Source organism: Ochotona curzoniae, unplaced genomic scaffold (assembly GCF_017591425.1).
Source record: "Ochotona curzoniae isolate NIBS_2020 unplaced genomic scaffold, NIBS_Ocur_1.0 scaffold_1852, whole genome shotgun sequence".
Lineage (NCBI taxonomy): Eukaryota > Metazoa > Chordata > Mammalia > Lagomorpha > Ochotonidae > Ochotona > Ochotona curzoniae.
The window spans coordinates 38,573,241-38,861,598 of record NW_024467087.1 but is presented as its reverse complement, the minus strand read 5'-3'; positions in this window follow the sequence as shown (position 1 = coordinate 38,861,598).

The window sequence follows — 288,358 nt, the reverse complement described above, 5'->3', positions numbered from 1 at the left end:
TCCTGAATTAAACCCAGACCAAGAATCATCTATTGCAGGCAATTATGGAGTGAATCTGGCTGGGAAATCTCTTTCAATTTTTCTTATTCTGTTTCTGCCCCTCCACTTTCTAAATCTAAGTTTAAAAGAGTATTTTGGTGTAAAAAAAAAAAAGGAAATACATCCATATGTCTTGATGATATGCAATATTCCAAAAATTTTGACTGCCCATTATATTTTAATTTACCCAGCCTTCCTTACTTCTCAACTTGTTTTGATTTAAATATTTCTGAGGTCTTCAATAGAAACTTCAAAAGTAACCTGTCAAAGACCTGCTGATCCTGGTTTTATAATAGTCATTCTCTGTAATCTTTGACAAAGGGGAAATCAAAAAGTAATTTGTTTCAGGTACAGATACTCACAATGACAAGAAACACTAATCGCCCTATAGATAACTATACCATTTCTCATTACACTGAGGGGTATGTGAGAATGTTGATTCTCCAAAATCCTACTAATTCTATACTATTGAATCACATATTTTGATTATTATTTTTGGCAATCTGCTGATAAGCAGATAGCAAACTTTTAAGAAATTCCTACTGGTTTTTCTTCTTGTCACCTGTAAAACCTTAGAATATATACTTTGTTCACACTTTTTTCTCTCTCTCTTTTTAAGATTCACTGTATTTATTTGAAAGAGCTACAGAGAGAAAAGGAGAAACAAAAAGAGACAGAGAGATCTTCCATCCACTGATTCACAGTTCAAACGGCCACAATGGTCATTGCTGGGCCAGGCTGGAATTGGGAGCCAGCAGCTTCTTCTCAGTCTCTCACTTGGGTAATAGGGGCCCAAACACTTGGGTCATTTCCACTGCTTTTGCTAGGTCGTTAGCATAACAAAATTGGTAATTATTTTGCTATGATTTTTTTGTTTTCAGAACATGCAATTAAAGGTATACATGTCTTTCTCATGTCTACATTGCTCCAAGATTAGAACAATGAAATGCACTGAATTCATGATTTCCTATATCTGAATTTTCTGCATGTCAACTTAATTTACTCCTAAAACAAATTAATTGCAATTTTAAAAAGTTGAACTCATCTTTTGTATTTTATGTAATTTGTAGTAGTTTCACTGAAATTGAAGAAAGTAATGTGCTTCCTGATTTTGTGTTTTGTTGAAGTTTTTTGTGTGTATGACTTGGTACATGATAAATACTACAATGATTCAATGAGTATCTTATGGAATTTTCAACTTACAATATACTTACATGGGAGAAACACTTAGAAGAGAAAGTAGGTTATGGGTTTTGATGTAGTAGCTTGCAGCAGACCAGTGCTCATGTTGAAAACAAATAGAAAACCTGGATAAAATGCAGAATCTATTTTGAAGGGCTTAGGAGATTTCGAAGATAGTGAAAATTTTCATCTGCTTCTTTTCCCCATATCCCATTTGTCAATTTTTGGTGTCAACAAAGAGAAATTGAAGCTGGGAGAGCTTCAGTCATGAAATGGCTTGACAGATGCTGGACTTCTGGGAATCAAAAGAGTAATAATATGAGAAACTAAATCTAGGAGAGAAGGCAGGCACAAATATTTGAGTTAGATGCTTGGCTTCAATTTTCTTCTTGAGATCTTTTGTCACAAATCTGTGAAGGGTGAGTCGGTAGGAATTTTCTCCGGTTTCATGTTCTGGGAGTAAAAATTGAAGTTCAAGACATCCCATGAGGTAGTATCTGTCACTAGGAGACTCTCCAGACTTTTAGTGGGAATCCGTGAAGAATAAGATGCAAGGAGCAGGCAAAACATAAGCAGAAATTTATAGAGACCGTCAACCTGTCTTGGATCACTTCAAAGCAAGACTGGATTCAATTGACCTGTCTTAGTGAAACCTGAATAGAATTCATAGTGAATTTTGTCCAGAAGGAAATACCCATGTCTAGATTTTCTGTAACTTTTTAGACAATCTATATCACTCATAAATTAAAAGATAACAAAAAGTATGTTAAGTAAAGAATATGGACAACATAATTTGTCCTCCTGGAAATCATTGTTCAGATGTTCACTGTAAAATTATAGTGATTAGTAAAGGAAAAAGACACTAGAGCAGTAACTTTGAATTTTCTGGCAGAAACAAAGGACATTAAACCCCAATTCAAGAATTTCAATTAATTGCAATCAGAATAATATAAAAAGAAAGCTACACATAGACTCAAGTGAAACTGCTAAACAACAATGTTAAAGAAAAATATTTTTAAACATGTCTTAAAAACAGCTGCACCACCTTCAAAACAGCAGTAATTAAACATAAAACTGAACAGCAATCATGTGAGTAACTGAAGAAAATTGAAATAATTAAGGAGATAAGCAATGCTAATGAATTAGAAGACTCAACTCTATATTATATCAATTCTCCCCAAATTTTTCCCTAGGGTTCATGCAACTTTTCCTTAATAAATCCAGTCAGTTTGCTCTCTCTCTCACTCTCTTGGTCTTTCTCTTTCTCTCTCTCTGATATTGGGCAAGCTCATTCTAAAATGTATAAAAAACTGTGAAAGAATATGAAGCACTGCCTGAGTTTTTTATGAAATAATTAGAAAACTGTTGTTCATATAGGAGTATGCTAATACATCAGTGAACAGATTACACTATCTACAGACATTCATATGATCCACTCTTCAATAAAAGAACATCCACTTAAATAAGTAGTGTCAGATTAACTGCATAGTTAGCTAAAACTGTGGTAAAATCTTGAAGTCTATATCTGAATACCAAAATATCAGTTCAAAATATATACATAAGCATAGAAGGTAAAACTAAACCTGGTGAAGAAAACAATTTCTTCAATAATAATAATAATAATAATAAACAACCCACTTTTTTAGTTGTAAAGACAGATTACAGAGAGAAGGAGAAACAGACAGAAACAGAGAGATAAAGAGATCTTACATCCACTAGTTTACTTCCCAAATGGCCACAATGGCTGGAATTAAACCTAATTGAAGCCGGGAGCCAAGAGCTTCTTCCATGCCATTCTCTGTTGCTTTCCCAGGCCATAAGCAGGAAGCTGGGTTGAAAGCGGAGCAACAGGGACAATAACTGGTGCCCATATGAGAAGCCAATACCAAAGGCTGACACTTAGTCTATTACATCATATTGCCGGCCCCAGAAGACAGTTTCTAGTTTTGAAGTTAGGAAAGGTTTACTAAGTAAGACAGAAGGAGTAGCATTCATAAAGACAACAGATAATAAACTATATAACATTTAAACTAAAAACATATCACTCATCATAAGACATAATTAAGAATGAGAAGACAAACCATAAAGTGGGAAAAAGTATTTCAAAGTTTATAAGAAGAACAAAGGACATAAATAAAGTAAAATTATATTCAAGAGAACAAGCAAAGTAAAAGAATGCCCAAGAGAAAAATCACAAGCCAAAAACTTGAATACACTCTTCCAAAAGTAAAACAATCAAAACAAAACAAACATGTGTTTATACATCCACCAAATTATATATAAAGGATGCCCATAGTAGTTTGTGCACAATAGTCCAAAATTGAAAATAGTTGAAATATTCATTTGTTGAACAAGTGCACTAGTGTTACACATTACTACACAATAATAAAAATGTGAAAATAGTATGACATGGTATAGAAAGATGAACCCTGGAAACAACATGGATAGAAAAGGTTGGACACAAGAAGCTACTAGTGAAAACTTTTCTAAAGTTAAAAACAGCTTAACAAAATCATTCTAAAGCATTGCAAATCTAGATGATGGTTACTTATGCCAGAGAATAATAACTGGAAGAGGCATAAAGAAGTTTTATTGTTGAGTGGGTGATGCTTTGTGAAGTAGGTTCAAGTATCCAATAGAACTTATATTACAATGATTTTGTCTTTGAGAGTGAAGATATTATTCATCTGAGTGCCATATCCTTAACACGATGAGTTGGTAGGTGAAGGGTGAACATTTATGCAAAGGATAAAAGGCTATCCAAGTTTAGGAAAATCCAATCCCAAGAAATATACATTCTAAGAGAATGAATGCACAAAGTGTTATCTTTTAATTTTTATTTGTTTCAAAGCTAATGTGTATGTGTGTATGAGTGTGTGTTTGTGTCTGAGAAACAGAGAGAAAGAGGAGGGGAGGAAGGAAGAAAAAGATCTCCAATGTGCTGGTTCACTTCCCAAATGCCTGCAACAACCACAGCTGGGATAAAGTACAAGTTAGAGCCAAGGATGCCATCTAAGTCTCCAATTGGCAAGTACTTGAGCCACAATCTGTCCCTTAAGGTGAACATTATCAAGAAGGCAAATCAAAACAAGGACAAGATAAAACCGTAGATACTCATTATCTCTTAATAAATTTTTGAAGATTGAAATTATCATCAAAAGTTTTCCATTGTTGTTTAAGACCATCAAAGTACATGCAGAAATACTAATTATTGCTCATATACTGCAAAGAAGCAAACATGTTTAACTTTTCTTTAGTGACCAGTGTTGCATAGCTGATCTGTATTTGTTTATGATCATTATTGATACCTAGATATTTTTAAGAATTCTGTAAATAAAGAATATAAAATGATGAGTTATATTTTCATTTTCTGCAATTGTAGTAATGTATTTTATCACATAGATAGCACTAATATGAACTTCTTTTCAAGTAATCCATTTATTCATGCAAAAATATTTACTGAACAGCTGCTATGCACTATGGCCCATGCTAGTCAATGGGAAAAGGTAATGTGATATATGCCTCTAAAACTATTCGGACTTGTTTTTACAGATGAAGCTATTTATGAATTGGGAAATTACACTATATTGGTTCGTAGAACAACATCTGAGGTGAAAAAAACATAGGTTAAAAGCTTCTCCAGTTGCTAACTTTGTGACCTTGAACATTAGCAATTTATGCCCATTTTTTACCCATAAAATAAGAAAAACATACTAGCTTAGAGGGTGATTGTGAGGGCTCAATTAAAGCTATCAGTACAGGTGTACTGTCTGCCAAATGTCGAACAAGTCTCAAATCTGCAATGAATTCCAATTGTTACTAATGCAACATTACCATACATTGTTTCTTTGTGTGTGTGTGTGTGTGTGAGAGAGAGAGAGAGAGAGAGAGAGAGAGACTAATACAAGGTATTATGAGGACCCTGAAAAGAGGCAACAAACCAAACCTTTGTGATTCAAGGAATTTCTGTAGATCACATATTCTAGGTAACAATTCCAAAAATGTCTATTGGTTGCCTACTGAGGCTAGATTTGGATGAAATAATGTGAAAGTCACAATCTGTTCTTTCAATTTGTTCACCGGTGGGAGAAGCAGATCATAAAGTAACATAACACATACTATGGTCAGTGAGGTTTAAGTCGCTCTGCACATATCAGCCATGCATCTGATTTACTCTTAGGAGTTCAGGGACAATTTGCTGAAGGAAATGCTGTTTAAGCCTAGATATCAAAAAGGAAAAATGATTCTCAGTATATCCAAGAAACACAATGCGTACAAAGAGTATGCTCAGATCTGAATGGTTGTGTGCCTCTGAAATTTGTATATCAAAATCCTAATTCTCGAGATAGATATTGGAAGGCAGAGCCATTAGGATATGGGTGTGTGGGTCATGAGAGTGGAGCCCATAGGCATCTCACTGATGTCTTCCTTAAAAAGTCCCTAGAGCTAGCAAACTCACTCCTTCAGGACCCATTGGGACCCGTTGAAAAGGAATATTGTTTTTGAAAGAAATCAAATTACTTCCATGTATGGCACATTGAAATGATGAAAAATTAAAATATCAATGTCCATAAATGGAATGAGTTACACGACTGCAGCTTTGTTTTTTTTGTTTGTTTTTTGTTTGTTTGTTTGTTTGTTTTTTGCATATGTGATTATGCTGACTGTGATGATGCTGTGACTCCAGAGCTCAGCAGTGCCACAAGGACTAAACGACCGAACAAAACCCAATGCATTTGCATGGTGGTCCTTCGAAAATGTTTGCTGACCTGCCTTTGATTCTTAAGCCACACTGATCAACTGGCTTCAGTAGTTTTAAGATCTCTTTAATTTTAACCTTGAGAGTTCTGAAGAGCAGATGAGCATGAAGAAAATACCATGAAAATGAAGACCCTTTCCTTGGATTTTGTTACCCAAGAGGTGCTAACTCCTCTCAGCTTTGAACTGAGTCACAGGCATCTATGCAAATGGCCTGAGTAGCAGCAATGGTTATAGCCACCTGAATACTGGAAACAAACAAACAAACAAAAAAAAAACACATTGCTGAGAATCAGAAGTTTCTTTGACAATAATTGAGAATACTGGGATTTGACCGTGTTTTAATATTAAGATTTATTTATTTATTTGAAAGACAAAGTTGCAGAGAAGGAGTGGGGTTGAATGGTTGAAAGCATTTCCAGAGGATGATTTAAATCATTGTTGCCGTTTTCCCACCATTTTTACTAAATTCAATGTCTTCTTTGTGATATTGATTAGAATGGTTTTATGCTTCCATAATTTTTTTAATAAAAATAATCATCTAAAATCTGAACCTCAGTCTCTGCAACTAAAAAAAAAAAAAGAAAAAGAAAAAAATTGGTGTAAACTAAAACTTTATTTCTTACTGTGCATTCCAGCAGTATTATGTTTTAACACTGCTACAAAACATAAGGTTAAATAACTCAGCTTACATCACACATTCAATGAAGGAAAAAGTGAAAAAAAATAGCTTTTGATTTATGTCAAACCATAGAAAGCAACTAGCTATGCATAAGTAATCCACATTTTGAATAACAGAAGACAGAAAAATTACCTATTGATTCTTCCAACCAGGCTGTTTCATCATGGGAGACGTATCGAGACACATATATTTCCATAGCAAATCAATTGTTGAAAGAAAACAAGTGCTCCATAGGGCATTTCCTGGTGGTTTTATTTTATTTTTTTATTAAGGAGAAACTGTTGAATTGTGTTTTCTAAAATGTGTTGACTCCTTCCCTGGGTTTGAACAATCAGAAACAATGATTTTGTTAAAGCAAATTTAAATGAAATTTATTCTGAAAGCTTATGAGCTAAAACGTATCCTGCCATGGTTACCGTAAAAACTACATATAATATTTAACAAGGGATGTTAATGAGGAGAAAACTTACCTTAATGATTAAAGTACGTGCCTCAGATTGAGTATTAGTGTTCCCTAAAGCAATTCACTCTATAGAATTGAATGTGGGAATAGAAATTTATAAAGAAATGTACAGCTTAAATACTGTTCGGTTTGAAATGTAAGAAACATACTTATCCTCTGCTTGTATTGTGTTCCACCACAGTGGAAGCCTGGAAAATACACAGTGTTTTCTTCCGGTTCTATAGTGCTAAAATGGTTATGGTTGAATTAATCTTTTTTGGTTTTCAGAGCCATGGATAGTAAAGTATTGTACCTCTTTTCCTGATATTTTGCAATTAAATTACCATTAAATTGTGGAAGCAAAAGACTTCCTATTGGATTGGAAGTTGCTTTGGATGGAAGAATCTGTCCCCAAGATGATTTCAAAATTTACTGCCAAAGTGTAAATAGCTTGAAAGTTACCACTACTACTCTTATAATCAGGGAAAGCTGGAAAATTATGTTCCTTGATGACAACATATTATGGAAATTTCAGGTGTAAACTATAAGCCTTAAATGTGGAGATCTAGACAAAGCTACACATTTACCACTAAGATCTCTTTACACAGAACAGCAGCCGTAAATGGACCATATCCCCTGGATGATAATTTTAATGAATTGCTGGAATTTGAGTATGAATGGATTATGAAGAAAGAAGAGAGGGAAAAGTTAGTTTCTCTCTCTCTGTCTCTCTCTCTCTTAAGTGGAAGACAGATACACAGATGAAGATACAGAAAGATCATCCGTTTGCTGCTTCACACCCCAAGTGGCCACAGTGGCTGGAGCTGAGCCCATATGAACCCAAGAGTTTCGTCCAGGTCTCTGACGCGGGAACAGTCATTCAGTGCTTTCCCAGGCTATAAGCAAAGAGCTGGATGGAAAGCATACATCAGGGACAGGAAGTGAGGCCAAAATAGGATCCTGGAGCACGCAAGGTGAGAATTTAGCCATTAGGCTACTGCGCTGGGTCTGAGACTGAAAAGTTTCCTAGGACAATAAACTTAAGCATGCGTGAATTTAGCTTTTAGTAAACTCGCCAGTTTCTTAACAGTGAAAAAATAATCTGTCTTAGTCCTGGTGGAGGAATAATGGTTGTGAAGTAACTCCAGACCTTCTTTCTGCATACCAAAAGACCAGGAAAAATGACTTTGCTGACATGTTATCTCAGAGCCATGAGGCAAGGACATAACGTCTCCATGAGCCTCCCTCTGTTTTTCCTGCCATGCCTAAAAATGAGGCAAAATGCTTTAGAAAGAGAAACATTTGTGATGGCCACAGCCAGAGACACAGGCGAACTACAAAAGCTGAGATACATGGACGGTTACAGAATATGTTAATCTCACTATTTCCCATCTCTGTGACAGAGCCCCGCTACAGTAGTGTAATACTATTCAAATAGCTGCACCAGTAACTAGAGCAAGCACTATGACAGGCAAACTGTGGGGTCAGGATGGTGGCACAGTATGTTAAACTGCTGCTTGAATCCCAACTCAACTCTCTGTTGAAGCAACTGTGAAGGCAGCACATGGTGAGTCAACCCATGTGACAGTCCCCAATTGCTGGCTTCAGCTTTCTGGCAGGCAGACAGAAGATCTCTTTTCCTATTTGTCAGTCGGTGTTTCAAGTTAATTTTTTTTCTAAAAAACGAAAAGCAAAAGGTCCTAATTTGCTTAATTATTATAAAAATATTACACTAGATGCTTATTTACTTGTGTCATATTAACTAATACTGCACTTCTGGCTTGTAACAACAAAAAACAAAAACTGTAAGGTACCTTGAAAACCAAATTAAAATACGCTGCAAAGATCTGAATATACACAAATGTTTGGAATACTACACAGCAAAACATGCATAAGTGTTATGATTAAGTCAAGACTTATAACGAAAGAGGCAGACACCAAGAAAGAACACATGGTTAATGTAAACAGGGAATGAAGGAATGACGTTTTAACAAAACAACCAAAGAAAACAGGGCTGTTGTTGTGACTCAGTAGGCTAATCCTCGACCTTCAAGCACTAACATCCCATATGAGTGCTGGTTCCTTTCCCTGCAGCTCCACTTCCCATCCAGCTCCCTGCTGTGGCCTGGGAAGGCAGTGGAGAAAGGTCCAAAGCCTTGGGACCCCGTACCCGCACGGGAGACCCAGAAGAAACTCCTGGCTTTTGATTTGGATCATTCCAGCTCTATCCATTGTGGCCATTTAGAGAATCAACCAGCAGAAAGGAGATGTTTCTCTCTGTGTGTCTCTCCTCTCTGTAAATTTGCCTTTCAAATAGAAGTAAAACAAATCTTCACAAAAACTACATTGTAAAAAATAAGGAAATAAAAAGTAACTTTTTAAAGAAATATAATTGACATGTTGAGCGAAGTGTCTTAATCTCCTGCTGCTACAGCAAAGTATCTTAGACTGAATAATTTAAGAAGAACAGAGATTTATTGCTAACAGTTCAGGGAGCTGGAAACTGCAGGATAAAGGCGCCAGCAGATTCCATGTCTGATGTGCATTTATTTCTCAAAGATGGCACCTTTCTTCAATTTTCATATGGAAGAAAGGAAAAGAATTCCCCCAAATTTCAACTCTAAGGGTAAGGATCCCATTCATAAAGTCGGAGCTCTGTTGATCTAAGGACCTCTCAAAGGTCCTACCTGTTAATCCTGTAGCACTGGAGATCAACTTTAAACCTCTGCATTTTGGGCAACACAAAATTTTGAAGCACAGAAAGAAGAAAGAAAATGTAATTACATGAAAACTAAGCAAAGTGACTATTAGTGAGCATAGAAGATATTAGCTCAACCATATTAATATTAATTTTTAAAGTGTGAATGCTTCAAATACGTTACCAGAATTAACAGAGTGGACTAAACAATGATAGCCAAATATATTTTGTCTCCAATGATTCCAACTTAAATCTAAATATTCTGACTGCTTCCATGTAAAGTGATGTAGAAAGATATATTATGATAATATTAATCAAAGGAAATCTGGAATAACTACTAATTTCAGATAAAATAGACTTCAGGATAAAGAAATTAATCAAGCTAAAGAGGGAAATTGCAAGCTTATTTTCTGTAGGAAGACACAATAATCATTCATGTGTGTGGGTCTAAAAATATAACATGGAAATACATCAGACAAAAAGAGAGAACTTCAAGGAGAAACTTACAAGTGCACTAATGTATTTAAACTCATCATCCATCTTCAGTAATTGATAGATCAAGTCGGCAGAAAATCAATAGATACTTCATATGAATAGCACTATCAATACATTGAACCTATTTGACATTTATAAAATATTCCATCTAACAACAGGAGAATATAAATTGTTCTCTCTCTTTTTTGTAAGATTTATTTTTATTGGAAAGTCAGATTTATGGAAAGAAGGGGAGACAGAACGATTTTCCATCCACTGGATCACCACCAATCGGCTACCACAGTCAGAACTGAACTGATTCTAAGTCAGGAACCAGGAGCTTCTTCTCAGTCTCCCATGAGGGGACAGGGTCCCAAGACTCTGGGCTGTCTTCAACTGCTTTCCCAGGTTATAAGCAGGGAGTTGGTTGGAAAATGGAGCAGCTGGGATAAGCTGGGTCATATGCAAGCTTTAACCACTAGGCTATAGTACCAGGTACACATTGTTCTCTTACTGCACTGAACATTCTCAAAAAGAGTTTGCCTCTGGGTCATATGGCATTCCATTGCAGTTTGAAAAACAAGATAAATCCTGAAAATTATGCCATCAGACAACAAAGAAATTAAGCTAAAAACTAATAACAGAGAGACAGCTGAAACTCGCCTAATATTTGAAAATGAAGTAACCTATTTTTCAAATAACATATTTCTATACTGTATGTGCACGCATCCAAAAAAAGTATCAAGACATAAAAATAGCATAAATCAAATAAAAATAAAAGTATCAAATGTGAGGGATACAACAAGGTCAGTATGTAGAAGCAGAGTTTATGGCATTAAGTGCACATATTAGGAAAAAGTCTAAAACCAATAGTCTAAGCTTAAAAATTAAGTATCCAATGGAAAAAAAGAGCAACTCAAGTCTAAAACAAAAATTTTAAAAGAAATAATAATATTTAGAGCATGCAGTGGTTTAGATGAGGTTTTTCCCCCAGCAGAACCCATACTGAAATTTAATTTGTCATGTAAAAAAAAAAATTGTCATGTAGCAGTATGGAGAGATGATGGGATATTTAATCGATAATCGGGCCTTGGTCACTCTAACTTCACAAGTGGGTTGTGGCCTTTATTGAGATATTAAGATATATCTCTTGAGACTGGATGAGGTCTTGGCGGAGTTAATTTCATTCCCCGTGGCTGGATTAGTTATCCCAAGAGTGAGTTGTTATAAAAGTTAATAAAAATTTATAAAAGTTAATAAAACCACTGTCATACTCACTTCTGTTATATGATGTCATCTACCATCGCCCCTTACTGGAGGCCAAGTAGAGGCCAGTACTCAGGAAACTCAAGAAATGTAAACTAAACAAACCTTTTCTTTTTTGTAATTTACTGAGCTCCCAGTATTTTGTTATAGCAACATAAAATAGACTGTGACAGAGCAGAAATGAGTTTATTTGAAAACAATAGAGAAAATCAATGAAGTAAAAAAAAAACGATTTTTTTTAAAGATTTGTTTTTATTATTTTTTTTATTGGAAAGGCAGATATACAGAGAGGAGAGACAGAGAGGAAGATCTTCCTTCCGATGATTCACTCCCCAAGTGAGCACAACGGCCAATGCTATGCCGATCCGAAGCCAGGAGCCTCTTCCGGGTCTCCCACGCGGGTGCAGGGACCAAAGCTTTGGGCCGTCCTCGACTGCTTTCCCAGGCCACAGGCAGGGAGCTGGAAAGGAAGCGGGGCTGCTGGGATTAGAACCAGCGCCCATATGGGATCCCGGGCGTGCAAGGCGAGAACCTTAACCACTTGCGCCACCGCGCCGGGCCCCAAAAAAACGATTTTTAAAAAAATTTTTCAAAAGTTTAGTATAATGAGGAAACCTCTAGTTGGGTAACAAAGCCAAAAAAAAAAAAAAAAAAAAAAGAAAAAGAAAAGAAAAAGAAAAGTAAAAAGAGAAAGGACTTAAATTACTAACATTGAAAGCATTTCATTGCTATCCAATCGTGTGGACACTGAAAGAATAACGAAGAGCTAGAACAAATTTGTTCTGTGTCCACAAATGTAGTCTTTTAAATAAAGTGAACAAACTCATTAAAAATCACATACAACACACGCAGAAAGAAAACTGATAACCTGACTAGCTCTATCGTATTAAGTACATGAAATCAATAATCATTTTTATCAAAATATAGGACACTGGGACCAGCACAATGACCTAGTGGCTAAATCCTCACCTTGTAAGTGCCAGGATCCTACATGGGCTCCGGTTCTTATCCCAGCTGTTCTGCTTCTCATCTAGCTCCCTGCATGCAAAAGCGAAAGAGGATGGCCCAAAGCCTTGAAATCCTGGACCTGCATGGGAGACTCTGAAGAAGTCCCTGGCTTACAAGTTCAGATTAGCTCAGCTCTTGCCATTGTGGCTAATTGGGGGGTGAACCAGCAGATTGATTTTTCTGTCTCTATAAATCTGCCTTCCCAATAAAAGTAAATAAATCTTTTTTAAAAAATATAAGTCGTCAGCCTTATTTGGCTTCCCTGTTAAACTTTGCCAAATATTTAATGAAAAAAAATAGCATTAATTCTCCAGCTTATTCCCAAAAATAACGCATTCTGTGAGGACATTTTTATGCTAATACCACATCCAGATTAAGATGTTAGAAGAAAAGGATACTGCTGGCCAATATTTCTCACAGACACAAATGCAGACATCCTCAACAACATTTTAGCAAACGCAGTTCAACAATACATAAAAAAAAAAAATTATAAGCCATGACCAAATGGAGTTTATTACAGTTATATAAGACATGACAGCAAATCTAACTTCACTGACAGTTTATAAGATTCACTCTTTCTTCCTTTTAGCCAACATGTGGGCAAGTTGATAAGAAAGTCCAGGTGCTAGTTCCTTTGGTGCCAGCAGGAGGTTCAAACCATGCATGCCTTGTGTCTCCTTTCCCAGCTGCCTTCCAAGTCATTTTTTAAACACTTTGGCAGGCACTGTGATCTCCCCAGAAGGCTTCATTATATCATTATTGAACCTTTTATATTCTTTGATGTGCATGGAGAAACATCAATCCCAACATCTAAACCAATTCTGATTGGTGGTCCATTCTTGTCAGCAGGATTACCGCAAAATTCAAGCCTGTCTGAACATTTGGAAATCAATCAATGTAATCTACTGTTTGAGTAAACCGAAGAAGAAAAATTATATGACACCATAAATTGACACAGAAGAGATATTTGAAAATAATCTATCACCTACTTGTGATTAAAACCTCACGGCAAACTAGGAAACAAAGGAAAGGTTTGATAAGATCTACCAAAAAACACATCTAACATCATAGTTAATGGTGAGAAACTGGATATTTGCTTTCTACCTATGAGAAAAGGCCAACAAATGTCCTCTTGCACCACTCCCTTATACAGTTAATAGAGAACAACCACGAAGGAAGAAAATATGCCATGATTTGGATATAGCAAATATAACTTTGTATTCACAGACAACTTCAATGTCTATGGAGAAAATCCTGATTTATCAGCAATAACAACAAACCTGCAAGAATTAATAAACACATACAGCAAGATCATCAAAATAGTTAATATCCAAAAAGCAATGGTCTTCCTACATGGCAGCAACAGATAATTAGAATTTTAAATTTAAAGACTACAACTTGCAATTACAGTATACCACCCCCTCCAATGAAATTCTATATAAATGTTTTCTGAAATGTCTATTTATGTCCATTTGAAAGCCACAGCAGGAGAGGGAGAAAGCAGGAGCAAAATCTGGGCTGAAAGTAGGAGCCCACAACTCCGGGTCTCCAGTGTTGGGGTCAGTGGCCCAAGTGCTCAAGCCATCATTTGTTGTCTTTCAACTTTGCAATGCTGTACATTGGCAGAAAGCTGAATCATCCACAAAACCACAGTTTGAACTTAGACATTCCAATATGGGGAGAAGATGTCCTGAGTTTGTGTTAACTCATGTGCCAGAATGCTTGCCTCAGATGTTAATTTAACGAAATAATTACTGATATTTCCTGTACACAGAATGTGGAAGACTACTGTGAATTTATTAAAAATATCTAAACAAATAGAAAGATACTTTGTGTTTATATTTTGAAAGAATTCTTTTACAATATACGTTGTTTTGAACTTCATGAATTCAATGAAATCTAAACCAAATTTCATCAAGCTATTTTAAGGACATTAAAAAAATTATTCTGAAGTTTACATGAAAAGCCAAAATCTTGAGTAAATGATGCATGGTGGTTGAAGAACAAAGTAAAAGTACTCATATTAAACAATTTTAACACTGACAATAAGGCTATATTAAGCATGACAGGGTTTAAGTGACAAAATAGTAGCAATACAGATCACAGAAATGAAAAGCACTGAAACAGTAGTGTGCAGAAACCATCAATTGATCTTTGACAAATAAACAAAGATAATTTAATGCAGAAATAACAATCTTCCCAACAAATGGGGCTTAAACAATTGAACATCTCTAGGTAAATAAATAAAACAAATCTAGAAATGAACCTAGAAATAGATGTTGTATCTGTCGTAACAAAGTTAACACAAAATAGATCCTAGCACTGAAAAATGCAAAATAAAAAAAAAATCTTGAAGAGAGCATAGGACAAATCAGTACATTTTTGAGCATGATAATACATTTTAAAATTCAACACTAATGTCACAAGCCATGAAAGAAAACATTAAGGTTAGACTTTGTTAAAATTGCGTCAAGGCCCAACATAGTAGTGTAGATAGTTAAGCCACTATTCGTGATTCTCATACCCCTTACCAGAGTGCCAGTTCAATTCTCAGCAACTGCTTCCTCTTAATGTGCCCAGGAAGGCAGCAGATGGGCACCCAAGGACTTGAGCTCCTGATGTTCAAATGGGAGACCCAGATGGAGTTCTTGGCTCCTGGTTTCTCACCAGACATGAATATTGTGGCTGTTTTGAAACTGAACCAGCACATGGAAAATCTCTTTTTTCTCTCTCCCAGACCCTGTTTTTATCTCTCTCTTGCTCTCTTCCCCTGTCATTTGCCCTTTCACATCATGAGCACTTAAAACTTAAGAAAAATTAAAATTTTATGCTTTGCAAAGACAGTATTAGGAGAATGAAAGGAGAAGCAAAGATTGTAAAATATTTATGCAGCGGCTATCTGATAAAGCACTTGTATCCAAAATATATCCAAAAACTCTTAATAATAAAAAAATCAAACAAAATTTAAAAATGAGCAAATAATCTGAACAGACACTCCATCAGAAAAGACATTCATGTGAAAAGCAACAGTCTGAACAGCTACTCAACATAATTTCTCATTAAAGAATCCCAACTTAAAAAATGACATAGGATTCTATCCTGACAATATCAATTACTGATTAGGACTCAGGAACAAAAACTGTTCTTCACTGCTCAATGGCATGCAAAGTGGAACAAAACTTTTGGAATATAATTTGACAATTCCATCAAAGAAAACTCCTAATGATACTTCAACAGTCACACTCCTGGACTATGTAGCAAATTTAAAAATAAATATGTTTAAATATTCGACAAGAAAACAACAATTCATGGAAAAAGGATTTCTTCAATAAGTGCTGTTGGGACAATTGGTTGATACCCTGCAGAAATAAGAAGCTAGACACGCAACTTTCACCACACACAAAATCAAATCTAAATGGACCAAAGATCTAAACCTTCATCCAGAAACCATCAAACTTTTGGGAAAAAAAGTTGTAAAAAAGCCTGTAAGATATAGGAGTAGGCACTGACTTCCTATAAAAATCATCAAAAGTGAAGGAAGCCAAGACCAAATTAAACAAACTGGACTACATCAAATTAAAAAGCTTCTGTATAACAAAGGAAACAATCAACAAAGTAAACAAACAAACAAAATCGTAGAAAATCTTTCCCAACTACGCAGGAGATAAGGGGTTAATCTCCAGAACAACCCAAACAACAAAACAAACAAACCAAGTCAAGAAATGGACATGAGAAAAGGACAGACACCTTACAAAGTAGCAAATCCAAATAGTTAATAGGCATATGAAAAAATGCTCGAGACACCTTATATTAAGGGAAATTCAAGTAAAAACATCACTGAGATACCACCTAGCTCCAGTAAGAAGGGCCCACATACAGAAAACCAGCAACACCTGCTGGTGAGGATGAAGGGAAAAACGAACTCTACTTTACCAATGCAGGCTAGTGCAGCCTCTATGGAAATCAGTATGAAGAATATTCAGGCAATTCAAAATCCACCTACCATATGACCCAGCAATGCCACTTTTAGGAATATATCCAAAAGAACTGTTACATGCGAAAACAAAATGCACCCCTATGATCATAGCAGCATAATCAATAATCACAAAAACATGGAAACAACCAGAATACCCATCAATAGAAGATTGGATAAGGAAACTATGGTTTATCTACTCTATGGAATACTACTGAGATATTAAAAACATACAAGCAAACAAACAAACAAAAAAGCGAAATGCATTTCTTCGCGACCAAATGGGCCCAACTGGAAACCATTATGCTAACGGAAATGAGCCAATCCCAAAAGGTTAGATATCATATGTTTGCCTTAATATAAGATAATACAACATCAAATCTAAAAATCGTACCTGTACAACAGAAAGAAAAATCGAAATTTACAATGCCATGAAGTTAAATGACATGTTACTAGATTTGACAGTCTCCATCACACAGCTACTATACATCCCCTTAAATGAAGAGACACAAAACAAAATCAACATCAGGGAGAAAAAAGAAATTAACAACACCATGAAGTTAAATAACATGCTACTAAATGACTAACGTGTATCTGAAGAAATGAAAATCAAGAACCTTCTTGCAGAAAATGATGCTACTGTATAATCTATGAGTCATTGAATGATAACAGAAAACAACAAATCCCATTTTATATAGTTTCTGCTGATCTTTGTTGGTGAAGTGTGTCTCTTCTAGACAACAAACAGCCTGTCTAGCAGTGCTAGATCCTAGTACCCGATTGTCGGAACAGCGGATGGGTCACATTAAGATCACACTAACCAGGTCCAGGGGTGGATTCTGTGGGGAGAAGTGTGAACCCAATGCGATGGAAATACAAGTCCTTCTGGTTAACTCAAGAGTTGGGGTGGTGATGGGAGAAGCTAGATATAACCATAGAACCCGTTATCACTCATGGGTACAAGGACCGAGAAAAGTCTGGGCAGGTCCACGCTGCAGCACCGCATGTGCATCCTCAAACAGGATGTGGAATGGGCCAGGCTACAACATTCACCGGCTCATACAAGGCCAAGATGGAGGGGCAAGCTAGTTGGGCAAGGGCTTAAGCTTAACACCTGCTGCTGATATGTATGAGATCTGGGTCTGGAAGTGGGCCAAGTACTGCAATGTGGGAAACTCCCCTACTGGGTCACAACTCTTGCTGGTGATCATGTGGTGCAGACCTGGGGGTCAGGCCAGCTGGTCAAAGTAGCTCCAAATGTTGGCTAATGTGTAGGCTGGTTTTGGAAGGGGGTTGGACATGACAGGGTAGAGCAAACCTCAGCTAACCGGCAACTGCAGAAACCAGGCTAGAGCACAGGTCATGCCAAGCTAGACTGTTACATCTACTGGTTTGCATGAGCCAGGGATGAGAACAGATTGGGCAGGGTCAGGTTCCAGCACCCAATAGCTAGAATTGGGATGGGGCAGACCGGGTCAGGCCAGGCTACAGCATAAGACAAAGGCCAAGTCAGGTGAGGGGCTGTGCCAAACTGGGTCAGAACAACCACTGGCATACACGAATTTATGGCTGGGAACAGGCCTGGTTGAGCAACTAAGAGGGTACTCTGTCTGGGTTGTGGTTCACACTGGTGAGTGCAGGGGCCAGAGTGGGAGCTGCGTTCTGTTCTGTTCTGTTCTGAATATGGCTGCAGTGTCCCTCAGCTCAAGTAGGGACTGGGGCTGGGTACACCTGACTGGGCTAGGGTCCAGCACCAACTGGTGCTCAGGAGGACCAGGATAGGTATAGGACAACCTGGGCTAGGTCTCTGCCCCACTGAGCCATGTGTGAGCATTGTCTGTGTGTAGACCAGGCTTGGCTTGGCTGTAACACCCAGCAATAAAACCAGAATGGGTGAAGGCCACTCAGGATAGGCCACTGTTCCTGCTAAGACAGGAGGTAGACCCATGGACCCACCAGTGTTCATGAGATCTGGCATTTGGAGAGGTTCTGGTGGAGGAACCTTGCAACTTCTCTTTTGGGACACAGTCCCTACAGGTAAGTACAAGAACCACAATAGAGAGCAGCCCAGACCATGCCAGGGAACAGTACTCACCGGCATACATTTAGTGCAGGTTGAGGGCGTAACTGACTGGGCAAGTTCACATCAACTGCTGGTATATGCAAGCACCAGTATAGAGTGTGGGTCAGGCCAGGTTCAGTTGCAACACATACCAGTACACGCTAGGGCTGGAACTGTGTGCTGGCTGGGCTGGGCTAGAATGTAGCCTCCACCAGTGTGAGCTGGAATTGAAGGTAGGCAGGCCTGGCCAGTCCAGACTACAGCAATCACTGGCAGATGCCAAGGCAAGGCAGGCCATGGTATACTGGGCCAAAACACCCAAAGAGCACACATGAGGACCTGAAGAAAGCTGTAGAGGGGCTGCATGGGGCTCCCCTGCTGGACCACCACTCCCACTGGAGAGTGTGAGTTGAGATTGCGACAGATCAGACAGGACTGGCCTACAACACCCGTTGGCCTCATCGGAGGTAGATCAGGGAAAAGCCAGGCTAGGTTAACTCTTCCTACTAGTACAAGCATACATCAGAGTTGGTGAGGGTTGGTTGGGCTTTGCCGCAAAATCACCTGGAAGATGCTGGCACTGGGGGCTAATTCTGTCAAATTACTCTGCAGAAACACCTGGAGAGTGCATGATGCAACAGTGGGAGTGGGCCCAATAGGGAAGTAGTGGGCACCTCTCTCTTGGGTTACCATTCACACTGGTGACCATGAAAACCACGACTGGGGCAGGTGTAGCTAGACAGCATGGCACACACCAGTACATGCGTGGGCTGGATAGTGGGGCTGATTGTATCAAACTAGGCTTCAATGCCTATTGACATGTATACAAACTGAATGGGAAGTGGGACAGACTGGATCAGTCTGCTGTACATACTGGCAGGCATGGGAACCATGATAGGGGGCAAGATGGTGGGGGTTATTGTGGGTTGCTAGGATTAGGCTGCAGCTCCCACTGGTTTGCATGAGAGCCAATACCCATTTGCTCATGTAGAAAACAGGGCTGGAAACAGAACTGACCCAGCAATTGCAACCACCAGCATATGCATAAGCTGATTGGCGTGATGGGCTGTGCCAGACCTTGTATGTACCAAGCACATACAAAAACCAGATCTGGGATAACCTCAGGGAAGTTTCTTCTGGGATGCCTCCATCTAAACTGCTGAACTCAGAATGCCAACCATTGAAGAGAAGTGTAGATTCCTCGTTCTGACCATGGAATCCATGTGTCAAAGCTGAGTTTCCTCAGAGGCTCGGACGGAGCAATGGACAGCATATCCAGGTGCACATGGAGGATACGGCAGCCAATTGGAACCTGCAAGGGACACCTGGAACCACAACAGAGGATGGAGGACAGAACAAATTGAACAACTACTCCAGCCTCGTGTTGGCAGTCAAAATCTGGGCAAATGGAGACTCTAAAGAGGATTCAGGAGGTTCTGGAGAGAATTCATTGTGCTTGGAGTGGCAAGATTGGAAACAATTTTTAACTGTTGAAATATGAAAACCTCTTGAGCATCTGAAACCACGAGGGAGACCCAGAAGCTCCTGGCTCCCAGCTTCCAATTGACCAAGATATCTGTCTGTTTACAGGCATTTGGGGACTGAATCTATGGATGGAAGACCTCCATTGTTCTCTTTCTTTTCACTTTCTATCTCTCTGTGTATGTATGTATATGTGTGTATACATATATATGAAATAAATAATAAATGAAATGAATGAATCTGTGTTGAAAAAATGTTTTAAAATATCACGTAAGGCAGTACAGGAAAGCAGTATTGATTTACAATACTTTGGAATTTAGTAGAATATAAGACTAAAGGAAAAATAAATTTTACATTACCAATGAACTGTACTTGTTCAAAAGTTTATTCACCAAGATATTGGTTACAGATTCTGATATTAGAATACATACACACATGCTTAATTGGAACAATTAAATAAGTGGGTGGTGCATAATGTGAATAAGGTTTCTCACTGTATGAGTGAGAATCAATAAACAAGGAAGTCTAAAATGATTGAAGTGATAAGTAAATTAGTTTAATTGAAGATATCCATCTATAATGTATGTCAGTACAGCAGTATAGCTATAGATTATACAAATACAAATATTTATAGAAATAGGATATCTTTACCATAATTATATACACATATTTCTGTATTTCAGATGAGATAATATAATATTTCACATTTGTTTTCCATAGACTTGAGAATGTTTGGAGTACAAATATTAGGACAAGTGGTCATAAATGTAGACGTTATATAACCACATTTACTTTAAAAAAATCATGACTTAGCTTTAATTTTGATCATCTTATTACAGTAAACCTTCTCAGGTTCAAACCCCATATGAACAATTTTCAAGGCATATGACCTGGTAAAGTTTGGTCAGAATTCATTTTTTTCTGTTGTAAAGTGGACTTTCTATGCATTTAAAGGTTGTTAGGATAAAGTAGGTTATACACAGTACATTGTAAAAAAAAAAAAGTAACATTTACAGAATACCAAATAAATGCTAGATATCATTTTAAGTTTTTAATTAACTCAGTATATCCTAGATCATAGCGTTGATTTTCTGATTCATTGAGAAATCTCTATTCTTTTTCCTCTTCTTTTTTTGCTATGCCCACAGGTGTAACTTGAATATACACCAGCTATCACCAGTCAGCACTTCAAATATTTCAACCAACTGTGAAGTAATGGACCTGTCTAAATGGATATTAGCAGTTACCCAGTGGAGATTACCAAACTAACCAAAATATGCAATACACAACACATAGAGGAGAAAAACATACACACACACGCACACACATGTGATCTTCAAAAAAGTTCACGAGAGATAGGTGATATGAAAATCCTATACATCAATCTCAAAATTTTTCATGTTAAGATAAACTTATCTTTTATTTCATTTTTTCCAAACTTTTGGAAATTGTGTATGTATGCATCCTTTAACTATTTTCCTGTATCCTTATGTCCTAGTATCATGATTCTTTCATTTTTAGTTCTTTCAGCAAACTGAGCTATAAAAGTGAGGTTTATGTTCACTTTTGATTTTGCCTCCTTGGAGTCTGATTGTTACCACTTACAGCAAAATGGATGCTGATGAGTCTAAGATGTAAACATATGCAAATAAAGTTGGCCTTCCAATCACCCGAGTTTCTGTATGGCCTTTTCACTTGAGGCTCATGATTAAAGGGTCTACTATACTCTGTGATATTTTTTTCAACACATGATTGATCTTTTTGTTGATGTTTTTCAGGTTTCTTTCAATGCCAGAATACTGGAGTTTCCCCTTATCCGTACTTGTTTCTTGAGGTTTCAGTTAGCATTCAAAAACATTTAGTGAAACATTTGAGGAATAAGCAATTCTGGAGTTTTAAATTCCACTCCCTTGTGAATAGTATGATGTATGTAGTCAGGCCATTTAGGCCATTCAGCTTAATTGTGGTCAGGATGGAAGACATGCATTTATTCAGTGTATTTTTGCTATATATCCTGTTGGCTTCTAATCACTTAGTAATCATCATGAGATCTCTATTATTCTGTCATCTATCATATCAGTGCTTCTATTCATGTAATCCTTATTTTGATGAATAATAATCCCATATCAAAAAAACAGTGATGTCTGGCAATTCAGATATGTCAAATGAAAGCCGTGTATACCTAAGCCAGGTCATTTGAGCAAAGATGAGAAATTTCTCATATTACTAAGGAAAGAAAAAATGTTTATGGTAATTGCTGCCATCAGTGTTAAGAATTAATATTCTATTTTCAAAATTGTGAATAAGGAAAAAGAAACCCATTTCTAGCTTGGCTGATACACATCAAACTGCAAAAGTTTTAGTCAGAATGGGTATAATTGCTTAAAAGGAAAAGTCATTAAATTTGTGAGTGGAAAACATAAACACAGAATATGTGTTCGCTAAAAACAACCAGTCACATTGGAAAGCATTGGTTATGATGTTTAACCTCATCTACGGTTTCAAGCATCCACTGGTGCTTACTCGCACAGATAAAGGGACATTTCCATATTTATATTACCTTGATTGGTGTGACAAAGATTATTGGCTCTATGCTATCAAGAATTTCACAACTACCTCTGTAGATAAAAGGAATTATACTTTCTGGGATGGGCTTTTGTTGTACCAATTACAATGTCACTTGAGATACCTGTATCTCTTCTCAAAGTGCCTGGATCTGAACCCAGTTCATATTCCAATTCCAGTATCCTGCTAATGCGCACCCTGAGGGCAACAGATGATAGCTAAAATACTTGGTCCCTGCCAAGCATATCAGAGAACTGGATAGAGTCCCAAGATCATTGGCTTCATCCTGATTCAGTTTCAACTATTATGAACATTTTAGGTCTGGATCACAAGATGAAAGATCTCTTTCTCTCAGCCTTTCCAATGCAATCAAAATACTAAATAATTTTTAAAATTGTATTTATGATATGGTTTCTTTGATATTATTGTGTTCATGTGCATCTATGTACATATTTGAAAGGGGGAGAGAATATTCACAAAAAGAAAACAGAAAATTTTAGTTGACCATTCAGTGAAATACCAATGTTTATGAAAAACAGAAAAGAGAGAAAATTTGCTACTTTTTTTCTGTTTTCTACGAGTTTATACCTAACATATTAGTGATCCTTTTGACCATTTTTTAAGAAACATTTATCATGTACCTTTGGAGTCATACTTCTTGAATAAGTAGTAAAGGAGAGGTGCAAAACATATTCAATTATAGCATTCATCACTAATTTTCTTTTTATGTTGGAAAAATCATATTGATACAACTTTCCTCCAAATATTCTGAAGGTGCAATTTTCTACCTTCTATGTAAATAAATACTCATTTGCAACAAAATATGCATATTCTAGCATCCTATGAGATTTGTCTATCTCAGAACAACCTCAATCCTTCATGCTGATCTAAAAAGACATTTAGAGGTTAGAATCACAATTTGGAAAGGAGGTAAACTCCACCACAGTCATTTCCATACAAACTGCAGACACAAATGATTTGGTTCCTTAAGAGCCATATGCTGTTGATAGAACTTGTGGTTCATGCTTGGCCATTAAATAACATTTTCATTTCACTCCCTCCTGGTGAGTCTATCTGATCTCAAATATTCCATATTATAATTCAGACTTTGTCAAATTAAGCCATTACAGTGCAGTCAGAAAACACGTTAAATATTTGAGAAGTTGTTGATTTGATTATTTGCAATCATGTCCAATAAACAAACATGTAATTAGCCTAAGCCCTAATTTTACAACCCATTGTTGTAGTCATACAAAATTAATTTGACATATGAAAGGATTTTCTTTTTAAGATTGTTGTGCTGTTGTCCTTACTTTCCTATTTATTTTGCACAGAAATGTTCCTTTAAGGGGTGGGATGGTCCCTATAACATTACTCTGAATATGTTCTTCTCCAAGCTTTAGTATAGATTTCTAGTAACTATTCAATGACTATAATATTCCACCACTGTTATGTTCCATACGATGACCGCTTAACATAGTAAAGGAGCAAAAAAAGTTTCAGAGCAGTATTGCTATAACATTAATGAGAATTTTGCTCTAAAATTTGAAGTGAAAATATATATTTCTGTGTGTTGTTATGGAAAAATACGAATGGATAATTGTAAGGGACATGCTTCTCATTTGCTCCTGGCGATAATGAAAGATTAAGTCATTTAATATACATGGGAGGACATATAAGAAATGACAGTGATTGTTAAAGTTTTATAGTGAGAACTTCGATCATTTCTTTTCAAGCATCTCTGAAGTGAGACACTAGTCTCCTTCACAAATGAGACCCTAAGAATTAGTCCATTATTTTAGATAACTGACTTCTTTGAATGCTAGATTGTTGCCATCACTGCTATCTTTATTGTCCAGCAAGAGATTATATCACAAAACAGGATAGTTTTCTGCATGTGTGCAAGTCTGCATGTATGCAAGTCTGTGTAATAGAGTCTGTGATGCAGTGGATGATAATAATGTGGTTTCAGATCAAAATGTATTCTATGAGCGGTTTTGTATGAAGGAGTGGTTAATGGATTTTGAGAATGTAAAGGGCTACAATGTTTTGTCATTCATTTCCAGTGAGGATTAATTTCCTTTATTGGATTGACTAATGATTGTTGGCACTTCTCCTTTTTCTATCAAGATAATTTATAATAAATGGAAATACTAGAGACATTTTCTATTAGATGAGAAATAGCAGGTTGATCGGTGACTTGGACATGCCTGACCTGTCCCTCCACAACTTATTTTTATTACTACTATTTAGTTTTTTTTGACACAGTTTAATAAGCACTGGGGTCTCTCCTCCCCCCTCCAAGTTCCCTCACCTCCTCATAATTCTCCCTTCCTATCTTACAATGGTATCTTTTGTAAACTTTCACAAGTCCATCGTGCTGCCCCTGAGTTATCTCCCAACAATGTAGGTGTGGACAATGTTGGAGAGCCCAACATCCAAACGTAAGGACACTATCGGCCATTTTGCTGTGAGTCCATCCTTGTACTACATGCATGGAGATATCCATCTCTGTTCCCACTCATGAACATATTAATTTCTGCTACACTTTATTATGCATCCATTTAAATACAGAGCCAGTGTATAGAATCCACCACGGGAAGAAAACTAGTGAACTACATCCAAATGAAGTTAATGAACATAATTAAGTTAACAACGTGATGACATCTTAAAACAAAATCAAGGTGATCTGAAAGGTAGTTTGGTTATGAGGAAGCAAAATTGATTAAGAATTCATCTATTGATTTGATTATCCACAGTCTATATTACACACAAATGCTTTTCGAGGTTAGCATTGGGACTAGAAAATGATTTTTTTGGTGATATGAATGATACAGAGTGTTTTATGGAAACTAGTTTTTCCTTAGAGCACTTAACATGTCGGTACTTGGCATTACATTGTACCTCAACCACTCTGTCAGAAAAAGGTGTTTTTGAAAAAAAGATAATGAGTAACTTTCTGAATTTGAATTAGTTTCACAAATGGGTTAAGAGGTGAAACATCAATTTAAGACATTGACATAGCTTTTAAAGTGACCCTCTACTACACAAAACTGAGTTCCATTGTGGAATTCCAGCTTGACAGTTTCCTACTGAATTCACCACTATGCATCTTTCTTTGCTTAGCTGCCTAATAGCATGTCTCTCTATGTACTGGGGCATGTATGACTTTCCACAGTTTTATCATCTCCTTTAGAAAGAAAACTTTCTTAGGGATCTGTTTTATTCTCATTACACTTCCTTGCAATGGGAAGAACTAGACAAATGATCATTGAACAAATTAAACAGTTTGTATCATCCTAGATGCATTCATGGTATCTCAGATGGATAGCAGGTCAATTCTTAATAAAAAAAAAACAATTTTAGCATGAATTAAGGGGAATATTATTTCAAAGTTAATAAAATAATGGTACATTTCAAAAAAATGGCAGACACTGGGAAAAAAAAGTCATTAAGTTTCCCATTTAGTGAAGTTTCAACTGAGTTTATGCAGTGTACTACTCTGCCAACAGCAGTGACTAAAACATGGGTGAGGAATAGGTTCTTTCAGGAGTGAAGATGTGCTAATCTCATGCAAGGCATAATTTTTAATGGGTTTTAAATTTCCAAAGAGTTATTATTTGTGATTATAGGGTTAATTTTTTTAAAAGATCTATTTTCACTTGAAAGGAAAATATACAGAGAGACAAAGAGGTTTTCTGTCTGTCGGTTCACTCCCCAAAATGACCATAACATCTAAAGTTGGGTCAGTCTAAAACCAGGAGCCAGGCACCACAGGTAGAAGCTTAACCTACTATACCGTGGTACTGGTCTCTAAAGCATTATTCTTTAAAAAAAAAAGTTATTAATGGGAACTGTGTCTTTCCAAAACCCATTATGCCATGTTGTACCACGCTACAAGATTGCGAGGATGGATGGATAGACTGAAACATTTATTAAATGCTTCTCTTCCCTGAGGATCTTATGCACTTCCATGGTAATGAAATTTAAAAGAAGTAAACCTGCACAACTTGCTTACAAGGGCTTGCTTCAATCTCAGCTACTATTCAAACAGCTGACATGATAAGTAAAATCTCTAAACAAAAATGAAGCACAAATATCTTATTTACCAAGGCATTGTCTCCCCAATAAGGAGAAGACTACATATAATCCTTAAATACTTGCAATGTATATGATATCATTAAAAATTGCCATATTTATAGTGATGTGAAACGTGAAAAATTCTGTATAATTCAGTATGTCTTTTGTACTTGGACTTTGGGAGATGCAGAACCCACTTCGAACGGTTAACAGTACACATCTGCTGTTTATTTTCTGAAGACACTGAGATTTCACAAAACAAGTTCCCACTTTACCTTTTCTTTTCATCACTAGGGGATATTTATACATTACACCACTCAGGACTTTGAATAGCATTTCAATCTTGTTCAAAATCAGTCTAAGTTCCCTTCTACATGTCCCCATGACCTCCACACATTTGATGAAATTTCAAATCAGGGCAAATTCAAACTTCCTTTCTGCTGACATGTATGAATGTGAAAGAACTTCAGAAGTGCAGAAATAATGAAAGTTGATTTTTAGCAAGTTTTTTTTTCTTGCAAAAGTTCCTGTGATGTATGTTATAACATTTCCATTTGCTTCCAAATTACTGATGCAGTGATGCTGTGAGGAGAGTTGTTGCTGATAAGAATAATAAGCAATAACAATAGCGTTTACATAGCTCCTTTCATCTTGAACGTCCTGAAAACATCCTATAAAGGAATTGTATCTGATGTGTAACAATCTCTGGGGAAAAGTTGGAAGCTATTTAACAGCTGGCCATCAGTTAGAGACAGGAAGTGAAGACCGTGTTTCCCACCAGAAACTGCAGGGTATACAATGTAATTACCTAATTTAAAATTAGTTGAGGACACTGGAGCTAATTAATGTCCATATCCTTGAAGTAGTGGCATAGGATAATTAGTGAACACAAAATAGTCAGTGCTTCAGTTGTGCATTTTAGCTAAAAGACAAAGCTGGCTATTCTGGTGTCTTAAATGTTGCTTCTGCACTGTTGCCTAAACTCTGAATCACTGTGAAGTAATCAGGGGGGCATGGTAATTTTTTAACAAGGTATGTAATGTACCTTCACAGAGAATGTAAAAAGTCTGAGGATTTATTAACTGAATGTGTAGATACAGCAATGTGTCCTAACACCAAATGCCAACTGTTCATTCTGCTATGCAGTCTCCCAGCCTATTCACTGAGCAGTGCAGGTGTATCCCATTACACAGGATTTCACCAACTAGAGATATACAGTAACAACAAAAACGAAAAAATGGGGAATAAATTCAATCTACACTTCCAGAATACTCATAAGAACAGACGTTTGTCTGCAGACGATAGGTTTCCAAGAACACATATAAAACGAGTTTTCCAGTTGTCTGTACCTTGCCATAGAAACAGCAGGACGTAACCAGCTGCTACTAGTACCTCCCACAGCCTGATCTTGGATGTGCCATCGAACCTAGGCTGTGCCAGTGGAGGATGAGAAGTTGCCTGCATGAGGCAAACATTTGAAACTGAAACAAGGTGGAAAGAGCAGGGCTGCCTGCATCCCATGCCTGAATTGAGCCATGACTTCAGGCAGGTGGCAGATGCTCTGAATTAGTGGAATAACTGTGGGTTTTTGTTTTTGTTTTTGTTTTTTTGCTATAATCACCTTTGGGCAGGAATAGCAAATAAACAAACAAATAGAAATTTAAAAATAAAATAAAATTTAGGGACACACTGTTCACATTATTATAAAAATCATTCTTAAAATAAAACTTGTTTCATAAAAATTTGCTTTCCAAGATATTATTTGAATAGTCATTAGCTAAATCCCATAATACACAATGGTAAAACAGGCTACCGAATGATTAAATAATAGAAAAACAATAATAATTTGAAAAAGTGTGAATATTGAATAAAATAGTTTAAGGGGAGAACATCTATTGGGTAATTCAACTGCAGAATAAAGATTTTACTCATTTGGTTTGCTATTGTCATATCATTATTCTCAGATGTATTTTGAAGCTGTCTTTGCACTCCGAGGTTATTGCTGGATACCCAGCGCTTAGTCCATCATAGTAATTAGTAATAATTGTGTATTCCACATTGGAAGTGGAACAACATATTCTCAAGTAAAAGTGGTAGCTACATAAATCCAAATAAAATAATGCTGCAGAGTGAAATATAATATCAAATGTAAGAAAGCTAATCTGACATCTACAGCCATGGAGAGACTTCATATAAGTGGCTTTCTATACAACAGCTGCAAATTTCCCTATTGATGTGATTTCCACAACTCAAACTACACTTAACATAAAGCATTCCTCTGCAACTCTAAAGAAAGTACCCATTGCATAATTCAATGGTAATAATAATGTTTTCAGTTTTGTTTCAAAATGATTTATTTATTAATGAGAATATTCCCATCTTTGATCTACTCCACAAAGGCATGTAATGGCCAAACTTGGACCAGGGTAAAGTTAAGAGAAATGCACTTAATAAAGATGTTCTATGTGAGTTGCAGGGATCCACCAATTTGCTCTCTCATTTCCGCATCCTGTGCTTTACATTTATATTAAGCTTGATTCAATGAATGAACTTGGTATTGAACCTATGCACCGCAATAAAAATATGGGCTTTGTAACCAGGTACTTAAAAGTATGAATAACATTTTTTGATAATTCATGGTTGCTATGAATAATTGTAATTTTGTATAGAAAACAGCAAAACCTTCACATTATTGTTGAAGTCATAGGATTCTTAGCCAAATGGTAAGCAAAGCCATGTTGTTTGTGATTCAATCTATTATAATTTTGGCAACTTGTGCCGCAAAATTGTCAGGTTTCAGGGCTCGGAGTGTTGGCCTAGCAGCTGAAGTCCTCACCTTATATCCTTCAGGATCCCATATGAGTGCAGTTCATGTCCCAGCAGCCCCGCTTCCCATCCAGCTCCCTGTTTGTTGCCTGGGAAAGCAGTAGAGGATGGCCCAAAGCATTGAGATCCTGTATCCATGTGGGAGACCCTGAAGGAGCTTTTGGCTTCAGATCAGCTCAGCTCAGGCCATTGTGGCCTCATGGGGAGTGAGCCAGAGGATCAAAGATCTTTATCTCTGTCTTTCCTTCTCTCTGTAAAGCCGAATTTCCAATAAAAATTTAAAAAATAGATAAACAAACAAATAAGTAAATAGACAGATATCAGGTATCATAGAAATCCATATGCCCATATTGAACACCTGCTTTTACCACATTGCTCATTTATTTTTCCTTAAACGTTTTGAATTAAAGCACCAGGTAATTAATCCTGAGATAATTTGAAATCAAGATATAATGGCATATTTTATCATGGGTTTAAAAACCAATATTTGTTTCTTTTACCATCTTTGTGTATTCTACATTGTTAAAGTTTCAGAAGCCAGCCTCCAAAGAAAACCCAAATTGTAATTCAAAATATGTTTTATACGAATCAGGATAGAACTATAGTTACAGAGGCCCCTCAGAACAGAGAGGTAGGGAAAACATAATACCAAGCCTGAGATAGAAATTGAGATAGACATTCAAAGTCCCAATCCTCATTAGGAACTTCCGAAATTTTGGCTCTAAAATGTATTTATTAAAAGTTGTATTTACTTGAAAAGTAGTTGGAGAGTTGAGAAAGATAAATAGCGAGAGCAAGAGAGAACCTTTCATCTGCTGGTTCATTTCTCAAATGATACTTCCTCTATGTCTTCCACAGGGATGGGTACAGGAAATGCAGTACATGATCAGTCACCTGGTGCCTTCCCAAATGCAATAATAAGGCGCTGGAGCTGAAGAGGAGTAAGTGGGGTTCATTTGTGTTGAAGGTGGAAGCTAAACACTATCCACCACAACAACAGCCCCATACAATTGCTTATCAATTACTTAAATGACATAAATCTTAACACCAGTGATTCAAATAATTAACTGCAAGAACAGTCTGATGAGGTAATGCTACAACAGCCATGGTCAACTACTCAAAAAGAGAACTAAGATTTCATTCATATCTTTAGCCCTGATTTATTTGTTTGCCTCATAAGTTTTATCCTTTAAGTTGACTCCCAGGAGCCAACAGAACAAATATAATGACCATTTTCAAATACATAAATTCAGTTCTTGTCCAACTTCTTTTTTTTCTTTTCATAAAATCAGCTAGAGTTATCTCACTGCATCCTAAAATGATAGGATGTCAAGTCCTCCAATAACCCTCATTTCTCCTCTGTCAACACATTCCATCTTTTTCTTGAACATTCAGAACTGCAATCTTACCTTCTTGTACTGTTTTTCTGAGTGTTTCTGCATATTATTATATTCATAGCATATTGTGTTATTCTGGTCTCACTTTTTGGGATTTTAGGTTATTTGTGACACAATGTTTTATTTTTGATGGTATGTCTCAAATACATTGCAGATTATGAATGATAGAATTAATGCTTTTCTAGTGGGTGTCTTTTAATTCTTATACTTACTTAGAATATTCTGCCCAATGTGTCTGACATCTTTATGCCTTAATTTTAATATAACTATAATTTCATTTTTAGGAACCTTGAATGGGTACCAAACACTCAAAAAAATTTTCCATATTAGGCAAACCAGAATTGAATACTTGGGTCATTAGTCAAACTGATTTTAGTCAATATGAGCGTTATGCTGCAAACTAGACTGGAAGTTCAAATCTCTACCTCCAGTTCCATTTTTCTTTTAATGAAGCCAAAAATTATACCAGCTTAATTGGAAATCATAACATGATATTGGAATATTGAACCAACTTCATCAGGTTTGGATCAGGCTAAATCAAGAACACAGGAGCTTCTTCTAGGTCTCCCAACTGGCTGGAACTGTAAAAAAATACTGTCTGGTCTCATAGTGCTCATAGCCTGATTAGGCCACCCATAAATATGTAAACTAGAACAAAACTAAGAACAGATTTCTGTGATGTTCAATTAGAGATTTCATCGTAAGTTGTCATTTGCTTATTTAATTCCCATTCTGGTGTTGTTGCTCAAACATTGACCTCATGTCTCAACCATCAGTCTCACATTTCAGTTCACTTGTCCACAAAGGTCATCTGAGAACATGTCACACTCCTTGGAAAGATTTACTTAGCTGTCTGCTCCACTGTCTTGATTTCAGAAATCCTGAAGGGAATGGGAGATGGTCAAAATAATAAAGAAGATCTCAGGCATAAGCTTTTGTTGTTGTTGTTTGTTGTGTTTTTCAGGTTGTGAGCTAGACTGGGGTGGAGTAGCAAAATACGCTGTTTAGGAAAAATGAATGCCATGTAGGAAGGAGATAATCAAGTAGGAAGAACAAGAGAGAGAACCACATTTATAAGAACAGCACAGTAACACTATCATTGGTTGTGGATTCCTTTGGCCTCTGGATAAATGCTCTCGAGTAAAAGCATGTTTCCCATGAGCCGACCAGAAGCCCCATCTACATTCTGCTTTTTTGTTTTAGTTATATTTCAAAAACTCCAGTTTCCTATTACAAAAAAACTGTCTTTTTAGAATTTTTACATGATGCAGTGAATTGTAACGTTCATGTCAGATAGCATTAATCTGGGAAGAAAAGAGGACAGTGCAAATTAACAAAATGGAATTGTTTGTCTTATGTGTATGCTTTTTTTTTTTTCTATTCATTGGCCTGCAAAAGTGTGCAGCCTTGGATGAAGCTAAGCATTTTGACTGAATGTTATCTTCTTTAAAGATACAACAAGCAAGTGCCCATTAGAAAAGAAGGATGCGTTTGTCTTTGAAAACACATTCTTGAGGTCTTCATGACAAAGAGTAATCCAAAGAATCCACATATGAAAATTGCATATTTAGTGCTGCACTACTGGGTCTCTTAACATTGAGAATCTATGATGTGATGGAAGAAGCGCTGGAGTATGAAGAAAATGTTGGATTTCAGTTCTGGTTCCTCTAGTTCTTCGTATCTCAGCAACATCTCACTGATTATCTCTACAGAAGAAAGATGCAGTCAGTTCAAACATTATTTCAAAGCTTTTTTTCAGCTTCGATTCTATTTCTTACATAGCAAACAAGAACCATGAAAGCTCACCAAAAACCACTCTTTTGGTCTCTTATAAAGTAATGGCATGACGTTGAGCTCATCCCACAAGAAGGACATTTAAAAAAAACAAAAACTCGATAAGAGTCCTTCTTGATTGGATTCAAGACATGACTTCCACTGATTTTTCAAAGTTGCTGAGGCTTTGGGACTCATGCTGGCACTCTGAAACTTTAGAACTGGCTGATGAAACCATGGAGGATCCCGGCTGGGCCCACCACGTACTGTGATAGTTGCCTTGTTTGCAGGGGAAATAAAGTGCAGTTCCTGTTCTTTGAAAACATCAGAAAAAGATTTTCTATATTGGGTGGAGAGGAAGTACAGTGGCAAACACTGGTAGGCATGTGTGAAATGCCTTCTCAACACAGGTTCACACCAGGCTGGTTTTGAGTTGCTACTCTCTTTTGGACAGCTAGCTTTAGGAAACAAGATGGAGGTTCTTGATAGAGCTGTAAAGAGAAGGGACAAGAAGAAAGCCATGGGTCATACAAATGGTATTGTTCCAAAAGACAGGTCATTTGAGCTTTAGTGTTAGCTCCGCAAAAATCCTGAAAATTTGAGCAAGACTTATCCCAATGGTGGGTTTCAGTTTTACTTTCGTGAACAGAGGGTTTAGTTCACGACCAGAGTTCTATACTCTAGTGACAACTAGGCATAAGAGAATATGAATGCCTATAAGAGCTGGAGAATATTAGCCCTTCCCAAAAGCATTTGAACTAAACATATTTCAAAACTCTGTAGTATCTTACTAAACATTTTTTGGGTGATGATTTAGCATAGTACATAAGATGCTATTTGGAGGACAGCCTTTTGTGACTCAGTTTTAATCCACTACATCCGTAGTCAGCGGGACAATTCAAATCCTAGCACCATTACTTGTGATCCAGCTTCCTGTCAATGCATCCAAAGGCAGAATATGGTGATGCCAACTACTTGGCCTCCTGCTGGCAACGTTGGAGAAAAGAATTGGTTTTCTGAATCCTTTCTTCAGCCTAGCCCAGCTTTGGCTATTTTGCCACTTGTGGACTGAACCAAAAGGTGAAAGATTTCTCTCTCTCTTCCTTTCTCTCCGTCTCTATCTCTTTGTTTCTCACCCTGTCTTGTTCTATAAATGTGATTTTATATGTATATCACTCTTCCTTTCAAGTAGATGAAAATAGAAAACACAAATATTTTTAAAATGTCACAAGATACTGAATTAGAAGACAAATTTAGATGTAATAGAAAACATGCTGAGGGGACATCCACATCACATGTTGCACATCACATATTGCAGCCCTAGAGGTTATGGACACGTGAAGGATGAACCAGATAAGAAATGTCTCTATTTTCCAGTCTTTCTGTCTTTGTGGCTTTCCATATAAATGAAAACCTAAACTCAATCTCCTGGTCTTAATTTGAATAAAATCCAATCAAAGAATTTCTAGAAGGTGATATTATTGGATAAATTAAAAAAAAAACCACAAATGAACATTCATTGCTATTCTGATATAGGCCTATGACCCTTGTAATGCATTATTTGGTTTTTGCCTCAAGAGAACATTAAACTGTTAGTACCTTTTTGTTCATTGCCTCTTATCCTCACCAGCTAACTGGAAGGTGAGATTTGATCAGATAGATTGGTCAGTAATGTCTGATTCAACTTCTCCACTATGAAAAAGTAATTTTTTTTTAAAGATTTATTTTTATTATTTTTTCATTGGAAAGGCGGATATACAGAGAGGAGAGACAGAGAGGAAGATCTTCCGTCCGATGATTCACTCCCCAAGTGAGCGCAACGGGCCGATGCTATGCCGATCCGAAGCCAGGAGCCTCTTCTGGGTCTCCCACGCGGGTGCAGGTTCCCAAAGCTTTGGGCTGTCCTCGACTGCTTTCCCAGGCCACAAGCAGGGAGCTGGAAGGGAAGCGGAGCTGCCGGGATTAGAACCGGCGCCCATATGGGATCCCGGGCGTGCAAGGCGAGGACCTTTAACCACTTGCGCCACCGCGCCGGGCCCGAAAAAGTAATTTTTAATAGATGTGAGATATGAAGAGAGTCAAAGAGGTGTTTTACTTTATATTTGATCTCATCTTTGTCTTTAAAATCTACTCATAATGGACAAGATTCTTTTCCTCTGATTTCCTCTTATTTCTAAGCAATTGAGTGTATTTCTTTTGGTTGATCTTAAATCAGCACACCAGTGCTGGCACAGTGATGTAGTTGACTAATCTTCTGACAGCAATGTGGGCATCCCAAATGGGCCCTGGTTCAATTTCTGGCTGCAACAGTGCTGATCTATGCCCCTGTTTATTCCTTGACAGTGAAGTGAAGAATGGCTCCTGTACCCACCTGAGAGACCTGGAAGAAGCTCCTCATTCCAAGATTCAGAGTAGCCCACCTTTGCATGTAGCAGCAATTTGAAGAGTAAACCTTAGATGAAGGATCTCTGACTATCCTTCTTTCTTTGTAACTCTTTTCCAATAAAAGTAAAGAAATCTTGGAGGGAAAGAAGGAAGAAAGGAAGGAAGGGAGGAAGGAAAGAAGGAAGGAAGGAAGGAAGGGAGGAAGGAAGGAAGGAAGGAAGGAAGGAAGGAAGGAAGGAAGGAAGGAAAGAAAGAAAGAAAGAAAGAAAGAAAGAAAGAAAGAAAGAAAGAAAGAAAGAAAGAAAGAAAGAAAGAAAGAAGAAAGAAAGAAAGAAAGAAAGAAAGAAAGAAAGAAAGAAAGAAAGAAAGAAAGAAAGAAAGAAAGAAAGAAAGAAGAAAGAAAGAAAAATTATACCTACATATCTATGGATTGAGGTGAAGATTCAATTTCTTATGTTTATATGAAATACAGAGAGATACAGAGAGAGAGATCATAAAACTGTTGATTCACTCCCCCAAATGCAGATGATATGTAGGATACAACCAGGATAAAATCAAGAGCCTGAAACTGAATTCAGGTCTCCAACTTGTGTTGTGGAGATGTAACTACTTGATCCATGATGTACTGACTCTCAGAATCTGCACCAAGCAGTTGCCTAGATGAGTTTGCATACAGGGATTGAAATTTTTATCTCTTTAGGATTGTTGTAATTGAGCCTCTCCTAATTGAAGTTTCGATATGAATGTTAGCATTATAGGTTTAAAAACAGACATTTATTTAATTATCTGAAAGGTAAAGTTATAGAAAGAAAAGGGAAACACACAGAGACACAAAGGGAGAGGGGGAGAGGGAGATAGGAAGATGGAGAGAGAGAAAGAATATCTTGCTGCACCAGTGTGTGTCCCCATATTTTATAGCAAAAATCCAACACATTTTTCCTTAAGCAAGAAAAAGAATATGCATACTTAAACATCAGGAGGAACCATGCAAATTTGAGAAATTTTGACACGAACTTAATAATTTTAACACTTCAGAAACTGCATCAATAGCAATGTTCACATTGAAACTACATCACATACATTATTTTATAAGGTTTAAAATCCTTCCTAGTACACAACCTAGTTTTGAGTTCACTGTCCATGTAAAATGGCCTTTTGATATGAGGAACTAGAATGAAATTTCTCTTAAGTTAGAAGACACTTAAATTGTGCAAAAAAAATGGGAAAGAAAAAGGGAGAAAGGAACAAAGGAAGGTAGAAAAGAGAGAGAAAGAAAATTTGAAGAGTAAAAGCACGCTGTTTCTCTTAAGGATATTCTAAAGACACATATTTAAGCTAAAAATAAAAATAATCTTAGGAGCTCTCTGGTATAATTATAGGGTAGATTTCAGGTGGTGGTTATCTTTAAGAGGCTTTGGGATTAAGCTATCATGTCTGCAAAGGAGGCCCAGGAAAAAGAAGCTATGTAAGCAGTATATACTGATGCAGACTAGGCCAAAGTACTCATGATGTCATATTCTGTTTTCAAAATCCTGTAATGCTTATGTTTGCCAAAAGCCCATTCTCTCCCTGTGTTATTGCTTCAAAGACTACCTCAACAGCTACTAAAACTTCCTTATTCAACTATTAAATTATCTTTAAACTCAGTCAAAGTCTTTCACTTAAATTCCCTACAATAAATGCTTGATAATAGACTCAGCACAATCTTAATTTTTGTCTGGTCCCAATTCCAGGTGATCAGGTGCTATATAAAAAGATTTGAATGTGTTCTTTTAGATTATTTGTATTAACTAATTCTGTAGTTTATATGTCCTTAACCTTATTTATTTATCTTTCTTATCAAAAGGAAACGATTGACACAATTTGTAGGAATACATATAATCGGTTGTTGGGAAAAGTTTATCTGAGGAAAATACAGTTTAAGTCTTTCCAGTAACTAATTATTTTTCCTTGAGAAATTCAATAAGCAGAACCATCATTTAGAAACTACCCCCCTATTGTTCATACTACATCTTTTCCATTGAATATCGTAAAAGTCAAGACAAAAGCTTGTTTGAAATATTAAGGATTTGAATCTGATTTCACCTTAATTAATACTAAGAGAGACAAAATAGCACAGTACCAATTGACAACTAGATATTTCAATTACTGGGACCTTAAGTGCCTGGAGACAGGAGAAGATAAATGAGGCACTGCAGATAACTTTATGCTGTACAGGACTATCCAAGATTCTTTCACTCTTGGAGTGAGCACATAATTCATCATTGAAACCAAGACACACTTGAGAATGAGAAGGGCACTATTAAGAATTACATTAGGATAAAATGACTTATCTGGAAACTTCCTTGATGAACATGGATATATAGTAACCTCAGGGGTATAAACTGTGTGTATTGGCATGTTCTACAAACAGGAAAATACGGACTTTAATGATGCAAGTTAAATTCAATAGACTTTAATGATGCAAGTTAAATTTTTAACACATCTAGATATTTATGAGAATACAGTAGGGCAGTACTCAGGTATAAAGTTATAGGGCTTGAACAGATGACTCAATTGGCTAAATCTGTACTTCCAAGGGCTGGGATTCCATATAGGCACAGGTTCTTATCCCATCTGTTCCACTTCCCATTTCACTCCATGCCTGTAGCCTAGGAAATCATTGGAGCATGTCCAAAAGTGTTGGGAACCACATGGTAGACCTGGAGTAAGCTACTGGCTCCTAGCTTCCAATAGATTCAACTTTTTCCATTGTGGCAATTTGGAGAGTGAACCACGGAATGGACATCTTTGTGTTCCTTTCTCTCTGTAAACTCTACCTTAAATAAATAAATAAATAGTGATAGCCATGTTGGGAAAATACATCTGAACACCTAGAAGACCACCTGGGCAATTAAAATTAGCAGAAAGTCATGGGCTTCCGTATTTGTATTAACTTGGAGAAAGTATATGATTTTATAAAAAAACAGCACAAAGGCTAAGCAGTGGCCTTTCACTACAACAGTATACAACATAACTGTGTCAGCACTGTGACATAGTGAGTATAGCTGAAGCCTGTGAAACCAACATTCACTTTGTACCCCGGCTCTACTTTGTGCCATGCCTGCTCAACATGAGATGACTTCCTGCTAATGGCCTGAGAAAGCAGCATAAAATGGGCCAAGTACCTAGTCCCTTCACTCATATGGGAGACCTAGGAAAAGCTCCTAGCTTTGACCTAATTAAGAAGCAACATTTATGTTTATCTGGGGAGTGAATCAGCACATAAAATATCTCTGGCAGATGCAGTGAAAATGGCTCAGTGGCTAATCCTCATCTTACAACCCTGGGATCCCATAAGGGGCCTATATCGTATCCCAGCTGCCCACTTTCCATCCAACTCCCTGCTTGTGGGAAAGCAGTGGAGGATGGCCCAAATCCTTGTGACCCTGTACCCATGTAGGAGACCAGGAGGAAGCTCCTTCTTCCTGGCTTCAGATCAGCTCAGCTCTGGTCCTTGAGGCCACTTGAGGAGTGAACCAGCAAACAGATCTTTCTCTGTCTCCTCTCGGTAATTCCACCCTTCCAACAAAAACGTGATGGGTAACGGCTACCTGCTGTCACCCCAGGGTCCCTGATGTGAAGCATGCTCTGAGGGTTCAGCTTAAGCAGTTCTGATAGTTCTGAAATGCTATGGATCTCAGCAATCCAAGGATGAGAAAATTCTTCCAAGGTCCATTGACTGACATTGTCGACTTTAGAGTTTTTATTTTTCCAGATACTTACTCTCAACGTTTGGCTAGGATAGTTGACCAATTTGTTCTGCCCTCCTTCCTCTGCTATGATACCAGATGTCCTCTGCAGGCCCTAGTTAATTGCCATATTCTCCATGTTCATGTGAGCATGCCATCCACTATTCCATCTAAGCCACTGAGGAGGCCCAGTTGTGACACATGGTCTCCATGGTCAAACCACAGATCCTGCGATTCTCTCCTAATCCTGGAGTTGTGAGTCCAGCAGTTCAGCTTGGGAGGATTCCCAAAGAAACCTCATCTGAGGTGATCCAAGACCTGACTTGTGTGTGCTTGCCAGCAAAGGATACTGATCAGTCCAACACCAACATAAGCCTACACACACAATGATAGTTGCAATTGCTGACTCAATTCTGTCTCCAGCTCCATCTTTTATATAAACCAATGGATGTTGTGATTTAGCCCAACCCTGCTCAACACACACTCGGCCCTCAAGTACATCAGTGGAACTGCAGCCTAGATGAAGTGCCCCTTAATAACTTCCACTAGGCTCACAACCATCTCTGGTTCCTGTGTTTGCAGTATGCAGCAGACTGGTCCAGTCTATCCCACATCCCATTCAGCTCTCCTACAAGTAAATGGACATTGAAGCATAGCTCAACCCAACTGTACCACTGTGTAGTCCACACTCACGAGAGTGTGCCACAACCAGCATAGCCAGTCCTGCCCCAACCAGTGGTTCTCATGCTCACCAGTAGGAATCGAGGTCCATCATAGACATGCCCACAGTGTCCCTACTGAGCCCTCTCCCAATGCTGTACCTCACACTCTCCAGGTTGTTCTGCAATCTAGGTTAATAACACTTGCCTGCAGTTTCAGCACATACCAAACTGATGCTGCGGCAGAGCCCAACCAGTCTGAAGTTATTCTGGCTCATTCATGTACCAGTGGGTACTCCTAATTCAGCTTACATGAAGGCCAGCAGGTGTTGTAGTCCTGCCTAGCCTGGTCTGCCCCCGGTCCCAGTTCTCACATTCACCAATGGGAGCAGTGGCCAGCAGCAGAGTCCATGCTGCCCCAATACCAGGCTCCTGGCCCGTGCCCCCACCCTTTCTTCCCCTCTCCCAGAGCTCCTGTGTACTGAACGGTGCTGCAGCACACTCTGGCATGGCCTTCCTCACTAGGCATTTGCTGGCACATGCTGTGGCTTGGCCCAGACTGGTCTGCTATAAGTTCCAGCTCATGCTGGTGGCTATTACCTTGCCCAGTACAGTGAGCCCCAAGTCTCAGCCTTAATGTGAACTAGCTGGTGTTGCAGCCCAACTTGGCATGTCCCACACCCCTTCCTGATTCTTGCATCTGCCAGTGGGTGTTATTAACTGGCCCAGCCTGGCCTGCCCCTGACCTAACCCACACAAATGCCAGTGGGTATTGGAACCTGGTTTGCTTTGGGATGCTCCCAGCCTTAGTCCTTGCACTCAAGTGCTGGGACTGTGTCTTAGAAAGGAATTCCCCAAGCTCCTCTATCGGGTCTCCTCTCAATAGCAGATCCTGCATACACCAGTTGATCCTAGGCCCAGACTGATTTAGTCTACCTCCTGTCCTGACAGATCAATGGCCTTGCCCAACTGGCCTGCACTCATTATGATTCTTACTGTTGGGTGCTGCAGCCCAGCTCAACCCAGCCCAGCTATAGCTTGTCCACATCCAGACACAGCTCTTGTGTGATTCAGCATGTGCCAGGACCTAGCCCAGACTTTTCTACACCCACCCTGGCTCTTGTGAGCACCAGTGGGTTCTAGAGGCTAGCCCAGTCTGGCACACCCAGACCCAGCCTATACCCATAGCAAAGGACTCTGCAGTCATGTCCAGATCAGATCGTCGCCCCCATTCTGGATCTCATACTCACCATGGGGAACTAAAACTCAGCCATGGCATCCCCTTTAGGTCCCCAACCAAACCTGTTCCCAGCCCAAGATTGTCTGCAAGACAGTGGCTGCTCTGTCCAACTAGGCATATCCCATCTCCAACCTGTCCCAACTCTCACTGGCAGGTGCTGTAACCTAGCCCTGCCTAGTCTGCTCTCATCCCTGACTCATGCATACCAGTAGGTATGATACCCTATCCCACATGACACCATGTCATTCTTGTTCCTGCACATGCCAATGGGCTGAGGTTGGCCCAGTCTTGTACAGTCCACTACCCGCAAAACCAACCTACACACTTGCCGGCAGGTGTTGCTACCTTGCCGGCCTGACCAACACCTTGCTCTGAATCTCATGCTGATCAGCAGGAGCTACCGCCCACCAGGGATTTCTCAAGTTTCCCTACAAGGCCCACCCCCACACCCAGATCTCACATGTGTGGAAAGGTACTAGACCACTACCCAGCATAGTCTGCCCCTGAGTCTCGGTCCTTGTGTTTGCTGGTAAATTGGGTGCACCTGCAGGTATTATGGTCTGGATTAGCAGGGCCCGTTCCCAATCCCAGTATCTATGAGTATTGTTGACTTCCATGGTCATGCCTATCTAAGCTGTCACCACCCCCCAGATCCTTAGCAAACCAGTGGACATTGCAGTTCCACAGGAGTGGGACCACATATCCCTGAGAGAAGCTGCCCTCAGACCTGGATCTCTCATGTACTGGTTAGTGTCTTGGCCAAACCTAACATTACTCATCCCCAGTTCAAACTCTCACTGACAACTATTATGATTTAGCCTTTTCAGTGAGATCCCCAGCCCTAGCTTTAATGTGCATCAGTGTTGTGGTCTGCAGTAATCCATGTTTATTAACCCAGCTCAGATCTCCCATGGGGTCCAGCACATCAGTCTAACCCATAAATGTCCTCAGACTTTTGCCCCTCCAAACTACTCAGTCTCAGCCCCCTCCCTTACCTGCAAGTATAGTGGCTTTGCTAATGGAAGTCCTTCTGTAGTCATTCCTTACCTGCAACACTCTCCCTTGGCATTCCCTCGGCTTCTCACACATCCCTTTGCCCCTTTTCCTGATCAATCCACAGTCACTGCACCTGGGAACACATGGGTTCCCCAGCCCAGGATTCTGAAGCCCAGTTTTCCAGTGGGCTGGTGTGCTAGTCTGGACATCTTCCCACCCAGTAGGGTCCCAAGCCCCTGGCACATAGGTTGGCATGGAACGATATCCTTCCCCACAGCCAAAACCCAGGCCTGATCAAAGTTGCCCAAGCCCAGTGCACCAGCATACCAGGCTAGCATGCTAACCTAGGGTTCTCCCCTCTCGTTGCCCCACGTCACTGGGGACCAAATGTGGAAAATACTCAGGCTCCCTCCACCTGCCTATATGTGAGCCCCCAGGTCTCCATACACCCACGCTAGTACCCTCCCCCAGGCTCCTGCAAGTTTGTACCCCAGGCCCCCATGAGCCCTCTGTCAAAAAATAAATATATCTTAAAAGTAATAATAATCCCTGTCTCTTTCACTATCGCTGTAGCTGACTTTCAAAAAAAATATTTATAATATTAAAAATCAAAAAGCAAACAAAAAATCGAATGATGAAAACTAGCACCTTTTCCTTGCATATTACAGGGTTTTTCTCCCCAGAATTTCCAGAGATATTATTAGCGCTGCACTCCTGAACTGATTTTTATACTTCGCCTTGCAAGAATTTGAGAAGTAGAGCCAACTCTGTTGTGGATTTTAGGATGCAAATAATGTTTTAATATGAATTGGGATTATTACTTTACCATTGTGCCTACAGAAACAAATTTTGCTTATATTCTGGGTCAAGGAGAAATGAGGATTTAATAGAGTAACTTTTAAGTAGAAGCCTAGATGGAATAGAAGTCTGTACCCTCTAAAATACTTTGAAAACACTCTGCTTCACTATAAAAGACATTGAACCCCAAGGAAAACATCCAAGATGATGAAAAGTTGATTTAATCAGATTTCTCTCAGCTAAAGTTTGAGACATGGAAACAGTAAGTCGGAAAATCTAGAGTGTGTAAGTCACCTCAAGATCCAGATTTTTATTGGTGTTAATTGTCTCAGGCTTGAATTTGCTCTGTTTTATGATGTTTCATTAGAATGTTCCTTGATCCCATTGTACAGATGGTGGGGTCTACAGCTTTGCTGGAACTAAGGGTAGTTGGATTGTTAAGAAACCAGGTCACTATGTTGCAATGAAAGAGTGAGTCTATTCACTAAGGATGTGGAGGCATGAAATGACATTCTTTCTCTCAGTAAACCAAGGAGTGTATTAACACAAACAAGTACTGTTATTAGAAGCTGGTGTGGCAAGGGCCACAGTCTGAGACTCTCACTTAAACAGAGAGAAATTTGAATTAACAGCTGTTGGCTATGAATATATTTACAGTACAAAAAGGTTGCCTGGAAATTCATAAAGAACATAAGATTATTAACAACCATCAACGTTTGGAGCGAAGGGACTGTTAAATGGTTTGAACATGACAAGTGCCCCCAGACAAATGTGTCTAGAGGAGAAAAAAATTGAGACCAGCGTTGAAGGTGGTGTACAAATTCAAAACTTACCTTTGTGGAGGATCAAGAGAGCCCATTAAGCATTTGCACCAGCTGTAAACAACTGCCTAGGTTCCCCTGCACCTAGGCAAGTGTTATAATGCTGGGAGACAGGAAGTCAGTAGTTGGTGGGCACTCTGGGTCTGGTTAATGTCAAATTAGTATGAATTATACCAGTGTGGCAGCGTAGTAGCATATTATATTTTTAGAGGGTATGTGAGGAGAGCAGGGAATCCCAAACTGGGACATGCGTCATAACCCCCAGGTGTGTGAGTGTTGGGGGTTGTAGCATATTGTCTAGGGAAAGGGATCTGGGGACATGTTGGAGTCATTGAGGGCATATTAGACAGGAGATGAATGACTTCTGGGGTCTTCCATGGACTGAGCCACTACACTCACAGGTAAGTGAGGGTGCTGAGATAGAGTGGTTTTGAGGGGGAAAACCAGAAGATATGTCTCAATCAGGAAAAAGCACCCACCAACGTGAGAGACGTGAGCTGGGCTAAATACCATCACCCACCTCCTGTTGATACACACTAAAGCTGGGGTTGGGGGCATGCCAAGCTGCTACACTACAGTACCTGCCCATAAGGGTCAGAGCAGAGGATGGGCCATGACAGTTTGGGCCTCATCACCCAAAAGAGTGGGAGATAACCAAACCTGGGGGCAGATACCACAGAGGACTTGTGGATTTGCCTCTCTGACACTCTAAAAGTCACCAGTTTATATGGAAAGCTGGAGTGGTGACAAGCCAAGCCAGGACAGACCCATGAAAGTCATCCAACAGAAACCCACCTGACACTCTCAGGAGCTGAGGCTGGGAGAAAGCCAGGTAGGACCAAACTGCAGTACCTGCTGGCACATACAAAGTGCAGCATTGAGGACAGAACATGCCAGAGCTGCAGAACCCACCAGCATGCATGAGATCCAGGTATGGAAGTGGGTCTGGTAGGGAAACTCCCCCTGGTAGGCTGCAGCTCCTGCTGGAGAGCACAATACCCACAGTTAGAAATGGGTCAGATCAGGCAGGACTAAAGTACTCACCAGCATTTGGGTGGACCAGGTCCTGGGGCAAGCCAGGCTACAATAGGCCACAGCATCCACTCGCATGCATGAGAACCAGGAAAGGGTGTGGGCTAGGCTGCAGTACCCATCAGTAAGAGCTGAGAATATGGGTGGATCTTGACAAGCTGGATTGAAACACCCACCAGCACTTGCAGTATCTGGGGCTGGGAAAGGGCCTGAAGGGGAATTCTGGGGAATTCCCTGCTAGGCCGCAGCTCCCAGTAGTGAGCGTGAGAGCCAAAGCTGGAGGCAGTCCAGGTTGGGCAAGGCTATAGCAACAATAGGCATGCGTGGGCTCAGTTTAGAGGCAAGCCATACTGGGCTAGGCCCTAGCAACCACTGGAATGCATGAGAGCCAGATTTGGGGTAGACAGGTCTGGCAAGGTCACAACACCCTATGGTTCACATTAGAGCTGGATCTGGAGGTGGGTCAGGCTGGGCTATGCTGTAGCTATCACCAGAAAGAATTGGAATGGGTATGGGCCAGTTAGGCTAGAATGCAGTTCCTGTCAGCAAATGCAAGATCTGGAACCGGAAGTTGGCCTGATAGGAAAACACATGGACTCCCATGCTGGGCTATGGCTTGAGAGAAAGGACTGGGGGTGAGCCAGTCTGAGTTAGGCCGCCACAACTGGTATCAAGGTCCAGGACTGGGTACAAATAATGTTAGGCTTGATCACAGACCCTCCTGGCAGGCGCAAGATCCGGGGCTGGGACTGAGCCTGGTAAGGGAACTGTGGAAACTTCCTTGTTGGATTGGAGCTCCCATTGGTGATCATGAGAGCCAGGGCTGAGGGAGGGTAAGGTGGGTCTGGGTCACAGCACTTGTCAGCATACTTGTGGGCCAGGTTTGGGAATGGAGCAGGCTGAGTTAAACATCAACACCCAGGGGGGTATAAGACACGCAATGGAATGCAACATAGACTGGGCTAATCTATAACACATGCTTGCAAACATGAAAACCAGGACTGGAATTAGTCCCAGTAGGGTTATTCTCGGTCACCCTGATTAATCCACAGCACCCTGGTATGTGTGAAGATCAGGCCTGTGGTGGCCTGGGCTAAGCTAGCCTAAAGAACCAGTCAGTTACCTGAGAGTTACAGTTCAGTATTACTTTGCTAGAGTAGCCCTACCAAACAAATACTCTGGTGCTAACATGAAAGCTCTCAGCTTCTGCCACCATCACGTGTGGATGGTGAATTCATAATGCTCATGTGACATAGAAATTATCAAGCTTAGAACTAAAGTAATATCAGTTAAAACATTGAGATCTCTGTATAAACCAATGCAAAAGCACTTTATAGTAGATACACATCGAAGGCAAATATGGTCTCCTTAAAAACAATGACTGGGGCCTAGTGCGGTAGCTTAGGGGCTAAAGCCCTCGCCTAGCACACACCAGGATCCCATATGGGCACCGGTTCTAATTCCGGCAACCCCTCTTTCCATCCAGCTCCCTGCTTGTGGCCTGGGAAGACAGTTGAGGATGGTCCAAAGCCTTGGGACCCTGCACCACCGTGGGAGACCTGGAGGAGGTTCCTGGCTCCTAGCTTCAGATTGGCTCAGTTCCGGACATTGAGGCTGCTTGGGGAGTGAAATCAATGAAGATCTTCCTCTCTGTCTCTCCTCCTCTCTGTATATCTGACTTTCCAATAAAAATAAATATATATTTTTAAAATAATGCCTGGTAAAGATGTGATAATGTTATATAAATGACAATACTATAAGGATTATCCACCATAAGGAAAAAACAATAACAAAAATTCCAACAGAGGATTAGTTACCTCAGAACTTGAGTTGATAGACTCTGAAGTACAATAACAAATTGAAACTGTTGCTTAAAGATTTATTTGAAAAGTAAAATTTTATAGAGTGGAAAGGCAAAATTACATACATAGAGAAGTGACAAAATTATATACAGCTAGGAAGGGATCTTCCATCCACTTCTTCATTCACCTAATGGACACAATAGGCAAAGCTGGGCCAGCCTGAAGATCTAGATCTCAAATATGGGCACAGGGGCTTAAGCATTTTGGTCCTTTCTGCTGCCTTAAGCAATTTAGCAGGGAGCTGGATCACAAAGCGGGACAGCCAGGACTCAGGTGTCACCCATATGGGATGCTGGCATCAGACCTGCTAGGGATTGTTCAGTTCTAAAGCTGATTTAAGCAAGAACTTACATACCATATTTAATATTATTATATCTACAATTACTAAGACCCTCATTAGAGAAATGATAGTAGAATCAAATTGAACTTGGTGAAAATACAATGGAAAAGACAATGATGAATAATACAATTGGTAGGTATATGGACAGCTCTCATTAAGCTTTTGATAAACAAAACCAATAACAAAAAAATAGTCTGCATGTAGAAGCTGGAAATAAAATGCAAGACAGTAATAAAATATAACTGCTAGAGAATGAAAAGATTAAATGCACTTGATGGCAAGATGTCTAAAGCAGTTAAATTGCTTCTTGGAACGCCTGAAATATCAGAGTTCAAATCCTGACTCTACTCTGGATTCTAGCTTCCTACAGATGCACGCATGGGAAATTGACAGACAAGGACTCCATGACCTTGGGTCTCCCTGTTCCCGACTTTGACTAGCCTCCTCAGTGCTATAGACATTTGCAAAATGAACTGAAGAATGGAAGATTCCTTTGTTTATGTATGCCACTCAATTTTAAATTAAAAAATACTTTTTGAAAGTGCTTTGATCAGAAAAAAAGTATAACCTTTCACTTACGTAGAAGAAAAAGGGCTTGTAATGAAATTCAAAGGACATGATAGAATATAGGAAAAGATCTAAAAGATATAAGGCAAAATGTTATTATAAATACCGGAGTGTGACGTAAAGTTCATAGAAACACAAGGAATGAAAAGATAAAAAGATTTTTAAAAGCTTATGTTGCTAAAAAGCTTGAAATAATAATACTTGCTTCCAATAATCTTCTTGGTATTCTTCTGTTTAAATTAATAACAAACTTTAAAAGATTAAAATCGCTTGGAAAAGAAGTGTTGAGTTTTACACGTTTATGAGAGTTTTGGCTCAATGCATGATGCAGAAAATGACATGTGAATGTCGAAAAAGGTAATGGAATTAATATCACTACATTAATTTTCTTTGTCATACTATTTCATTCCTTCATTAATTAATATCCATGAGATAATTGATGCAGTAATATTAATGTCTAATATAATAGATTTTAAGGAAATAAATATTATTAATGATAAAGTATGTAATTACATGGGGATAAAGGAAAACCAGCATCAGTAATATATAATTGTTTGAGTTACTGTCTGTTTGAAATACGTAGCTTTAAGACAACAATGCTGTAATCTTGGGCGCAAGTCGAAAACATTTTCTCAATAATTGACAGTTTATGGGAACAGTCAGTAAGAAACAAAATATTGAGCATTAACGTTAATAAGCATGGTCTAATTGGTACTTACATAATTCCTACTGAACAATTAAGGGCTTTATACTTGTTTCCAACAAGCATTCAATTATAAAGATTGAGTACCTAGTCTACTGCAACAGAATTTTGACAAATACACCAAAGAATCAACATACAAGCCATGTTCTTGGGACAATATGCAATAAAGTTATGAATCAGTAACGGAGATAACAAATTCCCAAAGTCTGGAAACTTTACAGCTCACATATGCAAAACTCATTGATCACAATGAATTAGTGCAAATAGAGAACACAAAGAAAAAAGTGGCTGGGATACAGGTAAAGCAATGTGTGTGCCAGCACTGTGGTTATAAATGTGTATATTAGAAAATGTTTCTTTTTTAGTTTTGAAAATTTATGAAATTATTTACAGGGAAAAGGGCTAAAAACAAAACAAAAAAGAAAATAATAATCAAATTAATACTAATAAAAGGAACAATTCAATAGAGGACCAGCATAACTCAAATTTGGCTCTATATTAACACTAACAAGAAAACTTAAAGATAGTCCAAAATAGAGAAAAGCATCAAGCTATAAACAGATAATATTAGAGAATTGGGAAATGCTGACACAATACCTATTACAATAAAATGACAATTACAATATAAAGAACCATTGAAAAAATACATTTATGCTAATGCATTTGAAATTATTTTTGACCAAACTTGATTTACAAAGCATAAAATATGAGCTCTATAGTCAGCATGTAAATGAAAATGTTACAAAACAAAATTTGTCAAAAATAAAATGCCAAAGATATCGACTAGATCAGATAGGTTTACAGGTAAATTCTACCAAATGTTTCCGAAAGAATGTTCAAACTCTGAGCTTAGACAAACAATTTAGAGGACAAAAAAACACAGAAGCTGTGATTTTGTGTGGTATTGTTTTGGGGATTTAGAGTCTCTAATTGTCTATTCCAGTGTCTTATCTTTATATGAGCTATGAATTCAAATCAGAAACATAGCTAAAAGTCAGGAATGGGAGTAGGACTTATTTGTTTGTTTATGGAACACATCCAAATGTGAATCCAGGCGGAAGAAATATGGTTACCATGAAAATGATCTGTCCTAGGAGAGAGAAAGGACTCCTTCCCCAGTTTATTTTCTTCCTTAGTAGTGTACATAGATGCCTGAATGGCATACTCAAATACTATGGAATTTGCCTGAGATTCAAGGCATGTGAAATTCTCCATGCGTTTCCATGGTCTCTCCACATGGAGCTCAGAATATATGTGGTCATCATGGACATCTTCATTACATGGAGGAGGTTCAGGTGGATTGTACGGATTGACTGTAGCAAATTGGCAAGTGAATTGGCACGTAAGGGGTGCAGTGAATGGTGCCACATTACAGGTATTTAGTAAGAGTGAATCTACCAAAAGAACAAACAAAAAATGTAAGAAAATTAGGAATGAACCTAATGCCAGAGTGCATTATATAAGAATTTATACAATCTAATTGGAGCACATAAAATATGATTCATTGAGGCTTGTGAATGAAAAGATCCCACTTCCTAAAATAAACTTAGATAAATTCAATACAATTGCAAAATAATACTAGTGCCTTTTTTCTTTCTTTGTTTTTGCAAAACTTAATGAGCTTTTGTGAAAATATTTTACAGATCAATAAATGGAAAAAATCTCCCATTCTACTATTAATGATCATAAATTGTCAAAGTAATGATAAATGTCCTCTAAGAAGAAATATGAGACTATATTTATAACATCATAGTAACAGATCATCTCTTAAATAATACCCAAAGTGCAAATTTTTAAAAAGCAGTGGATAGAAGGACCATATTGAAATAACAAAACTTGGAGTATCCCTCCCTTGGAGCGTCCATCTTGACTGCTGTAGCAGGCTTCTGATGTGAATAAATCTTGCTTTGCTTTTAAAAAAAATATTGAAACTTATAAATATTTGAAGTGCTCCTAGAGAGAAGCCAGTTAAAGTGCTAACTGCTTCACTTCCCATCCAGCTTCCTGCTAATGCCTTGTGAAAAGCAGCAGAAGATAAGCTAAGTGCTTGGGTCATTGCCATCCATGTTGGAAACCAGGATGAAATTCCTAGCTCCTAATGTTGGCCTGGCCCAGCCCTGGATATTGTGGCTGTCTCAGGAATCAACTAGCTGAAGAATCTTTGCCTCTTTGTCTCTCTCTCTCTCTCTGTAACTTTCACTTTTAAATAAATACATATTATTCTTTAAAAATGGAATCCCAAAGCTTACATTTGAGAAACATTGAATAAACACATTAAAACAACAACAAATCAATTGCCAGCCATAACCTTTGGAATTAATATGAAATTTATAATACCCCTTGTTGGTAAAGATGTAGGTCATTTGTTTGTAGGCACATCAAAACAAATATTTTACAAATCTAACAATGCTCAGTGCAGTTGATGACCCATTGACAGAAATTCGACTTTTAATCAGATCAAAGCAACAACAACAACAACAGGTTACTAGTCTCCCATGAGAGAGTTTGTGCCAAAATGTAAATCAACATAATGCTTCCTTCACTGGGAAAGTTCTACTATGGAAATAAATACGGCCTGAATTACACAGTGTGCTTATTGACCTTGTTGATTTACATTCTGGCATGAGCACCTTATCTCATTACACACAGAATGTCAGTCCCTGAGTCTGCAGACCTAGAGAAATGCTTGAATAGATCCACAAAGAGACCATTTTATAATACACTGAAATTGGAAACATGCATGGCTAATTAATGGATAAATAAATTAATGCATAAATAAATACTAAAAGTTGATTTAAGCAATATACCATATTTTCACGTGATGTGAAAGTGTATATGGTTATTTTTTTGGCTTGAGTACTGACAACGTTCCAGCCCACATCTGAGAAAGCTGATTAGCAAGCCATGTTCCCCACTGCTTTAGTGCTGACAGTAAATTCAAACCATGCCCACTCTGGCCCATGCATAGAATCTTCTGGCCCAGCTAAACCTCTGAATTATAACATAACACTGAGACAGTCACCGGTCTCATTTGTCAAGTCATTCTCAAACTAGATGGGGAGCCTTCACTTCTCTCCACAATGTCTTTTTAATACTGTCTTGGTATCAGTAACATTGAAACGAAATTGGGGAAATGAGGGTGGGTTCTATGTTTGCAGAATAACGATCTCAAATACCAACACAAACAAACAGAAAAAAAAGAGCTTGAAAAAAATGTAAACTACTGTATTATATTGAGAGACACAAGCCATGTGTTAAGGGTAATACATATGACATTCCATCACTGACTCCTCTTCCTTCAAATCCTATTTCACTTTGTTATAGTAATTGTTGTGAAATACTACTATAGTTTTGGGTAGGAGTGTATGAAAGAAAAAAAGAAAGCTCAGTGGCAAGCATTGTGGTACAGCAGGCTAATCTGCTACTTGGGATATCAGAATCCCAGCTGATCTACTTCCTTCTGATGAAGCTTATTGACGGTGCATACAGGGAGGCAGATGATGGTGGCTCAAGGGCCTGTAGAGATGACCCAGTGGCTAAATCCTTGCACGCATCAGGATCCCATAGGACCAACAGTTTCATGTCCCCAAAGCTCTGCTTCCCATCCGGCTCGCTGCTTATGGCCTGGGAATGCAACGGAGGATGACCCAAAAACTGCACATGTGTGGGAGACCTAGAAGAAGCTGCTGGCTCCTGGCTTTGGCTCAATTCAGCAATGTCTGTTGTAGCCACAAGTGGAATAAATAAGCAGAGGGAAAAATCTTTCTCTTTCTCCTTCTCTCTGTAAATCTGACTTTACAATAAAAATAAATAAACCTTAAGAAGAGGAAAGAGAAGAAAAAAAGGGAGAAGAGGAAGGAGAGAGAGAAAGAAGAAACCTTATGTGGGATACATGGATCGAATTCCTGGCTCCTGAGCCCCTAGTTTTAGCTGTATGTTGCCCAGCCATAGCTACCCAGTTATTGCAGTCATGTAGCCATGGCTACAAGGTTGTTGCAGTCATAATTAGGGGATAAACCAGCAGCTGTGTGATCTCTCTCCCTCTCTTTGTTCTTAAAATAAAGGATAAATAAAAATATTTGAAATTCGAAAATTTCAAAATATTAATATGTACTAAGCATGGTAACTGATACGCCATGTCATTCTTTCTATATATTTATAACTGAAGGAAAGAAGGAACTGCCACAGATGTTTGACTTTGCTCCATTTTGTACTAAAAAATCTTTAAGTGAAAACTTTGTATTATAAGTCTCATTTTGTTCATTATTAGGGCCTGATCTTACCATAGGCTTGTCAAAACCCACATATAGTCTCCTCTAATTTTTTTGTTTCTTTAATTCACATTATTTTCTAAATTTTACTTTTGATTATGTTTACATAGTTGAGAAAGATGCATGCCCATCTGGACCACTGGACTAGGGGAAAGTGGATGAGACTACTGCTCCCAATTTCCTTTTTCTTCTTACTGTATCTGGGGGAAAATGGCTGTAAAAAAGAATATGCACCCAGCACCCTAACTCCATTAGTACCCAGGGATGGAGGATGGCTACCCATTGTCATCCCAGAGTCCTCGATGTGGAGCATGCTCTGAGCTTACTTCTCAACTGGTTTTGACAATTCTGAAATGCTGTTGATTTCATTGCTCCAAAGTTGAGGAAATCCTTCCAGTGTTCATTGCTGAGATAGTCTACCTTACAGTATCCATTTGCCCCGAGACTTGTTATCAATGATCAGCTGAGAGAGTCATACAACTTGTTCTGTCTGCCATGCTCTGCAATGTTCTCTGCAGGCCCAATGAATTGCTGTATTTCCATATGCATCTGGGCCTGACTATCACTGTCCAATTTAGCAACTGAGGAGGCCTGGTTCTGACGCAAGCACGCCATGGCCAGATGACAGATCTTGCAATTCTGTCCATGGTTAGAGTTCTGAGTCTAGCAGTTTAGTTGTAGGGCAGACAGGAGGGTGCCCCTTCCCACCACACGCTTGTCCTTTACATACAGTAGTGGAAACTGCAGAGCCCACTTGCAGTGACCCTCTCAATAATCCCCACGAGGCCCAAAACTAGCCCTGGTTTGTGCACATTACAGCAGACTTGACTGGTCTGTCCTGCATCCCACTTGACTTTGCATACACCAAATGGTGTTCGAGCCTACCTCAGATCAACTGACACCACTATACAGCCTCCTTTAATGCAAGTGGGTGTTACTGCCTATCAGCAGTCCTGCCCCTTGCCCTGGTTCTCATGCTCACCAGTGGGAGTTGTAGACCATTGGATAGGTGCCCACAATTTCCCTAGTAGGCCTACTTCCAACCACAGCTCTTGCATTTTCCAGGTGGTTCTGCAGTTTTGCTTGACAGGACTTGCCCCATTTCCAGCACTTGGCAGTTTGTGCTGCAGCAAAGTCCTACCAGCCTACAATAATTCTGGCTAATGCATGCACCAATGGATAGTCGGTTAGCCTAGCCTGGCTCTCCCCCTAACCTAGTTCACATCCAGGCCAACAGGTGTTGTAGCCCTACCTAACCTGGTTTGCCCTCAGTCCCAGTTCTTACACTCACATGGGAGAACAATGGCACAGTAAGGAAGTCCTTGTTACCACCACCCACACATGGGGTTCACTCCCACCACTGCCAGGATCTCACATGTGCCAGTGGGTGCCTTGGACCAGTCTGGCAAAATTGGCCTCACCTCAGTCCTTCCCAGTGAATGCTATAGCCTGGCCTGGCCTGGTCTGCCTCCACATCCTGCCCAGCCAGACCCCAGCGGCTGACCTCATGAGAACCGGTTGGTGTTTCAGCTCAACCTGGGATTTGCCTTGAGTGTTAATGAACTGGCCCAGCCTGGCCCAAACCAAGACCTGACCCACACATACATTGCTGGGTAATGTAACCTGTCCTGGTCTAGGCTATTCCCAACCTTTATTCTTATGCTTACCTGCAGGGACTGCATGCTGACAAAGGAGTTTTCCAAGCTCTTCTATCAGGTCTACTTCCAGTGTTAGAACTCATGCACACAGGTGTGTGTTTGGCCCAGCCTGACTTAGTCCAGCTCCTGTCCTGATGGGAACGGGAATTCCTTGCCTAATTGGCCCCCACCCATTCCAACTCTTACTGTTGGGTTGTAGTTGGGCCTGCCTGACCCACCGCAAACCCAGGTCTCATATGGTTCATAATTGGTTACAATTAAAGTTACTTATGGAAGTAAGATTGGAAACTCAAAATACAGAGTTCTAAAGACAAGACATTTTACCAAATTATGGGAATGAGTGTAAAGTTGGTGGAACTCTGCATTATGTATTAAAGGCTACTGGGAAGAATATGTTTCAGAAAAGCACTGAACAGGTAGATGGATGTGGTACTTCCTTTGGTGGAAATTGACTATTATTCATACCAGGCCACCCCAGTGGTTGAATATTGAATGCATGGAGCAATCATGATGGCACATATGGAAATAATGAATAAATTCAGCAGAATGAATGCATCTTATAAAATGTGATTCACCTACTCCATCTGCTAATATCCAACTTGCTTGAATATCAACAGAAATTAATGCTGATCCCTTAATTGGGTAAAACTCTCAAGGCGGCCAACAAGTTACTTTATTCAAAGTTACACCAGAACACATGAATCTAGGAAGGGGCCATGTTTCTTTCTTTTCAAAATGAACACCAAGTATTAATTGGCATTCCTACCTGTACACAAGAATCTTACACTCCCAGATTATCCTGGAACTTCAGAAAAAAGATAAATTTTCAGTACTGCCTTCCCATTTTGCGTGTCCCTCATTTCAATGCAATATAAGGGAGAATTTTTAGGAAATTTTGATTCTACTGCTGCTGATTTCTGTCATTCTACTTCTTCTAGGTAGTGGGCTTCATATTGCTAACTGAGTAATCTCATTTCCAGAATTATGCACTGATGATATGCTCTCTAAGGCACTTTTATTATCATGTATCTTTGTTGGTTTCCTCAATATCTCTCATGTCCACTTGCACTGTAGTTTTGTGTTTATAATGCACCTTGAATTTAATATATTGCTATGGGCAATGAATTGAAGTTCCAATCTTGTCTTCTGCCATGATGACTAAGTGGTTAACAAAAATATCACTTATTCAAAAATCTGGCTGTTCTGTATTGATTTACAACAGAGACTTTATTATGTATTAATTTCCTGGCTGTATTTACATTTCTCAGTATAGTATTTTCTTTCATCTGATTGTCTATATAATTCCTTTATCAATAAGAAAAGAGTCTGCTTCAAACATGTTACTATGATATGGCAAACTAGGTATGGAATTTACATCTCACAGGAGAATGGGAAAAGGTTAGCAAAATGGTAGAGTCCACAGCTTGAAGAATACTTACCTCTACAAAAACCATTTTAAGACCAAACAGATACTGTTGGAAACCAGGCTATCAGAGCTCTGAAAAATAATCAGAGGTTCACAACAATAAAGCAAATGTTGAATCAAAAGAAAGGCGATTTGAAAATGTAGGGAAAATGATGTGACAATTTTACAAGCCTTTGTGGCATGCCTGCCCCAGCTAAGTGGCCATCTTGGAGAGACCATGTGGATCTCTGTGTAGTGGGGCTAGAGACAGAACACACTGCTGAACACATTGCAGATTTAGTCCTAACTTATTGTGGATAGCTGTTAACTGTTCTAGACTTTCTGGGGCCCTAGGAAAAACTGGCACGAGGAGTTCATTTCAGCTTTACTTTATTGTGTAAATCAGGCCAGAAAAGCTGCGGATATTGCTTGAAAATATTGTAAGGCAAACAAACAACCTTAGCCATCTGGAGCAAGAGAATAAAGCTCAGCTAACATTTTTTTTTTCACAATGAAAAAAGTATATTGAAATAAAGAATTAGCTTTAAATAAACAACATTAGGAAAGATATGAAAAATTAATTTATTTTTTATTTTTTGTTTTGTTTTATGACACGGTTTAATAGGCACTGGGGTCCCCCACCCCGCTCCCATGTTCTCACCCTTCCTGACTGTTCTTCCCTCTAGTCTTACAATGGGTGTTTTTGTGAATTTTGCACAAGTCCGTCATACTGCCATTGTTGTGTCTCCCAACAATGTAGGGGATTATTAGCCGTATTGCTGTGAGTCCATCCTTGCATTGTATGCATGAGGACATACTTCTCTCTGTTTCCACCTATGAACATATTATTTTCCACTACACTTCCATTATGCATCCGTTTTTAAATGTGTGATCAGTACAGTGCCAAATTGCAAACACTAGGTGAGGTCTTATTTCTAACTACTGCCAATTAAGAAAATTTTGAACAAATACTACCTAGATACAAGGGAAGCCTTCAACAAATATGAATACCATGGGTGAAAAGAAAAATATGATTTCAATTTCAATAGTAACAAAAAAATCATGAAGCAGATAATAAAGCAGGAAAATGTGACTCAATCAAAGAAAACAAATAGAGAAAGCATCCTAGAGAAAATCTAAGTATTAGGATTATTAGACAAACACTTTAAACACATTCAAAGGACTAAAAGAAATCATACCAATAAACTACATGAAGACAGTAAAGGAAGATTCTACTTCCTTTGGATATCTTCCCATGAGTGGGAAAGCTTGATCATGTTAGATCAATTTTCAGTAGTCTTAGCATACTCCATACTGACTTCCACAGTGGCTGCACTAGCTATAGTGTACCTTTTTCCTCACATTCAAACCAGCAAGTGTTGTAAGTATAAATATAGGCCAGTCCTACAGACTCCACTACTGACCCATCATCTTCATGATATGCCTGGGAGAAAGCAGACAATGATCCAAATTCTGAGATCTTTACCACCTATGTGAGAGACCCTAAGGGAATTTCAGTTTCCTGGCTTTAGTCTGCCCTACCCCTTGCTGTTGAGGGCATTTGGAGATTAAACCTGCAGTTGAAAGATGTTTCCAATTTTCTCTCCCTGATTCTGCCTTAAAGAGCAATCAGTAAAGCAATGCGACTTTTTAAAAATGGCACATTTATCCATATTTTAAAATAATAAAACAGTAATATGAAAGGAGGGAGAAACATTACTGCTTAGAGAAAGAAAAATATGTCATTTAAAGTCTATTTTAATGCTTTATAAGTGGTTCCACACTTTTGTTATACCCTTCAGGATCAGGTCTCATTAGAAATATAGACTCCCACAGCTTTCCTCAAGATCTTTAGATTCAGTTGATAGGAACTTGAGCTCAGAGTTCTGCGGTTTAATGAACATTGGAGATGATTTTGATGAAAACAAACAGAACGTGAGTTGAGAAACAATGGCTCAGACTAAGTCTCAGAAACCTGTTTCTCTCCAAAATGGACAATGACATAGCAGTTCTTCAGCAGCATATAACTACCATCTTAAATTTGATTCAATGAAAAAAAATCTGTCCTAACAATTTCCCCATAGCGTTGAAACAGCAATAATTTACTAGCTCTGTACATTTCCATGTAGTCACCTCTACAAGTCAATTTCTGTTCAAGCACTCTAATTAGGATTCAATACACAGTCAAGTGATTCAGTTTTAAACACCAGAGAACTTTCAGAATTCAGTTGTATTTTTATAGGTTATTCCCAAAGCATTTTAAGGTGAAGACTTTGTACAATACCAATTTCTTTTTAATTTTTTTATCTGTTTACTTAAAAGAGTGAGAGAGAGCACACCCCCATCCACTGATGCACTCCCCCAAAGTCTCCAATATCCTAGACAGGTCCAGACCAAAATCCAAACTAGGGAAAGCAATCCATATCTCCCACCTAGTGAGCTAATTACCTAAGCCATCAACATTGCTTTTTAGCATTTGTATTACCCAGAAGATGGAGCCTGGAACTGGAGCTGTGAATCAAACCCGGATTGCCCAATAAGGGACACCAGCATCGTAGCTGCTAGGCTAAGTGTCTGCTTCATCAATAGGGATTTCTGTAAATCATTTTTTAAAAAACACCAAATTGGGCCCGGCGCGGTGGCACAGTGGTTAAGGTCCTCGCCTTGCACGCCCGGGATCCCATATGGGCGCCGGTTCTAATCCCAGCAGCCCCGCTACCCTTCCAGCTCCCTGCCTGTGGCCCGGGAAAGCAGTGGAGGACAGCCCAAAGCTTTGGGACCCTGCACCCGCGTGGGAGACCCGGAAGAGGCTCCTGGCTTCGGATCGGCATAGCATTGGCCGTTGTGCTCACTTGGGGAGTGAATCATGGGACAGAAGATCTTTCTCTGTGTCTCTCCTCTCTGTATATCCGCCTTTCCAATGAAAAAAATAATAAAAATAAATCTTTAAAAAACACCAAATTAACTATTATGTACCAATCTAACTGAATACATAATAGAAAGATCTTGAATTGTTAGGGGCTGGTTTTGTCAATTTCCCATGGATGACAAAGAGCCTTACTGATAATGCAAAAGCAAGCAGAGTTTATTGTGCCAGCATGCTGGGGTCAGACCAATCTTGGGGCACGCAGGCCAGCCACAGATGGGTCGGACCCCGAAATAGCAAAAGGCTAGAGAGTATATACTAAGCCCCTTCAGTCGTTACATGCATCATAGCCCCCGCAAATTCAAACACAGCAATCAGACATGTCATCGTTAAGGCTTCCAGGTACAAACAGTCTACTTCGTTCCCAGACACATTATCTTTAAGGCCCCTGGGTCTAGACAGCTCATTCCATTCCCACACACATTCCTGTTCTTGGGACCAGATGATTGTGCCACTGTCCCCCTGCACCTGGGTGCATTCTATAGATAAGGCTTGTGATACTGTTCACAAGGTCACAGAGGAACAACATTCATTGCTAAAGTGGAGTTTTCCCATGGTCCAGATGCATCCCAACCTAGCAAAGCAGCGACTTCTTGGCATGAAAGGGCCTAACATTGCCTAACGCTAGCATTCTAACATTCTAACATGATACTAGCATTCTAACAATATGTTACTTAAATTTTTTCTAAATGTGTTTGGCTTCCCTAATTGGATTGCAAATTTCTTGAGGACAGAAATTATGAAGCATTTATTTCTGTGTGTTTTTCATCATTTCTAATCAAGTTATTGAGTAATTAGCTGGTATTTCAACAGGCTAATCTGCATAACGGCATCCAGTTCACATTGATAGCAAATTGGGTCTCTTTGGTGGCATCAGCAGAGTGTAAATATGATCTGAATTCTCCTACATGGTGATACACATCAGACTAAGGCAGCCTCAAGGCTGTTAGGATCTCAGAGAGCAAAAAAGAGATAAACAAACAAACAAAAAAAAACAAAGCAAGTTAAAGAAAAATTGATTTTTTAGTAACACATACAGCTCTTCTGTTAAATTTTTGCTCTATTTTATAATTCACTGGGTATCACTGTATTTTCTTGCTTTATAAAAAACCTCCAAACATCCAAAGTGAAAGACAAAGTAAGAGCTTAATTCTATATCTTCTGCTTTCCAATAAACTTGGTCAGCATTTGATACATCTTAATAAATGTTATCTAGAGAATGGATTGGCGCCAAGCTTCAGCATCACTGTGTTTGAAATGTATCATTCTTCTTAAATAAGATTATCTCTTTGTTCAATCAAATTCAGATGTTGTCCCTCATAAGTCTACTTTATCCTTGAACTAATGGAAAACACCAGAGGATGAGAGTAAGCAATACTCACTTCTTACAGAATCTTATCATAGTAAAAGCAACATCCAAATACTATGAATTTGTACTAACTCTTCAGTTACCAATTTATGCTTACATTATATTAATGAAATTCACAAGTACTGTGAGCAAAGTTATTTCCTCAGTAGAAAGTGGACATCCCTGCATCCCAGTTTTGATTTTATTAGGGAAATGAAAGCAGTAGCCTGAGTTCTATGATAAGGATAAAACTGTCCTCTATTTCCTTGCTAAATCAGATTCTCTTTTGTCAATCGCTTTTGTGCCTAGTCAATCAGACAGAGAGGCAGAATATGCACAAAGCAACCATTCTAAAGTTATATTTCCCATATCTCCCATAATGTCGCTATTGTCACTGTGCACAAGGACTTTACATTCTGTGAACCTGTCCCCTCAAAAGAACAATACTAATAATATTCAAACTTACAAAATTATTGCAAAGGGTAAATGAGATCATGTATGTGAAAATCGCTTTGTAAAAGGTTAAAGGATAAAATCAGCTATTATTGCTGTTATTATTGTCATAAGTTTTGTTTTGTTTTCTTAAAGCGATTTAATAAATGGGATAAAGCATTACTTCAATAATCAAAGCCCCTGGAGCATAACAATAGCAGGCAGAATAGCTAACATTTGATACAACCCAACAGGATCTGACTCCGCCTACATCTGAGCTCATCTTCCAGAGCTCTTTCCTCCCCTGTTTGCTATCTTCCAACCCACATGTATGGTTTTGCTCTTCTTGCAGAACACTAGGATCATTATTTCTTCATTGGAAATATTATAGTTCTTGCAGTCTCTCTCATGCTCTTTCTGAGTTCTTCCCTCAGTTCTTTTAAAAGCAATCCTGCAGATTAATGATCAGGTACCTTATCATCAGATAAGAAGCCTTTCCTGACAATTGTAAGTAAAGCAGCATGTGTTCTATCCCTGGAGTCACCCTCCAGTGCCTTGCTCTGTTTTCTTTTTCTGTGTGACACTTACTACCGACACTGTTTATTCATTGCCTTTCATCCCAAATAAACACAACTATGAAGGCAAAGACAGTTGCTCTGTAGACTCACCATCATGTTCTAGCACATAGACTAGTGTTGGACATATAAGTAAACACCCTCATACACATTTGTTCCATGAATGAATCCCATTGGCTGAACTTCATATGCAAGGCCTACTTAGTTTTGTGTGTGTGTTCTTGCATTTAATGTTTACAACAAACCTATAGGCTAATAAATAACAAAGATCTAAGATAACTTAAATCCAATTACAAAAGTTACAGAATGAAGCTGGAAAGAGAAAAGGGAACTTAGTTAACAGCTGAATGGAAATCAATGAGATATTCACATTCCTGCATACAGGCCAAAACATTGATGTAATCCTCATTGCAGTCAGGACTGACTCTGTTTACACATAAACTCTCTAATTGTTAGCTGAAAACAATTTGGAAACAACATTTACATTTTTTTACCCTCCCCCCCCCACCACCCTCAGGCCACAAGTAGGGAGGTGGATGGAAAGTGGAGTTAGCTGGGATACAAGCCGACACCCATATGGGATCCTGGTGCATGCAAGGTGAAGATATAGTCACTAGGCTATCACACTATGCCAACATTTACTTCTTATGGACTACAATCTTATCCATCCCCAAGCACCCGCACTTTGTCTTTTCCCACAGTTTTTATCTAGAACCAAACTTGATTCAATGGAAAATACTTCTGCTTTCTTCCCGTTCCTACATGTAGCCAATAATTATTTCCATCTGTCACCTAGCTTTGCTAGTGATAGTTATAAAAATGTTCAAGAACCTGGTCCTTTTCCAGATAGTATCTGTCCCATTCAATACACCCTTTTAGCTCAGAAGTCCCTCAGCCTCAAGAGTTTTTGGTTAAATAGAGAGAGATATCATCATTGCTGTTTTGCAGGAAGAGAAAACGTAACTTTAATAAGATTCAATTTGTCAAGGTAATACAACAGTTACATAGGAAATATGCTACTCACAGCTGGGTAGTTTGAGCCTACTGGCCTTATTTGTTTTTAAAAGATTTCTTTTAATTTGAAAGGTGGATTTACAGAGAGAAAGAGAAACAAGAGAACATCCCAAATGGACACAATGGGTGAAGCTGAGCTGATCCAAACCTGGGAACAGGGAACTTCTTCCAGTTCTTTCACAAGGCTTTGGGTCTTCCCCTGCTGCCTTCCCAAACCACAAGCAGAGAGCTGAATTGGAAATTGAACAGCAGGGATACAAACTGAAACATATGGGATGCTAGGTCTGCAGGCAGACATTAGCAGGTTAAGCCACCCTGCCAGCCACCTGTCCGTATCCTTAATACTCTATACTCTCAAGGGTTTTTATTTACTGACTACTTACTATGTTCTGACCACTGCTTTAAGTGTTGTATGGGCATAATTTCATTTGCTCTACAACTCTTATAGAAGCAAAACCTAAAATTTAGGAAGACTACGGCCAGTGTTTCCTTGTGGTTTAAGCTGCTGCCTGCAAAGGAAGCATTCCACATGGGTGTCAATTCAAGTCTTAGCTACTGCACTTCCCATTCAGATTCCTGATACTTTGCCTGGAAAGGCAGTGAAGACAATCCAAATTCTTGGGCCCTGCCACCCATATGGGTCTTGGCTCTAGGATTTGGCTGTGACTATTGTATGCACTAGGGAGTCAATCAGCAGATGGAAGATGAAATTGTGTGTGTATGTGTGTGATTCAGCCTTTCAAATAAATAATGTTTATTTTTTAAAAGGTTGGGTAGATTAAGTAATTTACCTATTACAAATCCTTTATGAAATACAGTCACATGCTGCGTAACTACATTTTGTTACAGAATGACCCAGTATGATGATAGCCTCATACAATTATATACCATTTACATTTGCCTAAGTATATTATATTCACACAATGACCAAATTGTCTAACAATATATCTCTCAATATATGCCCCCATCTTTTAGCAACATATGACTAAAATAAATATGATTAAATTATCTCTTCACTTAAAGAATACTTTCTCTGATTTTTGTGACCTGAAAAAGAAATAAGGGTGTAGCCTATAATCTCAAATTTATGGTCAGTTGATCATCTGTTTCCAAAATATTTGCAAGAATTTTCAATAATCTTAAGCTTACTAATCCTTCTTAGATTCTAGCCCCATTATACGCATTTTTTCATCATTAAAATCTTGCTTTAATTAGCTAAGCTAATTGGAAACAAAGAATAATATGTGTTTTAATCTGATTAAACACTTCATCTCAAATTTAGGATTAGATCAATCTTTATCATGTAGGTTGAGTGTTCTTTCTGTTCACAGCAACTTCACCCAGATAGATGTTTGCACTGTCCATTTACTCAAGGGTAGGATTTTAATAGGTAGAAACCATGGGTGATCTTTAGTATGCATTTTTAAGTTTTCAAAAGAGTCATGTACTATGTGAACATTGAATGTATAACAGGTCGTTTATATTATTCAGTTAACCTTGATATTCCACAAAAGAATGATTTCATAGAAACACAGGGTATTTGAAACAAAACCCAAAAAGCCACATAAAGGCTTGGATACAAATACATGCACACATATAAACACACAGACACACACAGAGCGAGAAAGAGAATTCCACAGTATTTGAGTGTGTCATTACTCTCTTGGTTTGTACATTTTTCATTTTACCAAGGGATATCCCCCAACAGTCATTCATGGTAAACAGCAAGCATCACGGGAATTTCTGCAATGGTGTCTGCCAAAGGAAAATGAATAATCTAGCATTTGTTTAGCTACAGAGATAGGCATGTTTTGCCATTAGCAGAGAGAACCTTGGCTGAATTAGTGAGGACCAACTGATTCCATTCCACTGAGCACAATGGAAATCTTCTCCATTTTCTGGTTGCCAAACAAATCTCTGCACTTGTGCAAGTACATTTCCGTATTCAAAAGGTAAGGGTATTATGTGGGATACTTGCCATTTTTTTAGTAATTACGAAATAAACAATCTCCGTGGGGCTCTGTATAATTAAAATATTTGTTTAAGAAAAGGCATAATTAATCTATACTTATTTCTATGCTAAGTTCTGTTCTTTCTTAATCAGTGATATGATTTTCACAAAGGACAAAATGAGCTGTAACCTTTACAACAAAAGCATTTCTTTATGATTTTGAAAATATGAAAGTTCTGTGCCTATCAGGAAAAGACTGAATTTAAAATAAATATGTTTTTGCACACAAGGGAAGAAAACAAAGATCATTCTCTACTATTTTCCAAATTTGACCTAATCTATGTGATTAACGTTAAATGAATGGTTACTGTACCCAAATAAAATTTTTGAATTTATTTTTCTTAATTAATGGATTTATTTTATAATATAATTCCCTAGCCTCTTTAATTTCCCCTCCCTCTTCATAAATTCCCTCCCTTCACTGATTTCTCCTATAGTACTGCAATAGTATCGTCCTTCAAAAACAGTCATACAGTCATACATCTGTCATTCTGTTAATTAAGTGTATACTGACATTGAAGCTGCAGATGGTTGGTAGCGTCATGTGCTTAAAACACATAGTTCAACACGGCCAATCAGATAAGATTACTACAAGCAACGCAATCAGTACTCAGCTGTTATGCACTGAGGTAATACAATTCCTTGAACAACAAAAAAGAATCATTTAAATAGATTTCCGGTGAAGAAAATCTGAAAAGACTTCTCAGAGGCAATAACCAAATTTTTGGACTGAATTTTACAGGGGCTAAATGACACAGATCAGCAGGGAAGGCATTTCTAAGGAGAAAAACAAGCTAGTTTATTTGTAATAGATTATCTGTTGGGACAAGGGGGACGTTCGCAGGTCCTAAAGTCAGGCAGAGGAGTGGGGACTTCACTCTGTAGTCGACTAGGGGTCACTCAAGTTTTATAAAAGAAAAACATAAAAAAGCAAATCTGGGCTCTAGTGTGCTTGGAACACACTAGTGTGTAAAATAGCTTGGGAGTTTCGGTTCCTCGGTTTCAAATCTGTCTCTTCCACTCCTTAGTAATCTTGTATATGCGTTTACATTTTTATATGCTTTGTTTTCTTCAATGTGTCCTAATAACCCTACTGATTTCACAGGGCTGATAATAGAATTAAATGGTTTCCTGTGAATAAAATAACTGGTACAGTGTCTCACGCCAGTCAACCATTTAATAAATGTTGGCGCAACTGGTTAAGGTCCTCGCCTTGCACGCCCCGGGATCCCATATGGGCACCGGTTCTATCCCAGCAGGATGGCCCAAAGCTTTGGGACCCTGCACCCGCATGGGAGACCCGGAAGAGGCTCCTGGCTTCGGATTGGCATAGCATCGGCCATTGCGCTCACTTGGGGAGTGAATCATCGGACGGAAGATCTTCCTCTCTGTCTCTCCTCTCTGTATATCCGCCTTTCCAATAAAAAAAAATAATAATAAAAATAAATCTTAAAAAAAATAATGGTTGAATGCTCATAACAACAATAATGCATAACTATTGGAGTTAGACTGAATTTTGTGCCTGACTCCTAGATCTACTGGGAAACCTTAACTGATGCTCTTAACGCCCCTGAGCATATATTTCCTCAACTACAGAAAAAACAATGCCTAGAAACAGAAAGGTATATAAAGCTAAATTAAATTAATTTAAAGGGCTTACTACACTTATTACACCATAAGAGGTGGTAATTATTATATAACAATATTTCCAATTCATAATCCTCCAAAACATAGAAGAAAAATTAGCTTCATTTCAATATGACAAGAAATAAAGGACTTTGTTCATTCTGATCATAATAAAAGACTGAATTTAAGTTTCACCTGGGATTGTTGTTATTCTGCTTTTTAGCCTGCAACTTCTCTGCAATTCAATGACGTTTTAGATGTTTGGAAGGAATTATTAGGGCATTTTGTTGTTGTTGTTGTTAATTCCATTCATTGTGTTTTTGTTCTTAGGGTTGTAGAACGCTCAACCCTACACTAAACCATCTGATTCTGCCACTCTTGCCTCTAGAGGGGTTACAGAATGAGCTGTCTTCCGTGCAACATTTGTGTATGAATGGGAAAGGTTTACCCCTTGCAAATAACAATGCAACACTGAGGGAGAGGCCTGACTTATTTCCTACCGAAATCCTAAAAGTAGGAATCAAGACTTTACTTATTAGCATCTGTGAGTCAGTTTGCGTCATCCACTGGCAAATCGGAACGCCAGAGCAGAGTGTGGGTCGAGCCAGGTTTGGTCGCGACAAAAACAGAATACAACACAGAATACCGAGGTGAGGCTGCCTGTGCCAGATGAGACCGTAGCACCCAACCAACACACGTGAGAATCAGGAAGGGGGAGAAGAGCCCACAGGAGAATAAGGGGTGGTTCCCATGCTGGATAGCTACTCCCACTGGAGAGCATGAGCTGGGACCAGACTAGGTAAGGCTGCAGCACCTGTGTGCCTCATATGGGCCAGAACAGGGAAGAGTCAGGACAGGCGGACTATTCCTACTAGTGTCAACACAACAGGAGGGGGTGAGAGCTGCCGGGGCTTAGCCATAGCAGAAGCTGGCACTAGGGGCCATTACTGTCAAGTCCAACCACAGGGCCACCTGGACAGAGCACAACCGAGAGTGAGAGTGACCTGGGGACGGAAATAGTGCCCCCCCCCGGGTCAACACTCCCATGGGAGGGCACAATAGCAACTAGGACAGGGGCTGGGTTGGCTAGACAGAGAGGCACTCAACAACATCCGTAAGGGCTGGACAGTTGAGCTGGTTGGATGGAACTAAGCTCCAATACTCTTCGACATCTACGAGAGCCCAATGGGTTATGGAGCAGACTGAACTAGGCTGCTACACATCCTGGCAATTTAGGGCAGGGGCGGGCCAGGTGGGGGTTATTGGGGATCGCTCCCACTAGGCTGCAGCTCCCAGTGGTTGGTGTGAGAGCCGAGTATGTGAGGAGCAGAACCAGGACAGACTACAACACCCATTGATTCCAGTGGAAGTCGAAGCCCAAGATGGAACCAACCCAGCAATTGCAACCACCAGCTGAACGAGGACCAGAGAAAGTCTCCCTAAGAAGCCGTTGAACTTATCTGGACAATAAGATGCTGGACTCTGTGTTTGGTATATGCTTGCAATGAAGGAATCTCAACTGAACTTGAACTGTTGCTACAAAACAAGGTGGAAAAATCCACCATGTGGGGAGTGTTAGGGGAGGGGTGGGGGAATCCCAGTACCTATAAAGCTGTGTCACATAATACAATGTAATTAATAACAATAAAAAAAAGAACTCTAGGGCCTGGCGCGGTGGCACAGTGGTTAAGGTCCTCGCCTTGCACGCCCGGGATCCCATATGGGCGCCGGTTCTAATCCCAGCAGCCCCGCTTCCCTTCCAGCTCCCTGCCTGTGGCCCGGGAAAGCAGTCCAAAGCTTTGGGACCCTGCACCCGCATGGGAGACCTGGAAGAGGCTCCTGGCTTCGGATCGGCATAGCATTGGCCGTTGTGCTCACTTGGGGAGTGAGTCATGGGATGGAAGATCTTCCTCTCTGTCTCTCCTCTCTGTATATCCTCCTTTCCAATGAAAAAATAATAAAAATAAATCTTTTAAAAAAAGAACTATAGTGTGTGTGTGCTAGAATTAATATTAAATTTTAAATAACCTTTAATAATAAATTTTAAAACAAAAAAAGAAAGTATTATATTATCCACATGAAGCCACAGAGTAGAAGCCTGAAAATGACCAATCCATCCTTGCCTCCTTGCTACATCCTAACATTTTTGGGTCTAGGAGAAACAATCATTTTAGAACAGCCCCAAAGAATTTTCAGTCTGATATTGACTCTGTTTAGCTATTACTCAAAGCATTTCTTCCAACGTTATTTTGCCATTTTTCTCCCTATTATAAGGAGAGCCAAGGTTATAACACATTCTTTGGACCAGTTAAATATTGTGTCAAAAGCACCTGTTAGGAAACGCATGTTCAGATTGGGAATCTGGTTCTTTGCAGCTGTACAACAAAAACAACTTCTGTTTTGTCTTACAGCATATAAATGCAAAATTGAGCAGCCACAAAAACTGAATTAGCTACAAATCACAGACTGCTTGAAGCAATGCATAGGTTATATATTTATTTTATGCATCAGCCTCTCCAGTGTCTCCTTTAGTAGATGATGTTCCCTAATGCCTTTTTATGTTTCAAACATTAAATTAAAGAACTTACAACAGGTGTCTTCACCTAGTGATTCCGTTGAAATCTCATCTACATTTGACACGGCTGCCCTCGAGTTGCACACAGCTGCAGAGCTGGTCTACCGTGCTGTTTAGCAGGGGGTGACTTAGATGGGTTTTGAGGCTGAGCAGTATGTACCTAAGGGAAGAACTAACTGCTTCACCATCAAACAATTGTCTATATTTTTGCAGCGATGAGACTCTAATAATGACAAGAAATGAGGAAGATAAATGTATGAAATCAGAATTGAGACTGAGCTTCCAGATGCAGCCCTTCCTTTCACCAATGCTTCAACGAGAAAGAAAAAAATGAAGCTAGGGCCTAGCAAGCATTTTACTACTGTTATTTTAAAGAAGGTCACAAAGCAAACACAAAGAACCCAGCGTAAGCTGTCTGCCACCTGTCTGGGTCTGGCTGCAAGAAGCTGCTGCACATTCCCTGGTGGCTGTCCTTACTGACCACCTAACTGGTTAAGCAGCCATCTGTGTCTCCTGCCATTCACTGAATCAGCAGTCTATACACATCTATTGTCTCTGGGCTTCAGGACTCTTAAAGCATAGTGATTCTTGCCTGTGGCTTGTTGCTTGAGGAAAGCAAGCATGGTTAACAGGAACTTTCTGAAATTCTCTTTGCCATGGTGTTTGGGACCCTCTGTTGCTTCAATGGTCCCTTATTTGATTTCCATTTAATCATGAAAATCATCGTCACCAAGCTGTCTTCCTCTTGGTCCCCATCTGCTTTTGCTTTCAAATTCCAAATGGATTGGGAAAAATCACCCCACCCCCTGATAATATCATATATGTAATCTTCAGAACTTGAGTTTAGTAGTTACTGGCTCTTAATAATGAAGGAAGCCCCAGCTGTTTTGTCTAGAAGAGGAAAATTGCACACACACACACACAGTCTCAATTGGGCAGCAGAAAGAAGTAGAAAGCACACTGAGAAATTTTTAGAAGTTAGCGGTTCATTCTAACAGCAGTTTCAAATTCCACTGAACAGATATTTGGCCAACACAGTTACATAAATAATAGAATCTGGTGATACAAAGATAAGTAAATCATAGACTCAGCCACATGATGAGGATATAATTTAATTTAATTGCTAAATTGGAAAGAGAATGAGTAAATCAGGTAGGGTGATCTTTATCCTAAGAGAAACTGTTTAGAGTTTTGAAAAAAAAAAAAAAGACCGAAGTAATATACTACAGTATTCTTTCCAGATTAGGTTGTTTATTTTTAACACTTTTCTTGATTTGCTTCATACACATAAGGATGTTAACGCATCTATCCGATGATTAAATATCCACAACAATGTCTCTGCAATACCATGAGCCTTACTGTATAGCTTTTCCTTTCTGTGAGAAATGACAGCTCTGTTTCCTAAGTTTCTTTCTAACATGACAGAATATTTTTAATTATAAGAATTAGACCAGAACTTTGGTTTTAATAGCTGTGGTAATTCAACTCTTACACGAAAAGAAAAGCAGTACACTTACTGTGTGTGAAAGTCTTTTACCTGCTGTAAAGAATGTTTTGATTATAGTAATCCAGCCTTTCATTAGTACTATTCAGTTTTGCTAGTATTCCTCATTCCCATATTCAGAAACTAATTAAGCTGTCTTAATTATCACCTGTCACATGCCTAGAATGCATGTCAAACTGTCAATTAAGTGTCTAACAAGTCCCTTGCCTTGCTGTTTTCTCTCTCTCTATTTTTCTGGGATTTTCACTGACACCTAGGTAACTCAGACTAGAAGAGAGTCTACACTAAACAACAAATAGCAGTGGTCATGGCCGTTGAATAAATACCAAATGATGAATTTGAATAGCATAAGGACAATAGCGAATGTGAAAAAGCACTCTGAGCCCTGTGAAACAATTTGGATGAAATTAAAAGCTCAGGCTTTATCGAAGCCGCTGACTTGATAGTGGTAGCCATTACAGTTATAAATATTCATTCCGGTTTTTGTTTCTCCTACTTCCCTTTCCAGTCACTCACACACATGAATTTCCAGATTCCTTTTGAGGATGCAATCGTAGAAACTAAACTATACAAAGGGGCCTCTTTCTTACCTAGACAGTCTTTCCCTACTGAAATATGCAGCTCAAATTTCCCAAGTGGCTTTTAAGCACATGTTTAGTGTCAATGCTTTTGGTTAGAAAAGTAAACTATTCTGTGTTTTTAAGATGTTCTTGCCTCGGCTCAAACAAACCTTATTAAATGCATAAATACACACACACACACACACACACACACTAAGCCTACTGAGTCACAAAAGAGGGAAAGTAGCTAGTAACTATGAATATATATATGAGAATCCCAGGGGACTCTTCAGAAAAATCTACATATGACTGCAACTTTTAAGGAGACTATGAATAAATCCATGGAAAATGCTTGAGCTTACTAGTAATACAAAGCATGGACAAGAAAACCATGAAAAATGGTTAATCTCTAAACAAATTAGTAGCTATTTAAAATAATAAATCTGCTTAATACAAGTAAATGTGTGTGGAAACAGGATCATTACATATTGTCAGTGGAGGTGAACTTGGTAAAAAAAAAAAATGTTGGAAAAGCAATATTGATAGAATTCAGTAAGTCTACCCCTAGAACACAATGCTTTGAAAATCATCATGTAACTAATATATTTGCCACATGATGGTCATAGTAATATAGTTTATAACAATGGAGCATTGGAAGCCGCTGGTTGGGAAATTGGTCATCTGTGATGCCATCCATTCATTGAAGCATTACACAGCCATTGGGAATAATGTTTCTGAAGAACGAGACACGTATATATAGCATAAAACGGAAAAGGAATACAAACATGTATGGAGTGTGTAATTACAGCTATGTAACAAAACAGAAACATATGTTGGTAAACATTCACTAGAAGTGTTAGAAAAGCTAAAAGGGAGTATTACGTTAGGAGGATGTGATTGTGAACAGAGATTCTCAATTGGTCCAGATGAGGCAGAGAAAGTGATATTTCAATTGCTGCTTGAAGGAAGTGTAATTACTCGGATGAATTGGGGGAAAAAAACAGGAAAGGTGAGAGTTTTAAATGAAGAGAAGATTTTGTGAAGCCTCACAATTAAGAAAAAGTCACTTCTGAGAAATTCATGGTGATCCAATGTTGCCAGTGAATTGTTTGAAGACTCACTCAGATAACACATTTTTGAAAGAGCACTGCGTTTTCAGTGTAGTGAAAGAACTGAAGAAGAACAAGACAGGAGATGTTGGAGGATGAGCATTTATGGGATTTACATGAGATTTCTTGAAAAAGATTTGATACTTAATATCAGTCTTAGTTTCTTAATTCTGCATCGGTATTGATGATTTTGAAAGAGCACCAGTGGTAAACATTTGAGTTAACAGCATGTTAATACACCACTATCACATTGCCTTGCGTTTTAGTTCAAGCTCTAGCTCCTGGGTTCACATTGTATTATTGGGAGGCAGTGGTGACGACTCAAGTAATTACATCTCTGCCATCCATGTAAGAAGCCAACATTGACTTCCCAGTTCCTGACTAAGAAATCTTTCTCTCCCTTGTTCTTTCCGCCTCTCCAATAGAAATAAAAGGATACCAAACTTTTTAACATACCTTCTCAACCCCACAACTTAACAAAGTACTGTGCTCTGTAAGGTTCCAAGATGTGCCTATAAAACATTATCAATATACTTCCTTAAAGAAGGAAGTAAAAGATTAACCCATTTTTGTTGTTACAATGGGTGCAGCAAAACTGCAACACAAATGAGTCACTTTTAATACCTGCTAAAATATGCTATTGAACTAAATCATCAGCATCTTTATTACAAAAAAGAAAAAAAAAGAAAAAACAATGTCCAAACTAGAAGTCATGACAGGAGTTAGCTATTGTAACAGAAGAAGTCACAGGTGGGTACTTTATAGGCAGTCACTGACATTGATCTTAATGAAGTCTGTGCATGACACGGCAATGAATAACAATCATTTTGGTAATGTAAATTATGTAATGCATAGGAATAAAGACCTGATGGAAACTTGCTCAAATTGCACAGGAAGTTGCAATGACAGGATTGTGAATGTTACAAAAGAACAAAAAAGAACTTTGTACATATAGCATTAAATGGAAAGACAGCATAAATGCATGCAGACCATATAGTTATAGATACACAAAAACAGGAACGAGAGCTTAGGGTGAAAAGGCAGACTGTGAGGAAATATTCCAAAAGGATTAGGGAACAATAAATAATATAAGATCAATTATTTAAATATAGCATTTTTTCACATCCATTCTTCCCTTAACTAGAGAATTTAAAAACGAATCCGTACAAGTATAAGTTAATGTTATATCTAATCTTAAATTTAGTAAAACTTACTCAAATGCCTAAGGATGAGAAGGCCCTAATTTTATAGCCATTCCCTGAGTGTGCAATGTAATTATATTTAATTCACCTTAAATCTGTAGACAAGACTCTATATCTGTTCACTCTGAACCAGCCTAGTACTCTTCTTCTCAATTTATGGCTTATTATTTGCACCCTCTTGGCTCAAAATTTCTAATGATTTCAACCAAGTAGTTCTCCTTGTTTTTGTTTGTTTTAGTTCTCCATAACAAGCATATCATGCCAACATGATGTTAAACTTATCTATTAGTGTTTTGAATAAATTAAATGTGATCTCAGTCTAGAAGAATCACATTTAGTAAACTTGACATTGGCACAAGAACTAAACCTAGAAATGTGCTCGTTGGTTTGGGTTTTGCCAAATAGTTCACATTAAATATGGAACAAATCTGGAGATTCTAGTCTCTCTCAGAACTTAGATAAAGAATTAACTGGGTTTTGTTGCTGTTGTAAGGGTTAGAAATGCCTCTAGGTTAGACATGAGTCTGCTGTGGGTGGCAATGACAAAGAAATCCATCAGAAAGGACCAAGTACCACAGAAAACGTGGATTGAGTGACTGGAGAGATGACAGCCCCTTTCCTGGACGTGACACTAAAAGTTTGACATTTCTTTCCTCTAAAACACAAGTTGTTTCACCTGATACTGTAGGCACCTGGGATCATTAAAAAAAAAAAAAAAAGATAACACCTATAGGTTATTCCTTTTGTTTGGAGAAGGGGCTATTGACAGAATTTCTGCTACCAGCGCATGGCACCTAGAAAGACAATGAAGGGCTCACAATATTTTTCACTGTTTGATTTCATCTCTAAGGCTTTATACATGGCATAATTCATACTGAGCAGGCTGAACTAACTACTCTGTCGATGATTACAAAGACTGGGGCAGTATAAATTCTTGAACACACATTTGAGCTGCAATCACAAACAACAAGCTTGGAGCTGGAGGAAGCCTGATCTGTCACAATGGATTCTCAGGTTCAGTTAGATCCAGTTTTTTCAGGATATGTTTCATTTAGTGATTGAAATGTTACTTTTCTTGCAATTTTCTTCAGTCACCTACTTCAGCTCCCCAAATCTATTTTTCTCTAGGTTTAATGGCCATTTACCCTAAAAATGAACTTACACTTTAAAGATGCACCATAGAAAACACAGCCTCTGCATTAGAATGCTGATGACCTAAGACTTAATTGCTATAGACACATGTATTCCAACCTGAGACATAAAAAACAAATTTTTCATTAGACAGATCTGCAAGAAAAAATGCAAATATGTTTAAGAGACCTCTGATTTGGTCCATGAGGGTCTTGTTGCTTCATTTTCTTAAAGATTTTATTATCTTCTATCTTTCCCTTTGTGTCTCCAACAGCCAGGGGTAGGCCAGTCCAAAAGTAGGAGCCAAGAAAGCCACACTGCATTCCAACATGGCTGGCAGGAATCCAGGTACTTTTACCATCACCTGCTGCCTTCCTGGATGCACTAGCAGGAAGCTAGGTTGGGGGTACTCAAACACTCCAAAATTGAATGTGGACATCCTAAGAAGTTGCTTAACTCACTATATCACAATGTCTACACCAGGCATCCTTGCTTTGTGTCTGTATTTTAATGAATGACTCAATAGCATAATGGTGTATTTAGCAGCTTTACTTCACTAATAACACCAAACGATATACCCATCATTGAATCGGTCAAATAAATTTTTAGGTCTTGTATGTAGTTTATACAGAGTCAGCACCTAATGAATTTATAGAACTGATTAAAAAGAATTTACTAATCCATACATGGCAACAGAATAGTCTGAAGGTTTTTTTAATAAACCTGTTATTAATTTGAAGCATTATTTTGGTTATCTACAAGGTTCAAGGTTACTTAAGCATGCCTTATTGAATTAAATAGTAGCTAGGACAGGCAGGCATTTGGATAAGTATTTGGTTCATCTGAATCTTGTTATAAGAGTGCCTAGATACTCTAGTTTCTTTCTAGTTTCCGTTTAAAGTGTATCCTGAGCAGCAACAGGTGATAATTTAAATACAGGGCTCCTTGGCCACTCAGATGGGATTCTTGAATTGAGTTCCAGGTTCTTGGTTTCAGGCTGGCACAGACCCTGGCTGTAGTGGGCATTTAGAGTGGAAGTGTCTCTCTGTCAAAGTGTCTGCCTTTAAAATAAAGTCTACATTTATACCTCCAGCCCCGAACTATTAAAATAATTTCTTCCATGAGATAAATATGTTCTTACTTTTCGCTGTTATTGTTGACCCTTGAGGTTTCTCAGATCACCTATATTCAAATATTTTAACTGTTGTTTACTTCTCCTGCTGTGAACCAGGAGATAGAGCCTCTTCTTGCTTGGGCTATCTCCATTGGTAGCACAGTAAAAACTAGTAAATCAATCAAACACTATTGAATTGTTAGAAAGAAAGTCTGAGATATATTTGAAAACCTGTTAAAGGGCAGTTTCTTCTGTCCCCATGGATAGTGACATAGCAACACTTAGCCAGATCAGCAGCTAACAGCACTTGTGGTGCTGACGTGGGTTTCCAGCTGGCAAGCAACGGCGGTAAAGTGTTAAGGAATTAAAAGGCATTTCTCTTTCTACTTTTCAATTTACAGTTGAATGTCACAGACACATTTACTCATTGTTGATATTATCACTCAACGATAAGTAATAAAAAAATGAATGTGTTTAATACATATATTTAGCCTAAGTATCAAAATCTAACGCATTTAGCTCTTAAGCACCTATAGTAAAGTGTAGAATAAAACAAAATTAATTTTTAATTATTTCCATCATCATTTAAGTAAAAAGGAGAGTAATCTTCAATGTTCAGAATCATAACATCACAGGGGTGGGGAGGAATCTGATTTTTTAATCTATTTTTCTACACAATTATCAACTATAAACTCTTTCCCAAAGTGGCTAATGGATATTGCACTTTCCACAAATATATGTCTCAGAAGCATTGTTTGCCCTGACTGTTTAAAACAATCATAATGTATTAGCCAATCCCATAGAATCAAGAGAGGTACCAATTACTTCATTTCCCAAATACATTAAAATTAGCAGGTGAGGGCCTGGCATGAGAACATAATGGTTAAGGTCCTTGCCTTGCATGTGCCGGGATCCCATATGGGCACCGGTTCTAACCCCAGCAGCTCCAGTTCCCATCCAGCTCCCTGCTTGTGGCCTAGGAGAGCAGTGGAGGACGGTCCAAAGCCTTGGGACCCTGTACCGTGTGGGAGACCTGGAAAGTTCCTGGCTCCTGGCTCCTGGCTTCGAACTGATGCAGAACTGGCTGTTATGGCCACTTGGGGAGTGAACCAACGGACAGAAGATCTTCCTCTCTGTCTCTCCTCCTCTCTGTACATCTGCCTTTCCAATAAAATAAATAAATCTTAAAAAAAAAAAAATTAGATGGGCGCCGGTTCTAATCCCGGCAGCCCCGCTTCCCTTCCAGCTCCCTGCCTGTGGCCTGGGAAAGCAGTCGAGGACGGCCCAAAGCTTTGGGACCCTGCACCAGCGTGGGAGACCCAGAAGAGGCTCCTGGCTTCGGACCGGCATAGTATCGGCCCGTTGCGCTCACTTGGGGAGTGAATCATCGGACGGAAGATCTTCCTCTCTGTCTCTCCTCTCTGTATATCCGCGTTTCCAATGAAAAAATAATAAAAAAATAAATCTTTAAAAAAAAAAAAATTAGGAGGTAAAGTCAAAAAAAAAGAAATTGTTCAAATCTGCTGAGTGATTTTTTAAGGAGGTAGAGACACAGTTGTAGATATAGCTGAAGAATGTATTAGTATACAAAAATAATGAAGTGCTTTTTGGCAATCTGGAATAACCTGTAAGTCGCTGCTTCCAGACTTCCTATATATTTCTCGCCTCAGTGGATAGGATAATCTGAAGAAGCTTACAAAAATTAAGTTACTGACACGGTAACAAGTTATATACCCGGATAATCTAATTCATATATACATACACATGAATACTTCAAAGATTTAATGCAAAATGGAACTATAACATTATTTTCCATTGGTGCAAACATTTTTGAAATCAATGCATATATTTTCCATGTACTCTGCAAAAAATTAGTTTGCAGCAAAATAAACTCATATTTTTAATTACAGTGTTCCACGAACTTTCTAAAGTGCTCATGCTATATGCGAAAGTATTTCATGTAAAATGTAACAAATCCAAAGCCTGCACTTTTGTACTCAATGTGACTTACTGACTAGATCATGACTCATCTATATTGATTTTCTAGAAACAGCCAATTATAAATCACAGCAACCATGTTGAATAAGAAGACCTCACAGAGAAGCAGGAAAATACAATCATGAACCTTCATATAAGCAATTTCTTACATGAGAAATTACTTCTGTTCTTTTCTTAATAGGAATGTCAACCTCAGTCTGAGGTTTAGGAATAATTGGGTATTACTCTTAAGAATTCCTTGCAGAAAATTCTTTTTGGCCAAACATGTATTTATAAGGTCACAGAATTCTCAAGGCTTCTGTAAGCTATCCCATCTTATCATTTCTACTGTGTTTACTGTTGTTGTTTTTAGACTGCTTAGTGATTTGGGGGCAATAGCTCTTAAGACCATAAATTAAATTATGCTGACATACCAACATTACTGATAGCCTTGTTTAAAGTACACCAGGCACTATTTTAGTGAAGAAAACTCAAGGGATCTTCTGATTCCTCCTCTGGATATTATTTAGTGACATATTCCACTAGATACTTGTGTCTCCAGGGTACTATTATATGCCTTGGACGATTCTGTACAATGTTGCCCTATACTGGAACTGACAATAACTCAGGCAGAATCTATCCAGGATTCATGAAGTAATCATTTTTTCAAACCTATGGAACCTGTCAAACTCCATATTTAACTTCTGATGTTTTCCAAGAATAATGTTTACAAGTGCTGTGTATTTTTAAGTGAATTTGTATAACGTGTGTATTTATTTTCATCTACTAGGTCTACCTAAAAACAATAGTCTTGTGTCAATGATAGTGCAAGCTGTTGGAGAAATATACGGTTAAAGATCAATACTCATCTGCTTAATGTGCTTTTAAAAATATTTATTTATTTATCTACTTATCTATTTACAAGGCAGAACAACCCAGGGAAAAATAGAGACAGATGGTCCATTAACTGATTCACACTCAGAAGGAGCCCAACAGCCAGTTCCGAGCCAAGCAGAAGCTGATAGCTAGAATTCTGTCCAGATCTTTCACATGAATGGCAGAGGGCAAAGTACTTGGAATATCCTCCACTGGCCTCTCAGGCTCCTTAGCAGGGAACTTAATGGGAAGTGGAGTAGCCAGAACTTGAACTGCAGCTCTCATTAAAGATGCTACATGTCAAGTAGTGGCTTAACGCACTGCACCACAACACCAGTCCTTGCTTTTGTGTGTTTTTTGTTTGTTTGTTCTGTTCTGTTTTGTTTTTTTTTTTTTACATAGAATCGTAAATAAATTGATGTGCCAGTTGGTCAATGCCAATAGCAGCTACAGCACTTCCAGCGTGGTCCTCTTGTGTGGAATAGCCTTTACTAATCCTGTGTATTCAGACTCACATTTCCTGTTGTATATCTTTTTAAATTATGTGTTCTGTGCACATTGATTAAGTTGGGGGAAAAACAAACACTAAGAGTTTGGTATAAAAAGCAGCATTCATCTATAGATGTTAGAGGACTAAAGCTAGAATCTATTAATTCCATCAAAAGCCAGTTGTGTTCCTGTTACTTTGGAACAACATCAAACATTCGGCATAGCAGTTAGTGCTTCTTTTTCATGAACACATTGATTCACTCCAAATATATCATTATGGAACTTCTCCTAACTAGGCACTGTTGCAGTCTATGACAGTATAAAAATGAAACAGGCAGAAATGGACCTTGCTACCCAGAATGCAAAATAAAATCATGGCTAACAGCCCGTAAGCAGAAGCCAGATGCACCCTAGGTATCTGCACTACATTGCCTAGCTAGCTTTGTGCAAGGCATTTACACTTCTTTACCTCAGTTTCCTCATGTGTAAAATGGGTAGATAAATCATTACTATTGTGGGAACTATAATGTAAAGGGTTTTTAACAGCCTCCTGACCATATTAGAAACTCAGTAAACTGCAGTTACATTGTTTACAGTGGAGAGATTTTACAATTAATCAGGGAAGATTACAAGTGCAACCAGGTAATCACAACACAGTGTGCTATGTACCACCTGGAGAAATCAGAGATGCCATACAACTGTAATTGGTGGTGCTGTGGAAGGATTCCTGGAGGAAGTGATGTTTAAGTTGGGACTTTCAAACAGACTGAAATTAACCGGAAAGGGAAGCATTTAGCATGTAGGGAGACACTGATTCCTGGAGAAGAAACAACAAAGACAACAGAACACCACCATATATGGGATTGAATTGATTGAAAATGTCAATTTTCATTTTTTGTCACTATACCTGAATCAAATTCATTCGTGTTGACACCATTCTTCATCCTTACACTGTCATGGAAATCAAAGGAGTTTAACAATTTAAAAGCTGAATCCCAAGCAAGAACAGGTATTCTGCACTCTAGCCACATCCCTCATTTTCTTCTCCTTTAAAAAATCAGAAGACTGTTAGAAACCTGTTCTTAGCCCCATATAAAAATTCCATTTATAAATATTCCCAAACTATTTCTATAATCACTACTTTATTCAACAACGAATCTACATGAGCACCCATATCTGAGTAGAGGGATTTTATACTTGGCTTGAGATATTCACAGATTTTAAGTCTGGCTGCTGCCAGCCAGAATTCTAGGATTCAGCATGCACAGTTTGCATAGGACAATTTTCACTGGTGAAAAAGTAATTTCACAGATAAGGTTTCCCTATTAAGAAGATCTGATAAAGGGTGAAAGTTGCAAAACACCTTTCTATGTGAAAAAATATACTTTGTCATGTTTTTCATCTGCTGTAGAGTACAAGGATCTAATTCGGATGCTTTTTCCTTCACTCTGGATCACTAGTTTAAAGGTCCTACAAAAATACTAGCACTTGCTGGCAGCCTAAGCAGGTCACAGCTCAAATGAGCTCTAAGCAAAGATCCCATGGGAAAGAAACTGTGTCACACTTCCCCATTTTCAATACATGAGGATTCAAATATTCCAGAAGTAGATGCAGTTTAATGAAAATATACTGACAATAACACAGAAATTGAGAAGACCGTTATTATTAAGGGTTTTTAGGTGGGCAGCTGATACATCCAAGCCCGGTATTTCTGTCTGAGTAGAAATAAAAGGGTACATTTTAATTTTAATTTTTACTTGACCATAAACTGATTTTGCTCATGAAAACAAGACAAAAAGGAAGTCACATCTCTCCACAGCCTCGCAATGTCATATCGCTCCTTGTTACAAGTGAGACAAGATCTTGTTTTATATTCCAGAGGAGAAAATTATACTGGAGAGTGTTTTTGTTGAATCCTGTTGGACCACTTCGTCTTTGGAACCAATTTTAATTTGAACGCCAACTAAAATATTCCAGAATTTTAAAAGATAGAATTTAGAAAGACAGGTTCTGACATTTGATAGATTCATCTGGTAACCTTATGAAATAGCACTTAAAAATAGGAAAGATTCTTTCACATGCCTTGACAAATTAAAGGGACGATGTGAAGTACATATAGTCAAAAACAAATCAGTTTCACCAGGAAACAAGTATAAATGTGAAATACATCCAGGCGGCTGATCGTGGTCAAAATATATAAGCACATCAAATTCTTGTCACCTATAAGGTAACCACTTTGAAGATCCTAGGAGAAATAGCCTTTTATTGGGAAATGAAGAAAAAAAAAAAACGCATCTCTGAAATCTAAGAAAAAGAAAATGTAACAGAAAAGCATATATATGGTACAGAATCTTCTAATACTTAACTCGCCTACATTGCTTTTTTAAAGGAAGACCCTCATCCATAGGGTCAGAAGAGTTATAGAAAGTCAGCCATGTGAATATAAGTATAACTACAAAGGAAGCTCTTTGAAGGCTCTTTCTAGTCACTGCTAAAGACACTGAACTTCTCAACAGACTGGAAATCTTCCCAAACACTACCTATACGAGAGAGAGAGGAAACAAGGAATAAAGCCATGCTGTGATTGTGATGTGACTTCCCTTAAGTAAAATAGTTAAAGAAAGAGAATGAAAAAAAAAAAGTTACCCTTTCAGAACATTTTCTAAAATAGGGAAATCTCACCGCTCCTCACTTTCAGAAATTAGCCTATATCAAAATGAAAAACATACATATGCCAGGCTGATTCCAACCCTTGAATCATAACATATTTGTTTCTTCTTTCTCAGCATCTAGTATAAGTGATGATCACAGTGTGAATACTCGATATCTTCCTAGTAATCAGAGAAACCTGTTTAAAGAAAAAACTGGAGGAGAAATCCAGACAGGATGTTCAGTTAACCACCAAAAAAAGTTACAGATAAAACCAAGTAGCACTACAAGAAAAGCTTAAGTCTAAAAATGTTATACATATATATATGTGTGTGTATAAATGTGTTCATATATATATATATAAACTTGGAAAAAGTCAACACTGATAGTATACAGTAGACACTGCCATCACCAAACAAATGGATAAACTGAGGAACAGAGGATAAGGAGTTTGTTGAAGGTGATACAAAGTCTGCATTTTTCGCATCTACACCACACTGGGATTCTTCAGAGACAGGAGGTATCTGGAGTTGACATGACTAGGATTCTATACCATGGGCTTTATCGTGATGAAACATGGGCAGCCCCAAACACAGCGCAGGACTCTAAGACATTACAATTAGCTTCTCACTGTGTCTAAGGATTTGCATTCTTTCCACCAAGAACATGGATCTATCCAAACACTTTTACAGGTTGATCAGCTATTATGCACTTGGACAAACACTGCTGTCTCTTAAAAGATTTTCTAGTCTTCCAAGCTTCTACCTATAGTTATTCTAACTGGTCTAACTCCATATTTTCTGGCAATAGAAGCAGCCAAAACAATATTTCTCAAATGCATGATTGCATGCAGTTTTAATCAAAGTGAGAAAAGAATACTCAAATCTCTACCAGCAGTGGATTGGCTTCTAGCATTTTCCTTACATGGTTTTTTATGTTTATTGAATGACTTTTGCCTTTGTAGACCTGACTGAAAAACAACTTGGCTGTGAGACTATATTTTACTCACATGAAAATGTCAAAACACATAAAAAAGCAATAAAGACACAGAAGAAAAACTGAGGGAATTTATAATATAATGTGTTTGGGTGCCTTGTTCCTCCGATGTTCACTGTCTGCACACACAGTAGATTAATGAAAAGCAAAAAGAGTGGCTATTTTTCATTTTTTTCTACAATTTAACAAATAAAGAACAATTTAGATGCCATTTATCAAAATGTGAACACATAATTTGAGTGATAATCATCAACATTTTCCCTGTTTCCTTAGTACACAGATACATAACCCGAGAGCCTTTGCTGTGGAATTCTAAAGGTTGCAGGGCAAGCAGGACCCTGTTGCATTCACCCTGGACTTGGTAGCACTTAACCCAGTGGCTATCCATCAGAAAGTGTTAATTTTCTGCTAAATTGAAGTGTAAGGATGGAAAATGCATTGTCATAAGACCTAAGAAGAGACACATGTGAGGGCTTTCAGTAACACACATTATGGATTTTAAATTAAATACATAGCTACTTGTCAAGAATGAACATACTTATTGTTTAAACTCATCTACAGTTATTAGTTTAGTACTAGCATTGATTATTTACTTTCTAGATTCTAAGTCATGCAGTGCAAACTAAAGGATTTATGTTTCAATCTTAAAAATTTGGGGGCCAGTGCTGTTGCATAGCGGCATCTCATATGAGTACTGGTTCACACCCTGGTTGTTCCTCTTCCAATCCAGCTCTCTGCTAATGTGCCTGGGAAAGCAAGAGAATATGGTCTGTTTGAAGCCCTGAAACCACATGCAAGGTCCAGTTGAAGTATGTCTCCTACATTTTAGTTATTAATTGACATGAAAAGCGAAGTGACAAGAGAGGGAGAAATACGTAGAGAATGAGAAGAAAGGAGAGTGTGATAGAGAGAAAGAGAAATCTTTCATTTGCTCATTCACTTACCAAATGATTCCAATAACCAGGTTTGATTTGGGCCCCAGCCAAGTCATGGATCTCTATCTGAATCATCCGTATAGGTGCAGGATACAAATACCTGGCCCAAGGCACCCAAGCACAAAGCTCTATCAGAAGCAGGTCAGCTAGGACTCACTCAGGTACTCAAATGCCAGTGTTGCAAGAGACAGCTAAAAAACACTGCATCCTAATGTCTGCACTGATTTAAGATCAACATAAAACCTAGGAAGTACATGGCGTTACCAAGCCAAAGTCAAGTTCAGAGATATGAAATAACTCACTGAAAGTCACACTGTTAATACATGGTGGGGTAAAGATAAGATTTAAATCGTGTGTTCCCAGAATCTATACCATCATTAACATCTATACTCTTGTCAGAAAATTTGAACTGAGCCAAGCGCATATACTTAAAAAAAAAATAAATGTACTGTTTAAACAATGCCAGTGAGGAGTACATGGGACACATCAAAAGAATAAAATATCAAAGAGAAAATGTGAAGCATTATGAAGAGGGTTTTCCTATGTCTGGGGATGATTGGGTTGATTATGTGTGTAGCTTTTATAAAAAAAAAAAAAACATGAAACTTTAAAGATTCAAGGGAAAAACTAAAGGCTTCTGGAAACAGCTCATTCACTACAGGGTGTTTTAAAAAGAATCAGTAATCAGAGTCCGTAAATAGAATGTAAGGTCAAACAGCACAAATACCTCAAAGAGTGGTGTCCTCTTTTCTGCCGGTTGAATCCAAACCTTCCGTTGGACTCAAAGAGAGACAACATTACTTGGAAAAACAAAGCGGTAAGTACTGTGTGCATGTATTTCTGCAGGCACATGCTTATACACACATTTGATGCTGCTGTACCAAATTCACATTTCACCTACAATGCCTAAGTGGACTTTCCTTGGTCCTCTTTACACTGTTGGACTAAGAGGTATTGTCACAACTTGTACCTTTTCTATTCACTTGAGAAAAATTCTTTTGGATCAGTACAGTGGCGTCACAAGCTAATCCTTCACCTGTGTAGCCAGTATCCCATATGGGGTCCAATTTAAGTCGTGGCTTCTCTACTTCTGACCCGCAGCAGAGGATGACACAAGTTCACGAGCTTTTGCACCCACGCGGGAGATCCAAAAGATGCCCCTGGCTCCCAGCTTCAAATCAGCTCAGCTGTGGCTGTTATAGACACATGGAAAATAAATTGGCAGAGGGGATAGGGGATACATCTCTCTTTCAATCTCTCTCTGTGTCTTTGTCACTCCCTCTTTATAACTCTTTCAAGAAAAAAAAAATCTGTGAGGAAGAAAAATGAAAATCCCTTTTTCTCTGCATGTTTTCAAAGAATGACACCCTGAATGTTAATCTTTACAACGTCAAACCGGTATGACTGATGCTATCTCGTCCCTTTTGTAGATGACGAAATGGCAGCAAGAGGACACTTATGGCAAAATGGGATCAGATCTAGTTTGCCGGTAATATTCTTTCCTCTAGTACGACCTTGGACTTGGGTTCTGCATTGTGGTACAACAGGTTAAACTGCCTGCATTACCATTATCTCATGAGTGTCAGTTCAAGTCCTAACTGCCCAGCTGCCAACTGAGTACCTGCCCAGTGCTCCTGGTAAAGAAGCAGGTGATGAATCAAGTACTTGCACCTCTGCTATCCACACAGGAGACCTGCTTTTCAACTGTCCCAACCTTGATTGTCATGGCTATTTCGGGAGCAAGCCATGGATAGATCTTTCTTCCTCTCAATTTGTCCCTCCCTTTTTCTTTGTAACTCTGCTGTCAGAATTAAAAAAAAAAAAAAAAGACACCGGTTTTGATATTTTCTTGGTCTAACTTCCCTGCCTAAAAGTGTCTGCACACCGAGTTTCTAGTCTGCCTGGAAAAATAGAAATATTGAGGAATATGGGCTAGGTAAGTTGCTGGCTTGGTGTCATCAGTTGGAATCCACAATTCCCCCACCCTATGTAATTCGATCCACCCACCTGCCAGTTAAGTGATTCCTTGCCAAGGAAGACCTTTTCTTACCTGGGACGTGAGGGGGTTGGTGTCATATAGCCACACCTCCTTCAAGCCCAGTAACAAAGCAGGCTGAGAAGTGGCTTTTTCTCCTTTACTCTCTCTTTCTGTGGTTCAGACTAGGCAGATAGGAAGAATCTATCTCCTACCCTTTTCCCTTTCTAGCCCCACTTGGTCTCTGAACATGGCCCATGGGCATGTGATTTTCTCACCTTTTTATACTCTTCAACATTTTGTATGTAAGCTGTGTTAGTGGTTCTACTAAAAATGCTTTGTAAGATGCCAGAGCTTGGTAAGGAAATATTGGGCTCAACCTAGCCCACAACCTGACTGCGGCCAAAATGAATTACCAAAGCATAAAGGGGGCTTGCGTGGAGAGGAAAAGAAACAAGAAGAAAGAAATCTATTAAACTCCATGCACACAGAACACCAACGAATAAAAATTACCCAATTGCTTTTATACTATTAATCTGATTTTTTCTCCAGTAGTGGAATGTAGATAATCTAGACATACTCATCTTCAGATACTCCATCCCTCATACACTGTCTTGCACCACTGATGTCACATGCTGTTAAGAGGCATTAGAATGATGCCAAAATTGAGTGCTGCTTGGAGATTGGTGGGAAAGGATGTGTGAGCTTTGTTTTGGTGTCCACTTTAACATTTTACAAACTCCTCCCTCCATGTTAAGCTTCAAACTTCTTATTTTTTTATTCATTATACTATCTCCAGCAAACTTGCTCCTTTGTTTAGTTTTTAAACATTATTTGGGGAGAATACAAATTCCTAGGTATTAAAGGGGCAGCCCTGGTTGAGAAAAACAGAATCCTCATATCCAACTGGGAATGATCAAGAGGAAAAAAATATATATCCTTTAAGCTGGCATTAGTATGTATGAAGACAATGTTACAAGCTTTCCAAAACACAAAGAATGAACCCATCTCTACAATTACTGGAAGAGATTTCCAATTCATCAAGTACTATTTAATTATTTTAAAGCTTCAACTTAAAAACAAATCCAACAAAATAGCATTGAGGGCTTTTTTAATCTTTTTTTTTTTTTGTCAAACTCTTTAGCAGATTGGTCTAGGAGTAGAGAGGATAATCATTCTGAAGTTTTCTTGGATTGTTAACTGTTTGTCGCACTGAGATTTTTGTATTGGCCAATCCATCAAACAGAAATGTGTGGTTTTTAAGCCGCCAAGGTGTACTGATTCACTGACCTGTGATTATGTTCCACAGGGAAAAAATGCAATTAGTAAGGGGGATAAACTTCTCTCTAAACACCATAATTTAGCACAGATCAAACTATTATTTTTTTTTTCTCCTGAGGGATTGCTATACAACTGTCATAGGATCAACAGATGAACAACCTCACCGAGATTTTAACTGGATGTTGCATGGAGAGGGCAGAGCAAGCACCCTTTGTAGGATAAGCTGTGATTTGCGTACGCATACTGAAGCAAGCAGACTGTCAGCATTGTGCCTGACCTCTCAACTCAGCCTAACATTGGGAGCTGTAAGTTTTAAGTTCAAGGTTGAAAGTAGTACAGTATAGTTAGTTATATTTACAATGCCAAGGCATAAAATTTTTATTTGTACTTTGTTCAGGCCTAGATTTTACTTTGTTGGATTTTTCTCTGGATCAACTACTGCACAATCTCCAGGTTTTTTGATATGTAATAATATTCAAATTTCTATGAGAGTTCCCAAGGATAGTTCATGAAAGATTATGAATAATCCTTGTCAAGGGCTGCCAGCTCTTGCATCCTCTCTATGCTCTACTTACACCCACCTCATAGCAAAATGTCATTCTGTTGTGTGGAGAGAGGAGTCAATTCTGCTGGACACCCCCTTCATTCAGCAGGTGCTACTGACTCTGTCGGGATTTGTTATCACGTAAACTCAGTACACCATTTTGTATGATAATGGTGCACATTCTCATTCTTTGTATGCTTCAAAATGATTAAGCTCCAAGCATTCACTGTAGAAATAGACAACACCTTGTTCCCATATAAGGGCTAAAATTTTTCTAGATACTGCTGCTTCCAAGTATCCCCCCACCATCATCTCCAATGTATCAAATAAGTTTGGTTTTCCATGTGAAGAGTCTACATAGGAAATAATAAACACCATGCTTTTTAAGAGAGTCACATACTTCAAAATCTTTCTTCATTTAGCACAATGGTTCAGCTTAATCTGTGCCAAAAGGTTTTTGGCAGACACTGTCCCATAAGCTGACACTTCCCAGATACATAAAGGAAAAGTAGAGGCAATTGAAAAGGAGTGCCTGGTGAAATTCTTCTCTGTTCTCACATGGAGTAGCTAATGAGTGCAGGCATAGGAGCAAAACAGGACTGCTGAAATGCCAAAAGCTCAGTGTAATTTTCCATTCTATATTCTTTCTCTGTCGCACAAACCTCCATCAGGCTTACCGGTAAAAAATGTTGTATAAAGGCAACCTGCTACTACACAGTAGCTATCACTAGTTTTGCATCTAAGCTATGCACATGCACAAGATATTTTTTGAGTCCCAATGTGATGGCCCAATGGCCAAATCCTCCCTTGCAAGTGCTTTAATTGCATGTAGACCCAGTTCATATCCCAGCTGCCCCACTTCCCATCTAACTCCCTGGTTGTGGCCTGGGAAAGCAGTCAAGGATGACCCAAAGCCTTAGGACCCAGAAAAAGCTCCTGGCTCCTGACTGTTGATCAGCTCAGCTCTGGCTATTGTGGCTGCTTGGGGAGTGAACCGGTGGATGGAAGATCTTTCTATCTACTTCTCTCTGGTAATCTGCCTTTCCAAATTAAAAAAAAAAAAAAGCATTCTATTCTAATTATCTCACTTTGTGTACTAAATTCTCAAGGAAGTTTGTTGATCAGTGGAGGATGCTATAGGAAGTGTGGGCAAAGAATACACATCAGGGTATTTGAACTCAGTGGAAACATCTGTAATACAAAAATGTCAGTCCTGTAAATTCTTACAAGATCACATCTTCACTCTTGCTCTATGGAATCATTCAAAGAGTCAAAGTTTTTGTTGTTGTTGTTGTTGTTGTTGTTGTTTTACATATAATTCCAGCCATTCTACTAATCTTTTATTTACTCTTTCTTTTGGATGTTACTCTTTCTTTTTTGGTTTAAATCTTTTAAAGCTACCGATTTACTTGAGAACAACAGAGAGAGAGAAGGAGAGAGATTTTCTGCTCATTAGGGCATATTCCAAAATCACAAAAGCTAGACCAAATCAAAGGCAGAAGTCTGAATTCAGTACTTGAGCCCTCACTTGCTGCACACAGAGCATGCACTACCTGAAAGGCAGATTTTAAGAATAGACTGGAATGCTGGTAACCCCGTGTAGGATGCAAACATCACAAACTGCAGCTTGAGCTGAACCACTAGTCTCAGTCCTATTTGCAACATGTTTGCTCTGCAGAAGCCTCCCCTGCTGTGCTAGCTTATTTGTATTGCTTTGAAATGTTTGCCTTGTTTCAATTCAGGTTCAAAGCCACTCAGTTATTTTCAGGAACAACTGAATAAGTCCAACTATCTTTATTAGATTCTCCCATTTCTCTGGACCACCAAGCATACATCCTAATCACTTTGGGGCTAGGTACCCACCAGACAGATACAGACAGGGCTGTGACCCAGATCATACCTGTGAAGCACTTTCCAGGTTGCTCCAACTTCCCTTCACACTGTCACCGCAGGCAACATTCTGGGTTATGTGTGCCAATTTTCCTCACTGGAAGATATGTTAAAAAAAAAAAAAAGAAAAGAAAAGAAAAGAAAAAGACTTCTGCTTTTCACTTACCCCAAGTTGTAGTATGTCCTGCTACCATGAGTCTTGTCATCTTACAAGCTATTTGAGCCGCTGCATTGGTCCCAAACTTTAGTTCATTATGTGGAGAAAGAAAAAAACTTCATTAATAATTTTGTTTTAATTGCATTAAACCTAAACCGAAAACTCAATATGGAATAAGCTGAAGGCTTGTCAACTATTAATAATATCCCCTGCTAAGGAACATGTGTCTATTTAAGAAGTAGCCTTTTTCAGGAGATAATTAGGAACCTGTATGAGCAGTTATCTGTGCTCTAGTCCCGGTTTTCTTACAGCTACACACGTGCCTTTGGATAAATGTCATTAATCTTAATATAATTCATTTTCAGGAAAGTCCATGGCATTTACAATATGATTAAATGAGCTAAAGTTATATTTTAAAAGCAAAGAGTTAACTATTCGCATTGAAGCAGGAAAAAATTACCATTATTTTTGAAGTAGAGTGATAAACTAGCCATATTTCCATATTTTCATCTCAAATGAAGGAACTCTACAGGAGGAAAAAAAAAGAACTTAGAAAATCATGGAGACTCAGGGACCACACCATTGATCACATCTTCATAAGTGCCTTCCAGAGACCCTTGCGGTGGCGTGGGAGCTAATCCACTACTTGCAGTGCCAGCATCCCATTTGGGCACTGATTCTAGTCCCAGCTGCTTCCCTTCTGATCTAGCATCCCTCTAACAACCCTTGAAACGTAGTAGAGGATGGCCTAAGGCACTGAATCCCTGCACCCACTTGAGAGATGCAGAACAAGTTCCTGGCTCCTAGCTGTAGATCAACACAATCCTGGATGTTGCAGCCATTTGCAGGAGAAAAATGAACCGTTGTATAAAAGATCTTCATCTCTGTGGTCTCTTCTTCTCTCTCTGTAACTCTTTCAAGGAAAATAAATAAAACTTAAAAAAAGTACTCTCCAATAAGCACTAGCAATTTCACGCTAATATCGCCTTATGGTGAAGATATTTCATCATGGAATCGCCACTGTGGATGTAGTAAAATCAGTATTGTTTTTTCACAAGCTTTGAAGAACCCATGGAGGTCAAATAAGTCAGATGGCTGGAGCTAAGCTGATCTGAAGCCAGGAGCTGGGTGCTTCTTCCAGGTCCCCCACATGGTAAGGGACTCAAGGAATTGGGCCACCCTCCACTGCTTTCCCAGGCCATAAACAAAGCTCTAGATAAGCAGTGTGAGCAGCTGGGATATGAACTATCACCCATATGGGATGCCAGCACCTCAGGTGGAGGAATAGGTTGCAATGCCACCATGCCAGCCCCAGTAATTTTTTAAATGTATAATCATTACTGTAGAATTTAAGAAGTTAAATCCCTCTTGAATAATTGATTATCTTTCTGGAAATAAAGGTCAAATACTCATTTTGTTACTCCACAAAATAAGCTTTGGAAGAGAGCTAATTATAACCCAGTGAAACCAGAAAATGACGTACCTCTGTAACTCCATCTTTCAAGCAAAATATTTTTTTTTATTTTAAGATTTATTTATTTTTATTAGAAAAGCAAATCAGATTTATGAAGACAAAGAGCGACAGAGAGACAGATCTCCCATGCACTAGTTCACTTCAAGTGACCACAAAAATCAGAGCTGTGCTAAATCCAAAGCCAGGAGCCAGGAGCTTCCTCCAGGTCTCCCATGTGGATGCAGGGTTCCAAGACGTTGGGCCGTCCTCGACTGCTTTCCCAAGCCACAAGCAGGGAACTGGAAGGGAAGTGGGGCAAAACAGGTGCCCACATGGCATCCTGCAGCTTACCAGGTAAGGATTTACCACTGAGCCATCGCACCGCCACACAAAAATAAATCTTAAAAACAAGTGGTAATAGCACCAAAGTCATTTCCTTGCAGATTTCACCTATGTATAAGTGTTAGTGTGAACAGTAAGGCAAAGTATCTAAACTAAATGGGGATGGACAGTCAAGTGGTGAGTTTCAGAAGAGATATGGCTTAAGCTGAATCTAGAACATGAAGAAGTTAAATCATTCCAGATCGACAAACATCGCCGAAAGTGTGACACACTGTATAACTCAAATAAATAGGTTGTGATGGAGAAGTTTGCAGGCGAATGGCATCTAAAAGTCTTGTATGTGGAAATTTCAGTTAGGTTGATAAAGTCATCACAAGCTGTTTCATTGTTGTAGTCTGCACTTAGACAAAATCCACTTAATCTTTTTCTTTAATTTTTTCTTATTTTTCAAAGCACATGAAAGTAGTCTCTGTTTTCAGTTCTCTTAAGAACTGATCATTTATATATTTGCTAGATTATTAGATGCCTACATGAGCACTTTTGATTTCATTATAGAATGTTTATATTTAACTTACAATATGCACTTTGGATAGATGAGTTTTAGAATTCCCCAAAGGTCCATGCTTTTGGTGTTTGAGTCTCAGAGTCTTATATTAACGCTTAACAGATTGCGATTTGGGGAGGTATCATAACTGGAATAAGGGTCTTGAGCAGAGCAATCATTATCAAATCCTCCTAGCTTTGAAAAGATGAACACATAATGTGTGTCTTCAGGAACATATAGATGAGGCCTCACTTCTAAGCTGATATTGATCAATCTGATCAGCACATTATAGTTAGGTTGCTTGCTCGGTTCTCAATATATCTAACTGTGAAGCCATGAGTCAAATTTCAGCACAAGACTGTAAAATCACCTTCTGAGATTCTACGCATTTTTTTTCTTGCTCACAAGATATACAGCATCTAGGTTATATTGTTAATCTAGCAGCTGTGAGGCTTCCTACAGAGGAATCAAGTTTAATTTGCCATGGCATGTTATGCTTTATCTAACCACATTAACTCTTACTGATTATTCTCATCCTTTTCTAAATTTTACAAACTATCTGAAAAAGAACTCATTTTAAAAATCTTCAGTAAACTAAAACCAACATTTTTGGCCCATAGTTTCTAAAATTGTTTCCCCACCCCTCATTTTTGAAAATTAGGACATATATGCATACTACCAACACATAAACTTGTTTCTTGTCGTATTCAAATTCCCAATGGTTCTTTTACATTGGGACAAATATCAACCTGCACCCATTTTAAGAGGAGTTTCAGGAAATAATTGGACTCACTAAATTTCACTTGGACTTTACTAATATTTAAATGAAATTACTATAACATTTTTCTAGAACGTTCATTCTAGACTTTTCACGTAGAATAACTATGTATTTGCTAGATTATATCACAGTAAAATAGCTTTAAAGTAGTTGAAATTTCTCTCATTTGTTATTACTTATTTTCCCCCATTCAGTGAACCTTTTTCATGTTACTTAATTTTAAAAAGGGGGGAGGGATCTCATTTCCTTTACCAATTTTCAAAAGTTTCAGTTGGCCTGAGGTGTTAACATATTCAATAATATTGGTCGAGTTTGTGATCATTTCTTTTATTCTGATTATTTGAGGCTTTTTTTTCATTTGAAATACAAATGTTTTCCATAAGTTATCACCAGTACACATCACGTAAAATATAGGTAAGCTGTGGGGAGGAGGGCTGGCTTTCTTACTCCATTCTTACTCCGTTACTGGTAGTTCCTAGTTAGTTTACTGGGCTACTTCTTTCCTTAAATTTATGACATATTAGAGTAAAAGCAAAAAAAAAAAAGTCCATAAGTATAAGCAAACAATCCAAGAGATGCTTTCTGTTTATATTTGAGATTTCCTTCAGTTCAGTATTGTTACAACAGTGAAAGAAAAAGATCAAACTATGGTGACCGAGTTTATCCTGTATCTCTAGTTCAGCATCCAAGATGAGAGTCACAGCCTGTAAGTCACTCGGCGTATGTTAAATATTTCTTGGGGATTTTATGGAGCTTCTGTCATTTATATAACTGAGTGGTCAAAATAATGAGCTAATTTCCAAGAAAGCATGCTGATAATTATAATCAGGAGGAAAGACAAATATTAATAACAATAATAATGGATATAACCATAATTATAAAAACTATAATAATAAATTATGTGGATATTTGAAAAATTATGATAATTGTAAAACCATGTATAAAGATTACTGGTAACTAGGTATGATTCTAAGTACTCCTTTTTCTTTTTAATTTATTTTTATTGGAAAGGTAGATATACAGAGAGAAAGAGAGACAGAGAGAAAGCTCTTCCATCCAATGATTCACTCCCCAAGTGAGTGCAACGGCCAATGCTGCACCGATCTGAAGCCAGGAACCAGGAACTTCTTCCGAGTCTCCCACAAGGGTGCAGGGTCCCAAGGACCCTTTGGGACATCCTCAACTGCTTTCCCAGGCCGCAAGTGTGGCTGCCGGGATTAGAACCGGCGCCCATATGGGATCCCGGGGCGTTCAAGGCGAGGACTTTAGCTGCTAGGCCACCGTTTAGAGCCCCTAAGTGCTTCTTATATTCAATATTTTCTCTTCATGAAAATCTTATTAGATATTAAAACCTGCAGAAAACAGGAGACAAGCTCTGTTACCTGTACAAATTGTGTTATGGGGTCAGCATTAAGACTCCAACATAAAGTCATAGCCCTGAATTACAATGTTCAAATTTATTAATAAAAACTTGAAGTACAAGAAATATTGTTTGGCTGCAAATGGGATGACAGAAAATTTTATTCTCAGCCTTTTTTAAGGTAAAAAATATAACATGCATTGGTAATTCATTATCAATATCAGGCTAACACATAAACTATATGCAAGGTCTTGGAATCCCCAGAGACATCAATAAGAAGTAGTACATGACAGTAATGCACAAGCCACCTGGGACACCTGGCCAGGGCTGTAGGACAATGGGTAAAGCCACCACCAGTAAAACCAGCATCTAATATATGTATGAAATTAAGTCCTAGTTTTGCTCCACATCCAATTCAGCAGGTGGACGATCTCTATCTCTCCTCTCTCTCCCCCCTCCCCATCTCTCTGTAAGTTCTGGCTTTTAAATAAATAATTTTTTTCCTCAAAAAAAGCTACATCTTCAAGTCAGGCTTTGAAAGTCTTACAAATTGAACCAAGTTCAATATGAAAAACTATAAAATACATAAGAAAATACATAAGAAATACATAAGAAAAATACATAAGAAAAATATGGCTTAATGCTTAATGGTTAAGACAATATAAAAATCGGGTCCCAAATAAGCCAGGTGCATGCCAGTTATTGGAAAGATGAAATATGCATATGTAAAAAATTATTTGTGAAAATGGTACATCATTACATGACAAAGGATCAACATTAAAAAATAATGTGCTAGCTTAAAGGGTAAATGCTTTTTAAAAGAGGAAAGATATATCTCAAATGAAGGACTAAGATATAGGAGAGACTGTCAGGCTGAAATATTTATTAATACAGTTCATCTAAACCAGAGGGTAGTAATCTTTGGCCCACACAACAAAATGCAGTCTATTATTTTAAGTTTCATTGGACCATAATGATCCTTGTGGTGACGATTAATGGATAAATGAACTTGACTTTGTCATGAGATACTAAAACATCTGGCTAAAGATTCTTTTATGTATCAGTGCGTGTCACTAGCTTAGATTAACATTTATATTGGAACTGGGTAAAGCAGATTGACCTCTGTCAAATAGATGAAAAGGTGAACCTTCCCTGGAGTAATACAGGCCTCCTGCCTTTGAGATGGGACATTGTCATTTCATGCCTTTAGATTTGAGCCTGCTAACATTGACTCTGAACTACACCACTAGTTCTTCAGGATTCTCTGCTGGCTAAGATTTTGGAACTCACTACGGTCCATAATTTTGTGAGTCAAGTACTCTTCTATATTATCCACTATATTTATGCAGAAAAAATTAAAGAGTTCATTTAGTGTGACAGGACTTGCCTCCAGTCCCAGCACTTGCCAGCCGAAGCTGCAGCAAAGCCCAACTACCCTGTAATGCATCTACTCATGCATGCACCATATGGTTGCTTAGCCTAGCTTGGCTCTCCCCCGACCCAGCTCATACTCAGGCCAATAGGTGTTTTATCCCTAAGCAGCCTGGTCAGCTCCCAGTTCCAGCTCTTACATTCATCAACAGTAGTGGCCCGGAAAGGTCCCACACACACTTGTGCACTGGTCCTCAGACCCTGTTTGTTGGCATGCCAAAGTCTTCCTTCTCTTCCCACTTATCTTAGGGGAAAAAAAAGGAAAAAGAATAGGTGACTATGCTGGCACACTGGTATAGGTTAACACAAATTTGACTTAGCCAGGCCCAGGATTTCTGCAAGCTGTTAGCTGATTTTCTCCCAGCAGTGTAGCATCTGCCTAGGTGCAATATCACCTAGGCTGTTGCCTGCAGCTGGTTTGTTGTTGTGGTTGGTGGTGGTGGTGTTGTATTTTAAAGGCTGAGAAATAAACAGAAAGAACAAGAAAAATGAATCAATCACTGGTTCACTTTCCAGAAACCTACAATAACCGATATTGGCACATATTGAAGACAGAGAGTTGAAACCCAATTTGGGTCTTCCAAATGGGTGGCAGAAACCCAAATACTTTGTCCCCTGCTACCTATCAGAGTGAGTACTATCAGAAAGAGTTGGGATTCAAATCCAGGCACTGCAACGTGGAATGAAGGTGTCCCAAAGCAGTGACTTAACTCCAGTAACAAATGACTGCTACACAAAAAGATTTTAATGGCAAGCATATTAGACCAGTGTTGTGGCTCATTGGATCAAGTCATTCTTTGTGGTGCAATCATTCCAAATCAGAGTGTCAGTAGGAAGAACTGTTCTTAAATACTGCACCAAAATATCTTAATTTCATTTTCCACAAACTGCTTGAAGGCCCTAAGTGTGCATGTGAATACATATGCATATCGGTACACATACAAACATTTTGTATTTTTTTTCTGTCTGGATAATACTAATGCATTTGCGACACAGTGACAGAGCTGTCCAGATTCTTTCAACTGCAACAGATCTGAGATATTGTAGCAAAGGTTGTATGTTGCTCATTATTGAATATATTGGCAATCTGGTCCTTTAGAGAAAAAGTTTTCTGACCTTAGTTCTAAACTAATACAGGCCACTGGATGATGGTGATTATATATATATATATTTTTTTATATTGCATATATATTTATATATGATATGTATGTATATCTATTTATATATGTATGAATATACAAATATATATGCAATATAATGCAAATGATGACAACAACTAGAATTAGGAGTATAAAAACAAAATATAAGTATGTTATTGACATTAAATAATGCTTAGAATGAAAGAAGTTAAAACAGTTGATATATTCTTAAGACCATACTACTGAATAAGGGAAGGGATAAGATATTGACTAAAATTAGATTTCATAAAATCAATGATGTATATTACCATTATATGTAAGAGTGTTCAGGAAGTAAGCACAAAGTGTAACTATTAAATCTTAATGGAGAACAACTAAAAGAGGTTAATCAACTAAAAGAGACTAAAGAAGAGCAGTAAAAATGCTGAATGGGACACATTACATTGGCCCACATCGTGGTGCAGCACGTTTAGCTGCTGCTTGAGATGTAAGTATCCCATTTTGTGTGGCAGCTTGAGTTCTAGTTACTCTCCTCCCAATGCAGCTCCCTGTCACTATGCCTGGCAATGTATAGAAAGACGGCTGAAGTATTTGGGCTCCTGTAAACCAGGTGGGAGATCCTGCATGAAGTGGCTGGTTCCTGGCTTTGAGCCAACCCTTACTCAGGAGCTACAGGCATTTGGGCAGTGAGTGAATGAAACAGTCTCTTTGTCTCTTGGTCTCCTTTTCAAATAGAAATAAATAAATTTTTACTTTTAAAATACCCTGAATTTTATGAATTTATATAAATTTCTGCATCCAAACGATGAAAACTATATTCCTCTTAAGTAAACACAGGTTATTTCTGAAAAGTACACCATGAAATAATCCACAAATAAAATTTCAACATGTTTTCAAAAGTAATTATACAGATCAAATTATAAACAATTTTATATCTGATTTACAAATTAAAATAAAAGCACCGCAAGAGGTCAAAAATTACCTTGGAAAAGCAGAAAAGCTAGTAGGTAACTACTAAGACACTACTTAAAAATCTGTGGCTACAACTAATTAGCATGATAGGAAATTCTGTGATGGGAAATTTTTGTGTTTAAAAAAAGGCTGGAAACTAATAAAATTAGTACCAACTATGAGAAATTAAAATAGACATCAATAACATAAACTCAAGGACAGGTACTATTTAAGATAACTATGTCTCATTTAATTCTTACTATTACCAACACATTTAATATCAGAAATCTTAAGTTAAAATAATTTCAAAACTCAATGAAAAAAAATAGTTCTTTAAAAAAATGATTGAACTTGTGTTATAAAATTTGTGAAGAAAAACATGAATAAGTTACAGAACACATAGCAGTAGGAATTAGATGAGACATAATTAGATAAAATAGAGGTTAAATATAAGAACTATAATCATGAACATTTTATGTAAAATATTTTGAATAATATGCAATTGGGAATTTTCTATAAAATTGTAACTCAAAAATCAGCTCAATATGAAATAGAAATCCTGACTAGACTCACAACCATTAGATTAATCAAGTGGAGAGCTAGAACCCTCGCCTTCAGCCTACACTGCAAACTAGAACAGTGCCCTAGCTTGTACTCATTCATTGTGGGAAACAACAAAAAGCAAATCATTCAAAATGATGAAATATATTTCATATCAGAATGACAGAATTCTTTCTAAATCATTTTTGACACTAGTGTAAGCCTGAAGTTAAGTAAAGAAACTTTTAAGGAAGGAAATATATTGGCAAGTGTTGTTTAGTAATGTAGATGTAAATGACAGGGAGTGAATCAACGGACGGAGGATCTTCCTCTCTGTCTCTCCTCCTTTCTATATATCTGACTTTGCAATAAATAAATAAATAAATCTGTGAAAAAACACATGATAAAACTGGGTTGATCCCATCAAAACAGGGTTGATTTAACATTCGAACACTACATAATTAATCATATTAACAGGTTAAAGAGTGAAAATGATTGCATTATCTTGTTAAATGTAGAAAATCAATTTGGTAATATTTGTCATTCAGATAACAAAGAAAAAGGAGAAAACCACTGATTACTCTCACAAAGATCTATCCAAAGCAGCAATAACAACATCGTGCTTGATAATATAAGGATAAAAGCATTTCATGTACAATGAGAAGTGAGACAAGGATGCTTGCTATCATCATTTCCCATCAAGACAATAATGAATGTATCAGCCAAGTCAATAAGATGATCAATTATGAGAAAGGAATTAAATGTTCGTTACTTGCATTAAAGAACCAAATACACAGAGCAAATCAAGATACTGTCTAAATTATTACAATTAATCAAAGTTTTCAAAAGGCCTGTGAATCTAAGATCAATGTTCCAATGCAAATCCATTGTTAATTACCAAATAGTTATAAACTACATTTAGAAATATTATCACTTAAAGTAGTAGCTAAATATATTAATTGCATAGAAATAGATTTAACAAAATTTATTAATCCATTAGATTTTCAGGGTTACAGGATATGTATGATAATTAACACAATGTAATTCATTTGAAAAAAATTACTTTATAAGTCCAATTACAGTGGGCTTGACACAATAGCCTTGCATCTGCCAGGATCCTGTATGGGCACCAGTTCTTATCCCCGCCATTTCACTTCCCATGCAGCTCTCTTCTTGTGCCCTGGGAAAACAGTAGGGAATGGCCCAAAGCCTTGGGACCCTGCACCTGTATGAAAAGACTGGAGGAAGCTCCTGGTTTCTGGCTTTGGATAGGGTCAGTTCTGGCCATTACAGCCTTTGGGGAGTGAACCAGCAGACAGAACAGCTTTCCCTCTGTATCACCCTGTCTCTGTAAATCTGCCTTTCCAGTAAAAAAAAAAAAAAAAAGTCTTTAAAAAAGAACAATGTTAGTAAAGATAATGTACATAATTGAAGAAACCTCCACGACTATGGTTTAGAAGAACAAACATCTATAAAGATGATAATATATCATGTTATTTCAAACCAATATCATAAGGATGGCAATACATCTATCTAGATAGATACATGCATACCTACGCAGATGGATAGATACATAGATAGGAAAAGATCTATTGTATTAATTGCATTTGTGTAACTATAGAGTCTAAAAAATCCTTGAACTACCATCTTCAAGCTAGAGAACTAACAAATCCACAGGTGCAAGTCACTCAAAAGCTCTGAAAAAGCTGAAGAACCAAATGAAAAGCTAAAGAAGCAAACGTATAAATCCTAGCTCAATAAGCACTGCAACCAGATTTGATGCATGACGCCATGAGACTAGGGCATCCCTGTTCAGACAGAAGCAAATTCGATCCACCTCCATATTTTGCCTCTTTTCAGATCTTGAATGAATTTGCAGACCTCCAACTGCATTGTTGATAGTGATCTTTGCTCAGTCTTCTGATTGAAATACCGGACTCTTTCAAAAACACTCTCCCAGGCAGAGTAAGAAACAATGTGTTACCAGTGAGATGAGAATCCTTTATCCCAGGTAAGGAGACAAATAAAACCAGCCATTATATATGGAAATACAAGAAGAATAAATTAGAGGAATTTCCTTGATAGGCATCAAGATAGCCCAAAACTACTGTAATGATGGCATTATGCTAGTGCATTAGTAGAAAGAATACAGAAATATACTTGTGCTAATACAATCTTGATAAACGAAACTGAGTGAAGAGTCCTTGGGGGGCAACTTTGTGGTGCAGCATGTAACCTTCTGTGATGCCAGCATCCCGTGTTAGAGTGTCAGTCTGGGACCTGGCTGTGCCCAGTAAGGCCCCTATCATCAATGTAGAAGAGGAGCAGGGAGTTCCTGATTTATGGCTTCAGCCTCTACTAGCCTTGGGCATTTATGCCATTTGAGGAATAAAACAGCAAATAAATTTATTTCCTTTCGCAATTCTCTACCTCTTTAGCTCTGCATCTCTCATGATTTAAAAAAAAACATGTTTAAAACTAAATGGATAGTGCTCAGAAAATGAATATTTATAAAAACATGTTAAAAGCCCCTGACTTCAATTGATTTTTTATGTAGATTAATTTGTCTTAAAAAGTCAAATACAGAAACATATAGTTCTACATATATATTTTTGTCTTTAAAGAGACACAAGAAATTCTCAAAAATGCCAAAATGTGTGATAAACTGAACCATTGTAAACAAGGCAACAAAATATACTGTTGCATAATAAAAACACTGCAAACAAAATTAAAGCCAAATAGATTGGGGAAAATATATGCAATATACTGAACAAAGAAATAATGTAAAAAATGTGAAATATAAAACAATTGCAATAAGGATGCAACACTAATTGTAACAAGGATAAAACACAGTAATACATAATTAGTAAAAGAGCAACTGTAAGTGGTCCATCACATGAGATGATTTTCAACTACGTTAGCATTAAAGGAAGCTTTATAAACTGAATCCTACTGTTTTCCAAGGCCACAAGAAGGACCTGGGTGGGAAGTGGAGCATCCGGGGCACAAATCGGGACTCATGCATGCGATCCCAGGAATGTAGGGCAAGAACTTTAGCCAGTAGGTTATCACACCAAGCCTTCACCATTTAATTTTATCAGAATGTATTCCCTTTGGTTTCATTACATTGATGTAAAGATGATTTTTCATGTTGAGTTTAATTATTTGTAGCAAAAAGCAAATAGATACTTTTTCAAAGTCGCTGTTTTAAAGATTTATAAAATTTGTCTGTAAATAATTAACTGTATGCTTTAAAAAGATGAAAATCCAAGATTCTCTGATTGAATATTAGGAATGTTCTCTAATAAAATCTGACCAAAATTATTTTCTGTTAGTTGAGTTAGAAAGGTTTGTAAATAATTAATAAAGTAGAAAGTTATTTTTCTATTTAAGAGGGCTCTAAATGTACTCTAAGCTTATCTGTTCCTTTTATATTGTAAATACCAGCAAAAGAAAATATGATCCCAGTTCATGCTTTGGCATTTTTCCCTTACTAGCCTTGTCCATTAAAATACATTAATTATGCATGATTTATGAAAATATTCATTGGGCATACAATAGACCTGCATAAAAATATTTTAATGCTTATTTTTCAAATACGATTTTGGCTAGAAGATGCCAACTACACTAAAACCTGAAATTGCTTAAATGTGGAGAATAAAATTTCAACTAACAAATTTAATTAAAGCAATTAGACGAACATTTGACATTGAAACATCATGGGGAATGAGATAAAAATAAAACTAAATGACCTTTTGCACAGTTTTTGTTGTCTTATGTATTCAATTATGTTGGTAGAGTGGATTGATAAAATTTAATCTCAGCAAAAATACTACCAAGTTACTCTGGATCGCCATGGACAATAATCATCTAGAATTTATACAAGAGGTCTTTCCCCAAAGAAAGATTACTGAAAACAAATATCTCAGTCATTCTAGGCTCCTGTATCAGAATACAACACACTAAGTAGCTTTCTTAGAAACATTTGTTCTCCATGATTCTGGAGGCTGAGCAGCTTCGGATCAAGGTGCCAGAAGATTCAGTGTCTAGTCAGAGGCCTACTTCCCAAACCTTAGATGATGATGATGATCTTTTCTCTCTATTCTCACATGTTAGAAAGACATCTAGAGAGCTGATCACAGTTTCCTTAAAATACTTAAAGCCATTCCTGACGGCTCCACTTCCATAACTTAGCCTGACCTTCCAACACCACCACATGGTTAGGTAGGGATTCATCACAGGAGTCTTGAGGAGACACTAGCCAGTCTATAGCATGAAGACATTAAAGAAATTGAGTACTAACTGCTTTGGCAGGAACTGGCTCATTAACCCCCAGGACTAATTGAAGAGTAATTCTTTGCACTGAAAGGCTGAATGAATGTTTCAAAGTTGGGTGTGCTTGGGGAGTAAGCATAGTTCACAATCACCTGCAGATGTCTCTTCTTGTGCCCCATGACATGAATTACTCAAATAAAGGGAAAATAATTTGTTTTAAAATTCCTAATTCCATTTGGCAAGATGCCCAATCCTCTTGTCTCTAACAACTAATCAGAATTCATTGTGACTATTAAACTCAAACAAATTGAAAATGTAAGTTTACCACTGAAAATAAGACATAAGGAACCTGCATTATTGCCAGTGGTGAGAACAGCAAAAGCTGTATAAATGCAAACACATATGGAAACAGTTGGTATCAAAGCACCCCATTAAACAATGTTGTTTAATAACATCTCTACTAACAAAGCTTTTATAAAATTAAACTGGGAATAGAAATTAAACTAAAGAGATAAACATATTCGTACTCTATATATTTCTCATTCAGATACCCTCCCAATGAATACTTTCACTAGATATGGATTAATGATAATGAATGTCTCCGCAAATGCTTCTCATCTTTTCCTGAAAGCCATAATAAGGAACCACCTCATGCTCGCTCCTATTTATTCATAGTTAAGGGTTGTCAAATTCACATTAATGATACAACTCATTTCCAAGGAATTTGTGAGAGTTTCTCTGGCTACACTCACAGTTCTGTGGCTGTAGGAGTTAAATAAAACCTCTCCCAGGATAGTAGCCTACAGAGTGACACTGGAGTGGTTTCCCAGTTGGAAAGGAACACCTCATTCCCTTCGGCCCAAGCTTAAGAAAAATGCCAACTTCATCAAGCAGACAAGAATAGGAGAAGCCACTGATGTTGGTCCTAGGGAACAGAAAACTAAGAATCTCAGTTTAGTAAAAAATGTGCCCTCACAAATTGTGCTGATGAAGAGAAACAACTGAGAGGCGTCTCAAAGTACATTTGCTATTAAAAAGAACTCAAGTATCTTGAGAGTAATTAAACACTCATAAAGCGAAAAATCGGTGTTTAACACATTCAAATCGATTGCCTGTGTCTCCCTATGGTTTGAGACTATGTCTTCCCACTGCTCTCCCTATGTTGCTGGCACATCAGATTGTGTTGGTTCATCGTTTGGTGCACAAGTTAAACTGCTTACCAGTTTTTTGTCAGTTGTTCTGCACTTGGAAAACTGGTAGATAGACCCATTTACCAAAGAGGACGTAAGTTGAATCCACTGCATACATTTCTTCAACCACACTCTAAATGTGTCTCAGGACCTGTTAAGCTCCATTGCAACCCAAATTGTAGGCTAAAATTCCTGATTTGGAGCCTATTTTTGCAGATTCACATTACCACCATTTCCTGAACAGATACTTCAATGAGGTGCCACCATTTGTTGATTCTGGAGCTGTACAGGCAGTATGTATCTTCAATGTTATTCACTTTCCATATCATCAATGGAGAATTTTTTTTTTCTTTAAAAACAGATTTGTTGAAGAATCAAGATGGCAGAATAAGGTGAGGATACATTTAAAGTGACAGAGAAATGTTAGCAAGGGTGAAGCAGAGAGGGGACATTTCAGGAAATAGGAGAGGACAGAATGATGGCAGAGAAGCACCTGGAGATTGGTGGACAAAGGAAAGCAGTGAGGAGACTGGTGTGGTGTTATAATGACCATATGCTCTGAACTACAGAAGCAGATGGCACTCCACCGTCAACCAGGTGGGAAGAGGAGTTCACTGGGAGCTCAGGAGGTGAACCCAAATAAATGCCCCTTGCTGGTTTGTTTGATTTGATCAGGAGTAAAGACAGAGCATAAAACACCAAACAGGCAGTGTGACAGGGTGGATTTCACAGCCCAAATCCCCCATAGAGCTAAATTGGACACCATCTTGTGTAGAGACAAAGGCTGTGGGATAGAGCTGCTCATGCACTAAACTGGACATGCACTCATTTCTGGCTCACTGAATTGCAACAATGTGGCATCCTGTAGGTTCTACCCAAAATAGGTCCAGCAGCTCCCAGAATACCACGAGTGGCACATGAGATGCATTTTGTATAGTGTGGCAAAGGCTTTGAGACCACAGGGACAACAGTGAGCTGCTCGTGCACTGAGTTGGGAGCGAACTCACTGAACTCAGTGCATTGCACTTGTCCCACATAGAAAATAATACTGACTTTGGCATCTTACAACTGAAAATAGGTCTGTGTGACCCTGAGACCTAGTGGCCAGCAGATTCCAGCAAGTTCAACATTGCCAGCAATCTAGCTATTTACAACTCCTGTTATCTCCCTAATCCTGGGAGCTGCATGAAGCAGAAGTGGGAGAAAGATTTTATAGACAACGATGCAGCCTCAGTATCATATCACAGGAGATAGAGTGCTGAGCCGGGAGCTGGGTCTATAGCAACCATGGAGGAAGTCTAACATAAGAGCCAAGATCTGAAAGTCGCTAGAGGGAGTGGCACAAGTGACTGCAAACAAAGAGCTGTGTACCAACCACAGTAAGTAAAATCTAATTGTAGAGCAGTGGGTGACAAAGCTTAGAAATTATCCCAAGGAGAAGACTCTGAAAAGAAGCATGATGACTAACAGCATAAGAAGAGACAAAGGCACAGTGAAGACTCCCCTGAAAAGGAGCAAAAGTCTTTGCCAACCTCAGAGTTAACTGAGGAAGACATCAAGAAAATGGGGGACACAGAATTCAAAACCCTTATTATAAAGCTTCTTATCAACAATGAGAAACACTTGCAAGCATTTAAGAAATATGTCACACAGGAAATAGAAACACTTAAAATCAAACCAAATTATTAGAAATGAAGGACACAACAGAGCAAATTAAAAATCCAATGGGAAGTCTCAATAATGAGATGAAGAAGGCAGAAGAAACAATCTCGAATTTGGAAAATATTACCTGTCACAATGGGAAAACAATCAAAAATCTGGAAGCAGAGCTATGTCAAGTAAAAAAAAAAAAAATATTCAAGAGACACTATTAAAAGGTTAAATACAAAAGTTACGGGAGTCCCAGAAGGTGCAGAAAGAGAAGCTGGGTTTAAAAATGCATTAATGACATAATAAAGGAAAATGTTCCTAATCTGGAGAAAAAAATGGGAAACAACATCCAGGAGGGGCACAGAACTCCCAACAGGTTTGGCCAAAAGCGATCTTCGCCAAAATACATGATGATAAACTATCTTCAATCAAACCTAAAGAAAAGATGACCGTATGAACTGCACTTGGAATTGGGCCTTTGCAGCTATGTGGGATACTTGGATAACACACTTGTCTCAGAGAGGCAAAACTCCAGCTATGGCAGCCATTAGGGAGGTGAACCAGTGGAGAGAAAATCTGTCTTGATCATGCTCTGTCTCTCTCTTTCTCTCATCCTCTCTTTGTGGATGCAAAAACAACAACAAATAAGTATTTGCAAGTCTTAATTTCAGTAAGAGATTAACATTGGTTGTGTGTGTGTGTGTTTGTGGTTGAAAATAAAGACAGAATTAGGATTTTGAGAACCCATTTAGACTTTCAATAATTTATTTAATTTAGTCTCAAATCATTCCTCTGTGTTTGACTGGCCTAATTCTCACAGGTGTACTCTCAGAGGTACTGAAAAACTTTGTTAATTAATCCCATAAAATACTAAAAGTCTCAAAAGAGTAGGCTTAGCTAAATCTTATGCTATGTCAAATAATGTGGCTATAAGGATTTTACTACTTCTTCCCAGTGTTTAAGAACTGGTTAACTCTCCTATAAAGAAATGAGACTTAATCTTGTCTTTCGCTTGCTCTGGGACTCTTGTGAGATCAATATTTTTATTCCTGTTTTAGTTATGGGATTTTTGAAACAATAAGCCTGCAGGTTTGTCATTCCTCTTGCACACATCCAGTTTCTCCCACGGACTTGTGCTAAATTTGAGTCACATCAAGGTTTTATAGGAGAATACTATACTATCTAGAAAACAGAGTATCCTGTCACAGAATATTTTTAGAAGCCAAGTGACTAGCAGCAGAAAAAATATCATTTATGTTGTCCTTTTCCAATGACTTGAAACTGACTATATCTATTCCAATACTTATTAACTCTAAACAATTTTGGAATTTGAAGTTAGGGTGGGATATGGGAATAAACAGAAAAAAAAAAAAAAGAAGATGCTGAGAGGACTTTCCTGCAGTTGCTAGAATCATAGCTATTTTCCAGGAAGTGTCTAGTTCTAGGTAGAGAATAGTAGTACAATAAAATCTAACAAAAAAAAAATTACACTGCCCCATGCAATGCTTCAAAACGTGTTCACTAATAAGTCTCTTAATTTTGAATAAAAATCATCCAAATGCTAGCCTATGTACACATGATATCAGGGTTGTAAACAAGCCATTCAGTGGGAAGGCCTTGATGAGAACACAATATTACATAACCAGGTCATTGGACTACTCTTGTGTTCCAACATTTCAGAAACCTTTTGACACTGGTTTTCTATTGCTGAAAGCCAAATCGCCACAAATTCAATGGCTTAAAGCAACACATACTGCTTACAGAACAGTGTCCATAGATCCTAAATCTGGGCAGCATCTATCAGGATTGTGTTCGGAGTTTTCACCAGGAGGCAATCCAGATGCCACATGTGGCAACTAGCTTCCAGTTCTAAAAATTATCAATTCTCCAACCTCCTAGGCTCCTTTCCTACTACTCTTCATCGCCTAATCCCATACACCAGCCTGTGATTTAGCCTCGATGCTGCAACCACAACCTTATATATAACAGTAATTTAAAAAGCTGCTTATAAGACAGTCACCAATATTTAAATAAATGTATCCACCCTAATTTCTACACAAAAAGGATTCATTAAATTTTATTCACTAGCATTCCTAATTTTAATTGTGCTGGCTATCCTTGCTGTGATTTAACCCCCCATGGGTAATCTCAATAACAATAAAAATGCTAACAAACAGCATTCAATCCACCACTATTAACCAACCCCCATGGTGGTAAAGGGGAGGCCTCCATGTTTACACAGATTGTTGAATGATTTATGTTTTTGTTGTGTCAGTAATAAGGGTTTGTTTCTTAATGGAGGCTTTGTTCAATTCCTTGAGCCCAACTAGTTTCTTGGTACACAGGCTATCCCAATACAGCCACTTATTTCTCTATAAGCAAGGGACAGAGAATAAGGGGGGGGGGCACCAAAATGTATTGATACTAAATGTTGTTTCATCCTGACTGTGATATTCTATAGCCCTTTCCATATCTCAGGAGCAAGCCACAGATCCTTTCCACACAATGAATGAAGGGTTGTACATTTTTACTTCTATGCATCTGCTAAGAAGATTGGCAGACTTTTCTCAAAGACGAAGAAAACTCAAGTGAGCTAGAAAGAAAATATTTGACTTTCCCAATTGCCAGTAAGCTAAAGGAGAAACTAACTCAAAAATGGTTTCAGGATTGTCTTTTGTGATTTATATTAAGGATATGAAAAATCCAATCTATTTGTTTTCCAGTTATGTACATCCCAAGTCCATTTTCACCTGGTTTTGTTCATCTTCATCAAATCTGTCACATTTTGACTCGGACGATCTAGTGAAGCATGATGGGAAGTGGTAATAAATGGATACAGCTGCTGGGTCAAGATTACTCAGTCAACTCCCTTAATGCTTGTTGAAAAGAATCTTAGTAGGTAAACATTTAATAGGCCCAAGTTACCTTCCAGTACCCAATGTATTAAGGCTATTTTTACTGAAGGAAAATGAACAAAAGTGCAATTAACATATATATGTTTATATTTAAATGCATATGCATATGTATGTATACATACATTAAGTCTATAATTCTGTTTTATTTATTCTGTAAATTTTTATTACTCACTGAAAGAATAAGATCCCCAGTTTTATTTTCCAGTGTCTTCTAGGAAGATTGGGAAAATGAATGACTTCAAAGAAGTCATAGGATTCCCCTACAACAATGGCAAGGCTTCTGATCTTCATGATAACTTAGATACATGATCTAAGTAAAACAAAAATTGAATATATGCAACTAAATACACAAGGGGAAGGGTCATCCCATTTTACAGTTATAGATGGCCACAATCACTTTTATTTGTTTCAGGAGCTGCAATTCACAGAGACCACAGTATGCCATGAAAGGCTCCCTTTGTAATAGTGCTATCTGGCAGCCCTACTCATGGGATCACGAGAAATACTAGGAAAATTAACTCTAGCTACACCTGTTAGCTTAGGATATTTGCTTGATAGCATTTTTGCATTTATAGTCAGTGATCTTTGATGTAGAATGTGAGAGCAAGCTCACTGAGCTTGTACCTTTTATCATTTGCATGAGCATGTATTCCTACCATAGCGATTACTCTTCCTCTGCCCTAGAACGCTCCTTTATTTTCAGACATGGGAAGTGTTACAATATAACCCCTGACTTTGCAGCAATGGGACTTTCATTAATGTTGATGTTTCACTTCCTCTTTCAATCACAAAGGCATTATTAGCATCTCTTTTGCTACTTTAATTTGCTACCAAGATCCTAGGAAGTCCATGCAGGGAGTGTTTGCCCCAGTAAAATGCATCTGCAGGAACCTTGTTAAATCAGATTGCCTAACAATATGGATTTTTTTTTTCTATTTTATTTCCCCAAACTGATATTTTTTCATATGCAAGGGAGAGATAGACTTAGCCTTCAAACAACTTTCTGCACAAATTGGATACAGTGTAAAAAGAATGAACTGCCCTTTTACTGTGCTTGCTTACTTCAGAATCTCTTTGATAAGAAAGGTTCTAAGCTTATCTACAAATGTGGAAAACAGCAGAGGAAAGATTGAAGTACAGATTTCATTAAAAGTAAGGAGAGTGTAGACTTAAATTGAAGTTTCATACCTCTTGATTATTTTATCCTTCATTTGATAAACTTAAACTTTCAAATTACTACATCACTGGTATGGAAAAGTGCTCAATCATGGATATATTGAATCCCTTCCCACAAGACGACAGGCACACACACAAATGCGTACTCCCATGCATACTGCCATTTAGCATTAATTATTTTATCTGATCTACTCTTATTTAAAAAGTTTCATGCATCAACTATTTGCTGAACAACTGCTTAAGAATTAGAATCATTTTAGAATCAGTAGTAATATTAGAGGTTAATGTATGCATTCCATTTTATCAATAAGGAAGCATCAATAAACGCATGTGCCTTTCCCAAGGCTGCATTTCTTTAAGGACAGTGGGCTAAGTCCCTAATTTAATGCACCCTAATTTAATGCAGCATACAGGAATTAAGCATCCTGTAGCCATAATTAAACATCTCACTTCCATGACTGCTTGGTATGGCAACAATGCATACCTTCAATGCAAATTCTGGACATAAGTCCTAGATACATGTCCTTATATGCTTTTATTCAGAATTTTTATAATTTATTATTAGCGCTGCACTGCTTTTGCAGAAATTATGTGATATCACTATAGAGATCACAGTAATATAAGTGTACATTCAGTATTAACTTCCTATGACATGCTGTTTCAAATTCTTTCCATTGTCAAAAAAAATTTCATCCTCACAAGAAACCTAGAGGCCCTCCCTGACCTATCCTATTTCACAACAGAAAAAGCTGAGATATCACGGGTTTAAATCCCTTACATGCTTTCTAAGTGACATCTTGCTACTTACCACCCAAAAGTTGGAACTTCTGAGTTCACACTCAAAACAAGTTAGCTATCAAGTATGTATCTATAATCCACTTATGTATCTATAATTCCACTTATAATGTATCTATAATTCCACTTATTCCATTCAGACTAAGATGTGTTTCCAAGAAAAATGGGGCATTCAAAGACATGAGAATTAGCCATAACCGTTGAAGACATTTTAAAACCATGTTAAAGAAAATTTGATAAAATACTAAATATGTCTTACAGTGAAAATTCTATGCCAGAAATGATGCTATTTTCTTAAAATGCATTCTTTTTGAAACAAATTTATCACAAGAAATTTTCTGTTACATTCCAGCTTTCAAGCGATAGTCATGCCCCTTAAATGACTCAAATTGTACACAATTTTATGCAGCAGGTAAATTGAATTATCAAAAAGAAGATGATTCATTGTTGCTTGTCATGTGTATTTGAATTAGACTTTGATAAATTTATTGTGAAACAAAATTTTATCCTCCAATACAGCAATTTCCTTTTCTTCTAACATTGATTTGTCAGGCATTCAAATATCCTATCTCCTGTCTCATGCAGGTATGGCCCTCAAATAATTTTTCATCTACAGAATTTTTAAAACATAAATTAGGTTTGCTTCTATATCTTAAAAGCAACACAATTCTATAGTTGAACCACCTGTGGCATTCACTTCCACACTGGCACCAAGTTGAGATATTAGAGATAAACAAATGCGAAGTAGAAAAATCTGGCATTGGTGTTGTGGCAAAGAGGGTGAATCCACCACCTGTGCGGCCATCATGCAGTAAGCACATTGACTGAGATCCTGGCTGCTCCACTTACCATTTGGTTCCCCGTTTATGCTCCTGGAATAGACGCAAAGAATAGCTCAAGTTTTTGGGCCCCTGCACCTGCAAGGCAGACCCTAAAGAATCTTCTGACTGATGGGTTCGGACCAGCTCAGCTCTGGCCATTGTGACTGTTTAGGGAATGAACCAGTGGATGGAAGGCTTCCCTCTGTCTCCACTATTCTGTAACTGTGTTCCAACTAAGCTAAACAAAATATGTACTCTTCCTAGTCCTAATCTCCAAAATGCAAAGTCCCTAAAAATATGTCACAAACACTCTTCATTTTAAACATACACAAAAGCATCCCACTTTAAATACACATAATGCAATTCCTTTATATTTTTGCAGAAAGATATTGTGATCTACAGAGAATGATAAGATTGTTTTTTGCGTAGTATATTTTCTCATCTGCACAGCCATTTTAATAGATGCATATAGTTTATGTTCCTTCTGTAATTGTATAAAAGGTCTACATATGCATACTTTGATAAATAAACACAGAAGATAGATTTATAGCAGTGACACTTCTGCATCAAATTGTGTGAATCTACTATTTTTATTTATGTGCTTGAGAGAGAGAGAGACACTGTGTCTATTTCACTTCCCCAAGGCCTGGGAGCCAAGAACTCAACTCATTTCTCCCAAGTAGCTGGCAACAACCCTAACATTTCAGTCATCATTTGCTACCTCCCATGTTGTAGATTAGCAAGAAATTAAATTGGTAGTAGATGTTGGGAGTGGAACCCAGATACTCCAGTATTGGCTGTATGCATCCCAAGCAGGATCCTAACTGTGTACCAAATGCTCCTCACTGAATTTGCTATTCTGAATGCTATTACCAAACACCCCTTCAAAGAACTCAGCCAATTGACTTTTCCTCCACTATGTTCAAGAGATCTATGTTTATTTAAGTCCCTTTAGCACTGGATTTTCATTTATTTTACTTTTAACCTTTAAGCTCATTTAAAATGCCATCTCATATGCATATGAATTACTTAAATTTTCAGGGAGATCTGAGAACGAATTAGAAGTGTCTTCTACACACACATGGCCTTCAAAAGCCCAAGGAGAAATTTGTAGAAAGCACTTTTTTCCAGCAATAAAATAAATATATTTTTAATTGAATTTGTCCACTAGCTTTCTAAAACACATTGTATCTTCTTCTATATACAAATTATGTCCTTTGCTTATTTAAAAAAAAACAAATTATTTTAAAAAATCAAGAATAGTTCTTGATTTTTGTTTCAATTTCTCAATCCAATCTACTAGGAGTATTCATCCACACTACCTATAAATTACAACCCCAACCCACCCTCTTCTCTCCACCTCCACTTCCAACAACCTACTCTAAGGTACCATGTTCTCCAGCCTGGATTGTGTCACTGTTACTTTCACCCTTGTTCCTCCAACCGTGCCTATTTCAGCATAGAGTGGTTTTACACCATATGAGAAAAATCATGTCTCGGCTTTGCTTAATCCCCTAAATCCATGGAAACAGAAGCGCCTCTACAACACGCTACTGCACTTCTTTGTGTGAGTCTTCCCTTTGCTCTTTCTTACAAGTTCATTTGATTCCTCTTCCATGGAAATATCAAGCATGCACCCCATTTTGCTTATTTTGTGTTTGCTGTACTTTGACTGGAATGCAATAATACTCTCATGATTGCATGGCCCGTGTTTTCAATTCATCAGATCTCTGCTCAAATATCATCGTGTATCTGCTCAAATATCATCTTGTCAGAGAAACTTCTCCACAACTTCATTGTAAAAGTAACAACTGTTTCTCCATATCTTTAGCATTATCAAACCTATTGTGTTGCTTAACTATTTTTTCGTAGTGCTTTACTGTGCATTTGTTTGCATATTTTCTATTTTTTTTTCCTTCGACCTTACTCTCTATAATTTTACAACAATGGGTGTGTGTGTGTGTGTGTATGGGCGCGCGTGTGTGTTGGGAGGAGAGGAGAGCATGAAGTCAGCACATTTTAAAAATATGGTCAATAAATTAAAACCATAATGTATTCCACACAATATTTATTCTTCTTCCTTAAAGTCTACCTACTCCTTTTTAGTTCACTTAAAAAAAAATGTATCATTGCAATATGCTTGGATTTTTACGTTTAAATCTCCTAAACTAACCCTGTTCCTTCTTGAATTTCCCTAATTTTTTCACCAACATTGAAATAACAATTTTAGAGGTATCACATTAGCTAGTTAACTAACAATTTCTTTTGTTAAGACCAATTTTATTTATTCAAAAGACAGAGTTACAGATGGAGAAGCAGGCAGAGTTGTTCCACCTACCGGCTTACTCCCCAAAGGACCACAACAGCATGTTCAGTGCCGTGGCTGAAACCAGGGGCCAAGAGGTTCTTTTGAGTCTGCATGTGCGTTTCAGGATCCCAAAGCCTTGCACCTCTTCAGATGCTTTCCCAAGCTGAATCGCAGGGCACTGGATTAGAAATGGGGCAGCCGGGAATCAAACTGACACCCATACGAGATACAAGAGTGGCAGGCAGGTATGGCATAACTACTATGCCACAATGCTGGTCCCAATCAACATTTTTAAATAATTTATTTTTTAAATTTAATTTATTATTATTATTATTATTATTAAAGAGGTAATTTACAGAACGCAGGAAAGACAAAGATCTTCCATCCGCTGACACACTCCACAAGTGGCTGCAAAGACCCGAGCTGAGCCAATGCAAACCAGGAGCCAGAAGCTTCTTCTAGGTCTCCCATAATGGTGGAACGTCCAAAGACTTTGGGCCACACTCTATTGTTTTCCGAGGCCACAAGCATGGAGTTAGAAGGGAAATGGAGCAACTGGGACATAAATCGACACACATATGGAATCCCGGCGCTTGAAAGCTGAAGATTTAGCTACTAAACCATTACGCCGGCTCCCCCAATCAAATATTTCTTTAGCAGAAGATGTAGCGATAGAATTGTCAGAATCAGGGTTCCCTGTGTTAACGTTCCTGGCTATACAATATATGCAAAGCAAGTTACTGAATGTCTTCTAGTTTCAGTTTCCGCATCTATAAGATGGGAACTATAATATCTATCTAATAGGGTTATTTAGAGGATTGAACAGTTCAGAAAACAATCAAATTTATCTTAATCACTATAGCAAATAATCATATGTTATCATATAAATGCCAAGTACAATTCTAAACACTTAATGTACATTATATACACCTGGCTTTCGTTTCCTTTCTACAATGCCTCTGTAGCTGTTTAACTTTCTACACACTGCTTTGTTGTTCTATATTCTTCATGGTTGTACATGCCTCTTTGAAATATTTAGAATCATACAGTATTGCACTATCTTACTTCTCTACTAATGTGAATATATTCAAATAAATTTTGTTACGTATTTGCTATTATTGAGCACGTGGCTCTACTTGACATGAAAATCACGGTTTTCATGCTGCTAACATTTAAAAGAATAATGCCCAGGACTAGCATGTTATCATATATATTTGTTAGTGGTATTTAAAATTGTGAAGATATGTAAAAATATATAGCCAGCCTAGTAAACACATGCATTACCTCTAATAAAGCATTATTTATCACAAAGTTATATCCTGAGGTGACGTTTTATAGTGAGCCAGAAGCTGTATAAATGGCCATGGTGATAATAACATTGTTTTGATAGAAAATAGCTGGAAATACTCTACCTATAAAATAATAAAGGCGCATAACGATTATTCAATAAGTTCATAGTGAACAAATCATGGTATATTAGCATACTGAAAGATTGTGTCACTATTACAGGCTGTAATTATGAGTATTACAAAGAAATATGGAGCATTCATAACATTTTCAAGCATACAATTAGATATACAAAATTATTTCACTCCTATTTTTATATAAGCAAGTATCAGAAAATAGAATGCATAGAAAAAGTCGTGCTAAGGTGATAAGATTTTGCATCAGTTTTGTTGTTTATCAAAACTGTCTTTATTTTAGAAAAAGTTTTATGTATCTATTTGTAAAGCAGCTAGAGAGAGTAGGAGAAAGAGAGCTATCTTCCAATCACTGGTTTACTCAGAAAATTACCACAATAGTTAGTTCTGTGACAGTCCAAAGCCAGAAGCCTGGAATTGCATAGGTGGTAAGGAACCAAGTGCATCAGACATCAGCAGCTGCTTCCCCAAGGGAAAGTGGAAGGGAGAGGGAAAGGAAGCAGAGCAGCCAGGCCCCTACTCAGTCCTTACCTGGGATGCCAGGACAGGACTGCTCTAACAACGATGCAGGCCGCAGATTTGTCTTTAATATGACTATTTAAATTCACATTATTATTTAACCCAGGGGAATAATAAAAACAAATGCATCATGTGTATGGTATCGTCCCTTGACGACTTACAAACACAAAATACAAAATAAACAGTTCACTACGACAAAAAAAAAATTAGATTGCTGATTAAATTACTTTCAATTAATATGTATTATAGCATATATTTATATTATAGACATTATACATAGATGTGATATTAAGGGTTATTTTGAGAGGCTATTAATGAGGGACCAGCATGGTAGTTCAATAAGTTATAATTCATGGGCCCGGCAGGGTAGCTTAGCGCCTAAAGTCCTGCCTTGAATGCACCAGGATCCCATATAGGCACTGGTTCTAATCCCTGCAGCTCCACTTCCCATCCAGCTCCCTGCCTGTGGCTTGGGAAAGCAGTTGAGGACGGCCCAAAGTCTTGGGACCCTGCACCCCTGTGGGAGACCTGGAAAAAGGTCCTGGTTCCCGGCTTCGGATCGGCACGGTATTGGCCGTGACGCTCACTTGGGGAGTGAACCATCGGACAGAAAATCTTCCTCTCTGACTCTCCTCTCTGTGTATCTGACTTTGTAATAAAATAAATAAATAAATAAATCTTTTTTTTTAAGTTAATATTCAGCCTGCAGTGCTAGCATCCCTCATGGGCCACTGTTCTCGTCCCCGCAGCTTAACATCAGAACCAAAACTGGCTCCTGGCTTCAGATCACCTCAGCTCCAGCCATTGAAGCCACTTGGGGAATAAATTAGTGGACACAGGATCTTTTTCTCTGTGTCTCCTGCTAGCTGAGGATCTGCCTTTGCAATAAAAATAAATAAATCTTGAAATAAAGGAAGGAATCCCTTTTACTTTCTGATGGTTAGAATAAGCAGATACATCCATTAAACAGCAGCAGACTAACAGCATTCTACTTTGATTTTCATCACTAAGGCCAATGATTTCTTTCTTATCAGTTTTTTGGAGGCAGGCTGTTTCATGCTATCTCCATAAAACATCAGCAACTAAATGCTGGTTGACAGATACATGAAATTCACTTGGAGATTAAGAAAGACTCATGAAAATTAGGGATGTATGCATCTCTAAATCTAGGTTCAAATGCATGTTTAATAAGTAATAAATAATAATGATTCAAATTAACTATATTTCCATCACATACTGAATATTATCTAAAACCTGGTAATATCAATATTTCAAACAACTGATTGTCATCGGAACCTCTTAACTTTAAAAACTGACCTCATAAACAAGCCAAATATACTGCCTTGTTTTTATTTCCCATCAATTCATTTGACATTTTTAGATCTTCTTGAATTTGGGGCTGGGATAAAAATAGCAGAAGCGCAGATTATAATAATTTTTAGTTATTCCTAAATCTCAGAATGCTGGATGCACAAAATAAATGTTTCGTGAACTAAAAAAAATAAGCATGGCTTCTGATATGACTGAGCAGACAACAATAAAAGCAATATAAAATCATATTTATTTTGGGCCCAGCTCGGTGGCGCAGTGGTCAAGGTCCTCGCCTTGCACGCCCGGGATCCCATATGGGCGCCGGTTCTTTCCCGGCAGCCCTGCATTCCTTCCAGCTCCCTGCCTGTGGCCCGGGAAAGCAGTCGAGGATGGTCCAAAGCTTTGGGACCCTGCACCCACGTGAGAGACCCGGAAGAGGCTCCTGGCTTCGGATTGGCATAGCATCGGCTGTTGAGCTCACTTGGGGAGTGAATCATCGGACGGAAGACCTTCTTCTCTGTCTCTCCTCTCTGTATATCTGCCTTTCCAATAAAAAAATAATAAAAATAAATATTTTAAAAAATCATATTTATTTTCATTAAAAATAAAAGCATATGTTTTAGATATATATGCATATGCATATATGTCACAATATTATTTGAGCCTGTTACAGAATTTTGTGACAAAATTGTGGCTTTCATTTGCTTTTGTTCTAGTCAGTGAGCTGTATAAAACAATTTGTATAATAAATATATTCCAATATATTCCTGATAGTCCTTCAAACTGGTTCAAAATGCCGGAGCAAGATAATCTCCTATTATAATGCCTACTTCCTTTTGAATATTATATCAAACATAACATCTATGAAAATTTTCGTTATATCCACTCTTTCATCTCTCTCCTTCCGGAAAGAATCAACCCACCACCCTTTTTTCCCTGTGGACAAGCCTATGTCTGCTATATGGCTTTCTTTTTGAATACCTTGAAATGTAACTGTACCTATCTATGTACAGCTGTATCTCCCAAGCCTGGTGCTTGAGCTCTTGAGAAAATGCATGGTGTCTCTTTGTTTCCCTATTTTGTGATAATATGTAAGAGCCTATTTTTGTTAAAGATGTTAATTTTTCTTCCTGTAGGTACTCATATGTTTTTTATGTCAACTTGCAGTATTTTCATATGACCACTTTGGACTTGACCACATGACCCGCTTTGGCCATTGATATGTTGGAAAATGTGATAGGACAATGTCCTTGAGAATTGTTTGTGTGTAATGCGGATTGCTTGCTTTTTCGCATTCTGCTATAACTACAAAAACAAGCCCAAGCTAACCTGTTTGAAGTTGAGAGACTTAAGATCACCCCAATCTTCCATGGTAAAACAATCTTAAAGCACTGAACAGCAAGCCAAACACTGAAAACAAAACAGTCACCCAAGCCAACTCAGTAGATCAGTAGAAATGCTAAGCAGAACCCCGATGAGTAAGAATGATTTCTTACTGGTATGCAAATTGTGCTTTGGTGTTAATACAGTTACTTTGGCACTATATAGCTGACACAAGCAGCACAGCACATATGCACTTGATAATTGAAGAATGAATTCTCTGCTTGGGTTGCACAGAGAAAAGTGAAAAAGATAAAGAGGAAAGCAAAGGTGAAAAAAATTTTGCTTCCCCTTGAATCCTGTTCAATAGATCTTCCAATTTGCAGCTTCATAAATACTAGAAGCATTTAGATAAAATAAATTGGCTCTCAACAAGCTCATAGTAACTGACCAGCTTTTATGTTCCAGGTATTTCCACACTGGTTATTTTGTTTAATCCTCATGTCAAAGTGCCAAGCTAGAAATTAGTCTCCATTTGAAAATGAGAAACTTAAGACTCAGTCAAGTAATTTGTCCAAGATTATACATTTCAGTAGTGAAGGAATTAGTAATGGAAGGCTAAATTTGGGATATGCATCCAGCAGCTAAAAGGAAGAGGTGTAAAAAGAATGGGTTTTGAAAAAAGTCTCATACAAAGGGTAGACAAATGATGTAATGATTAAATTGATTTGTGAGAAACCCACATCCCTTTTTAGAGTCAATAGGCTGTCATAGCCATACTGTTTCCGAATGAGCTTCCTACTAATGCTCACCCTTGGGAGGGAACAGAGGATGGCTAACGTATGTTTATATGCACAACGGCTTGGTAATATTACTTGAACAATTACATACAAGTCATGGAAAAAAACTCATTAAAAATTCTAACTCATATTAGCTAAACTTGCAATGTTATGAAAATGTGGAGGCCAGATGTACACCTGTGCCATGTAGACCTGAAGGGTTTTATCATTCTAAGGAGCCATCAGTGAGATATACTCTCTTTTTGTCTTTTCCTTTCTTTCTCTTTTTGACCTCTTTTATCAGACATCATCAAAACAATTGTTACAAAATCAGTCATTCTTATATCTTATGCACTTTTAATCTTTGATGTTTCTCTTGTCTTTTGTTTCTGTCTCTTGTTACATTCAAGACTTTATTAAACTTAAGTTATAGCCAGAATCCTAGCTATGAGAGATGTTGTGAAACACAGTGTTTAAATTGCATTCTCCGAAAGTGAAACAATGCTTAATTGGATGCTAAGTAGCCCAATCTACCATATCTATCTGCCCCCCCCAAAAAAAACACATAAGAAGAAGAATTGAAACAGACATTTATCACACACTGCATACTAGTTGACATAGGAAATCCGAAAGAAATAACCAAAAATCTGGCATTTGCAGATATTCACAAACTAGAATGGTACTGATACAACCTGTAAAACCATCACTGGTATCATTGTACAGCAAATCAACTACTTGGACAATGCAGTAAAATGACAATTACAACAACATATTTTATAATGTATTCATTTGAAAGACAGAACAAGTCAGGGAGTGTGGAAAATCTTCCATCCACTGGTTATTCCACAAATGGATGCAATAGCCAGATACCATACCAATCAAAGCCAAAAGCTACGAATTTTCCCAGGTCTCCCACATGAGATACAGGACACATGTACTTGAATCATTACCTGCTGATTCCCAGGTGCATTTAAAGAAAATTGAATCAGAAGTGGAGTATCCGTGCATCGAACAGGAATCCGGACATGGGATAAGGGCGTCCTATGCAACAGCTTAATCTGCTGGGCCCCAATGCACACCTTCTCTAAAATCAAGAAATAAAATCTTAGATATGTATGCACCAAAAATGAAAATAATTTGAAAAAAAATGTGCTTTCAGTACTAGATGGATGCATGATCAATTTTCCTAGATGGAAGGACTAAATAAAGATTGGCTCTGTTTATACATACAAAATACATGAGTCGAAATACCAATCCAATGGTTACAGTATTTAAAAATTTAATTATAATATTTATTTGAAAAAGAAAATGCACAGGAATGGAAAATAAATTTTGAAAGAAAGATTTGGAGCCAGTAATGAACCATAATGAATAAACTTATAGTCTCATATTAGCTACAATTCATTTCCTGGATGCTCCACTTCCAATCCAGGTCCCTGTCAATAGGATGGTAAAACAGCAGAAGATAGTCCAAGGGTTTGAGCCCTTTCCATCTTCTTGGAAGACCCAAAGGAAGCTACTTCTTCTTGGCTTTGGTATGCCTTGGTGGTTGTGGCCATGAGAGTAGTGAATCAGTGAATAAAGACCCCTCTCTCTGCATATCTGATTTTCAAATACATAAATAACTACACTGAAATCAAAATAAATAAATAAACAATGAGATTTGTAACAATAATATATTCTGCATAATATTAAACAATGCAGAATAGCATTGTTTCAGCATTGGTAAGTGTTGAGGAACCAACACTAACATATACACTTGGTAAAATTATAAAGTGTGATGTCTGTGGAAGCAAATTTTATAGTATCCACTCACATGACAAAATTGCAAAATCTTCCATCCAGAAATTCTATTTTTAAGACTGTGTCCCAGATAAACATTTATTCACACAGAATCATAACGAGCCATTTCTGTTGCTTATAAGCGAAAAAAATACAGACAAATAAAAAATATTGTGAAAATAATTAAATATAGTAATATTAATTCAAATTATAGATAATTCTGTAATAGTTAAGGAAAGAGAGATGAAGATATGTAAGCACTAACATGGAGTTATCTCTAAGCAACAAAGGCAGCAATAGCACTGTGGCAGGAGGCAAGGGTTCTTTCTTAAGTGAAGCCCCCTCTTGTCACTAGGACAGGAGTCTTTCTTCTCAGCTTTTCTAATAAATCTTGCTTTAAAACCAAAGATAAGATAAAGTAAAAAATAAATGAAAGTTCTTAAGAGACCACAAATAGCCAAAACTATCCTGAAGAATAAAAATAAAGCAGGAGGAGTCACAATTCCAGACCTCAAGACAAACTGCAGAGCAGTGGTCATCAAAACGGTATGGTGCTGATACAGAAACAGAGGTGAAAATCAATGGAACAGAATAGAAACACCAGAGGAGCGCCCCCACATGTATAGCCAACTAAACTTTGACAACAAAACTGAAAACAATCCAGCTAAAAAGTCTGGTTTCTTCGACAAATGTTTTTGGGAAAACTGGATGGATAGCAGCTTGCAGAATTAAGAAGCAAGAAACCCACCCATCACATTATATTAAAATCAGCGCTAATTGGATCAAGGAACTAAATCTATACCCAGAAAACTTCAAACTTAAGAGGAAAACATAGGAAGCACCCTACAAGATATAGGAATGCGCAAAGACTTCTTAGAAAAGACACCAAAAGCACAGGCAAAGTCAAAATAAACAAATAGGACTACATCAAACTAAAAAGCTTCGGTACAGCAAAGGAAATGAGCAATGTAGCAAAGAAGCAGCCAATAGAATGGGAGAAAATATTTGCACACCACACAAGTGATACGGGACTAATATCCAGAATTTATAAATAACTTCATAAGCTCGATGACAGCAAAACAAACAACCCTGTTAAGAAACGGGCAAAGGAAATGAATAGTTTTTAAAACAACAGATTCAAATGGCTTTAGACATATGAAAAATTGCTCATTCACTATTTCTATCATATAATAACTGCAAACTACTTTGTTTTTCAAAAAAATTTTTTAGAGATTTGGCTATATATTTGAAATACAGTGGACCAGAGTGAGGAAAAGAGAGAGAGAATGATCTTTCTTCTGGCTGGCTCAATCCTCCAGTGACTGCAATGCCCAGGGCATTCACTTGGCATTTGAAATTAAATGAATTCCAACATTTGCTATTAACGAGAAATGTTCTAACATAACCAGTGGATACCATCATCAAAACAACTCATTCATTAAAGGCTGGCCACTTACTACTCATTACAACTCTGCTAATTCTCCACTGGTTTAGTTTTCCACGTCTCTGTCATTAACCACTTCAATGCATTACTACTTTTTATGACATGCATATAATCACCTTTGTGTTGGTATTTCATGTTCCTTAACCGGAATCTCTGAAACATGATTTTTATTTCTTGGTGAGGTAATTAAAACATGAAAAGGCTTAGCATAACATCATATAGCATGTCATTAACATTGACTTTTGTCCTTTTGTATTATTGCAAAGTTTCCACTTAAATACCATTTTATGAAATTAAACAAATTATATTGATTAGTTTATTCCAATTTGTCATATCATATCCAATCACTTATTACAGAAAAATTTTTATTTGTCATTTTTATTTATTTATTTATTTTTGCATTTTATTTTTAAAATTGTTAATAACATTGTATTATGTGATACAGTTTAATAGGCACTGTCATTTTTAAACGTCTTCTCTTTCTCCTTTTTGATACTAATTTCCCACTATCTTAGTCTTTTTCTTTTTCTTTTTTTGAGATTTATTTATTTTATTGGCAAGCGAATTTTACAGAAAGTAGAGACAGAGAGAAAGATACTCCATCCTCTGTTTAACTCCCCAAGTGGCCATAAGGGCAGGAGCTGAGCCAACCCAAAGGCAGGAGTTACGAGCTTCCTCCAGCCCTCCCATGTGGGTGCGGAGTCTCAAGGCTCTGTGTCACTCTACTGCTTTCCCAGGCCACCGGAGAAGAGCTAGATAGGAAGTGGAGCAGCCAGGATACAAACAGCACCCATATGGGATTCAAGAAATTACAAGGTGAGGATTTAGACACTGAACCATGGTGCTAGGCCTGCACTATTGTATTTCATTTTTATTCCAAAACAATGACATTTTTGCCTTAATTGCTTGGTCAATTTTTGCACCAATTTTGACCAATTCTCATGCAGCCTGTTACTTTTCTACATGCGATGCGTGTTACTGTCTTAACAGCATAAGCATTGAACTTGATCACATCGGTGCATTTGTTGCCCTTTGCTTCTCTGAGCTTTTTTTTTTTCCTTCATAAGCTTCATCATCTGATCTGATTTTCATATTTAGCAAGGTCTGTCATTTCATAGGTAAATGTTTTCGTCCTTTCTACAATTGACGGTTCACATTTGTCACAACATTGTCAGCCAACCTAATTTTTCCTAGCAAATCTTTAAATACTGTGCACATGGATCAGTTAAGCTCATAAATATTCCCTAAAGTCACACACGTACCTAGGAATCATGTCTGTGGACATATTAGCAAAGGCAAAAGAAGCTTGGCTGAATCAGAAAAGATTTAAGACATACCTTCCAGTGTGTGACCACAAAGTATCTTTCCATAAAGTAAAAGTTAGTGAATTATGAGTCAGCCAGTGAAACCTAGAAACAGCACTAGGAAAGTTTCAACTGCCTAAAATTGTATCTACGCCACGGGGTTGCAATTATTCATCTGAACTGTTTCATAAAATATCAGGCTTGCCGGACTGATGCAACTGGTAGTCTTTTGCCTCAGAAAGACACTTTAACATATAAACTAGGCTTCATTTGAGCTCCAGAGTAAAATGGATGAATTCTATCTTTCAGTGTTATAATATAAAAAATATGTATCTTCTGTCAATTTTGCATGAAACGAATGATGTGAAATATAGTTTTTAAAAGTTTGTTGATATTTTCTTATCTGCCAAGATGATTGATCCTTTGGTTAACAAAGGCACACAAAATTTTTAAAACGCCAGAATAGTTTCGTGAGCTGTTACCTGGAAAACTAAGGATTGGACCATAAAGAAAACGCTAGTTTCTTAGCACTGCTTTTCTCTACGAATTAAGTTCAATTAAGTCTTTAACTCAAGATGATTTGCTCACTTTGTTTCATCTCATTTGTTATTGGAAGCCTTGAAGCAGCTTTTGTTAGGAACTAGCACACTTGCAGAACTGAAGAATTTCTATTTCTTAACTGTGTAGAAAAAATGTCTGGCAATCAGCAACTCTGCAACTCAAATGTTGTAAACTAGTAGAACAACACAAATTCAGAAATATACGTGCAGAACAACAAAACACCAAAGCTGAAAAAATCAAAACACATTCAACGATTATCAAAAAGAGGTCTCTGAAATATTCGTACGATATGCATTTTGGTACTCTATATGGGTTTACGTCCCTATGGCTACATCTCTAATGTAACCCCTTTTTAATGGCCTGGGAAAAGCAGTGGAAAATAGCCCAGATGTTTGGGTCCCTGTCATCCAAATTTGACAATCTGAATAAGGCTCCTGGCTCCTGGCTTCGGTCTGAATGAGTGCTATGTGTTGTCGTTTTCTGGCATATGAACTGCTAGATGAATTATCTTTCTCTTCTCCCTTTATAACTTTGTGACCTTTCCTAAAATTCATAAATTTGCGTGTAGAACACATAATGGTTTTATCCAGTGACATTATGATTTTAGCCATGTATGATAGACAACTCGCCGGAGCGCTTCCGATGCGCCTGGCTTCCAGATATGCACACCGTTATGTTGTCTCTGCACCTTGGTGTTGGATCAGAGCTCAAGACCGACTTCTCAAAGGTAAACAGTAAAAATAGTGCAACGTTACTGCCAAGAATCAATTATCAAGAGATTGTACCCTTGGGAGCCCTCTCGTGCTCTCTTGCTGTCTTGCTGTCTTGCTCACTTATTCTGAGATGACAGTTACCATGCTTTCAAGCTGCCCCATGGAGAGAAATCACATGACATGAAAGTGATGCATCCACTGCACAGACACTGAAGCCTGGCTGCCTGCCGCTAGTTCTGCGCAGTGTTTGCAAGTGGACTCTTTCCCATCCTCAGCTGAATGCTGAGATGACTGTAGCTCTTGCTCTTCACTTCCTTGTGATCTTATCAGAGACCTAGAGTTCCATATCATATTAACGTATCACTGGATCCCTGACCCACAAAATGTGGTCTAAGTAATACTTGTTGGTTAAAGCTATTATTCTTACATATTTTTATTATTTGCTAGAACAGAATAAGCAACTAATACACCATAGTGACATCTTTTATCACTTTGTATACATTGTGACCAATTATACATTATGACATCACGACTAATAAGTGATGGAACAACCTTGGACTTTAAAAACTGTGTTGTTGACTGAAGAGGGTATAGTAGACACCAAGAACTTTGAAGATTCTGTCTTTTAAAAACTACACGCCCATAGTTGTTTCATGCAGGATGTTCTGAATGTTAATGTGTGACATGTATCATAGAGGTCCAAATTATAGATACGAAGATTGACACAAGGTAAGGAAGAAAACAGTTCCTCAGCCAGTACATTAAGATGAAATTCTGCTGCAACTCTTCCACCAAAAAATACGTCTCAATAAGACCTTGGAGCCTGTTACGCTTGTGTTTTAAATATAATCAGACTTTTGAAAATGTGCTTCAACATATAATGTTTAATACGATAAAAGAGACAAAGATTCTCCCTAGGATATCTAACTAGTATTTTAGGAATTCTGCAGAAATGAACTTCATAAATATAGACAGCTCTGGAACACTATGCATTGTAGAATAAGAAACTCATGTCAGTGACTACAAATCACCCAATAGCACATCGATTTTTCCTGATTTGTGGTAACTAATATGCAGAGTACCACAAAAAGTCATACGAGTGAAACTGACATTTTGAGATGTGATTATGCTTTATAGCCCTTTTTCTATACTCTTAAGGAATGATTTTTTTTTCTAGTTAGTATTTGTTATGTTCTTTATTTAGTGGAGCATTAAGCTTGTGATTATAAATAAAAAAAAGGAAAGTTTAAAAAAGAGCAGGGATGGTGGGTGCGAGGAAGAGAGGGTGTGGTAGGAAGTATCATTAGGCTCTTCAATATATATGGAATGCATGAAATCTGTTCCCTTAAAATAAATAAATAAATATGATTTAGTAGAACTACTTAATGACATAAACCATGTTCATGATTAATAGTGAAGTAAAAAAAGTCAAAACAACATGAAATATGTGGTTTGTTTTGTATAATGAATGCCAAAAAACAAAAAACAAAAACAAAACAAACATGCCCTGGAAATCTACAAATTACAAAGCTAATAGCTAGGGCTGGCATAATAGCCTAGTGGCTAAATCCTCACCTTACATCTGCCAGGATCCCATATGGGGGGGCCAGTTCCGGTCCAGACTTCACTTCCCATCCAGCTCCCTGCAAGTGGCCTGGAAAGGCACCAGAGAATGGCCCAAAGCCTTGAGACCCTGCACCCACATTGGAGACCCGGAAGAAGCTCCTGGCTCCTGGTTTAGGATAAGTTCAGCTCTGGCTGTTGGAGCCACTGGTGGAGTGAACCAGTGGAGAGAAGATTTTTTTCTCTGTATCTCCTTCTCTCTGTACATCTGTCTTCCCAATGAAACATTTAAAAATAATTCTTAAAAAATGCTCTGTAAAAGCTAATATCTCATTTATCTCAAAAGATGAAATTATGAATATCTATTAAGTTTTCTTTTGAGATACTTTAATTTAAAAACAAGCGTATTTAGTGCAGGCATTTGCTTAGCACGACATGCACATCCCATGTGAGGTTATCTGGGTTCAACTTTGGACTTTGACTTTTGACTTTTATGTTAATGAAAATCCACTGATGGCTCAAAGAATTGGGTCCCTGTCACTTCCATGAGCAACTTGAACTGACTTTTTTCCCCTCAGCTTCAGCACCCCAGCTTTCGTAGCCTTGTGGGGAGTGACCCAACAGATGGGGCCCTCTCTCTTTTTTTTTTCTGTTTTTCATATTAAATGAAATGTACTATAAAATGAAAGTAAACATTTTATAAAGAACTAGTAGTAAATGGTAACAAAAATCATTTAAACTATGAGGTCTGTTTAAAAGATATATTTGGTTTATTTGAGACAGAGGGAAAGACAAAGACATCTTCCATCCACTGATTAAGTGGCCATATGGCAAGAACCAGGGCTGGGCAAGGCTGAATTCAGGAGTCAGAAGCACCTTCCACATTTCTAACATGGGTAGAAGAGTACCAAGTACCACAGCCATCTTCTGTTGCTTTTCCCAGGTCATTAGCAGGGGATTGGACCAGAACTAGAGCAGCCAAGAATAGGATTGGTCTACATATGAAGATGCCATTGTTATAGGTGGTAGCTTTTTCATTATGCCATAATGAAATATGATTTTGTATATAGGGTCCCCAACTATTTTTTTCTTAACATTATACATAATTCAACATACCAAATCCTGAAAAGTACAGCAACACAATAATTTTCAGAACTTCAGCTAAACTGGAACTAATTTATTTTATTGAAACTTGTCTTCATAGGTCTTTTGTATTTAGGCGATTATGTTTCCTGAGCAAGTTCAACAACAAATGTAACCGTTAGAAAGAACAAAGCCTCCTAATTGTTTTCACAGTGCCATTTGTCAAACTCTCCTTGGGGAGCACCAAGAAAATCCATGCTGAACCATTGGGCATTATAAGATACCTCTCTTGTTTACACCTCAATGGTGTGTCATTGATTTCTTCTGTACTGTAAGTTATTATTGCAATTCATGCCACTCTAACATCCCTAGTACATACAATCATTTTCTATTTGCTGCCCAGAAATATTCGTTCAGCATAAAGAAAGCTATTCTGAATGTAAACCACTTGAAAGCAATGCATCAACACTCTGTAATGGTAATTCACATTTTGTATGATTTGATTTTCATGACATTATCGAATGACTGGAATAAATTTCAATGACTAAAAGAAAAATAAATCGGGCTACTGGAGAACAATTAACCTACTTGAGAAATAGCCAGGCCCAAAAGAAAAAGGGTACACAGTGTCATGTACAGGAAAAGTCATATTTCAGCAAAGATTCTGCAATTTTTATACGTTTATTGAATCCTTTCATAAATGCTGAAGCCATTCCTTTTTTAAAAAAAATTGGAAACACATCTACATTAATGATTAGGAGCCATATTTTAATTTTCTCATCAGGTAGGTGTGCAGTGAAGTGGCAAATTTTTCATGTAGAAAAACAACAGCTCTAATACTTAAATCAAAATTAATTTCATTATTGAAACTTTTCCAAATGCAACTGTAGTGTTCAAAAAATAATTAAAATATTCAGATTAACACCAAACTAAATAGGTGGTTCCATTCCAAAACCTAGCAGGCATGAGTTCAAATTCCTAATAACTTTACACTGCAAAGGATATGATTTATTCTCTCACAGGAGAAGGAATGATACTTTTTGTATGTTTAAAGCAAGCAAAATGAAACTAATTTCTTGTTTAAATTCATCTCCACTACCAGGTAGAGAGGTGTGAAGATCTGAAATGGACAGACAACTTAAGTAACATTCCCATGTAATGATAGGTAATCAAAGAAGGGAAGTGGAATTTTTGAACAGAAACAACTCTGGGTGTGCACGCATAAGCAATTTACTTAACATTCAGAAGTATATTTTCTCATCTACAAAACGTATGAAGATACATCAGTTGCTGGGTCTTTGTGATAACTACAAGATGTGACTTAAATTTGTTTAGTCAAAAATTAAAAATATCTTTAAGGTAGGAGGCAGCTGAAGACAGTAAATTAACACTTATATTCATTTTGTGATTTTTGACAGCCTAAGAGCAAGTTGCTGTATGAACTTTGCCAACCAAAAAGCTGTCTGCTGCTCTCATCTTCAATTCTGTTAACTCGCTGCTTGATCTCTATGGACAAGGGACAAGGTGCAGTAACCTTCCTTTCATAGCCTCCTGCAAACTGAACAGACTTTCTGCTTCTGAGCCTGCTCCAGATAGCCAACACGGCGATGTTACGATCATTAGCCCAGGACTGCATCGTGACCGCATTTAGAGACTATTTTTTTATAATAGAAAGGTTACCATTTCTGCACCCCAGTTTACTGTTGAGTCAAGGTCACCCTGGAAGTTAGGATTATTTTTTTTTCTGTATCTCAAGTTATAATTTTCTTGCTGCTTCACAAATTGCTTCCATCAAACACTTTAAAAGCGGAATTGATACAACTAGCAATGTAAGAAGAATGCAGTGGAATAGGTTAAGAGCTGTGAGGATTTTTTAAAATCCTGCTTTATCTCAGCTGTCATGAATTTTGCTTCTCACTCCATGCACTATCAGGCTTATCATAATACAAAGTATTTATCACTGAGTAAAACTGACTTCATATAGGCAGCCGTCCCCATGTATCATACTGCATACCTCAGTTCTAAAGGCAGACATATAATATTTTAATTTTTTATTTTTTACTCCAGGCTGTTGCCACGTACAAAGACAAACAGGCTGACAGCTGACACGCACAAGGTGCACATGATAAAATGTTTTCAAAAGGTAAGACGGTGAACAGAAAAGACACTTATATACATGCACACATGAGCACAGGCTGCCCCCACACAGAGATACTCACCATATGTGGGAGATGTGCCAGAAGAATAGAAAGGGGAGACAAAGAACATTTGCTAATCATTCTAGCCACTATCTGTGGTGGAAGTGAGAACTGCTGACTACTTGTTGGTTTCCTTTTTGAGCCTGGGAGAGTGTTCAGGTGTGACGTCACCTGGTAGTTATGCAGCACCTCCACAAGTTCCATGTGGACCTCAGTGTCTGTATTTTCATAACGCTTCACTTAAGTCATGGATAAAAGGGATGCTGACAAGCAATAACACAGAATTACATGGCAATGTGTGACATCCAGTGTAGTATATCTAGCTAGCTAGCCTACTAGCTTACCTAGCCCATGATTGGTATCTAGTATCTGCATTCAAGGCCCCGTTTAGGAATTCAGTTTCAGAAATATAATCTTCACTTAAAGCCATCTACTCTCCACATTTGAAAAATCTTTCAAGTTATTTTGTGGTATCTGATATACTAACTTAAATTATTCTCGTCAAGATTTCACTCTTGTGAATTACCGTCCTAGTTTCTGAAAAGCAGGTGCTTGTACTTGAAGAAATAATACCCACAAGCCTCCAGCAGTGAAAGAGGCACCAGCTCAGGTTTGGATTTAATGAGCATTGGAGAAAGATATATTTTAACAAATATAAAGCTAAAGTGCAAATACTTCAATAGCTGCTCCACAGCATTGATTTGAATCCGGCTATTTTGAAAATTTCAGTGCTACAATCACTTAGTGACCGGCCTTCAGAAGGAGTGACAACAACCAGTCTGTGAGGTGGTTTGATGTGAGCCACCAATTCATGTGTCATCGTACAACAGCATTTTTTATTGGGGTTCACCAGATAATATCCCCCCAAAAGAGATTTTGGATTCCTGTATTCACAGGGTAGGTATACGTATACATCAGTTTTTGAAATGAAGTAAAAATAAAAGCATGGAAATTTTCTCAGGGAATGCAAACTTTATCTCTGACCTTTCTCCTAGATTGCTTTGCATTTTAAGATTTTATGTAGATGTTATTTCTCATAGTAGACAGCAAGCTGCTAAAGTGTGCCTGCTGTCTTATCGCATTACATCTTTCAAAGAATCTATTTCAGAGACTTACACATAGCAACGAAGAACCACAGTAAAGAGTTTTCCAGTGAATGCAACATTTTTTCCTCAGGAGCTTCCAAATATGTGCACATATTCAAAGGCGTTCTCGGAGCATATGCTAATGACACCGTTTCTTATACACATACAAGTCATCTGCAACTGTTCAGACTGAATGAACAAAAATTACTGAGTAGTTAGAGGGTAATCAAGTTACACTGAATCTCAACAAAACCATTACAATTTCATTTGCTTATAGTCAGAGTTGATAAAAAAAAAAGGCACTTCTCAGAAATTAATGTTAATGGCACTGTAGTTTACTCTACTTTGAAACATTAGCTTAACAATGTATCTGGGTGTAAAACTGAAACCAAATTCCGTCATTCAAAGACCATTTAACAGGTCTAATTGGGGAACTAGCATCAAAATGGATTTTTCCAGACTTGTTAGACAGTGTTTATCACACAAAGCAGCAGAGGAAGCCTACAGCGCATTGATTTTGTCCCACTTTAACTACGGGAAGACAGCCTGAGTCAATGTTCAAACACAAAGTCTGAAGATAAACTAACACTTCAGAAAAAATCCAACTAGGTGAATTATCCCCAAAAACAACCGAAAAGAAGGATACTTTCACAACTTTGCTGAAATTGATCAATTTTCTTGCAGGATGCAAATTACAGTTCCCAAAGTCCTAGCGCAACTGGGAAAACGAATTAGGGAATTAATGTGTTAACAGTCTTCTCATCAACAACGGTTTACATATCATAATTACCTCAAGATTTTACTTGTAGCTGAGTTTATAAAAATAGATTGGAGCTATCTAAAGACGACCGTGCTTTAGATACAATTCAGCTCATTACACTGACATTGGGATTTTCTTTGACACAGAATTCTTTCTAAGCTGGCAATTTAGATGCCAAGTTTTAGCCAGATACAATTTAAAATGATTATGAAATAACTCAGAGGGAAAGAAGAAATGCTGATAATGAAAATGCTGACAAACTTAAATCACACAAAGCTGTCCAAAGCCACACACTAAAACGTAAATGTCCAAACACAAAGACTGATTTCACAATATAAAGATTATAATGAAAGATTTACTTAATATTCAAAAAAATCTGCCTATGCTATAAACTTTGTAAGTAAATCGATTCTTTATGTATTAAGGAAATCACTTCGAGTTTAAAATATCTGGGGAAAAAACAAAAGCAACTCCCTATCTCTGCATTTTGGTATGTTCTCTGGAATAACTCCCAGATTTTATTTTATAAATAATGCATGATTCTCTGCATGATAGAGTCGACTGGTTGCAATGGGCCTCTTCAATATTTCTGTGGTTGATTGTGATTTGTTCTCCAATGAAATACTCTTAAGCATTAACTTCTATAGTAAAGGAACATTACGGAAAATAGTTTTCAAAGCTAATGTAATGCTTTCTACTCACGTTATAGGCAGCATCAATGACGAGAGCAATATTTAATTTCCAGGGTATATTTATCTAGAAATCAAAGAGTGGAATGATGAGATCAAAGATGTTCTGGGATGTTAATGTGGTTAGTGCTGTCAACAGTCTTGTCAAATGAGAGAGAAAATCCACTCTGCTCTGCTTCCAACCTCCAATACTGCTTTTACTATTGTCAGATTTCATGTGTCAAGACTCCACTTTGATTCATCCTACTTGAACTACAGGCAGGGCATTCTAACTTGCCAGTATTAATGTGTAATATTTTGTTCCTCTTACAAAATTGTATAAAGGTAAGCACAATATATAATCAGGAGTAACTAAGATGTCACTAGAGGAGGTTCGGTGTGAGGTATAGAGGAACTCTTGCACAATTCTTTATTTGCTTGAAACATAGTTATAGAGAGAAAAGGAGAGAGACTAAGAGAAAAAAATACATATCCTCTACTTGCTGGTTCATTTCCCAAATGGCTACAAGGGCCAGAGGTGAGTCACACCGAGCCTGGAAACACTTGAAATCCCTTCTACTGACTTCCCAGTCATATGAGCAGGTCGCCGAAATTGAAGCACAACATCCAGGATAACAACCAGGCACTTCTCTTACGCCATGCCAACCTGGCAGGCATGGTGTAATATACTATACTACAATGCCAGCCTTTTTGTAAAGTTAAACCTATCCTAAAATAAAAAAAGCTGAAATAAATGAAAGGTTCTGAATGATAGTCAAAAGAGCTTTGAGGCTATCCAGACATTAGTTCAAATCCCGGCTTAGACTCTTTCTAATTAGTTATGCACTTATTGACAAATCACTACACTCAGCTGAGCCTCCGTTTCTTCATCTACTAAACAGAGCTAATCCAAGCCACCTTGACTTGTGAGGATTATACAAAACATGCATGAAAGGCCTCAAAATGTTTCAACTGTAGCATATCTTTGTTCTACCTGCCTTTTGCCTCCACAAACTCCTTAGGCTCCTCCCGATATTCTTTGCCTGTCCAGGTTCATCAAAATCCCAGTCTCAACAGGGCCCCAATTTCTACGCTCACTATTAAAACTTTAATACAGGAGTTGGGCAAGAACAGCGCCTGTCGTGCTGTAGCTGTCTGACAAATAGTTAACCCATGGGTTTTGTGAGAGTACTTCAAAAGGCTCCTAGAAAAGCAGATATGAAAGATAAGTTTATTTTAATGTTAAAAGATTTTCACGTCTATGCATAATTTCTTTAGAATATGCATATTCCATAAACTTCAAAAAATATTTCATTTTTATTTGAAAGGCAGAGTTAAGAGAAAAGGAAAAGCAGAGGATGAGAGAATCTTCTATCCCCTGGTTCACTCTCTAGTGGCCACAACACGCAGAGTTGGGATGGTCCTAAGGGACCCAAGAGCCAGGAGTTTCTTCCAGGTCCCCCACCTGGATCCAGGGTCCCAAGGACTTCAGGTCATCCTCTACTGCTGTTCCAGTTCATAAGCAGGGAGCTGGATCGGAAGTGGAGTAGCTGGGATTAGAACTGACATCCACATGGGAATTTGTGACTCCAGTCCCCAGGAATAATTTTTAAGACCTTTCAAATTTAATTCACTTATAGATAGAAGTGTTGAATTCAGATTTTTTTTTGCACCAAAACAAATTTATTTTGAGCTCTACTTTCCATGAACTTATTGAAGTACTCTGATATATGCTCCTGTATGTGTATGTGAACACTGTCAATGTTCACATGATCTATAGTGTTTTGTTGAAGGAAATATCATTTTCAAATGTTCAGAGAGGGCTCAACCATCTTTCTTTTCTCCTGATCCGTGGAATTTAGGTAGAATTCAGGCATTTGCCCCAGGTCTCATCTTTGTCATAGATATTTATTCACCTACTTGAACATTGCCCAAAGCAAATAAGAGTGAGCTCTAAGATGTTTGTTGAGCCACTACTTTATGTTAGGCTTGTATGCTGTAACTACAATAATGGATTTTTCCATGATAAGGAGGGATCTGCTTTCTTGGAGAACAGACCCCACAGAGGAAAACATAAAAGCTAAACCAAGAGAAATAGCAAAGTCACGTCTTAACGCAAATATTTAAGTGCCTGAACTTAGTCCTACATGCTAGGTACTAGTAGACATTTCAGTTCAGTGAGTGAAAACTAATTTTTTGTTTACTAGAATATCATTTAAGAAATACAGTTCAAGTTCATAGCTTTCAATTAGCATTCCTTCTAATTATGCTCAAATTAATTATAATCATTTTAAATTATAATCATTTAAATACATGAATCCTGCATTTACATCCAGGCCAAGGTTAGATGTTAGAAAATAGATAAAAATTAAAAACAATTTTTTTAAATTTTAAAACCCCACCAAATTTATAACACTGTGAAAATAAGCTTAAAAAAAGGAGTTGCTCTAAGTGGTACTACAACATAAATAATAGAGCATAATTTATATAGGCTGCTTGTACAAGTATGTCTCATGGTCCCATATTCTCAACATCATCACCATCGCTACCATCATAATCATCATTGATCATGTAAACCAATTTTAGACAGGTTTTTGACTTGCAACCAAAAGAATCTGAATACAGTGTTGTTTGTTTTTTTTTTTTTTTTCCCTAACACAGTAGTACCTCCCAAGCTGTAGGTAGAAGTATGAGTGCCAGCGAGAATTATTCTCTGATTCGCAAGAAACATTCAATGGACACATTCTGAAGTGTTACCAACAACAGTAATGGTAATATAAAAACAGGTTTGCAATAAAAAGCTCACCACAAAATCAGCATGTTTCACTACTCTTCCTGAAAACCCAATTTCACAAACCCTCACCGTTGAAAGTTTATATAGCTTCATAAGAGTGTTGGACTGCATCATTGATTCTCAATCTGCTTTGAAATTGTGACACTTTAAATATTTGAGTTCATGACTTCCAATAACTGCCACATGGCATATTTTTGAGATTTGAAATGAATTAAAAATAATTTTGTTTTCAGAATTTTCTGACAGCCCCTGACATTCTGGGAGACAACTTGAGCTATTACACAACTAGGATTAGAAATCATGGCCTTAGGCTCCCTTTTCATAATGGCAATTCAACTAGCAAAACAGAAAAAAAAAATCTGTCAAATGGCTTTTGGACTACAAAAAATGAATCATTTCTTGGAATTTTTGTAACCACTGAATTTACTGTCATGCTTGATGGAACAGACTCATCTAAACTATGGTTTTGGAATCACGTAAGTGGGTATTAGTTAAATCCATTGTAAGAAAAATCGTGTTTTTCCTTATTCAGTTTCGTGGGTTCAAGTTCATTGAGACCAAGTTTTAATAGTTTTAATTTTGCCCAGCTAATTATCCAGACTGGTAGACTTCACGGAGCGTAGATTTATACTGTCCTGCTGAGAGTAAAATTCTCTTATAGTTGAAATACCTCATCAGTTTCTATCTTTGCAATATGGTACCATCCTGATAGAAGCACACTGGCTTAAGAAAATCAGTTTTATTTTTCTAAGAAATACTTAATTGTAGATGGTGTTTTGCCTACCTTTAGGGATTATAAGTGCTAACATTCTGTTCTTAAATGATTTCAATATTTATTAAACCAAGGAATTTTTACTTTGAGAATCACTAAGTGACAAAATGGAGAAAAACTTCAACTATCACATTGACGAACAGTTCATCATTAAACTGTTATTGAGTGCCATTAGCGGAGGAGTGAATACAGCAGGAGGTTTCATGCCTTCCAACTGGCAATTCTGAAGCAACCAGGGATGAATCAGGCACTTTCACCTGTGACAGGCAGATTTCGCAAAGACTAAAAATATTTTGGCCAGTAGTCATTTACATTTTAAACTATTTTCTCACATTTTATTTTTGCTTTTTGTCTTGACAACAGGAAGTCTCTAATGGAAATGGATTTCCTCACGGCAGAAACGAATGCTAAGAAAGTTATGCCTCTCACATTTCAATTTTTAAAATCTTATTATGCTTTGTTCTGCGTGTACCTCAAAGTGACAGTCTCCCGTAGCCCTAATCACAAGAGCTTGGCACAAAAGATAACAGTCTGGTGCTACTGTAGGATGGCAGCCAAAACATTTTGTCCCAACTCCTACTGGCATAAGTTTGCATAGGCAGACAGCCTGCCCTCTGGCCCCAGTTTGGCTAAAGCTTAGCAATCAAATATGTAGCTACCTGTTATGAGCGCAGTTTTTTTTTTTTTTTTTAATTTCCTTCTCTCCAAGGACAACCCCATGATTTTAAGCCAAAGATATAATTTTCAAATAAAAATGATTAATTTTTTTCACACCATTTCATTGCCCATAGCAATGAAAAAGGAGAAGGGAAAAAAAGGAGAAGGGAAAGCAGAGTATCAAGGCTGAAAACGGTGATTAAGACCAAGGATGGGATGCTCGGACCAAAGCTCCTCTCAGGCCAACTGTCAGAACCAACTGTGGAATTCCTTTGGCAAATAATACTACACAAAGCGAATTTTCACACGTCCACAATCAATTAACAGAAGAGGCAATTGTAAGGAGAGAAGGTGGAAGATGAACAGATGGCAGGAGAGGGGCCTAACAAAAGCCAGAGAGTCTTGTGGTAGATGTAGGATAGGCCTACACCTGCAATACCCACATTCCGTATCAGAGCAATGGTTTGAATCCAGTCTGCTCTGCTCTACTTTTGTGTGTGCTCTGTTTCTAATACAGCTTCCTGCCGACAATCCTGAGCAACAGATGATGATGATGGCTCACATATGTGTGTTTCCGTTATACATGTTGGAAACCTGAATGAGGTTCCTGGTTCTGGGCATTTAGCTGACCCAGCCCTGGCTGTTTGGGGCATTGAGGAACTCAATCAGACAAACAGAAACTCTTGGCACTTGGAATTCAAATTACTTAATATTTTTTTTAAAGGCTCTAACTGGTCAATGAAGATTGCTTTACCAAATATGATAGAGGAATTCTCAGCAGCAGATCTCTTCTTCTTTTCAGAATGTTGAATCAGCTTAGGATTAGATTTCTTTGAGAGTGTTATTGAACTAATTATTAATTATATGCATCAGTGACATCACTTCATGTCTCTTAAACTCTGTATTGTTTTTCAAGCTTTTATCTATTTAAACCTCAATGACTTATCAATATTTTCTTCTTATCTACGCTTTTATTTTAGGCATTAGACCTTGAAAAGCATAATTACACATATACAAACACACACACACACAAGAGCTTTTCAAGGAGTTTAGGAAAATGTATCTTATAACAAAAAAATAATGCATGTATTTCAAAATATTTTTGTACGATAACAAATTTGCCTTTTTTAAAAAAAGATTTGGGGCCAGGTGTGATAGTGTAGCGGTTAAAGTCCTCGCCTTGCACACACCTGGATCCCATATGGACACCGGTTCTAATCCCTGAGGCCCAGCTTCCTATCCAGCTCCCTGCTTGTGACCTGGGAAAGCAGTCGAGGACGGCCCAAAGCCTTGGGGATCCTGAACCCACGTGAGAGACCCAGAAGAGCTCCTGGCTTTGGATTGGCTCAGCTCCAGCCCTTGCGGTCACTTGGGGAGTAAACCATCAGATGGAAGATCTTCCTCTCTGTATATCTGCCTTTCCAATGCAAATAAATAAATCTTAAGAAAAAGATTTATTTGAATTGTAGAGATTTAGAAGAGAGAGAAATAAAAATCTTTCCTCCACTGGTTCGTTCTCCAAATGCCCCCCACCAGTTAGCATTAAGTCAGCTGGAAGATAGGAGCCAGGAACTCCGCCTGGGTCTTCCACATGAGTGGCAGGGGTTCAAGCAGTTGGCCATCTTTCACTGATTTCCCATAGCAATAGCAGGGAGCTGGATTGCAATAAAGTAAAATTTGAACCAAGGCTTCATGACCTGGATGCCGCCTTTGCAAAAGCAACTTAACTCACTGTGCCACAAAGCTGGCCCTTAAATTTATCTTCTAATTTTATTTTCCATTTATTTTTTTAAGTTCTCTCATACACATTCATTTATGTGTGCATTTTTCTTCTTGGTTCAGCTTTTCACGAGCTGACTTCAAACCTCTGCTCTGCTCTCAGCTCGAGATGTTTTATACTGTTCACGATATACTGCCATTGTGACAATTCTCCCAACTTCATAATGCACTGTTTAAAAAAAAAATGAAAGTGGACAGTTTGAGCCTTTGATTCACAGGAGGAATGTTTTTCTTAATCTTTTCTACTTCATAAAGCAAAGGACCTTTTTGAAGAGCTGATAGGCGGTAGAGGGAAGAAAGGCCTGAGAAAGAAAGCTTTTGGATTATAATGGACCAGAAGTACAGCAGTCAGAGAACTCAGCATGGCACGGCCTTGTCTCTGCCTTCTCTTCCTGTATACAATGACCACTAGCCCCATCATGGGGAAAATGCTAGATTTTGTGACAAGGGTCTTGAGGGAAAACGCAATTAAATTGAATAATGAGAAAAAATACCTACATAAAAGCAACATGTTATTTCTTAATATTACTACTGGGTCCAAAGGCTCATATTCTGTGAATGTGCTAACATCACATGTAGTAGAAAAGGAATGAGAAAAGGAGGTGACCTGATCTGCCTACAGAAGCGTATGCAGCTGCTCAAACATTTTTGGAAATCTCAGCAAAGTGTGCTTACAAGGGCTTCAACTGTTGGATTTGGTGGAATAGGTACAGCAGAACAAGACAGGATGTGACCAACAAACGGGCCAATGTTTCAAAGCATCCTGAAGACAACTTGTTTATGACAAGAGTACACATGCATTCCTTCCTGATATTCGACAAATGAGAGTGCATTTTGTGCCAATGGCCTTGATACACAAAAGCAAGCTAATATCCTTCCTTTTCAGCACAACGGAACCAGAGGATCCACTCACTGCCAGCCAGCTCATAGCAGGGAGCTCCTGTACAACATCATGGCTAGTACTTGGAGTAGAACAGCAATTTACTGCTTTTCACAAATCTCATTTGATGTTGAGGGCCAGAAAGAAATACATGTGCTTATTTATTTATTTATTTATTTATTATTATTTTTTGCAAAATAGCACATAGTTTTCAGAAAGATAAACAATAATATTGTGACAAGTATGCTCCTCATTCTCATTGTGCACATTTGAAAAAATTATCACTAATAGCATTAAAAAAATTATCATTTCAGAGGCAGAGAGAACTTTTATCTAATTAATTGGCTTTCAACGAACACGTAATAGCCAAGATTCCAAAGCCAGCAATAGGAATTCAGTGCAGCTCTCTTACATATCTGAAAGAAAATCAAACACTAGAGCCATCATCACAGCCTTCCAGGGTGCCCATCCGCAGTAAACGGGAGTCAGAAGCTGTTGGAGCTGGAAGCGAAACCAACACAGGGCATGGATACTATAAATGGAGTGAACTACTGGGCCAAATACCACTCCTCCCTCCAGTAACATTTTAATGTATGTCCTTGAACTGTCTGAAGTATGTCTCCTTGCGCAAATACATATCTCATACACACATAAGAAATCCTGCTACAAACTCTATCTGCACACTGTCTTCTCAGCTGATTTATAAGTGATAAGCTTCTATGTCAGAACATACAAATGCCCCACTTTCCTGGTAATAGATAAAAATAATCTCATTGTAGCTGCACCATAATGTATTTGTTTCTCCCCATATAGATATTTCAGCTGCTCCCAGCCTATAATTTTGTAATAAATATTCTGTGACATGTGTCTTTGCACAATTATGTAACAAGTTAAAATAATACATCATTTTATTAATTATATTAAATAGGATTATTTGACATGATTTAAATACGCACAACATATGCAAAATGTGAAGTCCTGTAATAAAATGAATAGGTATGAAATTGGGGTACTTAGGAAAGTAAGGCATTTGCAGTTCTTAGCATCTCTCTCAGGTCCTGTCCTATGCCCATCTTCCTGCCACCACTGCTTTCAGGTGACTGACAATAGAATAATTTTTGTATTTTATTTTTCTACAGAAGTTGTCCTTTTAAAAAAAATTCTGAATGCATAAGCAATGTATTCTATTTGCTTAGTAGTTCTGACCTGTATAAACATTGTTTCATTCTTTGTGGCCTGTAATTTTTTTTTTTATTTTTTGCAATGTTATATTAAGTTGATCTACTCTCATTTTTTCTCTTAAAATACTTGTGACCTACAATTTATGAACCCATTCTTCTTTATTGCTAGATCATCTAATCTATCCATGTTCAAGCTTTCAAGTGCAAAAATTTTCTAAAGCTATATAAGTGTAAACTTTCATAACCACTGTGTCAGACATAAATATTATGGTCTTTCCATGTATCAACACATTTATTAATTTCATAGTTTGCTAATTTTGTGGACATATATAGTAGTCCTAATAATTGGAATTATTTCTCATGCTAATCAAACTTAAAATCTTTTGGTTTTATTTATTTATGGAATATTTATTTATTGAAGAGGCAGAGTTAGAGACAGAGAGAGTCAAAAAGATCTTCCATCTGCTGATCTTCCATTTTCTCCAAATGGTTACAATGGCCCGCGCTGTGACAGGCAGAAGCCAGTAGCCTGGAAATTCATCCTCTTCTCCCTCCAGGACAAAGGCACTTGGGCCATCTTCTGCTACCTTCCCAGGATCATTAGCAGGTATTTGAGTTGCAAAAGGAGCAGCTGGGACTTGAACCAGTACTCACATGGGATGCTCATTTCACAGTAGGTGGGTTAGCCTACTGTTTCATAAAAGCAGACACTAAATTTTAACAATTTCAAATATGTTTATGATCCATGTATATTTCCAAATCTGTGAAATATTATTCATGCTTATGACATATATTTTTAGTGTTTTTCTGATTGATTTGTGAAAATTATGTATATGGCATAAATATTAGAACCGTTAGTTAGCATTATGTTCCAAATATTTCGCCAATTGTTCATGAATAGACAACTTATAGTAATTCCATTTATAAATTTTTCATTTCCTAGTACTTTGTCCTTAGAAAAAATGAAAGAAATATTATCTTGAGCCCAATGTGATAGCTTAGTGGCTAAAGCCTTGGCTTGGATCCGACGGGATCCCATTTGGGTACTGGTTCTAATCCCTGTTGCTCCACTTCCCCTCCAGCTCCCTGTTTGTTGCCTAGAAAGTTAGCAGAGAATAGTTCAAAGCCTTGGGACACTGGACCCACGTGGGAGACTCAGAAGCTCCTGGCTCCTGTCTTCTGGCTTCAGATCTACTCACCTCTGGCCATTGTGGCCATTTGAAAAATGAACCAGCAGACAGAAGTTCTTTCTCTCTATATCTCTTTCTCTCTGCATATCTCCCTTTCCAATAAAAAAAAAAACTTTAAAAAAAGATCCTTTCTTTGTCCATAAAGCTGTTATTCTATATATTTCTAGGTTTTACCTTCCAAATCTGATTCTTTTTTTTTATAACAAACGTTATGATTATTATCATCATCTTATGATACAGTTACATAGGCCCTGGGATTTCCCTTATCCCAGCTCCAATCCCCCCCCTCATCTAGCTCCTGTATATCATTTCTAAAGTATAGTTCATCATACACACTCATATGTCCATCATTGCGGGCATGGACAATGGCAGAGAGTCCAGCATCCTATTGTCAATATATAGTAAACAGTTTTATTGAAAATCCATCTTTGTCTGGAAGTAGAGATGCATACTACATTGAGTCCTCACATCTGAATATAATAGTCTCCATTTCATAGCTACTGTACATCCTCTCAAATGAAAAGTCATATTACAAAATCAACAATAAAAAGAAAAATAGAAATTTACAATGCCATGAAGTTAAATAACATGCTGCTAGATAGGACAGTCTCCATTACACAACTACTATACATGCCCTCAAATGAAAAGCTACAAAATAAAATCAACATCAGGAAGAATGAAGAAGTTAACAACACCATGAAGTTAAATACCATGCTACTAAATGACTAATGTGTAATGGAAGAAATTAAAAAGAAAATCAAGAACCTTCTTGGAGAAAACGATGCTACTGTATGATCTAAGTCATTGAATAATTTATTCACAAACAACTGTTTTGAAGAGATGAAACTAGCAACAACAGATATATCAAAATCAATGAGATAGTTTCCACTAATTTTTGTTGGTGAAATGTGTCTCTTCTAGACAACAAATAGATGGGTTTTTTAATCCAATCTACTAATGTATGACGTTTGATTGAGCTTAAGCCATTAACATTAAGGGTTCACATGTATGGGGGGTACTTTGGTCCTTTCATTTTAGGAATCGGTTGCTCATTGGTTTAATCTTCTGTTTTCATTTTACTGGGATGTTCTTCACATTTGCCTTTGGTTTTGTTGGGTGCTATTTTTCTCCTCTGTCAACAGAACATCTTGCAGTATCATTTGTAGGGCAGGTTTGGAAGAGGCAAATTCTTTGAACTTTTCTTAACTGTGGGAGAATTTTATTTCATTTTCAAAGACAAAAGAAAGCTTTGCTGGATATGTTATCCTGGGCTGATGTTTTTTTCTTTCTTTCCTTTAGAATTTGGACTATTTCATGCAATTCATTCCTGGCCTGTAGTTTCCCGTGAGAGATCTTCTGTGAGTTTACTTGGCATTCTTTTATATGTCAATTGATGTTTTTCACGTGCACATTTAAGGATCTTTTCTTTTGTTCAACTGAAGAGAGCTTGATGATCATGTGTCCTGAAGATCGCTTTTGATCAGGCCTCTTCGGAGTTCTGTGTCCCTCCTGGATCTTGTTTTCCAATTCTTTCGCCAGATTTGGGAAATTTTCCTTTATTATTTCATTAAATATATTTGTAAGACAAGTTTCTCTTTTTGCACCTTCTGGGACTCCCATAACTCTTATAGTAGGCCTCTTAATAGTGTCTTTCAATTCTTGAATACTTTTTTTGTCCTGATCCAGCACTACTTCCAGCTTTTTGCTTACTTCCCCCTGGTGACAGGAAATATCTTCCAATCCTGAGATTCTTTCTTCTGCTTGCTTCATTCTATTTTGGAGACTCTCCATTGTACTTTTCATTTGCTCTACTGTGTTCTTAATTTCTGATACATCAACCTTGATTTGCTTTACTGATGCTATTTCTCATGTAAAATATTCCTTAAACTCTTTGAACTCTTGTATGTGCTTCTCATTGTCCATCAGAAGCTTTAAAATGAGTTTTTTGAATTCTATGTGCCCCATTTTCTTGATGTCTTCCTCAGTTAATTCTGAGGTTGGCATATGGTTTTGCTCCTTTGCAGAGGAGTTTTCAGTCATATTCATTGTGCCTTTGTCTCTTCATTTGCTCTTGATCATTGTACTTCTGGTTAGCAGAGTCTTCTCCTTGGAGCAGATTTCTAAGCTGTGTCACCCACAGGTCTACAATGCGATTTTACTTATTGCAGTTGGTACACAACTCTTTGCTTGCAGCCACTTATGCCACAACCTCCAACAAGTTCCAGTTCTGGTTTCTTATGTTAGATTTCCTGTGCGGTCTCCATAGGCCCAGCTCCTGACTCACCAGTCTTCACCTCCTGTGATACCGTGCTGAGGCTGCACTTTATCAGTAATGCATGACACACCACACTGCCGCAGTCCTTGGCAGAGAAAATCAAGAGTGTTCCATCTAGAGGCTCCACTTTTGGTTAGAGCAGGTCCCAGGATTAGAGAGACACCAGGTGTCTTATATTTCTAGGTAGTTGGTGGCACTGATCTTGTCGGAACCTCTCGGACGTTAGGTCTGGGTGCCACAATGACCTATTTTGACCCGTACGATGCCACAGTCAGCATTATTTTCCTGTGGGACCAGTGCAACCCACTTAACTCAGTGAATTCTGGCAAGCTCAGCACCTGTGCAGCTCACTGTTATCCCCTGCAGTCCTAAAGCTATTGCCACAGTGTACAAAAATGGGGTCTGACGTGCCACTACTAGAGTTCTTCATCTGCTGGCCATCAGGTCTGAGTGCTACCCAGACATGTCTTGGGTGGAACCTGTAGAATGCCTCATTGATGCAGTTCACTGAGTCAGAAATCAGTTCCCTCCCAGCTCAGCGTATGCTCAGTCCTGCCCCTTACCTTTGCTTCTTTAGGTAAAATGGAGCCCAATTAGGCTCTGAGGGGCTGACTGGTCTGTAAAATCCACCCTGTTCTCACACTGACCGTGTGGGACCTGCTGCTCTATCTCTGCTCCAGGTCAAATCAAACGGACCAGCAAGACAGACAGTTCTTTGTCTGGGTTCACCTCCCAAGCTCCCAGGGAAAGTCCCTTCCCACCTGGTTGCTAGTGAAGTTCCGGCTGCTGGTGGAGTTCATATCACCCGTTAGCTGAATGCTGCTGGAGTATCAGTCACTGCAACACCACACCACTGTTTTCGCTGCTTTTCTAGGTCTATCAGTCTCCAGGTACCCCTCTGCTGTTGTTCTGTCCTCTCCTACTTCCTGGAATACGTCCTCTCTGCTTCATCCTGATTAAATGTTGCTCCTTCAATTTAAACGTGTCCTTACCCTATTCCACCATCTTGATTCTCCCCACATTTGATTCTTAGATTAACAGAAACTGATTGTTGTGATGGATAAAGATACAATGTCTTTTATATACAGCCAATCATCTCAGCACAAATAATCTCATGAGTCACTTTATACCTGTTGTTTCCACAAGTGCTAGATTGTGACAAACTCTCCAAAAATGGCCCACTCAACATGTTCAATATTGAGACATGGACACTCGTCCACTGAGATATTTTGTTTTCTACTGATTACCATGGAGTGACACTGCAGGGTTTGTTATCGCAGGGAAGACAGAAAGATGATACAAACATAGTTGAATTGCTCATCACAAAATAAATACTTGATAATCCTCCACAGATAAGTAATCAATCTTCTAGATGTGCCCATGCATGGTACATGTGACACAAATGAGAACCCTCAGAGCTGGCTTATCATTTTCAGATGGAAACAAAGAGGATAGACATCATTTACTTAGGCAAACATCTGTATGACCACATAAAATTATGTCCACTCCGCAGCAATAGCCTCATTCTTGCTCTGGTGTTATGATCTTGATGAAATCGTACCTATTATACTTCAGTATCCACATTAGAGAGTAAATAAGGGAAATACAACTTGCTACACATTGAATCCATAAACTATAAGGTAGCTTAAAAAGTGTTTGATAGGGCCTGGCGGCGTGTCCTAGCAGCTAAAGTCCTCACCTTGAATGGGCCGGGAACCCATATGGGTGCCGGTTCTAATCCCGGCAGCTCCACTTCCCATCCAGCTCCCTGCTTGTGGCCTGGAAAAGCAGTGGAGGATGGCCCAAAGCTTTGGGAACTTGCACCCGTGTGGGATACCCGGAAGAAATTCCTGGATCCTGGCTTCAGATCGGCATAGCATCGGCCTTTGCACTCACTTGGGGAGTGAATCATCGGATGGAAGAACTTCCTCTCGCTCTCTCCTTCTCTCTGTATATCTGACTTTCCAATAATAAATAAATCTTATTTTTAAAAAAAGTGTTCGATAAGTGTGTCTACAGAATGCAGTTTCAGAGTATTCTAAGTGTAAACTGGTATCAGATTACTCTTATTTGCAGAATATTTACAATTGCATTAATTTGATTGTTTAGTCTACAAACTGACCCAACAAGAAGTACTGTGTTTAATGAGCATAGAACTAATCAGGTGCAGCAAAAATAAGAACTCATTAGTATATCCCTCTAAGGCCCCGAGACCCAGGTTCCATTACAGTTTAAGCACACAGATCTTCTTCCACAGGGCTTGTACATTAAACCAAGCTTAGAAGGCTGATGCATACCCCAGTATATACCTAAATTTCTTTCAACAAATATAACCTCCAACACGTGCTGTGGCATTATGCCATGAAGAAAAAGAAAAAAAGCCTTCCAAACATCCAATCAAGAGTCATTTAATACTTGAGAGGCAACATGAACTGACACTGCTATTAACGTAAAAGTGTTTTTGAATGTCAGAAAGACCACAATGTGGCCATTAATACTGCATTAAGTTCAATTATGTTTCTTAGCTAGAAAATCGTTTTCTAAAATAATAGTATTCAGTCTTCCTCAAAACTATACAATTCAAATAAGAAAGGCATTGCTTTTTATTTGATTGACCAAAATGTAAAGCTAATACACATTCCCAGAGGCCACATATTACTTTTTAGTAAATGATGATTGCAGAAAACACATTGGTATCTTCTTTTAATCTCTGAGCTTACTCAACTTCACATTTACTTAATTATAAATAACCCTAGTCTTTCCATGGGAAATATTATATATAAACAAACTCATAAATACATTTTGTTAGTTTGTAACAATCTAAAAATATGATCTGCGAAAGGAAAAAGTTAACACACAAGTTCATGGGAGTCCACATACAGATATAAACATTTGAAAGTGGCACTGAATCATTTATCCATCATCCGTACAGACAACAATCCAAGATCCACTCCACCTCTTAACCCAAGACTACATCATTTGGTTTCTGCAGGTTCCCTTGAAATAAAATATGAAGCATTGATTTTCAAGCTGAAGTGAAGCATAAAAAATGGCAAGCTTTAAACAACAGTGCGCCGTTTCTTGAATAATAGAGCATAGTGTTCTTTTACAGCATTAGAGATGGCTGTTAAATGACTGCTGAAGAAGTCAGAGACAAACAGGCAAGCAGAAAACACAGGCGCTGTGACCAGGTGGTTTGCGTGAGCTTGTTGTGGCTCAGTAGAAGGCTGATTTCATGCTAGAGAGAGAAAGAGAGACAGCATAACTCCTTTCCATAGACAGGGCAAACACAAAAAGCCTTTTCTCTTCATTTCCAAATGAAACAAACACCCTAATGTATAAATCAGGTGACTTTAACAGCACAAAGAGAAGCTGCTGTAGCTATATACAAGGTGGTTTGGAAGGAACCACAGATCAAATTAATACCCAGGCACCACATCTCTGGAGAATGAGCTTTAATTCCAGCGCTTGTCACAAATGAAATGACTTTGACGGTCTGTAGTGAGCAGTAATGCATGACACACCACACTGCCGCAGTCCTTGGCAGAGAAAATCAAGAGTGTTCCATCTAGAACAAAGTTAATCCTATTTGATAGGAAATAACTCATAGTGCAATTCCTTTAAGTATCTGGGGAGGAGAATCCCTTACAGATAGTGAGCATTGTCGATTGCAAGATAGAGGAAATAGTCATCCTCCATCTCATTGCTCCTCTTGGTTGGCAGATCAGAAAGCACTTTCTAGCACCAGAAATATGAATCTTTCACATTTTTATTAGTAGCAAATAATATTGGTGTATCATTAACTCATAGGCCCTCTCTAAAACAGATATTTGTGCACAAAGAGAAAATGATCCAAGGGTGTATTTTGTCACCAGCATTTCACTGTGTGACTCACTTCAGCTTCAGGGGCCCCGAACCATTAATTTTTAAGACTCAAGTAAGAAATCTCAAATGTGATGTGATATATTTTTGAACTGTGTTCTGGCTACCGATTGCAGTTGTAATTTCCAACCAATTTCTCTGTGCTATCATTGCATAATGACTTATTCTCTGAAAATAATACAATAATAATTTTGATGACCTCTTCCTTCATCTACAGGCTGAATAACTTACTGAATGAAAGCATTGTTAACATCATCCAATAACTTCAGTTCTAATCTATTTCTAGACCAGTCTAGTAAGCTCTGTGATTTTTAAAGTCATTTTGTTACTGCGTTATCTTCATCATCTGAGTCCAGACGCTGAATCACAATGATAAAATCTTTAAAAGACTTGAGGGATGAACCACATCTCTTAACACCAGAGCTTTGTGAGGACTTGTGATTCAAGGCATGTATTAATACAAATCCTGCCTGACCAGTCATTTCATCTCAGAAGACATGAAACATATTTGTTTGTTCACTGAGCCATCATAGCCATGCCACGTAGATCTGAAAAATTCAAAAATTCTGCTCAAATGACTTACTATTGCCAGCTGCATCTATTCTTCAATAATTATGTATGTCAAAGGCTATTTTAAAATTTACAAAATACAGGTATTGGTGTGCGACACTGAACATTGACTGGGTTAAGTGAGTTGTATAAATAAGCATGACTTATACCACTAGGAAAATATTGATTGAAAAACAAATCAGCTCAATAAAACAGAAAATATTTTCTCTTTAATCGAAGACATTTATGAAATATCAAAGTATATTTCAGACACTGTGCAAGGATGGCATACATCCATGGTCTTACTGAATTCTCACAACACCATGATGAATAGACATTAGAACAGACATTTGGTGGATGAGAAAATAAATTCATGTATTTTAAATAAATGGACAATGCCATGCATACAATAGTTGACATTATATAGGTCTGGCTGACATAAAAATCATTTTTATATAGCTATACCAAAGCAGATTAAATTACTATAATAATTGGAATAAAGCTCATAGTGCTGTAGCAAAGAGACACGAACATACAGTGGCTGAGCAAAAGTATTACTGATTATATGCATTTACTATCTTCCACATAATGGTATTGTAAGCCTCCAATGGATTTTTAGTTCTTTTACACAGTCATTTCTGGTCCCAAATTTCTTCAACTTCTCTGTTCTTTTACTCCTTGAGGAATTGTCCGCATGTCTATCATCAAAGCTGGATTACCTCCATGACATGTTTAATCTATGAAGAGACAAAGGAAGCAAAACTCAGGAAAACAGTGAGATTTTCAAGTAGTAGTGATTCAGCTATAACATAGTTTACCTCCTATTGGCCAAAAATTACTCCACCTACACATAAGGGAAACAAGAAAATGTAGTCTCAAAAAAGGCAGAATAGATCTAGAGGGAAAACAAGACTTTCACTACTAGAAATTCTACAAAAAGGTCAGGTGATAGGTGCTGCTGCAGGACTTGCAGGGAGAGTCCAGACTACGATCATACAGAGCTCTTGGACAACAATGTGATAAGAGAATACATTTTTAACCTAAAAATGAAAATGAGGGACAATGGAGCTTTAAAGTATATTCAATTTTCTTCTTTTCAATGTTGTTTTTGCTTTGTTTATTTGTTTTATTTGGAAGGCAGAGGGACAGAGGGATCTGTCACCTATTGATTCATGTCCCAAATATCTGCAAGAGTCGGGGCCAAAGCCTGGAGCTGCAATAGTCTCCCATGTGGGGGTAGCAGGGACCACAACTACTTGATGCTTCAAGCTTTGCAGCTGCAGGAAGCTGGAATTGGGAATTGCAAATGAAGCCAGGACTCAAATCCGATCACTTTAATACACAATGTGGAGGTTCCAAGTACCTTTTTTTTTTTAAAGAAGAGGCAACCTTATTTGCATGCAATCACTTTGTAAACATTTTCAATAACGCTGTTACTTGTGTTGTATATTGTAGGCTTATTTGTGACAATCTGGATGAGATTAACAACACTAAGATTTAAAATTTTATTCTATTCAATGTATGATTGTAAAATGGATTCAAGAAGTTATTTAAAAAAATAAGTTAAAAAAATTATTGGAGAGACAAATTTACAGGGAGAAGCAGAGTTGAAGAAAAGATTTGTCATCCACTGGTTCACTCTCCAAGGGCCCCAGTATTTATAAGACAAGGATTTAGGCACTAGGTCACCCTGCTGGGTCTTCTAGGTGTCATCTTAAACAGCTATGTCAAATGCCTGCCCACTAAATTACTTCTTGAATGAGAAAAGATAGCTAAAGTGATGCTTTTTCAGGATGCATATCATCAAAAATACATAGTATGTAGAAAATATTGTGCTGTGTGAACCATAATTAAGGGAATTCATTACATTCCTCTCTTGGTCCATTTTCAATAAAACTTTAAAATTATTAGTTAAAAATATAAAAGGGATAACGTAGACATAGTACAATCTTGAGTATTGTGGATGCTAGGAGTTGGGTATGTGAGTGTACACTGTACAATGTTTTCTATTTTTCTATTTGAAAACGTTTGTAAAGCATTTCTAACAGGTTACATGAGGTCTTCACAATTTCATGGAAAACAGCAGTTACTTCCAGGCACTGTACCAAGTTCCAGCTGCTCCACTTTTGATTCAGCTACTAGCTAAGGAGCCTGTGAAAGCACTGGAAAATGGCCCAACTCTTTGGGCATCCATGTGAGAGATCTGAATGAAAACTCCTGGCTCCTGACATTAGCCTGTCCCAGTCCTTGCAGTTGCAGCCATTTGGAGAATGAACGACAAAAATTCTTTCACTCTCTTTCTCTTTCTCCAAATCTCTGCCAACCTTGCCTTTCCAATAAAGGAAACTTCATGATTTTTACAGCAAGGTAAACTAATTTTTAAACCTGTTTTCCACAAAGTTTGGAAAAACCCTTATATTAAGAAAAAAAAAAAAAAGGAAAAAATGTGCCATAGTGCTAAACCGCATACAGTAGCCGGCAAAAGAAACAAAAGTCAACACAATTTTGTTTTCTAAAGTGCTTTTATGTAACAGATTCAGATGATTATATGTTCACAGTAATGAGCAGATGCTTAAATCATATCTTAGCAACATTCACTCCAAAGCTATTTTCCTTAGTGTCTTCCAGGCAGCCCCTCTTTTTCTGTCTCCACTCTTCCCCACAAAACATTCCCAGAACATCTAAGAGTGATTTCTTTGTCTCCTGACATTTTTCAGGAACGATAGACTATGACATTTATCTTAATGCTTTCTTTCATGGGTTGTTGGCAGATGGTAGCTTTCCATCAAAATATTCCTCATCATTAAATTATCGATAGGATTTTAAAGACAACTGTCTGTTAGACCCGATTTAAATTACTCAATTCCTTTCACACTGCTTCTTAAAGACCTTCCTTTACCAGCGTGTATTACTCAACGACCTTAGGTATGCAACTCAGTCTCTCCATGTTTGCTTCCTCATTTTCAAAATGAAAGCAATGATGCGATGTATATTAACTAGGGTAGGGTAAAAAACCTTTTTGTCTGCAAAGGGCTATTCAGGTATTAATAACATCACTGACAGGCTGTACAAAATTATCAACTTAAAAATTAGCCTGCTATATAGATTTATTGAATTTCTAGTCTTCCCTGCAATTGCCTTGGTAGGACCACAAACAATGATTTTGCTGTCATTCTCATCCCTGACATGGGATATCATAAATATAAAATAGGATTGATTACCATGTAATGCATGTTTAACAAATAGCAGTCCTCTATTTTTCCTTCCTTTAAACGTGACAAGGAACAGGCACTAATTCTAACAATTTAAAAGTGATTTAATTTTAAAGGTTAAATAAAAGGTGGAATTCATATATTTTAAATAAATTTTAAAAATAAAAAATAAACATTTTAAGTATACTTTTAAGCGATTTTGTTGAAGCTATATGTATTTGGTATCGTAAAATTCACCCATTACATGTATAAAAGTCAGTTATTTTTAGTACCATTACCAAATGAAACAATTATCATTATAAATTTACACCATTTACATTCTGTCCAGCAAAGTAACTCCAGTTAGCATACTTTGTAACTCCAAAATACAATGCTTCTCACTGAGTGTTTCTTTTAAACACACACACATAATTGTATATATTGTATATACATAGTATATATTGTATATACAATATACAGTTGTACATACAATTGTATAATATAATATATATTATATCATTCATAATTTATATTATATAATATATAAGTGTAAAATATAAGTGATCTTTTTTTTTTTAAAGATTTATTTTTATTATTTTTTATTGGAAAGGCGGATATACAGAGAGGAGAGACAGAGAGGAAGATCTTCCATCCGATGATTCACTCCCCAAGTGAGCCGCAACGGGCCGATACTATGCCGATCCGAAGCCAGGAGCCTCTTCTGGGTCTCCCACGCGGGTGCAGGGTCCCAAAGCTTTGGGCCGTCCTCAACTGCTTTCCCAGGCCACAGGCAGGGAGCTGGAAGGGAAGCGGGGCTGCCGGGATTAGAACCGGCGCCCATATGGGATCCCGGGCGTGCAAGGCAAGGACTTAACCACTTGCGCCACCGCGCCGGGCCCAAATATAAGTGATCTTTTACTTTTTCAAGATCATTGGGCCCAGCGTGGTAGTGACTAAAGTGCTCGCCTTGAAAGCACCAGGATCCCATATGGGCACCACTTCTAATCCTGGCAGCCCCACTTCCCAACCTGCTCCCTGCTTGTGGCCTAGGAAAGCAGTCGAGGATGGCCCAAAGCCTTGGGACCCTGCACCCGCGTGGGAGATGGGAAGAGGCTCCGGACTCCTGGCTTCAGAATGGTTGAGTTCCAGGCATTGCAGCCACTTGGGCTGTGAATCATCAGATGGAACATCTTTCTCTGTCTCTCATCCTCTCTGTATATCCGACTTTCCAGTAAAAATCTAAAAGTCTTAAAAACAAAACAAAACAAAACAAAACAAAAAAAACAAGAAGGTTACAAACTACAAACTCTATCCCTTACATATTCTGTGTGTTACGACATAATTATCCTTATTTAATTGTTGAGGGGAGGAGCTGAACATTGTATGAGGCACCCACTTCCTCTATCCTGATTACATTTTCCCATTAAGACACACCTAGAAGGCAGCAAGAAAGTGGACGGGTCACTGTAGCCCATCTGCGAGATCTGGATTGGCTCCCAGCTTTGCAATCATGGAGTCCAAACTTCTGCTTGAATTTGGAGAGTGAGGGCCGGCGGCGTGACCTAGCAGCTAAAGTCCTCACCTTGAACGCGCCAGGATCCCACATGGGCGCTGGTTCTAATCCCGGCAGCTCCACTTCCCATCCAGCTCCCTACTTGTGGCCTGGGAAAGCAGTCAAGGACAGCCCAGAGCTTTGGGACCCTGCACCCGCGTGGGAGACCCAGAAGGAAGTTCCTGGCTCCTGGCTCCTGGCTTCAGATCGGTGCAGCACCGGCCATTGCGCTCACTTGGGGAGTGAATCATCGGATGGAAGATCTTCCTCTCTGTCTCTCCTCCTCTCTGTATATCTGACTTTCCAATAAAAATAAATAAATCTTAAAAAAAAAAAAACAGTTTGGAGAGTGAACAGCAAATGGCAGCTTGCTCTGCCTCTCTGTTGTCTTCCTTCCTCTCAAATACATTTTTAAAAAATTACTACTGAGTGTCATAAAGTATACATCCTTAGGAACTTGCAAATACCAAGTGGCAAATCTAAAACTTAAACTCATCTTGAACTCTTCAGTCTTAGTTCAAACACCAGTTGTGCTACTTCCTATCTATTTGATCATAGGTTAATTATGAATTATCCATTGTGTTCTTGCTCAATTTCCATATCTATATAATTCGATTAGTGGGAGTAGCAACCTAACAGATTATTGTGAGGATTAAATTAGTTATAATACTGAAAGCATTTGGATCAGAGCTGAATAACTCACAAATTCTATGTAAAACAGCTAGCTCTTATTAATAGTGATTGTTACTGCTAGCAATAGGAATAGAAGTTATTGTTATTATATTAAAAGCTTCTGGGCCATAGATTGCTTTCCAGCCTTATAATTTTCTGCATAGCTGTCTGTTTCCTTCAAATTAGTTTTGCAGCTGTCTGCAACCTATTTTCGCAGAAATACATCAAACCAATCAAAGCTATTTTTAAAGACGTAGAACTAAGTATATTCACAATGTCCATTTCTGAATAAAGTGCTTTCCATGAGTGAATATTTAGCACAGTAGTCAAGATACTTCTTGGAATACCCATACTATAAGCATTTAGGGGAAGAAGCCAACAGGTAGAAGATTTCTGTCTCTCCTTCTTTCTCTCCCTTTCAATAAAACGAAAATATAATAAATAAGTGCTTCTGGGGCCGGCGCCGCAGAGCAGTGTGTAAATTACGATGCCCAGCGTTAGCACCCCATGTGGGCACCAGGTGTAGTACTGGTTGTTCCACTAGAGGCCAGCTCCCTACGCATGCGCTTGGGAAGGCAGCAAAACATGGCACAAGAACTTGGGCCCCTGTACATGCGCGAGACCCCTACAGGGGACTCTTGTCTCCTGGCTTTGGACAGGCACAGCATTTGGGGAATAAACCAGTGAATGGAAAATTTCTCTCTGTATCTTTCTCTGTATAACTCTGCTTTTCGAATAAATAAGAACATTTTTTATAAATGCATCTCTTATATGCATGTTTTTCAATGTGAATAAGGATATGCAAGAACAAAAATTTACTCTTTTTGCAATCATGGGAAAATATTTTACTGCTCTAGAGAATCTATTTTCTTCTTTCTCATAAGCAGTGTGGAAATTATGACCTTACCAAAGCTAATGAAGTGAGAGCTCCATATCAGTATTATCAAGGAGCCCAAAGGGAAATGTCCCAGCTCTCTGGGCCAGGGCAAATATCAGCTGGAGTCCCGGGAAGGCTTTTTACAAATTTCAAACTCTATCTAGGGAGTTACAGTCATTTCTAAAATGAAAAAAAAAAATCTGATAAGTATATGTTAGCTGATAGCTCTTAAACAAAAAAGAAAAAAAACTAAGTGGAAATCAAGCACCAATCTAAAATATGATAGTATTTCTCAAAACTGATTACTTAGAAGTGAATCCATTTAATGGTTATGTACAATAATTGCTTAAAAAGAAATATCAAGCCTCAATGAATCATTTGTTCTGCAGATATGTGCTAAATATGCGATTATGACTGAAAAGCATGAGTAGTTTTCCTATTCATTCCTTCGTGAACTGGTTTTCAAATGCCTGCTGCAAGCATACACTCTGCAAAAATTCTTTGGAAGTGTGTAGTAATATTGAGTCTAGTGAAAGCACCGATGATAACTTTACTTCTGCTTGTATTCAGGAATTCCTCAGCTTCACTTAGTCTAATTTAGCTCTGGATCCAGATGATCAAGTCAACAGGATTCTGGAATATCTTTTTCCCTGGGTACATACAACCTACTGTGGTGACTGATGCAGTGTTTGAAAGTCGCTTACTTGCTTTGAGGGAAAATCATTAACTGGTCTGATGATTAAAGAGAGACTGAATGACTAGTGAAAATTAGTGAACATAATTTTTTTTGAAGATTTACCTTAAGAGCATATGTAGTTTCAGAAACCCTATATTTCAAATATTGTTACAAAAATACAAAGGCCATGTTTCACTCAAGGGTATCCCTGTAGCTCTGCTGCCCTAACAAATTCTCGTGTTAAAATAATAATAATAATAGATTCCTGGTACAGATACATGAAACAGAAAGGTTCATTTGATTCCTTGAAGATTTGTGGTGGAAAGCTTGATTAATAAATCCTCCCATTTTGAGGCAAAATGTTTTCAAGTTATGAAAATGGTGCTATAATGACATTACCACCATATTTCTTTATTGATCCAAATATTTTTATCTCAATCCTGACCATGATTATTTTAACCGATTTTGACATATTTTAATCCTATTGGTATAAAACTCCTCTAGGGATGGCAAAGCTGCCACCTGTAGCACTGACACCCCATAAGGGGTCAGGTGCAAATTTGAGCTGTTCCACTTCCCATCCAGCTCCTTGCTAATGGTCTGGGAAAACAGTGGAGGTTATCTTGCAATTCACATGGGAGACCTGGATGAAGCTGTTGGCTCCTGGCTCCTGGCTCCTGGCACCTGGCTTTGGACTGGCCCAGCCCCAGCCCCAGTCCTTCTGTGTTATTTGGGGCGTGAACCCAGCCAATGAGAGATATTTTTCTGTGTCTCGCCTCACCATCCTCCCGCCCCTTTCTTTGTAACTTTCATTCTTTTCTTTTTTAAATTCTCCAGTCGCAAAAATGATAGGATAAAAATCAAATTACACATCACGTAGTTTCTGACAATTTTGAACAGCCCATGTATATTTATGTCTTGTCCTAACAATATTGAAACTGTGTTTATGATATATACTACCAGCATTATTAGAGTCAGCTCAAGATGGGAACAATGAACCGTAACTGTTGTCCTTTTTTTTTTTTTTCCAAGTGACTTTAAAAAGACCTTTATACCTTGTAATTAATTGGCCAACTAGGGAAATCTACTGTAGAAATGAATGCAGTTTGAACAGTATTCCAGAGTAGATGGCATTTGTTCGGAAACCATTTTTTTTAAAAAGACTATTAAAACATGCATGAGAAACTACCAATTACTCAGCCCAGAGAGAGTTCCTTACCAAAAAACCAGGGGAATTATACAATAATAATAAAAACACTGAGTGTGTTACCTAGGGCATGAGATCATACACTCTTGGTGACATTAGTCACTGAGTTTTATATCTAATTAGGTCGATCAATGTGCTTCAGCATCAGTTTAAATCCATGACTTCTTATTGAAAAATTAAAATTTATTTCCATGAAATGTGAAAGGTGCAGAGAATGGCAACTCTTAAAGTGACATTGGATGTTTTACTCACTAGAATACATGACTATATAATTTCTAAAACATTTATTTTATTTTTATTGGAAAGTCAGATATACAGAGACACAAAGAGGAAGATCCCCCCTCCCCCAATGATTCACTCCCAAAGCAGCCACAGTGGCCAGAGCTGAGCCAATGCAAAGCCAGGAGCCCGGAGCCTCTTCATAATCTCCCAAGTGGGTGCAGGGTCCCAAGGCTCTGGGCCATCCTCGACTGTTTTCTCAGGCTGCAAGTAAAGAGCTGGATGGGAAGCGGGGCTGCTGGGATTAGAAATTAGAACCAGCATCTATTTGGGATCCTGGCACGTGTGAAACGGTGACTTAAGCCGCAGGGCTACCACACCAGGCCCAGAATGTATCTTATATTCATCTGATGAGAAGGTCTTTGTCCTCATGACTCCCTAACAATGAATTCTCCATAATCTCAGTTTAACGCAGAAGAAAATGCCTAGGACACATGGCACAAATGAAATAAAACGCTACAGATAATTTCCTCTCGTTTTATACTTAAATCCATACTTGAAGTTTTCTATCACTAGCCAATCTTTGAAGTGAGGTCACTTCTTAAGTTATGAATATTTAAATGAAATGCTTTTAATTTTCACTCTCATCTGCCAGTTTATTCAAATTAATTTTATTTGCATATTTGAGATTTGACTGTATTAGTTAGATAATGGTTAATGTTACAGTCCATACCAAAGTGCATTTTCACCTTGCTTTTCTTAAATTGCTGACTTTACGTGAAACATTGCTAGCAATATTAGATTTGGTAAAGCTCCATGTTTTAACAGTTAGCCCATGTTCTGGCACAGAAAGACACAAGAATCGCCCAAACCCTTGAGAAAGCATTAGAAGACAATTTGCCCCCATGATAATTATAGCTGAGTTACTACTAATCTCCTTGCGCATGTACAGGTAAACTCACTCAGTGCTTACATTGGTTGAGTCAGGATGGATAATAATAAACTTTTGTCACACCAAAAGATAGGAAATAATATTACCCACTCATCCTCCTATCACACAGAGATTCTTCCTCTCTATGGCTAGAGCACATACAGGGAGATATGAATCAACAACTGATTTGGCATTACAGAGCACACTTCAGTCATATCTAGGATTCAAGTTTGAATAGATGATAATAATCAACGGCATTACCACCCAAAATGTTAACATTCTGTCATTCAGTTAGGTTATTCTGTTCGAGCTTAGGTTGATACTGGAAGGAACTCAAGAGAGTTCCTTCATGTAGGACATGAACCTTTTACATTTTTTTAAGATTTCTTTTTACTGGAAAGGCAGATATACAGAAAGAAGGAGAGACAAAGATCTTCCATCCACTGTTTCATTCCCCAAGTTGCCAGAACTAAGCCAATTTGAATCCAGGAGCCAGGAGCCAGAAGCCAGGTGCCAGGGGCTTCTTCCAGGTTTCCCGTAAGGGTGCAGGGTCCCAAGGCTTTGGACCAATCTCTATTGCTTGTCCAGGCCATAACCAGTGGGCTGGAAGGGAAGTGGAGCAACCAGGACACAAACTGGCACCCATGGGATCTGGTATTTACGTGCAAGGCAAGGGTTTTGCCACTGAGCCATCGTGCTATATGCCTAGCTTTCTGAATTATTGATTCTTGTTTGAAAGGGATCCATAGACCAACTTTACTTAAATAGTCTCAATAATACTATTTAAAATAGAATAGCCCTTGTGAACAATCATTTTAATACAAACAGATAAGCTACACTTACATCAAACATTTAAAATTTCTAGTGTTTGTTAATGGAGTTTGGACAAATATGTTCTGTATGAATAAATGCATTGGTCCCAGTGCAATGGCTCAGTGGCTAAATCCTTGCCTTGCACATGCTTGGATCCCATATGGACTTTGGTTCATATCCTGGCTGTTCTACTTATCATTTAGCTCCCCCACCCCCAATCCCCGTGGCCTGGGAAAGTAGTGGAGGATGATCCAAAGCCTTAGGACCCTGCACCCATGAGGGACAGCTGGAAGCAACTCCTGGCTCTTGGCTTAAGTTCTAACTGTCACAGCACTCGGGAATTGAACCAGCAGATGAAAGCTCTTTCTCTGTGTGTCTTCTCTCTGTGTTAATCTGTCTTCCCAACAAAAATAAAATAAATAACCATGGCTCCAAAATGACTATCTTTCAGAATTTGTGCAAAGATGACATTTTATTTTTTGTTTCTTTTCCTTAAAAAATGTTTTATTAATATAAAGAGAACAGATTTCAAGTGTCTTTCAGAACCTGATGGCTGTTTTCTATCCATTCTCCTAAAACCAGTATTTGTAATTCCATGACAAGCCAAGGGGTGTGTGAGAGAGAGAGAGAGAGAAAGAGAGAGAGAGAGAGAAAGAGAGAGAGAGAGAGAGAGAGAAGGAACTACTGCATCTGCATTTGCATCAGCATTGCTGAAACCATACCAGTTTCCATCTGTACAAGCTAGTGACCTCCAGGTTGAATGGTGAATGTTGTGTCTGTGTGAGTCTGACAGATTCCAAGTGACAGATGAAATCATAGACTCAAAGTGGCAACTGCAAAATGAACACAATCAGATTGTGAAATGCCAATGATGAAACTTGGTTAGTTGGAATTGAGGGGCTCTGCAATCCCAACAGCTTGTTTTTGATAACCAACTTATATTTGGATCAATTTCTTGTAAAGAACATTTCCAGCCACACTTTTTATCAACTCTGAAAGCTCGAGTATTCTTTCCCGAAACCTTGATAAAGCTAAAAAAAAAAAAACCCCAGAAAGATCTTGTAGCTTAACGTTTGCTAACCTCTTCCTTTCTCTGACCCTATCAGCCTGGAAGGAATCATATGTTTTTTCAACTCTGATTCAAGGTCATTGACAAAGAAATTGGTTGATATTAGTAGCACTCTAATTTTACAACCTAACATTACCTAGTGAAAAGGAACATTGAGTTAGATATCACATACATGTTAAGGGCAAAGACAACACTTAAAAGGGCAGATAGAAAGAGCAAGGGGAAATCAGAAATAATTCCTTACAAAGGAGAACTTGTCCTTATAAAAAATATTTAATGATAACAAACAAAGCTCTGTACCTAGTTGACCCTATCATTGAAGTGGCGACATCACACTGTTATTTGAGAGTAAAGTTATTTTCCCCATTTTCATTCTTGATTTGTAACTGCAATTTTACACTCAGTTGGTAACAATGTTACAAAGCCAATGCAAAATCTACAGAGATAATGAAAAATAAATGGTGTTATAAAGTCTAGTTAAAATTAACACTAGACCATTAAGATGTCAAGTTACAATGGGTTCGTTTCATCAGGTATACCATTTTGTAGTACAGTATTGGGCAACTGCAGGGGAAATAAATTATTCAGTCTCTCTGCTCCTTTTAGGATTCTGTGAACAACTTATGCAAGCCACTTCTCTCTCCTGCGCTGTCAGAGCATGGAAAATAATTCAGGCTTTATTCTTGTAGAGTCTAAATGAGTGTCTGTGATGATTTTAATGTTTCTCTTTTGAAATTTCAGTATGTTTTAATGACATAGTGAATCATCAGTGTTGTTGAAAGGTTTCATTACTCATTGTATCAAAGTTGAAATGCTCCATTACTCATTATATCAGGTTCAAACAAGATATAACTGCTTTATAACATAATGTTTATTTATTAAAATGTATTTATCTTGTCTAGTACATTAATATGTGTTTTTTCATAAGAGATTCAATTTTGGTAACAATTTTCCATAAAATTAGAAGAGTCATCTGAAACCTTTGAGACAATTTAGCAGAATATTAATCTTACAAAATTACTATGCTAATATTATTCTTCTAAGTAAATACAGTGAAGCTTCATTATAACCTTCCTGAAGTGATCTTTAATCCACCACTCGTAATCATTTAAAAAAAAAAACACCATTCTTAACATCAATGTTACCTTGAAATTTATAATTCTAGCCACATTACAGCTTTCTTTATATGTTGGAAATTAATTTCATATATTCTCTGTTGAATCTGTTCTAAATGAAGGAACACATTCTATACCACAGCAACATAATCTATTAGTTGTCTGTCTGCTTTACCCTAGCATGAAGCTTGGATGAAAGTAATTAATCCAGTATATCAGCAAGAATTTTTATTTCCACTGTAGAAGAAGTAAAATGCTATGTCAATATCTTACTTCCCAAAAGACGTGGAAGGTAAATGAAAGTGGCTAAGTAAAAATTAGTTCACTTATTAAGATGTAGACCAAAAACATTGCATTGAGACTCAATATAAATTGATAAATAAATGTACTTAGTAACTGGCATATAGTAAATGGTGAACAGAACCGTTTTCAAGCAATGAAACAAAACTAAAAAGCTTCTGATCTCTTTTGTTAAACAACATTTTTAAAAAGCTGCTGCTCCATTCCCCAAATGAATAGCCAGCTGGGGCTTTGCCAGTCTGAAACCTGGAGCCAGGTGTCAAGAGCTAAGAGCTTCTTGTGGGGCTATTAAATGACCATTCTCGTATGCTTATTTTTAAGGTTTAGTTCTACAAATATAAAAACACCAAGGAAAAACATGAATGATTACAGAAACAAAACTAATATAAATTACACATATTGAGTGATGATGCCAAACAATGAGATAAGAATGATCGGGCCCAGCATTGAGGAGAATTTGGCAAACTCATCTCCAATGATGCCAACGTTTCAAGCTCAATTCCCAGCTGCTCCTTCCAATCCAGCTTCCTGCTAATGTGCCTGTGAAAGCAGCGTAAAATCATCCAAATGCGTGGGCGTCTATCACCCACATGGGAGACTCGGATGAAGCTCCTTGCTCCTGGCTAAGGCCTGGGCAATCTCCAGCCATTGCGGATGTCTGGGTGTTGGTCTCCCCCCAATAGATTCAACCCTCTCATGCCCCATGGTCGGAGGGGATGAGGGAGTGAGCCGACTGCCCTCCACCCAGCTTCAAGGCGCATGAGAGATAAATAGATGTGACAGGGGTTCTGTCAGTGCAGTTCCACTTTATTTGGGAAACAAACACTCTTATATAGGAACAGTGTGAAGCCTCCCATAGGCCAGGGGCAGATGGGCATGCAGTGCTCATGAGCACGGAAATGGCATTGGCAAATTAGTCTTTCTTCAGAACAACTTGATCCTGGCCTGGTTCACACCCAGGGCACTTCCGTTAGTCACCATCTTGTTCACTGCATGTGACCTAGTGACCTATTTGCCCTAGAGCCCCACTTCTGGAGAGTGAAGCAGCGAATGGACAGATCTCTCTCTGACTCTGCAAGTCGCTCGAAAAAAACAAACAAACAAACAAATAAAATAAAAATAATCACTGGGCCTAGTATGATACCCTAATGACTAAAGCCATAACTTTGCATAAGCCAGGATTCCATATGAGTGCCAGTTCTAATTCCAGAGGCCCATCCAGCTCCCTGCTTGTGGCCTGGGGACGCAGTCGAGGATGGCCAAAAGCCTTGGGACCCTGTACCTGTGTAGGAGACCCAGAAGAAGATCCTGGCTCCTGGCTTCGGATGGTCTCAGCTCTGGCCCTAGTGGCCGCTTGGGGAGTGAATCAACTGATGCAAGATCATTCTGTCACTCCTCCTCTCTGTATATATGACTTTTCAATAAAAATAAATAAATCTTGAAAAAAAATTACTGTGTCCATTTTGCACATGAAAACTGAAACAAAGTTTAAGCAATGTGTTCAATGTCACACCTGTTAGTAAGCGGTGGACTGAAGATTTTTAACATCTTCATTTGGTCTGCACAAAAGTATGCTGGATAAAGAGGAAAGATGTGAGAAATTACAAAGAGAATATTTAGTATTTTCATCAAGAAAATAACAACAAACACTGAAAATCATCTCTTTACATAATATTTATTCTATTTTATTCCCATGTGCTCTGCATCACATACACAGTTTTGTTTTTCTTAGGAATAATATAATTTGCTGCAAGGACACTGACACTTTATCTAAAAAGCACGTCAGCAAAATGTAGTTTTCAAAGACCTCAAGATAATATTATCACTATGATAAAATAGTTGAGGCAACTAACTTGATAAAGACAAAGAGCTTATTTAGCTCACAGCTCTGGAAATTCAAGACCAAAGTCAGGTGGTGCATTGGTTTGGCTTCTATGATGGCAGCAGTTACCATTGGTGGACTACATGAAGGAAGGCTCGCATAGCTGGGAAGAAGAGAGGAGCTGAGCCCAGTTAGGCTTCTGTGACAATTGGGCTTCTGGGTAAGGGCTGCACTTAATATCCAAATTAACATCCACGTCATAGTAGCCCACAAAGTAGGTAATGAGTGCCCCGCCCCCTTTGAAGGCAACTCTGGATGTCAAGGTCCTCCATTTACATAAAACTTGGGGAGTGACCTCCTTATTACCTAAGACCAAGCTCATGAGAAGACTTGGACAGCAAATTAGAAAACAAACAAAAAACTAAACATAAAGTATGCATGCCTTTTCTTCTGAATAAACATAAACTATACATATCTTTTTGTTTGAATAGTGTTTTAGTTGAGTATGGGGCCCCTATTTCCAGAGTTGTTTCAATATCAACCTGAAAAGGATGCCAATACAGCTCAGAAAACTGAGATAAGAGAATGATGTGGCAGTGAACCGAGGCTTCTAGATTACATCAGCCCTGTAAGATTGCTCTGTCTCTGTGCTTCAGTTATTTGAACCAATTTGTTTTCATTATAGAAGATATAAATATATCCAGAAAGCAGGAATCCTGTACTTAGTGATAAAAATATTGTTCTTGTAATGTAGCCTCTTAAGATACCGGCTACTTAAAATTTACCCATAGTAGCAGGTACAATGTAGAAAACCTGCCTTGAAAAAAATTTCAAACATTGTCATTTTACCAGAAAACCAGTTGCGGATTTCATATTTCCTCCAAAAGCAAATGAGTAAAAAGAAAACATTATTCTGTTGCCAAATTTTGAGATGATAATAGGATGTCCAAATGACAGCAAAATCATTTTCTAAAATCTTTATTGAGATAAGCCCCATTAGGATGGTAAAATTCTGTAGTTTCACAGCTGATGCAATGACAGCAAAACAATATCCATCTACATTACCAGAATTATAAATAGACAGTGCTGAGGTTTTCTGGAAATATTAACATAAATGAAATGAACATTTGTACCATTTCATTGCACAAGAGTTCTTAATTTGTTCAAATACAAAGGGTAATTTCTAATTATACTGTGGAAATTACAAAAGTACATAAACTATACCAAGGATGTAGAGACTGCTTTTATCCTGAATGCATTACAGGCTTAATCTATCTCATTCACATGCATAAATTTGTAGAAAGACTGAAATGATCTACATTGCACAAAATGGAAATGTAAGCTAAAAAAAACTATACATTTGTGCCTTATTTTTGTTTGTGTACTATCACTTTTTTCTCACTGAATATTTATTCATTTATTTTATTCACTTGAAATGCAAATATACAAAGAGAGAGACAGAGAAAAGTTAGTTGAAAATTTAATCTGCATCTCCTATATAAGTGATGGAAGCCCAAAAACTTAAGTGACCCCTTGCTACCTATGGGGATATGCATTAGCAGGAAGCTGGACTTGGAAACACAGCCAAGACTCAAACCCAGGCACTCTAGATACGGGATGCAGGGCTCACAAAGAGTGTCTTAGTCACTATGCCTTGCGCCTATTCTTCCACTGTACATGAGGAAAAATATGAGGAACTTCCAGTTAAACACAGGGAAAAGTAAATAAACCAAGGCAATGTTTAAGTGCACACAACTTTGGACACAAAAAGTCTAACAGTTCAGCTCAACCTAAGCCTTACATCAGTATGCTACAGGTGTTCTTAGAATCCCAAAATAATTCATTTTGGTTTAGACAAAAACAAAAAGAAAAAAAGAATGGGGCCCGGCTCCGTGGCCTAGCAGCTAAAGTCCTCGCCTTGAAAACACCGGGATCCCATATGGGCGCCGGTTCTGATCCCGGCAGCTCCACTTTCCATCCAGCTCCCTGCTTGTGGCCCGGGAGCACAGTTGAGGACAGCCCAGGGCATTGGGACCCTGCACCCGCGTGGGAGACCTGGAAGAGGTTCCTGGATCCTGGCTTCGGATTGGCGCAGCACCGGCCATTGCGCTCACTTGGGGAGTGAATCATCGGATGGAAGATCTTCCTCTCTGTCTCTCCTCCTCTCTGTATATCTGACTTTCCAATAATAAATAAATAAATCTTAAAAAAAAGAATGAAGGAAGGAAATATGAAAGAAAGAAGAGAGGGAAGAAGGAAGAATGGGAATGCAACACCTCATAGTCCAACAGGGAAAATTAAAACGCGGAGTAAAGCGGGATCGAAGCACGCCATAAGTAAGGTCCAAATGCAACAGAGGTTCAAACTTAAATGAATTAGATATAAATACCTGGCTTTATGTTTCTCAATAAAGGCACTAGAATTAATTGTGGCTCACGTAAGGATTGAGTTCAGGTTTGGAACCAGATAAACACACCGAATTAAGTTCAGCTCAAAGCAAGTTTTATTGGGAGCGCTCTGGGGGAAGGTTCACTGGTCCAGTGCAGACATCAGGCCGCAGAAATCCTGTCCGGATGGGGAGGGGGGCGGGGAATGTGAGGTTTTTATCTGTGGATTAAAATGGGAAAGAGGGGTGAGGTTTGGGACACAAAGGGTTGGGCTTTAAATAGTGATGTAGAGTGCTACAGGTTCCTTCAGTCCTCGGTGAATCCATAAGTCACTGCTCAGGAGAGGGGGCACTGCATTCCTCAGGTTGGCAGTACCAGCCGCCTGCTCCTAAGCTGCCCCTCACCCATTCCAGCTAGACCTTACAGCTCAGTCAGGGTTCACATGAACAAATGATTCTGTTGTGCCGACCATGAACATAAAAAAAAAAAAACCAGAATAGAATCCCTACCAGATATTAACCATACTTCATGTAGCTTAAGTTAATTAATCTTATCCTCTGGTGTGCAATTCTTTTTGTTAGTTCTGAATGAGTAACACGCATAGAGCATATTGTACAAAGATTACTTGTTATGAACTACATAACTACATCCTGGTTTATATCAACTTTGTGAGGTTTTTGCCGCCCTTTCTCCATGTTGCTTCCAAAAGGATCCTTTTACAGCTACAATTTGAATGTACTGAAATGGCTTGAGTAAGCAGGTGCCAAACAACACATAGAAGAAGTCGACCTGTGATCGACCCTGAAAAATGATTAGCATTTCTTCATGGAGTGAGGGAGAGTGGCAGGTCATGATCACTGGAAAATAAGTAAGCAGGAGAGGTTCTTCAAGAAACAAGAGATTTCAATTTTCGCTTGGGCACAGCTTTCATATGGAGGGATCTTCGAAGATGAAATCTGGTACCATAGCACTGAAGACAGTAAATGCAGTAAATGCCTGAATCTGTAATTAGTACTGGGTTGGTTGGCAATGGGGAGCTGTTGAAAGCTTTTGAGCATGCTGTTGATTTTACCTTAAGGGAGGATCTTCTGAAAAGGTGTGTAAAATGCAGCAGAGTGAAGAGGGATAAGTAGTGAGAGGCCAATTAGAAGTTTATTAGAGTAGCCCTGAATGAAAAGTAATGGGAGCATTAAACAAACTTGGCAATGGAAACAGAATGGAATGGACAGATACAAGAGATACTGAAGAAGTAAAAGCAAGAGCACTTGGAAATCGGTTGTATGTGAAAGGGCAAGGAAATGAAAGAATTCAAGAGGGGCTGAAATGCTGGGGTAGGAGTGACTGGAAGAGAATTTTCCACTATTAATGGAAGAACAAAGGGCCCATAAGTTAAGAAGGGTGATTGGGAAAAGGCAAGTGAGATATCCAGGTGCAGATGGAATCTTGCGCTGGCAAACATGTACCTAGAGTTCATGCTACAGTTGAGGGCCACCTATGGGAGAGGTAAGTGAGGAAGTGCCAGCAGAAGTTACTGGATTGGGTAATGGTAATGTGTTACATACATGTATAAAGAAAAAGGTAGTCATCTTTCAGAGGTGTGAACAGAGTGATAAAATTGAGCTGAAGCAACTCAGTGAAGAGTAACGTGAAAGCAGCTGTGAGAGAGAAATGAGGTGTTACGAGACAGAGCAACAATGGTACAGGCTGCTGTTAAAATTTCCTGGGAACTTTGATTTCTCCAAAAGAAGAAAAATGAAACTGGTAAAGCTACAAAAGCAATGCGTACTTAGTCTTAGCAGCATAGAATGTCTGAGAAGTCATATATAGTTTTATTACAAAAAGATAATAACTGTTATGCATTATATATTAGGCTATGGATTCATGTGTAGTTATTGTAGGTTAGACTTAAACTAAGCTTGAGTAATCAGTGCATCAAGATTTTGACATATGTTTTCTTTAATTCAAAACATCATTAAATCAAATATGGGATGCATTTTCACTGTCCTTTGATCTGTGTCTTATGGGGATTTTAAACATTTCCTAGACAGTGAAAGCCACATTTAAATTGCATATCAAGGGTCTGACTTAACTTCAAAAAACAAGGACATTCAGAGTTAATGCCAACAACATTGACCTAAACTTGCACCATCAAAACATTTTTTAAAGATTTATTGTTCTTTTGAGGTGGGGGCAGGTTTTCATAATTTTAGATAAAAATGCAAAGAGTAAACTTGGCTACCTAGAACTGGTGAACAAAATAAAGGCCAAATGGAAGAGAATGACAAAAACTGAAATAAAAAATAAGATTACTTCATGTTCTCCACACATTTCAAGCATTTTTCTTGCCGAAGAAAAATAACCATACTTAATTCCTAACAATCAAGGGTATTTCAAAAAATTTGCTGAGGAATGGGATTATAAGATGTGAATTTTTGCACAAAAAATATTTGGAAATCTGTGAATAATTCTTTCATAACATGTATTTCCATGAACTCTTTGAGGACTCCAGTTTTTCAAAGGGGATATTTCAAATAACTTGCATCAAAGTAAACACACTTTAAATTCCATTGTCTTCCGAACTTTCTGCAGTACCCTCCTGTTTGTGAACCATGGGGCTGAGCATGGCCAAGCTGACAGTAATTATGTCCATTTTCCTGTTCCTGATAATTACCAAGTGTATCACTCACTCTCTTTGGCTTGCCTTCTTCCTGAGAATGTAGCATATTTCCCAGTTTGTTTTCTAACCGGTTTACTTGAACCTCAGTAGTTTGGTGTTTCTTCTAGGATTTGTCTTTTTCCTTTAACAGAAAAACAGGTTTCTCAGATAAACTTATGGGAGCTGATGGCATTATTGATTTTGAATATTTTCACGAATGGCTATGTCCTCTGCTCATCCTAGGAACATGTAAAGGGAAGGGGGATTCACTTTCCATATCATAGTCTTAGTTTCTCATAGGGAAAACCAGGCACAGGACCTGTAACTATTAGCTCCACATTCCAGTGGTTTTGAAATCTCCTAAAATTTTTGAAAATTAAAAAAATATATATTTCTCTTGGAGCCTCCACAATGGCACAGCAGCCTGTGATGCCAGCAATCTCTGTGTTCATGCCCTGGCTGTTCCACTTCTGATTCAGCTCTCTGCTTCCCGAACTCAACCCTATCTTGAATACCTGCTTACCCATCTCACTACAGTAAATTCCCTAGGTTTCAGTCTCCCTAAGGTCCACTTGCCTAAGTAAACTTCTTGACCTTCAGGTTGAAACCCTGCTCTCCACCAATCCCTGCCCTTTATGATTCCCGTACCTGAGGACCCTGCTCCCCCACTCCCTTGAGGCATTTATCCACGCTGTTCATCTACAGCCGCATCTGCCAGCCCCTTTCCGGCACTCTCCACGCCTCGAAGACTGTCTCTGCCCTTTATCCTCCACTCTGTTGTGTCAGTCTCTCTTTCTCTCTTGCTCACTTGGCCCCTCATGCACTCTCTCTGTGCCTGCTCTCTTGGCCCCATGGCTGCCCCTCCCACCAAGTAAAGGACCTCTTATGTGGCCCACTTGGGTGTCTGGCGTCTTACGTTGGTGGCAAAATAGCTAACAAGAATGCCCTTGGCACACACTTGGAAGACCTGGAAGAAGCTCCTTGCTCCTAAATCCTGGCATAATTCTGGCCTAAATTCTGGCTGTTGCAGGCAATTGGGTAGTGAACCAGTAGAAGAAAGATCTTTCTCATTCTCTCTCTATCTCTTTCAAGTGAAATAAATCTTTTTTAAAAAAATCTGCAATGTAAATAATGAATTTGCTAAAACTGTATGCTTCAGAACAGGCAGGAAAACAAGATGACAATTCTCTAAGGTTGAGAACATTTTCTAACCCTTAGTCACACTCTCTAGGTAGCTGCTGATTTGGCTTACCTGTTAAGATTATTTCTCAAATGAAAACTACAGATTTATACTGCAGAAATTTGTTATCAAAAGATCAATATTCATTAACAATTTGGCTTTGTATTTGTTCACTAGGGGACATCAGTTCAGTAGTTGATCATAAGCCTGTTGCTCATTTATGAGTGTTTCTTCAGCACAATGAAAAACCATACAAAACAGGGATTGTAATAAAGGCCAAAGTAAGTTAAAGCATAGCATTTTATTTAATACTTCAACACACATGGTTTGCCTGTCACCACTTTTTTTTTTTTTTTTAAGATTTATCTGAGGCAAACGGAAGCTAAGAGCCAGGAACTTCCTCTGAGTCTCCTGTCTTCAACTGCTTTTCCTGGCCACAAGCAGGGAGCTATATAGGAAGTGGAGCAACTAGAATTAAAGTCAGTGCCCATATGGGATCCTGATACGTGCAAGCTAAAGACTTTAGCCACTAGGCTAACACTCCATGCCCCTTTTAATTCCAATATAAAGTGTGGCTTCTTTTTCAATGAGTTCTTTCAAACTGATGCAATTATCCCAGCTACAAGTTAACCTTGAAAGCACACTGACTTAGAAAAAGTTTTATGGGCCTGGCGCAGTAGCCTAGCACTAGGATCCCATATGGGAGCCGGTTCTAATCCTGGTGCCCATACTTCCCATCCAGATCCCTGCTTGAGGCCTGGGAAACCAGGTGAGGATGGTCCAAAGCCTTGGGACCTGCACTCTCATGGGAGACCCATCAGTCTCTGGGCTCCTGGCCTTGGATTAGCTGAGCTCCAGTCGTTGCGGCCGCGTGGGGAGTGAATCAACACCCAGAAGATATTCTTCTCTGTCTCTCCTCTCAGTATATATGAGTTTCCAATAAATATAAGTAAATGCATCTTTTAAAAAATGCAAAAAAAGGTTTTATTTATGGTTTTCATGAAGTTTTCCAGTGATCTTATTTGCATAGCTATAAATGCAATCACCTACAAAAGTCCTTCATTGGTTCCTTCTGTGATAAATAAAGGTTCTTTTCAAGTGAAAGGTTTTTTTAGCATCTTTCCATTATTAGTCATTCAGTTATTAAGATCAGGTAAATAGAGTTGCCTTGCTATTTATGAAAGGATGAGTAGCACTCTTATATAGATAAATTAGATTGCCTGGCCCTAGCAGGGATGTACCAATAAATTATTCTTTCTGGTGGAAATAATACTTTCTGATCCTTATTAAAGAAGTAACCAGAATTTGCCATGTGCATGGTGGAAATTAGTGGGAACTTATATATAACCAGCCATAAAATCATCATCATCATCATCAGCTCAGTATGCCAACTTCTTTTGGTAGACATAGTCATGATTGAGAGCTTTGCTATGATGTCTTGAGGATGCAGGAGATTTCAGCTTACAAAAGCTATTATTACGTTAACTATAGAAGGTCAACAGCATTGAAGTAGTAAACACAATGTCTCAGCTCAGACCAAAAGCTAAAATATTCACAGATTTTATATGAATAGTTCATTTTGAATGGGTCTCCTAGTTCTCTCAGTACCATGCTCACCTATATTAACCTTCCCTTTAAGTAGACACATCACATTGTTATCATAAAAGGTAAGAGAAATAGTAACTTTAAGTGCTATTTCATGTTACTCTTCGGATCCTTCAGGTTCTATTCTCAATATTCCACCCACTTAACATTTCAGTGTTGTCATCTGAATCAATTTGCTTCCTCTGCTTTTTTTTTTTTTGAAAGGCTTATTTGTTATTATTTGAAAGGCAGATTTTACAGATAGAATGAGGGACAAAGAAGGTTTTCCTTTCACTGGCTCACCAATCCCCCTCCCAAGTGTCTGCAAGGACCAAAGTTGAGTCAGGAGCTTCTTCTGGGTCTCCCAAGGACTTGAGCCATCCTCTACTGCTTTCTCATGCCACAAGCAGGGAGCTGGATGGGAAGTGGAGCAGCCTCAACTAGAATGAGCAGCCATATGGGAGGACAGTTCCACACTGCAGATGATTAGCCCATTGCACCACCACACCAGCCTCTTGTTCTGGCTTTTGAAGTTGAATAATAAAGAGAATATTGTGATTCCTCATTTGTAGCTGGCATTCTTGGATTAGAAAAGCCAGATGAGGGACCGGCTCTGTGGCCTAGTGGTTAAGGTCCTCGCCTTGAACGCAGCCGGGATCCCATATGGGCGCAGGTTCTAATCCCGACGACCCCGCTTCCCATCCAGTTCCCTGCTTGTGGCCTGGGAAAGCAGTCGAGGATGGCCCAAAGCCTCGGGACCCTTGACCGACATGGGAGACCCGGAGGAAGTTCCTGTTTCCTGGCTTTGGATCAGCACAGCACTGGCAGTTGCGGTCACTTGGGGAGTGAATCATCAGACTAAAGATCTTCCTCTCTGTCTCTCCTCCTCACTGTATCTTTGACTTTGCAATAAAAATAAATAAATCTTTTTAAAAAAAAGACAGATGAAAGCATTTCTGGGAGAGTAAAATAAGTAACTCAGAAATATCCATGTTGGAATGTAGAATATAAAATACAACAAAAGAAATGCACAGCACCGTCATGTGATATTAAATACAGAAATTCATGTTGTACTAAATATTTGCTACAGGAAATCAATATTAGTTTATGCTTTAGTTTGGTAACAAAAACATTTTAGCCGATTTTCTTCTGTGTCATTGGGATTGCTACTCCTGCATAACAATATAAAGATTTGACAATCAAAGAGAATTCCAAGAATACCAATAAAAGAGTGAAAGTTAGAAATGTGCAAATCATGAAACAAAATACAGAAGAAGTATTTTAATCTTGAAATTCATTTTTACAATGAAGCATGCTAATCCTCAATGCTTATAAACTTGCTTATAGGCAGCAACCCTTGTACAAATAAAAGGACTATAATTTAATAAAAATCTCTCAAAGTAAGCTTTAGCAAAATTTGCTACAATTAAGAAACAAACTCAGTCCTATAAATTATGCTAAGAAAAATCAGAAAGGCAATCCAAGACCAATATACACAGACTGCCATCGTAAATGTCCAGCATTAGAGTTTAAAGAAATACCACCAATTTTTCTTTAACTTATTTTACCTAGTGTGATTTTAGCATACATTACTGTAGATAACACACCTTTAAATGTTTCAGCTCTTTAATCTTCAAATGTATTTGGATTTTAAAGTATTGTAGAGCATGACATGGTAACCTGGTGGCCAAAATCCTCACCTTGAACGCGCCAGGATACCATGTGGGTGCTGGTTCATATCCCGGTTGCTCCACTTCCCATCCAGCTCCCTGCCTGTGGCCTGAGAGGGCAGTAGATGATGGCCCAAAGTCTTGGGACACTGCACCCACACAGGAGACCTAGAAAGAAGCTCTTGGATCCTGGATGCAGATCAGCTCAACTCCAGCCATTGTGGTCACTTGGGGAGTAAACCAGTAGATGGAAAATCTTTCTGTCTCTCCTACTCTCTGCATATCTACCTTTCCAATAAAAATAAGTCTTTTAAAAATATTTTGACACTATCTCTTCTAGAAAACAACAAAATCAAATTTAAAGAATGAAAAATGCCTGTAACCTCACTGCCTCACTTTGTAGTTGTAAAAGGCTCTGCATATTTTGCACATATGAACATGCATATATACAATGTACACATTTGCTTTTGTAACAAGGCAATGTGTGACACTATTGGATTTTTGTTTAAATCTTTGTCATAAAAACTTCTATATAATTCAATGTCCCTTGTCTACAGCTTATTTAATAATTGATTGGCATATTTTTAAAAAATGAATATACTAGTGAACATTCATTTATTGGATACTCATTAGTTGTTTTTAATGGTTTCCTTATTTTTACTGATTTGAAAGGAAAGATGACAGAGAAAAACAGACAGATCTTCCATCTGCTGCATCATTTTCTAAATGCCCACATCACCTGGGGCCAGGCCAGGTGCAAGTCAGGACAGAATGCCATGTATGTTTCCCATGTAAGATTCAAGGCAGGGATCCAAGAATTAAAACCAACATGCTTGAATCACCATGTGTGGTCTCAAAAAGGAAATGCAAAAATCAAACAGGTTTTGATAAATGTTGGCACATTTTCTTTAAGTAAGCTGGCATCATTTTCTCACAAGTTACAAATGACACTGTCCATCCTCCTGCTCTTTTCAAAGAATATTATTCCTAAAATGTTAATTGCACATATATTTACATTTTTTTATGTAATTGAGACAGACTTTATCAATGTTTTCCTAAACTTCATAGTCATTTAATTTTCATCTTTGTTGTATGTTCCTCTCTTTGCCAGTTTTTTGGGCAGATTGTTTATATATGATTGAAGTCCAAGACTTCTCTTTACACAAACAATTCCAATCTTAGTCTAGGAGAGGTTCATCAAGACCTTTTTTTTGGTTTGCTCTTCAGATTTGTGAATGGTTTTATACGCAATTCTTGTGATTTCACGTTCAGGTTTCTTTATCAAGATGCTCTATATTTTCCTATTATTAGTCGTACGCAAGCAGCACAGAGGAGATAGTTTTTAATATTTCTTACTTGCAAGTTGAAAATTCTTCACATGCACATCATTGAGGTATTACTTTTATGAAATTATGTCCAAAACATAGTGTCCAAAGATCATCTGTAACAGCATGATGCCCAGTTAAACTAAGGCATTTTTAATTCTGCCAAGCAGTTTTATATAAAGCACGGGATCAGCCAGATACATAGAGTGAAAATAAGAAAAGTAGAGAGCTGATAAGTAGACTCCCTTTGCCCTTTGCTGTGGCTTTCTGAAAACCTTATATCAAATTCATGGCTGGAGCTGAACCACATGCTGTGTCCCTTGTCAGACATTCTTTTCCAAAAAGGATATCTAATAACTTTATGAATGTGTGTGCTGAAGAATAATTGCAGGTCTTTTGGGGCTTCTCCACCCAGACTTTCAGTATCTGGTGTCTCACTTTCAGATTATAAATCTCCCCCTGTAACTCGCACTTTGGAGGGTGTAACTGAACTGAGAAGCAATGAGAAGGATTAGCGGATTGCTTTTTCTCCTTGGGCAGTAATGGGCTATAAGCTCTATCCACAGGCTCCTGAACTCTAACTAGCTTACAACACCTCATAAATTGCACTTGCAGGATTTACATAGGAATATCCATTTACAGACCTTAAATAAACATTACCTACATACTTATACTACTGCTCCTGCTGTCATATGGTTTTAAAATACCACATTTCTATTTTTCTTTTTTTTTTCTGCTTCCTTTCTTCCGCACTTCCTTCACTTTCCTTTTTATTTCTTTATTTATTCAGATTGGAAAGTCAGATATACAGCAGAGAGACTGAAAAGTTACAAATTCAGGAGCCTGGAGCCTCTTTCCAGGTCTCCTCTGTGGGTACAGTGCCCCAAAGCCATTCTTGACTGCTTTTCCAGGTCACAAGCAGGGAGCTGGATGGGAAGTGGGTCCATCAGGACAAGAACTGGTGCCCAGGTGCACGCAAGGTGAAGATTTTAGCCACTAGGAGGGCACCAGGCCCTCCTTTCTCTTTCATTCCCTCTCTTGTTCATTCATTTTATATGAGAGATGGGGTGGATAGCTCAATAGAAATTCTATCCTTGGGCCTAGCGTGATATAGTGGTTAAAGTCCTCTCCTTGCATGCCCTGCATCCCGTATGGGTGCCGGTTCTTATCCTGGCAGCCCTGCTTCCCAACCAGCTCCCTGCTTGTGGCCTGGGAAAGCAGTTGAGGATAGCCCAAAGCCTTGGGACCCTGCACCCACATGGGAGACCCAGAAGAGCTCCTGGCTCCTGGCTTCAGATTGGCTCAGCTCCAGCTGCTGCGGTCACTTGGGGAGTGAATCATCGGACGGAAGATCTTCCTCTCTATCTCTCCTCCTCTCTGTATATATGCCTTTCAATAAAAATAAATCCTTTTTTTAGAAAAAAAAAAAAAGAAATTCTATCCTTGGTTCTCTTTCTTAATTCTACTAGGCCAAGCTTTACCCAGGAAGCAGTATCTTCATCCAGGTCTCTAGCCTGGATGACAGGAACCCCACTACTTGGCATTCTGCTGCTGCTGCCTCAAAAGATACGCTTTAGTAGGAAGCTAGGTTAGAAGTAGAACCAGGACTTAAACCTTAGCACTATGATATGGGATGTGTGCATCCCTGGTGGTATAACAAATGCACCAAACTTAGTAAATTTGAGGACAAGAATTTATACGTAGAAAACCATCACCTCATTCAACAGAAAAGAGACTGATAGAACTGAAGTGACTTGCCAAAGCCACACCGAGTTACTACCTCTTCTACCATCACTACTAGTGAAAGCCAGAGATTCTGAAAACAGAAGAAATGGGTAAGTGTGGACAGCCAAGGGTATAAGCTAGAATCGTATTTTTTAAGTAGGAAACGCTCCTGTTATCTTTCTCAGTTGCATAATGCATGGGATTCTACAGGAGACCTACTGCAAGAGCAGGAATAATTCAAGGTTTATCAGACAAAGAGACTAAAGTTCTATATAGAATGAAAAATCCAAAGAGGCAGGAAAAATCTCAGAGAGAAATCTTATTGACTTGGAATACTGTTGAAGACCAGAATGAAATAGTCAGCATTCCTTGGATAATACAGCTCTGAAAAGTTTCACTGTCAAGGTAAAGCAAGTCATTTGCTCACGTGTCTAGAAGAGACCAATGGTAGAAACAGAAACTTCAGATTTCAACTAATTTATTTCAACCTCATCACATTCCCTGACACATTTAGTTGTATAACTGAAAGCTTCAGCAGCAACAAAGTATTAATTTTGAAACATTGTTTCAATATGAACTCAAGGGGATGAATTACAAAGATCCATAAACCTGTTCCCATTTCTGAAAAAGATTTATTTATTTGAGAGGAAGAATGATGAGGGCAAGAGAGAAAGAGTGACACAGAAACACACACACACACACACACACACACGCTTTCCATCCAGTGGTTCACTCTTCAAGGCTGGCAACAGCTAGAGCTGGACCAGAAGGGCGAGCAGCCAGGAACTCCAGTCAGGGGTTCAGTGTGAGTGGTGGTGAGCCAATCATTTGTGCTGGCATCTGTTACCTTCCAGGATATGCATTAGCAGGAAGCTGGGACTTGAATCAGGCACTCTGTATGGGCAATCCAAGTGATGACTTCACCTGCCACCTCACAATCCTCACTTTCAAATCTCTTTCTCCCTCTCTTTCCTTTTGTCTCTCCCCCTCTCCTTTTTCCCTTCCTACCTGTCTCTCTCGATTTCCTTTCAATGAGTGACATTGCTGGAAACAGCAATAACAAAACAATGTTATTGGAACATAGCAATAACAAGACAATGTTGAATCCAAACAGATGTTCATTATTTTCAAATTCAAGTTTTATTACTGTACTGGGGACTCCAGTTAGTGGCTGCTGTGGGAATAAAATGTGGGTATTTCTCTAGAATTAGGTGAAACTGTTTTCTAGAAATGATTTACTGGTAAGAGAGTTTTAGTTTGGGAAGTTTGCTGTATAAAGTATGCTGTACCGAATGATAGTAGTACACACAGAAACACAAATATTTTTGTAAATGACTACAGAGATTTTCTTTGAAGGTTACAGGTTAAGAGTTCTTCTTAACTGAATTTGAATTGTCTAAGAGTAGCATTTGCTGTGACTTGAATATAGCAAGCTACCTTGCAGCAGCCTACATACATATCAGAATTTTTCAATATTATATAACTGTTACGCCCATTCTCTTTGATTCACAGATTATGAAAGAGACCTAAGGGGTCCAAGGAATCAGTGAATAGAAGTACCAGGGATTTGTGCTGTAGTGTAGTAATTTACACCATCACTTTAATGTCACATTCTAATATTTAAATATGCCAGCCTAACATTCTCTTGAAAAGCGCTGGCATCAAAAATACTATTTTAGTCTAGTTATATTTGAAACATTAAGTGTTAACTTCAAAGGGAAATATATAAGATTAAGAGATGGGGCTAAGAAACTCTAAAGAAGTATATATTTGTTTTTTCTTCAGTTCATATGAAGAGTAAGGCAAGTCACTCTGACTTGAATAAAAATAGCATGATAATAAGTGAAAAGAAATGTTTTGCTTGGAATCTAAGAATGACCATAATCTCCATTTTATGAGTATTGGATTTATCAAGTTGTAAAGCAAAATGCACTACAAAAGTAATAGTAACAGCAAAACTCAAGTGCCCAAGTTTAACACTAACACAAAAACAGCAAATTCTATTTGCAAAGTACTTAACAGTATTAAAAAGCAGTTACTGAATCATCCACTAGTTACTGGATCTTCATGGTTGCCATGTTTGATAGGCAGCATAGGTAATTTTCTTATGGTAACATATCTTTATTTTAAAACTAGTGTGATTAGGGCCCAGAGATACGAAGGCAATTTCATAGCACGTGGCTGCAACTGGCTAAGAATCTAAGTCCTTTGATTTATGAATGTGCATTCTTCCTAATATTACACACAGTTTTTAGATTAAAATATAGTTATCACTATTAATATCTACATGTCCCAATTACATATGAGTTCTTATAGAGAACTGCAGTAATAATGTATGCAAACAGAATTCTCTCATCTCACACATGTCAAGTAACTCTCCAATTAATTGGATGTCACAGCTTTTCATAGCGAGCTATCATGTGTGTCTACCTTTTTACAGGCCTCACACTGCAAACTTGCAGTTTCGTTTCAATGTTGGTGCCCTCTCAAAATTTCTGTGTCAAAACTTAATCTCCAAGAGGAAGTTATTAAAAGGCAGGGTCTTTGAGAGTTGATTAGCTCATGAAGGCAGGGCTTCCAGGAAAGGGGTTAGTGCCCTTATAAAAAGAATGGAGGGAGCTAGCACTACGGCATAGTAGAGAAAGGTGCCACTGCCTGCACTCCCCACACTGTATATGGACACTAGTCTTTGCCAGTGCCAATCCAACTTCCTACTAATTCATCTGGGAAAACCACAGAAGTTGGCTCAGATCTTTGGGCCCTTGCATCATATGGGAGATCTGGGAGATGCGCTGGGCTTCTGGATTTGGCCTGTCATAGCTCCTGCCACTGCAACCGTTTCAGAAGTAAACTAGCAGGTGGAAGATCTCTGTCACTCCTCTCTCTTTAACTCTGCCCTTTAGATAAATAAATCATAAAAAAAGAATTGAGGGAGTGTTTTTGCACCTCTCCCTTCAACCAGAAGAGGACAGTGATAAAGTGTCACCATGTGGCAGAGAACAAACCTTCTGAAGACACTGAAGGTCGTGCCCCGATAGACTTTCCAGCCTCCGCAACAGTGCAATACATTTCTGTCAATCATAAGAATAAATTACTCAGTCTCAGGGGTTGTGATAGCATTCTGAATGGCTGAGACAATGGATATAACGTTTCCCTTGTAAGTTCCAACATATACAGCAATTTCAACCCCTAGAGGGAACTTGGCGTTGAAAATTAAATGATGGAGAGTGTGTTTTAATAACCTTGACACAGCAGAAATTGTCAGAGCTGATTTAGCAGCCTTACTCAAAATACAAAGTATGAAATAGCGACTTGCAACCAAAAGTAGAGAGCCTCAAACTTTTTTGAAATGTCCACTTGAGATTCAGCAATAGGTAATTAGAGATTCTGCAACTTGTGTGTTAGTGGCTTAGTTGATGAAAAAGAGTATGTTCTACTTCGGGGTTCTTAGGAGATTCAATGAAAATGGAACTTTCAGGGCAAAGTAAAAGGGAATTAAACTCTAGGCACATGATGCAAAAAGAAGTGAGATGCTACTTTAAGCTGTTATTGCTAGGGGTGGTATACAAAGGTATTTTAAATGTGAGATAGACAAGAGAGTTAAATAAATCAAAGGGTTCACTTTGGTCTCACTCAACCAGAACTACAATCAGGATAAGGAAAAATCCACCATATAATACCCACCTACAGGATAATGCATTTCCCATTTTACCTCTGTACATTTTGCCGTGATGTCTATTTATCTGTCTGCCATCTGGAACAGAATGCAAAATCAGAGAGGGCATGAAACATGTTTGTATTGTTCTGTGCTTTATTCCTGATTTCTTAGGTAATGTCCAACACACAGTAAGATTTCCAACGTATTTGTTGAGGGAGAAAAGGGAGAGTGCAGAAAAAAAGGAAGGAGGGAAAGGGAGAAAGAGAGGAGACATGGACAGACCTGAAAAAGAAATGAATTCATCAGAGTGGCCTTGCTATTTAACTGCACATATTCAGCAGATCTGCTTAAAAGTTTCATGCTTACTGATTTGGATGTAGACCAAACAGCATTAAAACATTATTCATGTGCACTTTCATGTAGTGTATTATGCTTTAATAAAGAGTTAAAAGCGTCTTTGAAAAAAATACTACAAAATGTCTTCAAATATTTACAGACTCCTAGTGGGCAGTATTTATTAAGTAGATCTTGCCTGTACTCACCTTGAATTTCAAATCTTTCCCGTTAATATTTATTTTATGTCTTTTCCAATCATATGTCATCAGGATCCTACAGAAAGCCCATTCTATAGTCAAAAACAGCCTTTGTATTGCAAAACATGAAATAATTCCATAGTGTGCCAGTGATAAAGTGCAGTTGTTGTCACTGCTAATGGAACCTGAGGGCACTTTAAAAACTTGTGGTGACAGGAACTAAAGATTTAGTTTATTTGAATGATTATATGTATAGTAAGGCAAGGTGAGAGAGAGCAAGAGACAGAGGGATCTTGAACCCATTGATTAAATTGCTAAATGGTTGAAAGCCAGTTCTGGGACAGGCAGAATTCAGGACCAGAAACTACCCTATGAATACCAGAGACCTAAATGTTTGGACTGTCATTTTCCACTGCTTCCCCAGATACGCTAGCACAGAACTGTATCAGAGGCAGATCTTTTGGAACTTGTACCAGGGATTCTGATATGGAATGTGGGCATCATGACCACCAACTTATTCTACTGTGTCACAATGCCAATCTCATGGATGCAAAAACTTTTGGTAAATCATGCATTATTCTTCCGTAATACCCATTATCTATGTACTTGCTGATGCCCTGTCGTATCTGCTCCATTGCCACAGTGGTCTCCTGGAGATTTCTATTTCTAGGTCTGTTGGTAAGAGTGTCTAATTTATTAGATCATTTCAAAACTTGTACTTTGGGACTGAGAAGTTGTTTGAATAAAGATGAGAGCAAAAACAAACCTTGAAATAAGCAGTTTCTGCTGTGAAGCGATTGGGGCACATAGCACAATTACAAAGTCAATGTTGGCTTCCCGTCTCCTTAATTCAGAAAAAACACTGATTGGCTTCCTATAAAGCTAAGCTGAAGATCACCCCAAGTGACTCTTCCTTCTCATGGAAACCCGATTTCGAGAAGTCATTTGATGACATATGCTAAGTATCATGCCACATTTCAATATTTTACTAACACTTTAAATTCGGTTCTTTCACTACTTCTTATTAAAGCATTGTATTCCTTCTGAAGGATTTAATCATTGTACTTTTTAAAAGAAGTAATCAACTGTAAATACATTTACATTCATGAAAATTTTCCCATTTTAGGCACTTACAAAGTTAAGCTATGCTACTGAAAACAATTTTAGAACTTCTGTTAGCCCTTCCTTAGAACAATCCGCCAGCTCTTAAATCTGTGAGCAATCCTCTTGGCTCGGCTTTATTGATGCTTACTTCCCTCCCCTTCTGCCATGAGAACACACAAATTGCAAACAGTAGCAAGTCTCTTCAACTACTTAAAAATTACATTTATTTAAAAAAAAGCTATGAAAAGCCATGGCAACAAAATATATAATGAAACTAAATTACATGTTTCTATAGTCTAAATAATTTAAGGTGATTTCATTATACCAATATAATCATTAATAAAGTCATTTACAACAATAAAATAAAATAGAGCTACATAAATATTATATATACAAATACTCTAGGATATGTATAAAACACACACAGGCATCTTCTATGCCCTATTTTAAGCCTAAAATTCTCCTTTTCTCATAGCAAGATTTACTATGTTTTTGAAAATGTGGGAAAAAGAAAAGAAAGAAGCTGCCTAAATAACTTATTCAAAGCCACGGACATAGTGAGAACTAGCACCATCTTTTGCATTGAGGGGTTTCCAAACTCAGAGGTTTTAGTTAGAGCCCTGTAAGAACTCCTTTGTCACTAGGGCAATGAAGACGTGTGCCTGTGGCCTTTTGTTCTGTTATGCTAAGGACAGATTGTCAGTGTTTTTTCGGTGGGTATACAGACTGAGAATTCCTTTAGCAATATTTCATTAATCACATGGAAATAGAGAAAACATAAGGGAAAGTTGTAAAAAAAAAACTTTATGGAACTCAATTAAAGAGGAAGATAGAAGATATTGCTATACAATATTTTTACAGAGCCTCCCCCCCCCAAAAAAAAAAACAGGAAAGCAAATCACTGAGGGTATTGTGTATGAACTCTTCAGGGCCATTAACATCTTAAAAGGCCACCAAAGAAAGGGCCGTACAGACTTAACACAAAGGGGGCCTGGCAAACATCCACAGGTTTTATATTTCTGTTAATTAAAGATTTACTGTAACTTTCTACTTTGCGATTTTAAAGCATAAGAATTCTATTTCTGGTTTCACCTCACTCCAAGACCACACACTGAGAGCTTCACGCTTACTTGAGGTTACAGATCACTGCTTTAGGACTACCACCACTGCTTGACATTCTGAAATAGCTCTTACCTTGGCGAGACTGTGAGCTCCTTACGTTTGCATTAGAAGTATGTCACACCACTTGGCAAAACAAGAAAAACTGAATAAAGCTGATGGAACGAATAAATGCATAAGCAAGTACAGATGTGTAAACCGTGTAGGCACTCAACGGACATCATGAAAATAGCTGAAATATTAACATTATATGTTAACTGTCAAGGCAAAAAATGAACTATGTATCAATGTTCATATGTAAAAGTGTTTGCCTTCCCTAATAGCACAGAACTTTAAGGAGAGAGAGAAAAAAAAAAAAGTCTGTGGAAATAAGCCAACCCCAGCCCACTTACCCAGAAACACGAAGGAAGTGAGAAGGGAGGCTTCTGTTGACTCCCGAGCTGCAGAGTGCTAATCAGCCAGTGGAAATAGACAGAACTCCCCAGCAGTCTGCTCTTAGAACTATCACCCAGAAGTTCTCTTCCTCTAATGGCAACAATTCCGGGAGGCAACAAAACACACACAGCAATGTAAGGGAAGGAGGCGGCAAAGGGGGCTGGGTGCTTCTGGGCTGATCAATTGGGGAAGGAGAGATTTCACTGTGGTTACACTGCAGAAAAGGATAGGAAGTTAGCAATTAGCATATGTATGAGAGAGGCCAAGTGCACCAGGGAAGACAGTTTCTAAGTATTTACACTATGAAGTCTAGCCCTTACCTCAATAGCTCTGTAGGTGGCCCCAGCCTTCCAAGGAGATTACTTCTGCTAGCTGAGTCAGATGAGGCCACTGGGTCTGCTAACTCTCAATAGTAAACATTGGGGGGAAAGTCGCCCAATTCACACTCGTTAAGTCCTTCCTCCAGAAAGGGAAAGGAGAGAAAAGGAAAAGTAGTTGGAAGAAGTAAGCCCTGTCTCCTTAGAGACTGCACTCGAAATGGAAACTAGGCACTCTGAGCTCCTGTCCTGGGATGCCTATCCGTCCTGATGGGCGCCCCACCCCCGCTAAGCCTTGCCACCTTGTTCGCCACGCCTCTCAGCCTTACCTTGGAGTTTTGTCTTGACTAAACACACGAATATATTCCACTCATCTTAACCAAACAAGCTCATCAGATTTTGTTTGATCTACTTTGTTTACTTAGCCCCATCTGAATTTGGGGACATGGGCCTGGCATCATGTCTGTCATTAGACTAAGTTCTTAGAAAACTGTATCATTGGTTTGCTTACAGCAATGCCTTGTTCATCTTGGGAATTCTCGAAAACAATACATGGCACGTAGGAGGCACTCGATTACTTTTCTTGACTGAATGGTGAATAGACTACGTAGACAATTCAAAAAATGTATGTTTGGTACAACTGTATCTATTTCCCAAGCACTTACTCTGTCATGAAATTTTTTTTCTTTTTTTTTTTTTTTCTGGAAAGCATGCAGATACTATGAAGTACTATTACCTGATTTGAAGATGTGTGTTAAAATGACAGAAATTGATGCTGGTGTATTGAGCATGGGCGGTGAGAATGAGGATCAGTTCAAGGTTGATGTGTACCTCTGTGAAATCTTTTTTCTTTATGTTTGCTATATTTCTCAATTGTTAAGACATAGTAAAATAACGTGGGGTTAGAAATATTTTAGAATTCAGTTTACAAAGTAAAATATACATCTTAAGACAAAACAACAGCAGCTATCCTAAAATTGCAAAGTTGACTCCAAACAGAATATAAATCAATAATGCAGCTCTTGTGTGATAAAAGATGGTGTGATTGTGAGATGCAGTAGTGAAGAACCTAGATGTTTTCTTCTGCCTTTTGTAATTCTGCCTTAATGGCTTGGCTGGGGGCTGTGTGAGCTCCAGGCCTGACAGTCTACGTGACACCCGGCAGGACACCTGGCAGGTCACATAGGCAGACCACTCCTCAGGAAGGAAGTACCTGGTGTTTGATAAGATCCACCGCCCAAAAGCTCATCAATTTGTACTTTTTGACATAACAGTAGCAGAAGCTAGAAGTGTTAGTGCTCTTTGTTTCCATTTCAAATTGATTGCAAAATCTTGTGAGTATATATTATTACCCTCATTTTATGGTAAGCAAACTAAGACTCACCAGGCTATGTAATTTGCTTGATTCCTAGCTGTACGACTCACTTTTTGCTAGGTCATGATGCCTTAATGCACAATTGTATGTGCACAGGTACACATAAGAATGCACATGTACATGTGCATTTTTGACAAGAAGTTGCAAGGATCACTTAAAAAAATTTAAAAGCAAACATTTATGCAACAAAAAACTAAAAACCCACTCAATCTCTCCTCTTATGTTTGCCTCCTAATATCAATTCCTTAACATAATCACTGTATTTTTTCTGTATTGTTGTATGCCTCTTTTTTTTAATTAAAAATCAAATGCATAGGAAGCCAGAAAGAGTAACAATTATAGAGAAATATAGAAATACAGAGCAGACAGTGATTTTCATTGTTTTTATAGGAGGATAATGTTATATATGACTGTGCAACCTGATACTTTTCCTTATCAGTGCACATAAATTGCCTAGAGTCAAACTTAATTACTGCCAGTTATAGTCTCCATTATAAAATTTCTAGGAAGAGGGTGGAGATGCACATATAAGGGCTCAAGGATTGAGCTTCAATATGAGGACTCTTCAAAAAGCTTACAGATAATAATATGTATTATGAAAAAAAAACTGCATGGATCTCAAAATATTTTTCACCAAAACAAATGTATCTTTTGATTTCATTTCTTCATTAGCATTTTCAAGTACGCCCTATTTAGGCAGAGCTATTCACTGACTTGTCTGAAGCCTTAAAATAAATGTAGTAACGAAGCAAAAAAAAAAAAAAAATTCCCCTGATCAACTATGTGAACATCATCTTACATAAAAATTAAAACAAACAAGAAGAAACAAAATATGTTTTCCTGGCCACCTGCCATAATCACATGTGCCCCTTGAAGCTGTCAGGGGCCTCCACAATGTTGTACACAAAGCCTGCTTGTTCCTCCAGGTGTGTGGTCGGCTTCAAGCTTTATCTCCTGAATAATAATACCATTATTTCTTCCCCCACATATCCAAATTGACCCCTGGTATTCAAAGATGAGTCCAAACGCCATTTCAATCCTGGAGACTTCCCAGTTAGTTTCATTCCATCCTGATGTTCCATTGTATGAGACGCAGTGTTCTAATTACAGACACTCAAGATTCTTCCCTGATTATTCAAGCAAATATTAATGTAAGCGCAGTTTTAGAAGTAATTTTGCACATTGAATCAAATCTCATCAACTAATCCTAAAATATGTAGATTGATTTATTGACCCTTGCACAATCAGGTGAGGCCTGTTAAGGCGAGGGATTTTCTCCAACTGATCATATAAGGATAGATAGGGTCATGATCCCTGGTGAAAATTTTCTTTGAAAATATAAAATCTTGTTCTTGCCCCCCTCTGCACCATCCATTGGAAACATGAACTGCTCCTGCCATCTGATTTTACCATAAAAATAGCAGTCCAATGGTTAGGTGGACCAAAATAGGGATGTGAATTCCATTTTATCATAAAATTATAAGAGTCAGAAAGCCCCATAGAGGGAATGCAAAGGGCTTCCCCCTAAAACTATCTTTGACCAGATCAAAGTGTTAACCTGCACGTGTTTGAAACTTGAGGAAGCTAGAAGATGAGATCTGAGATTTCAGTTTATCATGAGAAGGAGTAGGAGGCCACCAGGTACACCCTTCTGATGGCCTTTTTTTTCCCCTATTTTTTTTTTTTTCTAGATGATGTTTCCATAGTCAATCAGGGTGTGAAGGATCTAGAGTAAGGGAGAAGTGAATGTGATCATTGTTTCCAAACTTTATTTCTTCTTCCAATTTCTGGGTGTGGGGATGGGGGAAATAGGGGACTAGGTCATACCCAACCTCCCAACCGTCTCAATACCTGAGGATGGGGAAGGGCCACCTGGTAACAGCCTAGGGCCACAATGGCACATGTTCCAAAGGTGGATGCGATAGTTCTGAAATGCTGTCAATCTCACTGATCTGTGGGTGAGGAATCCCTTCCAATGTCCATCAGCTGACACAGTCAACCTTATAGTCTCCATTCACCCAGGAATTTGCTGTCTCTCAGGAATCCCTCTAGTGCAGACTCTGAATCGAGGTGTGATATCAACGCTGAGAACAAAGTAGGGATGCAGGGGATGCCAAGGCAAGATGAACCAATGCACAATTTACTGAATTTTTCAGGGGCAACTTATACCAATTTTTTGCAAAGGAAGCAGGCTGGTAAAACTAACAAGTTGACTAAAAAATAGTATACAAGCTGCTTCTAATGATAGATCACAAGGGATTAGAGGAACAATCATCAGGCTCGAGTGGCCGTATGAGCAAACATGAGTTACAGGAATCAACACCGGTAAACAAACAGATCAAACTAGAAAAGGAATCTAGCAGAACTTTGTTTGTACTCAGATATATTAAGCCACAATCACTAAAAGAAGGAAATGGTAATGAAGAAGCCTCACACCTCCCCAGGCACGCCGTGTCAAGAAGGTAGTTTGCAATCTCAGCAGAAAGTCTGCCTTCTGCTACATTTCTCAGTCAGCCAAGAATGTTTGAGACTCAGGGTCCCTCTGACATTTACTGGTCTGGTTCAGGGGGCAAATATCCACAATTAGCAAATTTCAACAGCTGTCATTATTTGGCTGGGGTAGTTCTCCATATGTTCTCTTTTTCATTCTCTGTTATGGTACCAGATTTCTTTTGCAGGCCCCAATGGGCTGCTATGTCATCTGTGTGCACCATGTTCTACCATACAACATTCCATACCTTACACTGAGTAGGACCAGTTCTGCTAGGTAGCCTCATGGACCTGGTCCAGTTCAGCTGGGCCAGACCCCTTTACCCCTGGAGCTTACAGACCCAGCACCCACCAAGATGTGGGTCCAAGCGACCTGGACCAGGAGACCCAGGACCTGCCGGAACCCCACTCCACTGAGGCTCATGGATTCAGCAACCCCCATGCAGGTAGGCCCACAGACCTGGGCCAGAAGACCTGGGACCCACCAGATGCCCCATCCCAAGGTCTCATGGGCATGGCACCCACCATGTAGGTGGAACCAAGACCCCAGGCCATGTGACATGGGACCCACTGGACCCCCTAATCCCAGCACTCATGAACCCAACCCCCAACACACAGGTGGACCCTGGCTTCTGGTCAGAAGACACAGGCCCCTCAAACCCCCCAATCCTAGGGTTCACAGATCTAGCACCCACCACACATGCAGGCCCAAGGCCTGGGGCTATGTGATCTGGGAGGGACCTGCAGGAACCCCCAAGCACTGGGCTTCACAGATCCAACACCCATTTCACAGGTGGGCACAAGGGCCCCTCCGTTCCTGAGGTTTACAGGCCCAGGACCCACCTCCCCCAGAATGACATGGCTCATCTCTCCCCCAGCATCCACCAGCAAGTGCTTTAGCCTACTTTGATTCAACTTTCCCTCAGTTCCAGCATTTGCTGGTTGCTGCAGCCTAGCCTTGCCTGGGAAGCCCCCTGTCCTTGCTGAAGTGTGAACTGGCTGGTGTTAGGACCCAACTTGGCCCCTCTTATACCCCATCCTGGTTTTCAGATCTGCCAATGAATGTTATAACCTGGTCTGGCCTGGCCAACCCCCTGATCTGACCCATTTGTATGCCAGTGGGTACTGTAACCTAGTCTGGTTAGGGGTTGTTCCTTGCCTTGATTCTTGCACTTCCCTGCTGGGACTGCAACCTGACAAAGGAGTTCACCAAGCTCCTCTATCAGGTCTCCTCACAGTGGCAGATCTTGCACACATTGGTCGGCTCTTGGCCCAGACTGACTTAGTCCACCTCTTGTCCTGGCAGGAATAGTGGCCTTGCCCATTTGGCCCTAACCCTTTCTGGTTCTTACTGTTGAATGTTGTAGCCCAGTCACACCTAGTCTGTGCCCAGACACAGCTCTCACATGATTCAGTGGGAGCTAAGATCTAGCTCAACCCATTCTACACCCACCCTGACTCTGATGAGTAGCAGTGGGTGCTGGAGAGTAACCCAGTTTGGTGCTCCCAGACCCAAGCAGCACCAGTGCCAAGGGAAATTGCAGCCATGGTCAGCCTAGGACAATGAACTGATTCTGGCTCTCACATTTGCCCATAAAGTAGAGTGGCCTTGCTCATGGAAGTCCCAGAGAAGTCATTCCTCACCTGGATTGAACCCTCATGTCCCTGGTCATCCCCACCTGTGCCATCTCCCAGACTCCCTGTAATTCCACACCCCCAAGATCCTGGCACATTCTGCAGGGTGGCCTGAGGGCTTAGCTCAGCACCTTTGGCACCTGTTCGCCCTGCCTAGATTCCCCAGCCACAGCCATGTTGCAGGGAGGGTTAGACACTTGCACATCAGCTCAGATTTGCCTGAGTTCCACCCACAGCATGATGTTGGTGATAAAGCCCCTATTAGCATTTTGTTTTGAGCCAGTCAGGCAGGATTAGAATTCCTGCCAACTTAATCATCTTCTTGTACATTTCTCTCTTGGAAACCCACCTCCTGCTGCTTCAAGAAGTTTCCATCTTTGATATTTTTAATAAGTTTTGCACTACTTACTGGAATTGTCTCTATGAGAATTCCTTTCTTGCAGACAAGAACCAAGATCCCAAACTTTGGGATCTTGCACCTACTTGGGAGACCCAAAAGCTCCTGGCTCCTAACTTTGCATCAGCTCAGCTCTGGCAATTGTGGTTACATGAAGAATGATCTGGCAGAGGGAAGATCTTTGTCTCTCCTTCTCTGTAAATAGGACTTTCCAATAAGAATAAATAAGTCTTAAAATAAAAAAAAAATACATTCAGGAACTGTTACAATGTCTTAGCTAGCTAACCCTCTGCCTGCAAGCACTATCATCCCATATGGGCACCAGTTTTATCTTAACTACTCCACTTCCCATCCACTTCTTTGGTTATGAACTGTGAAAACAGTATAGGATGGCCCAATGCCCTAGGACCCTGCACCCATATGGGGGACTCAGAAGTAGCTACTGACTAATGGCAGGGATCCCTAGGAGTCATTTGCTTCCTCAATAGATAAGAACTGTTAGCAATTTTTGCCATAAGCCCAAATGCCAGACACAGTGAGTAACATAGGAGGTCTTTATTCCAGCAAAAGAGATAGCCAAGGCAGTAGGGTGGGCATGGGGAATATAGGGCCGGGAGGGATTGGTGGATTGAGCCACTTCGTATGGTGCCATGAAGTTATGGCAGATTGGTGGAAAAAAGGTTTTGGATGTTACACTGGATTGATGGAGAGCAGAGTTAAAAGGTTACAGTGGATTGGCAGAGAGCAAAATCTGAACCAAAAGGGCACAAAACTCATAGAAGCACACCTGAAGGAAATAGGGCCCAGTTCAGTAGTCTAATGGCTAAAATGCTTTCCTTGCATGCTTTGGGATCCCATATAGGTGCTGATTCTAATTTCTGCAGCCCTGCTTCCCATCCAGCTCCCTGCTTGTGTCCTGGGAAAGCAGTCAAGGATGACCCAAGCCTTGGATCTCTGCATCCGCATAGGAGCTTCTTCCAGGTCCCCGCGTGGGAGACCCAGAAGAGCTCCTGGCTTCGGATCTGCACAGTGTTGGCCATCGTGGAGCTTGAGAAGTGAATCAACTTTCCTCTCTGTCTCTCTTCCTCTCAGCATATCTGACTTTCCAATAAAGATAAAATAAATCTTTGAAACAAAAACTTAATGAAATTGAAACCTAAGGGAAGCAGATGGTAAAAATGGCATGGTGAGGTGACATGTCAGATGAGCAAGAAGGCAGCTAGGGTCTCTCTTCCCTGGGAAAATTGTAAAATATAAAATTTTGCTTCTCCCCATTTATTACCCTTTCTAGAACAGGTTGTCCCCTTCAGGGAGAACAAAGGGGTCCAATCAACATGTCAATTTCCATCTCTTATAGTTGTTGCCATAAACAAAAACGTGGGAGGAGGTAGCCCCTATCCCCGTCCTTCTGATATCCTCTCTGATATCCATTCTGGATTAGGAGTTAGACCTCACTGGCATGAGTGGTCTTTTTTTTTCCTTTGTGTGACTCATTTGAATCCCCATCCTCCACCCCCACAGCAGAGATACTGCATAAAAGACACCACTTCCACCATTTCCTGGGGACTTTTCCTCCCTTCGAGCCCATTCCTGTCATTGCGGCAGGAGCCCACTTTCTTCCTTAAATAAATCTTGCGTTACACACTAGAGTTGTCCACGTGGACATTCTTCTTTCATGTGAGACAGGAAAAGAGGTTGCTGCTTCAAATTCCCTGCAACATGGATGAAGGTCTTGTCATTCTCCAGGGCTGATGTTTGAGTCACTCACAAGAACCTTAATGGCCAGGACTGTCTGGAAGGAAATCCTGTAACTACACACAACTAACTCTTCTCTACCATTTTTAATTATGTAAAGATCACCAGCATTGCCGACCAGTCAGAAACTTGCATGTATGTACAGCTCACTCGCAATTCTGTCTACACAAACCTTTGCCCCTGACTACTTGGGGAGCCCAGGAATCATTATAACTATATTTATTAATAATCCCGTTCCTTGCTCTGTGCATTGCAATAAAGCCTAATCTCTCCTACCACCCCAGAATCAGTGATTGGCTTTCTATGTGTCAGTTCAGCAGACTCAGTTTAGGCATTCTACAATAAAGCGTCCAATTAGTTTGGGGTATTATTCGGCAATGCTCCTGGTTCCCAGCATCAGATCGGCTCAACTTCAGCCATTGTTGCCATTTGGGTAGTGAACCAGCAGGTGGAAGATCTTTCTCTGTTTCTCATTCTCTCTATAAATGTGCCTTCTAAACAAAAATAAATCTTTAAGAGAGATAAATGAGAGCAGAGGCAAATAGCAGGGGGGAAAAGTTAAGCCAAAGCTATGCATTTGAAAAAAAGAAAAAAATGACCTCTTCAATTACGTGAAACAGAGAGAGGGATCTTTAACTCATCGGTTCACTATCCAAGTCTCTGCAAAATACCAAAAGCCTAGAATTTGCTCCAGGTTTCTGTGTGAGTAACAGGGATCCGACTGTTTGAAATGTCACCTGCTGCAGGAAGCCGGAACCAGAAACAGAGGCAAGACTGAAACCCAGGCATTTCAAAAAGGGAGGCAACTGCCCCAAGGAATGCCTGCCCCAAAAGTGTGTTTTTTGTTTTTGTTTTTTTAAACCGAGGTTTTTGCGACATCTTGTTAGGCAACAACACAGACTCATACTTGATTCAAATCAACACTTCGTTATCAGCTTATTTAGATCATTTATGTGAAATATTGGAAAGGTTAGATTAAATATGATAGTCTGACTTCTTTAATAATCATTTTAGCTCTTCTGTATCAGATAGTGTATTTTACCTTCAAAAATTAATTGGAAGTCTTCCCACTTAGCTCTCACATAGTGATGTTCGATAAGCAATTGACAAAGTGAGCATAATATAAACAGAATATCCAGCTCATTAGCCTTAGTCATCTTCCCTAAAATATCATCAGAAAAACTTGTTGGATTTGTAGTGAATTTCACGTAAATATCTGTGTGAAGAAGCAGGTGTTTTAATTGGAATGGCACTGTATTAGTACCAAATTTCTCTGTTTTAAGGAATACATGTGTTTTTCTAAAGCATTAACATGTGCTAGTTTAATATAATGCTATAATTATGGTTCACATGGATGCTGGAGATGTTATTATTATGGTGCTTGTTGCCAAGGCAACCATATGTACTATGTTCAGAAAGGTTGGCTTTTTTTTTCTTTTTTTTTTCTAAGTGAGTGAGAAAGAAAGAAAGAAAAAAAATGCTTACTTAAAAACCTATTTAGAAAGGAACAACCTGGCATTTTTAAAAGCTGGTATTTCACTTCATCTTATCAAAACTCATTCCCCCAAAATGTCAAATCCAAAAGCATCAACTTTTTAATCAATCCATTTATTTATTTTCCAGGGATTGCTTTTTTTGAGCTATAGGATTCCAGTTTTATTCCTTTACTTCATCTCTCATATAAGGGAAAACACAACATTCATCAGGAAATACGATAAGCATTATTCTGTATGATTGCATCCAGTCCTATCATAAGAACAAGCTTTTTATACTCTAGCTACTATGTTTACTAACATTCAAACAGATAAGTCATCATTTGAAAATCTGGACATTCTTTATTGTTGTAGTTACCAAATTCATTGGCAAATAGCATGCCTGATTTCCATTCTCAAACATTTAAGCAAGAATGCCAGTACACTGGGGAAAAGTCAGGTAGCTTTGCACAATGAGAAATTAAATTTGATAGACCTACTGTGGTTCTTTTGGGGATGGGGTGGACAACTCCTGCCCATGAATGGATTCCTAGTAATGCAACTTATTTTTGTTCTCAGAGAAACCTTTACAATTCCATATCTTCAAAGGCTGACAAAATGGAAACAAAGTGAAACAAACAATAAGGAAAAGAACCTTCACTACAGAAATAGAGAATTGGCTACAATTTAGGAGACAGATGAACATTTCTAAAATAAAGAATTAGAACAATAAGATACACTAGGGAATTAGATATTTAAGGTTTTACAAAAGTTGTTAAATTTGGGCATGAGACTTCTGGGTAGTTACAGGCTCAAAGGTTATGTGAAGACCTAGGCAGGCCATGTGATTGGGCCGACTGATAATGTGGTTTAGTGAGAGGGAGTATCCTTAGGGAGATGTTGCTTAAACTGTACCTAAAGAAAACCCAAGAAAAGATCTAGGAGACAATAGAAACTATTTTCTGAGGTATCTGTCTAATGTATTATTGAGCCAAGAACACAAACACGCACACACACACACACACACACATATATTCACAAAACATGAAAAAATGGAAAAAAGTAGTCCATCTTATTAGGAGATGAATAAATGAGAAAGACAACAGGAAGTAGTATCTTTCAATTAGAAATTAATATTGCAAGCACTGGCATTGTACAATTGCAGTAAAGCCAATGCCTAATATTCCAGAATGCCACATGGGCTCTAGTGTGAGTCCCATCTACTCCACTTCCAATCCAGCTCTTTGCTAATGTGCCTGGGTAAGCAGTGAAGGATAGTTCAAGTTCTTGGGTCCCTGCAACCACATAGGAGACCTGGAAGAAGCTGCTTGGTTCCTGGGACCTGGCTTTGGATTGTGTGTGTTATAGGCAATAAGGCTCTTTTAGGAGTAAACAAACAGATGTAAGACCTCTCTTTCCTTCTCTCTGTAAATGTCTTTTAAGTAAAACTAAAATTTAAAAAAAAAAAAAGCTACATATCCATCTTCAGCCATGGGGCTGGGGCAAAAACAGTTCCCCACAGAATGGCAGCTGAGGAGGGTGGAGGGTGGCTCAGCCAGGCCAGACCCAATGTCAGGGACTCAGGCCAACGTCAGTGCTGACAGGCAGTGACCGAGTCCCAGGCTTTGGGTGGCCAGTGTGCCTACTGGCCAAGAAGCTCTGCCTGCCTGGTGGCGAGCTCTGGGATTTTTAGGGTATGTAATTGCTGCCTAAGGACACCCATGGATAAGGCCAGTGTGAGTGTAGGGGAGGGATTAATTCTGAATGATTCCCAATAACAGGGTCACAAAACTTTCTGGCAAGCATGGGAACTGAGACCTGATAGTTTGGAGGAGAGAGTCTATAAGATCTATTTGGGCCAGATTGATTCACCAGCACAAATGGGAATCCTGAGATGGGCTGATAGTATAAAGCATCACTGACTGCCACACACCAGTCACCACGAAAGCTATGGTTGCGGGCATGTCTGGCAGGGCTAGGTACGTACCTGACTGACTGGTGGAAACAGTGCACAGGTCACACTTGGCAGGGTCAAGACACTAAGCAGCATGTGAGAGAACCAGGTTGGGTAGATTCTGTGGGGGAAGTTTGAGCTGAACCCTGTGGAAATACAAGTCCTGCTGGCTAGCTCGTGAGCTGGGGTAGTGATGGGCTGAGCTAGGCGTGACCATGGAAGCTGCCATAACTTATGGGTAAAGGAATTGACAACAATCAGGTCTGGGATCACCTCAGACGAAATTTCTTTGGAGATCCCTCCAACTGAACTGCTGATCTCAGAACCCCAACCATGAAGAGACTGTCAGTCAGTGGATTCTAAGTAGATTTCATTGTGCTTGGAACAGCGAGATTGGCAGCAATTCAGTCCTGTTGAACTATCAAAGTTTCTGGTTGAGCAGGACTCTTGAAGCGCACCTTACATTGGGGACCTTGGTTGGGTGGGAGGCTGGGTGGGGCGTCTCCCTTTGTTTCTCCCCTGATCCCAAATACAGGGAAAAAATGATGATATTAATGTGAAAACAATGGTATTAGTCACTTTCCTTTAGCCCTTGATCCTTTGTACCCTTATCATTTATATAAGTTTATTTAAAAATAAATTGATTAATTAATTTAAAAAATTAAATTGTGAATAAAATAAATATGCTTGAGAAAAAGATATATATTTTCCTTTTGAAGTATTCAGGTTCACGTATCTCTTTTGTTTATAGAAATATAACTAAAGCTAGTTTTAATACTTGCCAGTGTGGCCCCCCTACCACAAATAACCATGAGTCATAAAATTAAACATTTCCAAATTTTCTAGAAGGGCATACATATGGGAAACATTTCATCAAACCTTATAAATGGAAGTAGCTAATTTGGAATCAAGGAAGCTACAGCAAGTTGGCAAGTAAGTTTCCAAACCTGAAAGCATTTGCTAATGTTCTTAGATGTAGCAACAATAAAACTACACAAAATAAACAAGTTCTGAAAATAAACCAGTTGAATAAACTGCTAAATATAAAAATGAAAATAGACATGAGACAGCTGAATATTACTCTATAGCCATTATAAGGTATATAGCAGCCGGTTGTGTATAAACTAAAATTGAAATATCAATGAAGTAGTCACAGTGGTTGGGTACTTGCATTTTCTAACATATTGATTACTCAATACCGTGTCAATTAACTCCATAATGTTGTAAATTGTTGTTGATGATATGTTGTGGCTTTTCATTGGACGGGATGATACTCTGCCAGCTCTTGCCTTCAGACCAGAGATCGTCTCCCAAAAAAACTGTTGAATTGATCTGGACAATAAGAGGCTGGATTCTATGCATGGTGCATGCTTACAATGAAAGAAGCATGACTGGATTTGAACTGTAATACTACAACAAGGTGGTGGAATCCACCATGGGGGGAGGGTTTTAGGAGGGGTTGGGGGAATCCCAGAGCCTATGAAACTGTGTCATAAAATGAAATGAAATAATTAAAAAAAGAGAGAGAATAAACCAGTGGATACAAAAAAAGTTGCTGAAACTTTGGAGAAAATGCTAAGACTTTCTTCCCCCTCAAAATACAACTAAGCAGTGATCACACATTCAAGCAGTTTGGATTTGTGTAATGTATTAATAAAGGACACTCACATACATGTGTTACCTAGTTCTTCTATGCAACTCTTCTTCCTCACCAATCTTCACTTTTTGCATCAATGCTATTTTGTAAGAGAATCTTGAGCCGCCCTCACCCCCACCATGGCTGTCCCGCTCTCCAATAAAACCATATGATACTAGCAAATCTTTCTGTACAGTTAAAGTTTTAGTCCTTCTGATTTTTTTAATCCACTTTCCCTTCCATTGAAGAAGTAACAGATCTTCATTAATAAGGCTTTTCTACTCCAGAAATACATCTTTTCCATCTAGTTTTCCAAATAGTATTGCCTTGTTGCTAGTCCTGTTGTGTAACACACTCTGTCCACAATTCCTGAAAGAGAGATAGGAAAAAGGCACACAGTTGTCAGCAGGGTCCTGGCATTTGATTTTCAGACATCCGTCAAGCTTGCAAGACAACATGCTGTCAAATGGGAGCAGTTCAGTGTACGTAACACAAAGAGTTCAAGGGCTGACTGCTGAATTCAATCTATGTGCCAGATTCCAAATACTTCATACCTGGGCTTTACTGAGGTGCTCACATACATAGCTCCTCTGTCCTTTTCAGGGTGTGTACAGTAGCAGTTGGGGCTGTGCAAATTTTCCTTCACCAAGCAAGATGTTGATTGCTCAGGAGTAATTGTCAGTATTTTAAAATAAAATACGCTTTACTTTTATCATCAGAGGGAGAAGTATATTAGATTGTAATTTGCTAATGCTAACTCATGATCTGCAGGTTTGTTGCTTCACTGGTTTAGTAGATTCTCAATGGGTAGTTTGTTACATCTCTAATTTGAACATATATCTGCAGCATGTGTTTAATGTTATGCGGTTGTCAGCGAGGCATGAAGGTTTTGGCATTGCAAAGCAGAGAAGTGAAGGGACTGTGTGGCTCCTGGGACTGGTCATGAAGTAACTGCGGTAGTCGGAAAATCAGATGCAGGTTGCACCAACATAAAGGTCAGAGAGAGAAAGGATAGCTGGACAGAAAGCTCAGAAAACACCAGGAGCAAAAAGCAAACCTACCAACTACCGGACAAAATCCCCTCATCGCCACTGGAAGGTGAAGGAATATCATCTTCATTGTCAAGTGCGGAATTGCCAGAGAGATGAAATGTCATTGAATTTTTAATTCTCCACATAGCTTCCTTAGTGCCTGGGTGAGGAGGAATGTCACTGCTGTTCCTTGAATTCTATATCAATGAGTTTTTCAAGTAACAAGCTGCTGGGGGTAGGAAATCTCTACTGAGAGAGAGTCTAATTTAGTATTCTGAGGAATGTGTAATAGGAAAAAAATCCCTCATATACATCTAAATAATGGAAGAGATATCATAAGAGTAAATTGAAGAAAGGGGGATGACTGAAAAATGCAACAGAGAGATCAAAGCAAACATGTATGAATGTGAAATAATCAACCTCAGGGTTTGAGATATCCTTTGTTGTCTGATCACTTGCCTCACTAATTTCTGCATCCTAGGTTTTGGGATGAACCACCAAAGCAGCAGTGTTTCCTTTCATACTATTTGAAAGTAGAATGCTGTAAATTACTCTTAGAGGCACTTTCAGTTACTAAGGGTGTAAAGGAAGCTGATTTCTGCTCCTTTCTTCTTTCTTTACCTTTCCTCTTTTAACCCCTACGGCAGATATCCTTGGACTTCAGTTAGCCAGAAAATATCTCTTACCCAAAATACAATTGTTTCTAGGCATGGTTCCATATTCTGAAAAGTTCTTGTCAAAAGTGCAGTATCTGATTGGTTTTTTTTTTTACCACCCAGATTATTATTTTGGGGGCACTCAGATTATTAGAAATAAATAATGAAAAGCTTAAGCTAGTGTATAAATGTGTCTTTTGAAGAAACACCTGTGCCAGGCTGTGACTCATACCAGCTTCAGATAATAGCAAGACACTTGCCCGTGAGGAGTTTGCACTATTTGTGTTTTCTGATATTTTCAATAAACTGCTTCCTACTTCTAATTATTTCAGAAGAATAAAATGAATTTTTGAAATCCCTCCAGCTTTTAAAAGCAAACCTACTTTATGAAGCTATTTGTTCAAAGTATCTTCTTTAGTTCCTGTAACCTTAAAATATTCCAACTGCAAACCACAGAAGATTCAAATAGAATTGTCAAATTTCACTTATTCTTTCTTACCAACCCTTAATCCACTACTCTGTATGTTCCACAAGCACAGCTTCGGAAGCCAATAAATTAATATTTGAGATGTTTAGCAGTCAGCTCAGTTGCATCCCTTATATCTATGAGGACACAATATACAGTAAGATTTTATACAGGGAATAAACAGTCTTCACAGTAGATGATTTTAAAGCTTGAGTGCTTTAGCTCTTTACTGAATGCAGTAAATTTTAGGTAGATTGTAATCCCATTCATACTTTGGCTTTCAGAATGCCTAACGACTTTCAGCAACTACAAATCATTATACCAATGCAATAGGATCATAGTTTGCACAATAAAAATCCCATCATTTTCAGTAAAAAAAAAAAAAAAACTAAAGAGTATATTTCTCTGTGTAGGTTAGTCATAAATATGTATATGCCAACTATTATTTCACCTAATCTAGCTCTCCAAACGGAACTGCATTAGTTCATTTAGTATTTATGACAATCGTGGCTTAATACAGACTGATTGAAACAGCATATAGTCCACTCTAAAAGATTCATTGGCTTCCTTAAAAGCTTTTATAGCATCATCCTACTAGGTGTATTAAAAATAAAAAGTCGATTTAGTGTAACAGTAAATCAGCCATTTAATAAGATTTGAGAATCCTACATAGAGATTTAGTAATTTCAAAATTCTTCACCTCAACATTAAAATGGAAACGATTCTAATTAAGTTTATAATGGAATGAACTGCCATGGAGACAGAAAGTGTGGGACTTATTGGACCAAGCTTATTTAAAAGTATCTTAACTTTCTTCATTTTGCCTGCTGTGTCACTGTACCTCACTAACGTAGCAGATGAAATTCTCAAACCAAATGCTAAAATGAATTATCTATGCCTCTGAATCCATTAAATAATTAGCTAAAAATGGCAAACTCAACGACAGTTTGCCTTGCTACTCTCCAGAAGAGGAGGAACTGTTGACTACCTTATAAAGTCATAACTCCTGTTGTAGTGCTTCCCATCATCTAAAATTAAGCCTATGTTTTGCTGGTTAATATATATTGAGTAATATATTTGGTTCCCTGCTTGAATTAAGCAACAGGGTAAAATTCACATAAATGGTGATAAAACAATAGGAATTGTGCTCTGTTTGCTGAAGAAAAACAATTTTCAGTTACTATTACTTAGCCAATGATTGGAGAATTCAAAGATACTTGGAAACGTAACCATAGTGCAATGCTCTGGCCACAATGAATCCTGGGGACTTATTCCCTTCTCTTCTACTCATTCCTTTTGTAAATAAAATAAATATTTTAAGTACTTATTGAGTTCATGGAAAGGAAGAACACCAAAGAGAGAGAGACTGACAAAGAACTTCTGTACACTTAAGTTCATTCCTAAAATGCCCGTAAGAGCCAGAACTGTGTCAGGATGAAACCCAGAGCCAGAAACTCTATTAGAGTCTCCCAAGTGGGTGAGAGGTGCCCCAACCATTTGGACTTTTATATATATTTGAAAGGCAGATTGACAGAGAGAAGAGAGGAAGATCTTCCATTTGCTGGTTCTCTCTCCAAATGTGTTCCACATCTGGAGCTGAACCAATTCAAAGCCAGGAGTCCCCTTCATGACTCTCAAGTGCAGGGTCCCAAGGCTTTAGGTCACCCTCCTCTGCTTTCCCAGGCCATAAGCAGGGAGCTGGATCGAAAGTGGAGCAGCTGGGACAAGAACTGGAACCCATATGAGATGTTGGCACCACAGGTGGAGAATTAGCCTGCCACCAAGCTGACCCTGCACTTGGATTTTATTCAATACTATCAGAAGCTCATTAACAGGATGCTGGATTGGAAGCAGTACAATCAGGACTGGAACTTGCGTGCCTATGTCCAATGCCCATGTCAGCTCAATGCCTCACAGCATTAGCTCTGCAGATGAAATAAATTTATCCCTAATATATATACACGAAGTTTAGTTTGACTCCTTAAAAATTTGCAAGTGCCTTAAGATCCTGTAATAATAGTCCAAAATATCAGGCTTTCTATGTAAGTGTTATTACTCTTTTATGGTCCATCTTTGCACAGTGTTCTATAATGGAAGCATTATAACTTCAGTTATATTTTTATATTTTATCAACGTTTTCCACTTTTTGAGTTGTATAACTAGCTAACTCTACTGTACCCTTTAAGCAGGACATAATACTTCATCATCTAATCCCAAAGTTTGTGGGAATTTGATTTTAGCTATTTATCATGGAGTTGCTCTCAAGAGAAACAAGGTGTTACCCTTTTTATATACATATTTGCATATATATATGTATGTACATAAAAGCATAAAACTACATTCCTCTAACTTTCCCTGTGACCTCTCATTGCACTTCATGATTGACTCTTTAAATATCTGTATTTACACACCATAAGGTTCAAAATGAGACAATCTAAATCTATGCATGATAGAAATACTTGATTTTCCTGATTTGGAGATGAATTGCTGGGGAGTCACTTATGACTTCTTTTTATTTTTAACCTTTTTTTTAAAGGTTTATTTTATTTTTATTGGACAGTCAGATATACAGAGAGGACGAGAGACAGAGAGGAAGATCTTCCATCCGATGGTTCACTCCCCAAGTGACTGCAATGGCTGGTGCTGCGCCGATCCGAAGCCAGGAAAAAGAAACCTCCTCTGGGTTTCCCACACGGGTGCAGGGTCCCAAAGCTTTGGGCCGTCCTCGACTGCTTTCCCAGGCCACAAGCAGGGAGCTGGATGGGAAGTGGGACCGCCAGGATTAGAACCTGCGCCCATATGGGATCCTGGCACATGCAAAATGAGGATTTTAACCACTAGGCCACCATGCCAGGTCTCACTCATGACTTCCTACGATCAAATACATTCTGCACTATTTATATTCACATTTATACTCTTTTTTTGTTCAACATTGATTTGGGGTATAACGAGATGATTTTAATAGATCAGATGTATAATTTACCACTGCATAGCTGCAATTTGGCTTTGTTGTTGTGGCTCAACAGGGGCTGAGTGTGTAGATATAAAGCCTTAGTATAAGTATAATGTAAATCTGCTCTCAAACTTTAGGGGAGTTTCAGAATCCGAGATTTCAGAATTGTGATAGAAACTAGAGCAAAAGCAGTCAATGTAACAACTAATGAAGAATGCTCATTAATATTACCTTCAGAGGACCCTTCCAATTATATTTTCTTTTTCAATCCAAATTTGCATATGTGTGGGCCGATGCGTCGGGCAAGGCCCTGACACCTGAGCGAGCAGGCAGTCGATCCTGTCTGTCCGTACTAAGGAAGCAGAACAGTGTCAGTCAGCTTAAGTTGGGGATCAGCTGTCAGAGTCACTTGACCTTGCTGGGATAACCCATGAGGGAGAACAAAATTTTAAGTGTTAACCTCTAGAAACGTTTCTTACAAACTGTATATCCAGAGGCCCCCAAAGGACCACCTGTCCAAACTGCAGGCTGAATTGAGTTGCTCTAGCAGACAGCATTTGAGTTTGAGGATTGACATCCTGTTTCCAACTGTTCCTTTTGACGTGGTTCTGGTTTCCCATCTCTTCTCCCTCTTTTTCTCCTTCCCCCTTCCTATATGCTTCCCTTTTCCTCTTCCTCCCTCTTATTTTCTTCCTCCTACTGACTTTCTTCCTTGTCCTTCCACTGTGTAATTCTTTCCCCCTCTCCTTTCTCTCCTTCCCATCCCTAACTTCCTCCTCAGCGTTTTTCTTCTTCTTAATGGGTAGAGACTTTTACAATTAAATGATTGTAACTGTAAATGCCTTCTAAAAAGCAGACTAATGTCTCAGGATGTGAGGGAAAGGAGTAGACATTTCAGCACATTGGTTATGGTCACCACTTGCAACATTGATTTCTCATATAAAATAACTGGAATTTGAGTCCTGGCTCCAGTATAATAAAACATACTTACTTGTGAGTGAGAGAAGAAGGCAGGGGAGAGAGGGAGGAAGAGAAAAAGAGACAAAGAGATGACACAAGAATCTTTTATGCATTGGTTTACTCTCTAAGTGTTGACAACATTCCAGGGCCAAAGCTTTAGCTGGGAACTCAACCTGGGTCTGCATTATCAGGAAGCCAAAGCCCAGTTATTTCATCCATCACTGTTTCCCCCCAGTGTCTGCATTAGCAGCAAGCTGGAATCAGAAGCTGGAGCCTGTTACTGAACCCAAATGTTTTGATATGTGATATGGATATCTTAACTGGCACCCTAACCACTAGTCCAAAAGCCCACCTCTGCAATTTGCTTATAACAAATATGATGTGACAATAAGTAAGTAATTAAGTAAGTAAATAATGGGATATTTGTGATTACTTGCACCTGATTTCCTGATTACAGAAAATTGCAGCATGTGTCTTTCTGCAATTGTTCTCTTCCTTAACAGCTTTGAGGAAGCAAACAGATGTATAAGAAAATGTGACTTAGAAAGAATCTTTGAGTGGACTCCAGGAACTAAGGATGGCTTCCAGCAAGGGATTGTAGCCAACAGCCAACAGGAAACAGGACCCATCACTATGAAATAAACAAATACTGCCAACCCATTGAACAAACAAGGAGTAGGGTTCTTCTGCAGCCAATTTTCTTAAGAGATTGCAGCCTCGATCTGACACTGTGAATGCAGCTTCTATGTCCCAGAAGCAGAGGACATGGCTAAGTTGTACCTGGACTCCAAGCGCACAGAAATTATGTGATAATAAATACGTGCTGTTTGAATCTACTAATTATGGCAACATTGTGATGCTCTGATATATAAGCAGATAATATAGACTTCCTTCCGGGGCCACATATGCATAAATGAAGGTCCATTCAGCCCTTTGTATCCATAGTTTCCAAACTCATAGGTTCAGGCAATTGTAGATAGAAATGAATCAAGAATTTACACATACATTGATCATGCAATAGACTTCTTTCTTGCCATTATTCCATAAGTAATACAGCACAATAATATGCATTACATTTATAGTTTATCAGGTGTTTAAGTAATCTAGAGATGTTTTAAAAATGTATAGGAGGCTGTGCATAAGTTATATGCAAATATTTGTTCTTTTATATAAAAGATTTGAACCTGTTAAATCTTTGGTGTAAGAAGGGCACTTCTAGAACCAAGCCATCATGGTTGTTGACAGGTGACTGTGTGTAAACCGACATACTCAAACAGCCATATGAAAGAACATATGCCTGTCTCTGTCATTCAGGACCTTATGCTCTATTCTGGCATCTGCAAATCTCTACTTCTGTCTGTATGACCAACTGTTTGGACTTAAGGGAATCATTTCACGTCTCCTTCTTTATGTACTCCAAGTAAAAGGCAATTGCATTCAGATCCCATAAAGGTTTCTGGGGTTGTGCCAGCATTGGAGAGGGACAGTACTTCAGGTTGCAAGGAGGATTTGGACAGAAGTGCTTAAGAGAAAAGAGAAAAAATAATTAAGTTACTCAGCCCTTATCTCTAGATAGCACTGAGGCAGTAGATACGCATAATGAAATATTATTTCCCCGTAGTTGCCAGGAGTGCTCGATGTCCATAATCATACTTCTCTTGATATTTTAATCCACTACTTCAGGGGTCCTCACAAATCCGTGTAGTATTACAAAATGGTATATAGAACCTGAGGAATACATCGTAATATTACTAAAATTTATACTGTTAAACTTATGCATAAGCCGATCTATGCATAAAATATGTCAAGCTGGCAACTAGTGAGCATCGATCATTAGAATCATAACTCACTTTTATTTCATGAACACTCTAATCAGATTTAATCAAATTTTTAGCAGTTGTTTTAAAAACTTGCTTAAAATTAAAATTGCATTTCTATTTTTCTTTTAATTATTTGGAACCTGTAAGAAATGCTTTAAATGGGCATGTGAAAAATGATTTTAGTTTCTCCAGATTTTACACTTATAGATCTTTGAGTTTCTGTCTAAACTTTATGTATTCTGAAAAAAAGCAACCTAAGTAATTTTAAGCTTTTAGTCAAGGGATCAACTAAAACACAGACAAAATGCAAGTTTTAATAGCCAGTGGACTAATTACAACTTTTATATTGCTAAAGTTGAAACAAATCAAAGGAAAACATCATTTTGTTGCATGTGTATCCATATAAAATTCAAGTTTCTGTGTCCATAGATAAAATTTCATTGAGGCATAGTAAGGACTTTTAATGTATTGTTCATGATTATCTTCAAACCTCCAGAATAGAGTGAAGTATCTGTAGCAGAGACCAGATGGTGTACAAAGTTGATCATACATACAGCCTTGTCTTTAGTATAACAGTTTGCTGACCCTGCTTTAAAGAACTATTATCACTGGAGTGCATTTTATGTGTACATCTTGATTATAATAACACAATAATTTTTACCAAATGATAGCAATCAAGATGACATTTATGGACGAGCACCATTGTGTGCCTCAGGAAGTCAAGCCTCCACCTGTGGCACTAGCATCCTGTAAGAGTTCCAGTTCCAGTCCTGCTATACCACTTCCCGTCTAGCTCCCTGTTCATTTTCCTGGGAAAGTAGCACAGGATGGTCCAAGTGTTTGGCCCCTGTATCCATATGGAGGACTCCGTGGAATTTTTGGCTCCTGGCCTCGGCCTGACAAAGCTCTGGGCGTTGGAACCACCTGCAGAGCGAAGCAGTAGGTGGAAGAACTCACTTTTTCTCTCCCCCTCTCTCTGTAACTCAACCTTTCAAATAAACATATCTTAAGAAAAAAATTATAGAAGAAATGCATAATAATTTTTAAGTAAAAAATAGCTTTCCTTTGTTAAGTATCAAGCTGTTGCTAGCTCATGAGGAAAACAGCTATGTTCAATAATAACTTTCAGTGATCTGTTTGCCAACTGTCAGTTACTGAGAGCCATTATTGTGTGCAATATGTTTTCCCAATTTTGTTTCGAATAAGGTACATCTGTTAAGGTAGGAATATATAACTTAGTTTATTTACTATTTTGTTGATTAGTATCCAAACTATTCAAAGAAATTCCTTTTTTTAGTTTCACTCTTACCTTGAGCTCAACTATTTGATGTCAATCTTTCTTTTCTAGAAAAATGTCCATCAGATTTTAGAGTTTGGCCACCAAGTGGGTACACACACTCGTCCTTACTTACTCTGTCATGCACACCCACACACTTGAATATTGTATCACATTTATTTAGAAATAACAATTTACATTTTTTATAATAAGCAAATGTTCATTTATTCATTTTTGCCTCATCTATTGACTCATAGAAATAGAAATAATTAAATAAATCATACTATTTGTAGCTTTTGAAATGGGTAGAGAAAGGTAAAAGAAACTGGAAATTTAGAATAGAGATATATGTTTCATCACTGGTTCAATTTCAAATGTTCCCAAGTACTGCTGCGCCAAAGGCAGGAATCTGGAACTCAGTGCAGTCTCCCAGAGGGTAGACAGGGACCTAAGCATCTGAGTCATCATTTTCAATTCCCTCATTGTGTGCATATATTAGCAAAATGCTGGATCATAAGAGAAGGATACAGAAAACAATCAATACCTTGGCTTAGCAGGTTAGAGTCATCATTCTCAGTACTGGTATTCCATAAAGATGCAGGTTTAAATCCTGGCTGCTCCACTTCCAGTCCAGCTCCTTCCTAATGTACCTGAGAAGAAAACAGAAGATGGCCCAAGTGCTTGGGCCCCTGTACCGATGTGGGAAACCCAGATGGAGCTTTGGCTCCTGACTCCTTGCTTCACTTTGCCTCATTCCTGCTGTTGTTGGAATCAGTGAATGGAGGATTTCTCTCTGTGTGTCTTCCTGTGTATGTGTGTGTGACTCTGCTTTTCAAATGAATCAATGAATGAATTAATCAACCTTTAAAGAAGAAAAAGAAGGAGCCAGACTCAAGTCAGGCGCTTCTATACAAAATGTGTGTTGCCTGAAACTGTCTTCAGTGCTGCACCATTTAAAGGTATCTAATTAGGTTATGCATGTAACTATAGCCTGATTGTCAAAAGGGAAACCTTAAATATTTACATCATTCAGTAAGGAGAACTAAGAATCTGTGATTAGTTAACCTTCAGCAAAGTACTTTTTGACACACAAGACAATTATTAAAAAAACAAAAGTAGAAAAAATTTATTTTATGATCCGAGCGGCAACAGTTAGTTCATATAATCTTCCTAAATGTTTTGCTACACTGCAAGCTTGTAAACTGATTGGCAAAATGGAGTATGGAATCATCATCTTCAAAGCTTTCAAAAACTGCAACTGCAGATAGGAGGGTTATATGAGGGCACTCCAAAAAATCATTAAAAGTGGAATTAAATGATAAAGTTATTTTTTTAAAAAATATTTATTTATTGGAAAGTCAGATATACAGAGAGGAGGAGAGACAGAGAGGAAGATCTTCTGTCTGATGATTCACTCCCCAAGTGAGCTGCAACGGCTGATGCAATGCTGGTCCGAAGCCAGGATCCAGGAACTTCTGGGTCTCCCACAGGGGTGCAGGGTCCCAAGGCTTTGGGCCGTCCTCGACTGCTTTCCCAGGCCACAAGCAGGGAGCTGGACAGAAAGCGGGAGCTGCTGGGATCAGAACCTGTGCCCATATGGGATCCCGGCCTGTTCAAGGAGAGGATTTTAGCTGCTAGGCCATGCCGCCGGGCCTAATAAAGTTATTTTTGTCCAAAAGATTTTTCTTTTGAAATCCAGGCATAGGTTTTTCTTAATACATATTTTCCATGAACTTTTTGAAGACCCCTCGTACAGTTGCACTATAAATATTAAGGGTATGTTTTTGTTGAAAGTAGACTACTTAATAGATTTTCTATTTTAATCAATGTTCACAGTGTAATTTTCTTCCTTAAAACATGTGTTACTATGTAGACAGGCTCAGCATATGTCTACTTCCTGTACTTTCTTTTTACAAAAATAGGCTTTGAGCATAAGAAGCTCAATTCAGCCATTATATTCCTAGTCACCATCTTTACTAATAGACTAATTTCCTTCTGTACGAGCATACTCAATTTTTCAGTGTAACTTATTTACACTATTATTTTATGCAATAATCTTAGCACTCTTGTTAGAGATCATTGGCTATAGAAGTATGGATTCTCTTCTGTGCAGCTCTGTTCTGTTCTCTTAGTCTATGTTTCTCTTTTTATGCCAATGCTCTATCATGTCAGAGACAAAGAAATGGAGAGAGGCAGAAATATACAGCTAGATGGAACTTTTATCTCCCTCCTGGTTCACTCCTCAAATGCCTGCAATGGTGAGGCTGGACCAGGATGAAGCTGGGAACTAAACAATCAGTCTAAGTCTCCCATGTGCATGGCAATAAGCCATTTACTTAAATTGTCACATCTGCCACCCATAGCCACATTAGCACGAAACTGGAATCAGCCCTCAGTTGTGGGCTTTGAAAGCAGCACTCTTATATGAAATCCAGCTGTCCTGATTATTGTCTTAACCTCTAGGCTGTGTTTCTGACTCAATAATGAAGTCTTAATTACTGTATGATTATAAAATTTTATTAAAACCAAAAGTAATTATTTTATTTGGAAGAGGTAGAAATAGACATGAGAGGAGGAGGGGATAGAGAAAGATCCATCATGCATCTACCACTTAACTCCTTATACACCTGTAATAGCCAGGACTGGCCAGGCTAAAATCAGCAGGACAAAACTCAGTGAGTTGGGTCTGCTTCATGGATGGCTGAGATCTAACTATCTGAATCATCACTTGTCTACCTGTGTGCCCATTAACAGGAAACTGGAACCAGGAGTATGGCTAAGCCTGGAATCTAGGCACTCTGATAGAGACATACCAAATAGCCTTTCAACTGCTATGCCAAACACCCTCTTCACTTACTTTTCTTACTGTGCACCTGTCTAGCTCTGATATTAAGGGGTGCATCTGGGGCTTCCATGGAAGCTCTGAGTATGCTGCAGGACTGCTGTTCTTCTGGTACTGTGGCTTTTGGGATAGGCTCTGAGGCAGGTGTCAGCATTTGTGAAGTCACAGAGCTGCACCCCTGATTATTTGTGCTGCATTCTGTCTTGCCCCACTCGTGGCCAATGACACTGTGAAATCATGGGTGACAGGTGCCCAGGCAGATCAGCGGGAAGTTGAATCACAAGCAGAGCAGTATGGACCCAAATTGGTATTCTCATATGGGATACCAGAGTCATAAGCATTGGCTCAATTCACAGTGCCACAACGCTGGCCTCAGAAATGACAAGTTTCAAATATTCAGATGGACATTTCAAAACAAGTATTTGGTTTTAATATGTATTTCTTTTATTTGAAAGGCAAGGTTACAGAGAGAGAGAGAGTAGAGACTGAAATCTTCCATCTGCTGATTCACTCTCTAAATGACTAAAGCAGCTGTTGCTGCACTAGCTCAAAGCCAGGACTAGGAACCTCATCTAGGTCTCCCACATCCATTCTGGGGTGCAAGCACTTGGCAATCTTCTGATTCCCCAGTCGCATTAGGAGAGAGATGGAATGGAAATAGCTCACCCAGGATTTGAACTGACTCCCATATGGGATGTGATTGTTGCAAGCAGAAGCTTAGCTTACTGCAGCATAGTGCTGAGAAAATACAGAGAAACAAATTAATACATTAACAGAGACTTGACTGGATATTAAAGTAATTAAAATAAATCAATCAAAAACCCTTTAACTGAAAAGTACACTTAAAAATGTAAACACAGTAGGAGATATTAACAGCCAAATGCATCAAAGGAAAGCGTCAATGACCTTGAAAGCAGACATTTTGAAAATACACAATTGGGGCCCGGTGGCATGGCCTAGCAGCTAAAGTCCTTGCCTTGAATGCGCCGGGATCCCAGCACTGGTTTTGATCCCGGCTGCGCCACTTCCCATCCAGCTCCCTGTTTATGGCCTGGGAAAGGGACAAAGACTTGCCCATGTCTTTGGGACCTAATGCCCGTGTAGGAGACCTGGAAGAAACTCCAGGTTCCTGACTTCAGACTGGGATCCAGCTCCAGTTGTTGCAGCCATTTGGGGAGTGGACCAGTGGATGGAAGATCTTTCTCTCTCTCTCTCTCTCTCTCTCTCTCTCTTTCTCTCTCTCTTTCTTCTGTAAATCTTTCAAATAAAAATTTAATAATCATTAAATTTAAAAAAAAATTCAGTCCAAGCAATTCTTCCCTAAGATATATTGTACTCAAACACTCCAAGGTTAAAAAAATAAAAACAGGATTCTCAAAGCTCAGGGGGAAGGAAACGACATACAAAGGAACGTTGCAATTCACCTGGTTGCAGGCATCACAGTGGGCATTTTACAGTCCAGGAAGAAGCAGGATGAAATTTTCACTAAAGAACATTTCTAAAGAAAAAATAAATACGAGTACTAAAAAAAAAATAAATAAAATAAATACCAGTCAAGCATAGTGTACCCAGCCACGCTATCCCACAGATATGAGAGGGAGATAAAAGACTCAGCCCGGACAAATGAAAGTTGAGAGAATTTATCACCACCAAACCTGTCTTGCAAGAAATGCTAAAGGGAGTTCTTCAAACTGAAATAAAGAGACAGAAAGAAGTAAGAAGAAAAATATCAGAAGGTGGAAAACTCAGCAGGAGGAATAACTAGAGGGAGACACATCCAGCAAGCTCTAATATTGTGACATGATGCACAAACCATTTACACTTTTAGTGAGAAAAGTAAAAAAACAATACAAATAAAATCATCATAATAATTAAAATAAAATATTAAGAACAAGGTAATATGGAAAAAATAAGACATCAGAAATTTAAAATATAGGGAGGAATGGAGTGCAAGTGTAAAGTTTAATATTATTTCTTCTCCTCTATTTTTTCTACTTCATTTCCCACTTTTATCATCAATGCTGAGTTATGCTTTTAAAAAATAGTTTATAGTAACAAAAAGAACATTTTGTAAGGTCTCATGTCAATCACACACAAAAAGCAGACCTACAAAAAATTATATAAGTAAGGTATAAAACTGACTGTTAAAGAAAATCAAGTTGTCACAAGGCAAAGTCATAAAGCGGAAATAATCATGGTACAATAAGTTAAACTTCTGATTGCAACATTCATATCCCACATGGGAGTCAGTTCAAATCCTGGCTGAGCTATTTCCATTCCATCTCTCTCCTAATGTGACCTGTCACCCATGTGGTCAATCTGGATGAAAGTCCTGGCTTCTGACTTTGCTTTGGTCCATCCCAGCCGTTATAGATATTTCGGGAGTGAACCAGAGGATTGGATTCAACTCTGGATTTGCTGTCCAACTCTGGATTTCAAACTGGGTAACTCCTTCCCTGGGTAAATTCTAATGAGTTCAAGTGTGGAGTGTATATGCTAAGTATAGGCTTCTTTTGGCAAAAGCTATCCAGATATCTTCCAAAGAAGTTACACCATTCTGCATTCTCACCAGCCATGGATAAGAGTTTCTGTTGCTCAACATCCTCGCTAGTAGTTCATCTTGTCAGTGGTTTGTGTGAGACATTTTAACAAATCTATATGGATTCCTCACGGCTTAGATTTGAAATTTCCTGATTTCTGGATGGCATATGATGTTCAGGATATTTCATAGGCTTATTTGTCACCTTTACCTCTTCTTTGGTAAAATACTTAATCTGAATTTTTCCATATACTTTAATGGAACTGCTTACATTTTTTTCTTTTATTACTGTTAGCTTTAATGTAGTCTTCATATATTTTGGATGTTGGTCTTTTATCAGATACGCATTTTCTGTAGAATTTATTCCACATTATGGCTTGTCTTTTCATTCTTTTAATACTGTCTTTCAGGAAGCAGAATTTTTAAGTCTTAATGAAGTCCAAATTGTCAATATTTTCTTTATTGCTTGTTTTGTTTTTTTTTCTTTTTAAAGATTTATTCATTTTTGTTTGAAGGTCAGATTTTAAATAGAGAGGAGGGATAGAGAAAAGCTGATTTACTCCCCCACTTGCGGCAATTGCCAAAGCTGAGCTTAACCAAAGCCAGGAGTTTTTTCTGGGTCTCCCACATGGATTCATGGTTCCAAAGGATGTAAGCCATTCTCCAGTGATTTCCCAGGTCATAAGCAGAGAGCTAGACTGGGAATGTGGAGCAGTCGGAACAAAAATCCACACCCATATGTGACAGAAGGTTAGTTTGCTGTGCCGCTATGTAAGACTCTATTTTGTTTTCAACATTACATCTGAAAGTTCATGATACAGCCCAAGGTCATCTGGACTTTCTCTGTGCTATTTTATATATTTCACAGTTTGATATTTTAAATTTAGAGTAATGATCCATTTTGAGTAACATTTTTGGTGAAATATTTAAGATTTGTATCATGATTCATTTTTATATACACGTGTACATCCATTGTTCTGGCACCACTGTCGAAAGACAATTACTTGTCTATTGAATTGTCTTTGCTTCTTGTCACAGATTAGATGAATATGATTGATGGATCCATGCACAAATTTCAAGAAACAGTTTATGTATTTATATATATGTAATTATCTTTAAATTTCATCTATTTTAACCATGTGAGTTTTTAGCCATCTCTACATCTCTTCTTCATTTAAATGTGTAGGCTCCCATTTACTACATAAAACATATAAAACAAATACACAGTTTGATGAAATCAAAATAATCTCTAACCTAACCAGTGACTAATACAGGATGGAAGCTATATTCTGCCCTCACCGCTGAAGATGAGGCACATAGCTGGCTATACCATAGTATCCAACTTCTAACTATTTTCCCAGGCAAAAATAACGATATTCTGAAAATTCTCCCTTTAACTACATGGCATTTGTCAAAATAAAATGATTGATAAAGGCATAGTGAAATTCATCCTAATGAGCTAAGAGACTATTAAAATGTTAATGCTATTAAATATTTTTCAGAATATAAACATGTGGATTAAATCAATAAAATCTAATTATTGTGGTAAGAGAGTTCACTTCCATAACTGATCTTTATCACTTTATAGCCCCATCTTCTGAGGATAAACAAGAACTAATAAAAATGTAAAGAGAACATAATCAGAGTGCACAACTTAACCATGATTTGCCGATCTTGTAGCTGAAAGGGATAGCAGTGATTTTTCTTCAGCTGTTTTTAATCATCATTTTAAAGTATTTGCTAGGGCTTTTAATTTGTCTTTCAAAAGCAAGTGTGTGTGTGTGAGTGTGTGTGTGTGTGTGTGTGTGTGTGTGTGTCAGAGAGGAGAAAGAGAGAGAACTGTTTTCAGCCACAGGTTTACTTCCCAAATGGCTACAGTAACAGCCATAGCTCTATCAGTGTCAGTCAATAAACAGGAGGCAGGAATCGCATCCAGTCATCTCCTCTCTGTGGGTGGCAGGGATTCAAGTGCTTGAGCTATCATCTACTATCTCCCAAGCGGAAACTGTTTCCTCCCAAGTAGGAAACTGGATCTGAGGCAGAAGCTGGCTTAGATTCCACAAACGTCCGTGTGGGAGGATGTAGCTATCCCCAGGAGTGTTTCAACTCACTGCACCATATCACCCTCCCCTTTGTCATTATTTTGCGTTGCATTTTCATCTGAGACAATGTTTTGTTCTCGTGGATTCAGTCCCTTACTTTTACTTTCATGCATTTAAAATACTGCCTTAAAGACTCAATGAGACTTTTTGGAAACACTCCATTTCCACTTTCCCATTTTTCTCATGTCATTCATTGGCCCTTTGGATGCAAATATAACAAGGGACAGTAGGTTGACATTTATCAGAAACTATGTGCATAGTTACGCTCTTTACACCCTCTGTTCTTTGCAATTCTTGCAGTTTACCTGTGAAATTTGAGTGTTACTGAACTTAGAAATGTCACCATGTCTTTCTGGTTTAATGTCAAACGCTATACTAAATAGTAGAGCAAGACTTGTGAGATCGGTTTGCCACCCACAAAGAAAGGGAGTACAGCTTTTCATTAAAGGTTTCAGAGTAGTTCACTTGCTCCTTTAGGCTAGTCCCGGCTCCTTTCTATAGTTGGCACTACCACATGTCCTTGTAGAATGCATCTACTCTCTGCCATTTACAGAGTCAAACTATTTTAGTGCTACTGAGAAGAAAGTCCGAATACATTCGTGACAGTGTAAGTAAAGCGCTAGGTAAATGCTCCGTGCGCAACTCCTGATATTCAAATGGACTGTACTCACATAATAATAATCGACTGATTAAAGAAAAAATAGAATGAATTCCGGTTTCTTTTTCACATAATGCCACACTACCAACCCGGTGGAAAAATAAACAATTCATTTCCAGGAATTAAGATTTTAGGGGAGGTGAAAATGATATCACCTAGGCAGTCATCTTGGACTTCTGTTTTACACACACTGAGACCTGTTGGAAATTGAGAAGAATTTAAGCATTTGTGTTGAATGTTCATACTCAAAACAGCTTCCTAGACTTTGAAGATTATTTCTTCCTTTTCCTCTTAGTTGTAACATGGAAGAAAGTGCTTGAAATTAATACAAAAGCATCTCATCCTTAGAATGGGAAAAGGAAGTTCTTGCATATACAAAACCACTAATTGTTGCTGTTACTACTGTGAGCGTATTTTAGGTAAATGTCGTCAGTTGGAATTCATCCTGGGGGACATTTTAGTGTGTATGACTCGCATCCTTCTGCGAAGCCCCCTTAGTGTAGGGGAAGAGCTTTGTTCTTCCTACATTTTTAAAACTCAGGCAGGGGTCATGCTGTAACTAGACACCTGTGCAATTAAATTGTTTTTGCAGACGTTTAAACCTATTTTTATACCGTAGTTGAAAAGAAAAATCCTATTAAGAAAAGTTTAGTATGCTCCAGGTCAAGACCTCATCTAGATTCTACATCATTCATTTGTTTTTGAACCGAAAGGTACATAAGATTTTGTTAATGCCTTAGTTACAAGGAATTACCATTACTGTGGAGAGCATGACTGTTATTTTGGACTCCAGAAAGTATTACTAGTTTTGGTGCTTTTCTGTCCGAAGTCATTCACTCATTCAATGTAACTGATCGTCACTGCGATCGAGGCTATGGTTTCTCCAGAGTGAATCTGTGACTTGGCCGTCAGCTGTTAGTTTAGCTAATGGTGTGCCCCTCAAAGCCAAATGAGTCACGGAGTCATTGATTGCAGCTTTGTAAGTTTGGAAAAGATATATTTTTCATTTTCTTTGATTCTTCAAATATTATAGGATATGTAAAATAAAAGTGATCCAAGCTTTACCATGTAAAGGTTACAGGCTGTGTTATGCTCAGGAGAGGGAGAGGCTGGCATTTATCCTAGGACTAAAATGGGAAAGTTAGAATGCACCTTGGGAGTCTTTTTGCCTTAGAATTGATCTCTCATTGTTCTAAGTTCACACGATCTTTTAAACCTAAACTTACTGCTCTTTTGAACTTTTTAAGAGTCAGAGTTTTTATTTTAATCTATATAATAAATATTACATTAGTCATATTTGGAAACTAGAACTCAAATTGGGGCTCAAGCTAGGTTAAATGTGATTTAGAGTACTGTATGATTTATAAAAATATTCTGATATTCTCAAGACAGAAAAAATACAGCACTGATGTAAATCTATAATAAGTCCATTCTTTGAACTTTTCGAAAATTTTAGACATGAGTTGGCATAAAATAAAGCCAACTTATTGGACCATGATCCTATCAAACAACAAAAAGCAAAATTCTACTCTGGACAAGTCATGCCTCACATGTTCTACAGCTAGTGCCCAGACCAGATCACATTTAATTTAGCTGTGCAGTTATCAATTATTTCTTTTTGGAAGATTAATTTATAGTTTGTATACGTAACAAGCATAGGTTTTCTACTATTTATTGTTAAATATGCCATTTCTTAAGTTTATGTGCAACATCTATATTTCAAGCCTAATCAACAGTAAAACTGGGAGGATAGACTGGATCACATGGTTTTACAAGATCTAAACTTTATTCTTCTGCTACAAAAGCTAGAAATTGAGAGTTAAAGATTACTATCAACAGGTTTGAAAGTAATATCTATTTTAAAACACATGTATATATTTTCTTCGTCTGTTTACAGAAAATAGCACGGTCTTGAACAGCACTGAGATATCTTTTGTCTGCCAAGGGTCATTTGAATATTTATCACATCATTCCCAGGCCATACACAATTATCAACTTCAAAATCAGCCAACCACAAATGTATTGAATTTGGAGTTTCACTTGCAGTTGTCATGGCAGAGCCAGAGTAAATGGTTTTGTAGGCCAGACACTCCCCATCCCTGATCTGTAAGAACGAGTACTAATTTTGTGCCAAGTGAACTGGGAATTGCACATTGCCTACTATCTCTGTGATTCAAGCAAGATCTTCAATTTTTCAAAATTTAATTTTCCTCATTAGGAAAAAGATGATTTAATGCTACCTACCTCTCAGGATTGCTTTTACTATATAATTAGAGTTATGTAAATAAAGTAGTAGACAGTATAATGAAGAGTAGACATTCACTGGATGCTACTTCCCTCTTGTTTATACGAATTTCTCATGTATTGGAGTGTAAATATTTCAAGCATGTTCTAAATCATTAATTGCACGTATTCATTTTTCCTTTATTTTTGCTTCATCTGGTTCTTCAGATATTATAGGTTTTGCATAATTGAAGTGATGTGAACTTTACCATGTGAAGATTAAATATTCTATTTGATCCCAAGACCAAAAGACACATCCAAAATGCCTATCACAACCAGCACTGTGTCAGGCAGAAGCCAACATCCAGGAACTCCTTCCACGTCTCTGTCATGCATGGTAGGGATCCAAATGTCTGAGCCACCATCTGCTGTGTCCTGGGGAAGACACCAGCAGGAATCCTGAACTGAGGAGGATGAGATGGGACTGGAACCTGGCACTCCAGGAACTGATGTGAATTAAATACTGTGCCACACACCTGCCCCTAAATCATTCACTTTAACCTATATAATGCTAAAACAGTGGTGGAATCCACTGCACTGACTTATTTATTTATTTATTTATTAGATTAATCTATTTTTATTGGAAAATCAGGTTTACAGAGAGAAGAAGAGACAAAGATCTTCTATTTGCTAGTTCACTCCCCAAGTGGATGCAATGGCCGGAGCCAATCTTCCAGGTCTCCCATGCAGGTTCCAAGGCTTTGGGCCCTCTTCCAACGATTTCCCAGGCCACAGGCAGGGAGTTGGAAGGGAAGTGGAGCAGCCGGGATACAAACTGGTGCCCATTTGGGATTGCAGCATACACAAGGTCAGGACTTTAACCATTAGGCTAATGCACCAGGCCATAATTTCAATTTTTTTTCTTAAAGGTTTGTTAATTTTTATTGCAAAATCAGATATACAAAAAGGAAGAGAGGCAGAGAGGAAGATCTTCCATCCCAATTCACTCTCCAAGCGACTGCAATGGCTGCAGCTGAGCCAATCTGAAGCTGGGAGCCAGGAGCCTCCTCTGGGTGTCCAATGCAGGTGCAAGATCCCAAGGCTTTGGGCCATCTTCAACTGCTTTCCCAGGCCATAAGCAGGAAGCTGGATGGGAAGTATAGCTTTTGGGATTAGAAATAGGGCCCATATGGGATCCTGGCATGTTCAAGGCTAGGACTTTAGCCACTAGGGTACCAGTCCCATAACCTTTATTTTTAACAATGCCTGAACAGTTACAAAATCGCTTGCTTTATATTTATGATGAGGTGTTTATTAGAACATTGTTAAAAACTGATATCATTCAGTTTCCTGAAAATATGAGACCCTGCTTGTTGTATATTAAGACCCCTCCTCCCGAGTAATCTCAATTTCATAATGGGCACTGATATAGGTAAAAATGTCTGTTTTACTGGGAGCATGCAAAGCAAATACATTCATATGAACTAAAGTTTCTCGTTCTTTTGTGAGAAAAGGAAATATATGTCACTATAGTTACCAGTTGAATGGCTATAAATCAATAGAATTGTATACGGCCAAAATTCCTTCTGCCAAAATAGCTGAAAATAATTTTTAAAATGACCCAGGAAAGGAATGTGGAGATTAAATGTCATCAAAGTTTGGAAGGAACACCACAAACCCTAGCCTTAATTAGGTAGGCCCAAAGTGGAGTTCACACAGTGTGCTGAACATTAATTGTGAAATGAATAACATTGCGCTCTTCTGTTGTTGGGGGCACTGACCATTTCCTGCCCTGTGATTGGCCCTTTGCCCTGATTGGTGTGCCTTGGTTCTCTTTAAGTTGATTGGTCAAGTTTGACAGTTAAGCCGGGGGCTTGGCGGGGGAGGGGCTGGAGCGTAACGGATATAACGGTCATAACGGACACGGACAACGGTCACGACGGGACGGAGGAGCAGAATAAAAGCGCCTTGGAGACTCTCTCAAGTGTCGGGTGATTTCTTCCGCGGGACGGGAGGACCCCCGATATTTGGTGCCGTGACTCGGATAGAATATACCTGGTGCTGTGACTCCGATAGAAGATAACTGGCGCTGTGAATCGATAGAAGTCAGCTGGTGAACACCAGGAAGGTAAGCTGAGCAGATCGCTCAGGGAGCCGCTTAGAGCGGGGAATTAGTTACAACTGAGCTTTTTGCTCAGGAAGCCGCAGCAGCGGGGGGCCCATTTAAGCTGAGGTTTCAGGTTACCTCAGGGAGCCGCTGATAGCAACGGGGACGTGCACGTCAAGTTCGCGGATTAGCGACGAGCCAAGTTCGCAGGGTAGCGACGAGTGGAGTTAGTCAAGTTCGCGGGTAGCGACGAGTCAAGTTAGTCAAGTTCGCGGGTCGCGACCATTAAAGCTGGGTTTACCGCCATTCAGGACCGCGGTTTACCGCCATTCAGGACCGCGGTTTACCGCCATTCAGGACCGCGGTTTACCGCCATTCAGGACCGCGGTTTGCCGCCATTCACTATCGTGGTTTACCGCCACTCACGATCGCGGTTTACTGCCACTCACGATCGTATTTAACACCCATTTACGATTGCGTTTACTGCCCATTCACGATCAATCGCGGTTTGCCGCCATTCAGGGTCGCAGTTTACCGCCATTCAGGATTGCGATCTAGCGCCCATTCAAGTTCGCAGTTAACGATCAATTTCGCCATTTGACAATCATCCAAGTTTGCAGGTTAGCGACGATCAGCGGTGTTAGAAATATGGGCAATTTAACTTCTTCAGCGCGCATGCAGCCTTTATTGTACAAACTGCTGATGGTGCTGTTGTTTTTGCAAACGGTGCAGAGGATCGCACCGTGGTTTCTGGAGGAGGATCTTTTGATCCTGCCACAATGGGAACACTTAGGCAGAGACTTAGCTAGGGCAGAACAGCAGGAGCCCCTCCCTCCAGGAACGGTCAGGTTCTGGACATTGATTAAGTTTTGCCTGACAGATGGCACTGATAAATTCAGAGGAGTATACAGGAAGGTGAGAAAGTCTTATGGAAACGCAAAAAAAAAAAAAAAAAAAAAAAATCAGAATGGATGGTTTAAAGACGCTTAATGATTTCCAACAGGTACTGGAGTATACTAATTGGATCCAACCATATTTATGTATTATTTGACAATGCCAAAATTGTGTCCCATTTTTATCCCAGCCTTGCTTTGGGGTTAATCCCCGTGGTCTTATGCCTAATCATATATGGCAGATGGATGTTACCCATGTTCCTAGTTTTGGTCGCCTTTCTTTTGTTCATGTCTCTATTGATACCTGCTCTGGGGTTCTTTATGCCTCAGCTCATACAGGGGAAAAGGTTCAAGATGTTATATCTCACTGCCTTCAGGCTTTTGCAGCCTGGGGAGTCCCCCAGTGTTATAAGACTGATAATGGACCTGCCTATGCAGCCAAAGCATTTGATAAGTTTTGTTTTGAATTTGCAATTAAACACTCTACTGGCATCCCATATAATCCCACAGGCCAGGCTGTGGTAGAGCGTGCCCATGCAACTCTCAAAGCATTATTAATAAAACAAAAAGGGGGAGTAGGAGCCACCCTATATCCCAAAAGTCCTAAACATCAATTGGCTTTAGTTACTTATATTTTTAACTTTTTGATTCTGGATTTGGATGGCCATTCTGCTGCCGAACGCCACACTGTTGGCGCAGGCCCCTGCAAAGATTGGGTGATGTGGAAGGATGTTTTAACAAAACAATGGATGGGCCCGCATCCTGTCTTACGACGGACGCGAGGAGCGGTTTGTGTTTTTCCGCAGGATTCTGATGGACCGGTGTGGGTGCCAGAACGTTTGACGCGAGTGATAAGAAAGCCGGAGCAAGATGAACCTGTGGACGTGGTGGATGCTGACCAGCCTGATGTTCATTCAGATACCGAGAGGAGACAACCAGAATCTCCAGCTAAAACTGCACCATAAAAGGTGTGCAGCAAATATTGACTCGCTGTCTAGGGCCTTGGAAATGGCCCCCAGAATGGACTGCTGTCAAAGTACTGTGACTCCTAGAAGAGTAGCACCTGATCTTGCTGTGACCAATTTATTTCCTACCTGTTCAAATTGTGCCTTTGTGGGGTATAACTATATATATGGTAACCCTGTTCAATCTGTTTCTGCTCAGTCTTGGAATGTCTGGGTACTTTGCACTAATAGGGGTGGGTGTTCAGATATATCAGCTTTTGCATTTATTGATAAGGTAGTGATAAGAAATTGTAATTATAGCAGTAGTAGTTCTAGAATATGGGAAGAAAATGTTAAAGTTAATTGCAGTTGTTATGTTATCTATAATGCTATTTATGTATGTGTACAAGCTCCATTTATGTTTATTGTTAATTGCTCTGTAGTTAAGTGAGCCCTTAACCAGTGTTGGAATGGCTCTGGCACTGTGGTGCTGGTACGCATTCCACAACTTATTTCCATCATATGGGGACCTCCTGTGTGCTTAGTCTACCTGGAATGTGTGTCACTCCCTCTATTGTCACCAATGGTTCCCGAGCACTGAATTTCTCCAGAGAATTATCCGCTACGCTATCCCCTAGTGGAAGCTGGTCCATACGACAAAAGTAGAGATTGCCACAGTAAAGCAATGGACAAATTGCATACTAAAGGATCTTTCCTTTGCACACCAATGGGCTGGTATAGTAGCCATGGGCCTTATATCATTCTTTGGGGTCTGTGGATGCTTCATCCTTGAGCACAGCGTCAGCAGCAGTAACAGCAGCTGCTAGTGCAAGCTGTGCTTGCCCTTCACAGCAGATAATCCCTAAAAGTCTGGCTAGGCATGCTGGACCGGTAGCCAGAGACGGGTAAGTATCCGATATGGCTTCACCAACCTAAGACAGGTGCCACGTTCCTAGCCACGTGGTTAGCCCATGATGGGTAAGGGGAGCCTGAACTCGGAACACCTAAGACAGGCACGGTCCCTTGCTTAATAAAACAAGAAGGGGGAGCTGTTGGGGGCACTGACCATTTCCTGCCCTGTGATTGGCCCTTTGCCCTGATTGGTGTGCCTTGGTTCTCTTTAAGTTGATTGGTCAAGTTTGACAGTTAAGCCGGGGGCTTGGCGGGGGAGGGGCTGGAGCGTAACGGATATAACGGTCATAACGGACACGGACAACGGTCACGACGGGACGGAGGAGCAGAATAAAAGCGCCTTGGAGACTCTCTCAAGTGTCGGGTGATTTCTTCCGCGGGACGGGAGGACCCCCGATATTCTGTAACTCAGGGGCAACTAAAAACCCGACCACAATAGGTTTGCTTAATCTCTCTAGGGCCAAATAATTCAAAAGATAATTAAGCTGTGCCGATGCCGATGAGAAGCAGAGCTAATAGCTAAGAGTTGGGACCCTAGAGAAGGAAATCATGGAGGGAAATATCAAATTAGAAAGCTATAACATAACAATGCTATGGAGAGACATTTGTAAAATTCTACCAAGAAATGGAATAGTCACAAATATTTTAATGGATCTTTACAACTTAAAAAGCCTTTCATATGCATTATCTCACTGAGTGGTCATTACAATTCTCAAGGGTGACATAGAAACTGGAAAGATTTTTTTTTTTTAGTTATTTATTTTTATTGAAAAGGCGGATCAGATTTACAGAGAGAAGGGGAGACAGAAAGATCTTCCATCTGCTCGTTCATTCCCCACATGACTGCAATGGCCAGAGCCAAACTGATTCAGACCCAGGAGCCAAGAGCTTCTTCCAGGTCTCCCATGCAGGTTCACGGTCCCAAGGCTTTGGGCCATCTTCCATTGGTTTCCTAGGCTACAGGCAGGGAGCTGGAAGGGAAGTGGAGCAGCTGGAAAACAAACTGGTGCCATATGGAATCCCAGTGCTTGCAAAGAGAGTAGACATTCAAGCCATTGTGTTGGGCCTGAAATGAAAAAGATTTGATGACTTACATAACATCTAGTGTCTAAGATCTGTGACTCTGTAACCCACAGTCATTTTCCTATTGTTGCATCTCTTATGATAAAGATGAAGTTATGATTTGAATCCTTCAATGTGAAGGGGATGTGGGTAATACATAGACAACCAACTATAGCGTGAGAAAACACAACATGGATCAATGCTGGGTCTCAAACAGCCCAACAAAAGTCCAGAGAATTTCTGCAACCCGAGTTCAGAGATAAAATCAATCTGGTATAACACTATTTGGGAGACCTGACCAGCTTTCATCATTACACATTCTTGCTTAATTAGTTTAGTAACAAAAATGTTGATTTTCAGCTGAATGTAATGCCAGCCAAATGCAAACCACATTTCCAAGGATCCATTCTAAGCAGGTCCAGGATGTGTTTGATCATGTGGTTGATCAACATGATACATTAGGTCTGGCATTGTGAAATAGCTGGCTGAGCCTTTTGCTGTAGTGCTAGTTTCAGTCCTGGCTGCTCCACTTCTGATTTAGCTCCCTGCTGATGTGCCCAGGATCACAGCAGCAGATGACCCAAGAGTTTTAGCCCTTGTACTTACATGAGGAGCCTGGAAGAAGCTCCAGCCATTTGGCTTTGACCTGGCCTGGCTATTTTAGTCATTTGGGGAGTAGACCAGCAGATGAAAGGTCTCTTTCTCAATTCCCCTGCCCCTTCTCTCTTTCTCTCTATCCCTGTTTGTCTCTCCTCCTTTCCTTGTAACTCTTCCTTTCAAATAATAAATTTAAAAAAATTGAAAAGTGATACGTCCAACCACCAGGCCATGCCACTAAGCAAAGAATGCAAGTGTTCACTCTCCTCTTCCGCGATCTGGCTGGTTAAAATGACCATAATGGTAGTAGTTGTAACAGCCATGGAAGACATGAGCTAGCAATACATATGTCTGTTTTGTGTTGCTACAACAAAATACTTAGGCTAACTAACTACGAAAAGAAAATGTCTATTTAGCTCACAGTTCCAAGTCCAAGATCATATGTGTGGGAGTATTGGGTTGGGCCTCTGGAAAGGATGGCATATTATGGTGAGAAAATATATGACAGTGAGAGGTCATATTATGAGACAGGAATGGGGAGAGAGAGCCTGAGTCCCACAATACCCTTTGAAAACACGCAGGGCCCAGCATGGTAGTAGCGTAGTGGCTAAAGTCCTCACCTTGCATGCACCTGGGATCACATAACGGTACCAGTTTATATCCTGGCTGTTCCACTTCCCCTCTAGCTCTCTGCTTTTGGCCTGGGAAAGCAGTAGAGGATGACCCAAAGCTTTGGGACTCTGCACTCATGTGGGAGACACAGAAGCTACTACTGGCTCCTGGCTTCAGATCGGCTTAACTCTGGTCATTGTGGCCATTTGAGGAGTGAAATAATAAATGAAAGATCTTTCTCTCCGTGTCTCCTTCTCTCTATAAATCTGATCTGCCTTTCCAACAAAAGTAAATATAAATTTAAAAAGGAAAAGAAAGAAAGAAAGATAAGAAAATACACCTCCACAACCTGAGGAGTTCACGCTAGGCCCTGTCTTTTAAATATTCTACCACCTCTAATTAGCAACACCTTGGGGCCCTAACATTTAACACCTAAATCTTCCCACAATGCTATATTGACAGTGGTACACTATGAACACAGAAGGCATTTGTCTCCCTGGCCACTGGCCTCATTTCTGGACTACTTACCCTATGACTGTTACGTGAGAAATACAATTTTGTATTTCTTAGGCCACTGTTACTTTGGCCTTTATTGCAGAAGAAATAACTATATCCTAACTTTAGAAGTTTTGACCCAGTATTATGGGGAGGTTTGGTCACAGAAAGAAAGCGATTTTCCTTTTTCTGACATCAGGGGAATAAATAGAATTATGTTTTACACTGGAATGAAGAGTGAAATAGTAGAATGACATAAAGGAAAGGACTGTGAAAGGAGATGAATACAGAAGCAGTAGCTGACCTAATGTGAAAATAAAGAGTAACAGAAAGCTACATGAGACAAAACAGCTGTGTCTCCCAGGTTACTTGGGCCATGGTTATTCACAAGGCACAACCCAATAACAGGAAATCTACCTATTTTCTTAAAATGTGTCTGCCAGTCAGTTAATGAACTTCCAGGGATGAGAAGAAAGCTTCTTCTCAAGTGTCTAATTTCACTGAAAAGTAAAGCTTGCCTTAAGGAGAGTTGTGAGGCCACATGTGCATGTCTAAATGGGGAGCATCAAAGATGTCCTGTATTTGGCATGTTCCACTTACAATTTTGTATGGAGGATGGCATCTGGATGGCAAAAGGGATGAAACAAGGAAATATCACTTTTTTCAATTTGTATTCAATAAATTCGGCTGGGCGCTATGATGAATATGGTTTTTAGAACTCATCAGCGTCTTAGGAGAATTGAAAAGCAATCAAGTAGCATGCATTAATGAGTTTCAAAAAGTATTTGTAGAGCTAAGGGTGAGGACAATAAGTAGAGTTAGAAGAGGAGACAGTTGGTTGCCTGGGATGAAGGCATTTTGAACTTTGTATGCCTCTCATTAACATATTCTTGACCTTTAATTTAGTGCTTGAACGTTGTATTATAGGCAGCTTGCCTGAAGTATTTTTCATGAGAGAATAATTTCTAGATAAAAATTTTTGTGAAACAATTTAACTCACCCAATTTTTTTCCCTCAGAAGGCTATATTAACAGGTCAATATGTTAAATGTAGTAATGGATCGCTTTCTGATTTTATGTTTCTTCTACTTCTTAAGTAGAAATTTAAACTGTAAATTCTTAGATTCTGCTAAAAATGACTTAGCCTTTTCTTAAATAGGAGACAGCAACAATGATCTTTTGAAATGCCTTACATCCCATATTTTTGCCTAATCACACCTCTTTCTGTATTTCTATATTGTATAAACGAACATGAACTGTTTTACCTATAAATAAGATACACAATTACTTTAATTATAAAAATAATTATCTTTAAAATAAAAACAAGGTATGCATACAAGCCTGGAAGTAAATAACCTCAAATGTAAGTAGTCATTTTCTTTGGAAGATGATATTATATATGTATTTTCTTTATTATTATCATAATTTTATCATACAGTTCCATATGCCCTGGGATTTCCCTTACTCTCTCAACAAATCCTCTTCTCCCCCCATGCTGAGTTTCCCTATATTATTACTATAGTATAGTTCTTCATATACAGTCATATGTCCATCACTGCAGAAATGGACAATGGCAGAAAGTCTAGCATCCTATTGTCAAGATATAGTAAACAATTTCATTGGGAGTCCATCGTTGATCTGGAAGTAGAGATACATAATGTATTATATCCTCACATCTGAATGATAGTCTCCATTACACAGTTACTATACATCCCCTTCAGTGAAAAGTCACAATATAGAATCAACAACATGAAGAAAAATAGAAATTCACAACACCATAAAGTTAAGTAATGTGCTACTGGATATGATTGTCTCCATTACACAGTTACTGTACATCTCCTTAAATGAAAAGCCACAAAACAAAATCAACAATACAGAGAAAAAAAAAAGAAATTAAAGATACCATGAGGTTAAATAACATTGTAGTGATTGACTAATGTGTTGCTGAATAAATGAAAAAGAAAATCAAGAACCTTCTTGAAGAAAAGCAAGCTACTGTGTGACCTATGAGTCAGTAAAGAATTTCATAGGAAGGAAAGTGTTTTGAAGAGATGAAAGAAACAAACATTAAAATCCGTGATATACTTTCCGCTGAACTTTGTTGGTGACATATGTCTTCTGTAGGCAACAAATAGATTTTTTTTAAACCCAGACTATTAATCTACTACATATGATTGATGAGTGTGAGCCATTTACATTCAGGGTTAATATGATTGGGTGGATAATTTGGTTCTGTCATTTTAGCAATGGGCTGTTCATTGATTTAGACTTCTGTTATTTTATTGTGATATTCTTTACATTTGCCATTGGTTTTGCTGGGTGCTATTCCTTTTCTCTGTCAAGAGAACATCTTTAAGTATAATTTGTAGAGCAGCTTTGGAAAAGGCATATTCTTTGAGCTTTACTGCGGAAATATTTTATTTCATTTTCAAAGACAAAAGAAAGCTTTGTTGAGAACATTATCCTGGGCTGACAATTTTTTTTCTTTTTTTTTTTTCTGTTAAAATCTGGAATATGTCACTCCCTTCTCTTCTGGACTGTAGAGTTTCCAGTGAGAAGTCTTCTGTGAGCTTCATTGGCTGCCAATCTCACTGTTCCAAGCACAATGAAATCTATTAAGAATCCACTGGCTCACATAGTCTCTTCACGGTTAGGGTTCTGAGATCAGCAGTTCAGTTGGAGGGATCTCCAAAGAAACTTCATTTGAGGTGATCCCAGACCTGATTCTTGTGTGTGCTTGCCAGTACAGGGCCTGACACTGTCTGTTGCCCCAATCAGCTTATGCACATGCTGGTCGTTGCAATTGCTGAGTCAGTTCTCTTTCCAGCCCTGTCTTCCACTTGAACCAATGATTGTTGCAGTCCAGCCCAAACCTGCCCACTTTATATGAGGCCCTCACACAAGCCAGTGGGAGCTGCTGCCCAGTTGCGGCAACTCTCTATAATCCCTACAAGGCCTGCCTTCTATGCTGCTTCCCTTGCTTTCCACTATGTACTGCAGACTTGTTCAGTCTGTCCCACATTCCATTTAGCTCTCATACATGTCAATGGGCATTGAAGCCTAGTTCAACCTAATCAGCCCTGCTATCCAGCTCACACACATACTGGCGGGTGCCTTTCTGTCTAGCCACTCCTGCCCCTGTCCTGGTCTTTGCACTCTCCAGTGAGAGTGGTAACCCAAGAGGCAGGTGCCCACTATTTCCCTAGTAGGCCACTCCTACTCCCTGATTATGCACTCTCCAGGTGGTTCTGGCATTTAACTTGACAGATTTAGCCCCCTGTGCCAGCCTCTGTCAGCTGGTGCTGCATCAAAGCGCAACCAATCCTTACTCATATTAAATATATTGCCTTGCACCAGTCAGAACAGTCAGCTGAACTTGGCTTTTCCCTGATCTAGCACCAAATGATGCCCATAGGTGTTGTAGCCCTTCCTGCTCTGGTCTGCCCCCATCCCAACTCACGCTCTCCAGTGGGAGTGGTTGTCCAGCAGAGGAACCCACATTCCCCTTCCAGCTTTGCCCCCTCCCTCCCTGGTTCTCACGTGTGCTGTTTGGGTGCTGTGGGCACATCTGGTATGGCTCACCTCACCTTGGCATTCCATAATGTTCACTGGTTTTTGTCATGACCAAAGCTGGCCTGACCCACACTCTATTCCGGTGCTCAAATTTGCCAGCTGGTGATGTGAACTGGTTCAGCCTAGTCTGCCCCTGACCTATGCCAAATGTATGCTGGTGGGTATCTTTCTCTGGTCTGGTCAGGGTTGCTCCCTATCATGGTTTTTACACTCACCTGCAGGGACTGTGTCCTGACAGAGGAGTTGCCAAAGCTCCTCCATCAGAACCTCTCCCTATGGCAGATCGTGTGCATACTGGCGGGTCCATGGGTCAGCCCACCTTGCTGGCCTTCAATGCATTCCAGTTCTTACTGTTGAATGTTTCAGCTCAGCCAAAGCTTGTCCATAGCCAGACACTGCTCACACATGGCTCAGTAGGGGCAGAGACATACTCTAGTCCATCCTACATCTACCCGGGTTCTCCAGAGCACCAGATGGTGCTGGAGTCTAGCCCAGTTAGGTGTACCCAGCCTCAGTTCACACTTATGTCAAGGGAGATTGCAGTCAGACATAGACCAGAACGCAGCTCCCACTCTGACCAACACCAACCCTTGGGAACTTCAACCCAACAAGGCTGTACTCTCACAGTTCCCCACTGAGCCTATTCCCAGCTCTAGATTATGTATGTGCCAGTGGTTGTTTGCTCTGACCCAGTTAGCTTAGCCACTCACCTGTCTCGCCTTTGTCTTAAATGCTGTGGCCTAGTATTCCTGGCTCATGCAGCCCAGTAGGTGTCAGAGCCTAGTTTGGCATGACATGTGCTCCGTCTTGATTTCTGTTCTTGTGAGTTGAGGTTTGCTCCAATTGCATCTCAGCCCTCCCCAGATCCTATTTTAGGATACACATTCGGGTATTGCTGCTGTGATCTGCCTAGATTGTTGTCAATTCCTTTACCCATAAGTTATGACCACTTCCATGGTCACTCCTAGCTCAGCCCATCACTACCCCAGCTCACGAGCCAGCCAGCAGGACTTGTATTTCCACAGGGTTCAGCTCAAACTTCCCCCACAGAATCTACCCAACCTGGTTCTCTCGCATGCTGCTTAGTGTCTTGACCCTGCCAAGTGTGACCTGTGCACTGTTTCCACCACTCAGTCAGGTACTAGTACCTAGCCCTGCCAGACATGCCCCCAACCATAGCTTTAGTGGTGACTGGTGTGTGGCAGTCAGTGATGCTTTATACTATCAGCCCATCTCAGGATTCTCATTTGTGCTGGTGAATCAATCTGGCCCAAATAGATCTTATAGACTCTCTCCTCCAAACTATCAGGTCTCAGTTCCCATGCTTGCCAGAAAGTTTTGTGACCCTGTTATTGGGAATCATTCAGAATTAATCCCTCCCCTACACTCACACTGGCCCTATCCATGGGTGTTCCTAGGCAGCAATTACATACCCTAAAAATCCCAGAGCTCACCACCAGGCAGGCAGAGCCTCTTGGCCAATAGGCGCACTGGCCACCCAAAGCCTGGGACTCGGTCACTGCCTGTCAGCACTGTCGTTGGCCTGAGTCCCTGACATTGGGTCTGGCCTGGCTGAGCCACCCCCCACAGCCACCACACTGAGGAGAGCTGCTTTTGCCACAGACCCAAGGCTGAGCCTAAATGCCTTTTTTGTATCTTCTCCCCCTCTTTCTTTCTCTATGCCTTTGCTATTTTTAGGAATTATTTATTTTTTAAAATTTTATTTATTTTTATTTTAAAGTCTGGTATATGGAGAGCAAGAGAGACAGACAGGCAGATCTTCTGTCTATTCATTCACTTCCCAAGAGGCCACAATGTCGGAACTGAGCTGGTCCAATGTCAGGAGCCCAGAGTCTCTTCCTGGTCTCCCATGTGGATGCAGGGTTCCAAGGCCCAGGGCCATCCTCAACTGCTTTCCCATGCCACAGCCAGGTAGCTGCTTGTTAAGTGAGACTGCCGGGATTAGAAGTGGTGTGCATATGGGATCCTGGATGTGCAAGGCAAAGACTTTAGTCACTACGCTACCGTGCTGTATTCAACAAATTATGTTTCTCAGGTAGCTTTTTATTGTCAAAAAATAATATTATTGGAAATATTGGCATTTTCTACAGGATGGAGTAGCTTTCCTTTTAAGAAGGGCTAAATAAGAAATTTGAATCTGCTTTATAGATTACCAAGGTATAAAGAAAATCTATGTTTGGTTATTAATTGATAGTTTCCAAATATTACCTATTTTGGGAAGAAAAGTCTTGAAAAACTCAAAGAAGGTTTGGAAATTATTACTAACCTACCAGTTGAATATAGGAAGGGTTGATGTTGAAAACTGTGAAAAAAATGCATGACTGAGCCCCAAACAGAGCGTAAGTAAAATGTAATCCATACCATGGGCCTAAAAATTGGATAAAGACTGGTAATGCTTATTTTGTATTTTAGCTCCTAGTTGGAGGATAGAAATTTCCATGATGCTAAAATAATAGTTCAACATGGTTAAAACTTAGAAATACTATTATGTGGCCAGAGAGTCAAATCTTTAGAACTTAATCGACCATCCTTTGGTGTGGTATTAAGAAGTGGACAAGAACATGTGAGTCTCCATGGTTAGTGTCAAGAAGCCACAAAAAGAACCGGTAAACCAAATCGCCTTTTTTTTAACCAAAAGGCTTTAACTTACAATGTTTGCATTAGATCACTGTGAAAATTTCTCTGTCAGTTCTGTGAATACTGAATACAAAGCGAGGATCAATGCAAGCAAGAGATAAAGAGAACTTGAATGAATATATGTGCTAATGGAGTTGAGCAGTAGAATCAGTGGAGCCTGGGCACTATAAGGAAGCTAAAATATCTTTCCCTTGCTGACTTCTAGACTCATAGCTGTAACATTCACAGCAAGAGAGATTAATGAAAGGGAAAGGATGCAAATCTATTTCTTGTAAATTTTATATGATACAGAATTCTTCAGATATGAAGACCTCTGGCCTAAAAGAGGCAAGTTAATGCGTGCTTCTTAATGATGAGTTTTTATGCAAAGTTAATCATTGTGAGACTAGAAGAAAAAGCATTTGATCTAATGAAAATAATTTTTTGTTGGCATTTTTTTTTTTTTGTCATTGGCTCCTTCCCTCCACGTATAAAGAGGGCATGACTCAAATGAGGATCTTATGAACTGCTTCAGGGGAGAAGGCCAAGGTGAAGTTGGGAGTGATCTTCCTGATTATGCAGGGTTTTGGTTTTCTTTCTCAAATGTCAAGGTGCCACATTTTGGGGGAAAATGTCCTGATCCATCAAGATTGGGATGCATCTGAGTGAGCGTGAGTAAGGGAATAAAGAATAGTCTAAGTGCAGATGGTCTGCTTATTAAGAAAATAAAAGAAGTGGATTTTGGGGTAAACTATTGGCTTTGAATATATGGATTGTTAGGTAGACAGAAAAAAGATATTACCAGTATCCAGCACAAGTGACATAAAATAAGCACTATATTCTGGCTTAAGCACACTGATTTTTGAAACAAAATGAACGACTGGACTAAAGAAAATACAATGAATGAATATCAATAACTTAACTTTTTAAAAAGTGCATTTACCCAGCTTCTACTTAGAAATCCCTGAAATACACAATGCATCTAAAGCTATTACATGATATAATGGAGAAATACTTTCAGAACATGATACTCTTGTGAAACTACTCCTTATAGGCATGGAAGGATTGATGACTTCTCACACAGGCGCATGTTACATGCAGGTGAGAACTAGTAACCCTGTCTACTGAGTGCAACAAACTTGAGGTGAGGAAAATAACACAACAGAGGATAATGCATCAAGCTCCATAGAGCAGGTGACCACAGCACCATCAGCAGGGAGACTGACTGAGGTGCAATGAACCTACTCATCAATCCTTATTTTTCCTGAATGCAGAATATGAAGGACTTGGTTCAGTTCATTTAATGATGATCAGCTGATCTGAAATTTATAGTACTGAATTCACTCTCAGTAGTATCGCCAGAAATATAACCCCTGAATTCCTATCCATACTCTCTCTTGCTGTGGATACCCCCAAAATATGGTTTTAATACTGGAGAGTCTTCTTTCCTGACGCTGTATCTAGAATGTTTTTGGGAACTAGGCACTACGGAGTTTCCCAGGATGCCAAGTATATTCAACACCCATCCCTTCCCACTAATTTGGTATGAGGTTGCATGAGGTTTGTTATTTCTATAAAGCTTAAGAAGGTAATTCTTTTATTTTAGATTTGTGCCTATATATCATACATCACAGATTAGTTAAAAACTATGCAGATCTGACTTTGCCTACTTGAATGTGTGGAAATGGATATGCAAACTTTTATCTGTGGTCAGGATGCTTTACCTTAAAAGGCATCAGTGAACAAGGCTTCAGCAGCAGTAAACAAGGCTTTAATTCATTATCAGGTCAATATCAGACTTGGATATAGTAAAGTGTCTGGAAAGAAATGATGTAATTAAGCATTTAAAATATTTGCTAGGTTATACAAAACAAATATGGCATTTATTGAAGGGAATGAATAAACATATGGAATGAAAGAATTTACTCATAGTCCAGGATGATCAACTTACTAAAGTATATTACATGTTAACTGTTCACATGTTTACCAAATAACATGCACATATAAAGAATGTGTTATATTTAGCGTACAAACCAATATTCTCCATGATTCTAAGTAAAATATGTTGTTTTAAGTTTTTAATTTCCAATTAACTGTAGCATGTAAACTATATCCCATGAATTACAATTATCAAAGCCCTAGAAGCTTGTTTTACGTTTTTATATGACCACAAGTAAATGATATAGCATATTGATTAAAACATAACACCAAGCTGGGAATAGGCCCCTCCATTTTCGTGATAATAAAAGATGGCATTAAAAAGGAATTCACCAGGTTAAAATGTGTTTAATCATATCTACAATTCTAGCATTTTGTTAATGGAAAGCTTACTATTAATATGACAGATAATGTTAGAAAAAAAAAATCAATCTTCTTTTGAAAGCTTCATGATGAATCAGGTGGACAAGGAGAGAGGATTCCTGCACCCTTCACCTGCTCCCATGAAAAATTTACAATGTGTATCCTAGCCTGCTTTTCTTATTTAATTCTTCTGGAGCTGCATGCAAGTGTTTTGTCTCCATAATGATTCAATTAACGAGTGTTAATTAACGAACACTTTTTTTTTTACCAATTTATTACTAATATAAAATGAAATTGTCTTATTTAGCAATGTCAAGGCTTACAAAATAAAGCATTGGCAGTTCTTCACGTTATTAACAGCTACAAAAAAGAGTAATCGATGCATTTAAGGTATAATTTATTTTCAAGTAACAATAAAGATTTCTGTACACGGAAAAAGAATTTGTGGGCCCGGCGAGGTAGCCTAGTCATGGAAGTTCTTGCTTTGCACTCTCTGGGATCCCCTAGGGGCACCACTTTTAATCCCAGCAGCCCCATTTCCCATCCAGCTCCCTACCTGTGGCCTAGCAAAGCAACTGAGGATGGGCCAAAGCCTTGGGATTCTGCACCCATGCGGGAGACCTGGAACAATCTCCCGGCTCCTAGCTTTGGATTGTCTCAGCTCAAGCCATGGTAGCTATTTGGGGAGTGAATCAATGGATGGAAGATTTTCCTCTCTGTCTCTCTTCTTCTCTATCTCTCTTCCTCTCTGTATATCTAACCTTACAATTAAAACAAAACAAAACAAAAACAAACAAACAAACAAAAACAGAGCTTGTGTGCCACAGTGTTGAAATGAAAAAAAAAATTCTTCTTACTTGAAAATCTAGGATTTGGTTTACTGTCATACTTGACATTACCTTGACTTTGTTCTCAAATTATACTCATTTCAGCTTCTTAGGGATAATACAACTTAGAAGAGTCCGTGAAAGATTGTGGCTTGAATTAGACATCCAGTCCTTTATTCCTTAATGATTCTTCCCAAACTTAAATAACCAAATGAAAGAAGCCTACTTGTGTCAGTCAGTAGGGAAGAACAGGATGAAACAGTGTAATGTTCAAACATCCTTTTGACCACAGCCGTATACTAACAACAACAGGCCTCCTCAGATTCACACTGCCTGTGCCATCTCCAAATATTGCTACACGTATTACTGTATTGTATTTCCAGTGCATTTATATACCTAATGTAAACATTTATAAGCATCGTGATACCTTTGAAACCTTGCAAAACACCCTGAATTTTGGATGGGACCCTGCATCAAATCAGAACATCAGAGCAGGCTTCTGCTGCCATGCCATACACTAGTAACATTTTCACAAGATGTGTAACAATGAAACAAAGTGATTCCAAGAGATTGGCTAACCATTTACAATTGATCCCTGTGAGGGAGTAGAAGCACTTGGATACCACTCTAGTGGATTGTTTTTGTATGTATTTGCAAGCTAAGTCAAAGAACGCCATCCTTCCCCCAGTCCCTGGAAAAGAGAAAACATCTAGAAACGTAACCTAGGTCCATTTACATACCAAAGACTGAAGATTGGGAGGGTATTGTTACAAACAAATAGAACTTAGAAATCTGTTCTGGAAGAAATGCTGATATCAGTTCTCTTAGTGGAAAGGGCAGTGTGGCAACCTAGCCAGATGACTCTCCTGGCACTGCTTGCGCTGCTCAAGCCCACTTGGTTCCTTATTCATTTATGAACTTCTTTCATCTTTCCATCCATCCAGTGCATCTTTTTGTTTTGTGCGTGTGTGTGTGTGTGTGTTACCTTTACATTACTCACGTTTTGTGAGCAAGAGGCAAACAGGAAGGTCAGGAGACACTGGATGTATCAGTATCATTGAAAACTAGCACTGGACATCAGTTGCACCCAAGATACTCAGGGTAAAGATAGCTGCCAAAATAAAGCTTGCTGGCAGGGCTCTTCTCAGGCAAAGAGCACCAGATCCAGTCATCCTTACATCTGGCTTGGACATAATGTCAAAAAGAAAGCTAGGTAGACAAAGTTGCCCTTGGGGACAACAGCATGAAGATATTTTATTGAAATGCTGTGGTAGAAAAAAAAAAAGTAATTGAATCCACTACACCAGCTGTAAGTGTGAAGGCTATTTCAATAAGGTAGATGACATTGTTAACATAGGATTCTAATCTACCATTGGAAATCATGTTGAAGGTGATTGAAGAAAGAAAGTGCCTATCATATAATTGGAGGCCAAAAGCCTGGCTACAAGGCAGTATTACACAGTCTCAATCAAGTCAGACGAGTCTGGCAGGTAAACAGTTTTGTATTTCCATCTCTTAATTGCCTTTTACTATATGAACATGAATAATTTTATCAGCATGAACCTCATTTTCCTTATTCTTTTATAAGTAGATATAAGACTAGTACTACCTCTAATGCTAATTGTCATTTTTAAAAAACATAAAAGCACCTAGTACAATCTTTTGTTTTATGTTCATATATCTGAAATCTAACCATTAATGTTACTACTTTACATTGATAATATTTGGGGTAATTTTCCATTTTTCTTGTTAGTGTTCTGCATTTTCTTCATGAAAAATATGATCATATAAAGACACTAAGAAAAAATTTTATTTTAAAAACAAAGAAAGAGAAAGAATTTACAGATGTGAGCTATATGGGTTGAAAGTAAAAACATAAAAAAAGCCCAGCTAGAAGATTTAGAGAATATTTGACGAGAACACTGAAAAGTACCAGCAACAGAAATTAAGTGCTATTTAATACACACAGATGGCTGCGCGGTAAGCTAGTGTAATTAAAAGAGGAAATGGAAAGGGCCCGGCATGGTAGTCTAGGTGGCTCAAGCCCTCACCTAGTATATGCCAGGATCCCATAGGGGCACCAGTTTGTGTCCCAGTGGCCCCTCTTCTCATCCAGCTCCCTGCCTGTGGCCTGGGAAAGCAATTGAGGATGTTCCAAAGTCTTGTGACCCTGCACTCACATGAGAGACCCAGAAGAGGTTCCTGGATTGGCTCAGGTTCAGCCGTTGAGGCTACTTGGGGAGTGAATCAGTGTATGGAAGATCTTGCACTGTCTCTCCTCTCCATATATCTGATTTTCCAATAAAAATAAATAAATATTTTACAAAATAAGAAGAAATTGATGTTAACTGTGCCTGATTAAGATCTTTTCTGTGATAGTGGAAGAAGTTGCAGAATAATGAAGTTAAGAATTTAAGCCTTGAAATCAGAGGACCATTGTGCAAATTTCATTCTTCCACTTAGTAACTGTATGACCTTAGTTAACGTTATCTCACTTTACTAAGTCCTGATTTCATCATCTATTGTGAATAAGATGACATTTATGCAGATCTTAGTGAACTATCTGGCACAAAGAAATATGTTGTAACTGTTTTCATCTGTGAACCAGCATTCTATGCACTGAAGCAAAACGAATCTGAAATCTATACACAAAGCTTTAGTCTCCGCTATGTCAGCTATACTCTAGATTAGCCTCTACCTATCCCTGAGTTGTTTCTTAGTATATTTTGGAAAAACAACAACAACAACAAAAAAACTGATCAGCCTCCATCTCCTTCCCAGTGAATATATGTGATTGACTTTAAAGGTAAACAATTGAGCATGATTTGGAAAATATGAAGCTGTTTATAATTCTAACTGAGCATTATTTGCATGAATCACTGGCTAATGTCATATCAGTAAAGTACCACATGTTCTGTCCACACGTGGAATTGTTATCAGATAATATGACATCACTTTCTTAGTAATAGGAAGAGATTTTATTGAGTCAAGTGCTTGAATAGCATGATTAATCTTAAGAGAAGTTCTTGGTTGCTTGGAATGCTGTTACATCTAAATGCATTTGTCTTGTTTTTTTTTTGTTTTTTTTTTTTATTTTTATTATTTTTTCATTGGAAAGGCGGATATACAGAGAGGAGAGACAGAGAGGAAGATCTTCCATCCGATGATTCACTCCCCAAGTGAGCGCAATGGCCGATGCTATGCCGATCCGAAGCCAGGAGCCTCTTCCGGGTCTCCCACGCGGGTGCAGGGTCCCAAAGCTTTGGGCTGTCCTCGACTGCTTTCCCGGGCCACAGGCAGGGAGCTGGAAGGGAAGCGGGGCTGCCGGGATTAGAACCGGTGCCCATATGGGATCCCGGGCGTGCAAGGCAAGGACCTTTAACCACTTGCGCCACCGCGCCGGGCCCGCATTTGTCTTGTTTAAAATTCCCTGATGAAAATTGTTTAACATGACTTATGAAAACCGATGTCAGATATGTGTTTGGGATATACATGATGGAGTGGAGACTTCAGCCTTCTATTGTTTTGCCATTGACCAATGCTAGATTGATTTAAAGTCTTTAGGAGCTGGGTTTATTGAGCTAAAAAGAAAAAAAAACAGAAAGAAAAAAGAGAAACTATTAAGCAATTAACTTCTGTCCCTTGGTAGCAGAGGCAGATAGTTTGAATAATTCAGGTGATTTGGGAGCCTTAAACCATCCAAATTAGTACTGGTTGTCTCCATTTCATTTAATACATGTTTAGTTCTCCATTTCATTTTGTCTGAAGGAACATTTATTGTTGTAAGATGAATTATTTCCTCAAATTGCATCTAGAAAGCCATTCTTAAAGTTGTCAGACAGCAACAAGAAAAATACTTTCCAGCATAATTTTCTATTCATAATGAATAAGGAAACTGAAAAAAAAATCCCTATTTCACAATAACTAAAATTATTTAGGATTATGACCTGGACAATAGAAACAATCTATTTTTAATTTATCTGGAAGTACCACAAGAACATTCTTAGCATGAATTTAGTCTCCAATAATCGTGGATTATATGCAAATGGAGATATTTTGTTATTTCAGAAAGATATTTTGATCAACCAAATAACACAGTAAAATGTGAGCAATTATTGAAGTGAGATTTAATTATGTTATTTTACAAATAAGGAAAAGAGAACATCTAGGTTAAGGAGCAGCTCAAAGAGGCGAAACGAACTGTAGAAGCATCAAAATTTTAACTCAGCTCCAAGTACAATCAATTGATTATGAGTGGAGTGGATATTTTCCCACCCTATTTTCAGCCCTCAGAGCAACCATAAGTACAGTGGGAGCCAAAGGCTATGGCTTGTATGGATGAAATTATTGGCCATGAAATTGTCCATTTCCAGGATAACTGAGATTAATGCTGTTGTGTTTGAGTGCATAATCAATGCCTTTTCAATTCTGATAAGCATCTCCAGAGGGTTGGGAGCAATTCCTTGACCTGAAAACTTTTAATATGTTTGCAGTACAGAGAAAATAATTTATTTTGAGGTAAGAGTTTATTTTAAAATTTGCATTTCCTATGTAGTCTGTAACTGTTTGCTTATAAAGGTGTTTAGAATTCAATCCAGGACACCTACTGCATTTGTACTGGTGGTCTCCTCCTTAATCTTGATTGCCCTATTCAGTTGTTTGTGTTCCTCAAAGGAACTCGTTGGCTTTTATCTCTGAGTTGCAGACAGAAGCTGAAAGCAGGGACTTTAGAAACAGGAAATTTGGCAAAAAAGCAACTGCCTGGGGTAAAGAAATGCAGGATATTTTAATACACACAGTGTTTTCACAATGGCTCCAATTGTCATGGCACACTGATTAGGAAATATTGCCAAGATAGGCTTTCAATACATTTATGGTAAGACTGATTTGTCAAACTCTGCTTGGTAGGAATAATTAAATTGCTTCAGGGTTTTTCTTTTAAAGGGAGGAATGGTAATTATCATGTGAACTTCTCCAGATTTTACAGCTTTATAGCCGAAGATGATAAACAGCAACAATTAGCACCTCAGTGGCACTCACATGTTTGAAACACTTAGCAGACACTAACTAGAAGCTAGGGATTTAGAGCGTGCACCATCCCTGGGATTGCTGGGAGTAGACTACACACAGCAAGGATTTGTTTCCTGTGATCTGTCCAATCACTTTTTTTGAATAATTATCAGTCTGCTCACTTCCCAGGACAGATTGCCATTAATGGCATTGATTAGTGTCGTAACTGGTTTTCTTAGCTTGACAGCCAAAATTAACTCCACGATGCTATTTCTCTGACCTGCATTTTTGACAAAACTGCCAGCATTCTGGCAATATCAATGAGATTTACATAGAAGGTATGAAGGAAGTTAAAGATGCTCTCTTATCAGTGCACTTGCATTTTCCAAAATTCTTATCTTCACCTTTATGATTGTTCATCTTTTCTTTTTGTTTTGCAAATAAGCTTTCATTTAGAAGAAAACAGAGCTTTTGCACAGTACCGCAAAGGAAGACAGATTTTAAAGATGGAAATGAAGCTGAGATGCACTTTCCATTACTGTAGTCACCACAATTTGAAATCATCTGTGATTCCTTTACTCAAAATATTTAGTCAGTGCAATCTAAATACTTGGAAAGTACAACTTATTTATTTTCTTCCTCCCAAAAGATTACATAACTTTCCATCTTTTATTAGCAGTGATTTAAACTGTGACCATTAAATTATATTCCAACATTCCAGACATGTCTGAATATTATTTTTTTTATAATTTCATGATTCAACAGAGTCAAATTTAAGTTCTATTTTAATTCTTATATGCCATCATTATTTTATGCTAAACTTTCCTTCAAAATATAGGAGCATTTTGAAACATTCTTCAAGGTTGTTTTATTACTATAACAACAGCGAAAACAGTATAAGATAGCTGTGCTAAAATAGTATTGTATATCAAGTTAGCAGTCTTAAAAATGTTGTCCTAGAAATCAATCTACATAATGAGTTCAATAACTCAATTAAACCTTTCTGATACAGTTGAAATAAAATGCCTGACCTGCTATCATCACTCAATACCAATGTAGAAACGACAAGCATTGGCATTGTTGTTGACTAAAGTGAAATGCAATAATAAAATGTATATAAATATCATGTAACTAAGGAAGATGCTGTGTAGCGTGCATGAAAGCACATTGTGGTGGGGGTAGTTAATAAAGGATTTTGAGTCTCAATTTTTTTTCTTCTGTTTTCCTCTACACCTAAAATCTATTTTACTTCCCTAGATTCCAATCAATGTTAGAATTAGTCCATGGATTAGATTAGTGCTTGTATTCAGAAGAGGATAGTATAGTGATGAAAACTAGTGTGATACAACAGACATAAGTGATTCATTTAATGTATTAGTTATGTGTAGATACTTTGCAGTATGCATCATCACTCCCGAATAAAAAGAGGACTCCCAACAAAACTGTTAAATATGTCTTGACAATAAGGTGCTGGACTCTGCCATTGTCTGTACCTACAACGTCATGATATGATTAAATAGCAGAATGATGAACTAGTGACTGTTGCTGAAAGACTACTATCGTAAGGACATAGGGAAAGCAGTGGAGGGAAAAGGGGAGTGCATGTGCAAAAACCTATGCTGATAGACCATATCATTCAAAATAAAAATCAAACAAAATTAAAAGTAATTCTAATCTTTAAAAAGATGAATGCTAACTTATTATCTCATATGCATAAGTGTATTTGATTATTTATCTATATATTAGTATGTTGAAATAAGCATTTTACTGATTAACAATGGAGGAAATTAAATTTCAGAGATCATGAACTTTGCATACAGTCATACAACTTGGATTTGAACCAAGTTCTCTGTGATTGCATAGCTTACATCGTAGCCTAATTGTCATAGAGATTGCCATTTAACAAACAAATAAATGTGTCTATTAAAAAAAGATTAGGTGCTGGCGAGGTGGTATAGCAGCTAAAGTCCTCGCCTTGAATGCACCGGGATCCCAAATGGGCGCCGGTTCTAATCCCGGCAGCTCCACTTCCTATCGAGATCCCTGTTTATGGCCTGGGAAAAGAGTCGAGGACGGCCCAAAGCCTTGGGACCCTGCACCTGTGTGGGAGACCTAGAGGAGGTTCCTGGCTCCTGGCTTCAGACTGGTGTATCACCGGCCATTGCGGTCACTTGGGGAGTGAATCATTGGATGGAAAATTTTCCTCTCTGTCCCTTGTCCTCTCTATATATCTGACTTTCCAATAAAAATACATAGATCTTAAAAATAAATAAGTAAAAAAGATTGTAATTTCACTAAAATTCATAAATGTTTGATAAAATGGTAAAATGTAAACCACAACTTGGCTTAGCCCTGAGAAAATTCAATCAAGAACTAATAGCTGTGTACATATGTGTGTGCGTGTGTGTGTGTGTGTGTGTGTTAGTGTATCACAGGAGAAAGAAAGAATGATTTCAGGCATGTGCTTAGGTAGGTCACTTCAGTTACAGAACTAAAGAAGAGAAGTTGCTGTGACATAAATATTGGCAGGAAAGTGTAATAAAACAACAGCTTTTCAACAAACAAGTTTGCCTAAAGTAGCCAAAATTCAGAGGAAAAAAAAGGCTGGACTAGAGAAATTTTTTTAAAATCTATTTTTACTTGAAAGGCAGAGATACAGAGAGAAGGAAAGACAGACATCTTCTGTTTGCTGCTTCATTCTCCAAATGGGCTCAATGGCCAGAGCTGAGCTGATCCGAAGTAACGAACCAGGAGCTTCCTCTGGGTCTTCCGCGTGCGTGCAGGGTCCTAAGGACTTGAGCCATCCCCCTCTGCTTTCCTAGGCCAGAAGCAGAGAATTGGATCAGAGCTGGAGCAGCTGGGGATGGGATACCGGTCCTAGAGGCACAGGCTTACCTTGCTATGCCACTGACCCCTGTACTAGAGATTTTCAATGTAATTTATATCACTTTTTTTTCCAACTGAAGGGAGATCTAAAATTCACTCCAATCTTTGGATTTTATGATTTTGTTTTTTTTTCTTTTTTTTCTTTATTTTTGACTATCTTTACGTAGTTAAATAGGGCGCAAAGATTTAAGGGCTACAGGAAAGTGGGTAAGATTATTATTTCCAAATTGTTTTTTTCCTGTATCTGGGGTAAAAATGGGATATTAAGGGAGAAGCACCACCCAGTCTCCCACCCATCCTAGGACCCTGATGTGGGGTATGCTCCGAAGGTCTTGCACAAGTGGTTTTGATAGTTCAATAGTTACAAATTGCTGCCAATCTTGCCATTCCAAGCATGATTAGGTCTTTGAAGAATCCACTGATTGACATAGTCCACCTTAGAGTCTCCGTCTGCCCAGTTTTTCACTGCCAACATATGGCTGGGGTAGTTGATTGATTTGTTCTGTCCTCTGTTGTGGTTCCAGGTGTCCTCTGTAGGTTCCGATACATTGCCATATCCTCTGTATGCAGCTGGTTATGCTGTCCACTGCTCTGTCTGAGCCTCTGAGGAGGCTCTGCTCTGGCACTTGCACTTCATAGCAGACCATGGGTTCTGAGTCCGGTAGTTTGATTGGGAGAATCCCAAAAGAACCTTTGTCTGAGGTGATCCCAGACCAGATTCTTGTGTGTACTTGCAAGTGCAGGGCCTGGTGCAGTATGATGTTTTTTTTTTTTAAGATTTTTTTATTTTTATTTTTATTGGAAAGGCAGATATATAGAGAGGAGGAGAGTCAGAGAGGAAGATTTCCCATGTGATGGTTCACTCCCCAAATGACTGCAATGGCCGGTGCTGTGCCAATCTGAAGCCAGGAGCCACTGGCTCTTCCGGGTCTCCCACGTGGGTGGAGGGTCCCGAGGTTTTGGGCCATCCTTGACTGCTTTCCCAGGCCACAAGCAGTGAGCTGGATGGGAAGTGGATTAGAACTGGCACGTGTATGGGATCCTGGAGCGTGCAAGGCAAGGAATTTAGCCACTAGGCAAGTGTGCCAGTGGCCAAAAATTTTATTTCTTTTTATTTATTTATTTATCTATTGGTTACATATTTATTTTCAATTTTCGAATTTCATGGTATAATTTCATAGACACTGGGATTAAGCCCCCAAACTCCCACGCCTTGATAGACATTCCCCACGTTGCCACAGTAGTATATTCCTTCATAAGGAGTCATGATTCCATCAGATTTTTTTTTATAGATTTATTTATTTTTATTGGAAAGGCAGATATACAAAGAGGAGGAGAGACAGAGAAGAAGATCTTACATCCGATGGTTCGCTCCCCAAGTGACTGCAGCATCTGGAGCTGAGCCAATTTTTCAACGTCTTCCTCAGTTAAATCTAAGGGTGGCCGAGGCTTTTGCTCCTTTGCTTAACAGTCTTCAGTAACATTCACAGTGCCTCTCTTTCTTCTTTTACCTTTTGTCATTGCCATTCTGGTTGACAGATTTCTACGATGTATTACCCACAGTTCTACAAGTTGATTTTTATGTTCAATCAGTGTCCTGGATTAGGAAGATGCCAGTTGTCCTGAATAACTGTTTTTTTTGGCAGCACTGATCTTGTTGACACCTGCTGGCAGTTATATCTGAGTGCCTTCTGGAGTTATTTTGGGTGGATTTTGTAGAGTGGCATGATACTACTATTTTTTTCTGTGGAGTCTGTGCAGTGTTCTAAGGTGGAGTTGATTCTTAACAGCCAGTGCTGGGTCCAAGCAAGGCATCTGTTCTCTGTTACGTTGTTGTTGCTTTGTTGCAGTGTCCAGGTTTTACTTTCCTCTGAAGGTCTTCTCCCAGAAGTTAGGACTTCTGCCTGCTGACAGCAATCACCTTTCATTTTTCTGGGAGTTGCCTTCAGCTGAGGAAAGTTTTATTGTCTTATTTTGGGCCTCTTCCCTTAGACATCTCACATTCAGAAGAAAGACTGGCCCTTTTGGCAACAGAAATTTCTAAAGAACATCATATTACATGATCTGAGCACTGCAGATCAACTAGGAACACAGGCATGTGTAACTTTGAGCTGTATGTTCATCCTGTGATAAACTTTACCCCTAGTCAACAACGGCTTGGACATTAAGCAGTAGCTGCATATTTCTTTGCTCTGAAATTTACAAGATGGCTATTTTCTTTCACAATCCAGTTGTAATTATCTCACTGTAAGGATTCCATAGAAGTTCCTCCAACTTGTTTTAGGGGTGTTCTGTGACAAACAGGTGACTCCCAAAACTAAAGGTCTTGAGTGCCTATCTGACCCAAGGTACACACGACCCCAGTTAACAGTCACCCTTGAAAGTTGCCTAAGCGTTTGTTTCTCTCAGGGAAGCTTCAAGAAGCCATTGATGAAGTATAATTGGACTAAGACACTCTGTGAATGGGAGAAACTAGGTTTGGATTTGAATAATCATTTAGGGAGAAGCTTTTGAAGAGTAGCTAAGTTCATATGATTTTTCTCTCTTTTAAAGATTCATTTATTTATTTTTGTTGGAAAGTCAGATTTACAGAGAAAAGGAGAGACTGAGAAAAATCTGTGTGCTGGTTCACTCCCTAAGTGGCGGCACTTGGGTATGAGCTAATCTGAATCCAGGAGTCGGGAGCCTCTTCTGGGTCTCTCATGCAGGAGCATGATTCCAAGGCTTCGGACCATACTCTACTGCTTTCTAAAGTCACTAACAGGGGGGTGGAAGGGAAGTGGAGCCACCATTACACAAACAGGACCCTATAGGGGATCCTGGTGAATCGGGATCCTGGTGCATGCAAGTTGACAGCTTTAGCTTGTAGGCTTCTGTGCCAGAGCCAATGTGATAGCTCTTGTGCTAACTTGGTTCAGCTGTGTCTGAGTTTTGTGTTTGAACAGACTCCTCCCCTCCCCGCCTTTTTTTTTTTTATAGCCAGAGCATTTGCTTGAAACATTTGTTTTGTAACTTGGTTCTTTGGTAAGTCTGTTTGACCATACATAATAACAGATAGTCATAACTTCATCTTTTATCTCCTTAGGGCATATTTTACACAATTAAACGATTTTCATTATAAGCCTATCAAATAAAAGATGATGTTTCACTGTAAAACTTACGGGGTACGACACTGTGTGACATGAAATTGCTAAGAAGAATTTGACACAAGGGATGGAAACAACCTTGGTTCTTTTCTCACACAAAAGGATTTTCATGTGTACAATTTCAGTGAGCAAAGCAAGATGTATTATAAAGAGAACTTTTTTGCATCAGAGGTCAGGAGGAAGGGCTTGAAGAAAGAATTTATATCTCAAACGGAGTGCTGTAAGCAAAATTTTGGGGGCGAAAACAAAAGAATCAGCAGCTAATAATCATCAGAGGGTGGACATGAGAAACTCAGTAATTTCATCTGGTTTGCTCGAAATGAAGCCATCAGGGAGGTGTGATTCCTAACTTCCAATTCTTAGACTCCTGTCAAGCTGAAGGCTACTCTCTGCTTTCTCATAGTACAATCAGAAGCCCACAAGTATAGAGACTGGTAAAAAAGACCTGGCCAAAGGCAGCTTTTGGGGGAGGCAAGCACTTTGCATTCTGTTATGGAGACTTTCTTTCTCCCTTGTTATTTTTGATAAATGTGGAAATTCAAAGAAGTGGAATTTGCATTCCAAAAACCGCCTATCGGTTGCTATTTTCATGGTAAAAATAGAAACTCAGAGTGGGATCCCACTTTGATCTTACTAAATGCAGCTTTGGAGGAATAACAAGCATCTTAAACACTTTTACTAAAGAAATTCCCTCTTTCTAGTTCCACCAGGGACCTGGCTCTACCTGCCTGTTAATCTAACATTTTACAAAAGAAGTGGTCACATAACACATCTCTGGATCATGTCATTAACGGGCAGCTAGAATTATCTTACCAGGAAAATCATATTTTTATGTTATCAGATTGAAGTGAACCAATACAGAGAAAATGGTATTACCTAAAAATAATGGTTTGTTGAATTAGATTAGTGCAAATGACAGCCAGTTAACTGAAGTGCAAGTTTTTTTTTAAAAAAAATTATTTATTTTTATTGGAGAGTCAGATCTACAGAGAGGAGACAGAGAGAAATATCTTCTGTCTGCTTGTTCATTCCCCAAATGTTCACAATGGCCGGAACTGAACCGATCTGAAGCCAAGAGCTTCTTCGATGTCTCCCACACAGGTGCAGGATCCCAAGGCCTTAGGTGGTCCTCAACTTCTTTCCCAGGCCACAAGCAGAGAACTGGATGGGAAGTGGAGCAGCTAGAATATGAACCAGTGCTAATAATTTTTGGTGCATGCAAGGCCTTGGGCCCTGGAGTATAATTTTGATGAATAAATTGATTTAAATTTGTTAGGAGAGAAAGAAGAGTGAAAAGATTTTCAGAATTCCTATACTTGTGTCTAGGTCTGCTTGTTTCTGGATACCACCCTAGTGCATGTGTTGTGGTCTAGGTTGGGTCAAATATTTATTTCCTAGGTTTTTGCCCTTTATTTAAAAAGTATTTTAAGCACACGTACTACTGTAGCTTAAGCAAGCAGTAAAATGTATTCAGAGTGCGAAGGAATATAGACATATGTGGGTCATGTTTGGGGTAAGTGGGCCAAAGAGCATAAGGATAAGCGGGAGAGATTGCTATTTCTGTCCTTTGAGTCCATCCACACGAAGCATGAGATCAAGCAGGTACCCAGGTGGCTAACAGCCTGAGCAATGACACATACAAGGAAGAGACCAAGAAAGTGAGAACCAGAGGCCCAAACTCTTCCCCAAGATGGATCTTATGGGGTTTTGGAAAGGAAGTGATTTTACATAACACAACACCGCCCCATCAATTTCCAGGTAATGATAGGTGAATGTCTTTTGACTCACAGGTGGCCACAAAGGATCACATATGCTGGGGAAGCTGTGGCTTCTGCAAACTCATGACCCCGGACTAGCTACCTAAGGCAATGTCAGTTGGAGACATTATTGTAGAACTCCCCAGAAGGGTCTGCTAGCTTGAAACCAATCACTGACATTGGGGTGGTGGAAGAAAGTAGGTATTTACTGCACAGCACAGAACAAGAGGTTGAGCCGCTGTTGCTTAATTCCCAGGCTTCCCAAGCAGTTAGGGGTGAAGGTTGTTATAGATTGGAAATGGAGCTGAGAGTTGTGTGATCAGTTCATGTCCAAATTTCTGGTTGGTCAGTGCAGCTCATGATCTTCCTTTGACTGGTCAATGATGCTGTGCTCTTTAAGGAGTTTATAATGGCCACGTGGGCTCCAGTTGTTTTGGGGACTTCATTCAGATGATAGTTGTTTTTCAAGAATTCCCCTATGCAAATCACTCCAGGACAACACTGGCCATCTATTGGAGGAGCAAATGACTTGACTCTAGTGATTAGAACCTTGTAAGCTCAGCTGGATCATTCCTTTCAACCAAGGAGTGCCTTTTGATCAAGGGCTGGCAAGGACCACCTTGTGCTTAGGTAGACAGACAAGTGGCTGAGTTCTGTTCTTACACTGTGAAGATTTGATTTCATGCTGATGAGGAAGAGTTATGCTTATCTTGTTATATGTACAATAGTATATATGCATAATTTTAACTTAAAAATTAATATAGGTAAAGGCATAAAATTCCTTGTGTTCTGGATATTAGGTACAAAAAATAATCTGGCTTTTAGAGTTTTTCTTTGACAAGAAAATGATTAAAAGTAATAACAACTCTTACCTAAAAATTCAGTTTCTTACACCATCTAAGTATAGCCATTAATAAAAGTGATATAAATATTTGTAAATATAAATTCAAGTACTCAGATTCTTAAATTCTATAAAAAGGCAATATATGTAGGTCTATCAACAATTTTTTTTATAATTTATTGATACATGACAAGCAGTTTAAGTCTGTTACAAATTGCTAAGAATTGAAATTCTGTATATTCTTTTCTCTAAAAATCTTATCTAAATTTAGAGATTTTCGAAATGTAAATTTGTGGAACCAATAGGAAGGATAGAGAAAAATATAAAGAAAGTTGTAAGTATAAGAATATATTTTTATGAGAATGTTTTAAAAAGGAAGATACTTTTTTTGATTAATGAGCACATTTTTAAACACAATTTTGTCATAAGTTAAAATGATTAGATTATTTGAAACTGAAAAGAAATGATAGAACATAATTGAAAGGTTTGAGTAAGACATAGTATGTCTGGAAGAGTCATAAAATTTGTGTCGGTACTGTAACTAGGTAATTTTCTAAAAACTGAGCATTAATGTCCAAAAGACACTGATGTGAAACTGGAATTTGGTCATCTGTGTTGAATCAACAACAATTTCTGTAGTAACTTAAATGTTTGCAAGAAAATTTGATTTTGAATTTTTGAAATCTGTTTTCTGTCATTCTTTCAAATATTATTAATTGGCATCTCTCTTCCTTAACTTTGTTGTCAGCATCTGCAAGCCATTTTGTTTCTTGTTTCTGACTCCAATATGACGTGGCGTATGTTCATTTTAAAAGAAAAGTGACAGCACAAATTGATTATTTACTAGTAGCCTTACCTTTGGTAACTGATCAAAGAAACAAAAACTTTCTGTTTTGTTATATTACTCTCTTGTGTTCTCCGTTTGTATTCATTAGATTTTAATCATGGAAAACTGAGCCCTGACAGAAGTTAAGGCTTTCAATTATGCCTGTCAAATGGTATGAAGGGTACTTAAGAACTTAAGAATTATTTGTATTATTTTTTTTAATTTTCTATTTATTTTATTGGAAAAGCAGATCAGACTTACTGAGAGAGACAGAGGAAGTTTCTCCACATACTGGTTCATTCCACAAATGACCACAACAGCTGGAGGGAGCTGAGCTGATCCAATGTCATGAGTCAAGAGCCTCTTCTGGGTGTCTTGCAGGGTCCAGAGGTTTTGGACCATCCTCCAGTGCTTTCTCAAGACATAAACAGGGTACTGGTGGGGAAGCAAAGCAGCTGACACAAATTGATGTCCATATGGGATTCCAGTGCTTCCAAGTTGAGGATTTAGCGATCAAGTCAACATGCAGAGATCCAAAATTCTTTGTATTTCTACCACACACTTTTTATTTTGTAAATTTAAAACTATGTTGAAATAAAGTGTTTAAAACATTCTGGAAGTATTTAGATGATCACTTTATAACAACAATGAAATCTGATTTGTAATTTCTTAAATCCCTTAATTACATGTATGACTACTTCTTCCAATTATCAGGGATCCTAGATTGACCTTTTTAAATTTTTTTAGCTTTTTGACATTTTTGGCAGGCTTCCTAAGAATTAAAATTCTTAATTAAGTCTTTTGACTTTGAAATTTCCAGTTGAGCCCCTGGAGATTGCCAAAAAATGTATTTCATCTTGTACAGATAACAGTTAATCAGGCTTTAATATACAGTAATTGCATTTGCAATATATCTGGATAAATAGAAACTTAGTATTACTTCATAACTTGACAACAGTTATTATAAAATGATACTAAACAGTCTGTTTATGAAAAGATACCGGATTTTCTATTTAACCGGGTATATTTTTGATGCAAGCACTTAAGGTTATATAGAAATGTTTTTGATATTTTATTTTTGATGATGTTTGCATTTGGTTAGGGTGGAAAGGTTCAAGGTTTAGAGGAAAGTGGATTAGGCCGTTTTTTCCAAACTTTCTATTTCTTTTTCCTGTATCTGGGGGGAAGGGAAAGATAAGGACAAAAACCACATCCAGTCTTTCAAACGCCTCAGCACTCAAGAATGAGGAATGGCCAACCGCTGTAATCCCAGGGTCCCTGAGGGTTCTGTATACTCCGAGAATTCTGCTCCTATGGTTTTGATAATTTTGAAGTGTTGTCAGTCTCGCCGATCCAATCTTGAGGAAATCCTTTCAAGGTCCATTGGTTGACAGTCCAGCCTAAAGTCTCCATCCGATTGGTTGGAATAGTTGACCAATTGTTCTGCCCTCCTCCCACTGCTGTGGTACCAGGTATCCTCTGCAGGCCCCAATAGACTGCCATAGCTTCGATGTGCATCTGGGTATGTCATCCACTGCTCCATCTAAGCAATTGAGGAAGCCAATGCAAGTATTCTATGGTCTGCTACAAATCATACGGTTCTCACAATGGTTGGAACTCTGAGCCCAGTGGTTCAGTTGGGGGGATCCCCAAAAAATCTTATTTGAAGTAATCCCATACCTGACTCTTGTGTGTACTTGCCAGTACGGGGTCCAGCTCTGTCACCCACATCAGCCTATGCACAAGGGTGCTTGCAATTGCTGAGTCAATTCTTCCTCTAGCCCCATCTCTTATGTAAACCAGTGGATGCTGCAGCCCAGTGCAACCCTGCCCACCATACATTTAGCCCTCATGTACTCCAGCAGAAAATGCCACCTAGTTGGAGCAACACCCAATAACCCGCACTATGCTTGCCCTGAGCCCTAGTTCCTGTGTCTGCAACATGTGCAGCCAACTGGTCCAGTCTGTCTTATATCCCGTTCAGCTTCCAGGTGGTTCTACAGTCTAGTTTGACAGGATTTTTCCCCAGTTCCTGCACTTGCCAGCTGGTGTTGTGGCAAAGCCCAATCAGCCTGTACTTACTCTGGCTTATGCATGCACCAGAGGGTACTATCAGTTAGCCCAGCCTGGCTCTCCCCCTAACCCTGTTCACATGCAGACTAACAGATATTGAAGCCTGTCTGGCTTGGTCTGCTTCCGGTCCCAGTTCTTATAATCACCAATAGAAGCATTGGCCTAGACTAGACTCGCATCTCTCCCCCGCCACTGGTTCTCACATGTGTTGATAGGTGCTGCAGCCCAGTCTAGCATGGCCTGCCTCATCTTAGCATTCGTCGGAGGATGTCATAATCTTGCTTGGCCCATTCTGCCTCCTGTTGCAGTTTATGCTGGTGGGTGCTGAACCCTAGCCCAGCCCATCCAGCACTCAGTCCTGGCCCTAATGTGCAATAGCTGGTGTTCCAGGCTGAGCCGGCCTGTTCTGCACCTTGTCCTGGTTCTCACATCTGCCAGTGTGTTATGAACTGGCTGAGCCTGGCCAACCCCAAAACCTGAACCACACGTATGCCAGTGCGTACTGTAACCTGGCCTGATCTGGGTTGCTCCCAATCTTGGTTTTTAATCTCACCTGCAGGGACTGCATCCTGACACAGGTATTACCCAAGCTCCTCTATCAGGTCTCCTTCCAGTGGCAGATCTCACATACTCCGGTGGGTCCTTGGCCCAGACTGACTTAGTCCACCTCCTGTCCTGGCATGAACAGTGTCCCTGACCAACTAGCTCACACCCAACCCGGTTCTTACTATTTGGTATTACAGCCCAGCCACACCTGATCCACACCTAGACACAGCTCTCACTTGGCCCACACCCCTAGTCTGCTAGGAGCCTGATGGAAGCAGCCAGCCCTCCACGTTGGCTTGGCGGAACCAGAGAAAATGTTTAAGTCTGGTGGGCTTGATGTAATGTTAGTTGTCATCTTTTTCTCTATGAAAAGGACCCAAGGAGCTTTCAAAGATATTCCAGACAACTCCTCCCATCACAGATCAAGATGCCTAGGACAGGTAAAGGTTTTGTAAAACTTCAGAATTCAAATGCTCTATTCAATGAACATAACTGGCTCTCCTTGTGTACTGTGAATTGGTATAATTTAAACCCTATTTTGATGCTTCTGTTATCCAGAGTTCTGCTTCTCTAAAAACACATGTGAATAGCTTCACGAAGAAAACTAATATTCTTGGATACGTGTTCCAACAGCGTTAAGGTCGATGAACTAGATACTAGTTGATGGAACTCTGATGAAAAACTGATGAGTTCATGAATTTGCTAATGGAAATCAAAGAATTAGTTTCATAAGATCAAATGAATGAACATTTCTATGTGATTTACTTAAGACATTGTTCTTCCTGTATTAAGTGCATCATTTTCTAGGTTCAGGAAAAATTTTCCTCAGATTTTCTGATTCACAAGACTTTAGAATACTTTTTCAAATAAAGGTTTATCTTTTCCTCATTTATCTTTCCCTCTTCAACACCTTTACAATTAAAAAAAATATTCATGAGTATTTTTCTTTTGCATGGCAATGTTATTGTTTCTATGAGTTCAGTAAGAATCTGTTCTCTTCATAACAGGATACAGTCAGAATCATGGGAATACTTAAAAACTATTACAGTGTCTGGCTTCAAGGCTTCCTGCTCTTGCAGTGAGTGAATGTCATTATCCCCTATAAGTTGGCCCTGAAATTTCAGAAAATTAGGTCCTGTAGTTTAAAAAAAAAATCAAGTACCTGCAGTTGGCCTCTTGCCAGTGATAGATTTCTAAGTTCAAGATGACTATATTGCAAATCAACTTTTCTTATTGTGCTTAATACAAATAGTCTGCAGGGTATAATAAACTTCCTCTTCATTAGTAGCTGTTCATGATCTTCAAGAGCCAAACTTTATTTTCTTATAGCTTTTGTTTTATATTTTCTGTGTGGAATTTTTTTAAGTTATTAATTTGATTTCTTTGCAAGGCAGAGTTGCAGAGAGAGACGGGCAGAGCGGGAGCTCTTCCACCCACTGACTCGCTCTCCCAGGTGACTGCAATGGTCGGGGCTGGGTCAGGCTCACGGCTCTCTACTGTGGCTCGCAGTAAGCCAACCTTTTTTTTTTCTCTTTTTCTTTTCTCCTTCTTTTATAAGATTCGTTTATTTTTTTATTAGAAAGGTGGAAATACTATGAGAAGGAGATACAGAGAGAAAGATATTTTGTCCACTGATTCATTCCTCAAGTGGCCAATCCAAAGCCAGGAGTCAGAAGTTTTTCTGGGGCTCCCACACAAGTTCAGGGTCTCAAGGCTTTGGGCCATCGTTTACTGCATTCTCAGCTGACAATCAGGGCGTTGGATGGGCAGTGGAACAGCTGGGACACGAACCAGATCACACACGGGATCCCAGCAGTTGCAAGGTGAGGCTTAGTCACTAGGCTACCGCTCTGGGACCATAACCAAAATGTTTATGCCATCTTTTCCTTCTTTCCCACTTGCACCAATACGAGGTTGAATTGAAATTGGAGGAACTAGGACTTATAAAGTCTATCTGATATGGAATGCCAGGAGCACAGAAGCCAGCTTAGCCACACCACAGGGCTGGTGCTGCTTTTTGGAGCTTTTGCCTGTCAGAATTCTATGGTAGTGCAGCTCCCAACAAAATAAAAATTGGACTGGCACTTTGAGATAACGACTGTCACCTGCAGAGATGATAGAATTAAATATAGCAGTGGATTCCAGGAAAAATTAGGCGAAGAAGCACTTCTTCTCAAACCACTCTGTTGCTCAGATACAGTTAAAAGTGTTTTGGACATTGATTGTTGTTCATCATTCACTTCTCCCTACCATGAGACCGACAGCCAGGACAGAGCCTTCTTGACAGCCAGGAACACACAGAACCTAGCTACATTATGCTTTATCAGTGATGTTTCTACAGAAAAGATCTTGATCACAAGGAAGGAATAAAAATTAAGATGGAGTCACTGGTGTTAACCCTAAGCAAAAGTAGGTAAAGAAAAGAGGTTGTGGTTTCTTTATATTTCTTTTATTTTTTAAGATTTATTTATTTTTTATTGGAAAGTCAGAATTACAGAGAGAAGGAGAAACATAGGGAAGGATTTTCCATCCACTGGTTTACTCCCAAAATGATTACAGTGACTGGAGGGAAGTTGATCCAAAGCCTGGAGCCAGGATCTTCTTCAGGTTTGCCTATGTGGGTGCAGCGTACCAAGGCTTTGGGCAGTCTTCCACTGCTTTCCCAGGTCACAAGTCAGGAACAGGAAGGGAAGTGGAGCAGCCAGGACACAAACTGGCACCCATGTTGGATCCCGGCATGTGCAGAGTGTAGATTTTAGCCACTAGGCTACAGTGCTGGGCCCAGACAAGAAGTTATGAAGGAAAGATTATTGGGTGTGATTACCTGCTAGTAACCATCACAGAAAACTCTCAGAACCGCCATCTCTAAAGAGTGTCGCTATCTCAAGAGAGATGTTTATGCTTGGCATTTTCAGAGCTAGTCCTAGAACCTATGCACATTACCCACACCATGGTGCTGAGGAAGCTCTTCCATCTCTTGATGGATGAGAATCAAAGATTATGATTGCTAATATTGACTCCAAATTTTAGAAACAATAAATTGATCATTGTAATATTTTTCAAAATTGAGACATTGTCACCCAAGTCCTGCTGATATGGCTGAAAATGACAGCCCACCGGGGTACATAGTGTATACCAAGTGCTGTCACTTCTGCAATAACTAGGAAATGACTAGCTCATCATCAGCTATGTGGGGAAATACCAAAACACATTGTTTGATAAGCAGCATTTTACTTTAAAAAATATATTCCATTTACATTCAGCCACATTGCTCCCAGACCCCTCTAGAAGAACCTACACGTGTCTGCTTATAACTTATTTATCTAGCAGGCCAAACCTTTAGAGGCTCCAGGTTTGAAACTAGTCAAAGCTGGGTAGAAATAGCGGCCACTCAGAAATATTGAAAGCTTGATATGCAGCACTAATTCTCCAGGAAATTTTGCAAACTACAACATTGTCACCAGGTAAGACTCAGTTTACACCCTCACTGTTGCTGTATAGCTTAGAAGAAAATCTAGTTCTTCTGAGTGTGGAGAAAAGAATGTTGATTGGCTTGGCTTCTCCTGAGATAGTCAGGAAGATGTACTTTGAGTTTCCCTTGGGTTGGAGAAACATGAGAAGAAATTAAACAAATGTCTCCCAGTCTTCTTAGTAAGTGGGCCAGATTTGTCTTCCGATAATATGATCACTTTTTGATCGATCTTGTTCCAGATATATCTGCTGTGTGTGATTTTGCACATTAAAATACTGACAAATGATACTAAAATATGCCTTAAATGACAATGCCAGAGTATGGTCCTCATTAAATATTAAGATATTTCTAAGGAGAAAAAGAGTTGCTGAAAATCAAAAGGCTTTGGATGTTCTTACAATCACCAAAAGGGGGACTTGTGCCCTCTTTAAAACAAAATATGTGGCCCCAGGGAGGTAGCCTAGTGGCTAAAGTCTCACCTTGCATCCACTGGAGTCCCACACGGGGTGCAGTTTATATCCTGGTTATTTCACTTCCCTTCCATATCCCAGCTTGTGACATGGGAAAACAATGGAGGATGGCCCACAGACTTGGAATCCTGCACCCATATGGGAGATCCGAAAGAAGCTCCTAGCTCCTGGCTTTAGATCTGCTCAAATCTGGTCATTGTGGCCACTTGGGGAGTGAACAAGTAGAGGGAAAATCTTTCTCTGAGTCTCCCCTTCTCTCTGTAAATCTGACTTTCTAATAAAAATTTTTTTTTAAAAGTGCGCACGTAAAATCTGTGGTAACATTGTTTAGCTCTCCAAAATATAAAAATCTGGATTAATGCTATATCTGACCCTAGTTTAAGTCTTAAGCAATATATAAATATGCTTGCTATGTGACTGGAAGTCACAGATGTCAGAAATTAATTTTTCTTGGTTGCATGATTTTGGAAGATTAGTACATTGCTGCTCTTTTTGATGCTGTGTAATGATTCATTTGCAAGATAAAGCTAAATGGAGACTAAATGGGCCAAACCCTATCATAATGCAGTAAATCTTGGTGAAATTTAGGACTAGGAGCTTCTATGAAAAAATCACTTACAGTTCTTCCAATTCTCTAATCCTGACAAACCTTGCTTTTCCATTAACAACAGGAAGTAGCCAAAACTGTCATTGCACTAACTCCCATGGGAGGCGCCACAAGAAATGGAAGGGGGATTGAAAATGAGACCGTATGATGCTGAGGTGAGGTGAGCCATGCTGATCTGGGAGCTGTGGGAGCTAGACCATAAGTCCTAGGAGTGGGGGACAGGTGGTCTGGTGTGACTTGGGTCACATGGCCTGGGGCATTGGGCCTATGTAGTGGGTGCCAGGCCCTTGAACCCTTGGGGAGGGGAGTCCAGCAGGGTCCTGGTCACCTGACCCATGGTCATGGGCCCACCTGTGCGAACTGGTCTTCTTCAGTGGAAAAGATGGAGTGGATGGCTAACCCAGATCCACACAGAGGACATGGCAGCCCATTGGGGCCTTAGGAAACATCTGTTACTATAGCAGAGGAAGGAAAACAGAACAGATTGGACAACTACCCCAGCCCAATGAAGACTGCAGATACTTGGGTGGAGACTCTAAGGAGAACTGTATCAGCAAGTGGACATTGACTATGTTTCCTCATGCTTGGGTTTGCAAGATCAACAACATTTCAGAACTGTCTAAACCACCTGTGCAGAACCCTTGGAGCATATGGCGCATCAAGACCCTGGGTGGATATTGGGTGGCCGTTCCCCATCCTTGGGTCCTGAGGCAATTGGGAGGCTGGATGTCTCTTCCCCCTTCATCTTCCCGCTCCCCTAAGAATCAGGAAAAAGAAATGAAAAACTTGGAAGCAATGATCATACCCCATATCCCTGACCGTTGATCATTCCCACCCTGATCATCTACAATTAAGCATCATCTACAATTTAAAAAAATAATAATAATAAAAAAAGAAAGGAAATGAGACCATATATAATTATTTGGCTACAAATGCTAGATACTACCATGTCTTGATTTTTCATGGTCTTCCAGCTCACTCCTTTAGCTTAAAGCTTCCTTGTCCTCTTTTTATGATCACAAATAAGCCTTTTATTAATAGTACATGATTGACTTGAGGGGATGGAGCACCAGGGCTTGCGGGAACCCTAATTACAAGGTTCATGGTGTCAGTTCATGTTACTATAATAGCAACTTGGTGTTCAGTGTTTTTTTTTTTTTTGAGATTTATTTGTTTTTATTGCAAAGTCAGATATATAGAGAGGAGGAGAGACAGAGAGGAAGATCTTCTGTCCAATGATTCACTTCCCAAGTGGCCAGAACAACTGGAGCTGTACCAATCCAAAGCCTGGAGCTCCATCCAGGTCTCCCAAACATGGGTGCAAGGTTCCAAGGCTTTGGACCATCCTCAAACACTTTCCAGGTCACAAGAAGGGAGCGGGATGGGAAGCAGGATGGCCGGGATTAGAACCGGCACTCATATGGGATCCCGGCACATACAAGGTGAGGACTTTAGCCACTAGGTTATCGTGCTGGGCCCTTTGTGTTCAGCTTTATCTTTTGGTTTTCTTTCCAGGAATTACAAGTCCCAAGTGAAAACTAACCACCACCTTCAGCACATACTTCCTAGATTGACTGGAGGCCACTTTAAAACATCACTAAAATTCCCTGAAAAACACAGTAACCCAGCACATTAAAGGAGAATTCTGAGCACTGCAGACCAACCAGGAACTTGCACTTGAGTTGAATATGCACCTTGCATCCTTAACTTCAGGCTGTTAGAAACTTTAACTCTCACCCCTTCACTTAATTCACCCAGGAATTAAGCAATGGCTGTGTGGTACTTTGCTCTGTTTGTTGCTATAAATATTTACATTCTTTCACCACACTGGTATCAATAAGTGGCTTGCTAGGTATTGAGGCTTCCAAAGCAATTCCCCCCGGTCAGTATTCAGGGTGTTCCATAATACCGTCCTCACAACTTCCTTGTAAAGTTAAAATCATTACAAAGTTTTTTTTTTTTAAGTGCTTAAAGATCATTCCTGTTAAAACTCATACACAGTGAAGCTCAGTGTATGCAGGTAAACTATCAAGTAGGAATTTGATCTTTGATCTTTAGTCAGGAAAAATATGCATTTCCCTTCACTTGCTTACACATAAGGATGTGACATTAGATGAGGGCTTCTGGGTAGTTAAGTGTTTCAGCAATTCAGCATTGTATTCATCCATTTTTCCCTAATTGATCAACATTGAACTAAATCAATGGGGCTGAAACAATAACTGTGAGGAACAAAGAGTGTGATGTGTTTCTTTTTATGTCTACATTCCATAAAAGTGCATCAAGGGTGCTTAATGCTACTCCTCTTGTACTGTCTTGGAAAGGGGTTAGGAAGCTCAGAAAGGGTTGAGAGCTCAAAGTGTTCATCAGCAACTCGGATGAATACATTTTAGCTTTGGGTATCAGTTACACTGGATATCTCAGCTGACCAAGAAGCTTCAAAAACAATTTTACTCATTTAGTAAGTTTATTTGAAATGCAGAGTAACAACACAGATATTAATATATATGTAATATATATTGATATCTATATCTATATATAGATATAAAATATTTATATATATGGGGAGGGGGAGAGAGAGAGATCTTCCATCCACTGATTCACTAACCAAACACCTGCACTATCCAGGGCTAAGCCAGACAGATGCCAACAGTCTGGATCTCCATCTGCGTCTCTCAAATGAGTGCTAGGGACCAAATTACAGGTGCCATAATCTATTGCCTCTCATAGTGTGCGTTAACTGGAAGCTTGATGGGAAAACAGGGGAGTTGAGACTGGAAACCATGCACTCTGACACAAGTCTTAGGTGTCTTAGGAACTCAAACTGCTGTACTACAACACTCATTTCTACCCAGAAAGTTTTTGATTGAAAATAAAATAGGGCAGCTTTAAAAAACTTTGTTAAGATTCAAGTCTGTACACAAGTCATTCTTATTATCAATCGGTAAGAGTAGTTTTGGTTGCTCTTCTTGAAGCTTACCATCATTACAATGAAAGCAAAACGTTCTGCTATTAAACTTGCATAAAAGACTCAAATAAATAAAAGCATGACTGTTGCTGAAGGGAAACAACTCATCTATTCAGAATAAACAAGTATACCACAAAGGAGGTCACGAAAATTCCCGTGTTGCCAATGATGTGTTTTCGAGGATGAAGCTTTCCCTCCAGCTCTCCGGGAAGTGTATAACTTCTCTTATAGGTAAATGCTTTCTGAACAGGTGAAAATCAAGTTTTCAAAGAGGAATTAAGGGAGCTTGACCAACATGCAGAGAAAAAGGTAGGAGAGTGGAGGTTGCTTTCAGGGGGATAAAATCAAAGTGTATTTCTGTGACAGCTGACAGGTTCAAGAGGCATTTTCAAGTAGAGAAAGAAGTTATATGCAGCCGTATTCTGTTGTATTGCTCAGAAGGACTCCCAGGCAGACAACAACAACAACAACAACAACAAAAATTAAACGCTTGGGCCCAGCAATTACACACGTTGTTTGTCTGGAGTCTGGCAGAATGCAAACCACAGGGGTCTTTACAGTGTTCCATAATCAACCCTCTTTCTGGAGCACAAAGGCAATTTTTTATGCCACCGCCTAAATGATTGATAGCTTGCTTGTGGAGTGAAGGGAGGGTAAGCAGGCATGGAGGCCGCACTGCACCAATGCTCTGGATGACTTGTGTAGGTGTAGGAAGAAAACACAAATGAGAATGCACACTTTACCAATAAAATACATGAGGTGATAGATATTTTGAGGTTGATTCTAAAGAAGAAAAAGTAGAAGTTGGATACTCATAACATTCTTACTGAAATGTATTATGGAATTTGTTTAAAAGAGTTTTCCTAAGTGGAATGAACTGAAGGATACTTACAAAACTAGACATTTAGACCATAGTAGGGAGAACCAAACAAAGGACAGCCAACAAAGTTTGGTTCTGGGAAGCAAACATATGAAGCTCTATAATGTAAATTTTCTTAGAAGATTTATTCATTTCTATTTGAAACGTAGATTTTAAGGAGAAAGGAGGATATATATAAAGAGATAGGTCGTTCTTCCACGATTCACTTCGCAAATGGCTGCAATGGCTACAGCTGAGCTGACCTGAAACCAAGAGGCAGGGGTTTCTTTTGGGTCTCTCATGTGTGTGCAGTGTCCCAAGGACTAGAATCATCCTCTGCAGAACGCAGAGAGCTGAACGAGAAGTGAAACAGCCGGGACATGAATCAGTGTCCATGTGGAATACTGGAAGTGCAGTTGGAGGATTAGTGTGATACGCCACTGTGCTGATCTCCCTCCCCAATGTAAATTTATATATATATATATATATATATATAAGATTTATTTATTTATTGGAAAGTCAGATATACAAAGAGGAGGAGAGACAGAGAGGAAGATCATCTGTTCGATGATTCACTCCCCAAGTGAGCGCAACGGCCGATGCTATGCCGATCCGAAGCCAGGAGCCAGAAGTTTCTTCCAGGTCTCCCACACAGGTGCAGGGTCCCAAAGCTTTGGGCCATCCTCGCCTGCTTTCCCAGGCCACAGGCAGGGAGCTGGATGGGAAGTGGAGCTGCTGGGATTAGAACCGGCGCCCATATGGAATCCTGGCATGTTCAAGGCGAGGACTTTAGCTGCTAGGCCACCCCGCTGGGCCCCCAATGTAAATTTCTAAAATCATTTCATTTATTCGAAAGGCAGAGTTCAAGAGAGAGAGCTCTCATCTATTGGTTTGTCTACTCCCCAAATGACTGCATTTGTGAAGCTGGATGGGGCCAAAGCCAGGAGATTTTTTTCTCAGTCTCCCACATGAGTGAGGAGGCCCCAAAATTTGCACCGTTGCTTACTACTTTTCCTCAGCACATCAGCTAGCAAGCAGCTGTTTCAGAAATGGAACAGCCAGGACTCAAACCCCTGCCCATATGGGATGTTGGTGCTCTAGCTGGGAGCTTAACCTGCCGCATGACAGTGCTGGCCGCTATAATGTTAATATTATGTAACACATAAGATTGGCATTTAGTCAGGGATGCTCTGTTTGAGCAAGTACTCAAATATCAAACCCTTTACTTGGGAAATTCTACTAATAAATATCTGCAAATACACCCGCATAATGGATCTATAAAGACGATCAATGTCACATTTCAGTAGCAAAACTTTAGAAACCACCTGAATGCCCATCAGCAAAGAAGCAATTAAATATATTATACCCAATCACTATGTTATACATTTATCATTAAAAAAAATAAAATTCAGGCAAGGAATGATTGGCACTGTATCATACAAGTGTGAGAACATTAACAGTACAAAACATTTAGTATGGCAAAAATGTATTAAATCATGTTTGTATATAAATGTATCAGGTGATAGTTATTGAATTTTTAATGGGAAATTGCATATATCACGGTCCTTTAGAATTTGAACCTTGGAGCTAATCCTGCCATTTATTAGCAAGCTCATTTGGGCTTATTTAATCCCTTTATAGTCCAGTTTCTCTGTCTGAAAAATGGATATACTTGACATGAGAGTTAGCCAGATTAATACATGAAAATTGCTTGACGCATGGAGGGAATTCAAAATTGTAGCTAATTCCGAATGGGCTCAGCACTGCTTTACATTCATTTACATGTTTGTTTTCTTTCTTTCTTTTTTGTTCTTCTTTTTTCTTTTAAAGATCTTCCATCTGTTGCTTCACTCCCTAAGTGGCTACAGCAACTATAAATGAGCTGATCCGAAACCAGGATCCAAGAGTTTCTTCCAGGTCTTCCACATGAATTCGGGGTCCCAAGGCTTTGGCCCATTCTTGACTACTTTCCAGGTCATAAGCAGGGAGATGGATGGGAAGTGGAGCAGCCAGGACACAAATCAATGCTCATATGAGATCCCAGTGCTTGCAATGTGATATCATGCCACAACTAAACCTATTATTTTTACTCAGTTTAGTCTTGTGACTATAATTCAAACTTTATTAGTGTGATTTAAGTAATTTTAAACATCATTGTTTTTGAGCTAGCACTGTGGCATAGCAAGTAAAGCTGCAGTCTGCAATGCCAACATCTCATGTGGCTGCTGGTTTGAGGTCCAGCTAATCCACTTCCAATCCAACTCCATACTAATGTTCATGGGGAAGCAGTGCAAGATGGTCCAAGTTCTTGGGTGCTGCACCCATGTGTGAGAGCCTGGTGCCTGGCTTCAGGTGGTCTAGTTTTGGCTTGTGGTCATTCAAGGAGGGGACCAGTGGGGGAGGAGGTATCTCTTTTCTCTGTTTCTCTGTGTGTGTGTGTGTGTGTGTGTGTGTGTGTGTGTGTGACACTGCCTTTGAAATAAGTAAGTAAATAAATAAGTAAATAAATCTCTTTCAGAAGCATTATATTTTCCCCCTTTATAGGCAACAGCCTATGTTGCATATTCTGGGCCTAGGTAATGACAAATTTGTGTTAACTATAATAATGTGCTAACATAGCTGTCTGTTTTATATTTTTTAAGGATATATGGGGGGGCAGATGCCAGTGTCTTGCCAGATGGGGTTTGCGGACCTATACCCAAGTGTGCCTGAGCCCCCAGCTGGCCTGCAGGGCCCCAGAGTCATATGGTACACCCTCCAGAACAATGGGCTTAGAGATCTGCATGCTCACAGGCATGGGGGGGGGGGCTTTGGATTTCTCAGGGAATAGGGTCTGAAAATATGTGGAAGGAAGTACAGCTGGGGGAGAATGAGACAGGTAAGAGTGAATTCTGGCAGACTTTCACTAACCAGGCTACTGCATTTGGAGGTACATGAGGGGGCTGAGACCAGGTGGTTTTGGGAAGGGAAGCCTGAGGGTCTTTCAACATCAAACAAATGCACTCACCCACATGGGAGACCTGAATTGGGCTTGTTGGTATTGACCACCATCTACAGGTACACATGAACGCCATAGCTAGGGGGTCCATCTGGCAGGGCTCAAACATAGTACCCACCAGTGAGTGTCAAGGAAAGGGGTGGACCGTATCAAGCTGGACTGTGACACTAACCAGCATGTGAGAGAATAGGGTCTGGGAGCATATTCGGGGGTCAGGGGGATTGTGGACTAGCCTCTGTGGAACTGTCATACCAACTGGTTTGCTCCAGGGCTGGGGGTGGTGATGGGCTGAGCTACGCATGACCATGGAACTCACCAACATTCATGGATACTGGCGTTGGGAACAGGCTAGACTGGTCCAGGATGTAGCATCTACAAGCATCCCCTAACCTGGGTGTGGGGCAGGCTGGGCCACAACATCCAGCAGCACACACAAAGGCTGGGACTCAGGGGCAGACTGTGCTGCATAGTGGTCTAGCATCCACTGATATGCTTGAGATCTGAGTCCAGGAGTGGGCCTGGCAGGGAAACTTGGAGAACTCCCCTGGTGGGCTGTCACCTGTGCTGGTGATCATGTAAGCCAGGGCTGGATACTGGTCAGGGTGGGCAGGATTGCCTCATTTGCTCGTGGGTGCGTGTGTGAGCTCTGGGCATGGTTAGTCCAAACCATAGCACACTGACATGTGCAGGAGCCAGGGGGTGAGGGCCATGCTGGGCTAGGCTGGGAAATCACACCTATTGGTTTGCATGAAAGCCAGGCATGGGGGTAGGCTGGGCAGTACTAGGCCGCAGCACCCACCAGAGAGAGTTGGGACTTGGGGTGGACCAGGACAGGACAAGCTGTCACATCTGATGGTAAAGACTAATTTGGGTATTAGGTTATTCCAAGTTGGGTTAGAGCAACCAATGGCACATACAAAATCTGTAACTGGGAGTGGGCCTGCTAGGGGAGCTAAGGGAATGTACCAGCTGGGCCATGGTTCCCACTAGTGAATGTGACAGCTGGAATGGTAATGGTGAGCTGTGCTGAATGTGGTTGTAGTATCCCTCAGCATTGGTGTGAACTGGGTCTGGGTTGAGCCTGACTACGCTAGTCTCCAGCACCCGTTTCTGCTCTGGAGAATAATGATGAGTGTAGAACAGTTTGGGCTAGGTCTTTGTACCTGCTATACCACAGGAGAACTAGGTCTGAGGGTCTATCAGGCAGGGCTGGTCTGTAACACCCAGCAATGAGAGCCAGAATGAGTGTGGGTCAATTTTAGCAAGGCCACTATTCCTGCCAGGACAGGACGCAGACCAAGTCAGTCTGAGCCAAGGATCCACTGGATTGCATGAGCTCTGCCATTGGGAGGTAACCTGATAAAGGAGGTTTGAGTAACACCTTTGTCAGGATGCAGTCCCTTCACATGAGTATAAGAACCAAAGCTGGGCGTAGCTTGGACCAGGCCATGTTACAATACCAATTGGCATATGTATAGATCAGTTCTGGGGACAGGCCAGGTAAGGTCAGTTCATAACACATACTGGCAGGGGTGAGAATCAGGATGGGCTGCAGGACAGGCTTGATTGAGCCACAACACCAGCACGTTCACATTAGGGCCAGGAGTAGGGGGCAGTCTTAGCTAGACTTAGCTGCAGAACCCACCAGCGTGAGCAGCCAGGCTGCAGTACCCATCTGGCAAATGTTGGGGTGGCCCAGGCTGACCTGGCCAGAGCATCCACCAGCACATGGTAAGACCTGGGTTGGTGGAGGAAAACCTGGTAGGGAGACTGTGAGTTCTCCCCTGCTGGGCCACTGTTCTGTCATTGCTCCTATTGGTGAGCATGAGAGCTGGGACTGGGGGCAGATTTGTCTGGACAGGGCTACAAAATCTGTTGGCTTACATTTGAGCTGGGTTAGGGGCAGAGCCAGGCTGGGCTAACCAACTATATTCACTGGTACATGCATGAGCCAGAATACATGTGATCTAGTTGGGTTTGCCACAGCACTGGCTAACAGGTGATAAGGCAAGTTCTGCGAGGCTACACCACAGAACTATTTAGAAAGTGCAGGATCTGGGGCTGGCAGTGGACTTAGTAGGGAAATTCTGGGCACGCCTCTGATGGACTATAGCTCTCATTGATGAGCATCAGAAGCAGGGCTGGGGGTCAGTTTGGTTGAACAGACAGTGGCACTTGCCAGAATTCTGGAGTGTGTGGCTGGATAGTGTGGTAGGTCAGTCTAAGCTAGGTTCTAGCACCTATTGATGTGTACAAGAGCTGAATAGGATGTGGGATGGACTGGAGCAGTCTGCTGCACACACTGACATGTGCAGGGAACTAGGTCTGTGGGCAGGACTGCTGGGTGTTACTGGGGGTTGCTTTGGCTAGGTTGGAGTTCCTGCTGGTATGCATAAGAGCCAAGTGCATGGTGGGCAGGAATGGATTGGATTGCAGTATCCATTGGTTTGTGTATTAGATGGGGCTGGGGACAGAACTGACCATGTGTGTGTATAGGCTACTGATGGACTGAACTGGATTCCACCGTGGTTGGCACTCACAGTAATCAGGTTTCAGGCCACCTCTGGTGAGGTTTGTTTGAGGACTCCCCAGCTAGACCACTGAACTCTGAACTCCAACCACAGGGAAAATCATAGGATCTTTGGTCTGATCGTAGAGTGCATGTGTCAAAATCGGGTCCCCTCAGCCTTTTCAGCAGATGCACATGCCAGACGTGACAGATGCACATGGCAGACATGACAACCAGTTCCCGCAGAGCACAGCTAGTAGTAGTATGTAGGCCCCAGTCTCCCAAGGATTAACTCCACAGCACAGCTTGTTTCTCGAGGGTGTAACAGGAAAGGCAATCATGGCCTGATACATTTAGCCTGTGGCTTGACTGCAATCTCCTTCCTTCCTGCTTCCCCTTGTTGCATGTCCTTGGGGGAGCTTAGGTGTGGCTTAGCAATCTCCCTCCTTCTTGTTTCCCCTTGTTGCATGTCCTTGGGGGAGCTTAGGTGTGGCTTAACCATTGGGAGGATCCTGGGAGGGGCCAAGCAGACTATAAAAGATGCAGCTTAACTTCAAATAAACGGCATTCGGCATTCTCCTCACACGAATGACCCACTGTGTCTGTGTGTTGTCTGTCTTGTCTGTCTCATAACCCTAGTCCCTCCGCTCGACTTGGAGCTCGGGGTACGTGGCGACGCGGGCGTTGCCAACATCTGGAGGTTCCACCGAGATCGAGAAAGAGAGGATACACGACGAAGGGTCGTCCCGGGACGCTGGCCAGCAGGTAAGTGGGACGTATTGTAAGACTTTCCTAAACTGGTAGGAGAGGGAGTTTTCTTTTGAAATACAGTTTGGTTTAAGATTTATTGGAAGTATAGTAGGTTTTAGTCTTATTTTGAAACACAGTTTGGTTTAAGATTTGTTGTGAAATACAGTTAGGTTGTAGCCTTATTTTGAAGTATTGTTGGATCTTGGTGTTTTATTTACCTTGCGAAAAAGATGGGTTCTGCCTTCTCCAAGGATAAATTGGCTGCTGAGCTTGAAGAACTTTTACATCAACTGGGGAAGCCAGTTAAAACTAGGATGATTAGAAATTTTGTTAAAGCCGTTCGATCCAGTAGTCCTTGGTTTATTGTTTCAGGGAGCCTGAGTATCCCTGATTGGGAACAGGTTAAGGCTAATTTACAATCCTGCTTACAAAAGGACCCAGATTTCCCTATTACCAACTTTTCTTTGTGGCGCTTAGTCCGTGATTCTTTATCTAGTGATAAGGTGGAAATTAAAAAACAGTTAAAAGAAGTGCAGACTACTTTTGAAGAAATCCAGGAAAGGGAGGTTCTGCGGTCTGTGGAAGCCTCAAGTGAGGCCTCGAATGAGACCTCGAGTGAGGCCACCCTGAGTGAGACCTCTTCTTTAGAGGAGAGTGAAGCTGGCTCTTGGGAGAACGAAGCCTCTTCTTCAGAAGAGAATGAGGCCTCTTCGTCAGTAGTGAGTGAGAACAAAAGAGATGAGGAGAAGATTTTCTTAAAGCGAGAAATTAGGGACATTAAAAGAAAATTAAAGAAGGCGGGAATAGATAAACATTTCTCTGGCAAATTATCCAATTCACGGCAACCACCATATGCCCCTAATTTTGTGACCCCTACCGCTCCTCCTGAGGAGGAAGCTGTGGGTCATTCACCCAATAACTATCCCATGCGGCCCTGGAGTGATAGCCCCACTGATCAGCCAGTGGGCGGGGTTCGATGTTTCCCAGTAATGGAGGTCCCAGTTCGAGGGGGTCCCCCTCGCCGGGAGCATCATCCCCTTCAATTTAAAGACCTCAAAAATATAAAGCAGGCTGTTAAAGATTATGGTGCCCAGGCACCCTTTACTCTGGCACTGGTAGAATCCTTTTCAAGTTTGAATCTTACTCCTAGTGATTGGATGCAATTGTGTCGTTCCGCTCTGGATGGTGGTGACTTTCTCCTATGGAGAGGGGACTTTCAGGATAGGTGCAGAATTTTTGCTGAGCAGAATGCAGCTGTGGGACATGCAGATCGAAGCCTTGAAATGCTTACTGGCACTGGACCTTTTGAGGGCATCCAACAACAAGTTAATTATGATTTAGGAGTTTATGCACAGATAACAATTGCAGCCCTTGGAGCCTGGAAGGCTTTACCTAACGCTAATACAGGAGACCAGCTTTCTAAGGTCTTGCAAGGCCCTGCAGAACCTTTTCAAGAATTTGTGGACCGTATTATGCAGGTTGCTACTAAGATCTTTGGTAACCTAGAACCAGCTATGCCAGTAATTAAACATATAGCTTTTGAGAATGCTAATAAATATTGCCAGGATGCTCTTCGGTCCCATAGAGATAAGTCTCTGCATGATTACCTTAAAATTTGCAGACATATTGATTCCACCCATGCCCTTGGGCAAGTGATAGCAGCTGCTGTTCAACGCCCTCAGCCTCAACCTAGGGCATATCCTAAAGCCTGTTTCGGATGCGGACAGCCTGGACATTTTAAAAAACAGTGTCCTATTGTCCCCCAACAAGGAAGGCGACCCCCACAATCCTTGCCGGCCCCAGATCTCTGTCGGAGATGCCATAAAGGCTATCATTGGGACAGCAATTTTAGGTCCAGGTATGATGCCCAAGGCAATCCCTTATCGGGAAATGGGGTCAGGGGCCCGCTCCGGGCCCCCCAACCTCAGGTGTACGGAGCCCAGCAGACACCTGTAGCTTCTGGAACAGCACCAACTTCCAGAGTCCCGCTCCCACGGCAAGGAATGCAGACATTTCAACTCTCCTCAGAGCAACACCAGGTAGCGCAGGACTGGACCTCTGTGCCGCCTCTGGAGAGGTATTGACCCCACTCCTGGGACCCCAGCGGATAAAGACAGGAGTCAGGGGCCCCTTGCCTAAGAATACCTTGGGCCTGATCCTAGGAAGAAGCAGTGCTACCATGCATGGAATCAGAGTACTCCCAGGAGTGATAGATGAGGATACCCCCGCAGAAATAGAAGTCATGGTAGAATCAGCCAAAGGCACTATCATCATTCCACCAGGAGCGAGATTTGCCCAGCTGATCTTGATCCCTAAGGTTCCAACAGACAACCCTATTCATAAAAGAGATAGACAAGGAGGCTTTGGCGATTCCGGCCCCTTGGCATGTTGGGTCTCCGACATGCAAACCCGACCTACCTTGCAGTTAGAGATAGAAGGGAGAAAATTCACAGGATTACTTGATACTGGGGCAGATACTACAGTTATATCCCAGGCAATGTGGCCAAGCTCCTGGCCGTTAGAGGCCACCCCAACCGTTCTCCAAGGGATAGGAACTTCTCAACCACAGAAAAGTGCTAGGTTGTTAAGGTGGAAGGATCAAGAGGGTCATTCAGGAGTTTTCCAGCCATATGTTTTACCACATATTCCCATCAACCTGTGGGGACGAGATTTGCTGAGTGCCATGAATGTTGTGTTGACCTCTCAGCCTGTGCCAAATATGCTTAATAGACAAGGATACTTTCCTGGAAAGGGCTTGGGCAGACATCTTCAAGGTGACCCCCAACCAGTCTGTGATAAAGAGATTGAAGTTCGTAGCCCAGGGGATAGAACAGGGTTAGGACATTTTTTGCAGGGGCCATTGTAGAGCAGCCTCGTCAGTTAGAGGAGCCCATTAAATTAACATGGAAAACAGATGAACCTGTTTGGGTTGAACAATGGCCCCTTTCAAGCAAAAAATTAGAGGCTGCAATTGAATTGGTAAAGGAGCAGCTTGAGGCTGGACATATTGTTCCATCCACCTCTCCTTGGAACACCCCAATTTTCGTTATTAAAAAGAAAAATGGCAACTGGAGGCTTTTACAAGATTTACGTGCAGTAAATGCTGTCATGGCCCCTATGGGGGCCACGCAACCTGGTTTGCCATCTCCTGTGGGAATACCAAAAGATTGGCATATGCTTGTGTTAGATTTAAAAGACTGCTTTTTCTCCATTTCCTTGCACCTGGAAGATGCTCCGCGTTTTGCCTTTACCTTACCGTCCATCAATCTAAAAGCGCCTTCCCAGCGTTTCCATTGGGTTGTCCTCCCTCAGGGAATGATGAACAGTTCTACTATTTGTCAGATTTATGTGGATAAGGCCTTAAAAGGAATTAGATCACAATTTCCAAATATCTATTTGATCCATTATATGGATGATCTTTTGATCGCGGCTGAAACTCGTTCCATCCTATCCTCAGCAGCACAATGTATTTATCAGGCTTTAGCCACAGCCGGATTGGTTGTTGCCCCGGATAAAATTCAAACAGATTTTCCTTATCAGTATTTAGGCCATCAGCTTTTGCCAACTGGTGTCACCCCTCAGAATTTGACCATCAGATTAAGTGATGTGAAAACTTTGAATGATTTGCAGAGTTTGTTAGGTGATATTAATTAGATCCGACCAATTTTGCATATTTCTACTGGGCAACTCAAGCCCCTTTTTGATATTCTTAAAGGTGATCCAGATCCTTCCTCACCCAGACAACTGTCCAAAGAAGGCAGGGAATGTCTGCAGCTAGTCCAGCATGCCATTCAGAATGCTCATGTTAGTTATGTGGATTATAAGGCGCCAATGCGGTTGTTGGTTTTCCCTTCCAATCACGCGCCTACAGCAGTGTTTTGGCAGACTGGACCTATATATTGGGTCCACTCCCCAGCATCCACTGGACAAATTGTGCAATCTTATCCTACTGCTGTTATATCCTTGTTGTATAAGGCATGCAAGATCAGCCTGCAGATTTTTGGGAAATATCCTGATTTCATCTCCATTCCCTATGATTCCCAACAGGTGGCGTGGCTACAAAATAATATTGATGATTGGTCTGTCTTTTGTGCCACGGTTTCTTCTCAGTTAATTAATCATTATCCTTCCCATCCCTTAGTACAGTTTTTCAAAAGACATCCGGTTGTTTTTCCCAAAGTAATTAGACAACAACCCGTATTAGGAGCCCGTGTGGTTTTTACTGATGGGTCAGCTAAAGGCAAGGCTGCTATAGTTTCTGGACATGAAGAACGGGCTGTTTCCATCTCCCACAAATCAGCTCAAGCCGCTGAAATAGCTGCTGTTCTTTTTGCCCTTCAAATTTACCATAATGAGCCCCTGAATGTATACACAGACAGCTACTATGTGGCTCATGTTATTTTACCTTTAGAAACCACAGCCTATATAGCCCCAACTTCCTCAGTTTATTTTCTTCTTTTACAATTACAGCAACAGATTTGGCAGCGCACTCATCCCTTATTTATTGGGCATATAAGAGCGCACACCTCCTTGCCTGGCCCCGAGTGAGGGTAATGCGCGGGCAGATGCACTGACTCAGGTGTTGCACATATCTCTGACCATGGACCCTTATGAACAGGCAGTGCACCTTCATAAAAGGTTCCATCTTAATGCAGCTTCTCTAAGACTGCATGCTAAGGTGACTAGAGAACAAGCCACCCAGATTGTCACCAATTGTGAAGTCTGTGCTCAATATTGCTCTGTCCCATCCCTAGGGGTTAATCCCAGAGGGTTATTGCCCAATCATGTGTGGCAAATGGACGTTACCCACGTCCCTTCCTTTGGAAAACTTCAATATGTGCATGTTTCTGTTGACACCTATTCCCATATGATATATGCCTCTGCTCATTCAGGAGAGAAATTAAAAGATGTTAAATCCCATTGCTTACAGGCCTTTGCCTATATGGGGATTCCCAAACAAATTAAGACCGATAATGGACCGGCCTATGTTAGCCAAGGCTTTGAAAAATTCTGCCACAATTTTAATATAACTCACAAAACAGGCATCCCTTACAATCCTCAGGGTCAAGCCATTGTTGAATGTGCCAATCGCACCCTTAAAGTTTATCTAGAAAAAATAAAGAAAGGGGATGTAGCCGAACATTGCAGCTCTCCCCATTCCCTACTGGCATCCGCCATCTATGTGTTAAATTTTTTAACTGTCACCAATGATGTAGTTCCTGCAGAGCGCCATTGGCTACGCTCTGCTAATGAGAATAAAGGCCAAGTAAAATGGAAAGATCTGGCCACAAATAAATGGCGGGGACTTGTTTCCCCTTGTTGCATGTCCTTGGGGGAGCTTAGGTGTGGCTTAACCATTGGGAGGATCCTGGGAGGGGCCAAGCAGACTATAAAAGATGCAGCTTAACTTCAAATAAACGGCATTCGGCATTCTCCTTACACGAATGACCCACTGTGTCTGTGTGTTGTCTGTCTTGTCTGTCTCATAACCCTAGTCCCTCCGCTCGACTTGGAGCTCGGGGTACGTGGCGACGCGGGCGTTGCCAACAGTAGTAGAAGAATTTAGACAGCTTTCTCAGTCAAGCTTTTTTTTTTTTTTTTGACAATAAGTATCTGAGTGAAAGGAGGTACTAAGGTGGACGTGTCAGCCAATGGACCTTGGAAGGATTTCCTCAACTTTAGAACAACAAAACCAACAGCATCTCAGACCTATCAAAACCACTTAAGTAGCACCCTCGGAACATGCACCACATCCAGGGCCCTGGGGTGAACTAGGTAACTGCCCCTTATCCCCTTTCCCCACTTTCCCCGGATATAGAAAGAGAAAAGGTGATTGGAAACAGCTTTCCCATCCACTTTCCCCCATTCTTGGATTCTTCCCACTCTAATCAGTGGTCCACATGGGCATGCATCTTTAACTGTGTAAACATCATGAAAAATCAAATCAATTCTTTATTATAAAAGAAGCATTATAGTTGCTAAACATAATATCAATGGAGTTGACTTCACACCGTTGGTAAAATTTAACTCTTGTTTTTCACATGGTTCCATCAAAAGAGTTATTGGCAATGCAGACAATAGAGGAAGATATTTACGGTATAGGATTCTGATAGAGTAGCACCCATGGAATAGAAGCAACTCTTGAAAATCAATAAGAATGGAAGACAAATAGGAAACTCAGCAAAATGCTTTAAATTGAATCTTACAAGAGAAAGCACAAGAGGCCAAAGCACATGAAATTGATTTTGAACTCATTAATACAAGGTAATGCAGATTAAAACCACAATAACCACATCAAGAGCATCAGTGGTGATAGGTCTGTGTTTTGTTTTCTGTAAAGTGTTAGCAAGTTGGAACTATTTTTTTTCTCAAATTGTTTTTCTGAGAGTGACATGGTATTGCTTTAACATTGAGGACTGCATGACTGCTCTGTAAGCTCAGCGAATCATTTTCTGATTGCCCAAATATGATCTGGAGTAGTTTAAGCCTACTTACCTGAAGGAGGAAGCACAGACAAGGTCATGAGCTGTCCTCAAATGAAAGCACTGGATATTTACTTATTTAATAAGTGTATTCCTTTGCTGCGGACTGTTAAAAGCTTTCACTCAACCGTAGTAAGTTTTGATTGAAGACCCCAAGATGTTCAGAATGATATTTTTATATGCATACCAGTTCATCATGATTCAGGAAAAGGCATGCGGGATTGTTCCCTGTTAGTTGGATAAAAAGCAGATTATCATTACTCCAAAGTAATAATTTATCCACAGTTGAAGGACACTGAGATCCAGATACTTCTGGTCTGCTTATGACTTCTGCTTGGCCATTAAATTGCACTTCAAAGTCTCTTCTTCTCCACTGACAGAAAATGTGAGAAGTCTTCCTTCACGCTCGCATAACCTTTGCCATCAAAGCACTTTACCAGCTTTTATTCCATCACTTCATCTATTTCTGATGTTTGCCAGGTCTTTCTTTGTAGCAAGAGCATGGCTTATAACTAATGTCCCTGAAATCTCATGAGTACAGAATGCCCTATAATAAAAAGAATATTCTGATATTTCATAACTCCCAGGCACAATGACTATCCAAAAGCTGAAGCCAGAAGCAATGCCTGATATTTAGTTCTTTTCATTCTGAAGATTATGATGTAAAGAGGCACAAATGAATGTCAGGAGATATTAAACCTATCCTAGCTCCTACTCCTGCTCACTGCGACATCTTGTACAGGACAGGGAAACACTCTCATCTTCCATGTCTTACTCAGTAAAATAGAAGTACTTGTTTTGTAGTGGCTGCCCCTTTTTTAATATAAAAATCATAGACTGGACGTGCATGAATTAAACATCATAAGAAGGACTAATGTGTTTAATATAATTTTCAAAATTAAGTATTCATTAAAGTTGATTGAAATAAATGTTTTGTTGCAATCTGAGAAAGATTATACTGTAAGAAATTTTAGAAAAAAAATGAATATTTCAGAACTTTCTGGGGATAATATTTATTCTGTTACATATAACAAAGTATCAAACTATATTCTCTGGAATCTCATTTCTGCCTATGCAAATATGAGGTTTTGTGGCCTTGAGCAAGTTTTTCAGTTTCTAAATGAAAGGATAATTTTAGACAATAATTAAGTTGCTTTTGAAGATGAATGGTAGTCTCGACTATTTTGATTTAGAAGTGCTCTGCTGCAACCTCCAATTGATAAACAAATTCCGATCTTTGTCTAGTAATAGTCACATCTTAAAAATGTAGGATGAACTTTGCTTACTGATTAAAGCAGGGCAGCAAAGAGCTGATCTTGATGGGAATCACTGTATCATTTTGGGAACCATCATTCAAGTAAAATAGCTTGATAAATGTGAGTAGTGACACCAAGCTAGGGAGAGATCAGGAGATTAGAAAGAAAGGTTGATTGGGAGACCTTATGTAAAATCAATAACCTTGTGAGTGAAGTAGATGGCTGTAAAGTTGAGATTTAATGATGCTGCCTTTTGGCTATAGCCTACAAACTTCAATGTAGCCAAGATGAATGATGGTTCACAGCTACTACCGCCTGTTAGCTGTCTTGTGACCTATGAACAAGGAGTTAGCAAACTCAGATGGTAGAAAGTCCATCTCGCAAACCATGCCAATATAACTGGCAAAAATGACATCCTTGCTGGCATAAGCCATCTTAAGGACTGAATGTTCATATATATCAATATTTTGATTTCCTTCTGTAAGACTTTCCAAAAAACCCAGGCAAAATATCATAAGAAGACCAGATCCATTGTCGTTGACATGTAAGACTCACATTTAAAGATGACATTATATTTTTACAAGTGTTTACAAGCAATATTATCTTGACTAAAACAATATTTTTTTTAAAAAAAGATTTATTTTATTTGAAGGTCAGTTACAGTGACAGAAGGAGAAAAAGAGAGAGACAGTGATTTTCACTCTGCTGGTTCACTCTCCATATGAGCTCAGTGGCTGGACCATGGCCATGCTGAGTCCAGGAGCCAGGAACTTCATCTGTAGCTGCCATGTGGGTGCAGAGGCCCAAGCATTTGGGTCATCCTCCACTGTTTTCCCCAGGCCATTAGCAAGAACTTGGTTTTGAAATCGAGCAGATGGGACTTGAACTGTATTCATATGGGGTGTCAGCATTTCAGGAAGCAGCTTTACACATTACATGGCTTCACAGACAACTGAAACAATATTTTAAAATGATGCTGACAGTGAATGAAATAAAAAGAGCTGTGACAATAACAAAATAAAGATGCTGCAGGAGAATTCACTAACTGATCAGATCTAATTCATATTTGATGATGTAATTTTGTTACTATATGCAACTAAAATCTCTCTGAGTTATGCAAAATAGATTTTTTCTGAATTATATTTTAAATCAACAAATAGATACATCATTAAATTATATTAAAGTAAATCTAGGTTGATTCCTTTTTAAAGGCAATAGTTTTGAAATGTGTACCATAAACTTTCAACATTTTTATTTGTTTTTTTTTTCATATTTGTCTTGTTTTCATAATGTGAGGCACAATGGCAACAAAACTGAAATTGATAAAATGGTGATGTGTATCACAGTCACATATTTTTATAATTATAATCACTGAACCAAATCATTGCCTAACTATTTTAGACTTTGTATACTAACTTCTCAATGTGTTATTTAGAGAAGTAGAGGTCAGAATCACAAATAGCAGAGAAGAACAAAGAGGAAGAACAATAGTTTTTTGGATAGAAAATCACCTTTCCATTTCCTGGACTAGAAGGAAGAATCATAATAAAGTAAAAGAGGTGCTCAATTGGTTTACAGAATTTTCAGTGAAAAACAGAAAAAGAGGAAAAAGGAAAAAACTCAACTTTTCCGTTCTTTTATCTGTTTGATAAAGGATCCCGAGACAGCAAAATTAATCATACGATAAAAAATATAATCCAAACATGATATATATATTAATTATACATATACATAACATATTAAACCAGATTAATTTATGTGTGAATTCTCAATATTTGCTTATATTCACTCATGACGCAAAAACATAAAATGGAGTATGGTGGTTAATATTTATTTGTAGACTGGGTTCAATTTTTATATTCAAAGTTTCCTATGATTATTTATTCTTGAGTTTTCAGGGATATGAATGATAAACATTATTAATTGATAGTATAAAATTTGAAGTATACTTTTTATAAATAATATTGCTGAATTAATACATATGATATAGTTGTGTTTTAGTGAATTTCATTCACACTGTTATTTTGCTTTAAAATATAAGCACATGCTTTTGGATAGAATAAAGCTTAACAGGTTTAAACTTGTAAACTTCATCAATAACAAAAAACAACTTACATAGAAGAAAGGAAACAGTTTTGTAAGGGCACATTGATGGATGACTAGAATTTGTAAAGAGACATGCCATTCCGGGATGAGAAGTCTTAATACTTTATTGTTCATAATTTCCAATTTATTTCTAATATTTAAAGTGCCCATAATCAAAACTAATCTTTCTAATATCTTTTTAAATTATTGTACTTAAATATTAATTATATTAATATTAATTATATTAACATAACTAATTATATTAATTAATTAATATAATATTAATTATAATACTCATATATGTATATATAAAACTTCATATAAATGAGATTATAATATATAACATGTATACTTCATTAGTGATAGTCATTTCCTTTTAATTTTTTTTCATTTAGCTTAACATTACATGCTTATTCCTTTCCTTTGTGTAGCAAACTTTCATCCTCCACAAATCATATAAAAATTATTAAAGCTATTCACACTTCTAGTTTTCAAAATCTTATTACCTACAGATGCAGATACATATGAAGAGGATTTTATATTGCTTTATAAAATATCATACTATGCCACACTATTTGCATCTTTTTTCTTAAACTATACATCATAAAAATTTCTTCAAAGAAGCAGGTATAGCTGTAATTCTGTACGTCATTATACTTATATATTCATTTGAGAAGAAATTGACAGAGGAACAAGGAGAGGAAGAGAGAAGAGTACTCCCAACTATAAATTTATTCCTCCAATATCCACAACGGCCAGGACAGGGCTCAGTCAGAATTGGCCGCTGAAAAAATCAGCCTAGGTCCTCCACATGGATGGCAAGAACACAATTGCTTAAGTCATCACCCCAGCATCCAAGGGACTACACTAACAATATGTTAAGAGTAAGCAGTAACAGCTGGGTATTGAACTCAAACACTCAATGAACATCCTATCTACTAGCTCAAATGCCTGCCCTGTTGGATGGGTGGAAAGTCAATCTCCTTTTAACTTTAATTTGCATTCATCATACTGCTAGTAGGTTTAAATGACATTTTGTGTGTGTATTCATCATTTGGATTTTCTTTTCAATTTTTAAAGTGCTTGAAGCATAGCTATTTTTCTGTTCGCATTGCAAATATTGTTTTTTCACGCTAACATTTTATTGTGGTCTTCACATTACAGTTTTAATGATTTTTAACTTTTTCTTTGAAAGAAAGTTACAGAGGAGAAACAGAAAGAGAAAGAGAGAGAGGTTTTCCATCCACCAGTTCGCCCCCAAATGGCTGCAACGGCCAAAAATAAAAGATGGGCTGATCTGAAGCCAGGTACAAGGAATTTCTCCTATGTCTCCCAAGTAGCTATAAGGGTCCAAGGATATGGGTCATCATGGGTGCTTTCATCATTCCATCAGCAGGGTGGTGAATTTGAAAGTAGAGCAGCCAGGACATAAATCAGTGCTCATATATTCTGGTATCATAGTTGGAAGCTTGGCCTACTATGTCATGGTACTAGAGTCTGTATTTACATGTATTTTGTACAAATGTTTTCAATCACGTACAGTTAACCACATCTAGTCTCTATTTTCTGTTTTTTTTTTTTCTCTTGGATAAGATTTTCTCCATCCCTAGATAATACAAGTAGGTTCATAGATTCAATTCTAAGATAAATTGTTTTATATTTAAACCTTTAATAATTTTGGAACGTTGTACATCTTTTTAAGATCACCACCAATTTTTTAAAGATATATATGTGTATATATATATATATCTTTATATACATAACATATATATCACTATTATATATACATATAACTGGAAAGTCAGATTTACAGAGAGGAGAAAGATTTACAGAGAGAAAAACAGACAGAGTGGAAAATCTTCCATCTTCTCGTTCACTCCTCAGGTGGCTGCAATGGTTAGAGCTTAGCCAATCCAAAGCCAGGAGCCAGGAGTCACCTCTGGATCTCTGATGTGGATGCAGGATCCCAAGGCTATAGACCATCCTCTACTGCTTTCCCACCATGCAAACAGGGAGCTGGAAGAGAGGCTGAGCAACTGGGGTATGAATCGATGCCTGCAAGGGATCTTGGCATATGCAAAGCTAGGACTTTACCTATTAGGTTACCGTTTCCAGCACTGAAGTCTACTTCCGTCTTCCCTTAATATTTTTGTCTGCTTTTTTCTTCTTCTTTTTCTTTTTAAATTTTACTGCTTTGTATTATTATCATTTTATTATATGGTTTTATAGGTCCTGGGATTTCACTTATCCCCTTCCCAATTACCAGCCCCCCTTCTTACTGAGTTCCCCTATATTATTACTATAATATAGTTCCCCATACACAGTCATATGTCCATCATTCCAGCATTGTGGGCATTGACAATGGCAGAGAACCCAGCTTCCTATTGTCATATAGTAAACAGTTTCATTGGGAGTCCATCTTTAGTCTGGAAGTAGAGATCCATACTGCATATCCTCACATCTGGATATGATAGTCTTAACTCATTCTCCAAAAAGCAACAAATTTCTCCTAAAGGAAGAAGGCAACCACTAGAAGGTGACCCCGGAATCTTTTCCTACCTATGTCTTTACCAAAGCTTTGCAAACCAAAGCTTCTTAGCTCTACAAATCCTTCTCCAATGACTGCAGTCCATATCATTTTTTTCTCTTTGAGAGCTTATTGAACTTGTCCTTAATGTGTTTTCTTTCCTAAGATTACTACATACTCATTGTGTGCCAGACATGGTATAAGACACACAGCACACATTATTTTATCTATTATTTATAAAAAGCTATGAAGCTATGTTTTGAGTAGATGTTCTATATCATGCTGGACTTTTTACACTGTCTCACATCTCTAGGGACACTATGTATAATCACTGTAGCACTGAAATTCAGAGAAGAAAACCTAGTTAATTCCAAGGATTCTCAGAGTAAAGAAAGAATTGCACCCATTACAGTATCCACATCACCGTACTGTGCTTGGTCCCAAGCAAGCATTCTAGAAATACCCATTGAATGGTAGATGTTTAGTTGAAAAAGAAGCATGCTGTGCTGGAAGAAACACTCTGCTGGAAGTTAGGAGACTTAAATTACACAATTCATGATAATAAAATAATTTCACTAAGATTTATTTTCTTTTTCTGTAATATGTAAGGTCAGATGAGAAATCTCTAACATTGTTTCTACCTCCAACGCTGTAATACTAGATATTAAAAAGTTCGAGGAAATACCTCTTGGAATGCAGAAGTTTACCAACCCCGATCAAAGTAGGCTGGATGAAGCTTTTAAGGGCACTTGGGAAACTACTTCATGAGAAACCGCACTGCATAGCTCTAGAAAAAAAGATCAGTAACAGAAGTGAAATTGGATCTTTCAGGTGAGGATGATGCATAGATATGATTATTTTAATGATAACATTGTAATAGCAACCTGATAAGTCTTTTGATTTTCCTTCCAATGTTTTCTCCAGAACAAAGCTCAAGAGGCTTTTCTACAGTTCCAAATCTCATCACCTGCCTGATTATAAAGCTCTTCAACATTTTGCTGTGCTCGTTGGAAAAAGAGCAATTCTCTAATGTACTCCCTAAGGTCTCTTTGGATCTGAAATCTTTCTAAGATTCTAACTTCAATTTTCACCTCTGATTCAAAAGGTTTATGCAAGGCTGGCAAGGCTTTAGCCATGTGTAACCCTTTCTCCTCCATCCCTTTGTCTTTCTCACTTTCTTTTGGCTACCTAAATGATCAGCTATCACTCTTTGGCTGACAATATATTTTTTTTTTTTCAGATGAGGGTGACCACGCACCAAATATGAACAGTGAGGTGCAATTCGGGTCAGAAAGCAATTTAACGTGGAAAGCAGCATTACTCGCAATAATCAATCTCCATTGATTGATGGATAAAGAAAAAGTGATATATCATACACTCGAATAGTATTCAGTCATAAAAGAGTGAAGCGATGATATATGCTATAACATAGATGGACCATGAGAGCATTACACTCAATGAAAGAAGCCAAACACAAAGCATCACCTGCTGTACAGTGGATGAGATACGGTGGTAGGCAAAAGCACAAGTGACTTAGATTACAATTGCCTAGGAGTGGAGCGAGGGAGACAAAGGAGTATCTGCTCTTTTTAATGTAATCAAGTGTCTTATCTTGGTTTTTAGTGCAAAAATGCTTAAACAGCAACATAAAGAACCTTATATATTTACATCTACATATTACCTTACAGATGCCTGCAGTTTGCAAAGCATTTTGATCTGCAATATCTCATTTAATCCTCATACAGGATACGTTTTATTATCCCAGTTTCATAGTTAAAAGTTTATTTTATTTAAATTTTTTTTTAAAAAATATTTTCACCTACTTGAAAGATGGAGAAGTGGAGAGAGAGAGAGAATGCAAGAGAAATTGAGATCTCGAGATCTTTCACCTGTGCGTTCACTCCCCAAAGACCCTCAAGAACTGGGGATGGACCAGGCCTAAACTAGGAGTCAAGCATTCCATCTCTGTGTTCCACAAGGGTGGCAGGGATGCAAGGACTTGAACCTCTCTGTGCTGCCTCCCAGATCACTAACAAGGAGCTGGAACCAAAAGGCAGCGCAGTTGGGTAAAGCACCAGGCACTCTGCTAGATATGGGCAGTTCAGTTAGTGGTTAAGCCTACTGAACTACAACACTTGCCCAAATTTATACTTTTAAAAAGTGGTTCATTGTATACAATAGGAATATACTTAAGTTAGATTATTAAAATTAGGTTGAATGAGCTTTGAAAGTGGTGATAGAAATGGCAGAGATATTGATGATGCAGTATAAAGACCTAAACTTGAGCCAGATCATTGGTACCTGATCCTAATAGTTACGTTATTTATTTATTTATTTATTTATTTATTTATTTTAAAGATTTATTTTTATTATGTTTTTATTGGAAAGGCGGATATACAGAGAGGAGAGACAGAGAGGAAGATCTTCCGTCCAATGATTCACTCCCCAAGTGAGCGCAAGGGCCAATACTATGCCGATCTGAAGCCAGGAGCCTCTTCCGGGTCTCCCACGCGGGTACAGGGTCCCAAAGCTTTGGGCCGTCCTCGACTGCTTTCCCAGGCCACAGGCAGGGAGCTGGAAGGGAAGCGGGGCTGCCGGGATTAGAACCGGCGCCCATATGGGATCCCGGGCGTGCAAGGTGAGGACCTTAACCACTTGGGCCACCGCACCGGGCCCTGGTTACGTTATTTAAAGAACTATTCCTCAGTTGCAAACTATAAACTTAGGCTAATAACCCTATACTATCCTATATGACAATGAGAAGAGACAGTGCAGATAAAAATGTTTTGTAAACTTCAAAGTGTCATTTAAGGTAAGGTCTGATAAGGTAATACATAACTGCAAATGTGCAACCACTGTCATAAGACATTGTGAAAATATAAAGTTCAGTATTTCACACTGGCATTTTTATTCCTGCTGCAAAATGTCCCCATGATAATGAAGATAAGTTACCTTTAGATGAAGAAAAACATTTGTATTATCCTTAATTAATTTTAGATACTACACAGTTATTTTACTGTATTGGGTTGATATTTAGACGGGTGACATTTGTTCTTCAGGCTCTGAGCATTGCATTGTTCCTCTGATGCTAATACTCTAGGATGGCAACGCTTCCAAAATAGCCCTAGAAGATCCCTCTATGAAAAAGACTTAAACTTTGAGTGTGTGTGTGTGTTTTTTTTTTTTTTTAATTTGACATTAAGGAGACTGGGAAGAAAGAGAGGAAGAATGCATCTTTCTTTAAAAATCTTTGCTCAGAATCATGGCGTGGGCGAAAGAAGCAAACATCTGTAGTGGTGAAACTTTTTTTTTTTTCTCTCTCTCCGTCTTTACATCTAAAGGACAGCCGAAGAGCAATCTGTTGTTTGTATAGGAAAAATACTAGTAAAAGAAGAAGAAAGTACACTTGGGGGAACATCTGCTCTGAGAAACCACTTGAAAAGTAAGCGTGGGGAAACATTTGCACAACACAACAGATGACGTGCTGCAGAAAAGCAGACCGAACAACGCAGGAGCCACACGCATAAATGCTTGTAGCATAGAAAACTTAACTGAAAAAGCATATTTTTCTATCTATTGATAATTGCAAAATGTGTGTTAATATCCTATAGTATGAGTTACTGTCAAATAAAGTGACCGAGGAACACACCTGTTACTTAAGCATTAAATCAGTTTCCCCCTCCTTTGCGAGGTGCTCACTTAAGTACAACAGAGTTACAATGCATGACATAGTCCCTAGTTTGGAGGCATTGTTGGCATTCCTAGGGAGGTAGAGTCCTCGTCTGAACAGGACATACTGACAAGGGTAATATGGCAGTCGTGAGTGTAAACATGAGGCAAGTCACACACTGCGATAAGGAAGAATAAAAATAGAATGATCTGGGCAGGATAGGGTTAGTCAAGAAAGGTCAGATATCATACATTGGTTGTTCCTGAGGTAAAATCAAATAAATATTTTATTTTGATTGGATTGTATACACATATACATGTAATAGTAAACATTTAAAAGTTGAGTTTCTGTAAGAATTCAGGTATTTGTTTTCTCCCGAAAAATCAGATAAGCAAACAGAATTGGGACTGTGTTCCCAGGTGGTAATGATTGGCTGGACTAGTACTGTGGTTGTGTGCTTTAAGTACAACCTGTGCACTCCTGTGCACCACAGTTGCCTCCAATCCACATTAGTTAATGCCTGGCGGTTGGTTAAGAAGACTGGAGTAGGGCCCAGTGCGATGGCTCAGTGGCAAAATCCTCATCTTCCATGCCCCGAGATCCCTTATGGGTGACAGTTCCTGCCCCAGCTGCTCCACTTCCCATCCAGCTCCCTGCTTGTGGCCTGAGAAAGCAGTGGAGGACGACCCAAAGCCTTGGGACCCTGTACCCATGTGGGAGACCCGGAAGAAGCTCCTGGCTCCTGGCTTCGGATCAGCTCAGCTTGGGCTGTTGTGGACAGTTGAGGAGTACATGAGCACACAGAAGATCTTTCTTTCTCTCTCCTCTTCATAAACCTGATCTGCCTTTCTGATTTAAAAAGAAAAAAAGCATTAAAGAATAACAGCCTGGATTAAAGCCATGTCAGAGTAGAAGCTCTCAGAACTCAAGGGTATGAAAGAAACATTTGAGTTGCTGATCCAAAATGCCATTTTCTGGATTGTACCCCAGAACTACAATCTCTCAGACTATGAAACTGGAATATTCATTTTTTAAACTAGCATTTTAAATATTTCTTAAGAACACATGAGATTGAGTACCACTGTTCTGGTTCATCCCCGCTCAAATTCACTTTACTTACTAGTAGAAGATTAATCTTAATCTAACACTGACATGTCATTTTCTGCTCAAAAATCTTCAACGATTTCCTCTTGTCTGCCGAATAAAGTTCAAAGAAGTCAGTCTGGCATACAAAGCCCACCAGGATCTATTCCAAGATGCTTTTGCATTATTTTTCAGCTACATGGGTCTTTATTCTTTTCAAATCAAACTACTCCAAGCTCATAAATGCTTCACACTACCTACAAGGCCTTGGCAGAGCTTGCCTTTGTATGTGAAAATTTCTTTTTGTTCTCGGCCAGTTAATTGATACACAGGTACATACCTGACTTGTGCTGGGCCAATCAGAATTTTCCCACAGCCTTTTTTTTTTTCCTCTAGGAAGCTGTAAACCTCAAAAACGCATGGCATTCATTTGTCTGAATATTTGAGAGAGAAAAGCAGAGAAAGAGCTGGAATGGATTCAGTTACCTGCAGTTTCACAAGCCTTTGGATATGTAAAGCCAATATAAGAATGTTTCTGCTAGAAGCACTGGTACAAGGTGATAAATCTTAGTCTGTCATCAGGGCATCCACTTTTTATATGGGATCTACCATTAACTACCTGAATGATCTGGCACCATTCAATCCAAATGGCAGAGGCTCAGATTTCTCCAACTGCAAAATTTGAGCATGATGCAGTAAACATTATTATTTCAGAATGAAATATTGAGGAATTGTGGTAGATCTCCACTGGATCTTTGCCTGCTTAGCTCATGTCCTAAGGGTACCCCTGACACTGGACTTGGGTAACAGAGACCTTAACTTGGCTTGTTCACTGGGCAAGCCTTGAGAGCAGTGGGCTGCACTCTTGTCTCTCTTCTCTTTGCTTGGATGATCTGTTGAAGGGCTTCCCTGATACGCAACTTTATGAAGTCAAACATGACCCTCATCCTGTTCATCCATATTCATCAGGGTAATGAATATGCTCCAAAGCATTTGTGCCCACATAGATCTCAGCTTACCTGCCCGTGGCTTGAGGCACAGCTTTCAGTCCTGTGTGCGGGATGTGATCTATGATTGGGCCTGCCAGAGAGATAGGCATGCCTACTAGCCAATTACAATGTTATCATTGGGTAGGAGTAGCGTCGGAACTGCCTTTCTCCCTCCCATTTTTTTTTAAAGATTTATTTTTGTTGGAAATTCACATATACAGAGAGGAGGAGAGGCAAAGCTCTTCCGTCCTCCAAGTGGCTGCAACAGCCCGAGCTGCGCCCATTGAGGCCAGGAGCCAGGAGCCTCTTCCGGGTCTCCCACATAGGTGCAGGATCCCACATGAGTACAGGGTCCCAAGACTTTGGGCCATTCTCCGCTGCTTTTTCAGGCCACAAGCAGGGAGCTGGATGGGAAGTGGGGCTGCTGGGATCAGTTCTGGCACTGATAAGGGATCCTGGTGTGTGCAAGATAAGGACTTCAGCCACTAGACTACAGTGCAAGGCCCTGCCTTCCACCTTTTTACTCTATATAAGCTTGTAAGTTTTTCCCAAGAAATGAACATCCCTCACCAGGTTGTTTCTGGTGGTTCTGCAGTAGAACACCACTCAGTGGTCTCTGGACCTGCTGGCCAGGAAACCTCTGAGAAATAATACATATTTTTCTTCCTTTTTGAATACTAATTAGTAGATTTCTCTAATAAAGCCCATCCTACATCTCCACTCTCTGATGTAAATGTATCCCAAGCATTGTTGCATGAGCAAACTGCAACTGCAAAGAAACAAGCCCATTCTGTGTAAAGAAATTGAAATAAGATGATATTATTTTGTTTTCTTTTTCTGTATTCAGAGAATGAGGCATAGAGAAAAACACAACAAAAACTAAGGAAACAAAACAAATGCAGAACAAGCAACCTAACTTGAACTGGAAGTGAGGTAGCTGCAAATTGTTCCTTCAAACTGAGGTTGATAATCAGAAAGAGACACACAGAATGTAATAATATTTCAGTATAGCCTGCAATGGCTCATACATCAGAGGCTTGGTCCTCAGTGTCCCAAGGATAGGGATGAGGAAACACTCAAGAGGTGAAATCCAGTAGGAGGAAAACAGGTCATGGTTGGCATTGCCCTTAGAAGAAATTAAAGAAGTTCTTTTTCCTTTGTTGTGTTTTTAAAGATATATTTTACTTATTCATTTCTTTTTATTGAAAAGGCAGATATACAGAGAGAAGGAGAAACAGAGAGAAAGATCTTCCATCTACTGGTTCCCTCCTTAAGTAGCTGTACCGGCCAAGGATGAGCTGATCCAAAGCCACGAGCCAGGATCTTTTTCTGGGTCTCTTGCTGCATGAGTGCAGCGTCCCAAGGCTTTAGACTGTCCTTGTTTGCTTTCCCAGGCCACACGTAGGGAGCTGGATGGAGAGTGGAGCAACTGGGACTAGAATCAGTGCCCATGTGAAATCCTGGCAGATAGAAGGTGAGGAGTTAGCCATTAGGCCTCCTCTCTGGCCCTGAAGGAGTTCTTAAAGTTCTCCTGTATTAGTTCTCATGAGCATAAAAAGCAAGATCAACTCCCTGCATTTGATCCCATGTATTTGAGACTGTTTTCTAGGCCAACATTGTGATACAATAGATTAAGCTGTTGTTTGCAATGCCAGTGTCCCATATTGGAATACTCACTTCTCTGCTTTCAATCCAGCTATCAATGCCCTGAGAAAGCAACAAATGATGGCCAAAGTACTTGAGCTGCTGCTATTCATATAGGAGAACAAAACGCAGTTCCAGATCCTTGGCTTTGAGCTGAGTCAACGCTGGCTGTTGCCATGATTTGGACAATTAACCAGTAAGTGGAAGATTTCTGTCTCATTCCCTCTGTCATTCTGCCTTTCAAATAAATAAATCTTTACAGAAAAAAAAAAAAAAACTTCTGTTCTTTATAAGGTACTTAGCCTCAAATGCTTTGTGTATGGCAGCAAAATATTGTTGCTGGATACAAAGTTCCTAATCACCAAAAATGGACATTTTCACTCATCTGTTAATAGAGTGTCCTGAAAACAAAAGAGCTATTTCTAAATGTGAATGCATCATTAATTTAAGGAGTGATTTGGAATAAATTCATCAAAATTTCTGATCTATGGGCTCCTCTATAAATGTAAGGAATGACACAATAAAAATAATCATCAAAAATGAAAAGTTGGGAAATGTAGATTTTCTTTCTCTTGAGAGTTGGTTTATAATTTTCTTCAATAATGTTTGCTCTTAATCTGTACTGCATTATTTCTTATGCAAAATTGTGTACTAATGACATAATGCATTTTTTTAAAAAAATTGTTATTTATTTTATTCATTTGAGAGGCAGAGAAGAGAGAATGAGAGAGATCGCATCTAATGCTTCACTCCTCAAATATCCACCACAGCCGGAGCAGGGCCAGGCAGACACCAGGCTTTGGGATCTGAATCTGTCTCCCATTTGCGTGGCAGGAACCCAGTTAAGTAGGCTGTTATGGGACATTGGCTAAATGATCAAAAGCCATCTAGGAATAACTCCCTGGATTGCAAAATTTTTATATGCACACATATGAATACATGCAAAAAACATGGGCACATTGATGTGTACCAATGTGAGGGAACTTCGTCTGTGAAGAGAACTTAATAACTGTTTTGTTGAAAAAATTTGGAAGTAACAGTTTTTCCAAAAAATGCATTTTGCATGAACTTTACCCACTTTCTGCAGACACCTTGGGTGTTATGCGTACATGTATGTGTACATATGAGTCTACAAAATGCCAAGACAATGAGATAATTTTGACAATTTAATGAAGAGAAACATTGGTTCTACCTACTTTAGATAAATTGTAGAAAATTTATCAAAAAAAAAAAAAACCCACAGTGGTATATTGTTAGGAATTTATTTGTGGCAGCATGTAGACAAAGTTTTGTATTTTAAAACAGAATAAATGGCTGCATCATTGCATGGTGGCCTAAAGATTGTGCAACTTGTGCATGGAGTTTGGGGTAGAAGAGACTAGACATCTTGTTTCTAAAAAGAGTAGTAAATTTATAGCAAAAAAGAAAGTATTCTGGAAGTTCTGTCTTCATCTTTTTCTTATTGACAAGCAACTTACAAAATATGCTAGATCAAACATTGGGATAAACATGAAATCCTTTAAAATAGATAGCGAAGTATTTGAATTCTTTAAGAAAAGAAGCACAGAAAAATATTTCTTAGATTTTACCAGTCATATTGCCTTCTTTTTCTGCCACAGGCTTCATAATGATTTCAAAAACGCACAAAAGGATAGAAATCGGAGATGTTAGCAGTCAAAACCTGAGCAGTCTAAGCTAGTCCCATAGAGCATGCATAAACAGAAGCTTTTCTGTAGTAGATTCTAAGTCACAAGTGCTTAATTAAAGAAAGGCAGCAGCCAAAAGTAAGTTTCCCTTCAGTGCCAAAACAAGTTGTATTCTGTTATTTGAAAAGTGACAAAAACATTGATTGACCTGAAACATTGATTAAGAGCTGATTGCTTCAAGCAAATACTTTTCAAAGTCTCTCCAGTGTAGCTGGGATAACTTTGAAAAAAAAAAATTGGCATAGCTGAAAGGTTGCAAATTCTTTAAATAAACATGCCATTATTTTTCCAGACTGTTAATTTGAAAGGTTTGTTTTGATCTAGGCAATCAGATCACTTCATTTTGAGCTTTTAAACATGTGTCTCATTAAATGAACACATAAAGGTGTAAAATTGAATAGCTTTATCTTGAAAGTAAATATTTTAGAATCAGTAATTAAACTAATTTTATCAGCCATCTTATTATAAAGAAAACACTTGATAGAAATAACTTATGAAGGAAAGAGATTTTTTTTCTTTTTGGTTTGCTATTTTGGATTTTCATAATCCAAGATCAAGTGGATACCATCAGCTTGGTTGTCATGTGAGGCCAGAGGATGGCAGTAAGGGGACAAATGAGAATGAGTGAGTGCATATGAACCAGGAAGCAGAGACAGGGAGTGCATGTCTGGCTATAGGTCTCCGAGGGATGGCACTGTGAGCTACTCACCAGGACATCACCTCCAGAATCTAATCTATCTCCTGAATGCTCTACCAACGAACACAAGAATTGAATTAAATTCCCCCATTTTAGTACCATTCATCTAAGAGTTTTAGCTTTAACCATCTGTATGAACTTGGGAGATGAATTCCATTCAAATCACAGAACTTACTAGTAAACTTATAATTCTTTTCTAAATCTTTGTTTTGTGCAGGATGTATGTGGAAACATTATACCTTTCATTATAGAATAGGAATTTCTTGCCACAAAACAGCTTTCAAAATTCAGCTTTGACTTCCTGAGGTAATTATGTACAGTAGTACTAATGAATACTAGTTATAATTGAGCCTAGACTTCTTTGAATGAATATGCTGAATATATTCAAATTATTACATTATAGTCTGTCTCAGGAATACTTTTTACACAATCATATTTAATTGCTTTTTCAAGTATGTGAAATGTCAGAAAGATAGTATGCATAAACAAAATATTTCCATTCATAATAATATAAATACCAAAGTAATATTTGGATTGTCTAAAATTCCATAGTAAAAATCTTGTACAAAGCCAGTTGAGCAGAATTGCATCTATTATTATCATAATGAAAACTTGTAGGGGCGGATAATTGGCCTACTTGCTGAGACATTATTTAAGATTGCCTCATCCTATCTCAGTGTGCCTGGGTTCGAGTCCTGACTCTACACTAGCTTCTTGCTAATGCACATCCTAGAAGGAAGCAGATTAGGGGTCAAGTGCTTCCTGCCCCCCATGTAGAAGACTTGGCTTGAGTTTCTGGATCCTGACCTTGGCACTAGCCCATTGTCAACTCTTACAAATACTTGAATGAGCTAGAGAATGGAGGCTCTGTCTCTGTCTCCTTCTCTTAAACAAACTTCTAAATGAAACTCAAAGCCTTACACTATTTTGTAACAGATTTACTGAGACATATTCGTATACCACATAATTCACACATTTAAAAGGTATGATTCAGTGACCTTTAGCATAATCTGAGTTAGACCAACACCACTGAACAAATGTTAGAACACTTTCAGCACTTCTTAGAACAAATTTAGTCACTGGTCTCCAACTTTCCATCCCTTCAATCCTAGATAGTTATTAATTTTTTATTTTTACAATACATTTTTATGGACATTTTAAACAAATGGAATTATATGGTATTTCATCTCTTATGATTGGCTTCCTCCATTAAGTATGGTATTTTTAAGATTCTTCCACCATATTGTGGCATGTATCAGGACTTAGTTGTTTGTTGGACAAATAACAGTTGGATAATAAGCATATGCCACATTCTTACTCTTCATCCATAAATTCAAGGATACTTGAATCAATTTTATTTTTTATTTATTTTAAACAAGAGTTACACATATCAACATCAGTGTACCCCTTTTTTTGTGGATTTATAACTTCATTTCTCTTGGTAGATACATAATGGGATAAGACGAGTTGTTAATCATATAAACTTTGTTTCTTAGAAACTAAAAATCATTTCTATAATTATTTCTAATAGCTGCCCTATTATACATTGCCCATCACCACTGTATAATGATTCCAAATTCTCTATACCCATGTTAATTTTTGTTTCATAATAGATGATGAAATAGGTGCTTTTTGTGTTTTTATTAGTATTTCTCTAATAGTGATCTTGTTCATCGTGTCACGTGTTAGTGATCTTTTTGTGTATTTTTAAGGTAAATGACTGTTACCTAAAGTTATTTATCTATTAATTTCAGAGAGAGAAATCCCATGCACTAATTTACATCTCAAATGTTCAAAATATCTGCAACTGACAGAAACTGGGAAACGAGACATCAATGCAGGTCTCTTATAAAGGTAATGGGAACTTAACAACTTGAACTATTTTATCTGCTCTCTCCCAGGCTGTACATCAATAAGAAAGTGGGATCAGAAACAGCTGGATCTTTCTTTTTTCAGGATTTATTTATTTTTTTATTGAAAAGTCACATATACATAGAGGAGGAGAGAATGAGAGGAATATCTTCTGTCCTCAAGTGGCCAAACCAGCAGCCTGGAGCCTTTTCCAGGTCTCCCATGCTGGTGCAGAGTCCCCAGGCTTTGGGCCATCCTTGATTGTTTTCCCAGGCTGCAAGCAGGGAGTTGGAAGGGAAGAAGGGCCTCAGGGACTCAAACCAGCACCCTCATGGGATCCTGATGCATGCAAGTTAAGGACTTTTGCCACTAGGCTGTCGTCCCAGCCCCAGCTTGTTCTTAAATCCAGGGACTGTTACATAAGGTATGTCCCAAATGTTAATTCAAAGCTGGTCTAAATATTCACCCATGACTTTTTTGTCTCCTTCTATTTGAGTTATTTATTTTACTGCTGCTTAACTGTAAGAGTTATTTGAGGGGCCAGCACCCTAGCATAACAAGTAAGTTTTGCGTCTTGGGTGTTGACTGCTGCATTTCAGATCCAGATCTTTGTAAATGTGCTTGGCAAAAGCAACAGAAGATGGCCCGTGTGCTTTTGCCATTGCACCTATGTGGGAGATCTGGAGCAATCTCCTGGCTCTTGGCTTTGGACTGGCCTACCTCTGGCCTTTGCAGTCATCTGGGGAGTGAAGCAGTGGAAGGAAAACATCTCTTTCTCTCTGTCTCATCCTGTCTCTGCGTAACCTACCTTTCAAATAAACAATAAAACAGATCTCTGAAAAAAGAGCTGAGTATTTGCTGTTTAAATTGTTCATTGGATACAATTTATATGCAATTCCTTCATTATTTGAAATACCTTTTAATTTTCCTGTTACTGGACTTCGATTCCCAGGGATGCTAAATTTTGATGAAGTCTAATACCTGATCTTTCTTTTGTGACTTTTGTTTTAGACATGATGTCTAAGAAACCGTTGTCTAATCCAAGGTGAAATACACATATATTCTTCATTTAATATTTCAGTTCTTATAGTTAGGCACTTCACAATGACAGTGTTTTTTGCAGTCATTTAGATTAACGTGATGGATTATCATCTTTTTGATTCCCTTTCCATGATCACACGAAAGGGTTACGCTTCACTAATTGTTGACTCATTGTTGTTTAGTTTTCAAAAGCTAATTTATTTGACAGGAAGAGTGACAGAGGGAGAGATCAATCTTACATTTGCAGCTTCATTTCCCAGGCGATTGCAAATTCCAACCGAAGCCAGGAGCCTGGAACTCCATCCAGGTGTCTTTCATGGGTAACAGGGTCCTACATGTTCAGTCTGTCTTCTGCCACTTTCTCAGGCATGGTACCTGCAAGCTGGATCAAAAACGCAACAACTGGTACTCAAATCGGCACTCTAATATGGGATGTTGTAATCTCAAACAACTTAACTTGGTGCACCACAGCATTGGCCCTGCTCTGTAGTTTCTATAATGTCCTGTATTTTCAATTGCTTGGCAGTCTGATTCAGTAAAATGTGGGCCCCTTTGCAGAAGTAATTGTTAAAACAGGTATTTAATTTTTCTTCTATTACCACAGGGCTTTTAGCTATTGTTTTTCTTGATTCTCTCTGTGTTTTAGCTTACAGGTCTCACAGGGTAAACAACAGCCTCTTATTTGCTTACCAGCACACTCTCCATTGTTTCTGAAAGGGCTCTCTTTGAAATTTTCTGTGAATAAAAAAGTCTGGATGCTAGACATTATGGCAGTCTACAGTCAATGCTTCCACCAGCATGGAAGTGGAACTCTGGTTCAATGAACCACATCATGATGGAGGAACAAGCTCTTACTGAATTCACAAGAATTTAGCTTCAGCAACATCTGTCAAGAAAGAGATGAGACACTCTGCCCCCGCTGCCCTTCCTAGATGCTATAACCCTTGACTGGGAAATATAATATGGTATTTGGTTCTTGGCTACATTCATCTGGAGTGGAGTTTGATATGCTGGACTGAGCGGGTTGTGGGTTACAGTGAATCATGGTTCAAACCTGTCAGAGTCTTTTCGATCTTGCAAAGATTCAATAGATTCTCTTCAACAAATTTTTTTTTTCACTTACTGTATGGTATCCAGTTAATTGACAATTCATATACAGAAAAATAGATGGGGCAGGAACTTGAGGCGGTAGTTAAGAAATGCTATAGGACCTGCATTTTACATTATGGTCTCTGGGTTTTGGTTTCTGCTCCACTCCTGAATCCAGCTTCCTGTGAATGTACACCTTGGGCTTGGCACATGATGACACAAGTACTTGAGTTCGTGACACGGGAGAGTTGGATTGAGTTCCTAACTCTCAGTCTCAGTCTGTCTCAGTGCCAGTTCTTGTAGGTGTTTGGAAGTAAAGCAGGATATGAGAGAGCTCAATCTCTTTGTCTCTTTGTCTTTCAAATAAATAAAGAGATATACAGAAAGATGAATGGATATATGGATAACAAATATAGGTAGAAATACACATATCTTACCTTTCTCTTTCCAGCAGTATCGGTATAGTTTTTTTTTTTTAAAGATTTTTTTTTTCATTGAAAAGTCAGACATACAGAGAGGAAGAAAGACAGAGAGGAGGATTGCCTGTCTGATGATTCACTCCCCAAGCAGCTGCAAAGAACATTGCTGAGCCGATTCGAAGTCAGGAACTACTTCCAGGTCTCTCATGTGGGTGCAGGGACCCAAGGCTTTGGGCTGTCTTCAACTGCTTTTCCAGTCCACAAGCAGGAAGCTGGGTGGGAAGCAGGGCTGCTGGGATTGTTGTCAACACTGCCAGGATGAGAATCAATGCCCATATGGAATCACAGCACGTGTAAGGCAAGGACCGTGCTGAGTCCATCAATATCCATATGCTTTTTTAAGAGTTAAGCTTATTTCATTGGGGAGCAAATCCAAGCAGGTCCTAATGTTTCCATTTATTTTTTTTTTTAAATATTTATTTATGGGCCAGCACGATAACGTAGTAGTTGAAGTCCTTGCCTTGAACATGCCAAGATCCCATATGGGCGCCGCTTCTAA